We start from the raw sequence: 250,983 nt of genomic DNA on the forward strand, positions 1-250,983 counted from the left end.
GGTTTGGCTTTTCTGGATTCCACATGTAAGTGAGATACTACAGTGTTTGTTTGTTTGTTTGTTTGTTCGTTTTTGGCCACGCCAAGCAGTTTGCGGGATCTCTGTTCTCCGACCAGCGATTGAACCTGGCCCATGGCAGTGAAAGCTCAGAATCCTCACCACTAGGCCACCAGGGATCTCCAAGATACTACAGGATTTGTATTTGTCTTTCTCTGACTTATTTCACTTAGCATAATGCCCTCAGTATTCATCCATGTTGTCACAAGTGGCAGGATTTCCTTCTTTATACCTGAAGAGTATTTTGATTGTTAAGGAAGGTTTCCTGGAGGAGATGGGGCTGGTGCTAAGTCTTGAAGCACGATCTGAGTTTGAATTGACTGAGAGGAGAAAGCACCACTGTGGAAGTCGGAGGAAGACCAAAGGGGCCAGAGATTGGTCAACCATTCATTCCACACTGGATGATACTTAAGAAATGTCAAGCCCTGTGCTGTGTCAAGGATAAAGATAAATAAGACATGATGATCACAAGCCAGAAATCTGGAATAATGCTCTTGCCTTCACATTTCACAGGCTAGTCCCTCTATTCATTTAAAAGTAACCTCAGCGAGGCTTCTTCTGACCCTGCCTCCATATAAAATTGCATCCACCCCAACAGTTTCCATCTTAGCCACCCCCCCAGTCACCTTCATTAGTACTCACCAAAACTTGCAATGTTATTTGTCTACTAATTACTTGTTTTTGTCTGTTTCTGTGTCAACCACTAGAATGTCAGCTCCATGAGGGCAGGACCCAGTCATTTGTGTCTCATTCACTACTGTATCCTTGGCATTTAGCACAGGGCCTGTCGCATAGCAGGCCCTCAATAAATATTTGTTGAATGAATGAATGGCTCTTTCTTAAGAGCAACTCAGAGGCTGGGAGAAAAATGTAAACAAATAGTTGCAGTAGAGCACGGGGGTGTTATGATATGTACAGATTGCTGTGGGCACATTAGACTAGGAACATTACAGCATGGTGGTTAAAAGCGGTCACACTAAAGTGGGATGGCCAAGGTTCAACTTCAGGTTCTGCCATTCACTCACTGGGTGACCTTGAGTAACTTTCTTAACCTCCCTAAGATTTAGATATTCTAGTAATGACCATGTTGAGGATTTTTGTGAGAATTAAATGAGATTTACCGCATGTGAAGAGCCTGTCACATACTGATGCATCGCAAATGTTAGCTGTTGTTATCAAAGGAAGACTGTGGCTCCTTAAGAGCACTATTCAAGACTTACATGTATTAACATATGCAGAATGAAAAACAAAAACAAAAACAAAAACGGTGGACTCTTTAAAAAAAGTCATTCTAGGGAGTTCCCTGGTGCCCTAGTGGTTAGGATTCTGGGCTTTTACTGCATGGCCAGGTTTCAATCCCTGGTTGGGGAACTGAGATCCCGCAAGCCGAGCAGCATGGCCAAAAAAAAAAAAAAAAGTCATTCTATAAGGTCAGAATTAACCTTTATAAAGCAAATAACCCTCCCTCTCAGTTATTTCACCAAGATTTCCACATCTTTTCTTTTTGGAAGAAAGGTAATAAATTCTTTATAGGAGCCCTGGTTGGAGAATACTAGGTGATGCCATAGAGATTGGGGGAGGGGGTGAAGGTCCTGTTTTCTTTGCCACCAGAGGGCACCAGTCAGTCAAGTCAATCTCTACCTGTCGTGAAACTATAAGAAAGCTCTAGGAAGCTATCTCTGCCATTCATTCTTTGTGTTGTAAGTACCCACTATGCACCAAACATTATAGTAGCTTGTATATGGTTATGAGAAAGATCTGTTGTCCTTCTGGAATTTATAATCTTGAGCACCTACTATGTGTCTGAGAGACCCTATTAGACACGGGGGGAGGGGTGGAGGGTGGGGTTCAATTTGTGATTTGTTGTTGTTGTTGTTACTATCTTCCTGCCCTTGGCTGTGAGCCCATGAGAACAATTACTTAGTGTCTATTTTGTGTCAGACAGCGTGCTGGTTGCTGAGGATCTAGGGATGAATAAGACACAGTTGTAACCTACTAATAAACAATGTCTTACCCGCTGAGATAAAAAGGCATGAGACAAGTTCCATGGAATTTGAGTTCCTCTGACCTGAGTATGGAGTCTTAAGTACGCAGCAACTCATTAACACACTAGGCTGTGAGCTTCCTAGATAGGTATATGTTTATTAGTCACCCATCTTAGGGTCATGGCATTGTGAATATTTTGTATGAGTTTGTGAGTTGATCTGAGTCCAGAGACAGGCTTCTGGTCTGGGTGCCAGGTGTATGTTCCAGTGACTTAGGCTAGGGATCTGCCATCTTCTGGGTCAGGGTGGGGCTATGATGAGTTTATGTGGGTGAAATGCTTTGAAGATGAACTTTCTGCCTATTTGTCTACTCACAGCCTTGCTATTAAAAGTGTCAACATCATCTCCCACGTTTCCAGGTCAGCAATCTCCCTAAATTGAATGGTGGAGGAGGGGAAGTCAGAACCAGTCAAACACCATCCTTTGGGGAGGAGGGGCTGAATTGACTAAAATACGCTCTAATTCCAGTGGAGTTTAGTCTCAAAACTGAGGGAATAGAGTTGGGAGGCTAAGGAATGATTCTTTAAAATACTGAGGCCTCATCTCTGAGAAAAAATAACAACAACAACAAAATGAAGGGGCTCTTTCATTCTGGATTGTGCATAGTGACTTCCTTCTAAAGAGTACAGTATAGAAAGGAGGTAAAAAGAGTAACTTTACAGTGGAGAAGAGTGGCTGACATATTCCGTCAGCCAGGTGACTGAGGTCAATATCAACACTAAGTCATGTTGATATTATGTGTTCTTGATATGATGTGATGAAAATATCATTTTACTCCTGTGATCTCCCCTTCAAAACCCCAAAACTCCAGTTTAATCATGAGAAAAACATCACAAATTCTAACTGAGGGACATTCTACAGTATCCTTGACTAGTACTCTTCAAAACTTTTAAGGTCATCAAAAACAAGGAAAGTCTGAGAAACTGTCACAGTCAAGAGGAGCTTAATAAAACATGAAAACTAAATATGGCGTCTAGGATAGGCTCCTGGAACAGAAAAGGGACTTTAGGTAAGAACTAAGGAAATGTGAGTAAAGACTTTAGTCAATAATAATATATCAGGGCTTCCCTGGTGGCACAGTGGTTAAGAATCCGCTTGCCAATGCAGGGGACACGGGTTCGAGCCCTGGTCTGGGAAGATTCCACATGCCGCGGACCAGCTAAGCCCGTGTGCCACAACTACTGAGCCTGAGCTCTAGAGCCCGCTAGCCACAACTACTGAGCCCGTGTGCCACAACTACTGAAACCCGTGCACCTAGAGCCCATGCTCTGCAACAAGAGAAGCCACTGCAATGAGAAGCCCGTGCACTGCAATGAAGAGTAGTCCCCGCTTGCTGCAACTAGGGAGAAGCCCTCGTGCAGCAACGAAGACCCAATGCAGCCAAAAATACATAAATAAAAATAAATAAATTTGTTAAAAAAATAATATATCAATATTGGTTCATTAATTGTAATAAATGTACTACACTAATGTAAGATGTTAATAATAGGGGAACTTGGGTACCAGGTATATGGGAACTATCTGTACTATCTTCTCCATTTTTCTATAAATCTAAAACTGTTTAAAAAAAAAGTCTATTTAAAAAATGGAGGGGGGCTTCCCTGGTGGCGCAGTGGTTGAGAATCTGCCTGCCAATGCAGGGGACACGGGTTCGAGCCCTGGTCTGGGAAGATCCCACATGCCGCGGAGCAACTAGGCCCGTGAGCCACAACTACTGAGCCTGCGCGTCTGGAGCCTGTGCTCCGCAACAAGAGAGGCCGCGATAGTGAGAGGCCCGCGCACCGCGATGAACAGTGGCCCCCGCTCGCCGCAACTAGAGAAAGCCCTCGCACAGAAATGAAGACCCAACACAGCCAAAAATAAATAAATAAATTTTCAAAAAAAAAAAAAAAAATGGAGGGGGTGGTATCCAGAATATAACTTTGCCTTAAATTTTTTTTTAAATAAAATTTCCTATTTGTGGATCATTTACCATATGCCAGTCATTGTGATAAACTCTGTACATGGATGATCTCATTTAAATCTTTACAATTGTTTACATATTAGGCATAATAAACCCTCTTTTACAGAAGCTGATGAAAAAGAGGTAATATAATGTAAATGGTGGAGCCGGGGTTGGAACCAAGGATCTTTCTGATCCCCAAATTCTAAGCGTACGGAACTCTCACAGTATCCTGGCTTTTCTAGGAAATGTTCATGGAGTTATCACAGGACATGCCTTCCAAAGAGAAAGGGGTATTTTAAATCATGGGGATTGAAGACCTCCACATCTCACTTCTTCCAGGATTATCTTAAAAGTCCCCCAGTTCTAAGTTGCACTTTCAAGCCGGAAAAGATCTGTAGGGGGTCAAAGTTCAACCAAATACGCCATTTGACAAATGGGTAAACTGGGGGATAGCCAGAGCATTTGCCCCAAATCACACAGAAAAGGGCCAAGAACTCAGGTTCAGTCTGTATTATTATTTCTCTCCTTATTTCCCACAACTTCCTCTTTGTAGTTAAGAAGGGAAGTAGAAACTGACCTATCCGCCTTCCCCATTTCTCGGATGGGAAACTGCCCCCCAACCCCCTAAGTTGGTGACACACTGCTCTCCAAGGACACAATGGCATGAGGACTGGACCTGCAGAAGAGATGTCAGGAAGCTTGTTTCCACCGACAAAACCCACATTGTCAGCACATCCTTGTCAAGCACCTACTGAGTGCAGGGACGATAAACTGTGTGTCATGGCGCGGGGGGCGGGGGGTTAGGCCTGCAGAGGATCTGGGGCTCGTAGGATGGCTGCGGGAGGCCGGTGGATACAAGTTGTGGGGAGCAGGGCGATGACAGCTCTAGAACAGAGGTCCCTTCCGGGGCGCGCCTTCGGAACCGCGGCGTCAAGCCGCACAGCCGTCATTTTGGGGCCAAGGGCATCCCCTGCGGCCACCCTCGACCCCCACTGCCGCTTGGCCCTTTAAGGGCAGGGGACACTCGCCGGCGTCACAAAGCGCCGCCACTGCGCGGGCCGGTGGAGAGGAGGCAGGGAAGTGGGAGGAGGAGGAGGAGGAGGAGGGAGAGGAGGGAGAGGAGGGCGGGGGAAGGAGGGGCGCGCGCACGCGCGTCGCGTCGGGCCGCCCGCCGCCGAGAGCCGCCCTCCCTCCCGACGTGCGCCCCTCCTCCCACTCTCCCTCCCTCCTTCTTCTCGGCTCCGTCGCTCCCGCGGCGCGAGGCGCTCTTGCTCTTCTCCTCCTCCTCCGCCGTCGCCCCTCCCCCCGCGCAGCCGCCGCCGCCGCCAGGAGACCCCCGCGTGCCGCGCTCTCCCCCCCCACCCCCGCCCTTCGGCCCCGCGCGCCCTTCGGCCCCGGCGGCCCCCGAGGAAACGAGAGGGCGAGCGAGCGCGGCGCTCCCGGGCCGGCTCGGCCCCGTCCGCTCACCATCGCCGGCCCTCCGCCGCCTTCCTCCGCTTCCACCTCCTCTCCCCCCCCCCCGCCAAGTTGAGGCCCCCTCCGGGGGGGGGAGGCCCGGGACCCGGAGCGAATTTCTCTAACTCTCTCCACCTTCCCCCCACCCGGCCCGAGTGTGAGGAGAAGGGCCCGGCCCGGCCCGCGTCGTGTGTGAGGAGGAACCGGGCCGGCCCACGGGCCGTCTGGGGCCTGGTCCGGGCCACCGGGTGTGTGAAGACAGGGGCCCGGTGCGGGCCGGCCGAGGGCGAGCGGAGCGGAGGGGAGGGGCCTGGTCCGGCCCGGCCGGTGCGTGAGAACTGGGGCCCCGGCCCGGCGCCGCCGTCGCCGCGATGGCCCAGCAGCAGATGACCAGTTCGCAGAAGGCCCTGATGCTCGAGCTGAAATCCCTTCAGGAGGAGCCGGTGGAGGGCTTCCGGATCACCCTGGTGGATGAATCCGACCTCTACAACTGGGAGGTTGCCATCTTCGGACCCCCTAACACCCTCTACGAAGGCGGCTACTTTAAGGTACCCCCGACCCCATCTCAGACCAGGCTCCCCCGGGCGGAGGCTGCCGCTTTCGGTAGTTTTCCCGGCCAAGAGTGGGAGCGCGGGTGAGCGGAGGGGGCTGCTCACCTCGGCAGCTCCCTCCCCCCATCGGTGGAGGCAGGAAGGCCTCGCTCGCTCACCAAGTGCCTTTTCTTTGTCATGGGGGCGGGGGCGGGAGGCCAGACTGCACCGGGAAATAGGAAAGCCTCTTTGGCTAGGGTAGTGGCTACCGGAGGAGGAGGGCGGTCTTTGTTTTGTTTCCCCAGCCGAGGGTGTACGGAAAGAGAGGTGGTCTGTCTTTCCCCTCTCGTCTTCCCATCTCTGCGCCGGCTGGAACTACCCCAGAGGGCAGAGTGACCTGCACTTACGGGATTGGACCTTTTTTGGGGGGAGTGGGGGAGGGGTACCGGCCTGTCATTCCGGAGGCTGCCTAGTGGCCTGACATTTGGGGGGTTTGATGGGCTTCTGGCATAGTGGTGGTTCCAACTTCGCATTCCAGCGGGCGTTAATGGAGAATAGGAACCCTAGGGGTGCTAAACAAGGGTGCCTGCGTTTTCTTGCCATTAGCCACTTGAGGGAACTGTAATTTAGCCCCCTTTCTGTCCTCGTTTTGTATTTACTTCAGTGGTGTTTCAAAATGCCCTTTGTCCTCACCCTGCTACCAACTTTACTGCCCCCGCTCCCCTCACCCCCCGCCTCCCATGTAGAAATATCCACAGAGGGCGGGACATGTTATGTAGAGAGAGAGTTTCCCACTTTAGGGACACAAAATTGAAACCTTTTGCTCAGATGGTTAACTCTAACAAATGGGGGGTGGTCTTACGGATGAAAAGTATCATCTGAGGTGGGATGGTTTCACAGAGTAGGACCGCTCCTTAACGACCATAGACATTGTTTCTGTTGTTTTCCAGGATGTTAGAACAGTGGTTATTATCATTCCTGAATCCAGTAGTTTCTTTATTCCAAGATAGATAACTTGGAGATACTGAGGGGTTTCTGTTTTTGTTTTACCATTTTTTAAGGGGCAAATCACAGATTGAAGGTCGAATGCTTTAAATGGTGGGGGAACAGAGAGCGAGGAAAAGAGTGCTTAGGAATTCATTTAATTTAATTTTTTGTTTCCAAAATTAAGTAAAATAGGGCTGTGAGTCAGTCTTGGTTTGTTTCAAAGGGAGGGGCTATCTTGGCAAAAGTTTTAAATGAGTATCTTAGTCATGTAGTTACGTGTATTTTTAAGGAGTACCCAGTTACTTTAGTTTCTACTCCTCTAAAGGTAGAAGCCTCAGTTTCAGGCTTGAAATTGGGTCTATTTTGTAGAAAATGTCAGGAATTGATAGGGGAATGTTTAATATTCATGTCTGTGATAGTCACTAAATACCTAGTTAAAAATATGTATTCAGTGTTTAGAATATTGTGTATACCAACTGTATGCTTCATGTTTTGTGGTCACCATACGCTGTACTCCTCAGATGCAGATACTTGCAAAATCTACTGGCTAACTTTAGTGAAATGAAGTTTAATTTCCAAAAAGTATCATTGTTTGGGACAATCAGTAGTCAAGATAAATGGATACTAGCTAGAATGATCTTACTCCTATGCAGTTTGTTAAAAAAACAAAACAACAACAAACTGTACATGGAAGGAAATAATAGGTTATATTATTATTAAATTGTAATATTTTTGCTTAAGTAATTGGGAAGGGAGTGTGGTGAACCCTCTCAGTTTGGAATAGGCAGGAGGATTGCCTGTAGCATACACTGATTTAAATTAACTGCTTTTTAATTTCAGTCTTATTTAAAAAGAATGGTTTGATCTCCAGTTTTGTTGTGTTAGATATCTTAATCTTTTTTTTTGCCTTTAATTGTGGCATGTAAAAAAAAATATGAAAAATTTTAAACAGGTTTAGTGTTTTAGTCTTGGGTAAGAATTTTGGTTAGTTTTGTTTCTTCTGCTTTTGGCAAAGGACTTTGGCTTTTTATACCAAAGTCCTTCGTTGGAAAAAGGCAAATTTATGGTCATGAGCAGTTAACACTGGTGATAAGTTTAAAACCATTGTTTTTTATTTCACTGCTTTTGTGAAACAAGGCTTTTAGTGTGTTCCACTACAGCTGCAGTTAAAAGTTGGCACAGACCTTTCTGTACTACTGTTCTCCCTTATCAAATGGTGGTCCTTGAACATTTAATATAATTTATCAATATTTTCAAGTTAAACTCTTCTCTGTTTTGCATTATAGTTTCCAAAGGCGGTGGGCTGCCAGTCATTCTTTAAATTTTTCATAACGTAACTCCTTTACCTTTTACATATTAATAGGCTTCTAACTGATCTTTTTCATCATGAAATAGTTGGCTCCAGTCTGTTTTAACTGTGGCATCTGTTGTAGTAGAGATTTGTGAGACCTGTATTTCACAAATTTGTTTTTTCATCCTATTTTTCTTTTTTAAATATCTTGAATCTGTATGATTCTTAGCTTGGCTGGGCGGGGGGAATCTAGATATATGATGGGCAAAGGTAGTTTCTTGTGTCTGATTTTCTGCATGTTATAAACTCTTCTTTGGCTTCACTATCTTTTTGTCCAATTTCTTGATCTCATTATTCACCCAGTGAATTTCTTTGCTGCTTCGAATTTTTCCTCTGGGGTCAACCATTATAGAACATAAAGTAGGAGATGACTTAGAACACCCAGAACACGTCTGAACTTAATTTTGCTAATGTGGAGAAAGTTGGAATTTTATTATGTTACTGGAAGAATAACTTGTTGATCAAGTGAGCAGTTAGTGATGACTTTTAACACGTTCACCTCCGTTCCTTTAAAAAGAACTGTCTTTTCAAGTAAGTCCTGATAATGATCATAACTTAGTGTGGCTGCTTTAGTATAGAACCTCCTTGGAACTCCTGCATTATTTATCTAAATGCACAATAGCAATGAGTCTAGATACCAGAAAGTGAGAGTGACTCTTTCATGTATGAATAACGTTAAAGTTTAAGTGATGCAGAATGCTTAAAGTATTGCAGTTTTTGTAGTTTTGGTTTTATTCAGTAATGTAGGGGAATGAAATAGGTGTGTTTCTTTTTTGGATAACTCCCAACTAATAAAATTTAGGAAGTATTTGTGATATACTCAAAGTTTTCCATAATAGGATCTTCTTCATCAGACTTACCACTTTGTTTTATATTAAAGAAACTCTTCAATAGTAGTTGTTTTTTAAAATAAAGGACATGCATTATTTTCATTTGTTCTAGAGTAAATGAATCTATTCTTCGCATGCCACCCGCCCCCATGCAAAAAAAAAAAAAACAAAAAAAAACCCCACCAAACTACCAAACTTAACCTCTGTGCCTGGCAATGGTCTTCAGATTATATATAGCACATTCTATTTTATGACTTTAAAGTTCTTAACGTACAGTTGAAACAATTTTTGTAAGCAACTCTTAGTCTTTTTGGTGTAGGGATCCTTTTGAGAACTTGATAAATTTTCTTCGAAAGACAATGAGGACACACAAAGTAGTTTGTATGCATTTTCAGATGGTTAACTGACCTGTTAAGAATCTCTCTTTTGGGACTTCCCTGGTGGTCCAGTGGTTAAGAATCTGCCTACCAATGCAGGGGACAAGGGTCTGGGAACTAAGACCCGACACAGCCAAATAAATAAATAAATATTTAAAAAAAAAAGAAAAAAAAAGAATCCCTGTTTTAAGGGATTGGATTGGCAACTTTAAAAACAAAATTAAACACCTTTGACATTATAAAAGTATTGCTATTTTTTTAGAAAGCAATTTTATGATGAATCAGTCAGTTAAAATTTTCTTAGTTTTAAGTTTTTCCTCAGTTGCTTTAAGAACACCTCTTAGGGCTTTTAGCTGTTACCTTTTCTGGAAGCTGAACTTGTCTTGAGTGCTGGGTGAACTAAAGCAACATTGTAAATGGAAACGTGGTTAATGTCCAATGGTTTGGGGCACTAAATGCAATTTTAGTCCCCTATCCCCAGCCCCCACCTCTGGCAAATATAACACCTCAGCATTTCATAGAGTATGCTTTTACTGTATTAAGTTGATTCCAAGATGCATATTTTTCTAGTTTCACTTCTCAAATTTGGAATGAGTCCATGAAGTCTTAGAATTGCCATCAGCCAGCTGACACTTGTGACCTAGTTGTAAGAGACCCTTCCATTGAAATCTTCTGATAAAATTTTTTTAATGCCAGCATCAGTGTCTTAAATTTGATAAACTAAGGATTATTTCTTTTTGAACCAAGGATTTGTGTCCTCAGTACTTTTTGCTGCTTATTGATTCCCCTTTTTCAGAGGTTTGTGTTCGTAAACAATATTTATTGAACACACATCAAAGGCAAAGCACTGTAGGAAGTGTCACTACCTTTTAGATAGTAAGGAAAAGTATTAGGACATTGATAACCTTAGAGCTTTTATGAATGATCTTCATAAAAATCTTTGTGCAGACTTTGAAATACAGAAATGTGAGGTGTAGGTGTTGCTGACAGAATTGTAATGGTAATTAAAATCAAAGTTTTAAGGCCAGTTAGCGCATTGGTCAACATAACCACAGTTTGTCATGATGAAATGTTCTGTTCCATCTTTGCAACTTAGTATTAGTGGTCCTAGTCTAAGGTTCCAGAAGAATCTGTCTGTTGGAGACAGGTGAAATAAAGGAGATCATCTAAGAAATTGGCCTACTTCTGCTAATCTAGTTATGGGAAAATAACAGGAAGAGTTACAGATTCAGGGTTTAAGACTACAGAACTCCGACTTGCTGAAAGGTCATATTTAAAAGTTTTAATTCTTTTATGTTCCTGAAATTCTTTTGGACTGTTTCGTGTACAGCTAGATAGATATCCAAATAAGACTGAGCTGAGCCTCTTTGAAAGTGTTTTGTCAGCACAGAATTAATTCATTTCAGCTTTATTCAACGAGAAATTGTTATTCAGGGTTTATGCTTATGTATCTTTAAACGAATTGATTCTGAAGTGAATGGAATGATAGATACTAAATTGAAGAGATAATTTTAGTTTGGATTGCCAAGGTTTGATTTTACATAAATATTCTTCCATATGAGAATTGGAATATTCAGATTTGGGAATATGTATTTAAGATAGAAAATGAATATCCACTTTAAGCACCTTTACTTGATTTGTTTTAATAACAAATATAAAAATGTTTTTGTTACAACCCAATAAATTAAATTTCTGTTGTAAACCTATTGGCAAGGTAAGTAGAATGAGCACTTAAAACATGCTAAAACTCTGAAAGTCATATCTAATTGCAGATACACGCTACTATCCTTATTACAGTAATATAGATATTAGTAGCTAACATTTATTGAGTGCTTACTATGTGCCACATACTTTAAATAGAATATCTCACATAATCCTCCTGTGAGGTGTGGCTGCTATTACATATATATATATATATATATATATATATATATATATATATATGGAAACAATAACAGAGTTTGTTTAACTTGCTCGGGGTCCTCATTTAGAAAGTTGTAATACCAAGCTGGACTACCAGACTGCTTGACTCTAAAGCCTGTGTTATTCTCTTGGTGAGAGCTTTTACCTCTCAGGATGTTGTTTGAAGGTGTAAAAGTGGAGCTTTAAGAAAATAAAATTTATGGATGAGACTTCCCTGGCGGTCCAGTGGTTAAGACTCTGTGCTTCCACTGCAGGGGGCACAGGTTCGATCCCTAGTCAGGTAACTAAGATCCCATATGCTGCACCGTGCGGTCCAGAAAAAAAAGGAAAAGAAACTTTAAGGAGCATTTGAAAAGGAACTATTTTTATTTTAAATTTTATAAGTTTAAAGGTCACAAGGTAATTGTCCCTTCAAATTATGGGGAGAGATTGTTATGACTTCAGCTTATAACTCTTAAATTCACTGGAAAAATTGGATTTTGTTGTTGTTGTTGGACTACTTGGATTAGAGAGTAACAAATCATATTGCAGAAGGATTTTTTTTATTGGCAAATTGATTCCTTTAATAGCAACTTTCTCATTAAGGGGAGAGTGGGATGGTGCTAGAGTTGAGAAATATGTCTAAAAAAACTAATCTTGGGGTTAGAAATGATGATAAAACACCTCTGAAGTGATGGTGGGAGATCATAGCGGGAGTTAAATTTCTTAATACAATATTGGTTTATGCTTTTTTTAAAATAGATCTTTATTGGAGTATATAATTGCTTCACAATACCGTGTTAGTTCCTGTTGCACAACAAAACCAATCAGCAATATGCATACACATGTCACCATATCCCCTCCCTCTTGAGTCTCCCTCCCATCCTCCCTATCCCACCCCTGTAGGTCATTGCAAAGCCCAGAGCCGATCTCCCTGTGCTATGCTGCTGCTTCCCACCAGCCAACTATTTTACATTCCGTAGTAAATACATGTAGATGCTACTCTCACTTCGCCCCAGCTTCGCCCTCCCACCCCATGTTCTCAAGTCCATTCTCTATGTCTACCTCTTTATTCCTGCCCTGCAACTAGGTTCATCAGTACCATTTTTTTTTTCTTTTTAGATTTCATATATATGCGTTAGCATATGGTATTTGTTTTTCTCTTTCTGACTTACTTCACTCTGTATGACAGACTCTAGGTCCATCCACCTCACTACAGATAACTCAATTTCGTTTCTTTTTATGGCTGAGCACTATTCCATTGTATATATGTGCCACATCTTTATCCATTCATCTGTCGATGGACATTTATGCTTTTAAGATAATAGTGTCTTAATACTTTTCCAAGTACATTTAAGCACCATAGGAAACTTGAGCAGTGTAAGATTAAAACTTACTTTGTTGTTGTTTCAGTTGAGTCTGTTAACTGGTATTCCTTTTTTTTTTTTTTTTTTTAAAGGGAACGCTGTTTATTTATTTATTTATTTTGGCTGTGTTGGGCCTTATTTTCTGTGTGAGGGCTTTCTGTAGTTGCGGCGAGCGGGGGCCACTCTTCATCGCGGTGCGCGGGCCTCTCACTGTCGCGGCCTCTCTTGTTGCGGAGCACAAGCTCCACACGCGCAGGCTCAGAAAGGCGTGAGTTGTGGCTCACGGGCCTAGTTGCTCTGCAGCATGTGGGATCTTCCCGGACCAGGGCTCGAACCCGTGTCCCCTGCATTGGCAGGCAGATTCTCAACCACTGCGCCACCAGGGAAGCCCTGGTATTCCTTATCTCTGTTAACAGCATCTTTATTTTTTGAACTATTGATACATGTAATAATTTGGATGAGCATTACACTGAGTGAAAAAAAAGTCAATCTCAAAAGGTTACATATTGTATGGTCCCATTTATATAACATTCTTGTTTTTAATAAATTTATTTTATTTATTTATTTTTGGCTGTGTTGGGTCCTCGCTGCTGTGTGCGGGCCTTCTCCAGTTGCGGCGAGCGGGGGCTACTCCTCGCTGTGGTGCGCGGGTCTCATTGCAGTGGCCTCTCCCGTTGCCAAGCGCGGGCCCCAGGCACGCGGGCTTCAGTAGTTGTGGCACATGGGCTCAGTAGTTGTGGCAGTAGTTGTGGCTGTGGGCTCTAGAGCGCAGGCTCAGCAGCTGTGGTGCACAGGCTCAGTTGCTCCGCGGCATGTGGGATCCTCCTGGACCAGGGCTCGAACCTGCGTCCCCCGCGCCGGCAGGCGGATTCCCAACCACTGTACCACCAGGGAAGCCCTATATAACATTCTTGAAATGTCAAAAGTATAAACAAAAACAAGTCAGTGGTTGCTAGGGGGTTAGAGATGTTGGGGTGGGGGGAAGGAAGTGGATGTGATTATGAAGGAGGAGCATGGGGGAGATCTTTGTGGATGGAATAGGTCTATAACTTAATTGTGTTGGCAGTTACACAGATCTACACAGACCATAAAATGATGCAGAACTACACTCATATATTGTACCAGTGTCAGATTCCTAGTTCTAATATGGGACTATAATTATGTAAGATGCAACCATTGGGGGAAGTTTAGTGAAAGGTACAGATCTCTCTTTACTATCTTTGCAAATATATGTTGTGAATCTATAACTATTCTAAAATAAGATGTTAAAAAATTTAATCATCAGAGGAAGCCATATATTCATGCGTTATTACAGCATCTTAAGATCATTGCCATAGTTTCAATCTGTTGTGTCTTTGGATTTTCAAATTTCACAGTTATCTGCTTTTCTGTATTTGCTGCATGGGCAGCTCATGCTTAATTTGAGAGATAAATCCCTTGAAATAATTTGGATTATGTGGCTCATTTGGTAGCATACATAGTAATTCAGATTGTAAACATTGACTGTTTACTACCTCATTGAAAATAACCATGACCCCATTTATAAGATAATATTAAGAATTGGCAAAGTCACAAAAACTTGGACAATATGTAGTAATTCTTTATAGAAACAGAGTGATTTAAAGGTTAGAAAACAGATTTTTAAGTTTACTTGAAACCATACCTGATATATATAAGGCAAAACAAAAAAGTTTCATTATTCAAAGGAATATCCTTCAAATATGATTTGAAACTTTGAATATCCTTCAAATATGATTTGAAACTTTACTTTTGAAATTGTTGGTAGAGGCACAGGTAAAATTAGTCTAATACTTCATGTTCACATTTCATTTTTGACTAAAATATACTATTACTCAGATTATTTCCCTCATTTACCAAGTTGAATCTGAATCACCTTTGGATGTTTTAAAAAAAGTCCACACTGAAGAAGTAAAGATTTGCCACTAATAAGAACATTAAGAAGTGTGCAATAGGTTCTGAAGGCAGTTCTCAAAAAAAGGAGTCTGGAATTGTTTTGAGCAGTGGCAGTCTGGCGTTGTTGGAATGGGTGTATAGCCAGCCTTCTGAGGTGTTTGCTCTGAAGGGGGCAAAGCTCATTTGAGTTCTGGTAGTTGGGTTTAAAACAAACAAACAAAAAAACCTTATTACTTAAGAAGGCTCATCTTGGTCTTGTCACATAACTGCTGTTTCTCCCATTGGTTAAATAGGGATAGGAGTAATATATTTAAGCCATTAAGGGCTAACCCCTGTGGAAAAACTTCAGCCCTAAAGGTAAAAAAAGAAAAAAAACACAACAACAAGGTCCTACTGGATAACATAGGGAACTATAGCCAATATCCTGTGATAAACCATAATGGAAAAGAATATGAAAAAGAATATATATGTGTATAACTGAGTCCCTTTGCTGTACAGCAGAAATTAACATAACATTGTGAATCAACTGTACTTCAATAAAACTTAAAAAGAAAAAAAGTATAGTAACTGTGTCCTCAGGGTTTCTACTCTGAGTTCTTTGGACTTTGTTAATCATATTTCAACATTTACTCTAAATAAGAGTGAGGAAAAAATTACTAGACAAAAAAAGAGACAGCTTACTGAAGATCTGGAAATTCTGTAGAATTTAGATTAAGATCTAAGGAATCTAATATTGAAAGGGTTTTAAGGGGAGAGCACTTACTGAGTTTTGAATTGATGAGTTGCCACTTTTCTTATATGACCATTTTTTTCTGAAGTTATTATTTTTTTTTATTGGTAAATTGTAGAATAAGTTATCTTTTGAGGGAGGTCACATCCTTTGAGAACGACAGTCGTGCCCCCCAATTCTCCATGCAGCTTCAAGAAATAACTGATACCTGAATTTCTTCCGTAGATCTTAGGTGATTCAGTCCCTCGTCTAGAACATAGTGGTAAGACTAGTGGCTCAATATTTGGATTGCTTAGTTCCTCTAGTTGTGCTTTCCCTTTCTGGAAGAAATTGGATTTTATTTGGGTTTTTCCATCAGTGACATTTTTCTATAGTTGCCAGGTTGCCTCAATTAAATCTAATGTTCTTGGTGACTGAAGGTTTAGCTAAAAATTAAGATTGAGTTCTTGGTTATATAATAATATAGCAAATTAGGATCTTTGTAAAGGGCTCCTCTTATAATTTAAGTATTATAAAACATTTAGGAGAGGTTAAGAATTTTGGAGCAGTGATAATGAGAGGCATTAGCAAAACCTGCTAGATAAAGCAACCTTGACTTCTGTAGTCCCATGAAGATCAAGATTGCTTAACCTCATTTTGGAAAATCTAATGAATAAAACAATTAAACCCAGTTTTGTTTTAGCCTTACTTTTCAGAAGACATTAGATCTTTTAAAAGCAGACTAGAAGTGCATTTCAGAAGTGCAGAATTTCTTATAAAGTGGAGGATTTTGAAATAAATGTTATGAATATTTTAATGGTTCTTGATACATTAAAGGAATCAGAATAATTAGAAAAGTATATTTTTATAGCTGTACTTGTGCTTTGATAATACTCTGCATGCATGCAGTTTGTTAAAGAATAATTTTGGTGACTTTTGGCCAAATATATATATTTTTTCTCCCCTCTCCAATATATATAAAGTCTCCTAAATATAAGATTAACTACATCTTGATCATTCTGTTTACATACACACCTTGAATGAAATAATTAATTCTTAACAAGGTAGAGTAGGGAGGGAACTTTTAAAATAGGTTAAATTTCTGTGGCTTATGAACTGTAACAAACAAGCTCTCCTGGGTTGTTGTTCCAGCTACCAGATATATCCTGAAGACTTACATGTCTCCATCTCTAATTAGACCTGTCTTGAGTTTTTGCCTGCCTAGTAGACATTTATACCAGTGTGTCCTATTTACACTAAACACTAAACTGAACTCTACCTTTCCCATAAGCCTCTTCTATATTCATTCTCCTGGATATTGGACATTGTCTACCTAGTCACACAAGCCTAGAAGCTGGAAATCAGTTCAGATGATTTCTGCTTCCTCTTTCCACATATCCAATTATTTTTAGTATCTCATGTCTCTGGTATTTAGCCCCTAATCTTTATTCCTACTCTCACCATGTAAATTCCCACTCAGTTTTCACTCACTTGGACTTTGACAGCAGTGTTTTGTGCCCCTTCAGTCTATAATGCCACCAGAGTAACCTATCTAAAGCTCTAATCTGACCTGTCCCCACCAAAAAAAAAACACAAACAAAAACAAAAACAACTTATCAGTCCATCTTCCACAAAATTAAATAAAAATTCCTTTGTGTGACATACACGGCCCTTCATGATCTGGTTGTTGCTTACTTTTCCAACTGTATTTTCCGTTCTTGCCCCATAGGTGGTCTTTGACAGTGCCATTGCCTAAGCTGTTACCTGTCTGGAATGCCTTTTTCATTTTTCAATGTTTCTCGTGCCCTCTTTAGTCCGTGAACTCCAGCTTGTATCTTAAGACCCAGTTCACTGTGAATGACCTCTTGGATTCTCTCCTGTTAATCCCCACTCTCCCTAATTAGATTGTTTTAAAATAAACCCCAGATATCATATCCTTTCATCCCTAAATATTGGAGTCCCTGAAAAATAAGGAATCTTTTAAAAAATGTAATTGTATTATCCTTACACTTACTAAATAAACAATTCCTTAATATTATCTAATATCCAGTCAGTGTTCAGATTTCCCCAGTTGTCTCATAGATATACTTTTAAGTTAGTTTGAATCAAAACCCACAGTAAGGTCCACGATTGCATTTGGTGATGTGCCTCTTAAGACTGTAATAGATAGATTTCCCTTCTTCCTTTTTAAAAAAATAGCAGCTTTATTGAGATATAATTTACATACAATTCGCCCATTTAAATGTACAATTCAGTGACTTTTAGTATATTCACAGAGTTGTACAACCATCACCACAATTTTAGAATATTTTCATCACTCCAAAAAGAAATCCCATACCCATTAGCAGTCACTCCCCATTTCTCCCCATGCTCTAGGCAACCTGTCTGCTTTCTGGGACTATAGGTTTGCCTATTTTGTAAACATATAGATTTGTATTTCATATAAATGTAATCATATAATATATGGCCTTTCACTTAGCATATTGTTTTCAAGATTCATATATGTTGTGGCATGTATCAATACTTCATTCCTTTTCATTGTTAAATAATGTTCCATTGTATGGACATTTTATTTATCCATTCATCAGTTGATGAACATTTAGGTTGTTTTCCACTCTTAGGCAGTTATAAATAATGCTGATACGAACATTTGTGTACAAGTGTTTTCATTTCTCTTGAGTATTTACCTAGGAATAGAATTACTGGGTCATATGATAACTCTATGTGTAACTATTTGAGGAACTGCCAGACTGTTTTCCAATTTTACATTCCCACCAGTAGTATGATGGTTCTAATTTCTCTACATCTTCAGCAACACTTGTTCTCTCTCTCTTTAAAAAAGAAAAATTGTTTGTTGGCAACTGAATATATTTAATTGCTGAACTGCTGTCTTCAGTTTTAAGACATTAAAACTAGACTGATGATAATTATATTTTATTCCAAACTAAATATATTATTATAGTACCAAAAGTAAAGTTACTATGTTTCTAACCCTGAAGGTCATCAGACATTTGTTATAAAGTAATTATGATAAGTTTTGGCCCGAAATCTGGTTAGCTACCTATTTTTTCCACATTATTTCTTCTCTGCTTTAACTCATAAACATCTTCGTGCAGGACTTAGTCTTATCTCAGCGGAGCCACTTAAATTTAGTTTAGTAGATTTGGTGGGGAAAAATACTAAGTTCATGATGGATTAATCTATCATGTAGGTGTTATATAGGAATATATTTTTTCCTAACATTAAAGATGTAATGAGGAACATTTATTAAGGGTGTTCATTTATTATTTTTCTTAAAATTAATCTAGGAAAACAATTCAAGCAGTATGAAAGTCTTTCTCTCCCCCGAAAATCACTTAACTGTTTGATTGTAATGCTCCAGAAACATTCTATGTATCTACAAACGTATCTATGCATTTTAAAACTATGAATGTGGTTATACTATAAGTATTTTTCTGCATCTTGCTTTTTTTATTTTTTATTTTTATTTATTTTTTTGCTTTTTTTAAAACAAATTTATTTATTTACTTATTTTTGGCTGCATTGGGTCTTCGTTGCTGTGCGCGGGCTTTTCTCTAGTTGCTTCAAGCGGAGGCTACTCTTTGTTGTGGTGCGCGGGCTTCTCATTGCGGAGCACTGGCTCTAGGTGCGCAGGCTTCAGTAGTTGTGGCACGCAGGCTCAGTAGTTGTGGCTCGTGGGCTGTAGAGCACAGGCTCAGTAGTTGTGGTGCATGGGCTTAGTTGCTACGCGGCATGTGGAGTCTTCCCGGATCAGGGCTAGAACCCATGTCCCCTGCATTGGCAGGCGGATTCTTAACCACTGCACCACCAGGGAAGTCCATGCATCTTGCTTAAAAAAGTTTATTTTGGAGATCTTTCCATTATTAATATTTATGGGTTATCTCATAATTTGTAACTGTTGCACAATATTCTAGTTGTTAAGGATGTACTTTATTTATTCCCCTATTGATGAAAAATTGTTTTCAGCTCTTTACTCTGATAAGCAAGGCTGAACAGGAAACTTTTACATACCTCTATACTTTTGTGAGTGGATTTGCTGGATTAAAGGGTATGTGTATTTAATTTTACTAGATAGTCAAATTACCCTTCAAAAAATGTTAATATATATTCTGTGAGGAAACATATGGGTATTGTCAAAGTATAAAATTTGCAGTCCTGATAAATCAGCCTTTATGATGGTTGTTTCTTTTCTTTCCTTTTTTATTTATTTGTTTATTTTTGGCTGTGTTGGGTCTTCGTTGCTGCGCGAGGGCTTTCTTTAGTTGCGGCAGGCAGGGTCTACTCTTCGTTGCGGTGCGTGGGCTTCTCGTTGCAGTGGCTCTCTTGTTGTGGAGCACAGGCTCTAGGTGTGCAGGCTTCAGTAGTTGTGGCGCATGGGCTCAGTAGTTGTGACTCACGGGCTCTAGAGCACAGGCTCAGTAGTTGTGGCGCACGGGCTTAGTTGCTCCATGGCATGTGGGATCTTCCTGAACCAGGGATCGAACCCATGTTCCTGCATTGGCAGGCAGATTCTTAATGACTGCACCACCAGGGAAGTCTGGTTGTTTGTTTGTTTCTTATTTATTTATGGCTGCGTTGGGTCTTAGTTGCTGCACACGAGCTTTCTTTAGTTGCGTCGAGCGGGGGCTACTCTTGGTTGCAGTTTGTGGGCTTCTCATTGCAGTGTCCTCTTGTTGCGGAGCACGGGCTCTAAGCACATGGGGCTCAGTAGTTGTGGCACGCGGGCTCTAGAGCGCAGGCTCGGCAGTTGTGGCGCACAGGCTTAGTTGCTCCGCAGCATGTGGGATCTTCCTGGACCAGGGCTCGAACCCGTGTCCCCTGCATTGGCAGGTAGATTCTTAACCACTGTGCCACCAGGGAAGCCCTAGTTGTTTCTTTTAATTGTGAATGAAATTTAGCTTACTTTCATGTCATTGGCCATTTGTAATATTTATGCAAGTTAACTGTACTTGTTCTTTGCCCATTTTTCTTTAGGTTTTTTTTTTTTTAATAGAATAAAGGCTGCTTGCATAAAGGAAGTTAGTCATTGGTCAGATGTATTGCATGTTGCAAATATCTTTTCTTTGTGTGTCATTTATTAATGATGTAATTTAAAATATTGTGCTTAGAATTCTGTCCAATGTTAAACATGAAGACAAGTGTAGAGAAAGTTGTGTTGTAACTGTTGTGACAGCCGAGGAGAAGAATTTGTAGGGTTTAGAGTAAGTTCTCTTAACATTGTCATGTGGGTTACTCATATCTTAATGAACAAGCTTGATACTAATAATGTATAAGCTGATACGGAGGTACCTCTATTTTTCTGTGTAAGTGGCAGTAACACTTTTTTTTTTTTTTAAACTCAAAATATGGGCTTCCCTGGTGGTTCAGTGGTTAAGAATCCGCCTGCCAATGCAGGAGACACGGGTTCGAGCTTTGGTCCTGGAAGATCCCACATGCTGCGGAGCAACTAAGCCTGTGCGCCACAACTGCCGAGCCTGCGCTCTATAGCCCGCGAGCCACAACTACTGAGCCTGCGTGAGCCTAGAGCCCGTGCTCTGCAACAAGAGAAGCCACCGCAATGAGAAGCCTGCGCACCACAAGGAAGAGTAGCCCCCGCTCACCGCAACCAAAGAAAGCCCACGCACAGCAACAAAGACCCAGTGCAAACAAAAATAAATAAAAAATAACTAAATTTTAAAAAAAAACTCAAAATATTTATACCCAGTTATAAGTGAACACATGTTTATGGTAGAAAGTTTTTAAAGTTCTTGAAACTATGAAAAAAAAGTCACTTGTGGGCTTCCCTGGTCGTGCAGTGGTTAAGAATCTGCCTGCCAATGCAGGGGACACAGGTTTGAGCCCTGGTCCGGGAAGGTCCCACATTCCGTGGAGCAGGTAGGCCCATGCGCCACAACTACTGAGCCTGCACCTTAGAGCCTGTGAACCACAACTACTGAGCCTGCGAGCCACAACTACTGAAGCCCGTGTGCCTAGAGCCCGTGCTCCACAACAGGAGAAGCCACTGCAATGAGAAGCCCGCGCATCGCAACGAAGAGTACACACAACTGGAGAAAGCCCACACGCAGCAATGAAGACCCAACACAGCCAAAAATAAATAAATGAAATAAATTAATTTTAAAAAATCTTTAAAAAAGTCACTTGTAATGATGCTATCCAGAAATAATACTTTAAAGTATATTTCTTCTGAAATACACTATATTTCATCTAAAAAGTTGGATACTGTGTATCCATTTAAAAAAAACTTAACATATTTTGAACATTTTCCCAACTAGTCATTATTTAACCTTTCCCCTTTTGTTGGGTCTGCAGATTTATTTTGCTTTCTAAACAATACTATGTTGAACACATTTTTATATCTATATTTGTGTTTTTCACATAAGTTTCTGGTACTGGATATATTGGGTCAAAAGTTATGAGTGCCTACATATTATCATATTTAGAGAACATATTTTGAACTGGTTTTGACAAGATAAAATGCAACAGTAAAAATGCCAGTTTTCTTGAGGGCAAGGAAACCACTAAGGAGATGACTATTATGGCTTTAGTTTTAAATAATAATGTATCGAGAAGTTAAAGGAACTAGAATAATCAAAACAATTTCGAAAAAGAACGAAGTTGGAAGACTCACAATATCCAATTTTAAGATGTACTGTAAAGCTACACTAATCAAGACAGTGTGGTGTATTGACTAAAGGCACGGAATAGATGGCCCAGAAATAAGATATAGTCAACTGATTTTTTGACAAAGGTGCAAACATACTTCAATGGAGAAGGGATAGTCTTTTCAAATATATGATGTTGGAAAACTGGGCATCCACATGTAAAGTGAGCCTCAACCTATATAACATATATTTTATACAAAAATTAACTCAAATGGATCATAAACCTAAATGTAAAACATAAAGCAGTAAAACCTTTAGAAGAAAGCATTGGAAAAAGTCTTCTTGACCTAGGGTTTGGCAAAGAGCTCTTAAATACAGTACCAAAAGCATGATCTGTGAAAGAAAAAATTGGTGAAGGTGGACTTCAGAATCAGAATTTAAAACTTTTTCCTGTGAAGGACACAGTTAAAGAGAATGAAAAGACACGCCATGAATTGGGAGAATATATTTGCAAACCACATATCTTAGAAAGGACTTAACATCCAGAATTTATGAAGAGCTTTCAAAACTCAACATAGGGGGAAAATACCCCTAAAAAATCAACAACCCAATTTCAAAAATGGGTGAAAGATTTGAACAGATATTTCAGTAAAGACGTTTGGATGGCTTATAAGCACATGTAAAGATGTTCATCTTTAGTCATTAGGGAAATGCAAATTAAAACCACAATGAGGTGCCATTTACGTATCTTTTAGAATGGCTAAAATAATAAAATACTGCACTGACAGTACTGAGTATTGGTGAGGATGAGGATTAGCTGAAACTAATACTTCTGGTGAGAATGTAGACTCTGGAAAAGTCTGTCAGTTTATTACAGAGTATGCAATTACCATCTGTCTCAACAAGCCCATTTCTAGGAATTTGTCTTAGGGCAATATAAACTTACTGTTTACACAAAAATGTGTATGTGAATGTTTGTAGCAGCACTATTCATAATTGCCCCAAACTGGAAACAACCCAAATGTCCTTCAGTGGTTGAATGGATAAGTAAACTGGTATATCTATATTATGGAATGCTATTCAGCAATAAAAAGGAATCAAGTATTGACATACTAGTAATATGGATAAATATCAAAGGCATTATGGCAGTCACATAAGATTACATTCTGAATGGGTCTGCTAACACGATATTCTCGAAAAGACAAAACTGTAGGCACAGAGAACAACAGATCAGTGGTTGCCAGGGTTTAGGGGTGGAGGAAGGGTTTGACTACAAAGGGATAGCGTGAGGGAATTCTTTGTGGATATTGGAATTGTTTTGTATTCTACTTATGGTGGTGGTTACAATAATCTATGTACATGCTAAAACTTATAAAAGTGTATGCCGAGGAAGTGAATACTGCTAGATGTAAATTTAAAAAGTAAAAAAATTATAGATTTAATTATCTTATAATTTTATTTGTTGATTATACCTCAGTAAGGCTGAAAAAATAAGACAGTAAAAATTTTAAAGAATAAAAGAAAATGTCCTTGTTTTAAAAAAAGATGCAGAAATGACTTTGTTATAAATAACAGAGTACCACAGACTGAGTAGCTTATAAACAACAGAAATTTATTTTTCACAGTTCTGAAGGCTTGAAGTCTGAGATCAGGTTGCCATCATGGTCAGGTTCTGGTGAGGGCTCTCTTCCAGGTTGTAGACTTATTGTATCCTTACGTGGTAAGAAAGAGGGCAAGAGAGCTCTCTGGGTTCCCTTGTTTTAAGGGTGCTGATCCCATTAACGAGCGTTCTACCCTCAAGACCTAATTGCTGCCCAAAGTCCTTCTTCCTAATATCATCACATTTGGGGTTAGGATTTCAGCATGAGTTTTGGGGGACATAAATTTGGTCCATTGCAAACAACATCCAGCATTGGCATAAAATATTACAATTTAGTTGTATCTTTAGGATAAATTCCTAGGAATAGATTTTATGGTTCAAATATGTTTACATCTAAAGACATTTGTTACAAATTTAATATGATTTTCACAAAAATTAGATTGAAGCAAGTTCCTGAAGGATATTTAGATTTTCATTTTCTTTCCTGAGTGATATCCAATGCCTGAGTAGTATTGGTATTGAATACTAACAACTTTTAAGTTTAATAACCAGTTACGTAGAAACTAGAGGAGGAGAAAAAGTAAAAGAAGGCAGATATCAATCCATTTCAACATAAGTAAGGATTCCCAAAATTTAGTGCTTTTCATTAGAATTAAAGTATTTTGGGAGGTAGTGAATTTTTTGTTCCTGGGGATAGTCAAATACATGTTGGATGACACCTAGGGACAGTGTTCTAAGAGGATATTAATCATCTGCATGAGTGATTAAACTGCTTTAGAATCATGTTGGAAACTTTTAGAAATAAAAGATTCCTGGCTCTATTCTTACACACTATTTTATAGATTCAGTCTTTTTTTTTTTGGCTGCTCCTTGTGGCATGTGGGATCTTAGTTCCCCGACCAGGAATCGAACCCATGCCCCCTGCAGTAGAAGCACTGGGTCTTAACCACTGGACCTCCAGGGAAGTCCCTAGAATCAGAATATTTTGAGACTCTGGTGGGCATCTCCAGGTGATTCTGATGTAAAGCAAGGTTCCTATTGCTGAGATTCAGTATGATTCTATGTTTTGCTTTATTTTCTGGGTAGAGTGCATTTATGTTCCAAAGGTAATGCATCTATAAGTTCTTTATTAGCCAAAAAAGGATACTTTAAAATTCATTGTTATGTAGCTTCTCTCTACCACCAAATACTTATCTTCCCCTCCTACAGGTGAAACACACACCCATGAAATTATAAACAAATTTTTTTAAGCTTTGGAATTGTTGTTAATAGCTTGCCTAATTTTATTCTAAGGATTTTTGTGCATGATTTTTAAAAATTGAAGTATAGTTAATTCACAGTGTTGTGTATGTATGATGTTTTTAATGAGTAGTTGACAGTTTTGATTTTTGTTCAGATAAGGAAGTTGTTTCATAACATATCTGATGTATTTCTGAGTCAGTAATAAATTTCCTTAGTAAATGAGAACATGAGTAGAAAGTATTGCTAAACTGAATATTATAGCTTCTTAGGTAATGCTTTACCACTTACGGAAGGATTTGGGGCCTAAGTACACCATCAATATGTTCTTTCTCATATATAATTAAAATTGTCAATATTAACTTCAGAAATATGGAAAACATTTATTTTAAAGTTTGTTATTTTTATTGTTAGTTTCATCATTAAAGATTTATTGAGCACTTACTATGTGTCAGGTACTGTTGTAGGTGCTGAGGAAACAGTGAACAAAAACCAAAAATTTCCTACTTCATGGAGCTTTCATCCTAGTGGGAGAGATAAGCAGTGAACAAAAAAGTATGTGCCGACTTAGAAGTGGTAAGTTCTGAGGAGAGAAGTGGGAAGCAGTGAGGTAGGGTCTGAAGCTGGGAAGAGGATATTAAAATTTTTCTTTGTGTGTGACATTTTAGACATCTCTGAAGAAAGGTGAAGGTGGCTTTTGGAGTGAAATCATAAGGAAAGGATAGAGCTAACCATGAGGCTATGTGGAAGAGCATCTTACTGGAGAGCTGAAGAATAGAGTATTGGGGACTTCCCTGGTGGCGCAGTGGATAAGCCTCTGTGCTCCCAATGCAGGGGACCTGGGTTCAATTCCTGGTCAGGGAACTAGATCCCACATGCATGCTGCAACTAAGGGCTCACATGCCACAACTGAGGAGCTGGCAAGCTGCAACTAAAGGAGCCCTGGAGCCACAACTGAGGAGCCCACGTGCTGCAACTAAGAGCTGGTGCAACCAAAAAAAAAAAAGAATATTGTTCTTTAGTGTATGCCCTCCTGAGTTAATCAAGTAGAAGGCAGTGAGTAAAAAGTTGAATTGTTTTCTGTTGTAAAGGCTTGTGGTTAGATTTTTTTTTTTTAAGTGCTGTTTAGTGTTAACTAATTTATTGGGTTTTTATGGGTTATGATTTGAGTCTACAAGCAACTTTAGAGATTATAGCCTCAAGGTTGCCACTTAAAACTATTGATGATATTTATTTTTCAGTGGAGTTGGAGAGTAGGCGTTAAGTATTTTAGTGATCCTTTGTTTTATTGTGCTGAATCTTGTTCTTAATGTGAAAGAACAGAGAGGCAGTATAGTATAGTGGTTAAAAATATGAACTCTAGAGTTGGACAGCTAGGTTCCAGTTCAGGGTCTATAGCTGTGATCTTGGGCAGATTATTTAACCTCTGTATGTTTTAATTTCTCTTGTAAAATGGGGGAAAGTATGGCATCTGCTCTGTCAGGGGAACTGTGAGAATTAAATACAGTATGTTAGTACATGTAGAAGTACTTAGAATGTGCCTGCTATATAAAAAGCACTCAATTAGTGTTAGTTGCTACTAATGTTAGCTATACTGTTTTGAATGGTGCTTTTCAGTTTATAAGTTAATACATGTGCAAGGTAAAAATAGTATAAAGTGATATTAGGTGATGAGTTTTATATGCCTACTACGTTAACACCCCTCCCCCATATCCTTGGTCTTACCTCCTAGAGGTTTTTTTTTTTTTTAATTTAAAAAATAATTTATTTAAAAAGTTGTGGTAAAGTGTATATAACATAACAGTTCCCATTTTTGACCTTTTAAAAGTGTGTATTCAGTACTTAATGCCATTGATTTTTAAATTTTATTTATTTATTTGGCCATGCTGCGTGGCCTGCAGGATCTTAGTTCCCTGACCCGGGCTTTTGGCAGTGAAAGTGTGGAGTCCTAAGCGCTGGACTGCCAGGGAATTCCCTGAGTTTTGTATTTTAAAAGCTATCTAGTTTTTTTGCTATGGGAGAAAAACACGTAATATATCATCTACTTCCCCTCTGTTGTATAGCCTCCCAATTTTGTAATAGTTTCTTAAACTTTAAAATTTCTTGTTTTGAGTTAAAACACTTTTAAAAAGTAGAAGTTATCAATGTCCCTAATTTAAAGAATCAAATGAGTTCCACAAAGTTATTACATAAAATAGCAGTCCTCCAAACACCCCTCTTCCCCATTTCTACCACTCTACATGAAACAACTTCTAATTCTTTCAGCTTATTATTTTGGCATTTACCTACTTGTAAATAGTCTGCGTCTGTTGCTACTTCTTTTTTTTGGCCGCACCCCGCACGGCTTGAGGGATCTTAGTTCCCCGACCAGGGATCAAACCCCGGCCCTCAGCAGTGAAAGTGTGGAGTCTTAACCGCTGGACCGCCAGGGAAGTCCCACTAGTTTTCAATTTCTAAATTTTATTCATTATATATGATAGCTCCCCACGGAAGATAAGGATTTCATTCTTTTCCCTCAACCTCCTCCTCTCTCCCTGCAACATACATGTACATACATTCACACATACATGCATGTAGATTTCTTCAGTCTCCCAGTAAAGTTATATCATAATTATAGATCTTCACTGCTTACAGTCTTAAGATGTAATTAAATAGTTTTCATTTCCCACATACATTTTGTTTTCCATGTAATTATCCTTTTTTTTCTTAGTTTTCTATATATTTACCACTAATTCTAAGAAATTTTACTAACAGCTTTGTTGCAATATAACTCACATTATCATATAATTCACCAATTTAAAGTATATAATTCAGTGGTTTTAATATATTTAGAGTTGTGCAGCCATTATTATAATCATTTTTAGAAGATATTTTCATCACCGCCCAAGAAAACCTTTTGTCCATTAACAGTCACACCCCATTTCCCCTCCTCTTCAAACTTAGGCAACCACCAGTCTACTTTCTATCTGTATAGATTTGCCTATTCTGAACATTTCATATAAATGGAATTATACGATACATAATATGTGATCTTTTGTGACTGACTTCTTTCACTTAGCCTAATGGTTTCAGGGTTCATCCGTGTTGTAGCACGTATCAGTACTTCATTCCTTTTTATTGCTGAATAATACTCCATTATATGGACATACCACATTTTGTTTATCCATTCATCTGTCGATGGACATTTGGGTTGTTTCTACTTTTTGGCTATTATGAATAAGGCTTCTGTGACTATTTATGTACAAGTTTTGTGTGAACATACATTCATTTCTCTTGGATGTATACCTAGGAGTCAGATTGCTAGATCATGTGGTAAATGTATTAGCCTTTTGGGGAATTGCCAGACTGTCTTTCAAAGTGGCTGCATCATTTTACCTTCCCACTTGGTCTCCTGGAGTATTCTGAACTTCATTCTGTATGGTTGCTTTTTCTATACCTAGTTCACAGCTGTTATCTGAGTTCACACCCTTCACCTTCGTCCTGGGTATTTCATGAAAGCTCCTTCTACCTGTGTTGGAGTGGCTCTTTCCTATATCTTCTCTGTCTTCTTTGATTGATTCTTTTGTTTTGGTTTATCACATCCTTGAGTAGATTTTTGAGGAAGTATGCATAGCAGGTAAATTTTTTGAATTCTTCTAACTTTATACTTGAATTGCTTGGCAGGGTATAGAATTCTAGGTTGGGAATCACATACCTTTAGAATTTTGAGGCTATTGCTTTTTGTCTTCTTGGTTCTAGAAGTGCTGTTTGAAATTCAAAGCCATTCTAAGTCCTGTCCGTTGTATGTGAACTGTTTTCTTCCAGAAGTTTGCAGGATCTTCTTTGTGTTCCCAGTGTTCTGAAATTTCACATTACTATAGGTACTTTCAGTCTGGAAACTCATGTTCTTCAGCATTGGGAAATTTTCTTGAATTATTTAAATGATATTTTCTCCTATTCATTTTTGCTGTTTTCTTTTGGAAGCACCGATTATCAGGATATTGGATTGCCTAGATTAATTCTCTAATTTAAAAAGTCTTTTTCTCTGATCTGATTTTCAGTTTCTTTGTGTTTTTACTACTTTTTATCTCACCTTTATCTTCCATCCTTTCAATGGAGCTTTTTGTTTGTGTTTTGTCTGGCGTTTTTTTGGAGTATAATTTACATGCAATAAAATGTGCCAGTTTCAAGTGTGTGATTTGATTAGTTTTGAGAAATGCATACACCCCATTTAGCCACCACCACAGTAAAATTATGGAACATTTCCATTATTCCAGAAAGTTCCCTCCCTTTCCAGTCATTTCTCCCACACCATTCTAGGCAACCACTGTGGTTTTCTATCACCATAGCTCTTAGTTTTTCCTGTTGCAGGAAATCATACAGTATGTATTCTTGGGTTTAGCTTCTTTTGCTCAACATAGTGTTTTTGAGATTCACATATGTTACATGTATGGTAGTTTGTTCCTTTTGTTGAGTAGTATTCCACTGTATCAGTATACCTTAATTTGTTTATCCATTTCTCTGTTGATAGATACTTGAATTGCTTCCGATTTTTGGCTATTCTGAATAAAGCAATTATTATGAACATTCATGTTAAGGTCTTTTAGTGGATATTTACTTATTTCTCTTGGGTAAATACCTAGGAGTGGAATTTGTTGTATGTTTATTTCTGCTGTTTTATTTAATTTCTAAGAGCTCTCTTTTGATATCCGATTTTAAAAACTTAACATTCTAAAATAAATTTAAAAAAATAACATTCTGTTTTTGAGTCATGGTTGAAGTGTCTCCTCTTAATTCTCTGAACACACTACTTATAAATACATACATATAATGTAATGTATAATATGTATGTTTTAAAAGTTTACTTTCCCTTGTAGGCTGTTTCCTCCAGATTTTTTTTGTTTTTGATAGGTGTGTTTCATGTTAAATACTTTCCCCAGATGTCTTGTAATCTTTGGTTATCTGCTTAATGGTTTTTAGTTGAGGTATAACATATGTACAGGAAAGGGTATATATCTTAAGGGTACAGCTTAATGAACTTTTACTGTACACTCTCTCATATATTCACTGCCTAGAACAAGAGAGAGAACATTTTTAGTTCCCCAGAAGGCACCATTGTACCACTTCCAAGTCAGTACCTTCATTCTCCTATAACCATTAATTATTCTGAAGACTTATATCACCACGATTTAGTCTTGCCTATTTTTCAACTTCATATAAGTGAAATTGTTCCATTTTTTTTCTTCTCTACTTGTTTGTTATACATTCTTTAATTGGTTTCATTGGTTACCCTGGATCAGAGTTTTTCAGCCTTAGCACTATTGACATTTGGGGCCAGATAGTTTTTTGTTTGGGGGTGGAGGGGGCTGTCCTGTGTGTTGTAGGATGTTTAACAGCATCCCTGGTCACTACCCACTAGATATCAGTAGCAACCCCCCATTTCCCAGTTTTGACAACCAAAAATGTCTTCAGACATTACTGAATGTCCCCTCGGGGGCAAAATACTCCCTGGTTAAGAACCATTGCCCTAGATATTTCAGTATGCATTGTTAATTTATTACAGTTTAAGTTAATGCTTTTCAAAGAATGCAAGAACTGTACAGCAGTTTAATTCCATCCCATCCCCCTTGCCCTTTGTGCTATCGATGTTGTATATTTTAGTTCCACCTGTCTTATAAACCTCTAAGGCAATAACATTGTAGTTTTATATAGTTATCATTTTTAATCTTTGTATTGTAAAATAAGCGGAAAATCTCACACACAAACTTTTTTTTTAAAATTTTTAATAAATAAGGCAAACATCCTTGTAACCACACCACCTAGGTCAAGAAGTAGAACTTTTCAGCCATCCCGGAATCCCTCTACATGTCCCATTTCAGTTACAAACCTGTGCCTCCCCGCTCCCATAACTACTGTTCTGACTTTTATAGTAATTCATTTCCTTATTATTTTTTGTCTTATCACCAAGTGTGCATTCGTAAACACTGTAGTTTAGTGTTATTCAGTTTTTTAAATTTGGTATCTTTTAAATATCTTTTAATCTACAGTTTACCTCTCTGTCCCTTTCTTTTACTTAGTTTTTCTGTTGAAGAATGCTTGCCAAAATGTGAATTTTACTGATTGCACACTCATGTTGCAGTTCAGCATGTTCCTTCATCCTCGGTATTTATTGCAAATTGGTAGTTGGATTCAGAGTCTTGGTCAGACTCTGGTTCAGTCTCTTTGATATTATTATAGGCAGTGCTGTGTTCTTTCATCAGGAGGCACATTACTGGGTTTCTCTCTTTTTATGATGATAGCAGTTGGGCTCAATGCCCAGATCTATTAAATTATTTGTAGTTGCAGAATAGTGACCAATCTGTTATTTCTTTTTCATTTATTAGTTGGAATACTTTTATTAAGAGATGCTTCTGCTTGTCTACTACAGTTGACCCTTGAATGACATGGATTTGAACTGTGTGGGTTCACTTATATGTGGACTTTTTTCAATAAATATGTGCTACAGTACTACACAATCTGCTGTTGGTTGAGTCCATGGATGCAGAATCACATATATGGAGGACTAACTGTAAAGTTATGTGCAGATTTTCAGCTGCATGGAGGGTCAGCACCTCTAACCCGTGTGTGGTTCAAGGGTCAAGTGTATTTATTTATTTAGTTAGTTTTTAAAAATTAATTAATTAATTAATTTGGCTGCGTTGGGTCTTTGTTGCAGTGCGTGGGCCTTCTCTAGTTGTGGCGAGCGGGGGCTACTCTTTGTTACAGTGCGTGTGGTTCTCATTGTGGTGGCTTCTCTTGTTGTGGAGCACGGGCTCTAGGCGCACGGGCTTCAGTAGTTGTGGCTTGTGGGTTCTAGAGCGCAGGCTCAGTAGTTGTGGTGCATGGGCTTAGTTGCTCCTCGGCGTGTGGGATTTTCCCGGAGCAGGGCTCGAACCTGTGTCCCCTGCATTGGCAGGCGGATTCTTAACCATTGCGCCACCAGGGAAGTCCCTCAACTGTATATAGTTATCCAGAAGTACAAGTTATATAGGAAAGGTAGGATAGATGCTTGATTCTTTGCTTTTATCACTTTTCAAGATAGATTAGTTCCTTATAATCCCCTAAGAGAAACAGCTTTTTTTTTTTTTTGCCACGCTGTGCAGCTTGTGGGATCTTAGTTACCTGACCAGGGATTGAACCCAGGCCCTTGTCAGTGAAAGGGTGGAGTCCTAACCACTGTACCACCAGGGAATTCCCGAGAAACAGCTCTTTTTAAAAATACCATTGTGAATTCAGGGATTCAAACATATTTGATGGTTTTTAATCAATGGCAGTTATTATTTATGCTCAAATTGTCCTGTCTTTGGCCAGTTGGAGCCTCCTCAAGTTGGCTCCTAGATAACTTGATCCATTCCAGGTAGTCTTTGTAGCATCCTTGTTATCTGGTATGACCAAGTGTTCCAGGCTTATCTTTTACATTTCCTGCTCCAGAGTTGTAACCAGCTGGTTTCTCCAATCTGGGCACTGAGGGTGCTCGTTGCTGTGAGTTATTGTGTCTAGGACAGTTAAGGGTGATATATGTACATCTGTATATCTGTATATCTATCTATACATATACACACACACATAAAGATTTAAAAAATTTACTCTCTTCTATATTACATCTATAGTTCCTTTTTTCTATGCCAAAAATTCTGGTTCTCAAGGATACAGGGGATAATGAATTAGAATATCCTCATTATTAATTACTCATTTGTTTTATTCCACATTATACAGTAGTCTCACAATAGCAATACTAGTATTACCATTTCCAATATGATTACTGAGAGCAGTTGCATAAAATGTCTTGCATATGTTATCCTCATTCCCTTCTCATTTTGTATCTGTACCATACTGTATCATCAGATTATATTGCCATTACATATTATGTAGTAGTCACCCCTTATCTGTGGGGGATATGTTCCAAGACCCTCAGTGGATGCCTGAAAATGCGGATAGTACTGAACCCTATATATACTGTGTTTTTTCTGTATGTACATACATATGATAAAGTTTAACTTATAAATTAGGCACAGTAAGAGAACATCTGAATTGCCACTACTCTTGTGCTTTGGGGCCATTATTTGGTAAAATAAGGATTACTTGAATACAAGCACTGCGGTACTGCGACAGTTGATCCCCATAACCCAGACAGCGACTAAGTGAGTAACACGTGGGTAGCATGTACAGCATGGATACACTGGACAAAGGGATGATTCACATCCAGGGCAGGATGGAGAGGATGGTGCAAGATTTCATCATGCTACTCAGAACAGCAACTCAATTTAAAACTTATGAATTGCTTATTTCTGGAATTTGCCATATGATGTTTTTGGACCCCTTGCCTGCAGGAAGCTGAAAGTGTGGAAAGCAAATCCATGGATAAGGGGGCAATACTGTACTCTTTTTTCTTTTTTAAAAAGTAAATTTATTGGGCTTCCCTGGTGGCGCAGTGGTTAAGAATCTGCCTGCCAATGCAGGGGACACGGGTTCGAGCCCTGGTCTGGGAAGATCCCACATGCCGCGGAGCAACTAAGCCCGTGCACCACAACTACTGAGCCTGCGCTCTAGAGCCTGCGAGCCACAACTACTGAAGCCTGTGCATCTGGAGCCTGTGCTCCGCAACGGGAGAGGCCGCGACAGTGAGAGGCCCGCGCACCGCGATGAAGAGTGGCCCCCACTCGCCACAACTAGAGAAAGCCCTTGCACAGAAACGAAGACCCAACACAGCCAAAAATAAATAAATAAATAAAAAATTTTTAAAAAATTTATTTATGGCTGCGTTGGGTCTTTGTTGCTGTGTTCGGGCTTTCTCTAGTTGTGGTGAATGGGGACTACTCTTCGTTGCAGTGCGCAGGCTTCTCATTGCAGTGGCTTCTCGTCGCAGAGCATGGGCTCTAGGCGCATGGGCTTCAGTAGTTGTGGCTCGCAGGCTCTGGAGCGCAGGCTCAGTAGTTGTGGCGCACAGGCCTAGTTGCTCCCTGGCATAGATTTCTCCTGTTGATATTTGTCTTTTAGCATGTCATTACAATGCAGATTAATCACTTCCAGTTGAAGTTTAGGTGGAAGCTCTTCAACTGCACAAGTAGATTTAAGAATATGTAAATTTCTATCATACTTTGCTCAAGGTTTGGAAAACACTGCTGAAACTATCCTTTGAGCTCAGAAAATATCTCTGTTGCAAATTTGTATGGGAATGGAGATCTCACTCCTTGTTTTAAATTTTGACTGAATAGGAAGTGAATAAAGCAGTTTAACATTACATGTGATTCCAACAGGCTTTAGTTGTCATCAGAATATTTTAAGTTTTACTACAATATAAATTTTGCATATAAGCAGTATTTTGCCTTATAATTTTATTTTAAATTCATTAAGGAACATTATCAAGTTTGTAGCAAAAGCTGATTTCCAAAGCCATTTGGTGTTTTGTAATAATGGTTGAGGCTAGTTTTCCCCTTTAGAAAAAATTTGAGCTCATTCCTGAGCTCAAAAAATCACAATAAAACATTAATCAACTGCCAAGCCATTGATCTACTGTGTGGTGGCAAGTCAGGATATTTGGCTTCTGTTTTGGAACAGAAGATGGCTAAATCCACGAAAGCAAATGAAATATATCGTTTGGCACTAAGACATGGTCAATAAGACATGATAGATTCAAATGTTTTCCACAAAGTACCTGCTGATGAGTAACCATAGGTTTGCAGAGCCTTATACATTTTACATTCCCACAGGTTTTGTTAATTTGTCCAACTAAGCCTTTTTCTGTTACACACGTATTTTTGCCACCATCACTTGTAACATTCTTTAGCAGATTCCACTTCAGGTTGTACTGACTTCGTGTTTTCTCAAGTTTGAAAATACTGTTTCCTGTTGTAGTTTCACAGATATTCTTAGAGGTTAGTTCCTTAGGCACTTCAAATTCTGTATTGACTGCTCAAATAAACAACTGAATAGTAATCAGTAACATCTGTTGACTCCTCTAGAGCCAAGGAAACCCACTGGAAACCATTTGTCTTATTTATTTATGTATTTTTAATAAATTTATTTATTTATTTATTTTTGGCTGCGCTGGGTCTTTGTTGCTGCGCGTGGGCTTGCTCTAGTTGCGGCGAGCAGGGGCTACTCTTCGTTGCAGTGAGCGGGCTTCTCATTGCGGTGGCTTCTCTTTGTTGTCAAGCATGGGCTCCAGGCATGCGGGCTTCAGTAGTTGTGGCTCGCGGGCTCTAGAGCGCAGACTCAGTAGTTGTGGCGCAAGGGCTTAGTTGCTCCACGGCATGTGGGATCCTCCCAGACCAAGGCTCGAACCCGTGTCCCCTGCATTGGCAGGTGGATTCTTAACCACTGCGCCACCAGGGAAGCCCCCATTTGTCTTATTTCTTAACTATTTTTTTTTAATTAAAAAAAATTTTTTTGGCCATGCCGAGCGGCATGTGGGATCTTAGTTCCCCGACCAGGGATCAAACCCTCGCCCCCTGCATTGGAAGCGCAGAGTCTTAATCACTGGACCGCCAGGCTAGTCCCCTTAATTGACTGTTGATGTTGCTACCAGTATCGTGAACTTGCTTGAACAACCGTTCTCACTGAAAAGCTGACAATCTCAAACAAGTTTATTTTCTCTGGACGCATTTCTTTGACTACTGTAATCAAACACGATTTAATTAACTTGCCAACAGTAAATGGCTTTCCTTGCTAGGCTGACAAATGACCACTCACACACTTAGTTTATTTGCAGTTTCATTTTTTGTTTTATGAAAAAATTGTGCTACAATATGATATTCAATTTAAAATTTTCTAATTTTTCTGACTATTGCTTTCCTGTGAGTTGGGGATTGTTGTGATGAGTGCAGTCTAGTAATGTCTAGGTATGTTGTATTCTTTAGCATAGTTATAGTGTTATTGCATAATAAAGACAAGGCTTTGCCATTTAATTTGGTGACAAAACACACTCCACTGTGCCTTAATGTGTGGCATTTGAAGTGCACTTTTCTTGTTTTGACATGATAGGTTATGCACTCGTAAATAAAATAAAAATGTCATGGTGCAGCAGCATGTGTGACACCCAAAATGCTGTTGGATATAACTATATCACTGCAGTTTCTCGTGTACCATGATGCAGCAGTTTGAAGCCATAAGGGCACCGCATATGGGCTCTATTGCAACTACTCATTTTGCCATTGCAGTGTCAAAGCAGCCACAGACAAGTGATAAATAAATGACCATGACTGTGTTCCAATAAAACTTTATTTTATGGATAGTGAAATTTGAATTTTATTTATATATTTTCATGTGGCACAAATGTTCTTTTGTATTTATGTTCCCTTTCCAGTGTTTTTCACTACTTCCTGCAGTGGTATTTTTATCTAAGATATCTTCCTTCAGTCTACAGAACTTTTAATAAATTTTGTGTGCAAGTCTGCTAGCAGCAACCTCTCTCAGATTTTGTTTGCCTGGAAGCATCTTTATTTTTTGTTTTGTTTTTTAATATTATGTATTTATTTATTTTGGCTGCACCGGGTCTTAGTTGCAGCATGCGAGACTCTTAGTTGTGGCATGCATGGGGGAATCTAGTTCCAAGACCAGGGATCGAACCTGTGCCCCCTGCATTGGGAGCACAGATTCTTACCCACTGGACCACCAAGGGAGTCCCAAGCATCTTTATTTTTTTGAAACTTTTTTTGGCTGGGTGTAGATTTCTAAGTTGGCTTTTTTCTTTTTAAATCATCTCCTTTCAGCACGTCTACGTTGTCATTTCAGTGTTTTCTGACTCCCTTAATTTCTCTTTTCTAGCTTTATTAAGCTATAATTGACATGCAACCTTGTGTAAGTTTAAGGTGTACAATATGATAATTTTGATATTTGTATTGCAAAAAGATTACCACAATAAAGTTAGTTAACACATCCTTCATCTCACATAATTACCATGTTGTAGTGGTGGTGGTGGTGGTGGTAACACTTAAGATTTACTCTCTTCCCAGCTTTCAAGTATACAATACATTGTTGTTAACTGTAAATCACCATGCTGTACATTAGATCCCCAGAACTTATTCCTCTTATAACTGGAAGTTCGTACCCTTTGACCAGTATCTCCTCATGTCTCCCATCCCACCTCCCCTCACTGCCAGCCCCTGGCAACCACCAGTCTACTCTCTGTTTCTGTGACTTTGGCTCTTTTAGATTCCACATATAAGTGAGATCATACAGCATTTGTATTTCTCTAACTTATTTCACTTAGCATAATGGTCTCAGTGTTCATCCATGTTGTCCCAAATGGTAGGATTCCCCCCTTTTAATGGCTGAATAATATTCCACTGTGTGTGTGTGTGTGTGTGTGTGTGTGTGTGTGTGTGTGTGTGTGTACACACACTTCCTTATTTTCTTTTTTTTTTTTCCTTATTTTCTTTTGACAAGTCAGCCATTAATACTGTTATTGCTACTTTAAGGTAATATCTTTTTCTTCTGGTTACTTTTAAGATTTTCTTTGTCTTTGTTTTCAACAGTTTATGGCTTGTCCTGTCCTTCATTTCAGCTCTGTGTGACCACCAAAAATTGAGCTGATTTCTTTCTTTTAGTAGCATCCTTCTGCCTGTGCCCAGTCTGGTTTTTTAGCCTACCTCCAAAATTGGCAAATGCCCCCCAGAAAAAGAAAATGAAAAAAATGGCCAACAACTTATGGCTCACCAAAAAAGGGCTCTCTCCTTCTGAAATTTTAGTTCATACAGTTGTTACTTTTGTAGGTTTCCGAAATCTTTTTTAAAATACCATTTTTGCAAAACTACTCCCCCAGATTATTGCAGTGGGAGCATTGGAAGCAGAACTGTCTTTTTAGTGTCTGAGTGAGTGACCGAAAGCTGACAAAGTTCTCAGTGCATGGATTGGGGGGGCTGGCAACTTTTAACTTCTTTATAGAGTGATCTGGCTGGCTTTTTCCTAATGGAACCTCCCAATGTCACTATCGTTAGGCCTTTCTCTTGGGTCTGTGAGTTTTCCCAGTGAAGGCTCTTCCATTTTTCTGTTTCTGGAGGGTAAGGGACTGCCATCATCCTGTGAGTCACCTGGGGAAGAGGACTAGGGTTGTCAACATTTAGCATATTAACTTTTCCTTCATCCCCCCCCGTATTTGCAGCATGGGGCTCCTGCCCCAATCTGAGCCTGATGTTGCCCAACTCAAAGACCTTCCCCAGAGAATAAGGTGTCCATCTTCTGGCATGAGTACCCAGCTACATAAAGTAAGGGAGGGGATCTGAAAAATCTATCTGCTTCATAAATAAACTTTCAGGCAGTTTTCCTCCTCTTAGCCTCTTCATACTCCCACTTCTAGAGCGATTTGATACTTCTAGTTCTCAAGATTTTGGGGGATTGTATGTGTAAATTATGTTGGTTTTTTACTTTTTCCACCACCAGTTTAAGATTTGGCTTTCTCTGGTCATTTGGAATAATTTCTTTCTTTTCCATCTGTTTTCTACTGTCCAGAATTTAATTGCTGTTGTCTCTTTGCCAATTGTCTTTGTCCTTGTATGTGCTTTTTTTTTTTAATCCCTGTATTTTAACTTTCAGTGGATTTTGAGAGTGGGCAAAAATAGAACTGTGTCTGTTCAGTCTATAGCACTAAAAAAAGGTAATATGGTTTCAAATTCATAAGGTATAAAAGGAGACATATAGCAAAAAGTTAGTCTGAATAATCTATTTTTTCTCTGTTGATTTGAAATGCTACCTTTATCATAATCCAAATTCCCCTGTTTACTTGAGTCTATTTCTGTTGTTTGTTAACATTAATCTCTACCTAGTTCTACTTATTTTGGCTTAGAATATATTTTTAATGTCTGTTAGGGTTATTGCCCTCTCGTTACTTTTGTTTTTCCCTGAGAAATTTCTTGGCTATTCTTCCTTATTTTTTTGTATGAATCTTTGAATCAAATTAGCTAGCCGCCCCCCGACCCCGATCCTTTTAGTGTATATATTTTTTGTCGTTGCATTTTTTGTTGTTTACATTTATAAATTAGTTTGAAGAGAGTTGACATCTTGATATATTAAAATCTTTCTCTGACCTTCCATTTATTCAAAGCTTCTTTTTCGTTTCTTTCAGACTTCAGACATTTTAGGGGTGTGTGTGTGTGTTTTTTAATTGTATTTTTTTTTTTGGTAAATAAAGACTATTTTCTTAGAGCAGTTTTAGGTTCACAGCAAAATTAAGAGGAAGGTACAGAGGTTTCCCATATATCCTCTGCCCCCATGCATGTATAGCTTTCCTCATTGTCAGCATCCCCCAGCAGGGAGGTACATTTGTTATAATTGATGAACCTACATTGACACATCACAGTCAGCTATAGGCTGTAGCTTACATTAAGGTTCACTCTTGGTCCTGTACATTCACAAATGTAGGACAACATGTATCCATCATTAGAGTATAATACAGAGTATTTTCACTGTCCTAAAAATCCTCTGTGCTCTGCCTGTTCACCCTGCCACTCCCCAACCACTGGCAACTACTGATCTTTTTTCTGTCGTCATAGTTTTATCTTTTTCAGAATGTCCTATATTTGGAATCATATAGTATGTTGCCTTTTCAGATTGGCTTTTACTTAGAAATATGCATTGAGGATGTCCATGTCTTTTAGTGGCTTGATATCTCGTTTCTTTTTTATCACTGAGTAATATTCCATTGTCTGGATGCATCACGATTTGCTTATCTGTTTACCTATTGAAGGACATCTTGGTTGCTTCCAGGTTTTGGCAATTATGAATAAGGCTGCTATAAACATTCATGTACAGGTTTTTATGTGGACATAAGTTTTCAACTGATTTGGGTTTTAAATACCAAGGAGCACAATTGCTGGATTGTATGATAAGAGTATGTTTAATTTTGTAAGAGACTGCCAACTGTCTTTCAAAGTGGCTGTATCACTTTGTATTCCCACCAGCAATAAATGAGAGTTCTGTTAGTTCCTAATCCTCACCAGCATTTGGTGTTTGTCAGTGTTTTGGATTTTTATATATATATGTATATATATATAAATTTAATTAATTTATTTATTTATGGCTGCATTGGGTCTTCGTTGCTGCGTGCGGGCTTTCTCTAGTTGCGGCGAGCGGGAGCTACTCTTCGTTGTGGTGTGCAGGCTTCTTGTTGCAGTGGCTTCTCTTGTTGTGGAGCGTGGGCTCTAGGCACGTGGGCTTCAATAGTTGTGGTGCGTGGGCTTCAATTGTTGTGGCACACGGGCCCTAGAGCACAGGCTCGGTAGTTGTGGCCCATGGGCTTAGTTGCTCCGTGGCATGGGGGATCTTCGCGGACCAGGGCTTGAACCTGTGTCCCCTGCATTGGCAGGCGGATTCTTAACTACTGCGCCACCAGGGAAGCCCAGTGTTTTGGATTTTAACCAGTCTAATAGGTATGTAGTAGAATCTCATTGTTTTAACTTGCAATTCCTATGATGTGTAATGTTGAGAATATTTTCATATGCTTCTTTGCCATCTGTATATCTTCCTTAGTGAGATGTCTGTTCATATATTTTGCCCGTTTTTAAGTCAGGTTGTTCATTTTCTTACTGTTGAGCTTTAAGAGGTCTTTGTATATTTTGGATAAGTCTTTTATCAGATGTGTCTTATGCAAATATTTTCTCCTAGTGTGTGGCTTGTCTTTTCATTCTCTTGGCAGTGTCTTTCACAGAGCATGTTTTTAATTTTAATTAAGTTCAACTGATCAATTCTTTTGTGCCTTTGGCATTATATCTGAAAAGTTATTACCAAATCCAAGGTCATTTAGAATTTTTTCCTATGTTACATTCTAGGAGTTTTATGGTTTATGTTTTACTTTAGGTCTGTGATCCATTTTGAGTTAATTTTTGTGAAGGGTGTAAGGTCTGTGTCTAGATACCTATTTTTACACAAATCGCACACTTAATTTGCAGCACCCTTGTTTTTTTCCCTTAATATATACTTTCCGTATTATTAAAGAATATCTTCATCCTTTTAATTTAGTTATTAATTTTGCACATTTAAGTTTATTGCTAAGTAATTAATCTTTATTGTTGTTATTTCAAACAGGGTATTTGCTTCTATTTTCTAAATAGATTTTTGTATGTGGGAGTACTATTGAATTTATTGGTGTTAAATTTGTACCAGCACCCAAATGGATTCTGTTAACATTTGAAATAATTTTCCAGTTGATTCTTTTTAGATTTCCAAGTAAATCATATAACTGAAAATCATGATAGTTTTCTAATTTTTGCACTTTTCTTTTTCCTGTTAATTACATTGACTGGTATATGCAGAATAATGTTAAAAACTATAATGATAAAGAATATTCTTATCTTCTTTCTGACTTTATTGAGGGTGCTTGGGGCACTTATCAAAGATTATATTGGGTTTTGGGTTAGACATACATGCTTTACTATGTTATTGAAGTATCTGGCTTTTTAAAAAATAGTCAAGAATGGATGTTGAATTCTGTTGCATGAGTTTTCAGTATCTTTGGAGATGATCATCTGGTTTTTCACTCCCAATTCTATTAACCATTGAACCATTTGATAAATAAATAAACCTGGTGGCGCATGGTTATTATTTAGAACCAGTTAAGGAAGGTGGAGAAGGTCTAGACTTGCCCACTTGTTTGGAATAAGACTGCCTGGAACTGAACCAGCCTCACACATGTAGAAAAACGGTCCAGTCTAATGGGCTGGGCAATTTTCAGGCCAAGATGAGTCTAATCTGAGATGAGAATATTGTCTTAACAAAGATTTACAGAGTTAATAATAGGCACTGTTTATTTTTATTTATTTATTTATTTTTTGATGTGGACTATTTTTAAAGTCTTTATTGAATTTGTTACAGTATTGCTTCTGTTTTATGTTTTTGGTTTTTTTGGCCACGAGGCACGTGGGATCTTAGCTCCTCAACCAGGGATCAAACCTGCTCCCCCTGCACTGGAAGGCAAAGTCTTAACCACTGGACTGCCAGGGAAGTCCCAGGCACTGTTTGAGTGATTAACATGTGCCTTGCCCTGTGCTAAGGGGAATTAAAAAATATATATATATATAGAGAGAGAGAGAGAGACAGAGAGAGAGTAATATCCAGACTCCATTAGTTACTAGATGTGTGACCTTGTGCAAATTTCTAAAATTCTTTTTATTTATCTTCCTCTTTGTAATAAGGGTTTGATGATAATACCTACCTCATAGGTGGTTTTAAGAATTAAATGAGTTAAGGGAATTCCCTGGTAGTCCAGTGGTTAGGACTCCTCGCTTTCACTGCCAAAGGCCTGGGTTCAATCCCTGGTCAGGGAACAAAGATTCTGCAAGCCACATGGCGCGGCCAAAAATAAATAAATAAATGAGTTAATATATGTAAAAAATGTAGAGCAGTGCCTGGCACATAGTAAGCACTCAGTAAGTGAGAACTGCTACTATTATACTTATATTCCTTGCAGCATCCCCATGAGGTAAGTATCACTGAACCAGTTCTATATATGTGGGGAAACTAAGGCAGGGAGTTTAAGAGTCCAGGGTTACACAGATTCCTGGTTCTTTAGTTTATTAAGTCCGTCTGCCTTAGTTTTGTCCTGGCTCCCAAAGCAGGATACTTGCATATTCAGACAGGGAGATTTGTCAAGAAGTTGTCTGCTAAGAGGACCAGATAGATCCCTGCTACTGGAGTTTGGAGCAGAGTACAGCCTTCAGGAAGACATTGGCCATGGTAAACAGAAACTGAATATACTTTTAGAACAAGAACTTAAGAATTAGAGTTGGGGCATACATTGGCATTTGGGCTGGATGAAAGAGGTTGGAGTCCAGTAATTAGACCATTCAGGATTCAAGTGAGTCTGAGGATTGAGGGCTTTATTTATTTGTTTATTTATTAAAATTTATTTTACATATTTATTTATTTTTGGCTGCGTTGGGTCTTCGTTGCTGCGCACGGGCTTTCTCTGGTTGTGGAGACCGGGGGCTACTGTTCGATGCAGTGTGTGGGCTTCTCACTGTGGTGGCTTCTCTTGTTGCGGAGCATGGGCTCTAGGCTCACGGGCTCAGTAGTTGTGGCTCGTGGGCTCTAGAGCACAGGCTCAGTAGTTGTGGCACATGGGCTTAGGCGCTCCTCGGCATGTGGGATCCTCCCAGACCAGGGATCAAAACCGTGTCCCCTGCACTGGCAGGCGGATTCCCAACCACTGCGCCACCAGGGAAGTCCTGGTTGAGGGTTTTAAATAGTAAGTCAGAATTGTCCCTGGGAGTTAGAGATGCACTGATTCTGTGGATGTTGAAAGTGGCGATAGCTAGCTATAGGTACGATTATGGGAGAAACTGGGAAGAGTAAATCACCTGTATTTACTCTTCTTCTCATCATACTAGACCAGCTGTTCCCTTGATAACAGCTGGACTCATGAGCTGCTGAACTAATGGTTTAGATGCCCTTTGCAATAACCTGCGTCCTGATGGCTGATAACTTAACTGACCTGCCTATCTGGATTCCTGACTTCTGGCTTACTCTTTTTCCTCCAAATCCTGCTAATTTAGATTCCTTACTGCCTTCCCATTACTGATTTGACACTTGCTTCTTTCTTTTAATTAAATTTATTTTTCATTTATAAAAATAACTCATATATATAGTTTTAAAAGTCAAATATACTATAAAGTTTATAAGGAACACTAGTTCCTTACCACTCCCCACTACTCAAAAGCAACCTCTTCAGACAGGGAGGTTTGTCACGAAGTTGTCTGGTAAGAGGACCAGATATCTCTTGTAGCTGTTTTAGAAATGGAGAGAAAGTGAGTCTTTGGTTACTCCCATGGTTATGTCTAGCATAAAGCCACACCTGAGGTGAGCCTTACCCCCAGACTCAGTCACATATATTTTTAAACCAGTTTTTTGTTATTGTTCCTAGGATTGAATTAATAATCATACTTATCAATTCATGATTCTTTATCATTATTTTGCCTATACCAGACCTTTTCTTTTGTTGGTTGGTATGTATATATGTATCCATTTCTTTTTTTTTTTTAATTTAATTTTATTTATTATTTATTTATCTGTTCATGGCTGTGTTGGGTCTTCGTTTCTGTGCGAGGGCTTTCTCTAGTTGCGGCGAGCGGGGGCCACTCTTCATCGCATCTTCATCGCAGTGCGCGGGCCTCTCTTGTTGCAGAGCACAGGCTCCAGACGCGCAGGCTCAGTGATTGTGGCTCACGGGCCCAGCCGCTCCGTAGCATGTGGGATCTTCCCAGACCAGGGCTCGAACCCGCGTCCCCTGCATTAGCAGGCAGATTCTCAACCACTGTGCCACCAGGGAAGCCCTCCATTTCTTTTTATTCCCATTCCATTTCTCTCCTTCTCCTATCCCTTGGGCAACCATTCAAATTTATGAATATCCTTTGGTAGGTACTCTTTTTAAAATGATTTATCTATTTATTTATTTTTGGCTGCATTGGGTCTTCATTGCTGCGCGTGGGCTTTCTCTAGTTGTGAGCTGGGGCTACTCTTCGTTGCGGTGCACGGGCTTCTCATTGCAGTGGGTTCTCCTGTTGCGGAGCACCGGCTCTAGGGCGGGTGGGCTTCAGTAGTTGTGGCTCACGGGCTCTAGAGCGCAGGCTCAGTAGTTGTGGTGCCTGGGCTTAGTTGCTCCGAGGCATGTGGGATCTTCTAGGACCAGGGCTCCAACTCATGTCCCCTGCATTGGCCAGGCGGATTCTTAACCACTGTGCCACCAGGGAAGTCCCAAGATTAATTTTTAACAGAGAAAAAGGCAAGTGAGTAGGTCATTTATGTAGGAACTGTCTTCCAGGACTGCAAAAAAATTTTCAAGTAGTGTTTATTTAAGGCCTACCCTCAGGACTTGTTCTGGCTATGTAAAAGAATTCTCTCTTCCAAAGCAAGTCTTAAGTGTCTTTAACTTTTCTATTTTAATTCTATTATGTATTATCACCATTCTTGAATTATTTTCAAATTTCTGCCGATTATCCACCCACAACATTTTCTTTTTGGATCTTAGGTGCAGAGGGTTAAATTAATCATAATCCTCAGTTTATAGCCCATTGTTGTCATTGGTCTGTGCAAATTATACCTCTCATTATTTCCTTCCTTTTATCCCCAAACTCCACTTTCATTTCTCTCCTCCTGCCATAGGCAGCCATTCTACTTTACTTGTTCTTGTTCCTATAAAATGTGTTTTGTTCATGTACATGTACTTTATGTTATTTAGGTATTGTTTTTCCTATTTCTTTCTATGAATTTTTTTCCTCCTAAGCAGTATATTTTAAAGATCCATCCATGTTGCTGTGTATACACCTAATTGCTCATGACTGTTACTTAATACTGTAGTATGAGTCCATCACAGTTTAGCTGTTGATTTTCAATGATGACCACCCAGGTTGACTCCATCTTTACTTTGTGATTGTCACTGCTATATATAGTGAACATCCAAGTATGGATCTTGTTATGTACCTTTATGAGAGTTTCTTTGGAATATAGAGCCAGGAGCAGAATTGCTGGATTATAGGGGATGCATACTTAATTTGACTGAAGAGTGTAGGATTGTTCTCTAGTATAGGGAATAGAATAGGGAAGAAATGAATCTGTACTCTTAATTAACAGTGCATATTTCTTTTATCTTTGCCAACACTTAACAATATGCAGCTTTCTTGTTTTGGCCAATCTATAAATGTACGTACTGTCCTTCTTTGTCTGTTAAAGGCATTTTTTGGTCTTGAATTGCATTTTATCAGATTGCTTCTCCAGCTTCTTTTAGCTTATTTTTTCTTAGTACATTTTTCTATCCTTTTATTTTTTCCAGTTGTTTTTAATCTTATAGATAACAAATTGTTGGGTTTTGGAACAGATGGATCGAGAACTAAAATAATCATGGTAGTATATTTAAGAAAATAAAGAATTGAAATGGTATTTGTTGTCTGGTTCTGTCTGTCTCTTATTATAGTTGTATGTATCTTCAGGTGATTATTTTGGTTCATTAGCTGCTTTTTCCTGAGGTTTTCAGCTACTGTGTTTGGTTTTCAGCTACTATTTTGGGGAAATAATTAAAGTCCAGGTCGAAGTCTGTGTACATTTCTAGGGGAAGAATGAGCCCCAGGCACCATAAAATCAGTGTTGGTCATTCCTGTTTGCTGCCACTTTACCATACAACAACACTGGACAGGGTTTTACTTTGAAACTCATGGGAAAAAGTAGTGGAAGGAGGCCTTAGATTATAATCTATCCTCCCTGGGGATCTGGAGGAGGAAAGGAAGAAAGGCTTGGAAGAGTGAATGTTTAGGGTAAGCTAATCACCTTGCACCCGTTTTCCTCAGTGCCTTACAGTAGCAAGGCTTTTTTTTTTTTTTTTTAACATCTTTATTGGAGTATAATTGCTTTACATTGTTGTGTTAGTTTCTGCTGTATAACAAAGTGAATCAGCTATATGTATACATATATCCCTATATCCTCTCTCTCTTGTGTCTCCCTCCCACCCTCCCTATCCCACCCCTCTAGGTGGTCACAAAGCACCGAGCTGATCCCCCCGTAGTAGCAAGGCTTTTGCACTGTCCTGACTTTACACTGCAAAGTGTGATTAGACTGTTGATTTATTTGGAGAAAGGGACAGGCAGTCATTATCCCAAAGCATAAACAGGGGAGAGCTAAGGACAAAATGTAAAAACTTTTCACCACCCTGTTCTTTCACCACCCTCCCCGCAGGCAGTCTTTATTTTGTTTTACTTTTATCAAAGTAATATGTGTATATAGTTGTGGGGTTTTTTGGGGTTTTGGGGGGTGGTTTTTTGGGTAACTTTATACCCTTTGAACATCAACTTCCTCATTTCCCCTCCCCCTATTATTCCCTGGCAACCACCATTCTGTTCTCTGCTTCTGTGAGTTTTGACTATTTTATAGATACCTCATATAAGTGGAATCATGCAATATTTGTCCTTCTGTAACTGACTAACTTCACTTAGCACAGTGCCATCCATGTTGTTGCAAATGGTGGGGTTTCCTTCTTTTTTAAGGATGAATAATATCCTGTTGTATGTATACACCACATTTCCTTTTGTCTGTTAGTCTGTTGATGGACATTTGAATTCTTGGGATATTTTGGCTATTGTGAATAATGTGTACATAGTTATTAAAAAATACTTCTAGATTTATGATGTTAAATAGCAGTACCCTGTTTTACCTATTCCCTCCTATATTTCCTCTTTTCAGTCTTGTTTTCTGATACAGTTTTTACCTCCAGATTTCTAAATGATGTGCTGATACTGTAAATGATTTTTCAATTTTTAACATTTTCTTTTGAATTGCTGTTATGGAACCTAACAGTTTAGTCATCTTATACAAGTAATCTAGAGATGATTTAAAGTATATGGAAGGATGTGTGTAGGTTAATGCAAATACTATGCTATTTTATATAAAGGGACTTGGAGCACCCTCAGATTTTGGTATCCATGGGGGTCCTGAAACCATGGGTACTGAGGGACGACTATATATGTAAGTATTATGTTGACTCCGTCTCCAGCTGTGCAGTGTGATTACATTTCCTTTCTTGGAATATCTTTTATTTTTCCTGGAGTTAATAATTGTTTTCCCATTTTCCTTGGTTTCCTTTGTCACTCTCATTTCTGATCCTAAATTCTCTAATAGAATTGTAAAACCCCTTTGAATACTGTTTTCCATATGGTCAAATAGATTATTCTTGATTTCATTTTAGGTCTTTTATCATTTATTATACTTACCTTACTTTGGAGGCTTCTCTGGAAACTCCAGTCCTTTAGTTCTGGGAAATTTTATTAAATTCTTTAATTCTCTTTCTGACATTTTCTTTTCTCTCTTTCTGGAACTCCTATTACTTAGATGATGAGTTAGATTGATTCTCTAATTTTCATGTTCTCTTGTGTTTTCTGCATTTTTGTCTTTTTGTTCTACTGTCAATAATTTTCTCAACTTTAATCTTCACAGTCTTTTGAAATGTGTTTTAAAATTTTGGTTATTTTAAAAACTTTATTACTGAAAATGTAAACATAAACAAGAGTGGGGAGAGAATCTTAAAATGAACTATGATCTACCTATCACCCAGTTTAGTGATTAACATTTTGCCAATGTTTCATTTCTCTCTAGTTTCTGAGAGCAGGTTTAGACATCATGCCATTTTACCCATAAATAATTCAATATGCTTCTCTAACTGTGGTTATCTTGTTATTAACTGGAAGGCTTTCTTTTTCCAAGTTTACCCCTTTCATAACTTAATGTTACTGTTTTGTGAAACAAATTATCTGAAGATATTAATTGTAGTGTTGTTTTTCATTCTTTTCATTTGTCTCTGTTTTCTTAGTTGCTTTTTACTTTTTTTTCTTCTAATTTTGCCTCTCATTTTGGAGATTTTCCTCAAATTTCTAGTTTTCTGTAGCCCTTGATTTATATTTAAGAGTGAATCACTAAGAAGCTGCAAGTGGGAAACTGTGTGTGAGTGCACCTTGTTGATTAGTGGGTCTCAACGAGTTTAGATTAGGGCATCGACCTTTTTATGGGAAACCCACAAGTATCAGCATCTATAGGCCTTTTCTCTTGAGTGAGTAGTTTCTCTGGATAGGATTCCTCTAATCTTCCACCTGAGAGAGAAAAGACTGGTGTCTGGATTGGGTACATGAATGGGACAAGCCTGTGGTTTTAGCATTTAGTTACAGAATTTAATCTCCTTGTTTTTCAATAAATCTTACTTCTGCTCTCAGCTAGTGGTTCTCTTGTTTAACCTTCCCAGAGTACAAACCTTCTGCCATATAGGGGTAGTCACCTGACTGAAGAGCCAGAGGAAGAGATTTATGTGTTTAACTGTTTATAACTTTATATACCTTTTATCCTTTTATTTTCAGCCCCATCTCACACCTTGACTTTCAAACTGTTTCGATCCTAAGCCTTTTCAGGTTTATCTATACACAAGAGCTTGCTTCAACCCCTCATTCTCTCCCATTCTCTCCCCCCCCCATCCTGTTAGGTTTCAGCCTTCTACCAGTCTGCTAAATTCATCTTTTTTCATATTGCAATATTCTCTCAATATCTGGTCCACTGTCCTCTTCTATTATCTTTATCCTTTTGATTTTATATATATCTTTATTCTTCTTATGGTCTTTTTGTTAGGGTTTCAGAAGAGAATAGAGGTGAATACTTAAGTTTCTTCTTCTGTGTTCAAACCACAATTAGTATTGACTTTTAAATAATTTTAGGTTAGAAAGTGTTATTTCCTGTGATAAACTGTACTTGAAAGTCATATTAGGTATTATTTAATTTATAAGGTAGTATTTAGTCTTGTGTGTGTGTGTGTGTGTGTGTGTGTGTGTGAGAGAAAAATAACTCAGCTAGCTGATTAGACTGGCGAGATTGTTAACCTTTTATGCTTTAACTATGCAAAAAATTGACTAATTGTTGAAAGGCATGCAAGCTGTTTTGCTTATAGTAGTAGTATACAGTGACTTAAGAATTTTTTGTCGTTCAGAATTGTTCCTTAATAAGGGCTAAATCCTTAAAGGGGTAGCTTTTTTCATTTTTTTACATATAAGTTAGGAAGTCTTGGGTCATATTTCTGTTTTATACTACTCTAAGTCTAAGACACTAACTTTTTTAGGCACTAATAACTGCTCATTTAGAACTTTTTTTTTTTGTTTGGAACTCATGGAATAATCGCATATAGTAAAAGCTAACCTATTCACTCATTGTAGATAAAATACTTAGGCACTTTCACATATCTACCTGTAGTACATTACTGAGTGATGTAAATAACAGTTTTGATGTAGTATCCTGATGTATCTTCAGAATCCTCTCAGGAAGGCTAAGTTAGATGTAGAAAGATGGCTTTTTACCATTATTGTGAGGTAGTGCTCTTTATTCTCCTATAAAATGTCTTCTTACTGTTATATTCTAATCAGAGATTAAAGAAAATATGAAGACAGTTACCAGGGGAACAGGTGAAGACAATAATTATACTTCGTTAAGCTTAGGTTTTTGGAAATTGATGATCTATAATAATACTGTATAAATGTTAAATTTCTAATTATAATTATTACTAAACTATTGTATTCCACTCTAGGACTATGCCATGTAATAGTCTATTTTCTTTACATTTCAGTTTATAGAAGAGTTCATTTTAATGTCTTTTAAAAATACGCTATGAGTTATGGTTCCTGTATTTGGGAGCAGAAATGCAAATACTTTGAAAGACATTTAACCTTTATAAATTCTTACTTTGAAAATGTTCATTATCTCATCAGTATATGTAATTGCTACTATAGTGTCGCTTTGTATATTTTATCTCTTGGTAGATTAATACCTGCCCTAAGCTGACACACTTGGATCCTCATGAAAACAGCTGAACTAGGAAGGACAATTTATATTTAAATTTGTTTAGGCTCATTGCCCAAGTTTAGTTTAGAATTCCTGCCCTACCTGACAGTTTTAGACCCTTGAGAATATCCCTGTTTTAACATGGAAGGTCATCATAAAATCTTATGACTGGGATGGACTTGTAGATACTGTTTTTCTTTTTATGTCTTTATTTTGGAAAACTTATTAGAAGTAGGATTTTTTTCCCCTATGTTTTTGTGTGACATAGAAGACCTTATTTAAGCTTCTTTTTGTTTTACAGAATGATTTTTGTATTCAGTAAAACACAATTTGATTATTTAAAAATAAATTTAATGTTTAGCATATAATCCTTGTGGGTGTTCAAGCTATTTTATTTTAATATAATTGCATTTAGGAATGCACCTTTTCCAAGTAATTTTGCCAAAGGAAATTCTCTTAATTGGGAATAGCACTTTCATGACATGCCAAATGTTGATACTTAAGCCTCTTTTTCTCCTGACATCTTAGCCTTTGGTATAAGTTTGTATTTTATTGCCTCTGATTCCTAATGGCTTTTCCCTAACATTTTTCTATCATTAGTTAGGTCTCAAACAGCAAGTACCATTTTGAGAGAGTGAGGATGCAACGTCTTGTTATGTTGGCATGGCATAATATTCCATAGCACTCTTTGGCTAAGTAAAAACATTACTGCCAATACCTTTTCTAAATGAGTTCTTGTATGTCACATGTGTTCATTGTTGAATTCATATGTATTTGAAATCAGAATTTTCACAAATCCATGGTTGTATAACATCAGATACCCATTTTTTACTTGTCATGTCTGACACCTACTTTTTTTCTTTCTGGGGGTGGTGTGGTAAAAGAGAATACGAGTTGACTCAGTGTTAAGTTTTAACAAGCTATTCTTCAGTAATTAGATAATGCAAGATAAGATCTAGCTTTGTCCTCTGCAGTTTTACTGAGGATCTAGTTTATGTACTTGAGAAATTTTTGATTTTGAAAAAAGATGACAAGTAATTATATTAAGCTTTATTATTTATTATTTGACAGAGTAAAATATGGATTAGTGAAGAAAGGGGTTTTAAATCTTTTCATTCTGTTTCTTCTCCAGATGATTGTCACTGGAGGTATCGTTTGTTGATCTGCTTTCATCTTTGGTAATAAAATGTTATTGCTTGTCATTTGATATGAGAAACAGAGCCAAGAGTTAGCGATTTGTTCCTTTTTCTCTTTTGCCATTGCCACTATCAAAATCTAGACTTTTCCCCCCTTCATATCTGGTGAGTTAATTTAAACCCCTTCAGCTGTCATGCATACCCTTATCAAATACCTCCTTGCTCATTATGTCAGTCTCCTGCTCGAGAAACTGTAGTGCCTTTCCCTGGTGTTTAGTTGGGTAGGAATGCAGAAGATAGTATATATAGGCAGAATACTATTAGATTCCTTTTCTTCTTTTGATAAACTTGATGCTTCGCATATATTTCTCTCTGCTTGGCTGAATTATATGCTGTATACTCTCATTTCCCACTGGTATATACAAAAAAATTATATTTGTAAAAGTTGCTGACTCATTTTGCGTATAGGAGTGGTTTTCTATCTAAATTTCTCAAAGTCCTGGAGAGTCCATTAAAAGGCTGCTAAGTAGTAGAATGTATTTCTCTGTTTTTGGCTTGTTCGCATCCTTTACCTGTTATACTACAGACAGGTTTGTCTTTATGCTTTGATTTAGAAGCATTCTTTATGTAAGTATGTTAACCTTTTGTCAGAAGTTATATACATCTTCCCTAGTTTGTGGTTTTGCCTTTAACCATATTTATGGTGTATTTTGCTGTGTAATGTGGAATTGTTTAATTTTCATGTTATAAAATTCATCAATCATTTCCTTTAGGGTTTTTAACCTTTGCTGTCATGCCTAGAGAAAGTACATGATGGAATTAAAGTTTTTCATGAAAAATGTAGAGAGAAAATAATTCATCTTTTTTTTTTTTGGCTGTACTTCATGGCTTGCGGGATTTATGTTCCCCTGACCAGGGGATCGAACCCGGGCTCCGGCAGTGAGAGCGCTGAGTCCTAGCCACTGAACCACCAGGGAATTCCCTATAAATTGTTCTTTATTTTTTATCTTACTGTACCATTTTACAATTGCTTATGCATAATCATTTTTAACTTGTCTTAGGTACACTCTCCCAATATAGCATCAAAACTGGTTAGTAATTTTATCTGCCATTGTTCCACATATGTGAACATATGAGGTGCTAAAGATACCTTGTTAATAAAGGCAGAAAAAGCTGAGAGGAAAAATCCCTTAGCACTAGAATGCCTTTTCTTGTGACTGAAAGCATACTAGCTTTTTAGCTTTTTTTTTTTTTAAATAAAATATTTATTCATTTATTTAGGCTGCGCCTGGTCTTAGTTGCGGCATGCGGACTCTTATTGCGGCATGCGTGCAGTATTTAGTTCCCCGACCAGGGAGTGAACCCAGGCCCTCTGCATTGGGAACATGGAGACTACCTACTGGACCACCAGGGAAGTGTCCCGCTTTTTAGCTTTGAGCTCATATGTTCAGAAGATCAGGAACCCAGGATGTCTTACCCTGGCTGCCAATGGTCCCATCATTCTTAGGTTATCCATAACAAATCATTCATGGATTACCTGTAACACAGTTATGTAGTAGGAACTCTGTGAGAGGCCAAAATGCTACTTAATTGTTAATAGCAATTAACTATATTTTTCAAAAGTTGTTGTCAAATTAATATATGTAAATGGTTTGAAGAGTCTGATAATCCTACAGGATTTATAATCACTTGCACTGTCCTCTTCCTACCCATGAACACTTCTCCCCAAAGACAACTACTTTGAAACTTTTCAACCTTGTGTTCTGGTATTTGCCCCCATATTTCTAAATGTTTTCCTTGCTGTTTCTAGATTTATTTTTTATTTTTTAGTTTGTTATTAACTATTGAATTTTTACTACGGAAGATAAGGATTTCATGCATTATGATAACACCCTAGCCCACAAGCTCATTGGCCCTCCCATCCTTCCAGTTTAGTCATAATTTTGGTTTAGATTTATTTTCAGTATTGTAATGTGAAATAGTCCCAGTTGAATCATGTCATATACCATAATTACTTTTTCTTTCACATATAGTGTTTTGTTTTCTGGTGGAGTTGATTGACCTCCCCACCTCCTATTTACTTAGTTTTCTAATGTATTTATCAGTAAATACATTAGTATTTAGTAAATGAACTCTGCCAGAAGTGTAAATCTCTCCTCAAAATGTTCAAATATACAAGGTTATTTTAACTAATGAAAATATTATATTTTAATTTTATCAAATTATATGAAGGCAGAAAAGTATATATGTCGTAAGTATGCAGCTTAATGAATTTTCACAAACTGGGTCATCCATGTAGCCAGTACCCAGATCAAGAAAAAAAATATTACCAGCACTCCAAGAGCCCTTTTTTGTGCTTCCTTACAGAACTGTCCTCCCACTACCTGGATAATCCTAATTTCTAAAAGCATAAATTAGTCTTGCCTGTTCTTGAATTTTATTGTGAATAGATTTATACGGTATCAATCTATTTTGTGTCTGGCTTCTTTCTCTCAAAGTTATGCTTCTGTGATTTAACCAAATTATTATGTGTAGTTGTAGATCACTCTTTCTCATTGCTATATGGTGTTCTATTAAATGACTATTTCACTTTACCTGTTCTCCTATTGATGGCCATTTGGGTAGTTTAAGATTTTGTCTATATGAATATTCCTACTATGAACCTTCCAGTGCATGTATTTTGGTAAAAATATATATCTTTCTGTTGGGTATATATACTAGGAATGGAATTTCTGAGTCATAGGGTATACATATGAACAGCTGTAGTAGATACCAACAGTTTTCTAAAGTGGTTTATATTCCCACAAGGACGGTGTGAGAGTTATTGTTCTTCTGCATCATTGCCTTGCCAGTCTCTTTCATTTTAAGTATTGTGTTTTATTTATTTATTTAATTAATTAATTAATTTTTTTTGGCTGCGTTGGGTCTTCGTTGCTGTGCGCACGCTTTCTCTCGTTGCAGTGAGCGGGGGCTACCCTTCGTTGCCGTGCGTGGGCTTCTCATTGCGGTGGCTTCTCTTGTTGCAGAGCACAGGCTCTAGGTGCGCGGGCTTCAGTAGTTGTGGCGCGCAGGCTCTAGAGCGCAGCCTCAGTAGTTCTGGCGCACGGGCTTAGTTGCTCCGCGGCATGTGGGATCTTCCCAGACCAGGGCTCTAACCTGTGTCTGCTGCATTGGCAGGTGGATTCTTAACCACCGGGCCACCAGGGAAGTCCCAACTATTGTGTTTTAAATTTGCACTTCTCTAATGACTAATGGAGTTGAACATCTATCTTTATTTTTTATTTTACTCTTGGCATTTGGATATTCTCTTTTATGGTGTGCCTGTTTAAGTCTTTCACCCATTTTTATTCTTTTGTCTTTTTCTTATTAATTTGCAGGAGTTCTTCATATACTCTGGGTAAAGATCATTTCTTGGATATATGTATGGTGAATTATCTTCTTCTACTTGTGCTTGTTCCCTGTCTTAATGATGTCTTTTGATGAACCAGAAGTTCTTAGTTTTAATGGAGTCAAATTTATCAATGTTTTCTTTTGTGGTTAGTGCCTTTTGTGTCTTATTTAAGAACATTTGTCTTCTCCAGTGTCATGAAGATATTGTGTGTGTGTGTGTGTGTGTGTGTGTGTGATAAAATATATCTAAGTGTACAGTTCAGTGGCATTGTAAGTACATTCATGTTGTTGTGTAACCATCACCACCATCCATCTCCAGAACTTTTGACATCTTCTCAAACTGAACCATTAAATAATAACTCTTTACCCCCTGCCCCTCTTCTAGCTCCTGGCAACCACCATTCTGCTTTCTGTCTCTAAATTTAATTATTCTAGGGAACTCGTATAAGTAGACTCATACAGTATATGTCCTTTTATGACTGGCTTAACTTAGCATAATATCTTCCAGGGTTCTCCATGATCGTAGCATGTGTCAGAATTTCCTTCCTTTTAGAGGCTAAATATTCCATTCTGTGTATATATCACATTTTGTTTATCCATTTTTCCATTGATCGATTCCTGGGTTGCTTTCACCATTTGGCTGTTATGAATAAGCTGCTATGACTATAGGTGTGCAAATATCTGTTTGAGACTCTGCTTTTGATTCTTTTGGGTATATACCTAGAAATGGAATTGCTGAATCATATGGTAATTCTATTTTTAATTTTTTAAGGAACCACCCTATTGTCTTCCATAGTGGCTGCACCATTTTACATTCCTACCAGCACTGCACGAAAAGTGTTTCCAGTTTCTCCACATCCTCACCAACATTTATTTTGTTGTTTTGATTTGTTAATAGCCATCCTAATGGCTGTAAAGTGATATCTCATTGTGGTTTTGTGGTTTAGTCATTATGTTTCCTTAATGACTGTTGCTGTTGAGCATCTTTTCATGTGCTTATTGGCCATTTGTAAATTTTCTTTGGAGAAATGTCTACTTGTCTTTTGTCTGATTTTTAATCCTGTTGTTGAGTTGTATGTAGTTCACTATATATATTCTGAATATTAATCCCTCATCAGATGTATGATTTGCAGATATTTTCTCCTGTGGGTTGCCTTTTCACTCTGTTGATAGTGTCATTTGATGAAACATTTATTTATTTATTTATTTTTATTTGGCTGCGACGGGCCTTAGTTGTGGCATGCGGGATCTTTGTTATGGCATGTGGGATCTTCCGTGGCGCACAGGCTTCTCTCTAGTTGTGATGTGCAGGCTCAGTAGTTGTGGTGTGCGGGCTTAGTTGCCCTGTGGCATGTGGGATCTTAGTTCCCCAACCAGGGATAGAACCCATGTCCCCTGCATTGGAAGGTGGGTTCTTAACCACTGGACCACCAGGGAAGTCCCTTGATAGTGTCATTTGATGCATAAACATTTTTAATTTTGATGTAGTCTAATTTACATTTTTTTCTTTTGTTGCTGTGCTTTTGATGTCATGTCCTAGAAATCATTGCCAAACTGAGTGTCATGAAGCTCTTCCCATTTTCTTTTAAGAGTTTTATAAATTTACGTGTTATATTTAGGTCTTTGATCCATTTTGAGTTAATATTCATATATGGTGTAAGGTAAGGGTCCAATTTCATTCTTTTCCATATAGATAACCAGTTTTTCTATCATTTGTTGAAAAGACTGTACCTTCCCCATTGAATGGTCTTGGCACCCTTGTCAAAAATTATTCGATCATATAAGTGAGGGTTTATTTTTGGGCTTTCTGTTGTGTTCCATCAATGTATGTCTTTATGCCAGTATCACATTGTCTTGATTACTGTAGCTTTATATTAAGTTTTAAGATCAGGAAGTATGAGACCTCCAAACTTTGTTCTTCTTTTGCAAGATTGTTTTAGCTGTTTGGAGTCCCTTGAGGTTCCATATGAATTTTAGGATGACTTTTTCTGTTTCTGCAAAAATCATAATTGGGATTTTGATAAGGATTGCATCAAATCTGTAGATCGCTTTGGGTAGTATTGACAGCTTAACAATATTAAGTCTTCCAACCGCATGAACATGGGTTGTCTTTCCATTTGTTTGTGTCATCTTTAATTTCTTCCAACAGTGTTTTGTAGTTGTCAGTGTATAAGTCTTTCACCTTTGGTTAAGTTTATGCCTAAGTATTTTATTATCTTTTTTTATATAAATACTTTATTACAAAAATACATGTGAGAATAGAGCATCATACAGCATGCGTTTTATTTCTTCCTTTTTTTTTTTTGGCTGTGCTGTGGAGCACGCGAGATCTTAATTCCCCGAACGGGGATCGAACCCGTGCCCCCTGCAGTGGAAGCTCAGAGCCCTAACTACTGGACCGCCAGGGAATTCCCTATGCCTAAGTACTTTATTCTTGCTGATGTTATTGTAAACAGAATTATTTTCTTAATTTCCTCTTTGAATTCATTGCTATTGTATACTTTTTTTTTTGCAAGTGATTTTTAGATGTTGATTTTTACATCTTGCAATATTGCTAAATTTGTTTATTAGTTCTAACGGTTTTTGTTTTGTGTGGAATCTTCAGGGTTTTCTATTTATAAGATCATGTCTGCAAACAGATAATTTTTTCTAACTTGGAAATTTGGATGCCTTTTATTTCTTTTTTCTTGTCTAATTGCTCTGGTTAGGAATTCCAGTGTGAAGATATTCTTTTATGTTTTCGTCTAGAAACCTTTATAGTTTTAGTTTTGCAGTTAGGTTTGTGATCTATCTGTAAATGATGTGAGACAAGGTTCAAGGTTAATTTTTCTATGTGGATATCCAGTTGCTCTAGTACCATTTATTGAAAACACTATCCTGTCACCCACTGAATTGTAGTGTTGCTTTCATTGTAAAGTAGGTGATTCTGTATATATCTGTTTTTGGATACTCTCTTCTGTACCATTTGTCTGTTTGTCTAGCCTTGTACCAATAACAGTCAATAACTATAGCATATGGTAAGTCTTGTAACCTAGTAGTGTATTTTGGGAACAAAAAGGCTTTACTTTCTAAGCTGAAAGAAACATTTTTATATCATTCTGTTAAAAAAATAGAGGACTATCAGTATTAATACTGAGAGTTACTTCTCCTTAAGTATCAGAAGTTTACTTTTAAGAGTCCAGGGGACTTCCCTGGTGGTCCAGTGGTTAGGACTCCGTGCTTCCACTGCAGGGGACACGGGTTTGAACCCTGGTCAGGGAACTAGGATCCCACATGCCCCGTGGTGCAGCCAAAAAAAAAAAAAGAGTCCAGTAAGAGCATCAGGGATTTCCTGTTATTTATATTTCATCTTAACTTTACAATAATTATGTTAAGTATTATAGTAATTCTAAATTAACTTTTTATATTGAGATTTGTAATCAATAAAGACATAATTTCTTGACTTTAAAGCCTGTGGCACATATTATAGCATCACTAGGTATAGCTATTCAATATATTAATTACATACTGTTAATGAACTATTTAAGTTTGTAATGGTGGTTGGCAGACTTTTGAAACTTTCAGCAAGTTAATAAGAAAACATGTTTTGATTGCTTTTGCTATCATGTTGGAAACATATCCTATAGCAGATGTGAGCTGATGACATAGCAGAAAAACTCAGCAGTGGGAGTATCCTCATTTCACACTATCTTCAGGCACTAATCCAAATGGAACAGCAACTCTACATTTGTTGTCAGCTGACCTATTACCAAATATAGTTGTGTTTAGGACTGGGAAGCTTTTTCTTAACTTACTCATATTAATAACCAGGTAGCAGGAATAATTAGAATATATTCTCTATTCATATTTGTTTTTTGTTATGTTATAGCTGAAATTCCATATGAAAATAATTAGTGGGATAACAAAATTACTTTAATGTTGCACATTGGGTTAGCAAAATTTTGTCCCAAGCTGATGTATACTTCATTTCCATATATTAATGTTATCTAAATTAGTTTTTGGTGTTATGCATTTTAGGGTTTCTTTTTCTTTGCCCAGAAGTTTTTGGTTTTTGTAATGTGTCACATCTGGGGAGAAGATTCTTTAAAGAAGAAAAGTATTCTTTAAAGAAACAGGGAAAAGTTATAATGAGAGCACATTAAGTTAAAAAGAAGATGAGAAGGAGCTAAGGAGTATAAGAAAGAATGGGCAGAAAAGCTAGAGCATGAGGAGACAGTGGAATTGGTGAAGCCCAGTGAATACATGGTTAGACAAAATGATAAACATTGGGGAGATGCTTCTTGGTAGTCAGAAATGTGGACTGGAAGATAATCTGTTCCTAAGTTAAAAGTCGTCTGCATTTGTGGCTGTACATGCATCTCACCTTCTAATTTTACAACTGAGTGATGAAATGAAATGATGCATATGAAGCATGTAACCCAATGCCTGCCATTTAGTACATACTTTGTATTATTTATTCATTCATTCATTTATTTATTTATTTATGGCTGCATTGTGTCTTCGTTGCTGTGCGTGGGCTTCCTCTAGTTGCAGAGAGCGGGGGCTACTTTTCGTTGCATGCGCTTCTCATTGCTGCGGCTTCTCTTTGTTGTCCAGCACGGCCTTTAGGCGCGAGGGCTTCAGTAGTTGTGGCACGCGGGCTCAGTAGTTGTGGCTTGCAGGCTCTAGAGCGCAGGCTCAGTAGCGGCACACGGGCTTAGTTGCTCCGCGGCATGTGGGATCTTCCTGGACCAGGGCTCGAACCCATGTCCCCTGCATTGGCAGGCGGATTCTTAACCACTGTGCCACCAGGGGAGTCCCAGTATCATTGGTTTTCAACAGTGATACGTTGAATGATTGAATAAATGAAAATATTAACATAAATGCTCAGTGTGTGAATAACTAAACATAGATGTCTGGTGAGTTCAGTGATTTCATTAAGGGTACACTTAGGAGTAACCTGAGCATTTTAGGGAAAGCGTATGTGGTAATGGTACAGAAAATATTTTGGAGATACTTCTTAGGCATTTGCAAGTTAGTCAAGAAAGATATAAGGAGTTGCCTAGTTGCCTTAAAAAAGAGTCCGAGTCTAAATTACTTGTAAAGCAATTTGTATGTTTTAAGGTGTGACTTTTCAGATTTATTTCCCATATTTCTTGATACAGTCATATATGAAATTTAAAACTGTACTTCATGAATAAATTTGTAAAAGGTGTAAAAGACCACTCTTCAGTACTTAAACCAAAAATCGCAAAGCTGAGTTTATTGCTTACTTAAGAGAGTTTTGCTGGTCAATCACAGTCTCTACACATAGAGCAGACTACTGATTTTATTATAGAGTTTTTGAGAAGTGTGAAGTTTAGGGATTGGTGGATTTTTCACAGTCTTTGTGGGGTTGGCATCAGCCGTGGAAGCATGGGTACTTGGCTGAGACCATTACTGATTGGTTGGTATTCAGAAGTGTGTTTGTTGACAGGAGTGTGTTCCCAGTTGGCTGGCTTTCAGAAACAAGGGACCGTTACTGATAGGTTGGCTTGCCAAAACATACTCACCAATAAAAGTTGTTTAAATGGGTTTAAAGTTGGTTCTTGTTCCGTGCCTACAGAACTGTCAGGTATTGCTTAAGCAATTTAAAACTGATTCTGATTATATATAGAATGGATAAAAACAAGGTCCTACTGTATGTATAGCACAGGGAATTATATTCAGTATCCTGTGATAAACCATAATGGAAAAGAATATAAAAAAAGAATGTGTGTGTGTATGTACATATATATATGTGTATACACACACATATATGTAACTGAATCACTTTGTTGTACAGCAGAAATTAATCAACTATACTTCATTTTAAAAAACTCATTCTGGTGGCTCTTTGTTACTGTGGCAACAGAACAATCTATCTTTTGCTACTAGCATATGAACTCCTTTTTATTCTTGGAGATCAAGGATTGTCCAGTTCTTCACCACTGTTGTTGATTCTTCTTGAAGATGAGGTTTGATCTTTTTCTCCTTGAAAGTGAAATCTGATTTTCTTTTCAATTGTCTATAAGCATCTTTACCCCTTTATCCAAAGGAAGAGTCATTTCCCCCAACATTATTTGAATCTTTCTCCTACTTATTTGAAATGTTGCCTTTGTTGTTTTCTGAATAACTTATTCTATATCATTGATCTGTGTGTAGTTTCCTCCTTTAATAGCATCTTTGTAGGATGTTTTTCTGTCTGCTAGTGTGAACCCCTCCCTGTTATTGGTTTTTATCAAAAACAGTATTATTTTCAAGTATTTTCTCTTTCACATGAACTTTATTATCACCTTGCCAAGTTCCATCATGTTCACGTGGTTAATAGTGGCATCTATTGCTATCATAATGGTATGATTATGTTAGTTATGCAAAGCACTGTAACGCTTTTAAAAAATAATTGTGTATTAGTCATCTCATTTTTTAAGCTTTTTGTATGTTTGAAATTTTCCATAATATGAAATTAGAAATAGGAGTACAGTAAACTCTTTGTGTACCCATCACTCAGCATCCATAATTAACTCATAGCAAATATGTTTAATCTATACCTTATCTACTCCTCTTCACATTATTTTGTAACTGATTATAGACATCATATCATTTCATTTGTGAATATTTCAGAATATATTTCTAAAATATAAGGGCCTCCTTTAAAAAAGTAACCACAATGCTATTATTACAGCTGAAAAAGTTAATTCCTTAATATCCAGTCAGTGTTCACATTTCCCTTGTTCCTTGTTATAAACTTATAAATAAGTTTATAGTTTGTTCAAATCATACCCTAAGATTTACTAGGATTGGGAATGGATAAGAGCAAGTTTTATACTTAATTAAACTTTTAAAAAATTCATCGATATAATTATGGGTGAACATATATATGAAATAATATGTTTAAATTATTAATAAGGTTCTGAAAAAAAGTAATAATGGTAAAACTGAATATCAGGGAAGCACTGTAGCAGAATATTCCCCTTGATTTTAACTTCAGCTAAATTCTTTAGGATTGTAAATTCCATTGAAGGAGTTATTATAACAATTTTAAATAGCCTTACAGGGGTACACCACCCAATGTTACCTTTTTCAGTTGTAACATAAGCATAATTCAGGCGTGATACATTCTTTTTTTTTTTTTCCCAGCTGCGCCACGTGGCTTTCGGGGTCTTAGCTCCCCGACCAGGGATTGAACCTGGGCCATGGCAGTGAAAGTGCTGAGTCCTAACCACTGGACCGCCAGGGAACTCCCAGACATGATACTTTTAAAAATCAAAAATAGTTTTTGACTTTATTCTGGAGATGCTACTTTTAAAAATTTTGTGGCGATAAGTAGTGTTCAAGGTACAGAGATAAAGATAAAAGCTCAAAATATTAGTAGATGCTTAGAGAAAATATAGAAACCCAATTAACAATAGTAAGTAATTAATGTTTATTAATTATGTTTAAGTAAAAAGTAATTAGGATTTGTAAAGCTTTTAGAAAACTGGTTCCATAAGATTCAAGTTCTTCAGGTTGGGAAGAATCTCTCTAGTTGTCTTTTCTAAAGCTGGTAGTGTTATAATCAAAAGGCAGGTAAGTAAAAGCGATAAAACAAAGCGAAAATGAGCAGTCTATAAAAGAGGCTTTTTATTAAAGGTTTTCTGACATAACCTCTGCCAGTTTAATTTGCAGTTTTTAAACAAAACTCTTACATATCTTTTATTATATGTTAAACACTGTTCTCATGCATTTTACACAAGCATTTACTCATTTAATTCTCATACCAAGCTGTTTAATTAAATACTATAAGCTTTATTTTACTGATGAGGAAACTGGAGACACAAATAACTTACTTCAAAAAACAGCTAATGAATGGCAGAGCCAGGATTCAAACCCAGGCAGTCTAGCTTCTTGAGTGGATGTTCTTTACTACTCTTTCATATTGGTGCATGTCATATGTTCTTTATAAATTTTCGTGCAACCATTCCTAGTTACTCTGCAAAGATTTCTTTTAATATAGTTAGTAGTCTAGGAAGACATTTTTGGGGACCTAAAGATTTGACTAACAATGCTAAATTTTATTGATTATTTATTTTTAGAAAGGATAATCTAATTTCCCATAGAAATATGTTAAAGGAGGTTACATTTTCAACGATCAGAGTTCCAATTTTGTATGGAAATTTTTACAATCCTGTTTTTTCAGATATGCATTATGTAACTATGTCACCATTACTAAAGCTTTCTAAAGTATATGCATATTCTGGAGATGAGGCTGATTAAATGAAAAAGATAGGAAACCACTCCTAACTTATGTCTGTCTTTTATCCCATTCAATCCATCTTTTACAGTGCTGTCCTAGAGTCATTTATTCTAAAATAGACATCTTGCCTTTGATTTTCTTTTTCTTTTTTAATAAATTTATTTATTTATTTATGGTTGTATAGGGTCTTCATTGCTGTGCACGGGTTTTCTGCAGTTGCGGGAAGCAGGGACTACTCTTGGGGTTCATGGGCTTCTCATTGCGGTGGCTTCTCTTGTTGCGGAGCATGGGCTCTAGGCGCATGGGCTCAGTAGTTGTGACCTGCGGGCTTAGTTGCTCCGCGGCATGTGAGATCTTCCTGGACCAGGGCTTGAACCCATGTCCGCTGAATTGGCAACTTAACCACTGCGCCACCAGGGAAGTCCCTGATTTTCTGACTTTATGTAGTTTCCCACTAAAACACCTAAACAAGGCTTCAACCTACCTTCATCCAGTCTTCTATCTCCTGTAGTTACCACCAGGCATCCCACTAGCCATAGCTGACCACTCCACATTCTTTGCACCTGGTGCCTTGCTATTTCCTCTGCTTTTATCCACCCAGGGACCTACTCAAACAACACCTAGCCATGGTACCAATACTTTATAGGCTTTCAAAGTGTACAATTCAGTGGTTTTTTATTCACAAGGTCATACAGCCATCACCACCATCTAACTCCAGTTTATTTCATCACCTCCAAAAGAAACCTCATATCCATTAGCAGTCATGCTCAGTTCTCCCCTACCACCCCTAATGTCCTTTTATTATTCCTGGATACAATTCAGAATACTGACTGCATTTAGTTGTCATGTCTCCTTAGTTTCCTCCAATATTTGATGGTTTCCCCATCTTTCTTTGTTTTTCATGACCTTGACAGTTTTGAAAAGAAGTGGTCAGGTATTGTGTAGAATGTCCCTCCATTTGGGTTTGTCTGATGTTTGTCTCATGATTAGACTGGCTTATGGGTTTTGGGTAAGAGCACCACAGAGATGAGCTGCGTTTCTCACCACATCTTATAAGGGAGGCCATGATTTCAGCGACTTAACACCAGTGATGTTAACCTTGATCACTTGGTTAAGGTGTTGTCTGCCAGGTTTCTCTATTATAAAGTTAGTATGTCTTCCTTTCCATATTCTTAGGAAGTGAGTCATTCAGCCCAGCCCACACGTGGGGGGAGGGGAATTAAACTCCACCTCCTTAATGGGATATATCTACATGTATTTTCTGGAGGAAGATAATATATGCTGTAAGGAAGATTTGTCCCTTCCCCGATATTTTTTCATTCAATAATTTATACCAATATGCACTCATTTATTTATTTTATACCTTGGGTTACCGTCCAGTACTATGAATTGCTTTACTTTTGGCCAGCATGGGCGCTTTCAGGTGGGCTCCTATGGCTTTTTGTTGTTGTTTGCTTTTTTTTGTTTGTTTTTTGTTTTTGACATGCCTCCATATTTTTTCTTTAGCATTTCCTTACTTTCAGGCACTATAAGATGCTCCATGCTCATCTTGTATTTTCCTTGCCCCACATGTAGAATCAAGTATTTCTCCAAAGAACCTTGTTTCTTTTTATTAGAAAATGGTATTTTGAAACCAAGATATGAGGAACTGGGTATTCTTGTTGCTATTGGGGTGTGACTGCTTTTGGACTCCAGTTTTTTGTTTGTTTGCTTGTTTGTTTGTTTGTTTGTTTATTTTTTAAAGCTTTCCCGGATGCTCCCCGACTCCCTGACTCCTTCCATCCTGGGCCACACCCTAAACATTCCCTGTCACTCGCTCTTATGGTTTCAATACTGAAACTTCATTCACTTGCTGAAATTCTTTTTTTTTTTTTTTAATTAATTAATTATTTATTTATTTTTGGCTGTGTTGGGTCCTTGTTTCTGTGCGAGGACTTTTCTCTAGTTGCGGCAAGCGGGGGCCACTCTTCATCGCGGTGCATGGGCCTCTCACTATCGCGGCCTTTCTTGTTGCGGAGCACAGGCTCCAGACGCGCAGGCTCAGTAGTTGTGGCTCACGGGCCTAGTTGCTCCGTGGCATGTGGGATCTTCCCAGACCAGGGCTCGAACCCGTGTCCCCTGCATTGGCAGGCAGATTCTCAACCACTGCGCCACCAGGGAAGCCCTATTTATTTATTTTTAAAGATTTATTTATTATTTATTTTTGGCTGCATCAGGTCTTAGTTGCAGCATGTGGGCTCTTCGTTGCGGTGCACAGGCCGCTCTCTAGTTGTGGCGTGCAGGTTTTCTCTTCTCTAGTTGTGGCGCTTGGGCTTCTCTCTAGTTGTGTTGTGTAGGTTTTCTCTTCTCTAGTTGTGGTGCGCAGGCTCCAGGGCACATGGGCTCTGTAGTTTGCGGCGCGCAGGCTCTCTAGTTGAAGCGCATGAGCTCAGTAGTTGTGGTGCACAGGCTTAGTTGCCCTGGGGCATATGGGATCTTAGTTCCCTGACCAGGGATGGAACCCGCATCCCCTGCATTGTAAGCATTGTAAAGCGGATTCTTTACCCCTGGACCACCAGGGAAGTCCCTGGTTTTTTTTTTAATAAGCAGCTTTATTGTGATTTTAATGTATATATACAACTCACTCATTTAAAGTACACAATTCAGTGGTTTCTAGTATATTCATAAAATTGTGCAACCATCACCATAATCAATTTTAGAACATTTTCCTCATCCCCAAAGCCCTATACGTTTTAATAGTCACCTCTGTTTCCTCCCAGTTTACCCCCAGCTGTAGGCAACTACTAATCTCTTCTGGACATTTCATAAATATGTGGTCTTTTGTGACTGACTTCTTTCACATAGCTAATGTTTTTGAGGTTCATCCACATTGTAACATATATCAATACTTCATTATTATTATTATTTTTTTTGGCTGCACCATGTGGCATGTGGGATCTTCCCTGACCAGGGATCGAATCTGCACCCCTTGCAGTGGAAGCTCGGAGTCTTAACCACTGGACCACCAGGGAAGTCCAGTACTTCATTCCTTTTAACTGCCACATAATATTCTAGTGTATGGATATATACCACCTTTTGTTCATTCATTTCCTCAGGTGATGGACATTTGGGGTTGTTCTACATTTTGTCTATTATGCTGCTGTGAACATTTCTGTACAAGTTCTTATGTGGATGTAATGTTTTCATTTCTCTTGGACATATACCTGGTAGTGGACTTGCGTGGTACATGGTAACTATGTTTATTCTTTCAAGGAAATGCTAGACTGTTTTTCAAAGTGGCTATACCATTTTGATCCCTTCCAGCAATGTATAAAGCGTTCTAATTTCACGACATCCTGGCCAAACATTTTGTTTGTTTGTTTGTTTAATTAATTAATTAATTTACTTTTGGCTCTGTTGGGTCTTCGTTGCTGCGTGCGGGCATTCTCTAGTTGCGGCGACTGGGGGCTACTCTTCGTTGAGGTGTGTGGGCTTCTCATTGCGGTGGCTTCTCGTTGCAGAGCATGGGCTCTAGGCACGCGGGCTTCAGTAGTTGTGGCATGCAGGTTCAGTAGTTGTGGCTCACTGGCTCTAGAGCGCAGGCTCAGTAGCTGTGGCGCATGGGCTTAGTTGCTCCGCAGCATGTGAGATCTTCCTGGACCAGGGCTCGAACCTGTGTCCCCTGCATTGGCAGGCGGATTCTCAACCACTTCCCGCGCCACCAGGGAAGTCCTGAAGACAGAATTTTTGAGGATCCTGACTCTGCCATTTTCACTGCTGTCCTTAGCTTATTTATTCTTACCTTGTCCTTTCATTCCCTTCTTCACTCCCTTTTACTAGTACTGTTAGATGAGAATTTGTCTGGATTTTTTCATATGTGAAATGTGGGATACTGCCAAAGACATTCACTGTAGCAGTATTTACAATAGCAAAAGAGTGAAAAACAACCCAGATATTCCAAAATAAGGAAGTAGTTTTTTTTTTTAATGGTTCATCTATATATCTGTATGATGGAACATTATGCACATACTAACAATCATATATACAAAGGAAAATGTTTATGATATGATACAGATGGAAAAAACAGAGTATAAAATAAAGTATATTCAAGTTTTTAAAAATAAGTTTTGTAAAGAGATGAGCATATATAAGCATCAAAAACTCTTGGAGGAGCCATATCAAAATGGTAGCATTTGTTACTTCTGGGTGGTAAACGGTGTTAAGTAAAACAAATTATCTTTGTTCTGTATTATGTACCATAAGGTTGTATTAATTATTTTTTGTTATTAAAATAAAATGTATCCATTAATGTGACACACATATTAAACTGTTTTTCATTCGTGTGTTCATTTATATAACTGTTGAGCTTTGGCAATTTAACATTAATTTTTATAAATATTTAAAGAGATAGAAGCACATGCTAATAATAACCCTGGCATTGGGGCTAACAAAATATATATGAGCTATTTTAATCTCCAGAGTCTACTGTGTAGAAAGGAGTTTTGTTGCGCTGGAGTATATCAGGGTGAATTGTTAGTTAGATGAATAACCTGTAGTCTTACTTACTAGCATTTCATTCTTTTTCTCTACAGGCGCATATTAAATTTCCTATTGACTACCCATATTCACCACCTACCTTCAGATTCTTGACCAAAATGTGGCACCCCAACATTTATGAGGTAAGAGATGTCTATTATGAATTTCTCTGAAGATTTAAGATACTATCCTTTAAAATAGCCTCCATAGCTCAGTATGCTGTGGTAGCTATGCTGTAGCCACAGAGAAGTATTCATGGTTTCCCGTTTTTGGTTAACAGTCTGTAGTTGAATAGCTCAAAAATTGAGGGTAGTTTTTTTTTTTTTTTTTTAATTTATTTATTTTGGCTGTGTTGGGTCTTCGTTTCTGTGCGAGGGCTTTCTCCAGTTGCGGCGAGCGGGGGCCACTCTTCATCGTGGTGCGCGGGCCTCTCACTGTCGCGGCCTCTCCTGTTGCGGAGCACAGGCTCCAGACACACAGGCTCAGTAGTTGTGGCTCACGGGCCTGCCGCTCCACGGCATGTGGGATCTTCCCAGACCAGGGCTCGAACCCGTGTTCCCTGCATTGGCAGGCGGATTCTTAACCACTGCGCCACCAGGGAAGCCTGAGGGTAGTTTTTTAATACCAGTGTATATTATGGTTAATTTAAGGTTGAGGCTTTAAACCTTTGCTGCTCATTGCTAAGATTATAATTTCATATTTGTTAACATTTACATTTTTTTAATTTAGTAGATAAAGTCATGCAAATTTATTTGTGTACCTATCCTCTAGCTTCACAGCAAGGGTTTGTTTGTTGCTTTGATCAGAGATTCAACTTTTGGACAGGAGGGGGTGGGAATTTATCCTACTATATTTGTACTGGTGTCCTTTAAGGAGTTGGCTGCATACCAGTTGAGAGCCTCTTTTGGAATAAATCCAAGGTTAGGTTCTTCTACTAGACAAGTCCACATGCCTGGGAAAATGATTTGTAGCTTTTGGAATGAAATGTACTTAGCTTTGTGCTAATTTATAAGGATGCTGGAACAATGCATTATGTTTCTCAGGATATATGTCAGGCCCACTAAAATATCCTTTGAATCTACTCCTTTACCATTCTGTAATCTTTTTCATTGCAGTAGTGCTGTGAAGTTGTAGCTGAGGCCCAGGCATTAAAATTGTTTTTTAAAATTTGCAGCCTTAGTCATAGTTCTTTTTTTGGTCAGGTGGTTATTGGCAAGCACCTTTGCTCCAGAAACAGAGCTACAGAGCCTTTAAAATGCTTATAGGCAAGGGATGGAGAACTTACTCTATAGTCCTGAATTTGGATCTCAGTCTATAAATGAGCACACTGGGGTAGTTTTATTATTTTTCACAACCTGCTTTTTCTGTCAGTCATTATCTTCATTTTTCTTTCCTTCTTAAAACAGGACAAACTAGTGCTCAAAAGGTGATGCATAGTAACATTTCCAGAAATAGGTTCCCAGAATATTGTTTTCTTTAGTATCTTTAGTATTTGACATAATCATAATACAAATAAACAACAATGAATATGTCGTACTATTCTATATAACAAAGTTATCCTGTTGTAGGAAGAGACTGTAGAAATAATTCACTGTTCATAAGTTCAAACTGGGTTTAATACACATAGAAATATTTTTCTGTCCCTGTCCATTTAATAATCAAAAATTCTTGCCTTCAAAACTATGTGGTATAAAGCAACTATACTCCAATAAAAATTAATTTAAAAAAAATTAAAAGGAACGTGAATCCAAGAAAAAAAACCCAACTATGTGGTATGTATAGATTTTAGATAGCAAAAGAGAAGTGAGAAGACTCAAGCTTTTGTCTTGTTACTGAGAACTAATTCACCTTAGAGCCATATATTCGCCTGTTTCCATCTCAGTTATCTAATTCTCAGACCCTTCTCAACAAAGAAGCAAAAAGGAAAAAAAAAACCCAAAAACAGGATAAAGGATTCAAAGCTCTTTCAGAAGAAGGTGTAGATACACTCCCCTTTCCACTGCTTTTTCACCACTTAGGTAGGCTATTTAGTTCTGTCTCTTAAGATTTAGCATTGGATCATTATTTTTTAAAATATTTTTCATATTCATAATAAAAATTTCAGCAGTAAAATAATACATGCATATCTTATAAATATGCAATTGTTTCCCATACCATAAAAGTTCTGTTTTTAAAGAAGTGTTAAGTCCTAGTTAGGAATTAAATTTGATATAATCAAATGAGTCACAAGAGACTCTTCTCACAAATTAATAATATGTTAATTTACTTTGCTGCATTCTGGAAATGGTATCAGAATTGAACTTTTTGAGGGCCCAAGTCAGTATTTGTGATTTTAGACATTAGGGCCCATGGTTCTTAGCCAAAGGGATATTCCTGGAAGTTGCTCTCTCCTCATCCATCTTATGTTGTCACCTAGAAACACAATGGACCTCAATGTCAAATTGCTCTGGTCACCAAATTGTTTACTGCAGAGTTATTTGTAATAGAACTGGGGATTAAATGGGGGAACAATGGCAACAATGTCAACAGCAACAAGACAAAAATACAAAAGCAAAAGCCTACACAAATGCCAAAATATGTGAATTGATGAGTTTTTGTATATTAATAACTTCATGAGTATTAAAAATATAAGGACTATTTTTGGTAGAAAATAGTTTTATTTTATCAAGTTTTTAAAACTATAAGAGCTTTGGTTACAGTTTTATTAAATACATTCACAGACACATTACTGCAGCCGCAAAAGTTATAAATACTGCTGTGTTATTTGAATGAATTTAATTAATTTAACATTTCTAATATCATTGCCACATTTGTGAAATTTATAAATACCAAGGGGAAGCTTGGAGAACAAAATAAATTTAATATGAGCTTGTCATCAATGATCATACTGCACAGTCTACTCCTTCTTGCTTCATAATATGTTGAGTGATCTCAATAACAGTTTCCTGGTTATGTTTGTTACTGTGTGCTCAGAAGTAGATAACCAGTGAAGCCCATTTGCTTCACAAACCGTGTATTAAAATGAGGTTTTTGTACACTCTTCACTGTGAACTTCAGAGCTATGGCAACTCAGAACCTCACTGCTCTTAGTATGTATTTATTTAAATAATTTTTTTGGTAATAGAATAATATTTAGAATAGTTAGTTTTGCCACAAAATTAAATGGAAATTATACAGAAGTATTTAGCATTTGATGATCCTTTTATTGCTAGTGAGTTGTAGGACACAGTATGGCTCTTTCTTTTAAAAAATAATAAAGATGTTGGATGTTTTTTGAAGGAGTATACAGATCATTTTTCCTGTATAGTGTTTACAGATGAATGTTACAGGTGTAGTCATGAAATAAATGTTACAGTAAGATGGTGTATTTTAGGATACTTGATAGCCAGTAGGAAAATATTTTGCTGTTTTACGTAAGGTTCTAGTTCTGAAGAGGTATTCTTGATTCTAGATTCAGATGATTCTCAAGACATTATACTAATCTCTGTAGCCACTGACACGGCAAGGATATACCAATTTGGCTACTATTCCACTATCATTAGGGCATGGTGTTCTTAAATGTTATTGTTTTAATAATGATTAAAAATAGATCCTACTGTTTTAATATAACTCCGGCTGCCATAACAAAATACCATAGATGCATTAGCTTAAAACAACAGAAATTAACTTTCTCACAGTTTAGGAAACATAGTTTCTACTGAAGACTCCTCCTGGCTTATCTCTGTGTCTTCATGTGGCTTGAGAGGAGAGAGAGCACAAGCTAGCTCTCTGATGTCTCTTACAAGGTTTTTAAAAAAAATTAATTAATTAATTAATTATTGGCTGCATTGGGTCTTCGTTGCTGTGTGCGGGCTTTCTCTAGTTGTGGAGAGTGGGGGCTACTCTTCATTGCGGTGCACGGGCTTCTCATTGTGGTGGCTTCTCTTTGTTGCAGAGCACGGGCTCTAGGTGCATGGGCTTCAGTAGTTGTGGCACATGGGCTTAGTTGCTCTGCGGCACGTGAGATCTTCCCAGACCAGGGCTTGAACCCACATCCCCTGCATTGGCAGGCGGATTCTTAACCACTGCGCCACCAGGGAAGTCCCTCTTAAAAGGTTTTAAAAAGGTTTTTGCCAAGTCTGCAGAGCAATTGCTTTTTGGAATAGTAAAATTTAGGCTATGTAGGTGGAAGATGGGTCTGATTACATATCGTTTATGATCTTTGTATTTATTTATATGGATGATAGGCCATTAGGAGCGAAGTGGATGAGACCCACAATCAGCGCTTCGAAAACTGAAAGAACTCAGTGTATCAAGAGGTCCTTTACAATAAAGCTGTAATTATAAATTATATTTTGAAATTACACAGAAAAGATCAGGTAAAAGCAAAGATACTGTGTCAGTTGGGAGTCTCCAGAGAAACAGAACCAATAGGATATATAGAGATATATGTAAGAGGAGATTTATCATAGGAATTGGCTCACGTGGTTATGAAGACTGAGAAATCCCACAGTCTGCCTTCTGCAAGCTATAGAGCCAGGAAATCTGGAATTATAATTCAGTTTGAGGCTGTAGGACTGGGAGCTGTTGGTATGAGTCCCAGAGTCCCAGGACCCAAGAACTAGGAGTTCAGATGTAGCAGCCCAAAAAGAGAGAGAATTTGTCCTTCCTCTGCCTGTTTGTTCTTTTCAGGCCCTCAAAGGATTCGATAATGCCTATCACATCATCATGATGAGGGCAAGTCTTTTTTACTCAATCTACCGATTCAAATACTAATCTTTTCCAGAAACACCCTCACAGATACACTCAGAAATAATGTTTTACCAGCTATCTGAGCATCCCATAGCCCAGTCAAGTTGACACACAAAATTAACCATCACAGATAGCTCTCTTTTTCTACCATTCCCCCCTTGTCATCCACATTATGGTCCTTCTATACTCTGTGTACATCATTATGTTCTCATGGGGTGTAATTTGACTGGCACTACACTTGAATCCTTGAAATAGCAAGTTGTTTATAGTAAGGGTTTACGCCCTTCTTCTTTCATTACATGTAGTAAAATTATATTTAGATAGAAAAACAATGGTAGCCCAGCTGGTTCTGCTTCATCTCCTCTGATCATTCAACACACATTTTTCTCTCTAATTAAATTATTATTCTTTTCTCTGTTGAGTGGAATTATCTCAGAGCTTCTGTGGTATTTCCGTAATTTCTTTGAGAATTTAGTTTAATGGTTTTTCCACTCAAGAATCAAATAATGAACCCCCAAAAATACATTAGGATTGATTACAAAGTTGGAATATTACATTCTCTGATGATCTTTCAAGACTAGGACAAACTGCTTTAGTTCATTATTCTTGAACTCATTGCATATAAATTTTAAATACAGAGCTTCCAAATTATAAAAAATTTAGAATATGTTTTGTTAAAATGCTTTGATTTCAATGTCTATGTTATAAACATACTAAAATATTAAGTTTAAACCCACTAATTTAAAAAATTATTTTGAAATAATTTTGGTCTTAAAGAAGAGTTTCAAAACTAGTACAGAAAGTTCTCATATACGTACCTTTTACTCATTTTCTTCTAATGTTAATATCTTTTACAATCATGGTACATTTATCAAAACCAAGAAATTAACTTTGGTACAATACTATTAAGTAAACTAGACTCCATTTGGAATAAAGTATGGCATGGGGAACCTAAAACATGTATTACTTGTCCTTAGCTAGGTGAGACAAACTCTATGTCTGTATTGTGTTATTAAACCATCGGAAACAACATGCTTGAACTCTGATCTTAATTCACATAAAGGTGCTGAGTGCTGTGTTAAGATTTTGTTATATTATCAGAATTTATTGTGTTCATTTTTTAAAATATGCATTTGATGAACATTTTAAATTTACATAATTTTACTCAGTTGTCTTTAAGAAGGGACCTGAATAAAACAAAAGATTCTTTAAATGAATGAATGCTTGCTTAATCAGCTAATCAGAAATGTGTTATGTAATATATTTTATTTGCTTTAGCTACTAGGATAAATTGACATAAATAACTTCTCTTTGGTACCTGGTAAAATATCTTTGTTTTCTTTCAGTGGTTTTTATCATTAAAATAACTCATCATTAATTGACTTGTAAAATATTCTTTATTTCTAAAATATTAGAGAAAAGTTTAGTGGTAGAATGTTCCTATAAAACTTCTAAAGTCTACAATGTGAGTTTCATCTTGGCTTATATGAACCAAATGAGTAAGGTAGAAAGTTAACAGAAACCAGAAGACTTTGACTCTGATTTGGTGTTGAAAGTTTGCCTAGTAAATGTAATTTAGTATTACACATTATTAAAGGTTTGAACTCTATCTTGTGCTTGTTTAGATTTAGATTTTGCTTCTTTTTCCTCGTATTTTTTTCTTTTAAAAAATGTAAATAAAGATGCCAGTTTGCTCTATGAAGATATATATACCTTAAGTATTTAACTATAGATACATTAGCCACCATTTAGAACATGATGATATTTGGGCCACCAAATTTGTCCTTTTTAGAGCTGAGCTCTGGTTTGTAAATAATTTGTGACAAGCAGGATTTTGTGTATATTTATGTAATTATATTCATGGATTTGAGATATTATGCATTCTCTCTAACTTTAAGGTATAAGGAATAGGTTTCTCTAGGCAATGATGTCCCCAAATTTGGCAGCTTATCAGAATCATGTGGAGCAGTTGTTAAAAATAAAGAATACTGGAGATTTTGGTTTGATTGGATTTAGATAGGGCCTAGGCTATATAGCCTTCATTTTACATCTTAGAACTGCCTTTCTGGAGGCCTAGAACTTCTCCCATTAAAAAAAAAAGGGTGGGGGGGCTTCCCTGGTGGCGCAGTGGTTTAGAATCTGCCTGCCAATCCAGGGGACATGGTCCCTGGTCCGGGAAGATCCCACATGCCGCGGAGCAACTAAGCCCGTGCACCACAACTACTGAGCCTGTGTTCTAGAGCCTGTGAGCCACAACTATTGAGCCCACACGCTACAACTACTGAAGCCCGCGTGCCTAGAGCCCGTGCTTCGCAATGAGAAGCCTGCGCGCTGCAATGAAGACCCGACACGGCCAAAAATAAAAATAAATAAATAAATTTATTTAAAAACCCAATAATTTATTGAGATAAAATTTCACATACATAAAATTAACCATTTAAAGTGAACACAATTCTGTGACATTTAGTACATTCCCAGCGTGGTACATCTAACACCTCTATTTGTAAGGCATTTCCATCACTCCAACGTAAAACATCTTACCCATGAAGTGATTCTTCTGCATTCCCATTTCTCCCTAGTCTCTGACAACCACCAGTCAGGTTTATGTCTCTTTCCATTCTGGATATTTCATATAAATGGAATCATACAATATGTGACCTTTTTTGTTTGGCTTTCACTTAGCATAATGTTTTGGAGGTTCATCCATGTTGTAGCATGTATTAGTACTTCATTCCTCTTCATGGCTGAATAATATTCCACTGCATGGATATATCACAGTTTATCCATTTCTCTATTGATGGGCATTTGGTCTGTGTCCACCTTTTTTTTTTTAACATCTTTATTGGAGTATAATTGCTTTAAAATGGTGTGTTAGTTTCTGCTTTATAACAGTGAATCAGCTCTACATATACATATATCCCCATATCTCCTCCCTCTTGCGTCTCCCTCCCATCCTGTCTATCCCACCCCTCTAGGTGGTCACAAAGCACCGAGCTGATCTCCCTATGCTATGCAGCTGCTTCACACTAGCTATCTGTTTTACATTTGGTAGTGTATATATGTCCATGCCACTCTCTCACTTCATCCCAGCTTACCTGTCCCCCGCCCCGTGTCCTCAAGTCCATTCTCTACGTCTGCGTCTTTATACCTGTCCTGCCCCTAGGTTCTTCAGGACCATTTTTTTTGTGTCCACCTTTTGTATATATAACTAGTGCTGCTATAACCATGTGTATACATGTACTTGTTTAAATACTTTTTTCACTTCTTTTGGTTGTATACCTAGGAAGGGAATTGCAGGGGTCAAATTGTGATCTTGTGTTTTACTTTTTGAGGAACTGCCAAACTGTTCTATAGCAGATGAACCACTTCACCAACCACCAGCAATTTATGAGGGTTCCAGTTTCTCTACATCCATCCTTATTTTGCAGTTTTTAATTTTTAAAAAAATTTTTATTTATTTATTTTTGGCTGTGTTGGGTCTTTGTTTCTGTGCGAGGGCTTTCTCTAGTTGTGGCGAGTGGGGGCCACTCTTCATCACTGTGCGCGGGCCTCTCACTGTCGCGGCCTCTCTTGTTGCAGAGCACAGGCTTCAGACGCGCAGGCTCAGTAGTTGTGGCTCACGGGCCTAGTTGCTCCGTGGCATGTGGGATCTTCCTAGACCAGGGCTCGAACCCGTGTCCCCTGCATTGGGAGGCAGATTCTCAACCACTGCGCCACCAGGGAAGCCCGCATTTTTAAATTTTAATTATAGCTGTCCTAAGGGGATATGATGTGATAACTCACTGTCATTTTGATTTGTATTTCCCTAATGACTAATGATATTGAGCATCCTTTCATGCTTATTGTCCGTTTATGTATCTTCTTTTGAGAAATGTCTGTTCAGGTCCTTTGTTCATTTTTTAATTGGCTGGTTTGTCTTTTTGTCATTGAATCATAGACGTTCCGTATATATTATGGACATTAAATTCTTATTAGATGTATGACTTGCAGATACTTAGGTTGTTTTTTTCACTTTCTTTGGTAATGTCCTTTGCACAAAATTTTTTCATTTTAATGAAGTCTAGTTTATCTTTTTTGGTTTCTTGTTTGTTGCTCATGCTTTTTGTGTCGTACCTAAAAAAAATCCATTGTCAAATCCAAGGTCATGAAGATTTTACACACACACACACACACACACACACACACACACACACCCTCTTTTTAAGAGTTGATGATTTTAGCTCTTAGATCTTTGTTCCATCTTGAGTTAATTTTGTATATGGTATGAGGTAGGAGTTCAGTTTCCTTCTTTTGTTTTTGGAAATCCAGTCCCAGCATCATTTGCTGAAGAGACTGTTCTTTCCCCATTGAATGGACTTAACCATCTTGTCAAAAATCAATTGGCAAAAAAAAAAAAAACAAAAAAAATCGGCAATGTATGGGTCCATTTATGGACTCTCAGTTCTATTGCCTTGGTCTATATGTCTATCATTATGCCAATCCTAAACTGTCTTCTTGTCTGTAGCTTTATAGTAAGTTTTGAAATCAGGAAGTGTGAGTCCTTCGACTTTATTATTCTTCTCCAAGATTGTTTTGGCTATTATGGGTCCCTTAAATTTCCATATAAGTTTTAGGAACAGTCTGTCAGTTTCTACAAAAAGGGAAGCTAGGATTTTGATTGGGATTGCATTGAGTCTGTAGCTCAAACTGGGGAATATTGCCAACATCAAGTCGTCCTACCCATGAATGCAGGCTGATTTTCTATTTATTTAGGTCTTCTTTAATTTCTTTGAGCAATGTTTTGTAGCTTTCTGTGTACAGGACTTTCACCTCCCTGGTTAGATTTATTTCTAGATATTTTATTCTTTTAGAGGCCATTGTAAATGGAATTGTTTGCTTAATTTGTTTTTTGTTGTTGTTAATATTTATTTATTTAATTGTGCTGGGTCTTAGTTGCAGCAGGTGGGCTCCTTAGTTGTGGCATGGGAACTCTTAGTTGTGGCACGCATGTGGGATCTAGTTCCCTGACCAGGGATTGAACCCCCCAGCCCCCTGCGTTGGGAGCGCAGAGTCTTAACCACTGTGCCACCAGGGAAGTCCTGCTTAATTTTTTTTTAGGTTATTCATCACTGGTGTATAAAAATGAAACTTTTTTTTTTTTTTTGCCACACTACACAGCTTGCAGGATCTTAGTTCCCCGACCAGGGATCGAACCTGGGCTCTTGGCAGTGAAAGTGCGGAGTCCTAACCACTGGACTGCCAGGGAATCCCAAAATGAAACTGATTTTTGAGTGTTGATCTTGTATCCTACAACTTTGCTGAATTGATTAGGTCTAGTAGCTTTCTTGTGAATTCTTTGGAATTTTCTTTGACATTTGCAATGGAAATAGATTTACTTCTTCCTTTTCAATTTGTACACTTTTAAATTTTCTTTTTCTTCTCTAATTGCTCTGGCTAGAACTTCCAGGACAGTGTTAAATAGCAGTGGTGAAAGTGGGTGCCCTTGTCTTATTTCTGATCTTAGGAGGAGAGTTTTCACCATTAATTAAGTATGCTGTTTATTAGCTGTGGGTTTTTTGTTTTTGTTTTTTTAAATAAATCCCCTTTACAATTTTAAGATAGCTAGAAGGTAACTATAGTTTTCTGAGTGTTTTTATTATGAGAAAGTGTTGGGTCTTGTCAAGTGCTTTGTCTGCATCTGTTGAGATGCCCATCTTTTTTTTTTTTTTTTTTTTTTTAAAGATTTATTTATTGATTGATTGCTATGTTGGGTCTTCGTTTCTGTGCTAGGGCTTTCTCTAGTTGCAGCTAGCGGGGGCCACTCTTCATCGCGGTTTGGGGGCCTTTCACTATCGCGGCCTCTCCTGTCCAGACGCACAGGCTCAGTAGTTGTGGCTCACGGGCCCAGCCGCTCCGCGGCATGTGGGATCTTCCCAGACCAGGGCTCGAACCCATGTTCCCTGCACTGGCAGGCAGATTCTCAACCACTGCGCCACCAGGGAAGCCGAGATGCCCATCTTTTAATATGTCATTTCTAAGCACAGATCTATTTTTGTCATTTCACTACTAAGAAATTTTACTTACACACATATTAAACTCTGAACAAAGTAACATACTCCTGGCCTAATATTTGTGCTCTATTTTTCATTCAAACTGTGTTCTTGACTCCTGTGGTAGGTAGAATAATGGTCCCTCAGAGATGTCTACATTCTAATCCCTGGAACCTGTGTTATATTAGATTACATGTTAAGAGGAATTAAGATTGCTTATCAGATGACCTTAAACTAAGATTATTCTGGATTATCTAGGTGGGCCCAGTGTAATCACAAGGGTCCTTTAAAGTGGAAGAGATAGGGTAGGCAGAAAATGAGAGTGAGGAGATGTGACTTTGGAAGAAAGGCTCAAAAAATGCAACATTGCTTGCTTTGAGGATTAGAGGAAGGGGGCCAAGAACAAAGGAATGTGGGTGGCCTTTAGAAGCCAGAAAGGGCAAGGAAAGGGATTCTTTCTTAGAGCCTCCAGGAAGGAATGCATTGCTGCCCACACATTAACTTTAGCTCTGTGAAGAGCAGTGTCAGACTTAGACCTACAAAACTGTAAAATAATAAATTTGTGTTGTTTTAAGCCACTAAGTTTGTGGTAGTTGGTGTAATAATACAAAATAAATGTAACTGCCTGAACATATTTATTTTATTTATGATGTTGGTTTCTTCAGGCAATCTCATGTCTGAATTTCCCTTAGGTTATTAAAATTGTAATCATTATTGAAAGCCCATCTCAAAGCTTCCTCCACCATTAAGCTTTTTGTTTTTCTTCCACACCATCTCCCAGGTGTCCTCTCCAAATATACCTAGTTTCTCTCTCCTTGTTTCTGTAGTGCTTTTTTACCTTCCTCATGTTATCTAACAATACAGAGTTTTGGAATATAATATTCGGTATTGGCTTTATTAAAATTTTATTCTCCTTTAAAAAATGTTCTGTTATCTTGGTGTGTGTGTATGTATATATAAATTTGGGTTTATATGTAAGTTTTTTTCACTTTATATGGTTACACCTCTAATTTTTTAAACATTTGAATCTTTTGTTTCATTTTAGACCGAGAGATAAGCATCTGTATCGTTCTCAGTCTTGTCTTTTCTGTTAACAATCTGTATTGCATATGGTACACAATCCATGTATGTTTGACTTTAAATGTACTTGTAATTTAGGTCCTATAATTTAAATTTATGAACCAGAATATTATAGTGGTGAATTCTTCTATCCATATACTGAGGGAGTTATATATAATTAAGTTGTTGTGAGGCATGTGTCAGTTTATATAAACCATATTTATTGAAACCAGTGATTAATATTAAAGGTGATTATAGCTTCTCTCCAGGCAGATTTTAAGCAAGGTCAGATTTTTTTTTGTTTCTTTTAATGTTAGATGTGTGAAAATAAAGAGAGAGATTTAGTTGCTTCTCAAGACTCTTGAATCATGATTTATCATGTTTGTCTGTTTCTATTTTTAAATGTTTTTTTTAGAAGGATGGTGTTACAGACATAGTGTTTCTTTTTTTAACTAAGAAATGTATTTTGGAGATTGGTCAAAATGAATATTTATAATATAAAAAAATGTTTAATTCTTCTTTATCACTGATTCCAAACAAGAAGAAAAAGCAGGATTGTTTACTCCCCTAATGGTAAGAAAACAAGTCTTCTAGGAATAAAAGAAATTTCAGTGGAATTGATATTTTTTGAATAACATACTTTTGAGTATTTACTGAATGTGATATTTGTATCTCGTAGAATGGAGATGTATGCATTTCAATTCTTCATCCACCTGTAGATGACCCACAGAGTGGAGAACTGCCCTCTGAAAGGTGGAATCCTACTCAAAATGTCAGGTAAGGAATTACATAAGGAATAATCTGGTTTTTAGGTGACTCTAAAGATTGGATATTATCTTTTAACAAGTACAAACGAATCCTTTCTATATTTGGTTGTTTTGTCTTCTACTGGAGCTTTAAGTAGCATGTATGCCTCATTTTGAAGAGTTGTATTTCTGGAGTAAAAATGCATATGCTACTCATTTCTCTGTGTTCACTTTGGAAGAATTTTTCTACTCTGAATTCTTCCTCTTACATTATCTAAGTTCCATCCTGCTGCTTTGGATTTCATGAGTTCCATGTTTGGATTGGTTGCTTCCTTATTCTAGGATTCTTATTACTTTTTGCGGAAAAGTCTTAGTCTTTACACTTTGTTTATCCATTCACCAGTTGATGGACATTTGGGTTGTTTCCGCTTTTTGGCTATTATGAATAATGCTGCTGTGAACATTCTGTGCAAGTTTTTATGTGCACATATGTTTTCATTTCCTTGGACATATACCTGGAAATGGAATTGGGGGTGCATAACTCAGTGTTTAACTTCTTGAGGGATGACCGTATTTTCCAACATGGCTGCACTAAATTTTAGAGCATTCCCACCAGCAGTGTGTGAGAATTCTAATTTCTCCACATCTTTGTTAACACTTGTTATTTTCCATGTCTTTTATTATAGCCATCCGAGACGGCGGACATGGTATTCTCATTGTAGTTTTGTCATCAGTGTGTTTCTTTTAAAATAACTGTCAAAATTTTAGAATGGTTTTAGATTTTTAGAAAAATTATGAGGAAAGTACAGATAGTTCCCATATTCCCCACACCTGCCAGATTTCTTTGTTATTAACATCTAACATTCATTTGGTTCATTTATTACAGTTAGTGAACCTGTATTAGTACATTATTATTGACTAAAGTCCATACTCTTTCACGTTTCCTTAATTTTTACCTAATATCATTTTTCTGCTCTGAGATCCCCATGCATGATAGATAGCACATTATATTTAATAGACAGTTCTCCTTAGACAACTGCAGCAGTTTCTTGGACTTTCCTTGGTTTTGATGACCTTAACAATTTTGAGGAATACTGATCAGGTATTTTGTAGAATGTCCCCCAGATGGGATTTTTATTTTTTTTGATGTTTTTCTGCTTATTATACTGGAGTTATAAGTGTTGGGGAGGAAGACATGGATGTAAAGTACATTTTCATCACGTCGTAGCAGGGGTACATACTGTCAGCCTGACTTACCACTCTTGATGTTAACATTCATCACCTGGCTGAGACTCTTGTTTTTTAGGGTTTCTCCTCTGTAAAGTTCCTCCTGTCCCCCTTTCTGTTCTGTATAAGGGAAGTCCTAGGTGCAGCCCACACTAAGGAGGGGGGAATTATACTCCCGCAAGGCTGAGATATCTGTGTAAGTTACTTCAACTCCTCTGCACAGGAGATTAATCTTCTCTCCCCCATTTACTCATTCATTCATTTTGTTAATCATTTTTAATGATCTGGAAGCTAGTAACTCAGTTAGAATCTCCATTTTTGTCAAAAGCAAAGAACTTGAAGCTTCCTGATGCACACAAGGATTTCTTACCTGTCTCTTATCAAGTTATGTGTTTGCTTCCCACTTTCTGGGAAGAGTAGACCAAAAAGTCTATTAAAGACATATCAAATACTATTGATTATGCTGGTTACTCATTTCTTTAGGTACTTTGTTCCATCCAGTATACTTAGAAAGGATTGGGAAAACAGATATATTTTAGATTTCAGCACATCTTGCCAGTATATTTTTTTAATGAGAAAAAACTGACTTCCCTTTTTAATTTAAATAAATGTGTTGATACACCTCACCTTGACAAACGTCATGCCTCTGAATAATTCTCAGATAGATCAGGCATTGAGACTTGCCATAAGTTTATTATGTCTATGAAATAAGGAATCATTGCATATTCCATATACTTTCTGCTTTACTTTAGTGGAACTCTCCCTTGGCGACGATGCATTTCTTAACAGTAATCAGAGATGGAATTAATTCGTTTTAGTGAAAATATAATTCCAGCAGCCCCAATCTATACATATCTGAATTTATTATACTCCACTACATAGCAAAATACTTTTTTTTTAACATCACTCTATGCTTTTAACAAAATTATTTATGAGAAGGGAAAAGCAGTCGGCTCTATTTGTAAATTTCTCTGTTTTTGTACTTCTGATGTTTCATCACCACTAGGCAATGCACCATAGAAATATTTGGGATGTGTGGGAGGTATACATTTCTTGTAAAGGGCAGTTGTGAAAAGGGAAGCTGGAAAGGAGAACTGATAGGATATTTCATATGTCTCCAGGGGCATGTATATATTAGTTTTAAGACCATTGTTTTACACAGGATCGTTTATGATCATTAGTAAAATTAGTATATTTCTACTTCATCCCCTCATATCCGTGTATCACACAGTTGTTAGCTGATTATTTTGATTATTTAGACCTTTAACTTATACATACTTATTACTTGATTTTTCAGCATCAAATGCTATACTGACAGTTAGATATAAAAGAAAAGGAAACCTTCTACCTCCCCCTTCTAACTTTTAAATATTATTGTTTCTTTATTGTCAGGGTTATAAAATTTATAATCTGTACTCTTCTGTAGCTTAATCCCAGTTTTAAAAATTCTTATTCCTGTTGTTAAATGAATTCATTGTTTGTTCCTCATTATTTACTTCCTTTGGTCTATTAACTGGTTGAAATTTGTCCATCAGTAATTTCTCAAGGGATTGCTCCTAGGAGCTATATTACATTCCCTGAGTTGTTACGTGTTCAAAATATTATGTGCTTGTGTATATGGGAGTATACGTGTGTGTTTGCCATTATACTTCAAATGACAGATTTTAACTAGATATAAGATTTCAGGATCATGCTTTCTTTTCCTTGAGGATATTATGGGCATTACTCTATTGTTGCCGTGGAGAAGTTTGGCTACCCTATTTCTCATCCCTTTCACATTATATAATTGTTTAAGAGGCTGGCATGCTTTCGAAAGAAACACATTATTTTATTAGTAAAATTAAACTGACAATGTAGAGAAAAGGTTTTAAATATCTTGGAAGATTTGTTGAAAAATTGGACCAAAAATGCAGAGTTGTCCTTTAAGTATGATTTTGGTGCTTGTTTTTCAGGACTAGTAGTAACCCTAGACTAGAAGAAGTAGTAGCTCTAAGGTGTTAGTGATTCTTGCTTTTGGAGGTTGAATGTTGAATCAAATGCTTCACATACCACCACCACACCCACCCTTGAGAAAACAAGCCTCCTCTTTTTTTTTTTTTTTTTGGTGCAGCTTAAACAACAGAAATTTATTATTTCACAATTCTGGACTCTAGAAGGTACCGGCAAGGTTGGTTTCCTCTGAGGCTTCTCTCCTCATCTTGTCTTCTCTCTTTGTCTTCACATGGTCTTCCTTCTGTTCATGTCTGTGTCCTAATTGCCTCTTCTTATAAGGACATTAGTCATACTGGATTAAGACCTGTTCTCAGGACCTCATTTTAACTTAATTACCTCTTGAAAGACTCTATCTCCAAATACAGTCTGAGGTACTGGGGGTTAAAACTTCAGTATAGAATTTGAAGCCTCCCTGTTCTTTAGATGCAAAGCCCCAAACAAGATTTTTCTCATTGCATTCTCGTGCTGCTTGGATGGACAATCTATTACCATTACCCACAGGAATTCAAAATTTTTGCCTTTACTTCTGTGTAAATACACACAGACTGTATTTGCCTTGTCTCAGCCTAAAATGTTATAAACATTTTTTCTTTTTAAGAAAGGTCTGTTTGGGGAATTCCCTGGTGGTCCAGTGGTTAGGACTCAGTGCTTTCACTGCTGTGGCCCAGGTTCAATCCCTGGTCGGGGAACTAAGATCCCACAAACCACGTGGCACGGCCAAAAAAAAAAAAAGAAAAGAAAGGCCTGTTTCTCATTTAATCCATTCCTTAGGGGGCAGGGAACTCCTTTCATATTAATCTGCCCTTTAAAACTACCTTAGCCACTTTGGGTACCAGCATCACTTTTTTTCTCTCTGGGCCCTCAGGTCACCTGAGCCCCAAGTTAGAAGCACCTGGACTTCACATGAGGGATTGCCTTCCCTGCGTTTATGCTTTTTTTATTTAGAGGCTTCACAACCAGAACTTAGTTATCTTCAGGTTGCCCCTTTGATCTTCATCCATGGCTCTAAAAGGTATTTGCATTGGAAATCGTTACCTTCTTGGACCTTTTTGTTTCTTAGTTCCATATAATCATTGGATGGTTCTTCAATGTGTTGCTTGGGGTGGGAGAGTGAATGGAGAGTTTTGGTGTTTGTGGATTTATGGGGGGGACATAGAGTGTTTTGCATGCCTTGTGGAATGTCATCTGGAACACCTGGTGATGTCCAGAACTCTGAAAAGTCAGAAAAGTACTACCTAATGTGGGACACTTTTCCCTTTCCCATTTGTTTCTGTTATTTGTTTTGAGACAAGGGAGTTCCTTAAGGTAGTAAACTGTACATATTTCTCACAGGTTATTTACACAAGAGGCAAGATATGAGATGCCAGGGATTTTCCTTTATATCCCTTTGCTACTAAATTATCCAGAGTAAGCACTTGTCTGACTAAGGGTTCTAAGCTCCATATCCAGTTTATGGCTGTAGCCAAGACAGCAGTGGAGGTGGCAGAAGGTTCAGTTCAGCCTGTTGTAGGGTCTTGACTGCTGAATGGCACTGTTATCTGAAAGTGGTTCCATGTTCACATGTGTTTGGACTTCTCCATGACCACCTGCACTAGTCTTTCATTTAACACCTCAGTGAACATATTCAGAAAATAAAGTTGTACAGGCTTTTGTAACCTGAAGAAGAGTAAGGAATTCCAGTTACCTTTGAGAGCCGAAGTCAATTTATATAACAAGACCTAGCGAGTAGTGAGAGTTGGCTAAAGGGGAAAGCAAGAAAAATGTACTATGCTACTACTTGTAGGGATCCAGAGCGGCAGCCAGCTAGTTTCCACTGGAAGCTCAGTAGTTCTCCTCCTTTTAGAGGAAGGCAGCATGCTTTCCGGAAGAAGAGATCCACAGTCCTATCCTCAGATGTCCAGGATTAAGTTTAGGGGGTGAGAGTTCCTGATGGAATTGGGAAGTTTTGAGGAGTAGGCATTAGTCAGCAAAGAATGAAGTTGGGAGGATAGGGCCCCCTGATGCTGCTACATGTATGTGATGAGGAGTCCACAACACCATGCCTCTTTTTGGTGAAAGAAACAAAATGTGCCTTAATCCATGTTCTGTCCAGAACCAAGTGGGAGCTTTCGGGGTGGGTGGGGTGGGTGGGGTGGGTGGTAGGGGGGCCTCTCAGACCTTGCAGTAGAATTCACAAGTGCTTTCTCTGAGGCACCACCCCCAGAACTACCTGCCATACTTGCTGCAGGCTCTTGGATAGGAAAGTGGTCTTTGGTAGGGATTTGCTTTCCTTTGAAGGATAGATAACAGTGTTTTCTTTGCCACTGTGAAGATGTGTCATGGGACCAGATTTATGGATCCACTCCAGAGGCCACACCTTCATGTAGAAGCGTTTCTCAGGAGTAGGGTAGGATGTTTTCCTATCTAGTCTTCTCTATAACCCACTGAAAGGGCAGGGAGCTAGAGACTGCTGCAACGATTGGGTGGCAAAGTAGGCAAGGTCAGAGGAAATGGCTATGGCTGTGCTGTTCCTAGGGCTCCTGTAAACCCCATTCTGAGCCAGGACTATTTTATTTATTTGCTCCCTTGATGTTTGCACATTGGGTCCCACTGCACTCAGATTGCCAGTTTCATTCTGTGCAAATGATATGTATTTTGTGTATTTAAAATTTTTCCTTTTTAAACTAAAATGTTGTGATTTGGTCACTTTGTGTGTTTTAATCTGAGACCCTCATTCCTACCATGAGTTCTCAGGGGTATGTCAGTCAACGGCAGCTCCAGGGACTGCACAGCGGAAACTGTTGTATTTGTTAGTTGCTTTATTATTTTTTTAAAAATATTTTATTTATTTATTTATTTGGCTGCTCTGGGTCTTGGTTGTGGCACATGGGATGTTCATTGCGGCATGCAGCATCTTTGGTTGCGGCATGTGAACTCTTAGTTGCAGTATGTGGGATCTAGTTCCCTGACCAAGGATCGAACCCAGGCCCCCTGCATTGGGAGCTGGTAGTCTTAGCCACTGGACCACCAGGAAGTCCCTGTTAGGTGCTTTAGCAGCATAAAGAAAAACTATTTGTAGTATGTGGACCCATTAAGCTACTACGTTTTATCTTCCCAGTCATAACAGACTTCTTTACCATGATGTCCTCTTTAAATTCCTCTCCCATCTTGAAAACATATAATGAGGATTGAGTTTTAATTGGGTGATCTTCTGGTGTTACTGGTCCATCTTTTGAAATAGTGTAAATGAGAGATTAAAAGAACCCTTCTAGGTCAACTAGAGGGGTCAGGCAATGAGCTTTGCTTCTCTGTACGTCACTTTTTATCAAATTAAGGCCTGTAAAATCTAAGAATCTCAATCATTCAAACCCTCTTTCAGTATTTCTGTGTATGTTTTAAGAGTCAAGTAAGTTGAAGTTTTAAAGAGTGAACCCTTTCTACCTCACACGTTGCCTGGGAGGGTATGTGTATGCACTGGAGGAAAAATGCCCATCTTTAATCCTGCAGAATTCCAAACTTTTGCTGCTTGGCTTCTGGGGAGACCCATAAGCCATGTCTTCTTTGTTGAGCTAAGGCCAGTTTCTGCCCTCCCTGCTAGAATTGTACTTGTGGTGACATAGTAGCTAACAGAGAAAGGGCAGACCCATCTCATTGATTATTGTCTATATGTTGAAAAGGGACAAATACAGTATTACCCATTGGGTCATAGATGTTTAATTATGATTTCCTATCTCCCTTAAGTACTTCTTTTTCTTCTGAAAAAAATAAATGAAAAAAGATTTTAAAATACTTACTGAAATTAACAACACCAAAAAATAGCAACAACAAAAAAAGAGGTAATTGTTGGAATAGCTTCAGGATTCAATTCTGTTTTGTATGTTCTACCAGTATTCGCAGTTTCATTTTTCCACTCTATAAAAATAGGATTAATAATACTACCTTGCAGAGTTGCTTACCATGCTACAGATGTAACTAACACCTGTGTTAAATTATTTTGGTACGAGTGCCAGACAGTTTAAACTGTGTATGATATTGCTTCCCATCCTCTTCCAGTCATGTTACATAGAAAATATGAAATGATAGTATTCGTAGATCACAATGTAGTAAGCTGAAGATGCTCCTTTGGCCAAAAGTTATTGTTCCAGAGGCTCAAGTTGTCCCAGGTCCTACCTACCAGTCTGTGTGAGGGAGTCACAGACAATTTACCTGTAACCCACTCACAACATACTGGTTGGGAAATTTGGAATAGGATATTGCATATGAATTGCATCAGGAATCTTCACTGGTGTTGGAGTCCTCTGCCAGCACTTGGTGGTATGTCTGCTGCTGTGGGTAGGTGGGCTTTTATGAAGGTGTGGCACGGTTGCTGTTTGACGGTGCACTTGAGGAGGGAGACTAACCCTGCCTGAATTGGTGCAGTGGGTTCCCCGTACAAAAAGCGGCTCTACCCTCCAGACAAAGGGAGGACGTGAAAGCGTGCTGGGTTAATAACTATTATCACAGTCAGCTATAGTTAGTGCCTGAGGCTTCTGAAAGCATCATGGATTTCAGTTTAGGGAGTACATGGTATTAGAAGTGAGTTTCTTATGATAGAACTGGATGATTCACCATTTAAAAAAATTGTACTTCCCAATATGGTATTTTAATAATAAACACAAGATATAAGAAAATCAACCTGGTGAAACCACTCCTGGGAAAAATTTCCTAATTCATTTAATATAATTCATCTAGACCTGTGTTGTCCAGTATGATAGCCACTGACTACATGTGGCTATTTAAACTTAAATTAATTAAAATTAGTACTAAAAACTCATTTCTTCAGTTGCATAATCTACTTTTCAAAGTGCTCAGTGGCCACATGTGGCTAGTGGTTACCATATTGGATAACACAGATTTTACATTTCCATCATCACAGAAAGTTTTAAAGATACAATGCTGATCTGGACCATTAAACTGTACCACAGTTTGTTCTTATCCTGCTTATCTTTCTATCAGGTTTTGTATATGTTTTCTTCTGAAGCAATCCTTACGGAATTTTTCTTTTGCTTCTAGGACATTGTCAGTACATTTCGCATTTTTGGCAATGATGAGTTTCTTTGAATCTTCTTAGTGTAATTACTGAAGAAGTCCAGAAGGATGGAAGTGGGGATACAGGGAGTTATTCTTACCCTAATAGAAACGTGGGGGGTGTATATGTGGTAAATGAATTTGAACTAGATGGGAAAGTTTTCTTTGAAAGTGCCTTTGTCGTAATCTTGTATAATCACATAACAGAAACTCTCTACCCTTTTTAGGAAAAGGTTTCATCAAATCAAACATCTAATTGCCTGGTTCCCTCCCTTTATTTTTTGCTTGGGGCCAGGAGCAAAAGGCTATTTTGCAACAACACAATCTATAACCTCGCACCAATGAGAAAAGGTAGAGAAATTTAATTTTTCCTCCCATGTTTCTCCTTACCTACATGCACATAGCTTTTAGGGGAGAAAAAAGCCTGGGAACTATTTCAAACATTTTTGGAGCTTATTGAGCTTATTTTATTTCACGGAAACTTTATTCCCTTTGATTAAGGTGTCTAGTTTTTATCTGTGGATGAAAATTTCCCACAGGATTTCTAAGCCCTGAGAGATCAGGGATGGCAACTAATAACTCTCTCACTATTGTACATCCAACATCTCACTTGATGCCTCTGGCACAATAGTAAGGGCTTAGTAAATATTTTTTGAATCAAGATTTCTGTTATTCAGAGACTAGTTCTTCCATGTCAAGGCTATTGCTTTTTCTCCATTCTCCTGCTTAACTCTTATCTTGCTTCCCTTAGAAGTATGGAAAACAAATACATTTGTATGTAAAATTGGTTTTCAGATCTTCTAAGCAGCCGTGATATGAATTAAATATATGGAGTAGCATCATTTTTACCCTTTTCCACAAAAAGATTGCCTTCAAGCTAAATATTTTTTGCTTCTGCTTTTTCCTATTGCACTTAACTTGTAATTTTTTAAATGTTATTTGAAAAGCTTCCAGACCTCCAATTTTTGTAGATTGGAACATGTTGCCAGTTAAGACAGTGCCTTCTACAGAGTTCATATTTTGCCCTGCAACCTAACTTTTATGCTAAACTCAGATTCCCTCTGCTTTGTCTCCCAGGTTCCTAGCCTAGCCAGATGAGTACTGAAAACAAAATTTTGACACTCTATTTCCATTTCCCTAAAGTCTCAAATATTATAGTCTTAAATTTAAAACAAAATACTGTTGAATACTGTGAATATGAGTATTCATAGCTGACCCTTTTTTCCTGTTTCTAGGACTATCCTGTTAAGTGTAATCTCATTGCTTAATGAGCCCAACACCTTCTCCCCAGCCAATGTGGATGCCTCAGTTATGTTCAGGAAATGGAGGGACAGTAAAGGAAAAGACAAAGAATATGCTGAAATCATTAGGTAAGGTGTTTTGTTTTGTCTTCTTTTTGATTACTTCAAGTCTTCATACAGAACCAAAGTATATCCTAGAACCAAGGGTTTAAATTGAACTTAAATATCCACTCCACTTCTGTCAGTTAGATTTATTGTTTGGGAAGAGGTTTCTGCCTGAGCCTAATGAGTTTGGCGTTTGAGACAGCAGCAGATCTGATTTCCCAGGAAGCAGAACTTCCAGGTTCTAAACTAGTCAAGTTTGCAAACTCTTCCTCCTGATCATTTTAGGGACACTGTTCTGGGCTTTGAACATGTCCTTTAAATGTATCAAACACCTAGTGTATTCCAGACATTACAGGTATTTTTGTTTTCAAATTTTTTATTAACGAAACCCTATAGATTATTGGCCTTTCTGACCATAGCAGCAAGTATCTTCTGGGAATCATCATTATCAGCAACTCTAGTATATGGTTTAACAGAGCCCTAGAATAAGAATCAGGAGACTTGGAATATACTCCTAGCTCTGCTACCCTCATGTGACCTTTTATCAGTTAACTTTTGGGGGTTTTTAATATTTCCATCTGTAGAAAAAAAAAGAGAAGGTATTAAGCTCAACCATTCATCTCTCAAATTATATCCTACATAGGATATAAGATTTTCCTAACAGTACTTAAGGATTGGTAGAGCCCCAAGGACAGTTGCAGTACATTCTGTGACTTTTCAAAGTCCCTGTCTATAATAATCTAGTTGGCATGATACCATGTGATATGAAAAAAAAAATGCATGTCATCTGACAGCTGAATAAGTTTTCTGCCCACTGTAATCAGCTTTAGACCCTCTCCCTAATCCAGAGTCATTTAATGAAATTACAAGGATAGAATCTGGGCATCTGTATTTTGTTTTTACCAAGCCACTTAGGTGACTGGTATATACCAAAGATTGAAGATAACTAGTGTAAATAGTAAAGACCTGTAGAAGTTTAGAGTGAGAGTGGACTGAGGATTGGAAAATGGGAATGCTTCATAAAATAGTCAGGACTGGAGCCTAATGTTCAAGGAAAGGTAGGATGTAAGGTGCAGTCTTTCTCAGCTCTCTAGAGCTCATACTTTTGTTTGTAAACAAAGAAATGAACATGTAATATGATTAAGTGCAACTATAGAAGCATAAACAAGATACAGTGGAAGGAACATATAATATGGTTCCTAGGAGAGAGAATGCCTCATAACCAAGAATTTTTCAGGGAGAGAGAAACATGCTTGCTAAAGCACGGGTGTATAACAGCATGACAGACACATCAAGAGTATTGTAAATTCTGATTTGAGAAGTAATGGGAAATCAAGAAACGCATCAGGTCTTAAAAGACACTGAAGTCATAAGGTGGGTTTGGGCCTTAATCTTAGAGGTGTTGGAGTGTCACTTAAAGATTTTGTGTGAAAGGATAATCCTATTTGAGTTCCAAAAGAACACGACTGACCAGGAGACCGGCTGCGGTTTGAGGAGGCTGAGATGAAGACTAAACTGACGTAGTAACAATCAAGAATGAGAAAACAGATTTGAAAACATTTAGGACTTTGGAGTAGTAAGAGTTATAATTTTAGGAACTGAATACTCCATGGAGGTGGACAATGACAAATGCAGACTTGCTGAGTTAGGATTCCTATAGGGAGCGTCAGGACGGAGACATCCAGATGCTCAGATAAGGGTACAGAGCTCAGAAGAAAAGTTTAGGCTGGACCCTGATGATTTGAGAGCTATCAGCATGAAGGGTTAGAACCATGGGAATGGACAAGATGGTTCAAGGAGAAGGCTGTGAGAAGAGAGATTCAAGCCTGAAAGTCTCAGCAGCATCAGGATGTAAGGCAACAGGATCCACCAAGAGAGGTCTAACTAAAAGACAGGGAGAATAGTGGTTGTGTTTTTGTGGTTTTTTAAAAGTATTTATTTATTTATTTGGCTGCACTGGGTCTTAGTGGCAGCATGTGGGATTTTTTTTTTTTCTTTTTTTTAAGCTGCGGCATGCGGGATCTTTAGTTGTGGCATGTGAACTCTTAGTGGTGGCATGCGGGATCTAGTTCCCTGACCAGGGATCGAACCCGGGCCCCCTGCATTGGGAGCACAGAGTCTTAGCCACTGGACCACCAGGGAAGTCCTGAGAATAGTGGTTTGATGTTTTTAAGTTAAGTTTTTCTAGTCCCTTGAGGGGTCGAATTTTCATACTTGTTTTCTAGTCCCTTGAGGGGTTGAAACATTAACCTTCATGCGTTCATACAGTCAGTATTTGTTGCACAGCTGTATGTGCCCAGGCGGTGTTCTAAGCACTGGGGAAGTAGAATTAACTAAGATAGACAAGGTCTCTGCTCACATTCAGAGGCAAGGAGAACAACAGAAAAATGAACAAATGAGGAAGATGAGTAGGATAATATGAAGGAATGACAAGATGGCTGCTTTAAATTGGATTGTCCAAATAGGCCTCCTCTAAGGTGACATATAAGTTAGTACCTGAGTGACAAGAAGCAGTCAACCGTATGTAGGGCAGAAGAGCAACTGGTCCTCACAGAAAAATCAACTAGGTATGTTTGAAGGTACTAAAAATCCCCAGAGTGGCCTGAATGTTTTGGAATTGGAGAAAATAATGGGTGGCGAGAATGAAGTGGTGGGCAGGTGGCTCATGCAAGACTTTAGAATCCAACATAAGATATTTGGATTTTTCTCTAAGTAGGAGGATTATTGAGTTGTTGGGGCTGCATTCTGAGTTTAGTGCGAGGAGACAAGGCGGAAAACCTGAGGTGATTTCTGGCCAACCAGCATGTGAGGTCCATGGCTTTAAACGCCCTTCAGAAGGGTCATTTTTAAGTGTCCTTCAGAATGGTACCTGATGGGCTAGAACCTTTGGTGTAGTAGAGGGTATCTTGTCAAAGATGCTTTCAGGTAGGTAGGTACTTAAGTTCAGAAACCCGTAAGGAATTTTGGATTGTTTAGGCCAATTATAAATCCATCTTCCAGAGACTTACATAAACTATCCTCCCTTCAGGAAACAGGTGTCAGCCACTAAAGCCGAAGCAGAAAAGGATGGAGTGAAGGTCCCCACAACCCTGGCGGAATACTGCATCAAAACTAAAGTGCCTTCCAATGACAACAGCTCAGATTTGCTTTATGACGACTTGTACGACGACGACATTGATGATGAAGATGAGGAAGAGGAAGATGCCGACTGTTATGACGATGATGATTCTGGGAATGAGGAGTCGTGACGTGCTCCTTCAAGGCCCCTGCACTGCCCTGCCGTCTCAGGCCAAAGGGAGGGGAGCAAGTGGGGACCTAGCAGTGGCCCCTCAGCAAAAACCTATCATGGGGGTGGGGAAAACAAACACGGCTCCTGGTGACTCCCCTTATGGATCTCAGTTTGCTCCTTTTTATGGACCTCTTAATGGAGAGAAACTAATCCTCCACAGAATGTCTGAATTCTTGCGTTCTTTACCCTTCCATCACTGTATTGATTTTTTTTTTTTTCTTTCTTTAAACCCAAACTCCCACCTCACTTTGTCTCTGCAAAGTGTTCACAGCAAAACACGTTTGGTCTGTTTTTAGATTCTTGAAGAATTAAATAGTCTTTCATCAAGACGTTTAATGTGTTTAAAGCTGGGAACCCATCGGGAGTTCACAAGTGCTGCATATGCTGGGTAGCAAAAGAAAAAAAAAAACCGTAAAAGCCCCACAAAACAAACAACTTTTTCTTAACAAAGCAAATTTGCCAAGTTTTAGCTGCTCATTTACATTAGTGTGTGTGCATTCGTTCAGCCCCATGGTGGTGAATTTTCTTTCCCTTCTTAAGGCTGGGGTACAGCAGGCTTCAGGGACTTTGTTCCGAACCTGATGAAACGTGTTCCTAAGGGCACAGGGCCCTTCAGCCTAACAGAGGCCTCAGCTACTCTGAGGAGAGAGATCAGATTTTGTTTTTTGAAATCGATTGGGATCTAAAGCCTGAAATAAATATTCATACTTTACATAGAACTGATTGCTATTTATTTTGAAGGCAGAGTTATTTTTTTCCCCCAGGGAGTGGGGAGAGAGTGGGGATTAGTGTGTGTGTGTATGTGTGGAGTCTTAGTGACGGGAACGAAGAGTTAAAATCAATCACTATGCTGGTTTTGGTTGATGCTGCTGGGGGAAAAAGTCAAACTACTGGTGACCACTGTTGGGAGAGAAAACATCTGTTTTATATATTTAACAAACATGGCCTTTCCCTGAAAGATAGATACACTCTCACCATGAGGATTTTTTTTAAGTAGCGAGTTTTAATTACTCAGTATTAATACTAGGTGCATGTGTTAAGATTTTGGTTTTCATTGAGCTGCTTATACTGATTGATAGTGGTAACTGTGGATATATGTGAGACATGAGTGATCGGTTCCCGCTTTTCTCACTGGATGTGACCTGGACTTTTCTCTCCTTTCAATGTGCTCGGGCTGTGGAGTGCAAGCGGAAGTTGTGCATGGAGCTTTCCCCTGAGCTTCTTTGACTCTTCTGGCAGAGCCAAGGGAGTTGGCTGCAAGCAGTGTCTGGGCAACGCTAGATCTTCCTGCCACGCAATTGCTGCAGCCTTGATTTCCCCCGTGTTGATCGTGTGTTACTTCAATCAATACCGAGTTCCATCAGCCTTCACCAACCAGGGACTTTTTCAGTACTTGGCGATGATTTTGGTTTCGTATGGGGGCGGGTCAGTTCACAGGAGGGCAGTGTTCTTTCAGTGGGGAAAATACCGCTAAAAACCTACTTCAGATCCCTGCGCGCTAGCGTCAACTCCTTTTCTTCAGATCGTATAGCTCAGAAAGAACGAAAGGGTTGATGAGGGACAGGGGTAGGATGGACCCTAGGACGCAGTCGGTGATACTTAGGTCCTTAGTTCCTCCTTCCTTTCTGATCTCAGGGTTTTCATTCGCTCTTCAAACTCTCCAAACGTTTGCCAACTAATTCCCAGCAGCCTTCTCCGGAATCTAGTCTTAAAAAAGTGGGAATGTTGAACGTGCTAAGGTTCACATGGGACACTGTTGAGCCTGGTCCCAGAATCTGTCCAAACTCCATGGCCTACTTGCACCCCTGAGTCAAGTGACTCCAGTCAGATTCAGAGAACAGAGCAGCTCTCCTGTGACAAAACACTGAGTGCAAACTCACTCTCGTAGAAGGACGTTGAAACTAGTTTTTCGCCCCACACATACTCAATGCTCTGATCACCCCCTATCAATCACTCCACACTCCCAAAACACACGCGTGTGCCGCGTGCTTGGTCTTAAGCTCTCTCGGAGCCCTAAAACTAAGCCTTTTCTCTTCCTGCCAAAGCATCTCTCCCCCAGGGCAGGCCAGACTCCTTGGCACTGTGGGAGGTGCTGTGCTGCTCAGCCCTGCCCCACAGGCCCTGCTGGCCTCTGTTTTACGTTGACTCAGAGAGCCAGGTGGAGGTTGTACCTCTCAGCCTTTGGGGTGTTACTCTTGAGAGCTGGGTTTGCCTCTGATGAGAGTAGTCAGTTCCAGAAAAGACTGGGGTGTGTTGATTTGCTAGGAGGTGGGACATTCTGATAGCTCAGACTGACTTGTAAAACCCAGGTGCTGGTTCCAGAGCTCTGTCCTGCGAACACATACTATGGCAAAAGAAAACTGAAGCACGTAACTTCTTTCAGGAGTGGAGATCTCAGGCTTAGGCCACAACCTTGTGAGTACAGTTGTGCTGATTATTTGGTGTAACATGAATTCAGGATCCATCCTGCATTTTTAGGTTCCTTTTGGTTCTAGTGGAGGCCTCTGGATGCTCTTCAGGTCTGTGTATTTTGAGGCTGGGTGGAGAAAGTATATCATGATTCTGTTGTTGCTTCTCACAGTCTTCCCCACTTTTATTTCATATCATTCCAGAGTTCTTTGCTATTAGCCAGACTTTTTTGTAGTCCCTTCTTTCCTCTTCCCTGGTAATTATTTGCTTCTTTATTTGCTGGTTTCCTTATGTTTGGAAAATACATAGTAAGCTTTTGAAGGGGAAAATGTGTAGTTCTCCACTGAAAATTAACTCTCTACCCTCCCATCCTGGTTTTTAAAGAGGTTTACATTTACAAAGATTCAGATGCAATTTTCAACTATTCTGAAACCAGCAGGACACACCTGACTTTAATAGTTTTCTTAGCTGAAATTGTAGATGTTTTTCTTCAGTTTAACTTATGAGAAAAGATTATCTGATGCATTTTGTGTTCAATTTCCCCTTTAGTGGTTTATTTTTGTCTTTTTCTGCCCATCTGTCTACTAATAAAATGTGAAATAAAATATACCTGTATTGCTACTTCCCCATGGGATGACCCTCTTCTTTTTTGTGTATTAAAATTAAAAGGTGGTCTTAATACTTCCTCTGTTCCCTTGCAGATTATGCACAGGACTCAGCTGAAAAACTAAAACAAAAACGAAATCTTGCTCACCTGCCTTTTGACAGTCTGCTCAACTCACCTCCTTGCAGAATAAATATCCCCAAATCCTTACTAGCTTTTAAGAAAGGTTATTAAAGACAAAGCCATTTATTAACATTAATTCTGAAATAGGGCACAATCTGCCAGTACAAGTAGGTCGGTGAAGTGATGGAGGAGTGCTCCACTGCCCTCCTTCGGCAAGTTTTTTGTTTTCATTGTCACTTGTCAACTTCCCGCTGCTAAAAGAAGGGATCAGGAAGCAATAGATCACATAATTTAGTAAGTTTCAGTTGTGGACACTGACCTTTTTTTTAAGCCAGCAGTGCTTGACCTATCTGACGAATGACCATTGATTTTGGAGGTCAAAAACAGACAAGGTAAAGACTGTACCCCTGGGCTGGTTCTGGCACGCTGACTTGAAACGGGACGCTATAATGCCTCGGGCAGCACCGCAAGGCCCTGAGCTAGCTGCCAGGCTGGAATACAGCTGCGCCTCAGACAAGCATGGAGATCTGCCTCCTGGCGGACACATGCATAGTTTTACAGCTCCAGTTCCTTCTGGACTGGTGACCTGGAATCAAGAGGGAGGAGCTTAAGAGAAGTCAGAATTCTGCCCCCAGGTGAATGGTTCCTTGGGACTTGCTGGAGCAGATATTTAGCCCAGGACCCACTTACCTACTTCACACCACCCTGGCTCACTAGTCATCTGTCCCGCCACAGTCCTCGACGTTCAATCAAGATTGCATTTGGTTGATGAAGACCAAAGGACAGAGAGGTTTAGCTGTGCAAACTTACTCTCTCACAGGCCTGGAACTGTATTCTCAGAGTTCTTACCTTTGTTCCTTTGGAAAAGAAATTACCCTACCCTAATATTCCTGTTGACAAGACCCTTTTAGAGACTGCCTTGTCCCCTAAGTCTGTTACAGAGTTGCAAGAAAAACAAAGGTAACCGTTGATAAGCACTGCCTGTCAGGAGGGTTGGCTACCTTGTCTGCTGTGTCCTTTACCTTTTCCCTCCCTGAATGCTGATTGTTTTGGGGCAAGAGAAGGACCCAGCAAAGCAAGGAATACCCACTGAAGCCCTGACACCCTGTTATCAGAAGCCTGTGACCACGTGAGCTCTACTTCAGCCCTGTGAAGTCCAGGGTCCCTGGAACCATAATGAAGATGGTCTCTGCCCTGAGCTCTCCCTGAGTCACACCACACAGAGACCAAGTATGCTCTCAGAACTTTATTAGGTGGAGTTTGGGCAAAAGAGAAAACCTCTGAAACAGTCGCCCACCTGGTTCAGGACGACTGGAATAGAGGAGCCTTTGCTTGGAGACATGCTGTCACTGAGATGAAAGCATATCTTTGATTATTTTTTTTAAAGGGGAGCTGACTGGCTGAGTATCTCTGAGCGCAAATTCAGATTATTTTAGAAATGGTCAGCCAGAGGAAGGCAAGTCTCTGGGGACAAGACCAGACCAGAAGCCGAAGCCCCTGCTCTCTGTGGAGACAAACAGGTGCCACCTCTATGTGGGTGTGGGGCAGGGCTATCTCTCTGCCATTCCCAGATCAAGGTTTGGAGGGAGGGGAACATGAAAGATGACAAAAGGACCAGTTTCTCAAAAAGCAAGGGATAAAATAATTACACAGGGACGAAAACTCAAATAATGGTTTACAAGGGAGCGAGATGAGTCGTGATTCTTCATTGGTACCTGACCCCAGTACCCAAACTGCCTCGAGCCAGCCCTTCCAGACCCTGCCCACCGGGGGGCTCTGTAGAAGGCCTGAAGGCAGAAGGGGGGAAGGGGGCTGCTTCTGCTACAGTGGGAAGGGGCTTGAGTGGGGAGAGGAGCAGCTGCTCCCCCTCCCCCAAGCCTTCTACCACATTTACAAATACATACATAAATACATTACATACAACAGGGAGTCTGGGAGGCAGGCTCCCCACAGAGGCTCGGCTGACACAGTTGCACGTCTCAGAAGCTCTGGGGAAGGGCACCGGGCTCCGTGTGCTCTCTCCTGCCCGGGGTAGGCCCCGCCCCGGCCCACCCCCTCTTCAGGGTTCAGTTTGTCCAGTATGGAGAGTTGCCGTAGGCAGGTTTGGAGGCTTGCGACTTGGGCTGCAGGGAGCTGGGCTGGCTGCGCTGACCGGAGCCGCTCTGAGGAAGAGGAGAGAAGGCTGTCAAGGCGGGAGCGGAGCCCCCAGCCCAGGGCAGGATTGCCGCCTGCTCCACCGGGCTCACCTGAGCGTCCTGCGGGAGGTGGTGGTGCAGCAGCTGTGAGTGGGGCTGCTGGTGGGCGGGCAGGACGTGCACGAGCGGTGAGGGCGCGTAACCGGGGCCCAGGGGCCCAGGGGAGCCCAAGGCCGAGGGCAGGCTGAACGGCGGCGGGGTCCCCGCGTGAAATCCCTGCCTGTCGAAAGTCTGCAGGGCAGAGAGACGACAGTGAGGCTCGCTTGGCGGCACTCCGCCAGCCCTCCCGCCAGCGCCGGCCCTCCCTCACCTGAGTCTTGCTGTAGACGGACCCAGTCACGTCAGGGAGGCCGGGGGCGCTCGAAGACGCTGACACTCCTGGAAGGAAAAGCGGCTGTTCCCACGGCAGCTGGCCCCAGCGCCAGCCTGCCCCGCTGCAGGGGCCCTCTGGGGCAGCCTCGCCTGCGGAGGAGTCAGGGGAGGAGACGACTGCTCTGGGCCGCAATCCTGGAAAGGCCTACCTTTGCCAGGCCCAGAACCTGCAGACTTGCTCTGTGCCTGCGATGATCCACCATAGCCACCCTTGGTGTAGTCTCCCGCTGCTGCCCCCTGGCTCACGTCATCGTAACCTAGCACGGCAGGGGACAAGAGGTGCGTGTGAGCTAGGCGAGCCTGTCCTTCCCGTGCCTCTCCGTGGCGGGAGCAGCCCTCACCTGTGCTGTAGCTGTGCTGGCCGTAGCCACTGGCCTGCTGGAAAGGGGTGCTGGGGCTGCTGAGGCTCACACCGTGCTGCTTGGCTGAGGCCGGAGGGACCTGGTGGCAGGCAAGCAGGAGAGGCATTAGTAGGGGGACAGAGGCGGGGGAGCAGGTCACCCCGGCTTAGCCTCAGGCAGCAGGTGGCACAACCACTAGGGAGGCGTCTTCAGTAGCGCAACACGCTAGATCTCAAAACAGATGGGAAAGGAACCTCGCCCCCAGCCTGACTCATTCCTCAAGGCCAGGTGACACTCTGAGTGGGGACCTGTCCCTCCCTCCCTGCTTCTGCTCCCTGGAGCTGGAGTAACACCCCCCCGAATACTCACAAACACGGTGGGCCCATACTGGAAGGCACTGGGTACGCCTGTATAGTAGGGGAGGCCAGTGTAGCTGTAGCCAGGTGGCAGGGCAGGGTTCAGAAAGGGCTGCTGGGCTGTGTGGTGGGCCTGGGACTGGCTCTGCTGGGGCTGAGCCAGGGTGGTGGCAGGTGCAGGGGACGCAGAGTCTCCTCGGCCAAACTTTGTGACATCACCTGGGAGAAACGGGGCACTGAATCCAGTCACTGCCCCCTACCCAGCCAGGAAAAAGCCAGACTGGTCCCTGGGAACAGGAACAGGCCTGGCTGCCAGCTCAACAACAGGAAGCTGGCAGGTCTCTGCAGCCCTTCTGCATCTGTTCCCAGACTCCTGGGATGAGCCACAGGCCAGTCCAATGACCACTCCGCCCCCATGCCTGATCCCTTGAACAAGACTAACCTGAATAGGGATTATTAGCGAGGCTCCCATCTCGAGTGGCGAGGGCTGCAGGTGTAGCGAAAGGAATCCCATAGTAATCCTAGGAGAGACCAGAGACGTCCAGTCAGCACAAGAGCCTCACCCCACTCCCCGGACAGCAGAACCTGCAGGCAGTAGGGGTGCTCCAGGCAATGCCACGTTCCCCAGGCCGCCCAGACCGCAGGGACGTCACAGGCACACCACCAGAGGGCAGCACTCACAGAGGATTCAAGACAAATGGTGCCGGTCAGAGCTGTGCAATGTGGCAGGCACACAGCATGTAGACACACTGACCAATCCCTCAGCCTTCCCCGGGCAGAGCCATGGGAGGCCCAGTCACACACATCCATTCCACATCACAGATGGATGCTGGTGAACGTCAGGGGCCAAACCAACTCTACTGGCTTCTCCAGTGACAGGGATTCTAAAGGGCAGCTAGGAAAGTTAACTGGACCAGGAGAAACCTGAGAAGGAGGAGGAGCCTAAAGGGTTTAACAGAGGTCAGGTCCTGAACTAGGAGAGACCACCCACTCTGCCCTGGCAACGCTGACTGCACAGGAGTCAGGAGAAGTGTGGATGCTGAGGCAAAACACAGTGGAGCTCTATGAAGAAGGGGAGGCCTGCCCTGACCCTCACTCACCGCCCCGGGCTCTGGCAGCCCTGGACATACTGTACCCCGGGCCACTGAGCCGAGGGAAAGCCCTCCTGCTTTCCTCGTGGGCAGCAGTGTCTAGGAAAGGCACCTACAGCCTCCTTTGGCCCCATCTTCCGGACACCTCCAGGAAATCCACGGCACCCTCAGACCAGAACCACAAGAGAAGGCAGGGCTAGGAAAGCACAGTTAGTAGAACACAAGCGGGGACAGGCCTGGAGGAAGCCCAGGAGGGGGAGCTCTTTCACACAAGAAAATCCAAAGGTGGAAATGAGGCACAAAAGTACCAGAATCTAAGAAATGACCAAAGGGGAAAATGAAAGAAATGCATCTCAAAAGGCAGGCTCAGAGGTGATTGCTTCTAAGGCACAAAAAGACAGAAGGAATATGAAGCAGCCCAGGATGATTCCCAGGGCTAGAATCCCACAGAGTCACTCCTAGGGGCCCGACCAGGCACCACCTTCAGACTCATTCAGGACCACCTCCTGCATTACATCTCTGATGCCCTGGGGCTCCTGGCTGCAAGGTTTCCTGAGTGTCAGGGGGACTAGGGCCACTTCTGGTTTCCCTGCAAAGCCCTAGGGCTTAAGGCATCCCCAGAAACCCTAAGTTCTGTTTTCCACCCTAGAAATCTGTCATCATGTCCTCAATATCCTTTCTGGGCCCTCCAGGGACATGGGCAGCAGCTGGAGAGTCCCGCAGGCCCCTTGAGCAGTAGTGTGATTGGCTGCTGGTTTGCACACTGGGGGAGAGCTGCCCAGCTACCAACCTACGGAAACATTCCAAGCAGATGAAAGAGTCTTCTGAGAGACACGAGCTTCAGCCACTGGGCCTGGGAGGTAGAGGTGGTGCCTGCAGCTCCCTGAGCTCTCTGTGGCCAGCCCAAGAGGAGCTAACAGCAGTGGAGAGGAGTCTGAGGAAGGACGCCTTCACCTTCACTTGGGGAAAAGGAAAGACCATACCCAGGAGAGTTGACATCGGGGTCCAAATAGCTATTTACTCCCAGACAATATGACAGATGCCCTGGTCTGCTGCAAATGATCAGGAGTCTGGGAAACGCCAGACCAAGAAGGGGGTGGCGGTACAGGAGGCTGCAGGCTGTGCGGGCAGGGAGCATGCCTCGTCCTGTACCTCTTCCGCACTGCAGTCCTGCTCACGTGGCCATCCCAGAGAAGGCCCAGGGCTTCAGCCTGGTAGCAAGGGCCAGAATAAAGAGGCAATGCTGCCCTCAGAGTGAGGCTGCAGCAACCAGAGAGATCCTGGGGCCAGCGTTCTTATACACGGGATGGCAGGCTAAACCCAGAAGGGCCCTTGAAGACTGCCGGCTCCAGGCGCTCACTCAGAAGAACAAAGCTGCCATCACGAGCATCACCAATGGCCACTTCAGAAGCCAAAAACACTAGATGGTACTTCGGAGAGGACTTTATAAAAAGTCTAGGGGCAGGTAAGCAACGCCACGTCCTGTTTGTTTGTTTGTTTTGGTGGGGGGAGGGGTGGAACTCAAGGGAAGAGAAGGACCCACGTTTGGTAGGGACACTGCCTACGGGGGCCCCAGGTCCCAATGATCTTCAAGATCCCCAGGCACAAGCACAGGACACTCGAGTGCCCAGGCTGTAGGTGCACCAGGCACAACCACCAAATGGAAGCAGCTTTCTCAGCTGTGGTGCTGAGGGAAGTCCTCAGGCCGAGCGTCCTGAAGGCCAGACAGGGTGGCAGTCAGGGCCGCGCGGGTGAGATGCGCGAGACTCAGAGCCTGAATCCCCCCGGCCACCACCCCAAACCCACTCACCATCGGCAGCCGTGACTGCAGCATCTGGAGCTCGTCATAGCCATAAATCTGTGTGAGGACCAAAAAGGCTGTTAGATGCCCTGCCTTGACGGAGTCTAGCCGGAGAAACGCCCGGGGTCCGAGCGGCAGAGGTGGGCTCAGGGAAGGAGCAGCAGCAACCCGAGGCCCCCAGGTCCTGCCGGGGGCCGGCCCAGAGCCCCCCGTGCGCTCACCGGGTAGGCAGGAAGCAGTCCTCCGGGGCCCACGAGGTACTGGCTGTGCAGCAGGGGAGGCGCCCCCTGGGGCAGGCTGGGGGGCGCTTTGCCTGTGAAGGCAAACTCAAATGGAGTGAAGGGGCCACCACAAGGGCGAGGTTCCTCAGGTACTGTGGGCACGGCGGGTGTCGAGCCCACTGTCACGGCGCCGTCCCAGACGACGCCACGGGCAAGAGGGGAGGGCAGCAGCCGAGAGAAACGGAAGCCATGCTAGGGAGCGGGGGAGACAGAGCACGTGCCACCACATCCAGGCTGTGTTACCAGAGGGGTCCGCGCCCTGCAGCACGAAACACCGCCACCCTCTCCTGAGGGCCGCACCGCCCGAGAGGGCCCGAGCAGCAGGGACCGCCTGCCCCTCAGAACAAAGCAGGCCGGGCAGCGCCAGGAGAGGCACAGCTGGGCCAAAGGCGGGCGAGCCGTTGCTACCAAACCACAGTGTGCTGGGCCCACACAGACCGCCCAGGTCCGGCTGCCGGGCGGCCGCACTGAGAGCAGAAGAAGCCCACGAGAGCTTCTCCGTCATCTCAGCTCCAGCGACGAGCGAGGACAGAAGAGAATGGGGAGCTACGAGCACGAGGGCTGCCAGGAATCTGCCCAGGGGAGCGTGCCCCCCAGACGCTGATTTCAGCACCACCCAGAACCTGGCCCCCCACGTTAGCTCTGGAAGATCCGGCCTCAAGAGGTGAGTGGAACAAAGAGGACAAGCAAGTGGCGGCAGAGCCGGAGGGAGACTGTGAGCTTCCGGCGCTCGTGGACCGCCCCCAGGCCTGCCCCCCTCGGCCTCCTCCCGGGAAGCGGAACGGCACCTTCGAGGGGCGGGGGAGCCGGAAAGGCCCCGGGGGGCACACACCTGAGGTCACCAAGGGCGTGGCCCTGGCACTGCTGCTGGGGGCACTCACAGCGGTACCGCCCAGGCAGAGGCTGCTGACCGTGTTCATGCTGCTCGGCAGGCTGAGCCCTGAGGACGCGGCACTCGAGGCACAGGTTGCTGCCGTTGAGAAGGTGGCTGAGGACTGGAGGGAAGGGGCGCTCTCCACGCCGGCATGCTGGCAAGACAAAAGCCAGGACACATGGATCTGGGGGCAAAGCACAAGAGTGCACAAGAAGCGGCCTGGCCTGTGTGCCCGCAGTCTCAGACGGACCAGTGTGCTCACTGTGGCCTCTCACACTGCAGCCAGATTAGGCCATCGGGACACAACTCATCGGCTGAGCTTTCAAGACCATTAAAATGGAGATTTACGACCAAAAAACCCTCCTAAAAAATCATTAAAGTTGCTCAGGCTTTGGTAAGTGAAACAAAGCACAGACACAGATGAGCACAGAGCATCTCAATGTGAGGTGAAAACCCACCTCACAGAAAAGCAAGGAGCCTCAGGAGAGTCGAGCCTGGGGCCACAAGCAGCCCAGCCCAAGTCAGAGCCTTCCTGGCTCCTCTGACCTTAAGTCACAGGTGGCCAAGAGAGGCCTTTGCTCCAGGATCTGGGGACACTTTGTAGGTCACCAGGGACTACCAAGCAGGGCCCGGCCCGGCCCTGTGCCTGCCCGACAAGAGCCACCGAGGAAAGAAGGGCAACGCCTAGCAGAAAGCTGTGAAGAGCCTGAGTGCCAAGGGTCCTGCCCAGCTGCTAGTGAACAAGGCATCAGGAAGGGCTTCAAGGGCTGAGGGGTGGGTGGAAGAGATACACCTGGCTGGGCAAAGCAAGGGTCAGAGAGGGAGGAAAAGGCTCTGTAAGGCTGAGACCAGCCTCCAAATCAGAACTTGCGCACAACAAAGAAGCCGGGAAACTCCTGGAGGGGAAGCTGAAGAAGAGGAAGGACCAGGAGAAAGGGGGCCACCATATGCTCTGCTTTCCACGGCACAGACGGCGCCGTGCGGGTCCCAGCCCCGTGGGCAGCCCTGCCCACCCGAGCTCTAGTATCCAGAATCGGCTCAGCAAGTGAAGACCGCTAAAATTAGGGTCTCCTGGGGCTCCTCAGGATTCCCGCTCCTTCCGCCTAGATGGACAGACAGAACCAGGGAGAGGAGAGCCCAGGGTAGGGCTGGGGCTGCCCAGCACCCACTCCACGGTCCCCTGTGTGGAGCCAAGGGCACCCGCCACAGGATCAGGAACGGTTCTGACCACCACACTGTGATGGTGGCACTGGCCGCAGGATTAAAAAAAAAAAAAGAACATTCCCAGACTGGGGAGTACGGGGAATCCACGGGAACTCCAGAGTCATCCAGCAAGCCTCTCCTGCCTTCAATGGACCCTGACGGCGTTCCTGCATCTGCCCCCTCACCTCTCAAATCTGAGGGAGACAAGTTGCTGGCTCGCTCAGACCATCCGACGGGGCTGCCACTCAGTTCCTCAGATGGGCCCAGAAAAGCACAGCTGCACCAAACCTTCCACAGAACATGCAGGGCAGGAGAAAACACTAGATTTCCTTTACAGACAAGGTAGGAAAGACCTGGCTCTGATAGACTACGATATATCTGACTATTCAAAAATCAATTCATAAAATGACAAACCTAGGAAAAATATTTGCACTTCCCATCACAAAAGGCTACCTACTAAGTCTCCCAACTATAGAAATAAAGACCACAGACCTGACAGGAAAATGAAAAATGTAAACAGCTCACCCAAAAGGAAATTAATGGCTTTCCAATAATATAAAATAGATGTTCAAGCTCTTTCGATTAAACACTATACTGACAGGTCATTTTTCTATTAACACATTGGAAAAATACAAATATTTGGTAACATCATTTCAGGAGGTCACGGGGAAAGAGGACATTTCATTCTTTGCCAGTGAGATCTAAGTGGGTTAAAATCACTATGCAGAGCAATTTATATAAAATGACAAATGCCTAGCAATTCCACCTCCAGGGTTTACCCTCCAGACACAGATGCACACGTGAAACATGTGCAGAAGGTTATATACATCGTTGTTTGTACAGGCACATCTTGTGTTCTTATGCTTCTCAGATACTGCATTTCTTACAAAGTGAGGGTCTGAGGCAACCCTGGGTCAAGCAAGTCTATCGGCACCATTTTTCCAACAGCATTGGCTCACTTCCTCTCTCTGCATCACATTTTGGTAATTCTCACAATATTTCAAATCTTTTCATTATTATATTTGCTATAATGATCAGTGACCTCTGATGTTACAAATGCAAAAAGATTACAACTTGCTCAAGGCTCAGGTGATGGCTAGCATTTTTAGCTAATAATTTTTTAATTAAGATATGTATGTTGTTTTTGTAGACATGTTATTGCACACCTTAACAGACTACAGTATAGTGTAAACAAAACTTATATGCACTAAGAAATCAAAAGATATATGACTCACTTTCCCACAATATTCCCACGGTGGTGGTCTATAACTGAACCCACAGTATTTCCAAGGTATCAAGACTGAAAATGGCCCTAAAGTTCCATCAGAGGAGGCCTGATTAAATAATGTAATGCAGCAGAGCTGTGAAAAAAAGAACAAAGAACTCTGATTCAACACAGAAACCTCCTGAAGATACACTGTTAAGTGAGGGAAAAAGATAAAGGACACTATGTAGAGAATACTCCCATTTATATTACAGGAAAAGAAAAAGGTTAAAAGGAAAACTACTATGTATGCATTTTATGGGTTTATAAAAAACAAACTAGAGGATCAAGAAAATAGTAGGAAAAGGGGTACAACCAAGTAGAAAAGAGACAAAAACTTTTCAGTATATATCTTTTTATGTCTTTCGTTACTGAATCTGTGACGACGTTAGCAATTGTACAAGGCGATTCTGGCCATGGCCATTGGGACTGTAAGATTTGGGGTTTCCTGCTAAGACACAGAGTGCAGCTAGCCCATGAGAGCAAGAGCTCTGGGCTCCAACACACAGTGCCCGGAACAGGAGGCCAGCTCTGCAGGGCTCACAAAGGGGACAGCTCAGGGCTCCCACTGGCCAAACAGGAGGCACTGGCTGGTGGGCAACTTACTCCAAGGGCAGAGATATTCACACCAATCTCTGCTATGAAGACAGTGATCTATGTGTTTTAAGACAAAGAATTATGTGTAAACTGATTTCGCTTGGAAAGCTAGAGTATGAAAGCCACGATGTTAGCCAGATCCTGATAAAGGATAGGACTTGAACCTTTTCCATCGCTTCATTCTACAGTGAAAGATTTGACTTCTTCTTCAGAGGAAACAAATTTCTCCGAATTTCCTGACTCTCCCGTTACATCTGCACCCAAAACTTCCTTCCCCACTTGAGGAACCATCTACTTCCACCTTGTGGAAGCCTGCTGTCTCCCAGGAGAGGGACACTGTGTTCTCTCCAGGCACCTTTCCTTCCACGTGCCAGCCTCTCCGGCTTCTAGCACAACACCCGCCCGCTGCCCTGCCTCCTTGCCACGGCCCGGCCGTCAGCCCTCACCCCGCTCGGTCTAGACCGAGCCCTACCCCTGAGACCATGCTCCCAGCTCCATAGCTCAGAAGCCGCACCTCAGCAACCACCATCTAGGTCACTCTTCAGCCCATCAGGACACTCGCCCACTTGTGCTTCCACTCTTGCCTCTCCACACCCACACTTCCTTCTTCAACAGCAACCTCCCCAAAGCCTCTGCCTCTGAGCTGGGGAAGATGGCCCGAGACGGCAAGAGTGACGTCTCCACGACCACCAGCAACCTGGAATACAGTTACACTGACTGGGCTGTCAGTCTCCGAGACACATAAGCTCCCTTTCCTGTCGAGCACTCTCCCTACAGTGGGCTTCACAGAGTAACAGAGCGCTCCCCAGGGACACTGCTCTTGATTAAAGTTGAGTTTTAGTGGAGCCCACGCGGAAGTTAGCAACGGGTCTACTTTCCTCTAAAAAACCTGCAAAGACCTCAACATAAGAAGCCCCAGCAAATGAAACCAACCCTGCCAGGTAGAAAGGTCTCCTATCATGAACAGGGAGCTCAGTGAGTTCTTGGGAACAAATTCACCACCTGACAGCCCTGCCAATCATCTACCAGGTATGGAGGACCAATTCTTCCACGGGGACATGGACTTAGGAAGCAAGATGTCCTCCATGGTGCCTAGGAAATCATCTGTTCAAACCATGTACCTAGATGGAGACATTACAGCCAAGCTATTAGAGTATTTCAGATATTTAAAATCCACAAACTAAAGCCCCACCTGCACATGACTAAGCTCCAAGCTGGCTAAGCAGGGTGCTGGGTGAGGGAGCAGGGCAAACACTTACCGTGTGTGACGTGCTGGTGGAGAGCACCGTGTGCGCGGAGGAGAGGCTGCTCTGGTGGCCAGAGAGGGAGCTGGAAGACAAGGCAGAGCCCCGCGTGTCCACCCCCCGGCACTCCACCCGAGGGACCCACGCGTCCAGGAGGGCTGCACGCGAGCTTGCCCATCCCTTCACATCCTTCCTTCCGTGTGGCCCTGGAGCCCAGTCCAGGTGCTCTGTGGTTAGAAATGACCTAAAGGGTCACTCAGCATGAGGATCCGGGACATCCTGCCCTAGGAAAGCTACAGAGCCAGCTCAGGCAACTCTAACCATCTGCTCTGTAGACTGTAAATGCTAAGAACAGGATTGCACTAAGAACACTGCCAGCCCCAGAGACCCCATTAAATCTGTGTGTGAGGGAAGAAAGTTCCTATGTTCAACCCCACATGCCAGAGACAGAGCTTGAATTCCCATCAAATGCAGAATTCAAACCAAACGCTTTTGTTCCTCGCTACAGGAGGCAAGAGGAGAAGTCTACTCAGAAGATAGGGTAAGGACCAGACAAATCCCATTCTCCTGCACCCTGTTCTGATAACTTGATCTCTGACACCATGACAAGTGCAAGGCAGTGACATGCTGAGAAACCCCCCAGCACTCTCACCCCACATCACAGCAAGGGGCCCAGAATGCAGAGGAGGGACAAGGTTTGGGGCACCCTCCTGAGGGCTGAAGAAGAGTAGCAGCAACCCTTGGACCCACCCCATTCCCAGGGGACCCAGGGCTCTGTGACAGCAGGGGCATTACAGGCCAGCAAGGCTTTCACGCTCGGCGCTTGTGAGACACTACCCAGCCACCTACGCTGCGGCCTTACTGCAAAAGGCCAGGACGTCGTGCAGGGAGCAACAGTGGGTGCTGCTCATGGGAACAGCCATCTAGAAGGGCTCCAGGACTTCGCTGTGTGCCTCGGACTCTCGGCCCGTATTTTCCACATACCTGCTAAGCTGAGAGAGGGGGCTGCTGGACAGGTCACCAGGCTGGGACAAGGAGGGCAGAGCGGCAGTGTGCTGGGGTGCAGAGGGCAGAAGCGGAGTGCAGGAGGTGGTGCTGGGCAGGGAGCCCACGGATGGGAGAGCGGAGGGAGGGTCTGTAGTCTTTGGAGCTGGAACAGATGAAGGAGCTGTAAGAAACAGATCTGTTTAGCGCCAGAACCAATGGTATCAGAAATATGCTCAATGTTTTGTGACACGTCAGGCTCAGTTGAGACACATACAAAGTTACACCCCTGGGGAAAATGCGCAAGCATGCCGCAGGCAGGCCCTTCTCTGTCTGCTGCGACTACGGAGAGGACTGTCAGAACACAGGCCCCAGGCGAGGAGGGAAATGACATCTTTACCAGCGTACACGGCCCCTCTGGGGTGAGCATGCCCCTCCCAACTAAAGGGACCCGACCCTGAGCCACACCCAGAAGGGAAAGAGGCTCTAAGATTGACAAATACAGTTACAGCACGAGCACAGCAAGGGACAGTGAAAATCTGGTAGGCGAACCACCCAGGGGTTAGGTCTGCTTCTATCAAATCAGGCTGACTTTGTGAAAGGTCACAGACAGTTTAGGGCAGGAAGGGGTTGAGAGCCCAGGGTACATATACTGTGGAGAGCTACACAGGCCTAAAATCTGCAGAAGACACCCCTGCTGTCCACACCTACTTTCAAAAGCGCAGTGAGCACTTCCTTCGCATGTGCTTGAACAGAACAGACCTCAGAGCACACAAACGCACGTGTTAGGCTTTCAGAAGAGCATGAATGCGATCAATCCTAGCTGCAGAAAAGACTCAGTTTTAGTGCCATCCACACATACAACTCAGATATGTGCTTGGAAATAAAGCATCATTGTCTTTTCCAGTTAGGAGGAGGCAGCACCTTTCCTCAGGAGGCCCTGGGAGTCCAGGGGACACACACTGGTCTCTAAATGGAGGCCAGCTCGAAAACCAGAACAGGCAGCAACAGGGCAACACAGCACAGTCAGTTCTTAAGAGTGGTCTTCACACCCCTGAGGCTTGCTTTTTACTGACAGTCCTTCCCAAATGACACCTGTTCTTACAGAAACTAGATAAACACACCATAGATGCCCCTGGCCCCAAACTCACCTCCCTGAGTGTCGGATCACATTAATGACAGGTTCACAGAAAGCCTCTCAAAGAACGTGTGTTTGTATGAATTTGAGTGAGTGTGTGTGTGTGTGTGTGTGTGACAGAGAGAGAAAGAGAGAGAGAGAGAGAGACGGTTGGAGAAGAGAGCACAGGAGATAAAAACCTATCTAAAACGTGCACTATGTTTTACAGACATTTCACATCTCATTATCTCACTTAAAATCTCCAGTACACCTCTATGTGCTCTCGACCCCATGCCTGGACAAAAGAAACTTCCCACCACGGCTTGTGGAATTCACATTTCCTGTGACATCCAATGTTCTCAGAGCTAACCACGTTATCTGTTGCTCTGGCGGCCCAGAAACACCAAACCCAACTCTGGGTAAGTCACATGTGTCATTTCAATTCCAACTGAGGCCCACTCCTGGTCTGGCAAAATCCCACGGCCACTCTCCAAAAATTCCTAAATAAAGAGGGCCTTTTTGACTTCCATACCGATAGTGGATACCCATTTGCTTTACTGAATGATGAATGAAAATCAGTTTCATTTTAGATTATGATCATAACCATAGATAAATTAGCTAAGAACAAAGGAAACAACTAACGGGGATTCACCTACACTATCTCCAGTGATCACTGAGCTGTGCTGGATGTGGAGGGCCCCCTCCTTTTCTCCCAAGTGTTTATAGTGAGCAACATTTTATCTCTCTTCCTCACAATGGCTTTCCTGAACTAGCACGCCAATTTCTGCTCTAAATGTCTTCACGTTATTGAAGTGAGAGCCCTCTGAGCATCCTGGAACCTGGGCCTCTGAGCAAAGCATCTTTTAAATCCAGCCTACACTCTACACTTGGGGGTGCAGTCTGACAAGGTCAGAATAATACAATACCTCCTTCTTGCTGTGGATATAACATTTCTAATAATACCATCAGCTACCACCTGGTCACGGGGAATCTCTAGCTAAACTCTAAACCCAAAGAAATGATGCCAAAGATGGATCAGACATAGCTCTCAGAAAAAATGTAAAAGGACTATTTTTGCAGAATTAGCCATTGGCCAATCGTTTTCCCATCACATTAGCTACGCTTTTTCTGTCTGTGGTTTCCACCAGCCACGACAAGAATAGTTAGCTCATATACTTACTGTCTACTGTCTGCTGACTTCGACTACCACCATGTCCATTCTATAAGAAAGAGAAAAGAAAGTAAGTAAACCCGCAAAATCAAATGACAACCTAGATGACTTTCTATTGGGATTTAGCCACAAACAGATGAAGCATCATGAATTAAGCAAAGAACTATGGCCTATTTTGTTTTGTTTCTTAATAAAAGGAGAGGCAATACAACAAATTCTTAATAAATCTCAACAAGCTGACTTTTTTTAAAAACAAACTGGGTATTTAAGGAAGTAACAAGGATAAAACGTAAGACCAAAAGCACAGGAAGCAATGAAACAGTCCTAAAAATTATTAAGCCGCAGGAAGGACTTAGGAATTCTCATTATATTGAAATCACCACAAGCCTTTCTGCCTCAAGCACATTCTGTCTCCTGAGTACCCCCCATACAAGAAAGAAAATGTTTCCAAATTATAACAGAGATAACTTTCATACAAGGAATTAACATATTTTATATTATTAACAAAATGGGTCTCAGAGAAAGACGTTACTTTGAAACACGTTTTTTTCTGAACTGGGTGGGGAAAGAGTGAGTTAGGACTGTGTGGTAGTCGGTCCCAAAAAGAACAGAATCTGAAAACAACTGGTTTGAGTTAAGCATAAAGCACTTCACTGAAACCTTCTCCCAGAAGGAGGCATCCTCACAAGGAAAACTTTACTTCCACAGACTGGGTGGGGAGACCCGGCAAAGAGTGATTGACAGTGGAACCTACAGGGCTCAGACACTGGTCCTGGATGGGAGAAGGAAGCTGAGGAAATGACCTTCTCACAAATGTCAAAACTACTAAAGAGGGCTTCCCTGGTGGCGCAGTGGTTGAGAATCTGCCTGCTAATGCAGGGAACACGGGTTCGAGCCCTGGTCTGGGAAGATCCCACATGCCGCGGAGCGGCTGGGCCCGTGAGCCATAATTACTGAGCCTGCGCGTCTGGAGCCTGTGCTCCGCAACAAGAGAGGCCGCGATAGTGAGAGGCCCGCGCACAGCGATGAAGAGTGACCCCCACTTGCCACAACTAGTGAAAGCCCTCGCACAGAAACGAAGACCCAACATAGCCATAAATTAAAAATAAATAAATAAATAAAAATTTAAAAAAAAAATAAAATTTAAAAAAAAAAAAAAAAAACTACTAAAGAAAAAGACAAACCTTATAGCTTTCAACTCTGCCTTAACCAAAATCCAGTACAATTTCTGCTCATAAAATCTTATTTACAACACATTTTAGCTTAAAACAATGAGATTATTTACAAGAAATGTAGACAATGAAACAGAACTGCTAGGGAAAAACAAAACAAGAGTTAAAAGACTAAAGTCAGAGAAAGGGAAACACCAATATACAAAGATAGGTGGAGAGCAATCAAAGTTCTACTCTTTTGCCTCCCTCTCAACAGGGGTTCACTATTCAGTAAATACATACACATGACATCAAGCATGTGCAGCCAGGACAGCACAAACCCTGACATACAAAGTCTTCTCAAAACTACACCAGACAAAAAAAACAGAAAAGGGGAACGAAACAGCTGCCATCATACCTTAGGAACGCTTCATCCCACCTAGAAAATCATTTTTTTAATTTATTTGGCTGTGCCGGGTCTTAGTTGTGGGCATGCGGTATCTTAGCTGCAAGCATGCGGGATCTAGTTCCCTGACCAGGGATTGAACCTGGGCCCCCTACATTGGCAGCGTGGAGTCTTAGCCACTGGACCACCAGGGAAGTCCCTAGAAAATCATTTTTAAATACAAACAATGGAACAACAAGGTCCTACTGTATAGCACAAGGAACTATATTCAATATCTTGTATATTCTCATAGCGGTGGCTTCTATTGTTGTGGAGCACGGGCTCTAGGTGCACGTGGGCTTCAGAAGCTGTGGCACGCAGGCTCAGTAGTTGTGGCTCGTGGGCTCTAGAGTGCAGGCTCAGTAGTTGTGGCACACGGGCTTAGCTGCTCCACGGCATGTGGGATCTTCCCGGACCAGGGCTCGAACCCGTGTCCCTGGCATTGGCAGGCAGATTCTTAACCACTGTGCCACCAGGGAAGCCCGGGAACAGAATATTCTGCAATAATGGAAATACTGTCTGTGTGTGCTTGGTCTTATATTGTAGTGACTAACCATATCTAGACAGCGAGCATTAAAATGTGGTGTGTCTGAGAAACAACTTTTAATTGTGTATTTAATTTAAATAAACTATTACATGTGGCTAGTGGTTGCCATGTCGGAAATCACAAAAATAAACTTCTTAAAGAAGATGTATGAAGAATACACAGCTTTTTAAAAATATGTAAACCAAGAAAGGCAAATACAGGTGGAAAATGAGAGCAACAAAATTCTGCACAGTAGAAAGCAGATGCCAGAGAGTAACTCTGACTTAGCTGACCCAGTAAAGCCAAATCGTAAGCAACTAGTAGGGAAAACCAGAAAACCACTCAACTTACATCAAAGAACCACACCAAGCAACTCAGTACTTATATATATCACATAACTTTGGAAGTGGGTGTGGAGGTAGGGCTAAAAATAGGAGAAATGTTTTAAACTCTGTACAGCAGGGTGAATGCCCCCTTCCACCTTCTCCCACAGGCTCTAAACTTCATCAAGAGGGTAACACACGGCAAGGAGTACTATTTAAAAAAAACACAGATTAAGCCAATGCAGACAAAAATTATTCCAACGGCAGCCTTCTATCTGCACTAGGCTCTTAAGACACTAAAGACAGGTATAGGCCCTACAGGGAAGAGACTAGAAGAACAGTCCCTGGAGAATCCAAACAAACTCAACAGAAAAGGCCCACAGGGGCTGATGAAGGAACTCCCCACCCCTAGAGAAATGGCCACCCACAATGTCCCTCATGAAAGCCCACATCCAACGGGCAGTTAACCTTTTAGTGTCAAGTGGGTGGCCTGGAATCACCAGACATTTGAGGAAAACATCTAACATGAAAGATGGAAAAGGAAGGGAGAAAAAAACTCTTAAGTTGATACGTATAAATATTTCCTCAGAATCTTAGAAGGAAACCTAAGAAAAGACAACGTTCCCAAATTTCTGCTATGCCAATTCAATTGTTTTTTTTATTTTCATGTTCTCATCCACTCTTTAAAGTAGCTCTCGCTGTAATGCTTGAATGTCTTTGCCTTACAGGAAAGTGGAATATTACAGACTATAGTCCCTGCCTACCCCATCCAAGCCACTCTGAACAACTCAGGGTATATATATCCTTACATTATCCTTATACCAAGTGTCTGGGTCCATTCACACAGTCCTTGTGCAAGGGTGCTTGAAACACAGGTTTCAAACGAGATGGCCACTAATGGCAAATCCAACAAACTATACGGATTCTACTTAAAAGGTTAGCCATTTCTAAAAGGAAATCGTAGCCAAAAAGCTTGATTTCCCAACTACACACTGAGCTCCAAATAGGATTTCCTATGAGGAGAAACCGGAAACACCACTAACCGTGATGGTTCCTGGAGCTGACTCCGATGGACTCACAGAGCTTTGGTATGCGCTCCTGTCGTGCACAGAACTCTGGTCGTAGGAGGAAGACGTTGTTACGGGACTAGTGGAGCTCAGCAATGAGCTGGTCAGACTGGAGGAGGTAATGACTGAAGTTGTGTGGGTGGAGTTCTGCACTGCACTGTTCACTGCTAGGGAGGTATTCAAAGAGTCACTACAAAGAATAAAAGACATGAGACATAAATTTGTGCCACTTTACAGGTTTTCATGAAGTAGAGTGATTTCATCTCTTTACTGTCATATTCTAAGTTAAATAAACATATCTGTAACTACAAACTTATACCTGGTAGTGTATATATGTCAATGCCACTCTCTCACTTCGTCCCAGCTTCTTACCTGGGCCCCTCCCCGGGTCCTCAAGTCCATTCTCTACATCTGTGTCTTTATTCCTGCCCTGCCCCTCGGTTCTGAAGAACGTTTGTAGATTTTTTGATGATGGCCATTCTGATCAGTGTGAAGCGATACCTCATTGTGGTTTTGATTTGCACTTCTCTAATGATTAGTGATGTTGAGCATCCGTTCATGTGTTTGTTGGCAATCTGTATATCTTCTTTGGAGGAATGTCTATTTAGGTCTTCCACCCATTTTTGGATTGGGTTGTTTGTTTTTTTGACATTGAGCTGCATGAGCTGCTTGTATATTTTGGAGATTAATCCTTTGTCAGTTGCTTCGTTTGCGAGTATTTTTTCCCATTCTGAGGGTTGTCTTTTCGTCTTGTTTATGGTTTCCTTTGTTGTGCAAAAGCTTTTAAGTTTCATTAGGTCCCATGTGTTTATTTTTGTTTTTATTTCCATTTCTCTAGGAGGTGGGTCAAAAAGGATCTTGCTGTGATTTATGTCCGAGTGTTCTGCCTACGTTTTCCTCTAAGAGTTTTATAGTGTCTGGCCTTACATTTAGGTCTTTAATCCATTTTGAGTTTATTTTTGTGTATGGTGTTAGGGAGTGTTCTAATTTCATCCTTTTACAGGTAGCTGTCCAGTTTTCCCAGCACCACTTATTGAAGGGGCTGTCTTTTCTCCATTGTATATTCTTGCCTCCTTTGTCAAAGATAAGGTGACCATATGTGCGTGGGTTTATCTCTGGGCTTTCTACCCTGTTCCACTGATCTATATTTCTATTTTTGTGCCAGTACCATACTGTCTTCATTACTGTAGATTTGTAGTATAGTCTAAAGTCAGGGAGCCTGATTCCTCCAGCTCCGTTTTTCCTTCTCAAGATTGCTTTGGGGGGCTTCCCTGGTGGCGCAGTGGTTGGGAATCCGCCTGTCAATGAAGGGGACATGGGTTCGAGCCCTGGTCCGGGAAGATCCCACATGCCACAGAGCAACTAAGCCCGTGCACCAGAACTACTGAGCCTGCGCTCTAAAGCCCACGAGCCACAACTACTGAGCCCACATGCCACAACTACTGAAGCCCGCACGCCTAGAGCCTGTGCTCTGTGACAGGAGAGGCCGCCGCAATGAGAAGCCTGTGCATTGCAATGAAGAGTAGCCCCCATTCATCGCAACTAGAGAAAGCCCGCATGCAGGAACGAAGACCCAATGCAGCCAAAAATAAATAAATAAATTTATTTAAAAAAAAAAAAAAAAGATTGCTTTGGCTATTCAGGGTCTTTTGCATTTCCATAAACATTGTAAAATTTTTTGTTCTAGTTCTAAGAAAAATGCCATTGGTAGCTTGATAGGGATTGCATTGAATCTGTAGATTGCTTTGGGTAGTATAGTCATTTTCACAATGTTGATTCTTCTAATCCAAGAACATGGTATATCTCTCCATCTGTTTATATCGTCTTTAATTTCTTTCATCATTATCTTATAGTTTTCTGCATACAGGTCTTTTGTCGCCTCAGGAAGGTTTATTCCTAGGTATTTTATTCTTTTTGTTGCAATGGTAAATGGGGTTGTTTCCTTAATTTCTCTTCCAGATTTTTCATCGTTAGTGTATAGGAATGCAAGAGATTTCTGTGCATTAATTTTGTATCCTGCTACTTTACCAAATTCATTGATTAGCTCTAGTAGTTTTCTGGTGGCATCTTTAGGATTCTCAGGTGTAGTATCATGTCATCTGCAAACAGTGACAGTTTTACTTCTTCTTTTCTGATTTGGAATCCTCTTATTTTTCTTCTCTGACTGCTGTGACTAAAACTTCCAAAACTATGTTGAATAACAGCAGTGAGAGTGGGCAACCTTGTCTTGTTCCTGATCTTAGAGGATATGGTTTCAGTTTTTCACCATTGAGAACGATGTTGGCTGTAGGTTTGTCATATATGGCCTTTATTATGTTGAGGTAGGTACTCTCTATGACCACTTGCTTGAGAGTTTTTATCATAAATATGGGTGTTGAATTTTGTCAAAAGCTTTTTCTGCATCTATTGAGATGATCATATGGTTTTGTTTTGTTTTTTTAATTTATTTATTTATTATTTATGGGTGCGTTGGGTCTTCGTTTCTGTGCGAGGGCTTTCTCCAGTTGCGGCAAGCGGGGGCCACTCCTCATCGCGGTGCACGGGCCTCTATCGCGGCCTCTCTTGTTGCGGAGCACAGGCTCCAGACGTGCAGGCTCAGTAACTGTGGCTCACGGGCCCAGCCGCTCCGCGGCACATGGGACCCTCCCAGACCGGGGCCCAAACCCGTGTCCCCTGCATTGGAAGGCAGACCCCCAACCACTGCGCCACCAGGGAAGCCCGATCATATGGTTTTTATCCTTCAATTTGTTAATATGGTGTATCACAGTGATTGATTTGCATATACTGAAGAATCCTTGCATTCCTAGGATAAACCCCACCTGATCATGGTGTATGATCCTTTTAATGTGCTATTGGATTCTGTTTGCTGGTATTTTGTTGAGGATTTTTGCAGCTATGTTCATCAGTGATATTGGTCTGTAGTTTTCTTTTTTTGTGACATCTTTGTCTGGTTTTGGTATCAGGGTGATGGTGGCCTTATAGAATGAGTTTGGGAGTGTCCCTCCCTCTGCTATATTTTGGAAGAGTTTGAGAAGGATGGGTGTTAGCTCTTCTCTAAATGTTTGATAGAATTCACCTGTGAAGCCATCTGGTCCTGTGCTTTTGTTTGTTGGAAGATTTTTAATCACAGTTACTACTGCATTATTTAAATGATGCAACTGAAGATTCAAAAGAACCACCCCTCCCCCCCTCCCAAACTAGACCCACCTAATTTAATTGACAGGCAGGGTGACATCTTTAAGAATCCTTAAGAATCTTTAAGGAATCCAGATATTGTGAGTCCATCCTTAGAAAAGGGAACTCAAGCAATTATCATATTTTGGTTCTAGAAAGTAAAATATTTAATGAAATAGAATCTAAAATCTGGGATTCTCTATTTATAAAATATTCCACTGAAAGAAAATAAGTATTGACAAAGATGTATAGAAACTGCATCCCTCATAGACTACTGGTAGGAATGTAAATGCTGCAGCCTCTGTGGGATAAGTTTGACAGTTCCTCAAGTGGTTAAATATGAGAGTTACCATATGATCCAGCAATTCCTAGGTATATATCCAAAAGAAATGAAAGCACACAAAATTTTTAACTGAATTTTCACAGCAGCACGATTTATAATAGCCAAAGAGTGGATGCAACCAAACGTCCATAAACTAATGAATGAATAAACAAAATGTGACGTATCTGCAAAATGAAATATTATTTGGAAACAAAATGCATACACAGTATAACATGGATGACCCTTGTTAAGTGAAAGAAGTCAGATACAAAAGGCCACTTATTGCATTTTTCTAGTTATGTGCAGTGTCCAGAACAGGCAAATTCAGAGACAGATTACTGGTTTCCAGGGGATGGGGGAGGGGGGAAATTGGGAGTGACTGCTAACAGGCACAGGATTTCTTTTTAGGGTGATGGAAGAAATGTTCCGTAATTAGATACCGGTGATGATGGCACAAACCCATCACTACAGGGTGTCTTTTCTCCACCAGGTGATTTCTTAGGCTCTATTTTGTTTTACTTTGCAAAGGACTTAATTCAGTCAGAACCGGAGAGAGAAGTGGGAAGTTGTAATACCTTAAAGATTTCGGATACAAGCTAATGGGAATCTGGCTACTATTTTCACTGCTTGCAGCTGATCCAAATTCAGAGAGAGATGGTTCTGATCCAAATTCCAAGGCGCCAAACTGGACATTTAATCCTGTGACATCTGCTGAACCAGGCATTTCCACTGCAGAAGCTGGGATCTGAAAAAGCAAAACCATGATGTCAGCAACAGAGGTCAGAGATTCCAAGTCCCAAAGGCCTACAAAGCTAACAAGCACTGGGTTCCCAGGGCACTGTGGGCAGGCCTGAGGAACAAGGAGTGAAAGGCTGAAAGGAAGGAAAAAGGAAGATGATTTTTTTTTTAAAGAGAGAGAAAGGAACAAAGAAAAATTAAAAAGTTAACAGCTATATGTAAAAGAATGAAGTTAGAACACTCCCTAACACCATACACAAAAATAAACTCAAAATGGATTAGAGACCTAAATGTAAGACCGGACACTATAAAACTCTTAGAGGAAAACATAGGAAGAACACTCTTTGACATAAATCACAGCAAGATCTTTTTTGATCCACCTCCTAGAGTAATGGAAATAAAAGCAAAAATAAACAAATGGGACCTAATGAAACTTCAAAGCTTTTGCACAGCAAAGGAAACCATAAACAAGACGAAAAGACAACTCTCAGAATGGGAGAAAATATTTGCAAACAAATCAACGGACAAAGGATTAATCTCCAAAATATATAAACAGCTCATTCAGCTCAATATTAAAGAAACAAACAACCCAATCCAAAAATGGGCAGAAGACCTAAATAGACATTTCTCCAAAGAAGACATACAGACGGCCACGAAGCACATGAAAAGATGCTCAACATCACTAATTATTAGAGAAATGCGAATCAAAACTACAATGAGATATCACCTCACACCAGTTAGAATGGGCATCATCAGAAAATCTACAAACAACAAATGCTGGAGAGGGTGTGGAGAAAAGGGAACCCTCTTGCATTGTTGGTGGGAATGTAAATTGATACAGCCACTATGGAGAACAGTATGGAGGTTTCTTAAAGAACTAAAAATAGAATTACCATATGACCCAGCAATCCCACTACTGGGCATATATCCAGAGAAAACCATAATTCAAAAAGACACATGCACCCCAATGTTCATTGCAGCACTATTTACAATAGCCCAGGTCATGGAAGCAACCTAAATGCCCATCGACAGACGAATGGATAAAGAAGTTGTGGTACATATATACAATGGAATATTACTCAGCCATAAAAAGGAATGGAATTGAGTCATTTGTTGAGACGTGGATGGATCTAGAGACTGTCATACAGAGTGAAGTAAGTCAGCAAGAGAAAAACAAATATCGTATATTAACGCATGTATGTGAAACCTAGAAAAATGGTACAGATGAACCGGGTTGCAGGGCAGAAGTTGAGACACAGATGTAGAGAACAAACGTATGGACACCAAGGGGGGAAAACTGTGGTGGGGTGGGGATGGTGGTGTGCTGAATTGGGCGATTGGGATTGACATGTATACAGTGATGTGTATAAAATTGGGGACTGATTAAAAAAAAAAAAAAGTTAACAGGAGAATGGTCAGTGCCACCAACTGCTTCTTTGAGCAAAGAGAGGGGGTAGGATTGTGGTGAAGGATGAGTGAAGAAGAGGGGCCTCTAATGAAAGCATTACCTGGTCAACGAACCACTCATCCTCTGTCTACAGAACACAGCTAAATACGTAAGAACAGCAGGTCCTCTGAGTTAAATACACAAGACCATCAGATTTCCTGAGCCAGACCTGTAATTTGAATGGACAGTCCCTATCTCTTAGCACAAACCCATTCCCTCTGTATTAGCCCAGTTGCTCAGAAATGACCGAGTCCTCACAAAGCAGTAAACTATGTACTTGAAACTACCACAGGAACTAAGTGTCAAAATACGTCCATCTTTGGGACCGTGACTTCACGACGGAAGACCCACCTTAGAAGCTGGAGGTATTCGCCGCTTAGGGAGTTTGATGTGTTTAGGCTGTGGCTGGTGAGCAGACACGGCGATGTTTTCGACAGTCACGCTGGGAAGCTGCAGAAGTTTGTTCACAGTGGAGGTACTGCTGTCTCTGGGTGCTGACTCTCGGAGTTTCACCTGGGAAGGAAAGGACTCCAACCCAGGAGGAGGAACAGTGACTGCCTGAGTCTGCTGCTGCTGTCGTTGGCTCAGCTGGCTAAGAACAGGGGATGGCTCGGGCTGAGATTGGAAGTCTAAGAAGGCGGGGGGTGGGGGGCAACAATCAGTCCTTTAGGCACATGAGCTCACAGCTCCCTCTTCCACCATCACTGATGCTGAACGGTTGCTGTCATCACTAGTTTCTCCCAACCGTCTTCTACCTGAATCCCAAACGTGGTGTGTGCGTGTGTCTATGATGTTTAACAACTGGTATATGATAGATTGAAAAGAACACCTGAATGGGTTTGTAGCTAATGTCTTATGCAGAGAGGAGATTCAGTTTATGCTAAAGCATATGGGGTGGGGAATAGGTATCTTGTATTAACTTCTGAAAACTATTTTATTGATTTTTTTTCAGTAAGTAACGTGTGATATTACAAAATCTAAAAGGTACAAAAATACATATGAATGTGATATGAATACAAATCACCCTTCCACCCCATCCCCAAATTTGATCCACAGAAGCAGACACAGTACCCAGTTTCTTGAATATCTTCAGATATACTGTTTCAGTATATATACATAGAGACACACACACACACATATATCTTGCTTCCTCGCAAACCATTTAGTTTTCAGAGACTGTTCCACATTAATGTATAAAGAGCTACTTCATTTTTATGATTACAAAGTAATCCATCGTACATACATACTGATTTTTAAAACCAGTACTATATTAATAAACTTTTAGGTTTTCCAATCTCTTGCTACGAAAAACAATGCTGCAATGAATATATTTTTACGTAAGACATTTTGGTCAAGAGCAAGTATATCTGTAGGATCAATTGCTAAAATACAATTGCTGGTTCAAAGAGTGACTATATTTTAAATTTTGACAAACACTTCAAAATTCCTATCCATAGACAGAACACAAACTTTTTAACATACTGTAAAACCACACTTTTATCCTTCCTAGTTCGATTGGTGGAAAAATGGCAGAAAAGACACAAATTAAAATGATACAAGTTTCGGGACTTCCCTGGTGGCTCAGTGGTTAAGAATCCACCTGCCAGTGCAGGGGACATGGGTTCGAGCCCTGGTCCAGGAAGAACCCACATGCCGCAGAGCAACTAAGCCCGTGCGCCACAACTGCTGAGCCCGCGTGCCTAGAACCCGTGCTCCGCAACAAGAGAAGCCACCGCAATGAGAAGCCCATGCACCACAACAAAGAGCAGCCCCCACTCACCGCAACTAGAGAAAACCCACGCACAGCAATGAAGACCCAACACAGCCAAAAATAAATAAATTTTTTAAAAAAATGATATAAGTTTGGCTAAAAATCATTGCATACACTTAAGTTTTCTTTGCCTATGAACTCTGTCCATACCCTCTCTTGACCATTTTTTTACTTCGTTGTTGGTCTCCTTGATTTTTAGTTAGTTTTTATATTAAGGAAGTTAGCCCTTTGCCTATGATACGAATTTTTTTTCCATAGGTTGTCTCCCTTTTCATTTGGTTATGGTGTTTCCTATCATACCTAGAAAGGTCTACCTCACACAGAGTATATCAAAATCTTCCCATGTTTTTCTCTATTATTGTTCTAGATTCATTATGTATGTTTGGGTATTTCACTCATTTGGCACTTTGCTGAAGAGTGGGAGTTAGGGATCCAACTTCATTTTCCAGCCAGTTACCAAACAGAAATAAACCATCTTTCCACCACTGAGTTGAAATGCTACCTCTGTCATATAGGATAGAGGTTGGCGATCCTTTTCTGTAAAGGACCAGACAGTAAATATTTTAGGTTCTGAAGGCCATCTGTTAGCAAATTCTCAACTCTGCCTTTGTAGATTCAAAGTAGTTATAGGAAAAACATAAATGAATGGCTGTGGCTGTGTTCCTATAAAAGTGTACTTACACAAACAGGTGGCAAATCCAGTTGAAGGTTTGCCATCCCATGACTTAGTATATTTCCATCATAGATGAATCTATTTTTGGCTTGATATTAGAGGCATGTACAAAGAAGACAGGCCTTTAAAGAATACCGGAATAGCACGCTCAAATCTAAAAACTCACACCACTTATCTGTTAACTGTGCAGAAAAAAGTTAACATACATAGGAGGCCTATAGCTGCCATCAGAAATGCCAGCTTGCAGATGGGCTCTCAGCTTCTGTCTGGGAACAGGGAATTTTGGTATGTTCTAGACAAAGGATGCCTACACTCTTACTGATAAAGGGGATTCTCTACGCCTCGATTATTTGTACAATTTGGTTTATGGTTTACTTGCTTTCCTCCTGGGATTCTACAATTTTGGTTTGTACTAGGTAGAGGGTGCCCATGTAACCAGTCCCCCAGTAAAAACCTTGGGCACTGAATCTTTAGTGAATTTCTTGGTAGACATGACTTCAAACCTAGAGTAGTCTCAGGTACTTCCATAACAGTAAACCATTTCATTCAGCAGAGAAATGTGCTTCCATGTCTCTCAATACACCCTAAACATAAACCAGACAGCTGACCCATGGTTAAAGTAACCGCCTGCTATTGTGGCGTATGTGTTTTGGTCGGAAATGGTGGTTTAATGTCACAAAGTCTATGGGAGTACAGCTTAGAAAACATCCAACTTACACATGATGCCTTTAAATTATAAACCACAGACATTAAGGCTGGACCAAATCATGGTGGATACAAGCATGTGTTAGAATCAGAAAGCAACCAGAGGATGTGATTTAAAGTGTTGTCCACATCCCACCTTCTTATTCTAATAAAGCTCAAAAAATCTGTCGAGGCATTTATTCAAAGTGTTGTTTCCTTATATTTGCATGACTATTCCCATGCTTTTGCACATCTCTTCAAGGTATGTACTTACTACTACTACTAATATTAACAAATAAATGCAGGTATTTATACAATGCCAAGCTGACTGATTTAACTCAGCAACTCTGCAGAAGGTCTACTAAAAAAGAAATACGTCTGGTCAAATCCACATTAGTGTCCAAAAGTCAACCTGCTCTGCTAAGGTTCGGCATGTCCTCACTAGGGGCAAACCACCACACTTACCAAAATGCACACTTACCAAAATGACTAAGGACTGAGGACTGGGATGCTGAGGGCTTGAGGTCCCAAGAAGAAGCGGTTGTGGGAGGACTTGTATTATTCTGCTGTGAACTTGGGGTGGTGGTAAACTGGCCCAAACTCGGAGCTTCCAACTGGTCCAAAATCTGGGAGCTGGTGATGTTTGCCACTTTGGAAGGTGCAAGCTCTCCAAATCCTGAACCAAGGACGGATGACTTTAAAGGGAAAGAAAAGCAAAAGTCCTCAGCAATACAGAATTTCTACAACAGGCTCTAAAACACGCCATGTATTTTCACAAGGATTTTAAAAATTATAACCTAAAATATTCTGAATTACTAAGAATCATCTGAGTAAATACTACATGAAAACATTACTATGCAACAAGATCTGACTACATAAATCCAACAGTCCTTCCTGATTCTGATATCAGAGGTTAGAGGGGGGCTTCCCTGGTGGCGCAGTGGTTAAGAATCCGCCTGCCAATGCAGGGGACACAGGTTCAATCCCTGGTCCGGGAATATCCCACATGCTGTGGAGCAACTAAGCCTGTGAGCCACAACTACTGAGCCCACGTGCCACAACTACTGAAGCCCGTGCACCTAGAGCCCGTGCACCGCCACAAGAAAAGGCCACGCACCGCAACGAAGAGTAACCCCCACTCGCCGCTACTAGAGAAAGCCTGTGCGCAGCAACGAAGACCCAACGCAGCCAGAAATAAATAAATAAATAAATAAATAATTTTTTTTTAAAAAAGAGGTTAGAGGGAAGGGGGATATTTTCCCTAGATTTTAAGAAATTGATTTTTATTTAAAAAGTGATGTCACACGTTCACAAACACAATACTACTTTTTTTAAAGTAAAGAGAAATACCATGAATAAAATGACAGAGACAAGCCTGAAAAACAAAATACAGTCTTTAACTTTTTTATGTTTTTAATAGGTTTAGCCACAGAGAGATCAGCCATCAGGTCATCCTGCAAGATTAGATGCAGGTCGCAGTACTTACCTAAAAAGTTCGTCCAAAATCAGATATGAATTAAACAGATGGTATCTCTGTATTGAGCAGATTCCCTGGACACTGCCGTGTTTATTTCAAGGTGTTTAGATGACTAACTACACCAAATATGCTCCCAATGATAATGAAAGCCTATGACTAGACAACATACAGTGGCAGATCAACTGCATTTTTACTTATCACGATCATTCAGTTTCTGGAAAGGTAAGTCCTTTGTCAAAAATAACTTTCGGGGCTTCCCTGGTAGCGCAGTGGTTGAGAGTCTGCCTGCCAGTGCAGGGGACAAGGGTTCGAGCCCTGGTCTGGGAAGATCCCACATGCCACGGAGCGACTAAGCCTGTGCGCCACAACTACTGAGCCTGCGCGTCTGGAGCCTGTGCTCCGCAACAAGAGAGGCCGCGATAGTGAGAGGCCCGCGCACCACGATGAGGAGTGGCCCCCACTTGCCGCAACTGGGGAAAGCCCTTGCACAGAAACGAAGACCCAACACAGCAATCAATCAATCAATCAATCAATCAATCAATAAAAATTAAAAAAAAAAACTTTCCAGGGACTTCCCTGGCGTTCCAGTGATTAAGATTCCGCACTTCCACTGCAGGGGGGCACAGGTTCGATCCCTGGTTGGGGAACTAAGATCCCACATGCTGTGTAGTGTGGTCAATAAATAAATAAATAAATAAACAAGCAAACATTAAAAAAATTTTTTAAAAAGCTTTCCATAACCATCTTAAAGGTTAAAAATAGAAATGATTTGCATTCCATCAAGAGGTCAGATCTAGAAAGCTGAATTATTTCTGCTATCAATTTCCAAAGGCATGGACTATCTATCCCAGTTGTTCTAAAGATATCCAAATTCTCCAAAACTTTAGGTTGTCGGCAATTACTGCACATCAAACACAGAATCTGCTTCTATTAGAACAGTTGTGCTAACATTACTTATCACTACTCCTGATTCTGTGCCATGCTGCCCGCTACACTACTCTTATGTTGCTATAAATCCACCAAAACCCAGCTCAAGCCTACTTGTTCAATAAAGGCTTCTTGGATGATGCTTCTATTCTTTCTCTCTTTTCTTACCTAATCTCTATCCTGTTTCAGCATTTAATCTTAACGCACTTTGTGTGTTTCACAACATGATGACATCACTGCATCAATGACTAGCACCTTGCTTTAGGTAACACTTAGCACAGGACTTTAATTCCACCTACGCACTTCAATCAATGGGGGACAGTTTACAAATGTGTCTATTGGTACACTTGTGCACATGCACTCACATATACATAAGCGCACACAAGTGCCCAACTCCCAAGCCCAAAGATTCTGACTGGTCTTGTGTAGAATCTGGTATAATTTTATTATTATTATCATTATTAATGTTATTAACTAAAGTTTTCCAATGATTATAAAAGTATAGTAGGGTTGGAACTTCCCTGGTAGTCCAGTGGTATAAGAATCCGCCTTCCAATGCAGGGGACTCTTAGTTCCTGGTTGGGGAACTAAGATCCCACATGCCATGGGGCAACTAAGCCCGCGCGCTCTAGAGCCCACATGCCACAACTAGAGAGAAGCCCGTGTGCCGCAACGAAAGATGCCTCATGCCGCAATGAAGATCCCGCGTGCCGCAGCTAAGACCCAATGCAACCAAATAAATAAATAAATAAAAGTAAATATTAAAAGAAAAAAAGTATAGTAGGGTTGAGAACCACTGCTCTAATATGCTAAACAAACAATTCTTACTCCAGTTTCTCAAGATGTTGTCCACAACAAAAAGCAACATACCTGAGGGATGCTGTAAAAAACAGAAACAAAAACAGAAACTCAACTAACGTCTTATCTACGCTCTCAGTGGCCTATGATTCCAGCAAGTCAGAAAGGACATCACATCAGTATACCAGTGGCAGATGGAGGAAAGGAATTGGATGGCTCAATCAAACTTAGGGGTATTACTGGGCCCTCTCAAAACAGAGACAGCACCCTGCCTTGGGTCTGTCCGACCGACTTCAAGCACTGATACCCTCTCAAACACTATCAACAATGGCACTAAAAATGTCAAGTTCCCAAGCCAGTTATACTTGACATCACATGACTATGTAGAGTAGAAGATAGCAATGAAAAGTTTACCTATTCAATTCTCCATTTTTTTAGGGAACAGCAAAGGATTTTGAGTCAAGTGGGAGAGGGTGATTATCATATATCGTATTCATAAGAAATTCCATTTCTCAACTGTAGATTTCAGGTAAAACACAGCAAAGAATGAACCAAAGTAATTGTCACTAGGGAAAGCTGTGGATCTGTGTTTATAGTCCTTCCAACCTCCCCTCTGCCAACTCAGAACTGCCAACACTTGGATAGGAACTTGAGTTCACCATTCTGTAGCTACATTCTTTCACGTTCTATGCTCTTTAATTCCCATCACCTATCTTCATATGCTTCACTAAAGGTTCCTAAACTTCTTTCTGATGGGAGTTTAATTCTTATGGGAGCCAGAGTCATATATGCAGCAACAGATGTCACTGTTTCATTGAAAATTCATTCAAATTTTTTTTAAAGATTTATCGATTGATTGATTAATTGATTGCTATGTTGGGTCTTCGTTTCTGTGCTAGGGCTCTCTCTAGTTGCGGCAAGCGGGGGCCACTCTTCATCGCGGTGCGCAGGCCTCTCACTATCGTGGCCTCTCTTGTTGCGGAGCACAGGCTCCAGACGCGCAGGCTCAGTAGTTGTGGCTCACGGGCCTAGCTGCTCCGTGGCATGTGGGATCTTCCCAGACCAGGGCTCGAATCCGTGTCCCCTGCATTAGCAGGCAGATTCTCAACCACTGCGCCACCAGGGAAGCCCCTCATTCAAATTTTTAAGGGCCTCTACCACATAATTTTTTGGAATAACAAATAAAAATGCAAAAAAATGTAAGAACCTAGGCAGACCCAGAAAGAACTGTTCTTGCATATTAGCAAGCCAATACTCACAAACATTAGCATTTAAGTAAACTGAAAAACAAATGAAAATTTAACATCTTAAGTATAGAGACAGACTTTGAAACAAAATCCAAGAAAAAAAATCATTAGTAAGAAGGATGCCTAACTAAATGATTATGACTAAACTAATTCATAATTCAACTAATCATAAAGAAGTATTTTTATCTTCATCCAGAAAACTCAGTAGTTGAATTCCACATGGCATCATCAGATATGTGCTTGGAAATGATCACATCATTGTTCTCTGGACTGAGATCTAGTACAGAAATTTTTATATGTAAAAAATAGTCATAAGGCATGTGTCATTCTAGAATACATTTGTTCATGCGTACATTCCTTAAAATCCCACACTGAAATAAAAGTGAGTTACCAGACTCTGAGGCGGGTAGGGATTGACGGCAGTGGAGATGCCAGTGCCCTGTGCCATCTGATTGCTGTGCTGAGAATTTGTGAAGACAAGGGCTTGGCCAAAGCCCTGCTGTTGGGAAGTTTCAAAGGAGTTGACTTCTGAGGCTTGACTGTGAGGAACAGGCTTCTGGAGCAAGGCTACCAGATCAACACTAAGCAGACAAAAAAGCAAATGAAGAATTGAGTCATAAGCAAATCTCATCAAAAAAATGAATTTGAGAAGTGAATCAATATAAAGTAATAAGTTCATGCTAAAAATAATCCCAGTGACGAAAACCTTTGGAAACTGGAGTTTAAGGGAGCCAAAAGCAGGGAATCAATCATCCGCTGCACACCCCTCCTCCCCAAAAAGGCATACCAAGCCACAGAGACTGAAACAGGGCTTTGCAGAGAAGAGAAACGAAAAGGTGCATTAAGATGTTTCCACAGAAATGGCACAATGACAACCGATTTGAAAACCTGGAGCAACTGAGTACACTTAAACAGTTCTCTCAAGTTTGGTTTGTTTCCTTTAGAATATTTGGCTCCCTTTATCACTTGAAACCAGTCTCTCTTAAACTTTCCTAAAGGAGAGTGAATCCATATTTTTGAGGAATGAGGACCAAAGCCATACTAGACCACTGAAGCAGTCTGACATTTATCATAAATATTCCTATAAGTTCTGCATTCTATCCAATAATACATTTATATTTATATAAACCTCATATAATTTCTCTCTTAAATATTTAGGAAAAACTGCACAATATATTAAAAAATACTCCATTAACTAGAGTTCTTATAATGTCCCCAGAAAGACAGAGATCCAAATTTGAGAATCATGGTCTTACAACCTGAAAGCATGAGGAAGAAATGATCTTCCAAATAATATACTACTTGACATGGAAATGAGCCACTAATTTCTCCACAGGATGACCTAACATGATAATTTGCTCCATTAAATCTTTTTAAAGGCCAGTTCCCAGGCAGTTCTCCTAACGGAAACTCTCACCATGCCAGTGAGGCAGATTCTGGAAGGTCAAATAATTCAAAACTCACTTGTGATATATAGCAAAGTTCCTAGGCCTAAGTTTCCCTCCTTATACACTACCAACTCTCATGTTCCCATAACCGGATTGAAGTTATGGGATCTAGTATTTTGGACCCCAAGGTAATGTTCTAACTTATGACAGCCTAGTTCTAGGGATACAAATTCATGGTGGTTATATTACATATGACCCATCTTAAAAGTTCCATTACTAAAAAAACTAGAACCAAGTTCGATTCCAAAAGATTGATAAGACATATGCATGAAAAACAGTCCAGCACTGTCTTCTGAAAAATAACCATTGAAAAGGTCCACTTCTTATTTTTTAAATGAAAATGATCCTATCAAATTCATTGAGTACTAAATACAATGCAGAAGTTATATCCGTTTAAGGAGAAATTCTGAGCAATTCACAAAATATATTGCAAGACATAACCTTTGATCATTTTTATTTCCCTATAATGAAGTCTTATAACCATCACATTTAGCAAGAGATTGAGCATGTTGGGTTCAAAACTGCCTTCAATGCTCAGATGTCATATATATCAAGGCTCTCATCCTTCTAGATCACTGCATTTTGAAACCATAATAAAAGATTTTTAGAGTTATTGTAAACACTAGGATGCAAATAAATGCTTTTCAATAATTCAATTTTACACACATTCTAACAATGTTTCTATTACCCCAAAAGCTCCTTTCTTTTCTGTAATCTACGAAATTAGTAGATTAAAACTAGTAGAACCCATATAAAATGAGAAGTTTGTACTACCCTGAGATCTAAATAAATGGTATTATATGAAGAAACCAAAGGATAGTTCTGTTAAGTTTATCTGTCAAAAACAGTATGTTTACAAAAGTAAAAAAAGAACCACTAAATAGATTTAACATTATCTCTGTCACAAATTCTAACACAAACATAACTGCTATTTTAATTCATCAGTGATCATAACAAATTAGGAAATGATGGAGGCTCTGTCAGCTCGCCAAGTAAGTTAGGGATAAAATAAAAGTCTTACACAAAAAAGAGAAAAAACAGAAAGAGAGTCAAGAAAAGGGTAAAAAATAGAAAGAGATCTGAGGAAGAAAACAACTCTCCTGAGGCAAGAAATTTCAATTATGCTTTGAATAAAAAACAGAAGGTGAGGGAAAGCGTTTACCTTTGCCCAGGTGTGACATGATGCTCTGCTGGAACAGATGAGGAAGTGAAGACCTTTGTTTCAGAAAGCTGTAATGAAAGGATTAAAAATATTTTAATCTTATTTTAATCTTTATTTTAATCAAAATGAATCAAATTCCTGACAATTTTTAGTCACTGGGACTCTTATTCTAGTTCACCCAAAAGGTGGTCAAAGGAAAAGAAATATACAAGTGATCATGGCACATAATTTTCTTATGGTGAAGATAAATTTAGATTGATAATTCCACATCAGCGAAACAAGAAAGTGAAGTAGTAAAGCCAGACCCTTGTGCCATAGTTCAAGTCCCCATTTCACTATCCTACTTCACATTATATAAAATGAGAACACCAATTAAAAACCACCACTAATGTTACTATAAACACCAAAAAGGAGTAGGAAAGTTTGAAAAGGCAAAATAATTGACGTTCTCTTTCCCCAAACACAGATGGTTTTAAGTATTTTATTAGTAATAGGTTTACTAGTCATAGATTTCCTTACTGTTTTTATCAAAATAATTTTATTGAGGTATAACACATACAATAAACTGCGAATATTCAAACCGAATAACTGAATGAGTTGTGTCATATGTATATTCCGTTAGACCATCACCAAATCAAGACAATGAACGTACCTATTACCCTAAAAGTTTGCTCCTGTCCCTGTGTAATCAATTCCTCGAGCACTCACTTTTGTCCCCAGGCAACCCCCGATGTGTTTTCTGTCACTACAGATTAGGCTGTATTTTCCAGAATTTTAAGTGGAATTTTTAAACATGCAGTCCTTTTTGTCTGACTTTTTTGACTCAACATAACTGTTTTGAGATTCACACATATTGTTTTAAGGTACTTTTAAGGCACACAGGATAAAATTTCTTGAAACCTCAACTGACATTGTTGAAAGGCAGGCTCTTTTTATGTTTTCAAAGTGGGGCATGGGCTTTTAAAGGCTGATATTGTTGATCTAATGACATAATGTGAAAAATTAATGAAAATGCTATTTGAAGACTACTGTAATTCTTAACAACACTAAATGTCTCAGAACTCTGAAACCCGGCATAAAATCAGACTTCCTAAGACACTGATATTAAGGCAGGGGCAGAGCAGACAGTAGATGTTCATTCTCCGTAAAAACAAAAAGTGCTGAATTGATTATACTGTTTCAACAAGAAAGGCTTATGCTATGTTGCACCCTAATCCAAGGTAGTATCTTAAGAATTCTAAGGAATCCATTTTTGCCTTAAAGAATCTTACAAATTAAATTAAGACAAAGAGAGAAGCAATTAAGGAGTAATTCTATTAAAAGTTAACAATAGAGTAGATCTAAAGCCTTGAAAATAGTAAGTTCAAGGAAAATGAGAACTACATTTATCACTGAAATCCTATCTAACCCGGTAGAGTACAGAAAATCGCAGTTTTCTTCTCCTAAGCTCTAGAAGGAATTTAGGATTTGCATTTTAGATTACTCACCTTTCAATCACCATTACTTTGTATATGTCAGAAAACTTTGAAGTAATTTTGATATTTCCTGAGAAAAGAAGATGCCCAAATTCCCTACTGTAATTCTTTTCAGTAATTATATTGTGATTCAATATGGTCCATACAGCAGAATATTACCGCCTATATGTGTGTACATTTGAACTGCTTGTTAGCAGACTTACATCATAAGACCTCATCTGAAGCACAGAAAAATCCCATGAGTTAGGCATGACAGTTATTATGATATTTGTTTTAGGGATGAAAAACAGGAGGCTCAGAAAGGAAAGATGCCTCACCCGAGGTCAACAGGTCAACCCAGCTAGAATTTGAAGATGGGTCATCTGCCCTCTGACAGCCTGTTGACTTTCTAACCTGCCTACTGACCCAGACAACAGGCAAGGAGATATAAAGCTTTTAGCTCCGGAAGCCTTTTTTTTCTCCCAACAAACTCTTAGCAAAAATTCTAGTAACACAAAACATTTAAAAGTAGGACAGCTCTGTTTGAAATAAGGTATGGTGTCCACAGGCTGCTCATTCTCACTTCTTATCATCACTGGTACCATCCCTCCACTGATTCTAATAGCCACCCATCTAGTTCAGTCTCCTCAGATTACAGGTAACAGAGAGCCCACTGACATCATACCCCAAGGACTTATGGTTAGTATGTGGCAGAAGAAAATAAAAAACCCTAAATTTCCAAAATTCCAATCAAATGAGCATATCTTTCTTTTTCATACCCTACCCAGCTCATTCCCTAACAAGTCAGATAAAATAGTGCTAAAAAGAAAGAAAGCACAAGTGCAGTTTTGTTTCTTTTTAAAAAATGTTTGTGAGTACAAAATGGGGAGAGGGGGAATAATCTCAAAAAGAAAAATAAACTCTCAAAGTCTGGGTCACTTTATGCAATTTTGAAGGTCAATACTTGTAAACCCTTTATTCTCTCCCTTCCAATGTCAGCTGTAACTCTCTAACATGTACATACTTTTGTTCTGGGCCTTAAGAGTGAAACAGAAAAATGGTTAAGATATCTTATGCTGCACACAGAACCTAGAGATCAACACTACCCAGAAGCTAGTACAGTATATTCAAAAATGTCTGTGGAATAAATGAATACAAAAAGAGCCAGTCTAGTTGAAAAGGGAATTGGTTGGGCCTAGAACCAGAATGATTTATTCAGGTTAATTTCAACTATAAACCCAAAACATAGAGTGTCTCCTTTAATAAAAAGGTTATAAAGAGGAAGTATCGTTCACAGGCCAGGATAATAGCATCAGCTAGTTATCAGGACAAATAAAACAAAGATAGAGAAAAAATGATGTCACTCCTATTTAACACCTGGTCTTTTTTTTTTTTCCCTTTGGCCACACCACGTGGCATGTGGGATCTTAGTTCCCTGACCAGGGATCGAACCTGTGCCCCCTGCATTGGAAGCACAGAGTCTTAACCACTGAAACGCCAGGGAAGTCCCAACACCTGGTCATCTTTAAACGGTTGCTTTAAAATCAAGTTTCTCAAAAACCTGAAAACACCAACTTCCTTCTGAGAAGCATCTGCTAAAAAAAACAACATGGTAATCACAGAAGTCTGAAAGGGAGCCAAGAACAGCCATAGGTGTCTCAAGCTTTCCTCAAAGTACATGTGCCCCTACCAGAATCCAAAAGAAAGATGGTCAGATCTGGTGCTAAACACTTACATCTTCAGTCCAGTCTTCCGTTGTCCACTCGTCCACAGAATTCTTCCAGGCCCCTGTTGACAATCACAGTTTACACCACAAAGTCAAATAATGTCTGATTCCAAGTGATTCTCTATTGTGTACGGCACAAGATATATCACATATATCATTAGCAATATAGTTTACAATCCAAGAAATATGAGGCTCTTAATCTATCTCAAGAAAATCAGTCATGTTTTCAAATGCAACTTGGCTAAGTACTATCCACAAAAACTCAAAAGCAATGTCTCAGATTGCTTTTGGATGATATCCAAGCAATTCTGCCTTAAGAAAGAAAGTATGGCACAGCAAAAATAAATATGTTTAACAAGGAGTTCCTTATGATATATATTATTTAAAAGAGAACACAATTCAGTATAAGGCAGCTCTGCTTTGGGCCCTCATTTCAGGTGGATTATCAAATTTAGAGAAGTAGGCTTTTCTCTTTTTTTTTGGCTGTACTGGGTCTTCGTTGCTGTGCGCAGGCTTTGTTGCGGTGAGCAGGGGCTACTCTTCTCATTGCAGTGGCTTCTCTTGCTGTGGAGCATGCGGGCTCCGTAGTTGCAGCACGTGGGCCCTAGAGCGCCTGGGCTCAGTAGTTGTGGCGCACGGGGTTACTTGCTCCGCGGCATGTGGGATCTTCCTGGACCAGGGATCGAACACGTGTCCCCTGCATTGGCAGGCGGATTCTTAACCACCGTGCCATCAGGAAAGACCTGAGAAGTATGCTTTTTATATTAGTTCCACTGTATGGTTTCCTAATAGGTCTCCAGCAAAGCTAAACATTAGTCCTATTCATATAAGGTCTATGGCTATTAACTCCTGATGAGCAGGTACAGAAAATGTGCTCAAACAGTTCTTACAGGACAATCATTTATACATAAAACAATTAAACGCTTTAAAGAAAAGCATATGAGCTTAGATATGCTGACATTAGTGCTCAGCGATCCTGTATAAGTATATTCCCATTATTTTAAAGCATACGTGCAAACACATACCCAGATAAAATGCTTTTAAAAAGAAGCACACCAAGATACTAACTATAACCACCATCAGGAAGTAGGATTGTGAATGTTTTCAGTTCCTTCAATGGGAAGAAATAAGTTGAGCACCTGCTTACAATGAGGTTTGTGTGTGGGAAAAGGAAGGGCATACCCCTGAAGGAAAAGGGCAGATGAACAGATCTAACTTCCTTGGAATCATGTCAATAACCTAATAACTAAACTGATGGTGTCACCTAAGAAAAGAGTCCTTTTCTATGGAATGCTTTCAATAGGATGTCCCTAATTTAAGATTGATCATGGCAGGACTTCCCTGGTGGTGCAGTGGTTGGGAATCCGCCTGCTAATGCAGGGGATACGGGTTCGAGCCCCGGTCCGGGAAGACTCCACATGCCGCGGAGCAACTAAGCCCATGCGCCACAACTGCTGAACCTGCGCTCTGGAGCCCATGGGCCACAACTACTGAAGCCCGTGCGCCGAGAGCCCATGCTCCGCAACAAGAGAAGGCACCGCAATGAGAAGCCCGCGCACCACAACAAACAGTGGCCTCCGCTCGCTGCAGCTAGGGAAAGCCTGCGTGCAGCAACGAAGACCCAATGCAGCCAAAAATAAAAATAAATAAATAAAATAATGTATACAAAATATATTAAAAAAAGAATAATAATTGCTAAGTTTAAAAAAAAGAAGATTGATCATGGCAAACAAAAGTAGAATCTATGGATTTATGGAGCATGGCTCCTTGTAAAATACCACCCAAGATATGCTACTCTGTGGTTATAAAACGGAGATGTTTCAAACCTGAAAACATTCTCTGGTGTGTGAGAAACCTACACACACCACTTAGAGACTTCACCTATACTGTGGATCACAGGGAATATGCATTGCAGGGAAGAACTCCCTGCTCTTCTGTCTCTCTCAATTGCATGTATCCTTGAAATAACAGTAAAGCTTGATAGATAAAGGTTTCAATATTTTTTAGAATAAATTTATTTATTTATTTTTGGCTGCATTGGGTCTTCATTGCTGTGCGTGGGCTTTCTCTAGTTGCGGCGAGCGGGGGCTACTCTTCATTGCAGTGCATGGGCTTCTCATTGCAGTGGCTTCTCTTGTTGTGGAGCACAGGCTCTAGGCGCACGGGCTTCAGTAGTTGTGGCATGCAGGCTCAGGAGTTGTGGCTCGCGGACTCTAGAGCACAGGCTCAGTAGTTGTGGCGCACAGGCTTAGTTGCTCCGCGGCATGTGGGATCTTCCCGGACTAGGGCTTGAACCTGTGTCCCCTGCATTGGCAGGCGGATTCTTAACCACTGTTCCAGCAGGGAAGTCCCAGGTTTCAATATTTGAACCGACAATCTGATCCTTTGTTTTGGCTAATTTATCATATCTTTAAATGGTTTCCATAATTTCTCCAGAAATGTCACAAAACAACTATCAATTTATGTGCCCCCAAAACATCTCTTTGAATTAAAATATTCTCATAAACGAAAGCAGAAAGACATAATAGTTTAAGGGAAGAAACACAAGGTGCAATTAGTCCCAGTCAGAAATCAGTACTGGAACCTGCATCTCTAGACCTCTGCACAGGCCTCTTAGCACACTGTACGCAAAGCTAAATGAATCCAAGGCAAGCCATCCACCTATACTTCACTATCATCTTCCTTTCTTAAGTACTAACTAGTGCCTTTCTTAAGTACTAATACATATTCTCCAACCTTTTAATATATTTCCTTCCAGACTTTTGTTTAAGTACATGCACAGTGTTAAAAGTTTACAAGTGGACTAATTTCAAAGATGGCTGGTACACAGTGGTCTTGGTGCTGCCTCCATCCAACTTACCCTGTGTTCATGCTGTCAAATTCATCATAGGAGACAGTACTCTAAAGACTGCAAATTCTATAAAAAGCTGAGGCTCATTCTAACCAGATTTAGGAACACTCTAGTCAAGAAATAGAAAAAGCCTCAAAAATCATTCATAAAACTTTCACCTTCAAAGCAACTAAGATTACAACAGGAAACAATTTATGATGAATTTTCCTTAGGAACCTTTCATCATCAATCATCAACCAACTAATACTGGGTTAAAAGCCTACATGTAAAGAAAGCATGATGCTAGGTATCAAAGTCATATCTCACTGAAAAGACAAGTAAAAATTTAGGGAGTGATCAGGGTAGTATATTACTGGATGATATATAAATTACGTGAATCTGATTAATACACTGGAAATTTACAGGATGAAAAAGTTACGGAAAGCTAGAATGCTAAGAGAAACTTTATGGGGAAGATGAATCACAGCAAAAACCTTGAAGGCTGGAAAATATCTGAACAGATATTTAAGAAGGGATATTTGGGACTTCCCTGGTGGTTCAGTGGTTAGACTCTGCGCTCCCAATACAGGAGGCCCTGGTCAGAGAACTAGATCCCGCATGCCTCAGCTAAGAGCCTGAATGCTGCAACTAAGACCTGGTGCAGCCAAATAAATAAATGAATGAATAAATATATATATTTTTTTAAAAAAAAGAAGGGATATTCCAGGGGAGAGAAACAATGATGAGGCATTACAAAAAATTACAAAATATTAAAATTAACCTAAAGTTTAGAACATCCTTTTTTCCCCAAAAAATGTGTAAGTTGTGGCAAAATACTTATAAAATTTACTACGGTAATCATTTTTTAAGTGTACAATTCAGTGATACTAATTTAAAACACATTCTTATACATGACATGTAAAGAGACTGGCCTACCACTTAGAGAGGAGTATTATGAAAATAATTAAAACGCGAACTTAGACATGTAGAAGAGGATGAGAAGCTGAGTACATTTAAATTTACTTATTTTATTTATTTTTGGCTGCACTGTGTCTTCGTTACTGTGCACGGGCTTTCTCTAGTTGCAGCAAGCGAGAGCTACTCTTCGTTGCGGAGCACAGGCTTCTCATTGCGGTGGCTTCTCTTGTTGCAGCTCTAGGGAGCGTGGGCTCAGTAGTTGTGATGCACGGGCTTAGTTGCCCTGCGACATGTGGGATCTTCCCGGACCAGGGCTCGAACCCGTGTCCCCTGCACTGACAGGTGGATTCTTAACCACTGCGCCACCAGGGAAGCCCCTTGAGTCCATTTAAAAGCAGGCAGAAGACAACGTATGAAATTGTTAAGCAGAAGTCCAACATGGTAAGGTGTTATGTCAAGCAACAGAGGGGAAGTCCCGTGTCAGCAGCCAGGGTCAAGCTGTCGCAGTGACCCACCCTAGACACACGGACTCTAAAAACTACATGACATTAGATACAGAAAAATACAGAGTCAGGTCCTAATCTTATTTTGGAATATTAAAATTTTACAGGAAGACCTTGCCCCCCATTGTAGACCTACAGACCTTCACGTCAAACATATGAGAAAAATTCAAAGACACTAATTTATTTTTAGCTTAAAACAATAAATTTGAGATGTATGCTTTATGTTCAGTTTAACTTGATGTTAGCCCTCTATCAAAAGGACATATAAGGCAACGTTGTAGAAAAAAGGACAGCAGTGATGCAAAAATCTGTGTCACCTTGAAGGTCAATGTGAAAAACACTTCCATTATCAAAAGCTGATAATTATTTTATCAAGCAGCTGTAAAAATATAGTTTACAAACATTAATCTGATGAAATTTTATTAGCTAGCCTTGATAAAAATGGAAGATATTTTAAGCATTTTATCAGATTCTTAACTAAGAAATTAAAAAAAAAAAAATCATACCTTTGAGTCCAAAAGAATTTTTGTTTGGCAGATTCTGAGCTACATTTTGAGCATTTGATGCCAGTTCTGTGGATCAATGTAAAATGGAAGGTTTTAACATATCACAACAATTAAGGTATTCATCAGAAGAGAAATTGGTCAGCAAATTAAACGAAGGAGGGAAAGCATCAAACTAAGTATATGCTGTGTGTCAAAGGAAAAAGAAACTTACTGCAATCCATGCTATGACAGACTGCTGTGGTCCAACTATGAATCTTAACAGCCAGACAGATCTTGAACATTCAGTTTGCATCAATTATGCTTGTTCTCATTCCCATGTTCACCAAGTTCCCTTCCCACTTGTCAAAGAAAACATTCCAATCTGTTTAAAAGGTATGTTTTTAGTAAATTTATAAATTAGCATTTTGACTATCCTTCAGTCTTTCTATTTTGGGTAATGTTTGAGTCTGACTCTAGGGAATGGATTTGACTATTATCCTGTCAAAAGTCAAGTGTCTGAGCCTATGAGGCTGTGGGCTAGACTCAGAACTCTGTGTTATCAACAAGACAATACCATTCTGTGAGGCCTCTAGAGAAATAGCCAGCACTCCATCAGATGACATCTTTTAACTGTATTTTGCATCGAACACATTCTGCTACTCTAAATGAAAATAAGAGGAATGAGAGGGAAGAGATAAAAGACAAAAGGAGAAGGAAGAAGAGATGGAGGAATATGAAAAAAGAAAAATAGCAGTTAATGGACTAATTCAATATTCTGTTTCAAACATCTGATTTAAAAATCAGTGGCGGTTATAAATAAAGCCGCTATAAACATCACATGCAGGTCTTTGTGTGGGTGTTTTCATTCCTCTTCAGTAAAAACCTAGGGTTGGGATTGTAAGACTGTATAGCATATGTATGCTTTCACATCAGGAACGGAGGGGTTCGAGTTACTCCGTCACCTTCACTAACACTTGGAACTGTCAGTTTTCTTTTAAAACTATTTTAATGGATGAAAGGTGGTAGCCTACTGTGGTTTTAATTTGTATTTCCCCAATGACCAATGACGATTAGGACATTTTTGTGTGCTTATTGCCATCCATATATCTTCCTTTGTGAAGCATCTGTTCAAATCATTTGCTCATTTTTCATTAACTTTTTATTTTGAAATAATTATACATTCACAAGAAGTTATCCTTCACCCAGTCTCCCCCTATGCTTACATCTCACATAATTCCAGTAAAATATAATAGCAAAAAAACTGACATAGATACAGAATGTGTATACCGTTCTATGTGAAGTTTGTACTGTGGTAAAATAATGTTTATGTGGTAAATAAAATTTACCATGCTAACCTTTTTAAGTGTACAGTTCACTGGCATTGAGTAATTCACAATGTGATATAACCAGTATCACCATCCATTTCCACAAGTTTTCATTTTTTGTTCATTTTTAATTGCTCATTTTATTAGGCTGTTTGTTTTCTTCTCAGCAAGTTGTGATAATTCTTTACACATTCTGTATACAAGTCCCTTTTCAAATAGAGGTTTAAATAAATATTTCCTCCTAAACTATGCCTTGCTCCTTCATTCTCTTTTTATTCTCTTCTGAAGAACCATGTTTTTCTTTTAGACTCATGCTTATTATGCCCTATGTAAGAAATTTTTGCTTAATCCAAGGTGGCTAAGATTTGCCCTGTATTTTCTTTAGAAGTTGTGCTTTCAGGTTTCACATGTAGAGCTATTATCCACTTTTGGTTATTTTTTATATACAGTATAATGTATGCCATTGAATTGCCTTGGAACCTTTGTCCAAAACCAATTGTATCTGTGGGTTTATTTCTAGATTTGCTATTATATAATTGATCTATCTCTGTGCTTTTGCCAATTCCACAGTCTTGACTACTGTACCTTTAGGGTAACTTCTTGAAATCAAGGAGTGTGAATCTTTGAACACTGTTAGTTTTCAAAACTGTTTGGGCTATGTTCATACCTATACTTTTCCATAAAAATTTTAGAATCAAGTTACAACTGACACACAAAAAATCTGCTAGGATTTTGAATGAACTTGTACTGAACCTGTATACCAATCTGGGGAGAAACAACATATCAATAATATTGAATCTTCCAACTCATAAACACTGAGTATCTTGCTGGCTTTTTGGGTCATCTTTGATATTTATCACCGTGTTGCATAATTTTCAACATACAAATCTTGCACATATTTTGTCAGATTTATACCTAAGTGCTTCATGTTTCTGTACTACTATAAATGGTATATCCTTCTGTTTATTAATGCTTCTTCAAACACTCAATTTTACATTTTACTGTAAGATTTTATAATTTATATTTTCATTTAGAAGTCTTATCTTGCACATCATTAGAATTCTTCATAAGCATCTGATATTTTTTGAGGCCATTAATTTTTTTTCCATTTTCTCTTTGTTGATGGTTTATAGAAATATTACCTGTCAACTATCTACACTGTTTAAAGCTTCCTAATTAATTTCATTAATTTATCTATAGATTCTTTTATATCATTGCCAGAAATAACAGGTTTTTTCCTCCCTTTCCAACCCTTCTTTTCTTTTTCAATCTTTATTTCAGTGGTTATGACCTCTGGTACAGGGGTGAATAGAAATAATGAGAGTAATCCTCCTGTTTCTCTTCAGTTCGACTAAATCTTTTGCCTTTATTTAAAAAAAAAAAGTAAGAGTAGTGAGAGTAAGCCTCTTGATCTTGTTACAAAAGAAAAATATTCTACACATCACTATTAATTGTGAGGTCTGCTGTGACTTTTGTAGAAATCGGGAATGAATGTCGGGTTTTGTCAAATGCTTTTCCTTATTAAAATGATATGGAGTTTCTCCTTTATTCTGTTAAAGGGGTGAATAATATTTTTGTTATTGAGATATAACTCACATAACATAAAATCCACACTTTTAAGGCACAGAATTGATTGGTTTTCAGTATATTCACAAGGTGTACAACAATCACAACTACATATTCCAGAATATTTTCATCGCTCCAAAAAAATCTGGCACCCATTCCTAGCCACGCCCCATTTCTCCCAAACATTCCCAGCCCCCAACAGCCACCAGTCTACTTCTGTTTCTATGTATCTGACTAATCTGGATAATTTTTCTTATACATTCAGCCACTGAAGGACATTTGGCTTTTATGTGAACCTGTATCTTCCATTCTCTTGGGTATATATCTAGGAGTCGTCTGATTTTTTAAATGTTAAACTTGAATATCATGTATAAACTTAACATTGCCATGATATATTAGCCTTTTTCTAGTTTACTGAATTGATTTCCAATATTGTGACTTAAAATTTTTACAGTTGTTTTGAAGAATGAGATTAATCTGTAATTGCAAATGTTAGCAAAAAATTTATTGACAAAGTATCTTCTGATGATTTTTAATAGCTATAATATTAATTATAATAGATTATAAAGATAATTAATATCAATATTCCTTTTCTCATTCCTACAACAAATTATATGTTTCTTCTGTTTCCCTTGATAAGTCTCACAATAAACTTATCAATTTTATTGATACTAGTCTTTTCAAATTACCATTTTTATAACTTTCGTTGGTCCTCTCGATAGTATATTTGATTTCTAGCTCGCTGTGCTTCTGTGATGGTGGCACTGTCTTTTTTAGCTAATTATTGAGCTATACTTTTGTATTTTGGGTTATAATTCACGAAGTGTCAAATTATGTTTTTATAAATATAATCACAACAGTTCATATATATTATCAGGAAAAAATCTTTAAAAGAACTTTATTAAATAAATAAGTATTAACAATTAACAAGTATTTAACCTGTGAATTTCAGTAAAGAAATAATCTTAAAACTGCAGGACACAGAAAAATCTGCAAAAGCAACTGTTGCCCTAAACCCATATATCATCATCTACCTCTTTATCTGGCCAAATTTGTGTTCACCATTATGAATGGTAAATACTTTGTTTCAAGTCTTCCACTAAGAAATTCTATATATCTCTGACACTGAGATTTGAGTGTGGGTTTGTACTGCCTTACACAGATTTATTACAGCGTCTTCTTCAGAGTGCAAAAGGGGTAAACCACATACTTTATCGTCAATGAGATTTATAAGTGAGAAACTTTGGAGGTAAGAATCAGCTAAGAGTAGTCTCAGAGGTAGGACAGCTGCCTGTTTTTCATTCTTCTCCACCAGCACACTTTGATGTCATCTTTGTACGTTAAGAGCTCAAACAATTAAAATACATCTCTGGTGAGAACAGACACTTACCAGTTCCCTCATCTGCACCATTCTGAGCAGCTTCCCAAACTACTGGTTTTGTCCCATACCCATCTATAGATGGAGAATCTGAATAGTCCGCAGGGTTAAATGTCCTTGGGTTTGAAATAAAGAATAAAGGCAAATCACAAAATTAACTGTACATCATCTTCCCCGAAACAAGCCCCGTCCCTTCTAAGAACCACTATAAGAAACTTCACCCTCCTTCTCCTATTTAATTATAGCCAATTCTTCTCGTCATCGGAATGCAGATCTTCTGAAAAGCAGAGGTTGCCTAGAACCTTCCATACACTCTTGTATGATGCTCCTACTTCCCTAAATTGTTGTCCTCTGCAACCTAAAGCAAGTGTGGAGACCTATAATAGTTCTAGGCAGGGTAATGGCTCCAATGAAAAACCCACCCACCCCCTCCCAACTAAGACTAGACTTAAGTAGGCAAGAGGTCTTTTCTTCCAAAGTCAGAATCCAATTTTGGATTTGAACCTTTTACAATAGAAGTATATGATTCTTTTTGTTTAGATGGATGTAAATAAAAAGAAAACGTTTTGTTCAGTGCCTCTTTTTAAATTAAAATCCTCAATATCCATGATTCAGATGTCTAACTAGAGCCACTGCTAAAATTTTCACAACAGAATTTAAAAAAATTTTTTCAGCATTATTGGGGTGTCACTGACAAAAAGAACCACAAGAGTATTTTTTAAAGTAGACAGCAAAATCCACAAAATCGTTTAAAGCTACTGGGTTGGGCACATACGTTCATATGTTCCGGCCAGTTTGCTCCCTGTGTTTTCATCCTTCCTTTGTCCACAGGGAGCTCAGGCAGAAAACAGAGATGGCAGGAGTCGCCACCTGAAGGCAGTGACCCCCAACAGTGCTGCCCTGGAGATATGGAGAAACAAAGGACTTTTCCTTTCTTGACTGTCATCTACTTATGGCCTCTATAAGAAGCTTAAAAACTTTTTATAAAGATCGGGGGGAGCTAATGTTTTGGATAACAGCAAAAAGTGAAAGAACCAGAAATAATGAATAAATAACTGATCATACCATCTATTTAATAACAATATACTCATCCTTCACTATTACAATTCAAGATAAAAATGATTGCTTTTCATAAAAAACAAAACAAAACAAAAACATTGCATTTACTTACCATTCAAAGACAATTGCTGGATTTACCAACATAACTCTTAAGCAATGGTTTTCAACTGGGGTGGCTGTGCACCTCCCTCCCAGGGAACATGTGGCGATGTCTGGAGACATTTTTGATTGTCACAACTTGAGGAGGGGTGCTACTGGCATCTAGTAGGGAGAGGCCAGGGATGTTGCTAAACATCCTACAATGTAAAGGGAACCCCACCACCTCAACAAACTATTATCCAATCCAAAATGTCGATAAAGCCAAGGCTAGAGAACTGCTCTAAGGCCTACTGCAATACAATTTTATTTGTGTTATTTTGCTTTTTCAGTATTGCCTCTTTAAAACTAGAGAAGGTAATAACTTCAAAAATAGGATGGCTAAGACTTACCCCATGCCTTGGGTTGAGAATCTTCCTGCCCCTCTCCCTCTGCCACGTCCAAATCCTTTTAAAAAAATATAGTGTAAAAATAATACTTAAGTCCTACACAACTATAATTCTACCAACTTCATCCCTTACATACCTACCCAAACATTACTGTCATTGTTCCTAACAGCACCAACATTCCCAACCAGTGCACCCAATCTGCTGGTCCCTAACGACACAAATATCTACAGTTATTGATCTCAAAGGATAGAAAAGAATTTAATACTGCTTGTACAACATTTGTCATATTTAGCAGCTTAACACGGGCAGGTTTTATATATATATAAATTTTTTTTTTTTAATTTATTTTTGGCTGCACTGGGTCTGCATTGCTGGCCGCGGGCTTTCTCTAGTCATGGCGAGCAGGGGCTACTCTTCGTTGCGGTGCATGGGCTTCTCATTGCAGTGGCTTCTCTTGTTGCGGAGCATGGGCTCTAGGTGTGGGCTTCAGTAGTTGCAGCACGTGGGCTCAGTAGTTGTGGCTCGCGGGCTCTAGAGCACAGGCTCAGTAGTTGTGGCACACGGGCTTAGCTGCCCCGTGACATGTGGGATCTTCCCGGACCAGGGATCGAACCCATGTCCCCTGCATTGGCAGGCGGATTCTTAACCACTGCACCACTAGGGAAGCCCCTGAAGGTGTTATTACATACCATTTTTAATACTAGATTCTGACCGATGACCAAAAGGGCAGCAAACAAGAGAGCGAGGAAGCAAGAAGAAATAGTTTTATTCAGTGACTCTCCAGTTTTTCTTAATTGAATCCTAAATTGTGGATTAAAGACCTAAATACAAGAGCTAAAACTATACAACCCTTAGAAGAAAATATAGAGCAAAAGCTTCATGACACTGAATTTGGTAATGATTTCTTGGATATGACACCAAAGACTCAGGCAAGAAAAGGAAAAAATTAGACTTTAAACTGGTGTATCAAGAGACATGAACAGAGTAAAAAGGCAACCCAAAGAATATTTACACATTCTACATTTGATAAGGGAGTAACACTGAGAATACATAACGAAATTCTACAACTCTCTAACAAAACAAACAACCAGATTAAAAAATGGGCGAGGGACTTGAATAGACATTTCTCCAAATATGATATAAAAATGGTCAATAAGCAGATGAAAATATTCTCAACATCACTAATCATGAGGGCAATGTGGCACCCATTACAATGGCTACGAGTGAGAGACAGAGAAAGAGAGAGAGAGAGAAGAGAAAATAAGTGTTGGCAAAGATGTAGAGAAACTAAAGCCTTTGTATACTGTTTCATGGGAATGTACAATAGTGTAGCCACTGTGGAAAACAGTATGGCAATTTCCCCAAAAATTAAAAATAGAACTATATGATCCTTACAGCACAGGGAACTCTGCTCAATATTCTGTAATAACCTAAATGGGAAAGAATTTGAAAAGAATAGATACATGTATAGGTATAACTGAAGCACTTTGCTGTACACCTGAAACTAACACAACATTATAAGTCAACTGTAGTCCAATATAAAATTTAAAAAAAATTTTTTTAACGAAAAAAAAAAGAATTATATGATCCTGCAATTCCACTTGTGGGTATATGTATCCAAGAGAATTTGAAAGTAGGGTCTTGAAGAGATACTTGTACACCCATGTTCACGTTCATAGCAGCTTTACTCACAATAGCCAAAGGGTAGAATCAACCTAAGTGTCCACTGATGAATGAATGTGGCATATACATACAATGTAATATTATTCAGCCTTAAAAAGGAAGGAAGGGGTTTCCCTGGTGGCACAGTGGTTAAGAATCCGCCTGCCAATGCAGGGGACACGGGTTCGAGCCCTGGTCCGGGAAGATCCCACGTGCTGCAGAGCAACTAAGCCCATGTGCCACAACTACTGAGCCTGTGAGCCACAGCTACTGAGCCCGCATGCCACAACTACTGAAGTCCGTGCGCCTAGAGCCCGTGCTCTGCAACAAAGAGAAGCCACCACAATGAGAAGCCCACGCACCACAACGATGAGTAGACCCCGCTTGCCAAAACCAGAGAAAAGCCTGCACGCAGCAACAAAGACCCAATGCAGCCAAAAATAAAATAAATAAAATAAATAAATTATAAAAAAAGAAAAAAAACACAGAAGGAAATTCTGACAAATGCTACAATGTGGATGAACCTTGAGGACATTTTGCTAAGTGAAACAAGCCAGTCACAAAAGGACAAATATTTCATGATTCCACTTAGATGAGGTATGTAAGAGTACTCAAATTCAGAAAAAGGTGGTTGCCAAGGGATATGTTAGCCATGCCAATGTAACTAAATGTATATTTAATCATGTACAGTTAACTTATCCAGTAGTTCAAGTTAAACTATTAAAAGATACGGTCTTGACAAAAATCTACCCTCTCCCCGGAGACAGGGGAATAGAGGGAAATGTCCTAAAAAGTGGAAGAATTCTAATAATGCATATTAGTGGCTACTATCTATTTTAACACCGTCGAAAGGCAAAGGTAAGACTTCGGGTACATCTAAAAGAAGGTTGGGAACTTGGGTTTAAAAAAAAAACAAAACCTAACTCTAAGAAGAAAGCTTTCAATGAACAGGTTTTGGCAAGACTACAACCCCAAATTCCTTACAGTTAAGAGAGGTGGTAGGGTGGGGGGAGGAGAGTCATCATATAAGAAAACCAATTCTCAGGACATAAAACACTTAACTGTAAAAAAAAAAAAAAAAAAAAAAAAAAAGCAAACTAACTTTAGTATGTCCATACAATGGAATATTATTTGGCTATAAAAAGAAATGAAGTACTTATACATGCTACAACATTGTGCTGGTATGTGGGAGAACATCAATGAATCTTTAAAACATTAAGCTAGGTCAAAGAAGCCAGTCACAAAAGAGCACATATTACTAGATTCCATTTACATCATATGTCCAGAACAGGAAAATCTATAAACACAGGAAGTAGATTAACAGTTGTTTACTGCTGGGATGGTGGGGGGGTGATGAAGGAATTGGGAATTGATACTTAAAGGGTATGGGATATTCTTTTCGAGGTGATGAAAATGTTATGAAATTGATTATGGTGATGGCTGCATAATTCTAAAAATATACTAAAAACCACTGAATTATGCAATGTAAATGGGTGAATTGTACAGTATGTAAATTACATCTCAAGAAATTTTAGAGGGCTATAATAAACACTGTTACCAGTGAAGAAAGCAAAAGAAACAACACAACTGCTCTTGATTAAGTGCATTCATGTGCACACATTCAGTGGCAAACTGTGTGACAAAAGGTACCAATATTTAATATTTAACAGTGGTTAAATATTAAGAAAATAGTGGCAATTTTTTTAAAAAGGATTCTGCTAAGAAATCATTAAACAATTATCTAATACTTGAGCCAGAAAGCAAGATGTACATGAAAGAGAAGAAAGGAATTTATAAAAGAAAAACATATCCTAAGGCGAAAAATTCAAGAAATCCTGCAAGTCCCCTGGAAAAAGTCAGTATCAACTAAATATCTCCATGTCTCCAGAGAGCAGTAGCCGCACCCAAGTATGAAACACAAACAAGCCAACTATCTTAGGTACATTTAAAAAAATCAAATCCATCTTCATGTACATTTTAGCAAGCTAACAAAATTGTTCCTTCCTATTCACCTGGCTAGTAACGCTACCAGTAACATTGTTTTCTGTGTATATACATTTTCCTATATTGTTATCTGGTACAAATAGCTGTTTTCACTAACAGCTCAGAAGAAAGACCTGGGTTCTTATAATTGAGAAAAACACCATTAAAGTAAATTATCATAAAGAATAAACCAATGTTATGATAAATGCTAAACCTTTACTCATAGAGGTCTCTCTAGTGACTCTGCACTACATCTATGTTGAATAATTGCTCAAGTTTTTAATCGTTTAATATTTATGTCTTACGCTGAGAGCCAGAGTAGAAAAGTTGCCCATTTCCCTTGAAAAAAGCCAAAACACAGAGAACAGCTAACCACCTCTAGTGGAGAAGGCAAATCTAAATAGCAGATATCCCCCTTGGGGCCGAACATGTGCAACCTAAAGAAAAATAAGAAGATAGAAAGCAATCCCTTTCCTTCACCCCCAGGAGACTCTAAGCAGGGCTTTGATAACAGCCAAATGCACCAGAAACTGTGTGCTCTTGAATTTATCACTGCACACTCTGGGTCATGATCTATAAGATTCTGATTAGTTCTAAAGTTTTTTGTACAGACAAAAGTTTCCAGATTTTCAGGGCTGGTTCAATGATAAAGATGGTTGCTGTGTTGACCACAAGCTGCCCACCTGCCCAGAGACCTGTTCAGCCCACAAAGAGAACAGGGCACCTCTGGGGCTTGTGTGGCTCAGAGACTAAGGACTCAGGCAAGTTGTGCCTCTTTGTCCCTGGGTCAGGGTTTATCCACAGAGATAGGAATTCGTCTTCCCCAACCGCAAAGTAGCATAAATGAGTCAAATGACAACAGCAAATGCCCCAGGGACTCAGTGAGGAAGAGAGCTTAGAGTCTTATCCTCATATCTCATATATTAGCTTTTCCTTAGCAAAGAAGTCTGATTATAAATGTGCCACAATAATTATTTCAGGAAAGAATTAATGGATTCTAATACCAGTGAATAAAAGTCTGATGGGAAAACGGTTATTTACACAGTCTCAGAGCGCTCCCCCCCCCCAAAATATGTATTAATTACAAAGAAGGAGGGAGTAACTTTACAAAGGAGAAACTTGGTAGAAACCACTTTCCTTAAGTAATCAAAGCTAACATCACTAGCAATGGGATAAATCTGTATCATGTACCCTCTAATATGAGGTACAGCTATATCATTCTGTGGCATTCCAGCCAAAAACTGGTAACATGAATCTAATCATGAGGAAACTTCTCAGTTTGTTAATGAAGGACATTCTACAAAAGAGATACTTCCAAAGTGTCAAGGGCATGAAAGACAAAGAAAGACTATTCCAGATTGACGAACTGTTCTACATTGAAGGACACTACACGGACATGGGAACTAAATACTGTGTGTGATCCCAGACTGGATCCTGGACCAGAATATTTGCTTTTTGTTATAAAGAACATTAGCAGGATAACTGGAAATTTTTGAATAAGGCCTATACATTGTATCAATGGTAATTTCCTGATTTTATCATTTTAAGGTAGCTCTTTAAGACAATATATTTTTTCTTAGGAGTTACACACTAAAATATTAAGGGGTAAAATGGCATTATGTTTGAAATGAACACACAAGGGTTTCAGAAAAAAACAGTAATATGTACATACAGAGAGAATATGTAGCAAATGTAGCAAAATATTAAAGTTTGGGGACTCTGGGTAAACACTATGCAAAATTCTGCTGTGCTTTTTTATTTCAAAGTAAAATGTTAAAACCGTACCCTGAGAACTTATATGTATATTTTATATTCCAGTGAATACATTTTATTCTGTGAAAAATCTAAGTTGTTCTTCATGTTTGCACTAGCTAAGCTGATCCTTCTACACAGAATGTTCCTACCCAGATTTTCACGTGGCTTTCTTCCTCCTCACTTTAAATCCCATCTCCTCAGAGACCTCCCTAGGTCCATCTAAAGGAAACCCTATTGACAGTTGATCACATCACCAATCATTTTCTTAAGTAGGTCGAACAGTGCTTTTACTTGATTGTCTCTCCTCCTTCCCCACTGAGGATGTGAGGAACCATGTCTTATGCACAGCAGTATGTTCAACAATATAATAGGTACCTAAGTATCAGTTGTTGCGTTAAAGACTGATATGTAACCCCAATGTCATAAACATGGATTTTTTTTCACGGACTCATATTTAGAGGCATAATAATAATATTACTATTCAATTACAGGAAATAACCTAGCTGTTCAGCAACTAATTTTAGAGCACTGCATTTTGTAAAATACTTTTTGTACCAGGACCCGAGAAGGCATTATAGAAAATTCAAGAATTAAAACTAGAATGTCAGCACCTAGTAGGTGCTCAACAATTAACCTTTCAATTATATTATACAGGCCATATTCATAAATTAGTTAGTTTTAAAAGTAGAAGAACAGGGCTTCCCTGGTGGCGCAGTGGTTAAGAATCCGCCTGCCAATGCAAAGGACACGGGTTTGAGCCCTGGTCCAGGAAGATCCCACGTGCCATAGAGCAACTAAGCCCATGTGCCACAACTACTGAGCCTGTGCTCTAGAGCCTGTGAGCCACAACTACTGAGCCCACGTGCCACAACTATTGAAGCCTTTGCGCCTAGAGCCCGTGCTCCGCAACAAGAGAAGCCACTGCAATGAGAAGCCCACACACCGCAAAGGAGAGTAGCCCCTGTTCGCTGCAACTAGAGAAAGCCCGCGTGCAGCAATGAAGACCCAATGCAGCCAAAATTAAAAATTAAAAAAAAAAAAAGTTAGCGGAGTGCCTTGATTATATTATAACTTCTTACACAAGAGCAAGTAGTTCCATCCTGGAACACAGAATTATATTATTTTTTACTAACTAACATGGCACATGATGAAGAACTTTATCAATACTCCCAATCTGAGTTTGAGATTGACATGTACACACTACTATATTTAAAATAGATAACCAACAAGGACCTACTATATAGCACAGGGAACTTTGCTCAATATTCAGTAATAACCTAAACGGGAAAACAATTTGAAAAAGAATAGATACATATATATGTATAACTGAATCACTTTGCTATACACCTGAAACTAATACAACATTGTTAATAGACTATGCTCCAATATTAAAAAAAAAAAAAAAAAAAAAAGAATACTCCCAATCTCACAGATTATTAACATGATCTTCAATCTAAACTCAGGATTAAGTCAGGATAAGGTACTTTATAAGTATCAGTTAAATTCCACATTTTGTACACAAAACACAGTATTATTTGATGGCCAAGTACCTATGAATGGGCAACATTTATAAAGTTCCAAAGGTTTTCACACCAACTACCAGGCTTACTTTCCAAAAAGCAAAGCCCAGAACACTAACGACAGCCTACCACAGCTGCTACTCTCCTCTTCTGAAGAGGCTGTTTTCTCACAAAAACACACAACTCACAAGCTACCTTTCCACAAACTTTAAATGAATCATAGAAAAATGATCTGTTACAAGTGTCACGCTGATTCTTGCTCCTCCGCAGAGAAAACATTCAGGGAAAGGTACAGAAAAACTAGGTGTATAAATGGAACTTAATTTTATTTCATTTGCTACAGTTTATACTTTCCATGAAATGGGAGTAAAATATACTCCCATTTTATATACATGATTTTTTATTTAATACAGAGATTACCAAATTCTCAACATAAATTACCAAAAAAGTGTGCATTAGCATATTAAATCCATGCTGTCTCATAATATTCTTTATGCTAACACTGTGCAGATAAGGCAAAAATTAAGGAGGAAAGGGGTGATTTATTAAAATTTTAGCAGCTTAACATTTTAGCTAATTTAATCATGAACACAGATTACTGTTCTGAGGGAGAGCCAATGTGAAGTCAGCAACAGCTGCCCACAAGTATGGTCAAAATTAAAGAATAAAGGCAATGGAGACCTTAAAGAATCATTTTTGAAGTACACACTTTAAACCATGTACTTGTTTTTTAAGGATGCATTTTAAAATCTGCATACTACCCAACAGATCACAAATAACTGGAAAGGGATAGTACAATCAACTGTTTTAAGGTTAATTCAACACACCATGAGAGAATAGATTAAGACATTAAATAACTTACAACCAAACTTCTGGAAAGTTATATTAAACACATAAAACAAAAGACACTTATCCTTTAATTATGAAAGGGACAAATTATTTGTCTTGCACCACTATTCACTTATTATCAAACTGTACTTTACTAATATTCACCAAGCAAAATAATTGTTTTTGTGCATACTGGGTACTGAATGTTTTCTCTCTTCTTGCCCTGTGTTGAACCTGGGATAATGATTCTAAGAAATCCCTAGACACAGACCACTACTCATCAACAGCTTGTTTAAACATGTTTAAATATCAGCTAATAATATAAAAATTACACCTCACTAGAGTTTATATATATGTGGAAGAGGGTGGACTGATTTTTTTAACATCTAACTGGGTTTATAAACAGTCAATCTGGGAATTCCCCGGCAGTCCACTGGTTAGGACTTGGCACTTTCACTGTGAGGGCTTGGGGTTCAATCCCTAGTCCAGGAACTAAGATCCCACAAACCACGCAGCACAGCCAAAAAAAAAAAAAAGTCAATCTGAGTCCCTTACCCACTACTTTACAACCTTCTTTAAAAGTAAACATAAGGAGGCTTCCCTGGTGGCGCAGTGGTTAAGAATCCGCCTGCCAATGCAGGGGACATGGGTTCATGCCCCGGTCCAGGAAGATCCCACATGCCACAGAGCAACTAAGCCCATGCGCCACAACTACTAAGCCTGCGCTCTAGAGCCCGCGAGCCACAACTACTAAGCCTGCATGCCACAACTACTGAAGCCCACATGCCTAGAGCCCATGCTCTGCAACAAGAGAAGCCACCGCAATGAGAAGCCGTGCACCGCAACAAAGAGTAGCCCCCACTGGCCACAACTAGAGAAATGCCGCACGCAGCAACAAAGACCCAACGCAGCCAAAAATAAATTAACTAAAAAAAAAAAAAAAAAAAAAAGTAAACATAAGGGGACTTCCACTGGAGGTCCAGTGGTTAAGACTTCGCCTTCCAATGCAGGGGGTGAGGGTTCGATCCCTGGTCGGGGAGCTAAGATCCCACATGCCTCACGGCCAACAAACCAAAACATAAAACAGAAACAATACTGTAACAAATTCAATAAAGACTTTAAAACTGGTCCACATCAAAAAATTCTTTAAAAAAAAAAAAAAGTAAACATAAGGAGGTGGGGGGGTAGGATTAACATATATACACTACTATATATAAAGTGGATTTAAAAAAAACAAGGACCAAGACTGGTTCAAGATGGTAGAGGAGAAGGACGTGTGCTCACTCCCTCTTGCGAGAGCACTAGAATCACAACTAACTGCTGAACAATCATCGACAGGAAAACACTGCAACTCACCAAAAAAGATACCCCATATCCAAAGACAAAGGAGAAGCCGCAATGAGACGGTAGGAGGGGCGCAATCACAATAAAATCAAATCCCATAACCACTGGGTGGGTGACTCACAAACTGGAGAACACTTATACCACAGAAGTCCACCCACTGGAGTAAAGGTTCTGAGCCCCACGTCAGGCTTCCAAACCTGGGGGTCGGGCGATGGGAGGAGGAATTCCTAGAGAATCAGACTTTGAAGGCTGGCGGGATTTGATTGCAGGACTTCGACAGGACTGGGGTAAAAAGAGACTCCACTCTTGGAGGGCACACACAAAGTAGTGTGCACATCAGGACCCGGGGGAAGGAGCAGTGACCCCATAGGAGACTGAAGCAGACCTACCTGCTAGTGTTAGAGGGTCTCCTGCAGTGCAAAGGGGTGGCTGTGGTTCACTCTGAGGACAAGGACACTGTCACAGAAGTTCTGGGAAGTACTCCTTGGCATGAGCCCTCCCAGAGTCTCCAGTGCTGGGTCACCTCAGGCCAAACAACCAACAGGGAGGGAACTCATCCCCACACATCAGCAGACAAGTGGATTAAAATTTTACTGAGCCCTGCCCACCTGAGCAACACCCAGCTCTACCCAACACCAGTCCCTCCCATCAGGAAACTTGCACAAGCCTCTTAGACAGCCTCATCCACCAGAGGCAAGAAGAACTACAATACTGCAACCTGTGGAACGAAAACCACATTCACAGAAAGATAGACAAAATGAAAAGGCAGACGACTTTGTACCAGAGAAAGGAACAAGATAAAACCCCAGAAACACAACTAAATGAAGTGGAGATAGGCAACCTTCCAGAAAAAGAATTCAGAACAATGATAGTGAATATGATCCAGGACCTTGGAAAAAGAATGGAGGCAAAGATCGAGAAGATGCAAGAAATGTTTAACAAAGACCTAGAAGGATTAAAGAACAAACAAACAGAGATGAACAATAAAATAACTGAAATGAAAAATACACTAGAAGGAATCAACAGCAGAATAACTGAGGCAGAAGAACAGATACATGACCTCAGAGATAGAATGGTGGAATTCACCGCTGTGGAACAGAACAAAGAAAAAAGAATGAAAAAAATGAATACAGCCTAAAAGACCTCTGGGACAACATTAAACGCACCAACATTTGCATTATAGGGGTCCCAGAAGAAGAGAGAGAGAAAGGACCCAAGAAAATATCTGAAGAGATTACAGTCGAAAACTACCTTAACATGGTAAGGGAAATAGCCACCCAAGTCTAGGAAGCACAGAGAGTCCCAGGCAGGATAAACCCAAGGAGAAACATGCCGAGATACACAGTAATTAAATTGATAAAAATTAAAGACAAAGAAAAATTATTAAAAGCAACAAGGGAAAAACGACAAATAACATACAAGGGAACTCCCATTAAGGTCAACAGCTGATTTCTCAGCAAAAACTCTACAAGCCAGAAGGGAGTGTCACAATATATTTAAAGTGATGAAAGTGAAGAACCTACAACCAAGATTACTCTACCCGTCAAGCATCTCATTCAGATTCGATGGAGAAATCAAAAGCTTTACAGACAAGCAAAAGCTAAGAGAATTCAGCACCACCAAACCAGCTCTACAACAAATGCTAAAAGAATTTCTCTAAGTGGAAAACACAAGAGAAGAAAAAGACCTAAAAAAACAAACCCAAAATTAAGAAAATGGTAATAGGAACATTCAAATCGATAATTACCGTAAATGTTAATGGATTAAATGCTCCAACCAAAAGACACAGGCTCGCTGAATGGACACAAAAAGAAGACCCATATATATGCTCTCTAACAAGAGACCCACTTCAGGCCTAGGGACACACACAGACTGAAAGGGAGGTGATAGAAAAAGATATTCCATGCAAATGGAAAAAGAAAGCTAGAGTAGCAATACTTATATCAGATAAAATAGACTTTAAAATAAAGAATGTTACAAGAGACAAGGAAGGACACTACATAATGATCAAGGGATCAATCCAAGAAGAAGATATAACAATTATAAATATATATGAACCCAACATAGGAGCACCTCAATACATAAGGCAAATGCCAACAGCTAAAAAAGATGAAATCGACAGCAACACAATAATATTGGGGGGCTTTAACACCCCACTTACACCAATGGGCAGATCATCCAGACAGAAAATTAATAAGGAAACACAAGCTTTAAATGACACAATAGACCAGATAGATTTAATTGATATTTATAGGACATTTCATCTGAAAACAGCAGATTACACTTTCTTCTCAAGTGACCACGGCACATTCTCCAGGATAGATCACATCTTGGGTCACAAATCAAGCCTCGGTAAATTTAAGAAAACTGAAATCATATCAAGCATCTTTTCTGACCACAACACTATGAGATTAGAAATAAATTACAGAGAAAAAAACGTAAAAACACAAACACATGGAGGCTAAACAATATGCTACTAAATAACCAAGAGATCACTGAAGAAATCAGAGGAAATTAAAAAATACCTAGAGACAAATGACAATGAAAACACGACAATCCAAAACCTATGGGATGCAGCAAAAGCAGTTCTAAGAGGGAAATTTATAGCAATACAATCCTACCTTAAGAAACAAGAAAAATCTCAAACAAACAATCTAACCTTACACCTAAAGGAACTAGAGAAAGAGGAACAAACAAAACCCAAAGTTAGTAGAAGGAAAGAAACCATAAAGATCAGAGCAGAAATAAATGAAATAGAAACAAAGAAAACAATAGCAAAGATCAATAAAACTAAAAGCTGGTTCTTTGAGAAGATAAATAACATTGATAAACCATTAGCCAGACTCATCAAGAAAAAGAGGGAGAGGACTCAAATCAATAAAATTAAGAAATGAAAAAGGAGAAGTTACAACAGACACTGCAGAAATACAAAGCATCCTAAGAGACTACTACAAGCAACTCTATGCCAATAAAATGGACAACCTGGAAGAAATGGACAAATTCTTAGAAAGGTATAACCTTCCAAGACTGAACCAGGAAGAAAGAGAAAATATGAACAGATCAATCACAAGCAATGAAATTGAAACTGTGAATAAAAATCTTCCAACAAACAAAAGTCCAGGACTGGATGGCTTCACAGGTGAATTCTATCAAACATTTAGAGAAGAGCTAACACCCATCCTTCTCAAACTCTTCCAAAAAATTGCAGGGGGAGGAACATTCCCAAACTCATTCTATGAAGCCACCATCATCCTGATACCAAAACCAGACAAAGATACTACAAAAAAAGAAAATTACAGACCAATATCACTGATGAATATAGATGCAAAAATCCTCAACAAAATACTAGCAAACAGAATCCAACAACACATTAAAAAGATCATACACCATGATCAAGTGGGATTTTATCCCAGGGATGCAAGGATTCTTCAATATATGCAAATCAATCAATGTGATACACCATATTAACAAATTGAAGAAGAAAAACCATATGATCATGTCAATGGATGCAGAAAAAGCTTTTGACAAAATTCAACACCCATATTTATGATAAAAACTCTCAAGCAAGTGGTCATAGAGAGTACCTACCTCAACATAATAAAGGCCATATACGACAAACCCACAGCAGACATCATTCTCAATTGTAAAAAACTGAAAGCATTTCCTCTAAGATCAGGAACAAGACAAGGATGTCCACTCTCCACTATTATTCAACATAGCTTTGGAAGTCCTAGTCATGGCAATCAGAGAAGAAAAAAAAAATAAAAGAATACAAACTGGAAAAGAAAAAGTAAAACTGTCACTGTTTGCAGATGAAATACTATACATAGATAATCCTAAAGATGCCACCAGAAAACTACTAGAGATAATCAATGAATTTGGTAAAGTTGCAGGATACAAAATTAACACACAGAAATCTCTTGCGTTCCTATACACTAATGCCAAAAAATCTGAAAGAGAAATTAAGGAGACAATCCCATTTACCACTGCAACAAAAAGAATAAAATACCTAGGAATAAACCTTCCTAAGGAGACAAAAGACCTGTATGCAGAAAACTATAAGACAATGATGAAAGAAATTAAAGATGATACAAACAGAGAGATACACCATGTTCTTGGATTGGAAGAATCAACATTGTTAAAATGACTATACTACCCAAAGCAATCTACAGATTCAGTACAATCGCTATCAAGCTACCAATGGCATTTTTCACAGAACTAGAACAAAAAATTTCACAATGTGTATGGAAACACAAAAGACCCCGAATAGCCAAAGCTATCTTGAGAAAGAAAAATGGAGATGGAGAATTCAGGCTCCCTGACTTCAGACTGTACTACAAAGCTAGAGTAATCAAGACAGTATGGTACTGGCACAAAAACAGAAATACAGATCAATGGAACAGGATAGAAAGCCCAGAAATAAACCCACGCACATATGGTCACCTTATCTTTGACAAAGAAGGCAAGAATATACAATGGGGAAAAGACAGCCTCTTCAATAAGTGGTGCTGGGAAAACTGGACAGCTACATGTAAAAGAATGAAATTAGAATGCTCCCTTACACCATACACAAAAATAAACTCAAAATGGATTAAAGACCTAAATGTAAGGCCAGACACTATCAAACTCTTAGAGGAAAACATAGGCAGAACACTCTATGACATAAATCACAGCAAGATCCTTTTTGACCCACCTCCTAGAGAAATGGAAATAAAAACAGAAATAAACAAATGGGACCTAATGAAACTTAAGAGCTTTTGCATAGCAAAGGAAACCATAAACAAGAAGAAAAGACAACCCTCAGAATGGGTGAAAATATTTGCAAACGAAGCAGCTGACAAAGGATTAATCTCCAAAATATACAAGCAGCTCATGCAGCTCAATATCCAAAAAACAAACAACCAAAAATGGGTGGAAGACCTAAATAGACATTTCTCCAAAGAAGATATACAGATTGCCAACAAACACATGAAAGGATGCTCAACATCACTAATTATTAGAGAAATGCAAATCAAAACCACAATGAGGTATCACTTCACACCAGTCAGAACGGCCATCATCAAAAAATCTACGAACAATAAATGCTGGAGAGGGTGTGGAGAAAAGGGAACCCTCTTGCACTGTGGGTGGGAATGTAAGTTGATACAGCCACTATGGAGAACACTATGGAGGTTCCTTAAAAAACTAAAAATAGAACTACCATATGACCCAGCAATCCCACTACTGGGCATATACCCTGAGAAAACCATAATTCAAAAAGAGTCATGTACCACAATGTTCACTGTAGCACTATTTACAATAGCCAGGACATGGAAGCAACCTAAGTGTCCATCAACAGATGAATGGATAAAGAAGATGTGGCACATATATACAATGGGATGCTACTCAGCCATAAAAAGAAACCAAATTGCGTTATTTGTAGTGAGGTGGATGGACCTAGAGTCTGTCATACAGAGTGGTGTAAGTCAGAAAGAACCACAACTACTGAGCCCACGTGCCACAGCTACTGAAGCTCACACTCCTAGAGCCTGTGCTCCGCAACAAGAGAAGCCACCGCAATGAGAAGCCCGCGCACCACAACGACGAGTAGACCCCGCTCGCCGCAACTAGGGAAAGCCCGCATTCAGCAATGAAGACCCACAGCAGCCAAATAAATAAAATAGAATAAAATAAATTTATTTTTAAAAGGTTTTATTTTATTTATTTTTGGCTGCATTGGGTCTTCATTGCTGCACACAGGCTTTCTCTAGTTGCGGCGAGGAGGGGCTACTCTTCGTTGCGGTGCATGGGCTTCTCATTGTGGTGGCTTCTCTTGTTGCGAAGCACGGGCTCTAGGCGTGCGGGCTTCAGTAGCTGTGGCACGTGGGCTCAGCAGTTGTAGCTCACAGGCTCTAGAGCGCAGGCTCAGTAGTTGGGGTGCATGGGCTTAGTTGCTCTGTGGCATGTGGGACCTTCCCAGACCAGGGCTTGAACCCATGTCCCCTGCATTGGCAGGCGGATTCTTAACCACTGCACCACCAGGGAAGTCCCAAAATTAAATCTTAAAAAAAAAAAAAAAAAAAAAAAAGCAGTTGTTGGTTACCAAGGATTTCCTTTAAAAAAAAAAAAAAAAAGTACAACTAGAGAGAAGCCCGCACGCCACAACGAAAGATCCTGCATGCCTGAACGAAGATCCCGTGTGCTGCAACTAAGATCCAATGCAGCCAAATAAATAAATACATAAATAAACATTAAAAAAAAAAAACAGTATCATATGGGTAAAACACATCTGTTAAAGTCCAACATAGGAGAATTAATAACTTTTTGGTCAGAGCTTCAAGCTTTAAATTATTCATAGAAAGGGCCTTTCTCAGCTCATCTGAAAACAACCAATAGGTTTCCTCAAAATTACATAATCCAAACACTTCATTCATAGGCATCAGTAAATGAATCAAAAGATTTCAGATCAACCATTCTTTCAGAGTACACTGCCATGGCTTAATGTACTGAGTATGTGAACAAGCTGCCTCCTTCTCCCGATCACAAGCATCTCCTTCCGCCTTATTCTGTCTTACCTCTACCACGAGCTCTCTTGCCACGGTCTGAAGGCTTGTCCCCTTGACTGCAATCAATTCCATTCTCTTCACCTCTAACTGAGGAAGAACAGAGCACCCCTTATACATAAGCAAACCACCAGCTATTAAAGACAAGGACAAAAAGACTCCCTCCACCCCTCAACAAAAAAAGGCGCTTTTTTAAAAAAGGTTAAAATTTAACCAAAGGGTTTAGAAAGCAAGAAAAACCAAACCAGCGTGGCTCAAAAAACTGAATGACAGCACAACTTGCTTAATTCATTGGTGAAAATTCAAAAAGAAATTAAAATGACATACCACTTTTATTTTCTGTTTTGACGTGCCCTCCTGTAAAGTAAGTTTACTTCCAAAAAAAATACCTTTGTTATGTAACCATACACAATAAAATTTGCTCATTGGTTAAGTTCAAAGCCTGGAAAGGCATAGACGAGCAAACTGCAATACCAAGGAAACACTGAATTCTTGGGGAAATCGCTGTTAGAGAGAGGTTTTTCCAGGTTACTGTCCAGAAGATGCCAACACAGTCTTTTCTTCTCCTTATTCCTATATTGGCATTAATGACTCTGTATAATACAGAAATTTTATGAACAATATTGGCACAGCTTGCTCCCCTCATCTCTTTCATGGCTTAAGTATGTGAGTTGTCAGTGAGGCCTTCCTTGGTCACTCTCTTTAAATTTGTCAAACCCGTACCTATAATTCCCATCTCTCTGCCTTTGTTTTTCTCCAGAGCATAATCTTCTACATAATGCCATTAAAATATTATAATATTAATATGAAATGTTACTTCTCTTTTTTATTGTTACATCTCACTCTACCTCCCTTAAAAGATGTTTTAGAAGGGCAAAGATTTCTGTTTTCTTCATTGCTGTATGCCTTGAAGACTATCCACTACACTGTAGATACTCAATAAACATCTGTGGTATAAATAAACTAGCAAAAGTCTATAAAGGAACGTGTTAAATATTTATCATAATTTAGCCACTTTGGTACATCTGCATAGGAGGTAGTGTTGTTTTAGGTGAATGATGCCAAAACCTGAGTCAAATGGAGAGAACTGAGAAAAACCTTTCCTATTCAACAACTTTCCTCTTAATCTAAACCTTGCATATATCATGAATATCCATAAGTGGGGAAGAATAAACAGCTTTAGCTATCAGTCAACAAAAAAACCTTCTTTAAAATTAGACAATGCACTTGATTCATAACAGAAGGCGGTCTTAAGACACAACACAAATACCTACAGCCCAGGTCAGTGCTAAATATGAAATTGTATCAGTTAGGGTTCTAATAAACTACTCAGTTGTAGCTCATTACTAACTGTTAACTATACTAACAAATATTTCATTGAGGAAGTGGATTTATAGGAATTCATTGGATCATTCTGTCAGCTTTTTAACATGCATGAAAATTTTCATAAAACAAAGGTGAGGAGAAAGGTCTGTACTTACACTCTCTCCCACGATTGCCACCTCTTACTTTCCGGTTGTTGTTTCCGCGTCCACGGCTCACTTCTCTCTCACTTCTCTTCTCTCTATTCTCTTTGTTTTCTGAACTTTCTTTTCCAAAATTCTTCTTCTTCCCTCCTACAGTCTCCCATGAAGTCTATCGAAAATAAGAGCATTTATTCAGAGTTATCACTCAAAGTGTGGACAATCATCAAGAGTGTGTGCATTTATCTTTCAGACCTAATTACTCATGCCTTACAGCTTGCATGCCTACCATTTTAATTCTTCTCCATAAACGTACTATACTCTCTGATGATAAAGACAGCAAATCTATTAGGTTCCTGTTGCTATAGACAGCACAAAAGATTACAGCAACTAGTTGAATTGGCAACATACTATATGTTGTCCCACCACAGAGCCTTTTCCTATGCTGATAAGCATAAACTAAATGTTATTTCCCCAAGCTCCCACTCTATGCCATCCCCACCTACCTCAGTAGTAGCCATGGCTACGGCAGACAACAACAAGGTAAGAAACAAGGCAAACAGGATGAAAGAAAAGATGGACCACGGAATAATCCTAAACAAACGAGGGTTTCAAAGGACTTCCCCTCTGCCTCTCCATTTTCCCTATAGCCTTCTCACCTCCAAACAGGCAAATGCCTTTTGTGTCTGTATTCAGGCCCTAATTTGCTAGTTTCTGACCTTTTAAGAAAACAACATGACACATCTAGCCCCAACTGTGTGATTTCTAGGTTCAAGAGGTAACAAAAGGGCTTCCCTGGTGGCACAGTGGTTAAGAATCTGCCTGCCAATGCAGGAGACACGGGTTCGAGCCCTTGTCCTGGAAGATCCCACATGCCGTGGAGCAACTAAGCCCGTGTGCCACAACTACTGAGACTGCACTCTAGAGTCAGTAAGCCACAACTACTGAGCCTGTGTGCCACAACTACTGAAGCCCGTGCACCTAGAGCCCATGCTCCGCAACATGAAGCCACCGCAATGAGAAGCCCGTGCACCGAAACAAAGAGTAGACCCTGCTCGCTGCTACTAGAGAAAAGTCCACGCACAGCAACAAAGACCCAATGCAGCCAAAAATAAATAAATAAATAAATAAAATTTATTTAAAAAAAAAAAAAAAGAGGTAACCAAAGAGATCTTTATGTAACTTTCAGTCTAGAACCACCTCCTTTGGGTTCAGTCCCAAATGAGGAGAGGAAGTTGAAAGTCTTTATTGAGATAGAACTGGCTGTTCATTTAAAACTTAAAAGATTCACCCAGCCACCACAGAAAAGGAATGATGAATCTGTGAGAGCTAAAGGAAAGGCAACAGGAAACAGTATTCAAGACTATCTCTACCATATAAAAGAAAACACGCCCTCCAATTAATGATTTGGAAATATTTCATTTATTCACAGTGATTTTTTTTTTAAATAAAGAAGGCAGTTAAGCCCTTCAGTTCATTTTAAAAATAAAGGAGAACCATTCTACACTGCATCCATTAGCAATGAGCTGAACACCCCCCATAGTTTATAAAACCCAGCAAATACGTGCCTAAGTGTCAGCAAACAAAAACTCTTCAAAATTTTATTTCCTCACTTAACATGATATATTTTCCCAACAAACTCACATATTTGGTAGTTTATCATGTTGGACCAGTGTTATCCTGCATAGAATTTTACCCACAAATACTGCTATGCTCAAATAAAGAAATATTTTCCCAATTATCATTAATTTTTATAATTACAAATTTTATTCTGCTTGTTTCCTATTAAATAAAAATATACTCATTTCAGTTTTGAGCTTGTCACAGTAGTTCATTTTAATACAGCCTGTGCCTAATAAAGCCTACCCTTAAAAATGAGAACTTGATTAAACCCAAACAATGATAAGGAAGGCACTGTTTGATGTGTTCACCATTATACCCCATTTAGGTGAATCATTATTTGTTTTAATCTGCTCTGAATTGGTTTCCTCAATGAAAAAATACAAATGAAATACTGTGTAATTTCCATGTAGAAATCAAAAGATTAGGGCTGACACCTGCCTCTGGTGTGGCTTTAGCTGCATCCTTCCTAAAATAAAAGGGAGGAGCTTTAGTGTGCATGCGCATTCCTCAAATTTTACTAAGTTTAAAAAATATTTTTTTCTTATGTTAGTCTAGAGATATAAGGAGTAGTAAGAGGTGACAACTGAGACGAAGAAACATGAGCTGTGGAGCCAAGAGAAGTTTTTCAGGTGGTGAAAATGTCCACAGGCCCAGAGAATTTTGGCAACTGTGTAACGCTGGAGTAGTTGACCAAGTTCTCTTTCAAGTCTTCAGATTCTACAAGTTCATGAAGAAAACATACATAACAAAAACAGTCATTTCAGGTTAGTGTTCTTTCTGGTCTTAAAACATATATGGAGGGCTTCCCTGGTGGCACAGTGGTTGAGAATCTGCCTGCCAATGCAGAGGACACGGGTTCGAGCCCTGGTCTGGGAAGATCCCACATGCCGCAGAGCAACTAGGCCCGTGAGCCACAATTACTGAGCCTGCGCATCTGGAACCTGTGCTCCGCAACAAGAGAGGCCGCGATAATGAGAAGCCTGCGCACCACGATGAAGAGTGGCCCCCACTTGCCGCAACTAGAGAAAGCCCTTGCACAGAAACGAAGACCCAACACAGCCATAAATAAATAAATAAATAAAAAGAGCAGCTCTCTCTTTTAAAAAAAAAAAAAAGGAACGGCACCCATAATCCCCCTCCACCACCACCCCCAAATAAGGTGAAGTTGAAAATGCAATATGGAACTGGAGAGAAATCTTAGCATTGCAAATCAATTAATAACACTTACCGTATCTGAATTCCCTTCCAGCAATATATTGATAGCTTTGTTGACATCTCCATTACAGTCGTGCAGAGCCACTATGCATTCATCCTGATTTTTTCCTGTCACTTCCATAAGCTGTTGGAATTGTAAGACTGATTAGGGAAACACAAGAATGGCACTTGATATTAATTCTAAGATTCTACTATATAAAGACAGAGATTATGCAATCCTTCCACATGAAGATGGCCTTTTCAAGACTCTGAGATTACAATCCAAGATCCGGTTTACCTGTTTTGGGGGGCTACTCCATGTCTTTCCACCAATACTGGTAAAGTCAAGCTACAAATCAACCCTCCTCCAAGCTGAAGTATCAATTCTTAATCGGCAGCACATACATACATACCAACATTCTCAGAATATTCAGGATGAGCTATGTGACTGTTCAAACTAGTTCAATGGCCTGGGACTCCCAAATTTCTGAGCTACTCAAATATTAAGTGGAACTATATGTTTCCCAAAGACCAAGCATGAGTATGTGGCCACAATTAGCCAAACATCCAGTCCAACTGTTTGCACTGTCCAACAGTCCAGTTGTCTCTGTCAATGTTCCATACATGAGCTATCACTGCTTGGATCAGAACACTGCACATACAAAATAATTTATAACACCCTAAAGTCTCACAATTAGAATTTGACAAAGCAATCTACAGATTCAATGAAATCCCTATCAAATTACCAATGGCATTTTTTACAGAAGTAGTACAAAAAACCTTAAAATTTGTATGGAAACACAAAAGACCCTGAACAGCCGAAGCAATCTTGAGAAAGAAAAACAGAGATAGAGGAATCAGACTCCCTGACTTCTGACTATACTACAAAGCTACAGTAATCAAGACAGTATGGTACTGGCACAAAAACAGAAATAGAGATCAATGGAACAGGATAGAAAGCCCAGAGATAAACCCACGCACATATGGTCACCTTATCTTTGACAAAGGAGGCAAGAATATACAATGGAGAAAAGGCAGCCTCCTCAATAAGTGGTGCTGGGAAAACTGGGCAGCTACATGTAAAGGAATGAAATTAGAACACTTCCTAACACCATACACAAAAATAAACTCAAAATGGATTGAAGACCTAAATGTAAGACCGGACACTATAAAACTCTTAGAGGAAAACATAGGCAGAACACTCTTTGACATAAATCACAGCAAGATCTCTTCTGACCCACCTCCTACAGTAATGGAAATGAAAACAAAAATAAACAATGGGACCTAATGAAACTTAAAAGCTTTTGCACAACAAAGGAAACCATAAACAAGACGAAAAGACAATCCTCAGAATGGGAGAAAATATTTGCAAATGTATCAATGGACAAAGGATTAATCTCCAAAATATATAAACAGCTCATGCAGCTCAATATTAAAAAATCAAACAACCGAATCCAAAAACAGGCAGAACCCAATCCAAAAATGGGCAGAAGACCTAAATAGACATTTCCACAAAGACATACAGATGGCCAAGAGGCACGTGAAAAGCTGCTCAAGATCACTAATTATTAGAGAAATGCAAGTCAAAACTACAATGAGGTATCACCTCACACCAGTTAGAATGGGCATCATCAGAAAATCTACAAACAACAAATGCTGGAGAGGGTGTGGAGAAAAGGGAACCCTCTTGCACTGTTGGTGGGAATGTAAATTGATACAGCCACTATGGAGAACAGTATGGAGGTTTCTTAAATAACTAAAAATAGAATTACCATATGACCCAGCAATCCCACTACTGGGCATATACTCAGAGAAAACCATAATTCAAAATGACACATGCACCCCAATGTTCACTGCAGCACTATTTACAAGAGCCAGCTCATGGAAGCAACCTAAATGCTCATCGACAGACAAATGGATAAAGAAGATGTGGTACATATATACAATGGAATATGTGGGAACGAAATTGGGTCATTTGCAGAGACGTGGATGGACCTAGAGACTGTCATACAGAGTGAAGTAAGTCAGAAAGAGAAAAACAAATATCGTATATTAACGCATATATGTGGAATCAAGAAAAATGGTACAGATGAACTGGTTTGCAAGGCAGAAATAGCAACACAGGTGTAGAGAACAAACGTATGGAAACCAAAGGGGGAAAGCGGGGCTAATAGTGGTGGGATGAACTGGGAGATTGGGATTGACATATATACACTAATATGTATAAAATAGGTAACTAGTAAGAACCTGCTGTATAAATAAATAAATAAATAAATAAATAAATAAATAAATAAATAAATAAATAAGAAAAAAAATAGAATTTGGCAGCTATCACAAAACTCACTCCTGGACATACTATTTTCTCAAGTAGCCTCAACAGGGTGCTATGTTTGAAATCAAAGAAATCTCCTTGGTGCATTCCCTTTAACAAGGGATAATTAAGCTATTTAATATTTTCAACACAAGGAACAATCACAGATTAGGCACAATATAGGTTTCTCAATTATCAGTGAACAAATGTATGATTTAAATATCTGCTGTGGGGCTTCCCTGGTGGCGCAGTGGTTGCGAATCCACCTGCCAACGCAGGGGACACGGGTTCGAGCCCTGGTCGGGGAAGATCTCACATGCCACGGAGCAACTAAGCCCGTGCGCCACAACTACTGAGCCTGCACTCTAGAGCCCGCGAGCCACAACTACTGAGCCCGTGTGCCACAACTACTGAAGCCCACACGCCTAGAGCCCGTGCTCCGCAACAAGAGAAGCCACTGCAGTGAGAAGCCCGCGCACCACAATGAAGAGTAGCCCCCACTCGCCGCAACTAGAGAAAAGCCCGTGCGCAGCAGCGAACACCCAACACAGCCAAAAATAAATAATAAATAAAATAAATAAATTTTAAAAAATAAAAAAATAAAAAATAAATAAATAAATATCTGCTGTGTTTTAAGTACCTTTAACTATTTTAGCATGTATCAGCTGCAGTTCAAAACAGTTTGACCCCCAACATCTGAAGCGATTTCTCTGTGGTCACAAAATAATTAGCCTATCGGGAAGCCAGGTCTCCTGGTCTCATAAATACAGCTCTTTACACCACATCATTCCATCTGATTTCCTCCCTGTGTTACCCAGCAAGGTTCTATACATTCTACAGCTTTCCAATGCTTCAGTCTTTGGATGTCTACTAATAAGGTCAGATTTTTATCAATGATCTGTAGTAGCCCAATACCCGTCACATGCAGTTGTTAAGATGCACAGTAGGGACTTCCCTGGTGGTGCAGTGGTTAAAAATCCACCTGCCAATGCAGGGGACACAGGTTCGAGCCCTGTTCCGGGAAGATCCCACATGCCGTGGAGCAACTAAGCCCACGAGCCACAACTACTGAGCCTGCACGCCACAACTACTGAAGCCCGTGCACCTAGAGCCTGTGTTCCGCAACAAGAGAAGCCACTGCAATGAGAAGCCCAGGCACCGCAACAAAGCGTAGCCCCCACTCACCGCAACTAGAGAAAGCCCGCACACAGCAACCAAGACCCAATGCAGCCAAATAAATAAATAAATAATAAATTTATTTTTAAAAAAAAGATTTATAGCAACCATCAAAACTCCCCCAGTGATTGGATTAGTAAGAGAGAGAACCATTGTTAAAACTTAAAGCTCTGAACTCCTGGACCAGTGCTCTTTTTTGTGTATCCGCTATGCTACCCAGATAAAAGGCAATATAATATGTAGAAGTATGTCTCAAACAATTCATAAATCTCATTCCAGCTAATAAGTTCTATGATTTTTAATAAATAATTTTTGTGGCTTTCCAAAAATATCACCATTAAGCCTAATGACAGCAACTATAAGTAAGAACAAAGAGTTTACATACTAAAGGGCTAAAGAGTTCACCAAGGGACTTTCACTCCAAGGAATTATTGGTAGACCTCTACCAAGGTAAAGGTTATTGCTTGGTTTCTAGAATCTTGAAGAGAAAAGAAGTCTTATCAGGAAAGAAGAATGTGAAATTAAAATAATGTTATATCAGTGAAGTTCTAACTGAAGACATCACCCTAAAATTTAATTTTATAACTTTTCCAATCTATGTTTGGGATCACCACGATATGTGAAAAGGCAAATCAGCTCTTCCGTAACATTGAACAAAATTTTCTGAGAACCTGCCATATACTAAATATACTTTCTATGCACAGGTATATTCAATGCCATTGTACTTTCACAAATGCTCATTGTTCACATGTAACACTAGTAATTCAGAAAGGTTCTACTGCCAAAACTCCTTCACTCTAGCCACCAATACAGGTATTTTGATTTTGAATCACAAGTCCAATTATTTACAACTAAGCAATAAGCATAGTTTAAAATAAGAATCTCTAGTGAAATTATCTTTTTAAGCACAGTAAGAATAGATTACAAAAATGACAGTATCCTTTGCCAGAAACATACCTGTTTAACTTTAGCTTCAAACTCTGAATCATTTTTATCAAAGATCACTTGAGCGAGACGCATCTGTTCAGCTGTTGCCTGGAAAAGCACATACAACTGTTCAAGATTGGAGCAGCAAAAATACAAGTTAGATGCCAAAATCTGGTATAAACAGATAAAAACTCTCAATCACTGTGGTAACAGAAATACTGATTAACTAAAAAAAAGGACTCTGAATTTAGACCTCTTAAATGTATATAATGTATTCCCATAAGGTAAATAAGCACCAAATTAAATAGCGTAAACTTCCCATTCCTTTGACCAAAGGACCTAAAGTCCTGTTAATCTTCATTAGCCTTGTGACTCATTTGAATTTTCTTTCTTGAATTTTCTTTCCCCTGGGCAGATGAAGTTACAGCATAACAGAAAGTGGAAGAACAGGAAGCAATGGAAACAACCGCCAGGATACAGGCGTAGACACAACCTTGCTGTCAAAAAGCAAAAAAGCTCTGCTATCAACTCAAAAAAGGTCAGTTCGGAAGGGAAAAGGCTGTATTTATCTAAATAAATATTATTTTTAAAGTTACATTTTTATTTTTAACCACAATTTTAAAATAGTTTTAATTTAACAGAATTTTAAAGGAAGCAACTTTCAAACGCTTAAATTAGTCAACTATGTAGAAAACTTTTCCAGTTGCTTTTTTCACTCAAAATCCTTCTTAAAAAAAAATCAAATTACCGAATTTCTGAGGTTTCCTTTTGTAGTATTTCTGGCAATTAAAAATTAGAAAGGTATTTTTTTTTATTAGTTAATTTATTTATATATGGCTGCGTTGGGTCTTTGTTGCTGTGCGTGGGCTTTTCTCTAGTTGCGGCGAGCGGGGACTACTCTTCGTTTCGGTGTGCGGGCTTCTCATCGCAGTGGCTTCTCTTGTTGCGGAGCACGGGCTCTAGGCGTGCGGGCTTCAGTAGTTGTGGCTCGCGGGCTCTAGAGCACATGCTCAGTAGTTGTGGCGCACGGGCTTAGTTGCTCCGTGGCATGTGGGATCCTCCCGGACCAGGGCTCGAACCTGTGTCCCCTGCATTGGCATGCAGATTCTTAACCACTGCACCACCAGGGAAGCCCAGAAAGATATTTTTTAAATAAGGAAACTTTTGGGAATTCCCTGGTGGTCCAGTGGTTAGGACTCCGTGTTTTCACTGCCGAGGGTGTGGGTTCAGTCCCCGGTCAGGGAACTAAGATCCCACAAGCCGTGTGGCACAGCCAAAAAAAAAATAAAAAGAAAAAGAAAAAAGAAATTTGAAAAAGGTAACTCTTGTGCAGTCAGTTAATAGCAACATACCAACCATTGCTATCTAAAATCTTTACTAACTCCCAACATAAATATTTTTAAAGTTAAATCATTTAAATTACTGAATGAGCTTGGGGGGGAGGGGAGACCCACTAAGTGCTAATAATAAACAACTTTTAAAAAATATATTTATTTATTTATGTATGTATGTATGTATGTACGGCTGCATTGGGTCTTCATTGCTGTGTGCGGGCTTTCTCTAGTTGCGCAGAGCAGGGGCTATTCTTCTTTGCAGTGCGCATGCTTCTCATTGCGGTGGCTTCTTTTGTGGCGGAGCACGGGCTCTAGGCGCGTGGGCTTCAGTAGTTGTGGCACGCAGGCTCAGTAGTTGTGGCTTACAGGCTCTAGAGCGCAGGCTCAGTAGTTGTGGTGCACGGGCTTAGTTGCTCCACGGCATGTGGGATCTTCCTGGCCCAGGGCTCAAACCCGTGTCCCCTGCATTGGCAGGCGGATTCTTAACCACTGCGCCACCAGGGAAGTCCCAATAAACAACTTTTCATCTTTGCTTTTAATATAGATTCATAATAATCTCGATGGGGGTGGAGGGGGAGAGGTTGTTAGTGTTTTTTACAATGTAAAAACGCTTCTCACAAGAGCTTTCCAGTCCATGTTGGTGGTTGATTATACAAGCCCCAGGTAGCTTTGGTCTGTTCCCTCCAATCTAATGGCCAATCCTTTCATCCCAACCTATGCCTGCTGTGACCTCAGTTGTAGTGCTACATTACACCCAGAAAGATGTTTGTACAGTGTCTACACACACGGCAAATTTTACCTCAATTCTAACCAGTATATATAAGGGCCTTCTTTACACACACCCTCAAGTGAGAAGTCCCAATGAGGCAGCCAAAAGGACCAAGGTATGAAATAAATGAATGAGGTAAAAAGGAAAACCAAAGGGGAAGGTGAGTTCTGGAAAACGGCACTTCCACATTATACATTTGAGCTTTAGGTAGTGGCAACCTTTTATGAATGAAAGTAAGCCACCGGGATAAAAAAAAGAATATATTATATATATATATATTCTTTTTTTTATCCCGGTGGCTTACTTTCATTAAGTAAGTTATATATATATAACTTTCATTAAGTAAGTTATATATATATAACTGAATCACTCTGCTGTAATTAACACAACATTGTATATCAACTCTACATCAATAAAAATAAAAGTAAAAAATAAAAAAATAATTTAAAAATAAAAAAATAATAAATTTAAAAAAAAAAAGAAAGTAAACCAACGTGGCCCTTGGTGCTAAAACCCTACATGATTAATTTTTGCCCGTTCTTCCTGATAGCAATCACTTCTACTCTGAATTTCAAATCTAGAAATTGTACCTCACGCATATTCATTGAGCCTGCTGCAACCCAAGCAATATGAATGTTCATCGTTTCTTACCATTAAATTTCCTTAAATTACAAAATTTTCACAAAGCCCAAAAAAAAATAACAGTGACCCATAAGGTATCTATCTAATACCAAAAACTATTTATTTGGTACTTACATATTTTTCTCTTATATCAAAAACAAAATACTAATCACACTACTTTGTAGGAACACATAATCAATTGTAAATACCTATATCATAATGTTTATTGGCTGCATAAAAATCTACTGGATAGGTCTTGCATTTTACTTACTCTATGAATTCTTCATTACTACTCAAACACTACAGGGAGCCATTATTACACTTAATACATCCAGGATAGCTTTCTTAAAATAAATACAAAGATGTGAAACTACTAGGTCAAAGAAGTATATAGAAAAATGTTAAAAGGAGTTTCATACCATCTGCTCAAAAATGCTCTTCACAAAGGCTGCAAAACTTTATACTCAATTAACAGTGTAAAAGAGCCTGCTTCCTCAAAATCCAGTCTAAAAAAATGCAAATTTAACCAATTAAAAATAAAAATGATCTCTATTTGGTTTGATTTTTACTTCTTAGATCATTAGAGTAATCTTTTAAAAATACACTTACTGGGACTTCCCTGGTGGCACAGTGGTTAAGAATCCGCCTGCCAATGCAGGGGACACGGGTTCAAGCCCTGGTCCGGGAAGATCCCACATGCCGTGGAGCAACTAAGCCCGTGTGCCCCAACTACTAAGCCTGCACTCTAGAGCCCGCAAGCCACAACTACTGAGCCCGCGTGCCACAGCTACTGAAGCCGGCATGCCTACAGCCCGTGCTCCGCAACAAGAGAAGCCACTGCGATGAGAAGCCCACGCACCACAACAAAGAGTAGCCCCCACTCGCCCCAACTAGAGAAAGCCCACACGCAGCAACGAAGACCCAACACAGCCAAAAAAGTTAAATTAAAAAAATATGTATATATATAATTATACCATCCCCTGGTTCTGAAGAAACTAGTATTCTCAGTGTAGAAGTGATCAAAATGTAATATAAAAGAAGTGAAAATCCTGTAGTCCTGAATTTGAACTATCAGCATTACTAACTCATGAGGCATTTTACTTTTAACTCTGTCCACTGGAGAGACCTATAAACAATGACAAACCCAGTAACAATAAACATCAGTTACCAGATTGAGGTCTCTAAAGTGCCATTTCCTACTAAAAGATGCCAGGATTCCTTAGAGCAATGTCTGATCTAGGTACACAGCAGGAATTATACAAGATAAGTCTGGAATAACTCATCATACCAGTTTATGAAGAAACCATCAAAGATTACTAGAAAGTCAAAAAGCCCTCAGGAGCCAATTTGAAGAGACCTGGCCAAAAAAAGGATAATTTCAACTTCAAAAAGGGTAATAACTACAAATAACTGAAACCCTTCAAACGTTTAAATTCATAGGTTCATAATAATATTTTTAATACTAATTATTCACCTTTGGGAGATGATAGGTAAACAAATAATTACTTTAAAAACCTATAAATAAAAAAAAAAACAAAAAACCTACAAATATACTCTTCAAATGTGCAATGGTCATGAAAAACAAGGAAAGACTGAAAATCTGTTGTAGATCAGAAGAGACTAAGGAGACATGAAAACAAATCCTGGAACAGAAAAGAGAACTTGGGACTTCCCTGGTGGTCCAGTGGTTATGAATCTGCCTTCCAATGCAGAGGACGCAGGTTGGATCTCTGGGCAGGGAACTAAGATCCCACATGCCGCCGTAGGGCAACTAAGCCCGTGCGCTGCAACAAAAAGATCCCACGTGCCACAAGGAAGATCCCGCGTGCCACAACTAAGACCTGACTCAGCCAAATAAATAAATATTTAAAATAAGAAAGAAAAGAGACCTTAGTGGAAAAACTAGGGAAACCCAAATAAAGACCGTATTAATTTAATAATATTGTGCCAATGTTATTATCTTACTCTTGACAAATAATTATATAAGACAGAAGTTAACAAACTATAGCCTAAGATCTGATTTTTGTATGGTGTGCCAGCTAAGAAAGGTTTTAACATTTTTAAAATGTTGTAGGGACTTCCCTGGTGGTCCAGTGATAAAGAATCTGCCTTCCAATGCAGGGACGTGGGTTCGATCCCTGGTCGGGGAACTAAGATCACACATGCCATAGGGCAACTAAGCCCACGCACCACAACTACTGAGCTCAGGCGCCTCAACTAGAGAGACTGCGTGCTGCAAACTACAGAGCCCATGCACTCTGGAGCCTACGCACCTCAACTAGAGAAAACCCGCAAGCCACAACTAGAGAGAAGCCTGCACGCCACATTGAAGAACCCGCGTGCTGCAACAAAAGATCCCTCATGCCCCGTGTGCCACAACTAAGACTGAACACAGCCAAACATAATTAAAAAAAAAAATGTTGTAATACAACAAAAACAAAGAAGGAACATGCAACAGAGATTGTGTGTGGCCTGCAGAGCATAAAATACTTGCTATCTGACCCTTTTTGGGAAAAGTTTGCCAACATTTGATATAAAATGTTAGCATTAAGGGAAGATGGGTAAATGTTGTAGAGACCTCTGTATCATTTTCCAACTTTTTGGCAAAATCTTCCAAAACACTGATTCCAAAACAGTTTTTTAAAGAAAGAAATAATAGAAACTACAGTAGAAATAAACGAAATAAAGAAGAGAAAAATCAACAAAATTGACAAACCTTTTAGCTAGAACAACCAAGAAAAGAGAGAGAAGCCTCAAGTTATTAAAATTAGGAATGAAATAGGGGACATCACTACAAACTTTAGAGGAATAAAAAGGATTATAAGAAAATAACCATGAACAAGTGTATGCCATCAAGCTGGATAACCTAGACAAAAACCAACAATTTTGTCTAAAAAGGCAAATTCCTAAAAAGACACAAACTACTGAAATTGACTCAAGAAGAACTGAAAATCTGTAACAAGTGATTGAATTCGTCATCAAAGAAGTTCCCAGAGGGCTTCCCTGGTGGCGCAGTGGTTGAGAGTCTGCCTGCCAATGCAGAGGACACGGGTTCGAGCCCTGGTCTGGGAGGATCCCACATGCCACGGAGCAACTAGGCCCGTGAGCCACAATTGCTGAGCCTGCGCGTCTGGAGCCTGTGTGCCGCAATAAGAGAGGCCGCGATAGTGAGAGACCCGCGCACCGCAATGAAGAGTGGCCCCCACTTGCTGCAACTGGAGAAGGCCCTCGCGCAGAAACGAAGACCCAGCACAGCCATAAATAAATAAATAAATAATTAAAAAAAAAAAAAAAAAAAAAGAAGTTCCCAGAAAGAAAAACCCAGGACCAGATGGCTTCACTGGTAAATTCTATCAAACAAGGAAAGAACATCAATCACCAATTTTTCACAAACTTTTCCAAAAAAATAGAGAAGGGAACATTTTCTAACTCATTCTATGTGGTCAGTATTACCCTGATACCAAAAGCAAAGACATCACAAGAAAAGACAACTATAGAAAAATATCCCCCCACAAAATCCTAGCAAACCTTACCATACCAGCAACTTACCAATATGTACCATGACCAAGTTAAGTTTATCCTAAGAACGCAAGGTTGTTTAACATCTTAATGTAATACACCATATTAATAGAATAACAGACAAAACCCACATGATTATTTCAGTAGACACAGAAAAAGAATTTGATAAGATCCAATACCCTTTTAGGATAAATAAACAAAAAAAACCCCAACAAATTAGAAATAGAAGGGAATTTCCTCAACCTAATAAAGTCAACTTAAAAAACCTACAATTTAACATTCTACTTAATGGTGAAAGACAACTGAAAGCTTTCCTCCTAAGATCAAGAACAAAATAAGGATGTCTGTTCCAGCCATTTGTACTGAAGAGTCTAATCAATGCAATTAGACAGGGAAAGTCCTTAGGCAATTAAGCAAGGAAAGTAGAATATATGCATGAACTAAATTCTTACAGATCTAAAATATTAGTACACACAGACACACACTCTGTCTCTCAGAAAAATGCCGAAACTTGAGAAAAACATATTAAAAGTATTATACAGGATAGGGCCAACAGCAATTCGGTAAATAACCATCATGAAATTATTCATCCATGAAGCATTATCTTTCTATAAAATCAAAAAGTTCCTATTATAAAAATTATTAAATCATAAAGTAGAGCTTCTGTTTTATCGCTAGAAAGATCTTAAGAGGTAGTAATACAGTTCAACTCCATACTGTGCCCCTAAGTAATTTACTCACGCTTTATGCTGGGTGTTACTGGCACAAACCTTCTAACTACCAGAGGTGTGTAGTATCCAGTATATCAATCATGCTGCCTCCCAACAAGGGAAGAAGCTATCTGAACAGTCTAAGAATGCAGTCATGACAGCCTAGGCTAGTGTGGCCACAAGAAGGAAGGGATGTAAAAGGAGATGTTTCTTCTGTCACTTTACATTTGAAGACTGAGAAAAGTGACTACAACATGTACAAGAACTGGGAGAACCCAGTCTGCATTAATCACAGGAAGCCTTCAAGAATCAAATGAAAAGAGGCACAGAGAAAGATGGAAATGAGAGTTCGGGGCAAGGTGGAAAGCAGTCAACGGTACATTAAGAAAATCACCAGAACTCTAAAGCAGGTGTCTGTACCAAGAAAATAAAATAAGGGACTTCCCCAGTGGTCCAGTGGGTAAGACTGCTCTCCCCATGTAGGGGGCCTGAGTTCAATCCCTGGTTGGGGAACTAGATCCCACATGCTGCAACTAAGAGTTCACATGCCGCAACTAAAGAGCCAGCATGCCATAACTAAAGATCACGCATGCTACAACTCAGACCAAGCACAGCCAAAATTTATAAACAAATAATTAATAAATAAATGAATATAAAATAAAAATTATGTTTTTGAAAAATAAAATGAGCAGAACTTTCTGGGATGAGGGTGATGTTCTGTATCTTGATAGGAGACTGGGTTACGCAAGTATACGCATACTACAAAAAATGATCTGATACACTTAAAATGCCTGTATGTAAACTTCACGTAAAAAAAAAAAAGAGAAACCTAGATAAATATTAAACTCTAGTTAATGATATATAAGCTAAAGTGTTCAAGGGTAAAGTATATTGATGTCTTTACTTTGAAATGCATCAAAAAAAAAAACAAGATAGCATGATGGATAGCTAGTCAGATGTGATAAAACAAATAGAGCAAAAAAGGTAATTGTGAGTGTATGGGTGTTTGCTGTACAACTCTTTCAGCTTCTCGTTATATTTGAACATTTTCATAATAAAATGTTAGGGGGGAAAAATTTCAGCAGATCAGAAAAAGAGGTCTGGAGGAAGGTCAGAAAGAAAGGGCAAGGGACTTCCCTGGTGGCGCAGTGCTTAAGAATTCGCCTGCCAATGAAGAGGACACAGGTTCGATCCCTGGTCCAGGTAGATCCCACATGCTGTGGAGCAGCTAAGCCCATGCACCACAACTACTGAGCCTGCGCTCTAGAGCCCGTGAGCCACAACTACTGAGCCCATGTGCCACAACTACTGAAGCCCACGCACGTAGAGCCCATGCTCCGCAACAAGAGAAGCCACCGCAATGAGAAGCCCGCGCACCGCAACGAAGAGTAGACCCCGCTCGCTGCAACTAGAGAAAGACTGCGTGCAGCAAGGAAGACCCAATGAAGAAGGAAGGAAGGAAGGAAGGGAGGGAGGGAGAAGCAAAGGAAAAGAAGGGGAAAACACAGATGTTAAACAGGAGCTAAAATAAAAAATATAAACGAAGACAGAGAAAGACAAGTATTATATGATATCACTTATATATGGAATCTAAAAAATAATACCGACTTCCCTGGTGGTCCAGTTGTTAAGACTCCACACTTCCACTGCAGGAGGTGTGGGTTCAATCCCTGATCGGGGAAGTTCTGCATGCCACGCAGTGCAGCAATCAATCAATAAATCAGTCAATCAACCAGTAAAATAAAAAATAATAGCAATGAATCGATATACAAAACAGAAACGGACTCACAGACATAGAAAACAAACTTATAGTTACCAAAGGGGAAAGAAAGCAGAGGAGGGATAAATTAGAGGAGTACGGGATTAACAGATACAAACTACTCTACAGAAAATAGTTAAGCAACAAGGATTTACTGCATAGCACAGAGAACTGTATTTGATATAATAACCTATAATGGACAATAATCTGAAAAAAAAAATATATATATATATAAAACTGAATCACTCTGCTGTACACCTGAAACTAACAATGTGTAAATCAACTATGCTTCAATTAAAAATATATATACACACACACACACACACACACACACACACACACATATATATATATATAATAAATGGGAAAAAATCCAAGAAATTGAACTGCAAACCAGTTGTAGAAACTCAATCACTCGCTGTATGATGTTTATTAGCAGAATGTGCCTGGTTCAAGACATTTCACACAGAAAATATGGCATATAGAAATTTCACAGAGTATAAGATACACCAAAGCCAGGGACTCTGGCTGTAATATCTTTCTGAAAAGGGATGTAGGATCAATTAAAAGTAATAGGGCAAAGGGGAAGATAACTACAATAAGAGCTCTAAAAGCAGCAATATTTAAACTTAAAAACTGCCAGAGAATTGCCTGTGCTTCCTAAATGTATACAAGTTACAGAAACAAAGAAAGCTCCCAATTCTATTAAAATATCTTATAAAATATTAATAAGAAAAACACTCAAGTTGACAGACTTCCAGTAAAGATTATAAGCAGAATAGTTATTACCAACAGCATTTTGCTGTAGACAACAGTCTAGGGCTTCTACATATTTATTTTCATTTTATTTTATTTTTTTAACATCTTTATTGGAGTATAATTGCTTTACAATGGTGTGTTAGTTTCTGCTATATAACAAAGTGAATTGGCTATACATATACATATATCCCCATATCTCCTCCCTCTTGCGTCTCCCTCCCACCCTCCCTACCCGACCCCTCTAGGCGGTCACAAAGCACCGAGCTGATCTCCCTGTGCTAGCTGCTTCTGTTGCGCCCACACATTTCTGTGAAGTCACTGCTCATTACCATGTGTAAGGTAAATACCAATTACTAATTTATTCAGACTTAGCTTTTTCAGCTTAAATACTGATTCTTTGCATTTCTCTTCAGTGATATCTGTTTTATTCCTAAGAGATTACAGACCATCTAGACATAACTTCTGAAAGCACGGTTGATGCACCTGACAGTGGTTTAACAAGTACAGTATTGCAATACTAGCATAGCATAGTGATATAAAACGTTTTAAATCGGAACTTTAAATATTTTTTTTCCTTTGCTGACTGACCTAGTCCAGAGAAAATTACTTTAAATATTCGATAACCAAAGCACCAAACAAATTAGAGTATGATAGGCAAGCTGTCAGGCTGAGCTCTAGAATGTGTCAAGAGATCTGTACAGCTTGTGAAATCAGAGGAAAAAGCAGAATCAAGGGGTAAGTTAACACGGTTATACACCCTCCCCTACAACAAACATTAGTGCCATCCACCATACAACTGTCAAGTGGAAAAAAACTCTTGCCAAAAAAAACAGCATTACTAACTCTCTTTCTCTGGATCTCTCTTTCATTCACTTGGCTCATAAGGAGCTAAAGCTACTTTCACAATGAAGAATGTGTTCATAGCTTTTCTAGTGGAGCCAAATGTTTTGTGCTGGAGCTGTCACCCAGTAAATTTGGAAAATATAATGAAGTAGGATTTTTTGTTTTTAATCATCCTTATGCCCACCATCCAAAGATAAGCATTATTAATATAGCCTACTAGTCTTTTTTCTTAAATGTTTTGTTGTGCTATAATATTGGGTCCTTTCAATAACCAGGCCTTTTCCATCAAAATTTCAAATATTATAATCACTTCATAACTTATGTGCAATATACAATAAAAGCTACCATTTCCTGAACACAACTTATGCAATTTCTAACTCCTTCCAACCATCCTGCAAAGTAAATATTGTGAGAATAATAACAGGAAACCTCGCTAAAATGGAATCAGGAGGCCAGAAGGGGAAGCTCTCATGCAGTACCACTAGAGGTCAATTACAGGAAAAACTATCATTGCAGGCCCCAATGGGAAAAGATGTACACTGCATCCCTACAAGAAATCAACTACTCTAGCAACTCAGCTAATGAGAAACCCTTATTACCCTGAACCTCACTTTTCTCTAATGGACTTGCTCCAAACAACCCCTCCCAACTTCCTCTTCCACTATAAAATAAGGTTCCTCTGTTTCTGGGACCCGCCTATGGTTGTTTTTGTTTTGTTTTTCTTTTCTTTATTTTTTTGGCTGTGTCGGGTCTCACTTCTGGCATGCAGGATCTTTGTTGAGGCACGCGGGATCTTTCACTGCGGCGCATGGGCTCTTCATTGCGGTGCGCGGGTTTCTCTCTAGTTATGGCATGCGGGTTTTCTCTTCTCTGGTTGTGGCACGGGCTCCAGAGTACGTGGGCTCTGTAGTTTGCGGCACACGGGCTCAGTAGTTGTGGCGCGCGGGCTTAGTTGCCCCGCAGCATGTGGGATCTTAGTTCCCCGACCAGGGATCGAACCCGCATCCCCTGCACAGGAAGGCAGATTTTCTACCACTGGACCACTAGGGAAGTCCCTTGCCTATGGTTTTTGCCGTGGCTTGCTTGTTCTGAATTGCAATTCTCTGCTATTCCCAAATAAGCCCATTTTTGCTCATAAAATAACTTTTATTTTTAAGTTCAATATTACCATACTTCGTATTACATTTTTAAAAACCGGAGTTTTTTATCTCCCCACATGATACTAGATAATCAAATGACAAAACTGGTTATGAGTTTATAAGGCAAACCTATGTCCTATATGTCATAATATGATGCATTAAGAACAGATCATAAGGACTTCCCTGGTGGCGCAGTGGTTAAGAATCTGCCTGCCAATGCAGGGGACATGGGTTCGAGCCTTGGTCTGGGAAGATCCCACATGCCGCGGAGCAACTAAGCCCGTGCACCAAAACTACTGAGCCCGCACACCCTACAGCCCGTGCTCCACAACAAAGGAAGCCACCACAGTGAGAAGCCCGCGCACCACAACGAAGAGTAGCCCCCGCTCGCTGCAACTAGAGAAAAGTTCGCGCACAGCAACGAAGACCAACGCAGCCAAAATTAAATTAATTTATTTTAAAAAAACATCATCATTTCTGTGGTATTTCTACCAAAAATGCATAACCCCCCTCTCATCATGAGGAAATAGCACACAAACTGAAATTGGGAGACATTCTACAAAATAAATGGCCTATATTCTTCAAATACATCAATGTCATGAAACAGAGACCACATTAAGAGAGACCAAAAAAGGGACTTACCTGGTGGCGCAGTGCCTAAGAATCCACCTGCCAATGCAGGGGACACAGCTTCGAGCCCTGGTCCAAGAAGATCCCACATGCAGCGGAGCAACTAAGCCCACGAGCCACAACTACTGAGCCTGAGATCTAGAGCCCGTGAGCCACAACTACTGAGCCCATGTGCCACAACTACTGAAGCCCGTGCGCCTAGAGCCCGTGCTCCACAACAAGAGAAGCCACCGCAATGAGAAGCCCGCACACCGTAACAAAGCACAGCCCCCGCTTGCTGCAACTATAGAAAGCCCACGAAGTGTAGCCCCTGCTCCCTGCAACTAGAGTAAGCTCGCGCACAGTAACGAAGACCCAACACAGCCAAATAAATAAAATAAATATATAAATAAATTTATTTTTAAAAAAGAGACTAAAAAGAATTGATACCTGAATACAATGTATGATCAAGGACTTAATTAGCTAAAAAGGACACTATTGGGACAATCGGGAAAACATGAATACAATGTACAGGTTACACTAGATGAGTTGATTTCCTGATTTTTGATAACTGTACTGTGATTACGTAAAATAAGATCCTCGTTTTTTAAAATATACACACTAAAGTATTTAGGGGTAAAGATGCACCATATCTGCAACTTATTCTCCAAAGGTTCAGGGGAAAAGCTGTGTGTAGTTTCTCCTTTGTAGAAGGAGAGAGGAAAGGATAAATTAGTAAACATGGTAAAAATGTAAAATCTGGGGGGATCTGGAAGAAGGATATTCGGAAATTATGTATACTACTCTTGAAACTTTTCTCTAACTCTCCAAGTATTTTTTTTTAAAAAAACTGAGGTTCAAAGAGACTTAAGTAATACATCTAATTGGTAAAGTGGTAAACTTAGGTCCCAAACCCAGGTTTACTCAGATTCAAAAGAGCTCATCCGTTTTTCTCTTACATCCTGCCAACTCCATAGGGTATCTCAGTACACCTCCACCATTACACATTTAGAATTGGGCAATAAGCATCTTGTGGAATGAAGCACACACACCCCACCCCCAATTTCAGGTTGCTTCCTTAGGAAGTACTTCCCGGAATGGGGTTAATGGATAAATGAACATGGACAATTTTACTAATACTCCTTTGAGAAATTCTCACAAAACTTTTTTTTTTTTTACAAGGAAAATCAGAAATCTAAGGGTCTAGGAATCCTTCTCAAAGCTCAGTGGGCAGCTTTTTTCTTCTAATTATATAAAATGAGCCATCCCCAAAGGGCCAATGGAAAAACTATTAGGGACAACACTTGGCAGGAAGGGAGTCCTCCTTCCTCCATTCCGGAGACTTTGATTCTCTGGAAATCATTCTAAGGATTTTATTTGGGTGGAAGATAGAGACAGTTTACATTCTCAACAATTCACTTTTAATATTTAATCTTTACTGATTTGATAAATAAAAAATAAAATGTTTTAATTTATATTTGATTGTAGCAAGATTGTACCTATGATTACTCATAACTTGTATTTAGGCTATTCATGAAACAAACATTTTTCTTAAGCATTCATCTATACAGGGAAGGCCTACTACATACAAAAAGTCCAAATTTTTCCCACAATAGCCAGTCTTTCTTGGTCAGTTGTGAATAAATACCTATCAGGGTAAGTGTATTTAGGAGCAAACACTAAATAAAAGATGTTTGTTTGTTGATAGCAGCAAAATACAAGGCTAACCTTATACTGGAAGATATGATGCAACCACTGAGTTGAGTCCATCTCCTATGTCCCTTAACATCAACAGGGAACTTGTTAAAAAAAGTATCTGTAATTAGCTATCAAAGTACAGTCAAATCATCAATCTGAAATTATGATGGACTGCATAAGGTTTATTTACTTACTTCCATACTGTCTCTGAAAAAATGTTTGCCAATCTAGTCAACAACATGTATAAAATGCTCAATTTTGTACCATGTACTGTGCTTAGCTAGCATTTTACTTGGATTATCTCACTTCATTTAAAATAATAACACAAACAAATTGAAAAGGAGGGACTATTTAACACTGAATATTTTATACAAATGGATCTTGTTCATTAAAAGCCTTTCTAAGGGACTTCCCTGGTGGCGCAGTGGTTAAGAACCCGCCTGCCAATGCAGGGGACACGGGTTTGAGCCCTGGTCCGGGAAGATCCCACATGCTGCGGAGCAACTAAGCCCGTGCACCACAACTACTGAAGCCCGTGTGCCTAGAGCCTGTGCTCCGCAACAAGAGAAGCCCCCACAGTGAGAAGCCCGCGCACCAAAGAAGAGTAGCCCCCGCTCGCCACAGCTAGAGAAAGCCTGCGCGCAGCAACAAAGATCCAACACAGCCAAAAATTAATTAATTAATTAATTAAAAAAAAAAAAAAGCCTTTCTAAGATTAAAGCACTCTTCCTAGGTAACGATGCATGAAAGAAAAGGTTTTTTTTGTTTGTTTGTTTTTTTGGCCGAACCATGCAACATGTGGGATCTTAGTTCCCAGAACAAGTATCGAACCCGCACCCCCTGCAGTGGAAGTGCAGAGTCTTAACCACTGGACCACCAAGGAAGTCCCAGAAAAGGCAGCTTTTTAAAACTGTATAATTCAGGGACTTCCCAGGTGGCACAGTGGTTAAGAATGAGCCTGCCAATGCAAGGGACACAGGTTCGAGCCCTGGTCAGGGAAGATCCCACATGCCGCGGAGCAACTAAGCCCATGTGCCACAACTACTAAGCCTGCGCTCTAGAGCCTGCTAGCCACAATTACTGAGCCCGCAAGCTGCAACTACTAAAGCCCGCGTGCCTAGAGCCCTTGCTCTGCAACAGGAGAAGCCACTGCAATGAGAAGCCCAAGCACCGCAACAAAGAGTAGCCCCCGCTCGCCACAACTAGAGAAAGCCCGTGCGCAGCAACGAAGACCAAACGCAGCCAAAAATAAATAAATAAAACTTTTTTTAAACTTGTATAATTCAGATATTTCTCCACTTTAGAGTATTACTTCTCCATATACTTGGGATTTTCACATTACATTCCAGGGACACACCTAGATTAATAATAAAGAAAAGAAGGGACTTCCCTGGTGGTCCAGTGGTTAAGACTCCATGCTCCCAATGCAGGGGGGCCTGGGTTCGACCTCTGGTCGGGAACTAGATCCCGCACGCCGCAACTAAGAGCCAGCTAGCCACAACTAAGACCAGGCGCAGCCAAATAAATAATTTTTTTTTAATAATAATAATAAAGAAAAGGAGATGGCCTAGGTGCTAACAGGTAGGAGGAAAAAGTTCAGGATTAAATAGTTAAGAAACAACGTCCCACGTTACCTGAATCAGTATCTACTCTTTCGTATTATATACTACCTATTTTTTAAAAACAAGTTTCAAAATCCCGGGTTTCCTGAAAAAGAAAACATTAAAGCAATGTGCCCCCTTAATTTCTGTAATTTTAAACAAAGCGAACAAGAGTTCCACAAAAACTTACCTGTACCACTTGTTTCTGTAGTTGTGTTGCCTGTGTCACTGAAATCTGTGGCTTTTCCCGAGCACCTCTGGACCGGTCGCTGCTCACCGAAGTCATCATATACAGTATATACAAAATAATGTATGCACAAAATAGAAAATCTGAAAGAAAGGAGACACAGTAAACAAAACTTCCAGATTACAGAAAACGACAAGGATAAAATTCAGGGATACGGAAGAAATGTGAGATAAAACATAAAGGTTCTCTAGAATGCAAATTCTAAAGAAACAAACCATTAGGATTTTAGATTTTCCTGGTAGCTCTTAAGCCAATTTTACTAAAGCAGTCTAAACGTCTATGGTTTATGATTATAGCAATTTTAAACAAAAATATCAAATATCACCAATTTTAACCAGCAATTATTTTACCACTATATAATCAGCCCTCTGCATCCACAGATTCAACCAACCACGCAAAATATTAGAAAAAAATTTTTTCAGAAAGTTTCAAAAACCAAAACTTTGAGTCTGCCACACTATCGCAACTATTTACATAGCATTTACCTTATATTAGGTATTATAAGTAATCTAGAGATGATTTCCCTTTTTAAAAATTAATTAATTAATTTATTTTTGGCTGCATTGGGTCTTCGTTGCTTTCCCTAGTTGTGGTGCACGGGCTTCTCATTGCGGTGGCTTCTCTTGTTGTGGAGCACGGGCTCTAGGTGCGCAGGCTTCAGTACTTGTGGCACACAGGCTCAGGAGTTGTGGCTCGTGGGCTCTAGAGTGCAGGCTCAGTAGTTGCAGCACACAGGCTTAGCTGCTCCGCAGCATGTGGGATCTTCCCGGATGAGGGACCGAACCTGTGTCCCCTGCATTGGCAGGAGGATTCTTAACTACTGCCACCAGGGAAGTCCTAGAGATGATTTAAAGCATACAGGAGGATGTGTATAGGTTATATTCAAGAAATATCATGCCATTCCTTTTTCTTTTTTTTTTTTTTTTTAGGCCACGCCATGTGGCATGTGGAATCTTAGTTCCCCAACCAGGGATAGAACCCGTGCCCCATGCAATGGAAGCACAGAGTCTTAACCACTGGACCACCAGGGATGTCCCTATTATGCCATTTCTATAAGGGACATGAGCATCCACAAATTTTGGTATCCGAGGGAGGTCCTAGTACCAATCCTGTGCAGATACCAAGGGACAAGTGTATGTAGTTACTACTACATCAGCGGTCCCCAACCTTTTTGGCACCAGGGACCGTTTTCCTGGAAGACAGTTTTTCCACGGACGGTGGATGGTGGGTGGGGTTGATGGGATGGTTTCGGGATGATTCAAGCTCATTACATTTACTGTGCACTTTATTTTTACTATTATTACACTGTAATATATAATGAAATAACTACACAACTCACCATAATGCAGAATCAGTGGGAGTCCTGAGCTTGTTTTCACTTGCCACTCACTGACAGGGTTTTGACATGAGTCTGCAAGCAACTGATTTATTATGGTCTCTGTGCAGTCAAACCTCTCTGCTAATGACAATCTGTATCTGCAGCCGCTCCCCAGTGCTAGCATCACCACCTCAGCTCCACCTCAGATCATCAGGCATTAGATTCTCATAAGGAGTGCACAACCTAGATCCCTTGCATGCACGGTGCACAGTAGGGTTTGCGCTCCTATGAGAATCTAATGCCGCCACTGATCTGATAGAAGGAGGAGCTCAGGTGGTAATGAAGGTGATGGGGAGCAGCTGTAAATACAGATGAAGCTTCACTCACTTGCTGCTCACCACTTGCTGTGCAGCCCAGTTCCTAACAGGCCACAGACCAGTACCAGTCCGTGGCCTGGGGGTTGGGGAACCCCGTACTACATGTAGTTTTATCTGCCTCTTCCCATTTGCAGTTAGTATTTGAACCCAAAGGTGACGTTATGTCCAGCCTGGATTTTACCAGCAATAATGTAATTGAAAATGTGATGTCTAGGGGACTTCCCTGGTGGTCCAGTGGTTAAGAATCCACCTTCCAATGCAGGGGACGCGGGTTCGATCTCTGGTCAGGGAACTAAGATCCCACAGGCTGCGGGGCAACTAAGCCTGCGCGCCGCTAAGAAAGATCCCATGTGCCTCAACTAAGACCCAATGCAGCCAAAAATAAATAAATAAATAAATTTTTTTTTTTTTTAAAGAATGTGATGTCTAGGAGCAAGCTATACCTTCAGGCAAAAACCACTTATAAACAATAAACCTTCCAAACAGACAAAAATGACCGTAATTTTCCTTTATTTACTCAACACTTACTGAAGAGCTACTAAGTGCCAAGCATATAACTAAATATAATATGCCATCAAAACACTATTATAACAACAAAATACACTTCACACTCAGTAGGATAGCTATTATGATAAAAAATTAAAAATAGAAAATACGTTTTGGAGAAGATGCAGAGAAATTGGAATCCTTGAATACCACTGGTAGGAATGTAAAATGGTGCAGCCACTACGGAAAACCAGTATGGTAGGTCCTCAAGAAAAAAAAATCAAAAGTGGAATTACCGTCGATTCAGTAATTCCACTTCTGGGTATACACCAAAAAAAAGTAAAAGCAGGGTCTCAAAGAGACAGTTGTACACCCATGTTCATAGCAGTATTAATCACAGTAGCTAAAAAGAAGAAGCAACCCAAGTTTCTAACTATAGATGAAAGGATAAGCATATATGGTGTATACACATACAATGGAATGTTATTTAGCCTTAAAAAGGGAGGAATTTCTGACACATGCAACAAACATGGATGAACCTTGAGGACATTATACTAAGTAAAATAAGCCAGGCACAAAAGGACAAATACCCTATGACTCTACTTATATGAGTTACTTGGAATAGTCAATTTCACAGGCAAAGTCGAGTAGTGGTTACCAGAGGCTGGGAGCATGCGGAAATGGGGAGTTACTGTTTACTGGATATGGAGTTTCCATTGAGGAAGAAACATAAAAACTTCTGAAGATGGATGGTCACAAAACCATGTGAATGTACTTAATGCCACAAAAAAGTACACTTTAAAAATGGTTAGGGACTTCCCTGGTGGCACAGTGGTTAAGAATCCGCCTGCCAATGCAGGGGACAAGGGTTCAAGCCCTGGTCCGGGAAGATCCCACATGCCGCGGAGCAACTAAGCCCGTGTGCCACAACTACTGAGCCTGCGCTCTAGAGCCCACGAGCTACAACTACTGAGACCACGCGCCCTAGAGCCTGTGCTCCGCAACAAGAGAAGCCACCGCAATGAGAAGCCCACCCACCACAATGAAGAGTAGCCCCCACTCGCTGCAACTAGAGGAAGCCTGCGTGCAGCAACAAAGACCCAATGCAGCCAAAAATAAAAATAAAAATGGTTAAAGGGATAATTTTTGTTATGTATATTTTACCCCAATTTAAAAAACTGCAGCAATGCCTTAAGAGTTTAATTTCCAACCTAGAATTCTATACTCAGCAAAAATTCCAATCAACGTGAACACAGAAACAAGTTGAGTTCACACATACAATACCTCATAAACTCAGGAAGTTCCTGGAATAAACAAAACCTCTAAAACAGCAAACCAAGAAGAGGCCGTTTGCAACTGACACCACAAATTACCTACCAAAATCCATTTACAACATATTTTTCCCTTGCAGTCCTCTTGGAAAGAGGGTGAAAAGCTAAATACTTTCTCAGCCTCCCTTGTAGCTTGGGATAGCCATAGGCCACTTTTCTCGAAAATAATCTGAATAGTCATAGTGCCTTCATTCACAGTCTCCCAAAACTGGAAATACACCAACTGTCCTTCAAAGAGTGAGTAAATATAGCATAACCATACAGTTGAATATTACTCATGAATGAAAAGGAATCAACTATTGAACAACACGAATGAATCTCAAATGCATTATGCTAAATGAAAGAAGCCAGACTTAAAAGGCTGCATACTGTATGATACATTTTTATGACATTCTGGAAAAGACAAAACTAGAGAAAGAAAGCAGATCAGAAATTGCCAAGAACTGGGGGATGACAAGGGGGTCTAACACAGGAGACAGGAGGCTCCACCAAATGACAGTCAAAAAATATCAAGATGACATCTTGACTGCTGACAGCTGACAGGAGGCCTATAGAGCAACCAAATCTAATCAGAGCAGGAAAATAGAGGGATACCAAATAGACGCCTCCAAGAAAATGTTCTTGACCATCTAAAGAAGTTAATTTGCACTTATGAAAAAGTATAGGGACTTCCCTGGTGGCGCAGTGGTTAAGAATCCGCCTGCCAATGCAGGGGACACGGGTTCGAGCCCTAGTCCGGGAAGATCCCACATGCTGCGGAGCAACTAAGCCCGTGCGCGACAACTACTGAGCCTGTGCTCTAGAACCTGTGAACCACAACTACTGAAGCCCATGTGCCTAGGGCCCATGCTCCACAACGAAGAGGAGCCCCCGCCTGCCGCAACTAGAAAAAGCCCACGCTCAGCAATGAAGACACAACGCAAACAAAAATTAAATAAATAAATTTATTTTAAAAAAAAAAGAAGAAAAAGTATAGAGTTTAATCAGTGGTGGGTACATAGAAACCTAAGCAACTGTGGGAAAAAAAACCAAAACAATTATTGTTCCCCATAAAAGGCAACACAGCTCAACTGTAATGTTTATATGATTACAGCAACTTTTTATTTAAATTTACTATGTGCTGAGCACCAAGCTAAATGTTTTACATAAATTTCTCCCTGTAATCCTCAACAGTCTATAGAATTTGGCATAATCCCGATTTTAAGGATCGGAAATAAAACTTGAAAAGGTTCTACACAGACCAATGAGATGCAATATAGTTAAGTCCCAATCGCTTATTTCCTAGGGTATATAGCCTACAAACCAAACCAGGTACTAAATTACAAAATAACTGTTGCCTTCATAATCCTAAACTAGCAAAACAGTAGCAAGAGGCCAGGACGGAGGAGACAAAACTCTTAATTATGAAAACAAGCCACACAACATCCAGCTGTAGACACTGCAGTCTCCAAAACACAAGACCTATGGCTAGAGACACCATAATTTGTAGCCGATCTTTAGCACGCCTTACCATCTCCCTAACTTTTCCTGACAGTCATATATACTCAGAAAAATAGCAATGTTGAACAACATGAACATTTAAAATAACATCAAAGTAAACCCTTTTATATTTTCAAGAATTTTAAATCACTGCTTGAATTGAAGGTCCATTGGAACTCCACAACTAGGAGGTCACTGGTGATCACTGCCAATAGAGCTTTGAAACAGTGGTATGGAAAAAGCCAAGGTGAGTGAGGGAGAGTGGCAGTAAACTAACCATACTTGCAAGAGGTGGTAGCTAGAAAGAGATACAGAGCATGAAAGCAGAATTTTGTCAGGATGAGGTACACTGAGCAATTCTAATACACTGTAAGCCCCATGAGGACAGTGATTATATCTGTCCTGTGGCTTTTGCTCTTCCAGGGCCTAACACAGGGTGTGCGCTTAATTAGTTAATATATAGTTACTGAACAAAAGAGGCCTATTTATAAACTGAAGAGGAGATAATTGAGAGGCATTAAATTGAGACAGCAATAAAGAAAAATGATTCACTTGGACAGGAAGAGAGTGCCCTCTCCTCAGGCCAACAGAATGAAGGGCAGGTATGGCAGCAGCTAAATTTTTAGGAGATTAGGAGACACAGACAATGGAGTCGGTTGTATTTGTCTTTACTTCTTTAGTAAAAGAGACAAAACACCTGCAGAGAATGCATACTAGACGAGTGGGGGTGGAGGAATGTAAGAAAATGGCAAAGGTTTTAACTGCTACTAAGCTGAATATGAGAGGAAGCTAAAAGAAGTAAAAAGAACAGAAGAGTGACACGGAGGATCCCAACTGACAGCAGGAATCTTGACCTTCCAGTGGCTCTAATCCACTATTACCAAGAAATCAACTAGACTGTCAGAAATTCACGATCACAACTTAAATGAATAATCAAGGCAGAAGCGGGTTAGGATGAACAGATCCTTTGCTGAAATATCCCGCAAAATAAAAAGAACTTGAATTTCAAACTAGAAAGAGTCCGCTTACTCAAGTCACGGATGATGTCGCCAGGTGAAGAGCTGCTCATATCCACCTCTAACACTGGGGCCTTTCTCATAAGCTTTAAGCCTCAACACATATTTGCAAACATCCCATCCTAAAGAATGTTCTCTCTCCAGTTTATTACAACCCTGGATGCCAGATTTGCAACCTCATTAAAGGTAAAAATAACACTTTAATGTTTGTCATTAAACATGTGTTTCATTCTAATATAATATGGTGACTCAATCTTTTGGGCCATTAAGTACTTAAGACAATTTGAAGAAAACTATGGACCCTCCCCTCAGAAAAAGGCACATCCACAGAAATTTCTGCCTGAAATTTCAGGAGGATTATATCTCATCTCTTCCCCCGCCTTCCCCCAAAACCCATCCATGAACAACCCACTCCACCTCCTCAGTGTCCATGGATGCACGCCCAGGCCAAAAACCCTGCTCTAAGAATTTAGTAGAGCTCTAAACTGTACTTACAGCTTAAGGGTATCCCTGGATCAAGCAAAATTTAAAACTATAACTGCTAATTTGGCCATTAAACAACATCATATAATTCACACATTTTTAATGGGCTCTGTTGACCCTTAAAAACAAAAGGCACCTGCTTTGTTCCCAAAGGAACAATTAGGGGAAAACTCTGACCCTCAATAAACTTACACTTAGTATTTAATCAACATACTACCTATATGTCCTTTCTGAAGAAACTGATGTTATCAAGATCTGCTGAGATGGTACAAACCCAATCAACTAATTGTAATGTTAAAAGAGTCTGCTGTTTTAGGTGAATATAATTAGCAGGAAAAGGTATACATCCTCCCCTCTGAACCACACTTAAGAGCATGAATTGGAAATAGACTAACCATCTATGCCCTACAAATATCTGCTTGAATCAACTGGCCTAAATGTGGCACATAAAAAATTATGTACTTCAATGGAATATTACTCAGCTATGAAAAAAAAAATGAAATATTGCCATTTGTAACAACATGGATGCATCTTAGAGATTATCATACTGAGTGAAGTAAGCCAGACAAATATATGATATCACCTATATGCAGAATCTAAAAAATAATACAAATGAACTTACTTACAAAACAGAAACAGACACACAGACACAGAAAACAAACTTATGGTTACCAAAGGGGAAAGGTGGGGAGAAGGGATAAATTGGGAGTCTGGGACTGATGTATACACACTATTATCTTTAAAATATATAACCAAAAAGGACCTACTGAATAGCATAGGGAACTCTGCTCCATATTCTGTAACAACCTAAATGGGAAAAGAATTTGAAAAAGAATAGATATATGTATATGTATAACTGAATCACTTTGCTGTACACCTGAAACTAACAATATTGTTAATCGACTATACTCCAATATAAAATTTTTTTTAAATTTTAAATAAAAATAAAATTCTGAAGAAATGAAAAATTATTTAATAAAATCACCAACTTCACAGAATAAAATTTAAAAATTTATGATCATATAAGCATTTCAATAAAGACATTAGTAAAATTCAACATTCACTCAAAATAAAAATTCTTAGAAAACAAGAATACTTCTTTGACTTGATAAAAGGTTATCTATATAAACCTGCAGCAAAAACCGCACTGAATTAAAAGCATTCCTTTAAGATAACAAAAATAAACAACAAAATACAGGCATCACTGCCATGATCACTTCCACTTAAACACTGATTTGGAGGTCCTAGCCAGCTCACTGTGGCAATTAAAAGACACTCAAAAGATTAGAAAATAATATTTTAAAAGATCCCACTTCCCTAATAATTGTACAAACAAAAGTGTAAACACCTGAAACTAATACAACATTGTAAATCAACTATACTTCAACAAAAAAAGTGTAAAGAATCTTCAGCTATATTATTATAATTGGTTAAGTTTAGCAAAACTTCTAGATACAAAATAAAAATAAATGTACAAAAATTAATTATACCTATATACCAGCTAACAAAAAAAATTCTAAAGAAATTGTCTATGGCTGCTTTATGCACTACAGTGGCAGTACTGAATAGCTATAACACAGGCAAAGCAGAAAATATTTCCTATCTGGCCCTTGAAAAATGTGCTCCAACACCTGTTCACTCAATAAAAGTTATCATTCTTCCTCAACTAGATTCGACAAATTCCCAACTAAAGTCTAACAAGGGTTTGTCTCAAACCTGACAAGGTGATTCTAAAATTACACAGGGGAGCAAATAGTCAACAGCTAAGACGCTCCTTAAAACAAAAACAACAAGGCCCAAGACTGATCGCCCAGGTATCAAGGATTATAATGCCACAGTAATTACAACAGTACAAGACTGGTACAGGGAGAGACAACCCATGCAATGGATCAGAAGAGAAAGCCCAGAAATATGATTTCCAAAAAGATGACAATGCATGTGGTCAGGAAAGACCAACTTTCAAAGAGGTTGAAAGAACTGGTTGACTATACTTTAAAAAATGTTTTTTACTAGGCCATACATAAAAAAAGTTGCTGAACAGGTATTTTAAGAATATACAAAAATCAAAATTATTGATTTCAGAAGAAAATAAGGCTAATTTCTTCACCCTGTATAAAGGAATTTTTATCTCATAATAGTAATTATTTTCTTAAGAGAGTCAAAAGTTGCTAAAATGGCAAAGATTAATAACTTTTTTTTTTTTTTGGCCATACAAGCAGCATGCAGGATCTTAGTTCCCCAACCAGGGATTGAACCCGGGCCCCCTGCAGTGGAAGAGCAGAGTCCTAACCACTGGACCTCCAGGGAAGTCCCAAAGATTAATAACTTTAAAATGAAAAACTTCTGTTCATAAAAAAGCAGCTGGCCCTGTGAAAATACAAGCCATAAACTGGGCAATTTTTTATCAACATACATGTGACAAGAATTAGTATTTGGATTTTATCAATATTAAGAAATACTGGGGGGCTTCCCTGGTGGCGCAGTGGTTAAGAATCCGCCTGCCAATGCAGGGGACACGGGTTCGAGCCCTGGTCCGGGAAGATCCCACATGCCGCGGAGCAACTAAGCCCGTGCGCCACAACTACTGAGCCTGCGCTCTAGAGCCCGCAAGCCACAACTACTGAGCCCGTGTGCCGCAACTACTGAAGCCTGCGCGCCTAGAGCCCGTGCTCCACAACAAGAGAAGCCACCGCAATGAGAAGCCTGCGCCCCACAACAAAGAGTAGCCCCCACTCACTGCAACTAGAGAAAGCCCGCGTGCAGCAGCAAAGACCCAATGCAACCAAAAATGAAATAAATGAATAAATAAATAAATTTAAAAAAAAAAGAAATACTGGGGACTTCCCTGGCGGTCCAGTAGTTAAGACTTCGCCTTCCAATGCAGGGGATGTGGGTTCAATCCCTGGTCGGGAAGCTAAGCTCCCACGTGCCTCAGGGCCAAAAAACCAAAACATAAAACAGAAGGAATATTGTAACAAATTTAATAAAGACTTTAAAAATGGTCCACATCAAAGAAATCTTTTAAAAAAAAAATACTATGATGGATAAACAAGGTCCTATTGTATAGCACAGGGAACTATATTCAATATCCCGTAATAAACCATAATGGAAAAGAATATGAAAAATATATACGTAAAACTGAATCACTTTGCTGTACACCAGAAACTAACATTGTAAATCAACTATACTTCAATTAAAACAAAAAGAAAGAAAGAAATACGATGGGGAATTCCCTGGCAGTCCAGTGGTTAAGACTCTGTGCTTTCACTGCTGAGGGCCCGGGTTCAATACCCAGTCATCAGGGAACTAAGATCCCATAAGCCGCTCAGTGCAGCCAAAAAAATTAAAAAAAGAAAAAAAAAACAAAGAGAAATACTATGAAACACGAAGCAACAGAAAATTATCCAATAGGAAAACCAGCAAGAGTTTGTCAGAACTTCATAGTAGATAACCAAAATAGCCCTTAAGTTTCCATCAAAGTCCATTTAAAATATCCCAAAACAGCCTACAGATTTCTAGGATTATATTTCCTAATACTTTTTATATATTAACTTTCCTTTGAATTCTATAGTGCATATATGCAATTCATATTTTAGCTTATCAATTCTCTATTTCTTCTATATCTAACTTGTCTTCCTAACCTTAAATCATAAACGAGTTAAGACCAGAAATTCATTTTATTTTGTTTTGTTCCCTTCACTACTAAATAGGTGTCAATATAAGAGACATTTGAAAAATGTGTTGAAATGACATGTGATAGAAGCTGGTAACTTATAAAAATTAAGAATGACGTAAGAAAGACCAAATCATAACAGAGCCAATGATTCCAAAAAAGAACAATACATGAATTGAATTCTGTTTTCTAAAACAATCAGTTACGGACACCTCAAAGCAAGCACTCCCATGATGTGAAACAATGTTCCCCTATTTATAAATCTTATACATCTCTGGTTAATGAAATGACATTATGCAAGTATTTCTAGTTATCTTTTGGACCTGTGTATCTTAAATTTAGAGAGGAGACGAACCATAATTCAGGATACCATTTCAGGCATTAGAAGGAAAATTATGTCCCTGAAACCTATTTTAGCTAGAAAAGGTTTCACAAGCTTTTCACTGAATCAACTGTTCTAATATTATTTACTAATTTTCTTAATAGGTCCTCTGTCAACTGGAATGCTAAAGGCCACAGGCATATTACTGCACTGCCTTATAAATACACTATAAATAGCAAATAACCAATTAACCAGAATATCTCAATATGCCCAATGTGCCGGTTTAAAACTTTTTACTCTATTCACTGTCAGTATGAATATACACTTTGCATACTTTTTTGAGTTAAACGATTTTGAGATTTTATTGGTTTGGGTTTATTGTTTTGGTTGTACTATATAAACAAGGTTAATTGTTTAGTCACGATTATTTTAAGAGCTTTCTTTGAGTTTAGTGTACTCAGATATGAATACAAACATATGAAACTGTCAAGCATCATACAAATGTGAAACATACTACTATTTCTGAAATAAAGGGATTACTTGATTCTTTCTAAAATCTCTTTGAGCACTAATACTCTATAATTCTATGCTAAATATCTTAAGTTAAGCATCCAACCAAAATCTGCCTGGCTGAGTGGTATTCCCAGGGTAAAACATTTTTTTTAAAAAATCATTTTTAGTTTACCCACAGATCTCAAAACAGTTCTTTTTTTAATTGAATTATGTGATCCTTTTCTCACTCATCTTTAACGGTTTAATCCTCAGTGCCCCCATTTATGAAAATAAACTAGGTCCATTAAATATAACAAAATGAGAATTTCTTCTTACAGCAGTGCCATCTGGTGATGAAAATCTGCATGTACAGAAATAAGCTAAACTGAATGGATGCTTGGATTGAGTTTTTTGACTTACAAAAAACACTTTTAGTCTTAATTGTCTTGCTATTACAACCAAACACTTTGATGTAATGTATCTGAGTTCTCACTTGTCAATCAGAAAAACCATAAATTCCTTATATTTCAAACTATAAAAAATTTACTAATTCACTGCATCAATATAAACATTAAGACTTTATATCTCTAGAGAATTCCTTGGTGGCACAGTGGTTAAGAATCTGCCTGCCAAGGCAGGGGACACGGGTTCGAGCCCTGGTCCAGGAAGATCCCACATGCCACAGAGCAGCTAAGCTCGTGCGCCACAACTACTGACCCTGAGCTCTAGAGCCCGCAAGCCACAACTACTGAGCCTGAGTGCTGCAACTACTGAAGCCCGCACGCCTAGAGCCGGTGCTCTAAAGATAAACGTGCAAGTTTACAAAGTAAGCAGTGGGGGAAAAAAAAGTGTTACTAAAATCCTCTGGGAAAAAACAGAGCTCAGAAAACATAAAGTTAACAGGATGTATGATTCAACAAATTTTCTTATGTTTTACATAAAGCTTCTGGAGACAATGAATTCATAAAACAAGGTAAAAAGCATAAGTTACCAAAATCATTATCGACATCCTTAAAAATTACCACCAGTGAATTGTGAAAATGAGTAAGTCATGGAAATTAGACTATAAAAATCAACACCTTGGGACTTCCCTGGTGGCGCAGTGGTTAAGAATCCGCCTGCCAATGCAGGGGACACGGGTTCGACCCTGGTCCAGGAAGATCCCACAGGCCGCGGAGCAACTAAGCCCGTGCGCCACAACTACTGAGCCTGTGCTCTAGAGCCCACGAGCCACAACTACTGAGCCCGTGTGCCACAACTACTGAAACCCAAGCACCTAGAGCCCGTGCTCCACAACAAGAGAACCCACGGCAATGAGAAGCCTGCGCACTGGAACAAAGAGAAGCCCCCGCTCACCGCAACTACAGAAAAGCCCGTGCGCAGCAACGAAGACCCAACGCAGCCAAAAATATAATAAATAAATAAATTTTTTAAAAAATCAACACCTTTAGCATACTGCCATATGGGGAAATTCTCTGTTCCCTTTTCTGGGAAAAAAGCTCTGTGTAGTAAATGAGAGTGCTTCTCCAATAAGCAACCCAGTTGCCAGGCCACAGGAATTCAGTTTACTCTTGTGTTCCATCCTCTCTATCACTCTCCACCCCCAAGAACTACTATCCTGGAACAGGTTCCAAGAGAATTCTTAGAATAGAAACAGTCAAGAGCAAGAGATTCTAAAAATAATCCAGTAGAAACTCAAACATACATATCTCAAGTTCTTGAGTGGCAGGAAGCACCAGGTTATTCAATCTATACAACCAAATTTTAACACCGATTTTAACCTCACCTCATTCAAAGTAAATTTAAAAGATGTGATAGATTTTAACAGGGGTAAGAAATGCTACTACATTTTTAACCTCCTTAAAAACAAAATCAGCAAAATACCACATAAAGCTTCCTAGATTATCTAAAGTGCAAGAATGGTCTAAAATTACTTGTAATAGACGGAAAGTAAACCAGCAGAATAAACCAATTTGATTAAAGTACAAAGACTGTCTCTGTAAAGGGACACTTTTAGAAAATGTTTTATTAACTGTTATTTTTTTCAAGGACTTTTTGTAGATAAGATACCTCAGTGAAACAGCTGCATTTTCAAGTGTTCCAGATTTTCAGAATGAACTGGACGTGGTTAACAGCCACCTGCACTTCTATTAAAGTTTACATAAGCAAATACCACAAACTCGTAAGAGGACCCTACCTAAAGTTAGACATTAAAAAGGCATAAAAAAAATATTGTTGGGGGACTTCCCTGGCAGTCCAGTGGTTAAGACTCTGTGCTTCCAATCTGCGAGTGTGGGTTCGATCTCTGGCTGGGGAACTAGGATCCCACATGCCACGCAGCACGGCTAAAAAAAAAAAAAAAATTGTTGGGTAAAAATTTATCTACAAACCATGTAAACCCTAACAGAAAAACAAGGATACATTTGGTCATCCTGAGAAGTTACAGAACACTTGTTGATAACATGCTGAGAACTGTGAAAACTTTGGTGAAAGCACAAAGGGCTTTATTTAAGATAGTAAGTATCACAAAGTGTCAGCATTGGAAGGTACCTCTGAAACCAGGAGGTTCATAGAGTATTTCATCCACTGCATCAAGAAAAAATTATATTCCAGAAACAGCAAAATGAATGTCTTTTTTTTTTTTCAAACAGAATATAATTAACCCACACAACATGAATTATTTAATCAGCTAAGAGCTCAACTACTAAGAACAGAAGCTAGTCTCCATCAAGAATGCTCACAGAGGGGACTTCCCTGGCGGTCCAGTGGTTTAGACTCTGTGCTTCCACTGCAGGGGGCACGGGTTCGATCCCTGGTCAGGGAACTAAGATCTCACATGCTGCATGGCTCAGCCCAAAAAAAAAAGAATGCTGACAGAGATGCTGTTCACTCGGTCCTTAGGCCAATGGAGCCAGGACTATCTTAGTTAGACTGGCAAGGATGGGTAGGGGGTCCTTCATCTGTATCAAAGACTCATTCACTCATTCTCAATAGCCTGAAACCATTAAGTAATGACAATAATATAGCAACAAATGCATACTGTTTACCAAGTGCCAGACACCACTGAAGTGCTTTATGCATACAGAATTAAGTCATTACCTTGCCGACAACATTCTGAAATACATCCTAATACTACTCCCATTTTACAGACAGGAAACTTAAGACATACAAAGATTCACAGCTAGTTAAGTGGTAAGGTCAAGATTCAAACCCAGGCCATCTGGCTCCACAGTCTGTGTTCTCACCCACTATGCTATGCTGCAAGCATATATATCAATTATAGATATACAACAGACTCCAACTCAGCTTCCTCTTCTTTAAGACGGCATAACTACTGTTGGCGTCACCTTCATAACTCATACCTGATGCGAAAGATCTGGTTCTGGGTCAGAATCTCACCTAGCTTCCCAGCCTTTCAGATACCCACAGGTGCTCCCTTGGCTGTCTATTGTAATGTTTTTTGGGTTTTGGTTTTTTTTAATAGATTTATTTTATTTATTTATTTCTTGGCTGTGTTGGGTCTTCGTTGCTGTGCGAGGGCTTTCTCTAGTTGCGGCGAGCGGGGGTCACTCTTCGTTGCTGTTCGCAGGCTTCTCATTGCAGTGGCTTCTCTTGTTGCGGAGCACAGGCTCTAGGCCCGTGGGCTTCAGTAGTTGTGGCACATGGGCTCAGTAGCTGTGGCTCGCGGGCTCTAGAGCGCAGGCTCAGTAGTTGTGGCCCACGGGCTTAGTTGCTCCGCAGCATGTGGGATCTTCCCGGACCAGGGCTCGAACCCGTGTCCCCTGCATTAGCAGGCGGATTCCTAACCACTGCACCACCAGGGAAGCCATGTTCTTGCTTTTTCTATTAAGAAAATACCCATTATTCTCAACCTTTTTCTGCAGAGGAAATTCATTTTTTCATTCCTGCAGAGAACAACACTGATTTGTATTAAGAACCTCAACAAATTTGGGACGCCCAAAGCAGCCAACAAGCGGAAGTCTACATCCCCAACTCAGGAGAGAGTAAGGCAGCTACGGTGCCAAGGAGTGCCAAGGAACTCTAGTATGAGACCCAATTCCACGCAGCTAAACTTCTTGTGCCCTGCGTGCCAGGAGCTGACCAAGCTGATACTTTTATTCTCCACAGCTGCTGAGGGCAGGGTCAGGCCTCTAGCAGTTGGTGGACAAGGTTAACTCCCCTACACCCAGGCTTGGCTGACAATGTTATCTGCTATTCTGTACATATAATCTGCCCACAGAAAAGATGAGTGCTGATGAACCCTTGAACATTATAGGCCATCAAAAATTATTTGGTATAGTCATATTTCTCTTTCAGGTTACCTAAGGTCAGGGGAGAAAAAGTATTTAACTGCCTGTGGCTGCTTCCTTACATGTGTCCCACTCCTACACTGCTAATTTCTTGGCTCTAAAGCCTATCTTTAACCAAGACCCTAGTTCAGCAGCTATCTTATGATTCTTTGCCCTCCTAACCCTTAGAAGCCCCTCGTTGTTCATGACCAGTCTTAATCCCTTCTTCTAACAGCCCTTTCTCTCAAAAAAGGTGGGGAAGGGGGTTTCAGACTTCCAGTGGTTATGATTCCACGCTTCCAACGCAGGGGGAGCAGGTTCGATCCCTGGTCGGGGAACTAGGATCCCACATGCCTCGCTGCATGGCCAAGAAAAAAAAATCTTAAAAAAAAATAATATTTTTATAAAAAATGGATGGAGGTTGGAGGGGGCACCTATACTATACAGCATTTCAGAAGACCTACAAGTTGTAATACTGTACTTTTTATTTAGATTGCAATCAAACAAGCACTCTCCAAATAATACCAAGATGTTACATTCATTAGAGGGTTACTACACCATAAAGACTAGTAAAGGGTCTAGTTTTTTTTTAATTAAAAATATAACAGGGGCTTCCCTGGTGGCGCAGTGGTTGAGAATCTGCCTGCCGATGCAGGGGACACAGGTTCGAGCCCTGGTGTGGGAGGATCCCACATGCCGCGGAGCAACTAGGCCCGTGAGCCACAACTACTGAGCCTGCAAGTCTGGAGCCTGTGCTCCGCAACAAGAGAGGCCACGATAGTGAGAGGCCCGCGCACCGCGATGAAGAGTGGCCCCCGCTTGCCGCAACTAGAGAAAGCCCTCGCACAGAAACGAAGACCCAACACAGCCATAAATAAATAAATAAATACATACATACATACATACATACAAAAAACTTACACTGGAACTAGATTAAAATAGAATTTCTATAAATCACCCACTTACCAGAATATAATATTAATGGCTTTCTCATAAATCCAGTAATAATTCTTGCTAAACACAGACACTCACACACACTTTTTCTTGCTCTGCGTATATCAGATTCTGTTCACCTTCCTGTGTGTTATTCTCTGGTCTTGCTCCCCCAGAATTAGTACCCACCCACATATACAGTGACACATCCACAGAGTCAGCTTTCTGCTTTCAGCCTCCATTTCTGAAACCTTCTAAGTTCCTCACAGGCTCTGGCAACAAGGAATTACTATATACCCATTATCTTTAATAACCTCTAATAAAATATAACCTGCAAAAATACTGAATCACTGTGCTGAAATTAACACAATAGTGTAAAGCTACTATACTTCAATTAAAAAAAAAAAAAGAAAAGGAATTACTAGATAACTATGCTATTATCTCCTGCCATGTTCTGATCCTGTGGTTGCACAGTGGGCCTAAGGAACCAACAGAATGGTGAAACAAGTAAAGGAGGAGCCCAGAAAAACTGCTACTCCATGAAAACACCAGAATGTCAACCCAGGTTTGTTAGCTTACTTATTAGCTACAAGTGCCTTTCTATCCATGTCCGATACTTAACAGTGATATCTCCGGAAGCATGGGGAATTTCCCATCATCAAATAAACAAAGTTTAAGACTCTGGAATAGTGGATACCATCCATCACCACCCCTCGTTGCGTAGCACAACCACTTGAGCAACTTCTAAAAAATGAAACCAGGTCCTATTAAAATCAGGCTGCTCAGAATAGGTAAGACCCAAACATCAGTATTCTTTTTTAAAAGTTCTCCAAGCAGTTTCTAAAAAGTTAAACAAAGACTTACCATATGACCAAGCAATTCCAATCCTGGGTACATACCCAAGAGAACTGAAAACATATATTCACCCAGAAATGTGCACATGGAATGTTCATACGCAGTATTACTCATAACAGCAAGAAAGCAGAAACAACCCAATGATGAATGGATAAACAAACTGTGATATAACCACGCAATGAAGTATTATTCAAGTACTAAAAGGAATAAAATTTCTGATAAAAAACTACAACATGGATGAACCTTGAAAATGTTATGCTAAGTGAAAGAAGCCAGTCACAAAAGACCACATATGTATACTGTATTATTCCATTTATATGTAATTTCCAGAAGAAGCAAATCCATAGAGCCAGAAAGTAGATTAGTAGATGGGATCAGGAGAGAATGGGCAGATGCTAATGGGAAGCTTCTTTTTGGGATGATGAAAATGTTCTAGAAATAGTGATGTTTGCACAACTGTGTGAATATACTAAAAACCACCGAGTTGCATACTTTAAAAGGATGAATGTTATGGTATATAAATTACATATCTATTTTTAAAAGACAAGCTCTCCACTTAAAAGCTTTTGCACAGCAAAGGAAACCATAAACAAGATGAAAAGACAACCCTCAGAATGGGAGAAAATATTTGCAAACGAATCAATGGACAAAGGATTAATCTCCAAAATATACAAGCAGCTTATACAGCTCAGTACCAAAAAAACAAACAATCCAATCAAAAAATGGGCAGAAGATCTAAATAGACATTTCTCCAAAGAAGACACACAGATGGCCAACAAACACATGAAAAGATGCTCAACATCACTAATTATGAGAGAAATGTAACTCAAAACTACAATGAGGTATCACCTCACAACGGTCAGAATGGCCATCATCAAAAAATCTACAAACAGGGCTTCCCTGGTGGCGCAGTGGTTCAGAATCTGCCTGCTAATGCAGGGGACACGGGTTCGAGCCCTGGTCTGGGAAGATCCCACATGCCACGGAGCAGCTGGGCCCGTGAGCCACAACTACTGAGCCTGCGCGTCTGGAGCCTGTGCCCCGCAACGGGAGGGGCCGCGATAGTGAAAGGCCCGCGCACCGCGATGAAGAGTGGTCCCCGCTTGCTGCAACTAGAGAAAGCCCTCGCACGAACCGAAGACCCAACGCAGCCAAAAATAAATAAATAAATAAATAAATAAATAAATAAATAAATAAATAAATAAAGTAGCTATTAAAAAAAAAAAAGGAAAAAAATCTACAAACAAATGCTGGAGAGGGTGTGGAGAAAAGGGAACCCTCATACACTGTTGGTGGGAATGTAAATTGATACAGCCACTATGGAGAACAGTATGGAGGTTCCTTAAAAAACTAAAAACAGAACTAACATATGACCCAACAATCCCACTACTGGGCTTATACCCAGAGGAAAAAAACACACGCACCCCAAATGTTCAGAGCAGCACTATTTACAACAGCCAGAACATGGAAGCAACCTAAATGTCCATCAACAGAGGAACGGATAAAGAAAATGTGGTACATATATACAATGGAATATTACTCAGCCATAAAAAGGAACGAAACTGGGTCATTTGTAGAGACATGGATGGACCTAGAGAGTGTCATACAGAGTGAAGTAAGTCAGAAAGAGAAAAGCAAATATCATATAATAACACATGTATGTGGAACCTAGAAAAATGGTACAGATGAACCTGTTTGCAAAGCAGAAATAGAGACACAGACAAAGAGAACAAATGTATGGAGAGCAAATGTATGGATACCAAGGGGGAAAGGGGTGGGGAGGGAGGAACTGGGAGACTGGGATTGACACATATACATTACTGATACTATGTATAAAATAGACAACTAATGGGAACATACTGTATAGCACAGGGAACTCTACTTAATGTCCTGTGGTAACCTAAATGGGAGGGAAGTCCAAAAGGGAGGGGATATCTGTATGTGTATGGCGGATTCATTTTGTTGTGCAGTGGAAGCTAACACAACATTGTCAAGCAACCATACTCCAATAAAAATTAATTAAAAAAAAAAAAAAAAAAAAACACAAGCTCTCCATATTTCTAACGTGCAGCCAGGATGTCAGGCCACTACTCGGGAACAGCGGCTCTCACAGTGTGGTGTCTGGACCAGCCGCATCAGCATCAGCATCACCGGAGAACCTGTCACAAATGCAAATTCCAAGGTCATCCCAGACCTAGTGAATCAGAAATGTTTAAACAAGGCTTGATGAACAATAAAATTTGAGAATTGCTGCCCTCAAAGAACCTTAGATGAAAGCTTTGATCCAACTGGTTCAAATGGAAAGGTGAGAAAGCTGCAAAAAGCATAATTTCACTTTATTATTTTACTGTATGACTGTGTAACAGTCATACAAAGTTCCAAAAAACACTGAAAAATGGGAAAAATAAAACCACCACCTACAGTTCCACCACCCCAAAATAACTACTGTTAATAGTTTAGTGAATAGCCAGCCTTCCAGTGTTATCATTTGTTTTGCATCATTGTAATCCACAAGAAAAGACTATATCGTACTTTTATCACAGAACATTAACATATAAACTATTATGGAAAAGCAAGGTAGCATTATAATTAGCACTTCAATTACACTATTCAGCTGAGAAGTTGGGTATATTATGGGAATATGAAAGAAAATTCTTTAGGGGCCAAAATGTTTTTGGCTCCAAGCTTTTTTGATATAACTGCCTTCTAAAATGCCATACTTCTCTTCCTTGGCAAATACAGTACAATAAACATGATTTAACTGTTTCTGATTCTACATCAGTTATTTTAGCCACATGATGGGTAATGGGAGGAATTAGTATGAACTATTCTAACTCCAGGACATGCCTAGGAACTTACTTTCCTAAATAAATTCATCATATCATCATCCTTCTTGTCCTTGGCTTCTTTCTCAAAAGTGGCAGCATTGACATATCTGCATGGCTTCTGGGTAGCATAGTATGGCCACGTTCCAAAAATAATTTCGAACCCAACGACAATACAATCTTTCAGGCTGTTTCCTTGTCATTTGTTTTAAAATCATCTGCACTGTTTTTAATCACTGATTTGCTGTCTTTCGGGGGGTGGGGGCGAGATGACTTTCCACCCAAGCCTTACACAGAGTAAACCCTTAAATGTTTCTTGATTTTCCCCAGGTTGTTCTATGGTAGCTTGAATGATTAAGAGACAACCACTGATTCACTGATGTTAGCATGCATTATATCAGGCACCAAAAAAAAAAAAAAAAAAAACCAGAAAAGAAAAAAGAGGGACTTCCCTGGTGGTCCAGTGGGTAAAACTCCATGCTCCCAATGCAGGGGGCCAGGGTTCGATCCTGCATGCATGCCACAACTAAGAGTAATAAATTGCCAACTGAATGCTCCCATCTCAAATTCTCCTATCTCTAACTTTAGTTTGACTTGGCTCTTCCACAACCATGTTCAGCTGCATTTATCCCCACCTATCCTCTCGCGAGAATCAAGTGAAGTCTCAAGAGTCATTAGAACAGGATAGACGTAATGCCAATAGTCTTAGTCTGTGAAGACTGAGACATATTTTTGTAAATTTTTTGCCTTCACACCCTCACTCCCATTCTGCCACCACCCTCCAGCTCCACATCCATCAGAGCAAGATTAACTTCTCGCTAGTTGCTCCGTCCCAAGGGCTTCATAGGGAAGGGGATAAGCAAGGAAGTCGCCTTCTCCCTTTGGGTTATTTATTTTCTCTTCCTGAGACCCAGTCAGAAAGAGGAAGGTGGGGCTTCCCTGGTGGCGCAGTGGTTGAGGATCCACCTGCCAATGCAGGGGACACGGGTCCAAGCCCTGGTCCGGGAAGATCCCACATGCCGCGGAGCAACTAAGCCCATGCGCCACAACTACTGAGCCTGTGCTCTAGAGCCCGTGAGCCACAACTACCGAGCCCGCGTACTGCAACTACTGAAGCTCGCACGCCTAGAGACTGTGCTCCGCAATGAGAAGCCACAGCAATGAGAAGCGCACACACTGCAACCAAGAGTAGCCCCCGCTAGCCGCAACTAGAGAAAGCCCGTGCGCAGCAGCAAAGACCCAACACAGCCAAAAATAAATAAACAAAATAAATTTATTTTAAAAAAAAAGAAAGGGGAAGGTGTCGAGCTATAGGCTAATCTACCTCACCAATCTTGGGGATACAAGTTCAATGAGCCAAGTCTTTCTTTTAGTCAAGTCATATTGACCAGAACCAGTTACAAAGATCAAGAATCAAAGATTTTCAGGATTTCCCTGGTGGTCCAGTGGTTAAGAATCCGCCTTCCAATGCAGGGGACATGGGTTCGAGCCCTGGTCAGGGAACTAAGATCCCACATGCTGCGGGGCAACTAAGCCCACACCACAACTACTGAGCCCAGGTGTGCCTCAACTGCAGGGCCCACGCACTCTGGAACCCGCACACCACAACTACAGAGCCCACGCACTCTGGAACCCGCACACCACAACTACAGAGCCCACGCGCCGCAACAAAGACCTGACACAGCCAAAAATAAAATTAAAAAAAAATTAAAGAATCAAAGATTTTTTTATTCTTGATACTCTAAGCCAAAACATTATCTTAAACTGTAATATCAGTTTAACTCTTGCTTCTTATTTTCAAGCACAGAAAAGCCATAACAATACTCAACACTGGAAAATCTCCAAACTCCCCAAGATGTGAAAAGAACTTCAGGAAATAGCCCTATTCAACAACACTCAAAATGTTACCTAGTTCAACTCCTAATTAGTTAAAAGTTTTAATCCATTATCTCACATTAATTTATTGTTTTGGTTTTTGGGCAAAGCAGCATCTCTGCTAACCCCTCTCATATAGTAATCACTTTTACTGCCAAAAGTGACTAAATCCCAACTATACTTTCACAACAGACAAAACTTTACAAATCTTCAATTCTTTTTATTTTTTTAATTGAAGCTTAGTTGATTTACAATATTATATTACAAATCTTCAATTCTTACTGAAGACAAAATATTTCAAGTACTCTCATTTTTCACATCTCTGCACAAATCATTTAAACATTTGGCACTCAATTGTTACAAATATTTCACAATTGATTTAAAAGGTTCAGTATATCCATTATTGAGCTATTTGAAAACAGCTATAAAATAAGCCAAAAATATAAACACTGATTTTTTAAGTACTTCACACCCACAGCTTTTCGTTACAGTTCTTCAGCTTTCCTCATATATCCAAGATATAAAGTCTTGAATTGCTTGGCTTTTTTTTTTTTTAAAGCGTATTTGTTTTATTCTAATGGCATCCTTATTATTGTTTCACTCATGCCAAAAGCAACTTTTTAAAAAATGTCAGTTACCTGAAGAATGTATCCATCAAAACATAGTCATGCAATCCATTTAAATGTTACCACACCTGTCACTTATGCACCAGGCTCAGTTTTCATTCAAACCAAATACAAAATTCCTTAATAAGGAAATCTCCTACGACTACATTGAGAAACTATTCCATACCCTTTTCCTTCTCACAAGGATGTGCATCAAAACCTGTTCAACTATTCTATACATCCAGATTAATTTCAAAAACAACGGCTTAGAAAAATTACCTTCCATGTACTCTTGGAAACTGCATGTAATTTTAAGCAATGACTACATAAGCTATATTTCTCAAAAAGAATACACTCACTGCCTCCATTTCCTCACTAAACAACTCCTTAACTTTCAGTCTGCTTTCCACCACCCTACCACTGCAACAGAAGGAAAGATACTATTTCCCCAGGTCACCACTGACCTCCACATAATTGTCGAATCTTTCTTGTTCTCATTCTTTTGGCTGTCTCTGGCATACAACACAGTGTATAACTTTTTCCCTTGGCTTTTAAGACACTACAACATCTTAGTTCTTTTGTTCTCAAATCCTAAGCGGCATCCCATCTTTCTCCCACCCCTGAAAAAACAAAATTGTTCAATTCTTAAGCACGTTCTCTCTTCCCACAAAAATTTTATGCCCTACTGGCGTCAATAATTACCTCCAACTTCAACGCAAAAGCTAAACACTATGTCTCTCCAGAGATTCAGCCTCCATGTAACTGCCTATTAGATAGCTACACCTATAATGGAATTCATCCAAAACTGCCTCATTTGAAGATTTCCAAAATTTTCCAAGTAACCAAGGGCATGTTTCAAGTGTTCCAGAGCTCAAAACCTTTAAGCCATTCTTTTAGTGCACCATTTCTTCCTATACCCATTTAAGTAATAAAGGATTTAAGGCCTTAAATCTATGCCTTCCTTTACATTCTCTCTGCCATCAACTTTCTACAGGTACCTGAATTAAGGGTCACTGTACTTAAAGCCTCAAAGGTTCTAAGAATTTCTAAGGTATCTATATCAACTAGAATATCAATAATTGCCTCTTCTCTACTTCACTGAAATGTCACACCCGTATTTACCTGTCTGAACTATCTTAATTATGAAACTGATGTCAAAGTGGAATGTTTAATCTTTTAGAATACTGCTAAACTCCATCAACTTCTGTTCACAGACCACCAACCATCACAAATAAATACAAGGTCTTTATTCCTTTCTGATCCCTACACTTGTCATTCTCCCAGACTGCACCTGTTTTTTTGTTCTGTTTTGTTTTTTGCCTCCACCCTCCACAGACAGGTTTTCTCAACAGCATACTGAACATACACCTATTTTCTCATTTTCTGTCCTTCAATGAAACAGCAATTACTCTTTACTTGACATCCATAGTAACTCCATGGTGTTTTAGGGTCACTTAACAATATACTAAACAGCCCTACTTAATAGCAGCTTGAGTTCTTAAGTGTAATTTTATAGGCTTCCTGTCACTCTTCTTAGGGTGTGCTGGTGTGCGATCAATTGCCACTTCTCAGTGTTGTGTGCCTGACCTTCCTCATAGGATGCACCTAAATTGGCAGAGGGCTTAGAGACCAGCTCACCACGCTGATTAGAACAGCGAGTAAAATCAGAATGAAAAACTAAAGCGAAGGCAGGTGTGTTGTTTTTATTTTTTAAACCACAGAAATCAAGTCCAACCAAACCAGTGACTAAACCCTAACATATAAAACAGATAAAAATGAAATAAGTCTAGTGGAACCAGGCACAGGAGTGCAACGGCCCCACCTGCATATCCATCCCTCATTCCCCATCCAGTACAAAACCCGAGCCTTATGTACCACAAATGTGGACACTGTTTGACTTACCAGCTAGCACTTGGCCGTATTCGCAATAGCAGTATTTCACATAGGTAAAGTAGTACAGTATTGTGATTAGGAGCACAGGCTTGGAAGTCGCAAAAATTACTAGATTAAGCAACCTTGACCACTTTACTCTTTCTCAAGTCTGTGAGGAGCACCAAAGAAGATAATGTACCTCAGATGCTTAGCCTAGATCCTAATCGCTACCATAAATGGTAGCAACTATTGGATTAATGTACACTGACCACTTTCTTTTCTGTTGATTCTATTTCAAAATACTCTCAATTTATTCAAACAATTCAAATAACTTTACTGTGGTATAATGAATATCATAAAGTTCACCCTTCCTAAGTGTACAATTCAATGATTTTTAGAATTTACGAAGCTGTACAACTATCACCACAGGCCAACTCTCAGTCCAACAAAATCCTGTGTGACACTGGTCATTTCTTTGTCCCACAGATGGCTAGACCGTCAGAGTATATAAATTGGTTCATGGTAAGCTAGCTACATCCCATTACAGCTAGGATCTTTTGATGAAGTGAGATAAGCATTAGAACAATTAAACAGCTCAAACTACCTTTAAAAAAGTGAAAGTTCTTCTGTGATAATAAAATAGTAAATGGTCTACTTTAGCTAACAAGGATTTTATTCCTGTTACCACCACCAGGATTGTTCTGTAATATACAGGGGTATTTTTTCCACCATTACCTTAGCACACCCAATTACAAGTAATTAAAAAGGTACTAAATTGGGGCTTCCCTGGTGGCGCAGTGGTTGAGAATCTGCCTGCCAATGCAGGGAACACGGGTTCGAGCCCTGGTCTGGGAATATCCCACATGCCGCGGAGCACCTAGGCCCGTGAGCCACAATTACTGAGCCTGCGCGTCTGGAGCCTGTGCTCCGCAGCAAGAGAGGCCACGATGGTGAGAGGCCCGAGCACCGCGATGAAGAGTGGTCCCCGCTTGCCACAGCTAGAGAAAGCCCTCGCACAGAGACAAAGACCCAACACAGCCAAAAATAAATTAATTAATTATTTAAAAAAAAAAAAAAAGGTACTAAATAGGGACTTCCCTGGTGGTGCAGTGGTTAGGAATCTGCCTGCCAATGCACGGGACACGGGTTTGCGCCCTGGTCCAGGAAGATCCCACATGCCGCAGAGCAACTAAGCCCGTGCGCCACAACTACTGAGCCTGCGCTCTAGAGCCCGTGAGCCGCACCTACTGAAGCCCGCACACCTAGAGTCCATGCTCTACAACAAGAGAAGCCACCGCAATGAGAAGCCTGTGCACCACAACAAAGAGCAGCCCCAGCTCGCCACAACTAGAGAAAGCCCGCGTGCAGCAACGAAGACCCAACGCAGCCAAAAATAAATAAATAAATTTATTTTAAAAAAAAAAGGTACTAAATAAGCTTAGAATTTTTTTAAGAGGTCATCTGATCTTCAGCAATTCAAAGTATTTCACCAAGTAACTGATATTATACCAGGAAATTTTTCATCAAAATAAAATGAGATCTTGATTGGAGGGGAAAAACTGAGCCCTTCATTAAGTTACAATAAAAAACTGACCCAAAGAAAATGTTTAATGCAACTAAATTACATTAAGAATAACTTTGTTTCTCTTTTACTAGTTGCTACAAATAAACTACCAAGTCAAGGCCAAACAAAAGATACAATAATATGGTAATCCAAATAATAGCAAATTCCAATAAAACTTAATTTTGAACATTCAAAATGTTTTAACATTCCAAGTGTTTTAACAAAAGAAACAATTATAACTTCAGGAATTTGCCCATAATTGACCCTACAGGAATAATGCAGGAAAAGTAAGGCTCAGACTCCCAATACCTCAAGGAAGCCTTGCCCCGTACCTGGAATCAACTGGCAGTGCTTTCCTCTGTCACTCCCAACAGCATCCTCATTCCTAACTGCACTGTCTTCCCACTAGAATTAAGCACCTAGAGAACAGGGACAGTGCATTATTCATGTGTATCCCTAGCACCTAACAGTTGCTAACAAGTAGCAACAATAAATCTTTGTTCAAGTAAACACCTGTACAGTAGCATATATCATTAACAACAACAAAAAACTGTCATTCAGGCCTAATTTGGATTAACCTACATTCTGAGCATTTCAGAGAAATAAAATGTCATGAGAATATACTATCTAAAAAAGTTTTTATAAATGTAATAGTTTAGCTTCATTCCCACAACAAAAAGGAACTTTCATCAGTGTTTCAAAACTTGGAGTGGGCAAAGGAGTAACAGAACACTTTCAGTCTTCAAATGGCCCAAGAAAATTACACTTATCCTACAATAAACTGCAATTTACTTAACATTTGCACGAATTATCTTAACTAAGTAACAGCAGTAGTTACCTCTTGCTTATCAGATCATCTGACTGGCAGTTACATCTGATAAATAATTGAGAAAATAATCACTTAAGAAATGGATTATCGGGACTTCCCTGGTGGTCCAGTGGGTAAGACTCCATGCTCCCAATGCAGGGGGCCTGGGTTCAATCCCTGGTCAGGGAACTAGATCCCGCATGCATGCCGCAACTAGAAAAGATCCCGCATGCTGCAACGAAGATCCCGCAGCTAAGACCCGGTGCAGCCAAAATAAATAAGTATTAAAAATACTAGCCTAGGGGCTTCCCTGGTGGCGCAGTGGTTGAGAATCTGCCTGCTAATGCAGGGGACACGGGTTCGAGCCCTGGTCTGGGAAGATCCCACATGCCGCGGAGCGGCTGGGCCCGTGAGCCACAATTACTGAGCCTGCGCGTCTGGAGCCTGTGCTCCGCAACAAGAGAGGCCACGATAGTGAGAGGCCCGCGCACCGCGATGAAGAGTGGCCCCCGCTTGCCACAACTAGAGAAAGCCCTCGCACAGAAACGAAGACCCAACACAACCAAAACTAAATAAACTAAAAAAAAAAAAAAAAAAAAATACTAGCCTAAGCTCTAAAAAAAAAAAAAAAAGAAAGAAATGGATTATCATTCATTAGTGTACTTCAGTGACAATACCTAAATAGGGTAAATCAGAAACCCTGATTGAATAGGGAGTTATAAAAGACATTTTCTGAACAATTGGGAAAACCTGAATGTGGATTTATATCAGATTTTTATTGACATTATACATTTTTAAATAATTATTCACTTTCCTAGGTGTAATAATGTTATTGTGGCTGTTTGTAAGAGAAGCTTTTCGTTGTAAAGAGACACTTGCTAAGGAAATATTTAGGCATAAATGTCAAGATGTTTGCATTTCACTTTCAAATCATTCAGCCACAGAAGATAATGTGTGGAGTATATACAGGAAAAAAATGTGGCAAAATATTAAGTAGTAACTCTACTTAAAAGGTACACATTATACTCTTTCAGCTTTTATAGATTTGAAATTTTTTTTTTAATTGGAGGAAAGCAAACAGAAAAAAGAATTAAAACTGCAAAAGGACAGAAAAACAATAAACACCAGGCAAGTATAAGACCGTATGGCAGGACTTCCCTGGTGGCACAGTGGTTAAGAATTCACCTGCCAGTGCAGGGGACACAGGTTCAATCCCTGGTCCACGAAGATCCCACATGCCCGGTAGCAACTAAGCCCATGTGCCACAACTGCTGAGCCTGTGCTCTAGAGACCGCAAGTCACAACTACAGAGCCCGCGTGCCACAATTACTGAAGCCCACGCACCTAGAGCCTGTACTCTGCAACAAGAGAAACCACTGCAATGAGAAGCCCGCACACTGCAACGAAGAGTAGCCCCCGCTCACCACAACTAGAGAAAGCCCGCGCGCAGCAACGAAGACCCAATGCAGCCAAAAATAAATAAATAACTTTTTTAAAAAAAGGTATGGCAGAAATATATCCAAAACATCCATAATTACCATAAACATGAATGGTCTCCATGCTCCAGTTAAAAGAGAAGTTGGCAGCTTGTATTAAAAAGCAAAATCCAGCCGTGTGTTGTTCATAAAAGATCTACCTAAAACATCCCACTAGAATTGGCTAAAACTAAAAATTAAATCAATACCAAATGTTAGCAAGGATATGGAGCTCTTACCCATTCGGTCTTGCGAATTAAGTTCCAATGTCTATAGTATCCATTGTATGTACGAATTAAATTCTTCTGTAGGTGTCTAGAATGATACTAGCTATGGAACATCCTCAAGAGAACTGAGAAAACAGTCACTCAACTTTCTGTGTTCTGTGGTTCAAATGTGGCGCCTAATTAAGAACGACTGTACAGTACTATGGAAAATAGTTTGGGATTACCTAGTAAAGTTACACACACCTCACACACAACCCAAAAATTCCACTCTCAGTTATACATAGTCTCAGCAAATTAGTTTACTGTACTTGTTTTGAGGTGGGGTGCAAATGTTCACAAGGGGAATGAGTATAATTTGTAATTGCAAAAAAACTGGAAATGAGACGAACATCCATCCCAATAGAATAAGATGTGGCATATCCTTACAATGGAATACCACACTACTGAAAATGATGGAGAGTTGTAAGAATCAATGTGGATGAATCTAAAACATATAAAAGAAGTATCAGAAGAATCATACAATCCCATTTAGATCAAGACTGAAAATGGGCAATACTAAACTATATATTGTTTATGGATACATACCAAGTAAACATTATTCTAAAAAATAATAAGGCCAAAATATAGGGTAATGATAACCCCTGGGAAAGAGAAAAAGTAACGCCTAGATATGGGGATTTTAGGTAGCATTAATGTTCTATTTCTTGGTTGGTCATTTAACTCGTTTTTGAAAACTCTACACGTGTTTTTCTACCTCATATACCTCCTTTGGTGTGTACTCTGTATTTTTCAATAAAAAATCAGTAAGTATGCAAAGTACAATCTCACTTTTTAAAAAGTATATACTTCACGTAGGGAAAAAAAGAAAGGATTTATTCTAAAATGTTAAAACCATTTTAAGTCTCCTTCTTTTCAAATTTTCTAAAATGTATTTTCTTATGTAAAAGAGTGCCAGCCAACCTGACTCAAAAACCAACTTTAGGGCTTCCCTGGTGGCGCAGTGGTTGAGAATCTGCCTGCTAATGCAGAGGACACGGGTTCGAGCCCTGGTCTGGGAAGATCCCACATGCTGCGGAGCAACTAGGCCCGTGAGCCACAATTACTGAGCCTGCGCGTCTGGAGCCTGTGCTCCGCAACAAGAGAGGCCGCGATATAGTGAGACGCCCGTGCACCGCGATGAAGAGTGGCCCCCGCTTGCTGCAACTAGAGAAAGCCCTTGCACAGAAACGAAGACCCAACACAGCCATAAGTAAAATAAATAAATAAATAAATAAATAAATAAAATTAAAAAAAAAAAAAACAACCAACTTTAAAATGGAAATTTGTAAATTAACTTGAAAAAAGAGAGAAAGAGGAACTGGTTTGGTATAGAAAACAACTTAAAGTGAGGCTTGTCAATCAATCCTAAAGCCAGTCACTTTTTTCCCAGACCCTATTTCAGTTAAACTTGTATTTTTTAAGCCCACTTATTCTCTTGCTTATGATCTGACAATGACAAACATTATATTATCATCAAATGAAAAATCCCACCCTTCAAAGAGCACGCATTCCAGCTGTGTAGACATGCACAACACAGGTAGCACTACACACCTTCCCCAAGCCCATGAGATTGCAAAGATATTGCAGGTTTTCATCTGCTTGCTTGGGAAGCAGCATGTTACGGTGGCAAAGAGAGTCAGAAGGAATACAACCTCCTCAGTTGAGACTTGAGTGTTTTTGTATGGGGGTGAAGGAACAGAAGAAGGCAAAAAAAAAGAGACAGAGAGAGAAAGAGAAAACAAGGGAAAGAGAGGAATAAGAGGAAAACAGAAAGAAGGAGGATGGGAGTGGAAAGAATTAAAGAAGGCAAAGAGAGAGAAAGACATTAATAAAGAGAAGCAACTCTGAGCTTCCAAAAGTCTTCATAGGTATATCTAGGACTGATTTGATGAGAAGATTAAGACAGGTAAAAATTTTTGAGTAAATATTAAAGCACTGAAGTATTTTGGGGGGAATTCCCTGGCAGTCCAGTGGTTAGGATTCCACACTTCCACTGCAGAAGGCACGTGTTCGATCCCCGGTCGGGGAACTAAGATCCCACAGGCTGTGACACGGCCAAATAAAGTATTACTGGGTTGTGTATGTACAGCATAACTTTAAATGAGTAAGTTCCTATGTGACATCTTACTTAAAAAGTTAATTATAACACAAGAAACAAAGTTACAGCAACAGGTCTAAATCCAAATGAAATTCTCTCGTCTACAAATCCTTGAAAGTATTAGCATAATGAAATTTCTGACCTAGTCAATCAAATATACGTTCTTTTATTTTTAGAGTTCCAAATGAAGAAAAACAAGCAACACATTCCTAACAATCTTTAAAAGTAGAGCATTGCCTAGTCTAAAATGAAACACCTACTCCTTAGTCCAAGCCCTGTTTCATAAATTAATTCCAAATAGTTAACTGGGTTCCAATTTAATTGAGTTCATAACTCCAGTATGAAAATGAGTTTTCTGAAAATTGAAACTCACTGTAGTACACATGCTATGTCAGCCAGAAATTCACGAACCTGTTCTTCAATACCTAGGCCAAGAAATTTCACAACTAAAATAATGGGACTTCCCTGGTGGTGCAGTGGTTAAGAATCCGCCTGCCAATGCAGGGGACACGGGTTCGAGCCCTGGTCCGGGAAGATCCCACATGCTGCGGAGCAACTAAGCCCGTGTGCCACAACTACTGAGCCTGTGCTCTAGAGCCCACGAGCCACAACTACTGAGTCCATGTGCCACAGCTACCGAAGCCTGCTCACCTAGAGCCGGTGCTCCGCAACAAGAGAAGCCACCACAATGAGAAGGCTGCTCACCACAACGAAGAGTAGTAGCCTCTGCTCACAGCAACTAGAGAAAGCCCGCTGCAGCAACGAAGACCCCACGCAGCCAAAAATAAATGAATATTTTTTTTAAAAAAACTAAAATAACTTTCTTTAAAAAGCACAGGAGGCACATCTTTGACAGAAACACTGTCAAGAAAACAAACGAACGAAAAAAAAGGTAGGAGGGGGACTTGCCCGGTGGTCCAGTGGTTAAGACTCTGCGCTTCCACTGCAGGGGGCGCAGGTTTGATCCCTGGTGTGGGAACTAAGATCCCACATGCTGCGCGACATGGTCAAAAAATTTAAAAAATTAAAAAAAAAAAATGAATAGGAAATTTCAGCATACATAGTTTGCATTATAATTGTCAAAACAAACCCAACTAATTTGGTCTTTGGACTTAAAAAAGAAAAAAAGGACTCCATCCCTAAATACTTATTTGATAGCTGGGTCAAAAATATTTCAAAACCTACCACAGGCTTCCAAAGTGATATTTCCTGTCTTTGCCTTACTTCAAGTTATATCTCCACTCTCCTTTTGGGGGAAAAAAAGAGAAAACAGCTGCTTCTGAGCTCTATCAGAGATCCACCATCTCACCAGTCAACACCACCAGTGCCACACTATTTAGCTTTTAAAGGACACTCCATATACTCAAATTAACAACCAAGAGCTAACTGATAATTGCTGACTTACCGGTTGCCTCACAAGATAGATTTGTTTAAAAGCAAAGGAACTTCACAGTCTGTGAATTCATGCAGACCATTTCTTTTGAGCAGGCATTAATCCTTCATAATACACTTACCCCCCCCCAAAAAAGTGTCTTATAACAACAACAAAATCTTAACAGTTAAGTTGTCATTAAAAAAAAAAAAAAGAAAAAAAAAGGACTGAGGAATCAACACTTCAAAAGTAAAGGCTTCACTTCAGACCAGTTCAAACCTTCAAGACTGGTTTATACTCCCTATGTATAGTTTATACTCAAGGGAGTAGAGAGAGCAGCCAGTTCCCATCAAAACACAGATACTGAAATAAACCCATTCTCCTCCATGTTCTCCTACCATTTCTCACCAAACAATAAAAGTCACTCAGGCTAATACCAAGAGACACTCCTGGTGAGCAGTGCACAGGCTGCATCAGTTACGAGGAAAGGGAAGCAGACGTGTTACTGTTGTTCCAGCCTGGTTCTAAAGGCAGCTCCATGTGACTACTGCTGGTCCAGCCCACATTTAAAGAGAGAGGCCAGAGGAAACCAGAGCAGCAGGAAATAGGCAGGAGGGGCAACTACCACAACCCTTTCCCATGGCCTCATTCCCATGGCACCACTTCCACTCGTATTTCAATCACAACAAAAACCTCCCTTCTCTCAATCGTTTTAATTATCTAAGGTCAGAAACTACAAGGAAGCAGGCGGAGAAAATCAGAGCTGTGGGAAGCAAGAGGACAGGGGCGGGGGAAAAATCTCACCACACACGTGAACTAGCCTTAAGGAGGAAAAATCAGGAGGAACATATTGCAAGCGAGCAGAAAAGTAGTGTGGGGAAAACTAATCACTTCTGCCTAATGATAAGTGAAGGCTCCACAGCAATGGGAGGGTAGCCCTAACCAAGGGGCTCTGCAGGTAGGTAAGAGACGCTGGTGCACTGGACGACCCTACCATCTCCAGAGTGGAATTTATTCCCTTTCCTGAGACAGACACCACCCGAGTCACCCAATCCCTGGGATATAGGAGCGCTTAGGTATTATGTTTACCTTCCTTCCACTTTTGTTAGACAAACTGACACTAAAAATTACGAATGTACAATTCATGGTGAAAAGTGAGGAACACACTAACTACTGACATACCCCTTGGTTTAAAACATTACTATCATAATCGAAGAGAAAATATAAAATAACTGGGTTCACCCAAAAAGTGAATTATATGCCCTTCAAATAAAAGATGATCTTTGGATATCTTATGGAGACCTCAGCTCTCAATTGTTAGGGCACAGAAAAGCAGAAGAAAGTAAGCCTAAATACTGGTAGAGACACCTCGGATACAAGTAGAAACAATATCCAACAGAGGTGGAAGTAAACTACAGGACTATGTCAAACAGGAAATAACAGGAATAATGATGGAATCAACTCCTAGAGAGAACAAGGATAAACGAAGACCAGAGTGGTGAGACTAGTGATGGCACCTGAAATGCCTGGACAACTAATTACATTGAAAATCCAGGGGAAAAGGTGGGAAAGCAGAGTGGGAAAGCGATTCAACGGTAAAGAAAACTGAGATGCAATGCACCAATTAAAGAATAACATTTGGAATAATGCTATAAAAGAGAGCGATTTAATTACAAAGCCCCTCTCAAACCTACACTAAAGAACTGTGACACAGCCAGACTACAGAAACTAGGACTGAGGAGGAAAACTGAGTCCCAAGTGTCTGACACCAAAGCCTTCCAGAATGAGGAGAAATAGAACTGAACTATGCCTCCGGCTAGCCGGGAAAGGCTAGAGAGTGCAGAAGTTGGGCTCTGAGATGTCCAGTCCCAGGACTAGCGACAGGCGTGAAAGCGGAAAGGTGGTCAGCGACAGCGTGGCGCGGGAGCGCGAGGGGACAGGCAGGGAGGGACAACGGTGGGAGAGAAAAACCACACCCTCCAGGGCACAAACCCGACGGGGGGGAGGGGTAGGCGCCCCCTGGGGCTGGGTGGAGCCGGGCCGCCAAGGATCCGGGTAGGCAGGAAGGAGCACAGGACAACCCGAGGGGGAGAGGAAGGACAGCACCCAGGCCTGGGCAAACTGAGGACGCACGAAGCCGGCGAGGGAAGCTCGGCCAGATCTCACGGTGGGCGCTGGGGCAGTATGAAGGGGTCTGGAGGAAAGAAGAGCTGAACCCAGGACTACGAAGCGCAAGCTGCAGCACTCAGCGACCTGGAACGGGAAAGGAGATAGAGAGGGTGCCAATTACCGCTGCTGCTCTCGCTGGACTCGGGACCCGCCGCCGCCGCCGCCGCTGCTCGTTACCTGCCAATGTGCCTCTTACAAAGCGGCGGCGGCAGAGGCGGTCCGGCCCGTCACGTGACCTTCACGTCACGCGCGAAGGAGGAGCCGCTGCACTTAGCTCGCTGCGGCGGCTCATCAGCCCGCCCACAGAGCGCGTCGCTTCCTTTAGCCGCCCCCGACGCCCACTGGGCGAGGCCAACAGCTCCGAGGTGCGGGGAGGTACGCGGATGGAGCCAATAAGGGAGATTTAACGGAATTTCTCGTACTCGGAGTTATCAGGGACTTACTACCCACCGCATCCAGGATGCCCACAAGAGCAGCGTTGTCGCTCTGTGATGACCTCTCAAGGCACCCCAGGTCACTCCCCTGCGGCCGCTTTCCCCTCGTCACGTGATATGGTCCAACCACTCAAGACGACCCTAGCCTCCCAAACGTTGTGCGAGGGGGCCACGACTCCCAACTTGCTGCACAGCAAAGGCACCCACCACCACATCCTTCCCCTCCCGGGTTCGTAGATGGTGCGCCTGTGACTTCGGACCGAGGGAAGGCCGAGACGGAAAGAGGACAGGGTTAGCATCTGAGACTAATAACCTGGGACACCGCCAGGTGGCTGAGCGTGGTTCCTACTGGGAGATGTAATCCCGGCGGGGGCGTGGGGTTCCGCTACCACGTTGCCGGGCTCACGCTCCGCCCCGCCCTCCTGCGCGGGAAAATGCCAACGGCTCGCAAAGGTTGCCGCGGCACCCACCTGGCTTCAAGCAGCATCTCCACGGGGCGGGAGGAGCCTCGCAGCTTCGGTCCTGTTGAATATGGGCTCGAATTCTGCATCCCCAAGCCCCTTCTGCCTGAAAACACTAACATTTATTGAAAGCCCACTCGTTGTCGGTCGTTTATACAACCAATTTTATTAAATCATAGAATCAACCCTTTGAGGCAGGGATTGTCCCGGTTTTAAGTGTAGGGAAAGCATTCGGTTTCCTGGCTGAAGAGACCCAAACCAGGTTTTCTATCTCCAAACAATGAGTAACCCGCCTTGCAAAATGACCTCACCTGTTTTAACTCCAGGAATTAGGCATAAAGAAGAAGATAATGGTTTATAATTGTAGCATAGTATTTTAAAGTTTAAAGTATTTTCTCATTTACTGGCCTATTTGATCCTCAAAGGCCGTATCCGAGACTGGTTAGACACACAGACTTCGGAGTCCACCAGACCTTACCTCAATTCGAGCTTTTCTTTGTGATAACACCACTTCACCTGCTTGTGAAATTAAATGAGATTACGTGAACTACCACTTTGGCACAGAATAAACCCTCAGTAAGTATTAGTAATTATTTTCACACCCTGTATGCATCCTTTGGGCACAACAGGTCTAAGTAAAGATGAGAAGGGAGTTAGCATATAGTGATCTTTGTGTAGGGCACTATGCTAATTACTAACTTGCTAGTTTCAATAATAGACTAGTTGCAGATTAAATTACTTGATGAAAAACACTTGGAACCTTAATGTCCTGCTCAGTTCAGGGGAAGCCTTTGTTATTCATCTGCATTGATCAAAGAACGCTCAGGCTGTGCCTTTAACAAACAACTTATTATCATGACCATTCATGTGTAGATGTATCTTATCTCTCTTTTGACAGTGAGCTAGGATTTTGTCTGGTCAATTCAGTCTTTCTCCTTTTTGTATTCCTGCCGTACAGAAAGGTGTGGGAGAGTCTAAGATGAAAATCACCCTTGAGAAGCAAAGACTTAATGAAAAGAGCATAAGAAAACACTTCCAAAAGGATGTATATAAACCTGATAACAGCTGTATCTGAGAAGTCGGAAAGAGGGTTTGTGATTGAGGGTGCTAGTGAAATCTATAATGTTTTAATTTCTACACGGAGTAGTACTGGTGTTTTAATTAAAGATTAACTTTAAGAAAAGAGAGACCAGGGACTTCCTTGGTGGGACAGTGGTTAAGAATCCACCTGCCAGTGCAGGGAACACAGGTTCGATCCCTGGTTCGGGAAGATCCCACGTGCCGCGGAACAACTAAACCCGTGCACCACAACTACTGAGCCTGCACTCTAGAGCCCACGAGCCACAACTACCGAGCACACGTGCCACAACTACTGAAACACGCATGCCTAGAGCCCGTGTTCTACAACAAAAGAAGCCACACAATGAGAAGAAGCACGTTCACCGCAAGGAAGAGTAGACCCCTCTCGCCGCAGCTAGAGAAAGACTGCGCGCAACAACGAAGACCCAAGGCAGCCAAAAATAAATAAATAAATACGTTTAAAAAAAAAAAAAAGAATGGAATGGGAAAAATAATAATTTTACAATGTAGAGACTTGACAGACACCACCTTAACCAGGTGGCCAAGGTTACCAGCACAGTAAGAAGTCATGTTGAAAAAATAGAAATAAAAATAGAAAAATTAAAATTAAATTAAAAATGAAATTTTAATTAAAAAATAAAAAATTTTAAAATCATGTTGATATCATGTACACCCTGATATGAGGCAATGTGAAGGGCACATCTCTGTGGTATTCTTCCCCAAAATCTATCACCTGAGTGTTATTGTAAGAAAATAGCAGACAAACCCAAACTGAAGAACATTATACAAAATACCTGACCAGTACTATACAAGTGGGTCAAAGTTATAAAGAACATGCAAAAACTGATAAATTGATGCAGATCAGAAGAGACTAATGACAACTAAATGCAATGTGGGATCCTGGTCTGGATTCTGGGATAGAAAAGGGAAATTAATGGAAAAAGTGGGGACATCTGAATAAAGTCTGTAGCTTAAAGGTTTTGTTCATTTCTTACCAGGATTACAGAAAATGTTAACATTCAAAGAAGCTAGATGAAAGGTATACAGAAACTCTCTTTTCTATCTTTGCAGCTCTTCTTTAAGGCTTAAATTATTTCAAGATAATTTTTTTAAAAAGGCTGGTCACAACCGACTAAACTGAATTCTTTTTTTTTTTTTTAATAAATTTATTTATTTATTTTTGGCTGCATTGGGTCTTTGTTGTTGCACGCAGGCTTTCTCTAGTTGTGGTGAGAGGGGGCTACTCTTTGTTGCGGTGTGCGGACTTCTCATTGCGGTGGCTTCTCTTGTTGTGGAGCACGAGCTCTAGGTGTGTGGGCTTCAGTAGTTGTGGCTCACAGGCTGTAGAGCGCAGGCTCAGTAGTTGTGGCACATAGGCTTAGTTGCTCCACAGCATGTGGGATCTTCCCAGACCAGGGATCGAACCTGTGTCCCCTGCATTGGCAGGTGGATTCTTAACCACTGTGCCACCAGGGAAGTCCTAAACTGAATTCTTGACCCACGAATACATCTAGATCTGCAGGTTGAAAAAACTGAATTAATACAAGCAAATACTTAGAACATTGTCTGGCATGCTGTAAGTGCTTAACAAATATTAGCTAATACTAAGATCCAGTAATATTGTTAATTTTCTGCCAGGTTAATTTTTTCTTTTGTTCAAACAGACTTGCCTTTAGTGGCTGAAAATACATGGGCCTCAATATAGAATGTCATGTATCATCTGTACGGACCAGAGTCCAGACTAAAGTAGGAGAGACAGAGACTAATTTAGCATAACACAATAGTTCATCATAACTCTCAAAGTTGTTATGCCTAAAATACTGGGGGCAAACTGAGATATCCCAGTTTCAATATATACTCTCCCTAGCATTAAGGTAGCAGGAAAAAACTTCCTAAAAAGACCCAGAGGGACAGAAAAAAGTTAATTAAGGAGTCTAAGCTAGACTTCTACAAACAGCCACCACTGTGAAAGGAGCTTGCTTGTTGTCCACTTCTAAGAGACAGATTATGTCTTAGCAGACAGTAGTTACAAGTAAGTAGTGAGGGGGCTTCCCTGGTGGCACAGTGGTTAAGAATCCACCTGCCAATGCAGGGGACACGGGTTCGATCCCTGGTCCGGGAAGCTCCCACATGCCGCAGAGCAACTAAACCCGTGCGCCACAACTACTGAGCCTGTGCTCTAGAGCCCATGAGCCACAACTACTGCACCTGCGTGCCATAACTACTGAAGCCCGCGCGCCTAGAGCCTGTGCTCCACAACAAGAGAAGCCACCGCAGTGAGAAGCCTGCGCACCACAACGAAGAGTAGCCCCCGTTCGCCGCAACTAGAGAAAGCCCACGCGCAGCAATGAAGACCCAACACAGCCAAAACTAAATAAATAAATAAAAAGAAAAAAAGGTAAGTAGTGGGATGGGACTTCCTTTGTGGTCCAGTGGATAAGACTCCGAGCTCCAATTCAAGGGGCCTGGGTTCGATCCCTGGTCGGGGAACTAGATTCTGCATGCATGCCACAACTAAGAAGTCTGCGTGCCGCAACTAAAAAAAAACAACAAATAATCCCGCGTGCTGCAACGAAGATCCTGCCTGGGGCAACTGAGACCCGGTGCAGCCAAATAAATAAATAAATATTAAAAAAAAAAAAAGTAAGTAGTGAGACAATTTATTACCAATCTGGGGGAAAGATTTAGAGCCACACTGCACTCTCTGTACCAAAATGGTTTAAAGATAAGGGGGTAAATATTTATTGTCTGTCAGGCACAGTGCTATATAAGTCCATCTTATTTTTATCCCAATTAAAAATATTCAAGGTAGATATGCAGATTTTACAGAACAGAGAGGAGAGGACACCTTAAATAGCAGACCCAGTATTCTAAACTATGACTTCAAAGCCTGCTCTTTCCACTAAACCAGGCCGCCACTCAGCTTGGTTTAGTCAAAAAACCAGCCTGATTTAGTGAACAAGAATTGTCATTTTTTTAAAATAGCAAACCTTGGGACTTCCCTGGTAGTCCAGTGGTTGAGAATCCGCCTTCCAATGCAGGGGACATGGGTTCGATCCCTGGTTGGGAAACTAAAATCCCACATGCCGTGGGGCAACTAAGCCCACACGCCACAACTAGAGAGCCTGCACACTGCAACTAGAGAAGCCCGTGCACCACAACGAACACCCGGTGTAGCCAAAATAAAATAAATAATTTTTAAAAATTTAATTTAAATAAATAAGTAAAATAGAAACGCTTGAAGGAAACAAATAAATATTCAAGGCATGGAGAGGCAGAAAGGAAGCAATAAACAGATAAAGCAACTCTTAAATAGAAAACTTCTTTATGTAACATTAAAAAAAAGATAAACAATAGATGGAGGAAACAAATTTTTGAATGTCTAATATTTTTACCATTAAAAAACCTCATACAGGGACTTCCCTGGTGGTGCAGTGGATAAGACTCCGCACTCCCAATGCAGGGGGCCTGGGTTCAATCCCTGGTCAGGGAACTAGATCCCACATGCATGCCACAACTAAGAGTTCGCATGCCACAACTAAGGAGCCCACCTGCCGCAACTAAGGAGCCCTGGAGCCGTGACTAAGGCACCTGCCTGCCACAACTAAGACCCAGTGCAACCAAATAAATTAAGTAATAGGTAAATATTTTTTTTAAAAAAAAGCTCATACAAATTGAGAACCCTGAAATTTCTGTAGATAAGAGGACAAAGCATACCAACAATTCCTAAAAGAGGGAATAGAGCCCATCAACAAACATATGGGAAGATGTTTGTCTCACAATTTTTTAAGTTGAAAGTTATAACAATAATATGCATTTTGCCTACCAAATTAATAAGGAGTGAAAATAATGGTGTTACTTAATGCTAATCAGTGTTTCATAAAAGAGGCACTCTCTTATTTGCCTAATAGAAATATATGTTGGCATAAACCCTTTTGGAAAGCAAAAAGTTATAATATATTAAAACTCCTTCATCCAAAGCAATTCTGGTACTCTGCCCTAAGGAAATAATTTTAAATATGGAAAATTGTTATGCCGAAAAAAACATTTCTCACAGCTTTATTTATAACAGCAAAAAATTGGAAGCATCTTCCACGTCTGACTGTAGAGGAATGGTTAAGTAAATTATGGCATTCTTACTAGATCCCACACTATGCAGCCTTTATAAATAACATTTACAAAGAACATGCCAGGACATGGGGAAATGCTTGCTATATACTGCTAGGTATAAAAAGCCAAAACCAAATCTGCTGAGTGAATGTAACTATGTAAGAACACTGTGCATAGGAAAAGCTATAAAAATACATCAAAAGAATATTAATATGGACCATGTTTAGATAATGGGATTGTAGGTAACACTTTCTCATTTTCACTTCTGTATTTTCAAATTGCCTTTAATACACAAGTCTTTTATGATTTAAAAAATGTTTAAACAGGGACTTCCCTGGCGGTCCAGTGGTTAAGACTCCACGCTTCCACTGCAAGGGGTGCGGGTTCGATCCCTGGTCGGGGAACTAAGAAAACTAAGAACTAAGATCCCTCATGCCGCACAGCGCAGCCAAAAAAAAAAAAAAAAAAAAAAAGTTTAAACAGAGCATTTAGAGCTGGGATATTGAAAGCTGTATGCTTTAAGAGAGGAATCCAAGATATATAAATATGAATATAATAACAAGAGAAGACTGAATTTCTAGGGTGGTATTATAGGCTGAATTATGTCTCCTTCAAATTCATATGCTGAAGTCCTAACCACTAGTAGTATTACAGAATGTGACTGTATTTGGAGACAGGGTCTTTAAAGAGGTAATTAAGGTTAAATGAGGTCACTGGGGTGAGCAGTAATCCAATATGACTTAGGTCCTTATAAGAACATTAGTGAGAGAGGAAAGACCATGTGACGATAAAGGGAGAAGATAGCCATCTGTAAACCAAGGAGAGAAGTCTCAGGAAAAAAAACAAAAACAAAAAACAATGCTGCCAACATCTTGATCTTGGACTTCTCCTGAACTGTGAGAAAATAGAGTCCTGTTGTTTAAATCACCTAGTCTATGGTACTGTCCTAGAGCAGTCCTAACAAACTAGTACACATGGGATGTTAGAGCACTACTAAGCAGGAAGAATATGGACTGGCAAAGAATTGCCTTCCTTCCCCTTGGAAGAGATTTGTTTTCATTCTGGGAATTGCATAGTTGGGGAAGTAGAAAGACCTAGGACCGTTACTGTCTGATGAAGAACAGGACACCCTGTTAGAATAAAAAATAATAAAAAAAAAAGAACAGGACACCCCACACACACCTTGTACACAAGCTTCATTGGTCCTCAAGGTCAGAGACCTCACTTAATGCATAAATGTTTCCTTCAAAGATAATTGTATATCCATCCTTTATAGATTAAGTACATTTTAAATGTATAGAGAAATTATATTTTAAAAACACACCACTCCTCTGTTCAAAAATCAACACGGTACTTTGAAAATAAGCATAAAATAACTCCGACTTTTTCTCAAAGCGTTCCACAGTCCAGTTCGTACTACCTGCTCCACTTTATTTCTCTCTCCTACCCATTGGAGCCCCTCCACTCCTGCATCCCAAGACCTTCACGACTCCCTACCTTCACTATCCACCCAATACCTACACTTCCACAATGTAGATCTCACCTCCTCTCCAGGCCCACCTCTCCAGGGAATCCCAGCCCTCCTTAATCCAGTCTCACAGTATTCTTAACTCTTCATATGTGTGGGTCTTGCTACTCTAACAGACTATAAATTAGCAGAAAATCGCATCTGGTACTTGTTCTAAATTCCCTCATGGTCTAGCCCTCATGAGACTCAGAGGAGTGACTCAGTAAATACTTGTGGTTTAAAGAGAAAAGAAGGAAAACTAATATTTATTGAGCCCATGTGAAGTGCCAGGCCCAGTGCAAGATGTTTTATAGAAATTACTTTACTTTTCCACAGCAACTCTGAAGTACCATCATCATCATCATCATCACCCCTCAGAAAGAGTTAATTCAAAACATACTGCTAACAAGTTGCAGAGTCAGGATTAAAACCCAGGTCTCCCTAACTCCAAACATAATGCTTTATTTTCTCCAAAATCATTAGTATTTTTGTCTGCCTCTCCCCATGAGACTGTAAGCTTCTAGAGACAAGGGAGCATGTCTTTTCATGTCTGAATTTCTAGCTCATAGCAAGCATACTCAATATTTTTAAAATGAAGAGTGATACTTTCAATGGTTATCTTTTAAAATTCTGTTTTTCACATTTTTTAAAATAGATTTTATTTATTTATTTATTTATTGGCTGTGTTGGGTCTTCATTGCTGTGTGAGGGCTTCCTCTAGTTGCAGCAAGCGGGGGCTACTCTTTGTTGCGGTGCGAGGACTTCTCATTGCGGTGGCTTCTCTTGTTGCAGAGCACAGGGTCTAGGAGCGCAGGCTTCAGTAGTTGTTGCACATGGGCTTCAGTAGTTGTGGCTTGCAGACTCTAGAGCAGAGGCTCAGTAGTTGTGGCGCACAGGCTTAGTTGCTCCGTGGCATGTGGGATCTTCCCGGACCAGGGCTCGAACCTGTGTCCCCTGCATTGGCAGGTGGATTCTTAACCATTGTGCCACAAGGGGAGCCCTTCACTTCTACGTTTTGCTTACAAGGGAGATGCAGAAATCAATACATACCCGCCTGCATGTCCAAATTATAACTCAGCAGATTCTAGAGATGGAAAGAATACAAGGCAAGTTTGACCTTGGGTTTATTGTATGCCCACTATGTGCCTAGCTTTGCTCTGGGCTCTGTGAACAATTAAAAACAAAAAACCTGATACAGTGCTTCACTGTAGTAGGTGATAAATAAATGTCTACTGAGAAAAGGAAGAGAGAGACTTCCCTGGTGGTCCAGTGGTAAAGAATCCGCTTTCCAATGCAGGGGACACGGGTTCAATCCCTGGTGGGGGAACTAAGATCCCACATGCTGTGGGGCAATGGAGCCCACGCGCCACAACTACTGAGCTTGCGCACTTCAATGAGAGAGCCCACGTGCTGCAAACTACAGAGCCCATGCGCTCTGGAGCCTGCTTGCCACAACTAGAGAGAGAAAACCAGCACGCCACAACTAGAGAGAAGCCTGTGAGCCACAACGAAAGATCCAGCATGCCTCAACTAAGACCTGACACAGCCATTAAAAACAAAGAAGGAAGAAAGAGAAAAGGAAGAGAGACAGACTAGGGGAAGGTGGGTTGCCAAATATTCCAGGCAGGGGAAATTGTGTGAACAGCAGGCAGAGGGGGAAATAAATGCAAGGTAGGCTCAAAGACCAGTTTGGCTAAAGGGGGAGTTCTTTGGGGATCAGTGTAGTGGATGATAAAATTATAGAGGTCAGTAGCATCTGATTGTATAGTATCTTGATGCTAAGCTAAGGAATTTATTTCTTCCTATTACTCATCCCAGCTAAAATTCACTTTCCAGAGGAATTGGAATGTCAATTGGGTTTCTAGAAGCAGAAAAGCCTCCTTAGAGATGCTGAGGAATTAAGATCTAATGGTGGAATGACAGGTGGAGGGGTGGATATTTTAGATGAGGAGGCCACCCCCTCAGATCCTCTGCTGATATGGCGCCAGTTCTGCCAACTTGAGGGTGGGCAGCTGTGCTCGCTAAAGAAAGAATATTTTCACTCAGCACTCACTTGCCTGTCAATTTTCAGTTCCTGAGTAAACTTAGGCAAAACTTTCCTATTGAGCTTCCAAGAACATGCACTTGGTAGTCGCCAGGAGAAATCTGCTCTGACGAGGATGAGGAAAATTCCCAGCCTGGCTGTGGAAGAAAGTGCACCTCCCATAGCACACAGGCAGGGGAAGTAGGGGGCTTAATAACCTGTTCAGCCCAGACCTTCCCTGACATTCCGCCAGCCAAACACTAATCTCCCAGCAGCTTGGGCCTTGTTCCGGGCCAAAGATAGTTCAGTATGGCCTTTTGCAGGGACAGAATGGCTACACCTGTTGGCTTCTTAAAGTAGGATCAAATGTCTTTGGGGTGAAGGACAAAACCACAGTGCTTCTCAACGTTTCTGATACCGGGCTCTGCTCTAGGGGAAATTGTGAAGTAGGTCATGGATCTGGGAAATGACTTGTGAGCTCATCTCCTTCAGCTTCCTGGCAGGCAAGGAAACATTATCCTTATTGTAAAAAGGAGGATCTGAGGCCCAGAGAGATTAGCTGTTATGCTTTCCTCTCCCTAGGCTGCCTCTTTGATAAACAATTATTGCTGCCTACTAAATAAATGCCTGAGGCTAAATTGGACAATGGGAGACAATGAATCAGATTCTGTCCTCAAGGCTTTCATAATCTATTAGGGAAACAGATATGTCAATTCTTGTTTTCTCCAGCTTTGTTGAGATATAATTGACATGTAACATTGTATAAATTTAAGATATACAATGTGATGATTTGATACACATATATGTTGCTGAATGTTTACCACAATAAGGTTAGTTAACAAGTCCTTCACCTTACATTATTACCATTTTGTGGGGGGTTTTTTTGTTTGTTTGTTTTGGCGGCACTGTGTGGCCTGCGGGAGGGATCTTTGTTCCCCAACCAGGGATTGAACCTGTGCCCTGCAGTGGAAACACAGAGTCCTAACCACTGGCCTACCAGGGAATTCCCTCTTTTGTGGTGTTGTTATGGTGAGAACATGAAAGCTCTACTCTCATAGCAGCTTTAAGTATACAAGACAGTATTGTTAACTGTAATCACCATACTGTACATTAGATCTTTGGAACTTCTTTTCTTTTTTTTTTTTTAATTTTTTTATTTTTATTTTTGGCTGTGTTGGGTCTTCATTTCTGTGCAAGGGCTTTCTCTAGTTGCGGTGAGCGGGGGCCACTCTTCATCGCAGTGCGCGGGCCTCTCACTGTCGCGGCCTCTCTTGTTGCGGAGCACAGGCTCCAGACGCGCAGGCTCAGCAGTTGTGGCTCACGGGCCCAGTTGCTCTGCGGCATGTGGGATCCTCCCAGACCAGGGCCCGAACCCGTGTCCCGTGCATTGGCAGGCAGACTCTCAACCACTGCGTCACCAGGGAATCCCCGGAACTTATTTTCTTATAACTGAAAGTTTGTATCCTTGACCAACATCTCCTCCATGTAAATCCTTCCAATGTAGGAAAATACTAGAGAATTAATTATGCCAGAGGAGATGGGGATGGGGTACCAGCTAAGACCTCAGAGAGGAGAAACTATGCAAGCAGGATGTGAAAAAATGGAGATGCCTCTGGGTTAGAAAGGAGTAGGGGGGCATTCCTGGTAGGGAAGGGACTCCAGCATGGGCAAAGGTCTGAAGACAAGACAGTGCAGAGCAAGTTCAGGGGAAGGTAAATGGCCCCATGAGGCTGGATATAGGGGTATAGAATGCAGTAATAGTGATTAAGCTGGAAACATGAAGGACCTAGATAAAATTTAGAATTTTATCTTGAAGGCTAGAAGATATGGCAGGGATTTCAGCAGAAATGTGCTTTAAAAAAATAATAAATTATGGTGGCATTGTGGAGGATGACTGAACTGATAATGTTATGGACATTCCCACTCTCCTCATCCTCAGTCTGGAGATTTCAGGCCTCCCTGACCAATTTACCCCTTTATCTAACCTGCTCCCAGATTTCTTCAGAAAAGGCACGAGAGTCTGACAACAGCTCAAATAGTGCCCACCTCTTACTTCCCTCCCAAATTAATTTAGTCAGGTTCTTTAGGTGGCAAGGAACTAAATAACACTAAAATTACTTTCATTCATCTATGCCAGAAGAATTTATTGAGTACATATTATGTGCCAGGTATTATTTTCATGGAGCTTACAGTCTAGTAAGGAAACCAGGGTGTGCTGGAGCTGGCTCCTGTGGGCTCATGAGAGCCAATTGCTAAATTTTCAGAAATTTTGCAAGTCCTCAAAAATTAAATTACATAAACTTAAAATTAAATAAGTTATATAAAAATAAAGATAATAAATATTCCAATTCATTGCCTTCTAATAATTTTACTATTATCTATGCTATTGTATCTGTGTGGTGGAAAAACTATATAATGGTGTGCTACTGTGCATTTCTTCCTAATTCATGTTCAATGACATCATTGTTGGCAGCTTGAGATAGGCTATGGTGGGAGTATTTACCCACAGAAATCAGCAAATGCTACAAATCAGGGCTAGTTTGGGTCATTGTCTAGACTTAAGAAAGTGATGGAGAAAATATGAATAATGCATATTAAAAGTGTGTCTGTAGCTGTTACATTGTGGACACCACAAAAATTAAATAAATATTTTTCCACCATTCAAAAACTATTATTCAGGGACTTCCCCAGTGGTCCAGTGGTTAAAAATCCGCCTTCCAATGCAGAGGACACGGGTTCGATCCCTGGCCGGGGAACTAAGATCCCACATGCCGCAGGGCAACTAAACCTGCATGCCACAACTAGAGAGCCCGCACTCTGCAACTACTGAGCCCGCACACTTTGGAGCCCACACGCCACAAGTAGAGAGAAGCCCTTGCACCACAACGAAGATCCCATGTGCCGGCAACTAAGACAAATAAATAAATTTGTCAAATAAATAAATAAAAAGCTATTGTTCAATTCAGCAAGTAAGTTGCTCACTTCTCTGATGAATGAGAGAAGTTCCTACACTTTCCTCTCATTTACTGTGTGATAAGAAGTATACACATGTTGGGAATTCCAGGGTGGTCCAGTGGTTAGGACTCTGCACTTCCACTGCAGGGGGCACGGGTTCGATTCCTGGTCAGGGAACTAAGATCTCACACGCCAGGTGTCGTGGCCAAAAAAAAAAGTATACACATGTAACCCAGCAATTCTGCTCCTGGATATATGTTAGAAAAAAACAAAAACACTAATTCAAAAATATACATGCACCCCAATGTTCATAGTAACACTATTTACAGTTGCCAAGATATAGAAGCAACCTAAGTGTCCATTAACAGATGAAAGGATAAAGAAGATGTGGTGCATATATACAATGGAATACTACTCAGCCATAAAAAAGAATGAAATTTTGCCATTTGCAACAACATGCATGGACTTGGAGGGTATTATACTAAGTGAAATAAGTTAGAGAAAAACACTGTATGATATCACTTATATGTTAATCTAAAAAATACAACAAACTAGTGAATATAACAAAAAAGAAGCAGACTCACAGATACAGAGAACAAACTAGTGGTTACCAGTGGGGAGAGGGAAGGGGGGAGGGGCAGTATAAGGGTAAGGGATTAAGAAGTACAAACTATTTTGTATAAAATAAGCTACAGGGGCTACCCTGGTGGCACAGTGGTTAAGAATCCACCTGCCAGTGCAGGGGACACAGGTTCAAGCCCTGGTCCGGGAAGATCCCACATGCCGCGGAGCAACTAAGCTCGTGCACCATGACTACTGAGCCTGCACTCTAGAGTCCACAAGCCACAACTACTGAGCCCTCATGCCACAAGTACTGAAGCCCCGTGCACTCTAGGGCCCATGCTCTGCAACAAGAGAAGCCACCACAATGAGAAGCCCACGCACCGCAACAAAGAGTAGCCCCTACTCGCCGCAACTAGAGACAGCCCACACGAAGCAATGAAGACCCAAAGCAGCCCAATAAATAAATAAATAGAAATTATGAATAAATAAATAAAATAAGCTACAGGGGAATTCCCTGGCAGTCCAATAGTTAAGACCTGGGGTTTTCACTGCCCGGGTTCACTCCTTTTACAGGAAACTAAGATCCTGCAAGCCAAAAGTGGCATGGCCAAAAAAAAAGCTACAAGGATGGATTGTACAACACAGGGAATATAGCCAATATTTTATAATAACTATGAATGGAGTATAATCTTTAAAAATTATGAATCACTATATTGTACAACTGTAACTCACATAATATTGTACATCAACTATACTTCAATAAAATTTAAAAACAAAATTTTTAAGGAAATATACAGTTGTCCCTTGGTATTGTTGATGAAAAAATTAATCAATAGTCAATCTAAAAAAAGTGGAAAATTTTACTAGAGCCAACCTGAGGATTATAACCCGGGAGACAGTCTTTCAGAAAGCTTTGAGGACTGTTCTGCCCCTTGGAGGTCAAAGCACAATTATAGAAGTTCTTGAGACAAAGGGTTTACATCAAATGACATATTATTGACAGTTTACACAATCCAGATCTACAGGTACAAAGCAGTGGCTCCTGGGTCACGTTGGCCCCTTGTAAGATTAAGAAGGAAGGTTATCTCCTAATGAGTTGTGACTCTTGATGAGATTAAAAAGGAATGTTATCGCCTAAGGAGGTCTGGTTAATGCAGATGCACAATACACAGTAAAGGGGAGGGAGGAGGCCCAAAGGGGCAAAGAAGAATTTTATGTTTAAATATTTCTGTCTCGCTATTAATTATGAATTTTATTTCATTAGCATCCAGAGGGATTGGTTCCAGGATCCCACCCCACCCCCCAGAGGATGTATCCACAGATGTTCAAGTACATTATATAAAATGGCATAGTATTTGCATTTAACCTAGCTATACACGTCCTCCCGTATACTTTTTTTTTTTTTTTTGGCAGTGCCAGGGGCTTGCAAGATCTTAGTTCCCCAACCAGGGGTTGAACCCACACCCTAGACAATGAAAGCTCGGAGTCCTAACCACTGGACTGCCAGGGAATTCCCCCTCCCGTATACTTTAAATTATCTAGATTACTTATAATACCTAATACAATGTAAATGCTATGTAAAGAGTTTCTGGTGCACAAGAAATTCAAGTTTTGCTTTTTGGAACTTTGTGGAACTTTCTTTTTAATATTTTCCAACCTCCCTTGGTTGAATCTGCGGGTGTGAACCCACAGATACAGAGGGCTGGAAGACAAACTGTATTTGGCCCCTGGTTCCTGGCACAAAGCTCCTAAAATCTTTGTAATTATCTCAGTGGTAGGATTGTCTATCTTTTGTTATTCATAAAAAACCCTTTCTCTCCCTCCTGAGTTATACTAATGGATGACCTGGAGGAGTTCCCTACACAGCCTCAGGATGGAACTGGTCATCAGGAAGACCCAGTGATTAGAGAGCTGGAACTTTCAGTCCCGCCCACTGACCTCAGGGAAGATTTGATGAGCTTCTGGACTGGATGGTGGTACACCCCAATTCCACTCCCGCTCTCAAGATCCTTCTGGACCTTGACCTGTGTACCTCTTTATCTGGCTGCTCATCTGTATCCTTTATAATATCCTTTACAATAAACTGGTAAACGTAAGTAAATATTTCCCTGAGATTTGTGACCTGTTTTAACAAATGAAGAACCCAAGGAGGGGGTCATGGGAACCTCTAATTTACAGCCGGTTGGTCAGAAGTCCAGGTGCAATGTGTGCTTGCAGTTGGCATCTGAATTGAGGGCAGTCCTGTAGGACTGAGCCCCTAACCTGTGAGATCTGACACATAGTGTCAGAACTGAGTTACAATGGAGGGTACACTGTCTGTGCCCACCTGAGAACTGGAGAATTACTTGGTGGTGTTGGACAACACTCTATAAACAAAAATATCAGCCAATGTTTATGTTGGAACTACACTTGTTAGCTGCAAAGATAGATTGGCTGTGGATACAAGAGTTTGTCAAATAGCAACAAAAGCATTCTGTGAGAATATGGAATTTCCAATAAGAGCATTTATATTTTGTTATATGTAAATTGTGTTTTACACATCCTTTGTATCACTAAATTTATAAATAAAGTTAGGTATGTAGGGCTTCCCTGGTGGCACAGTGGTTAAGAATCTGCCTGCCAAGGCAGGGGACATGGGTTCAAGCCCTGGTCCGGGAAGATTCCACATGCCACGGAGCAGCTAAACCCGTGCGTCACAACTACTGAGCCTGCACTCTAGAGCCCGTGAGCCACAACTACTGAAGCCTGCACGCCTAGAGCCCGTGCTCCGCAACAAGAGAAGCCACCGCAATGAGAAGCCCGCGCACTGCAACAAAGAGTGGCACCCCGCTTCCCCCCCTCGCCGCAACCAGAGAAAAGCCCACGTGCAGCAACTAAGACCCAACAAAGCCAAAAATAAAATAAATTAAAAAAAAATTAGGTATGTATATATATACGTTTGAAACTGAGAAGGGCTCTGTGGGGCCCTCTAGGATACAAAAGCCTTTCCGTGTCCCCTATTTCTTGTTTGTAGGAAAAGGCTTCATTTAGCTTCCTTGACCTTCCCTGAATTTAAAAGGGCAGATTCAGAAAGTTGCTTATCAGGGAAGGAAGGGGTTGCAGAGACAAAGGAGGAACAGTCAAGAAACATTAGTGCAGCCTTGGGGTAGGGTCCTGTTTCCTCCTCAAGGAATATACAAAACAGGGACTTCCACTGCAAGGGGCATGGGTTCGATCCCTGGTTGGGAAACTAGGATCCCACATGCCTCACAGTGCGGCCAAAAATAAAGGGGGGGAATATACAAAACAATATCTTTGCGTTATTCTCTGAGAACTAAGGTCCCCACCCAGGTGGAGGATGGTAATTTCAGGCTGAGCACAAGACTCCTGGAGCACTGCTGTTACCTCACCACCAACCAATCGGAAGAAAGTCACACACCCTGCAGCCCTCACCCCAAATTTTGCCTGTAAAAACCTTTCCCCCAAAACCATTAGGGAGTATAGCTGATTCACTTTGTTATAAAGCAGAAACTAACACACCATTGTAAAGCAATTATACTCTAATAAAGGTGCTAAAAAAAAATTAGAAACAAAAACAAAATCCATTGGGGAGTTTGAGCGTGGCCCTGCAATAAACCTTTCTCTGCTCCAAACTCCAATGTTTCGGTATGTTTGCCCTCACTGTCCGTTAGGCACGTGAACTGTGTTCCGTAACACATTCATACCGTTACCAAAAGCTTGGCCTTTCTGTACACCGGTGCCAAATTAAATCTCAGAGACAGAGTTTTGGGTGAAGTAGAGAAGGATAGCTTTATTACTTAGCCAGGCAAAAGGGGGCACAATGGGCTCCTGCCTCGGAAAAACTGTGTCCCAACCCGGGAGGATTTGATGAGGGTTTATAACAATGGTTCAAAGGTGGGGTCTCTGACAAGATTAGAGTGCTCGCAGGGCCTGCCCTCCTTAATCTCATCTTGGTCTCCTAATCTTGATGAGCTTCTCTGATCCCTTTAATCTTGCTTGGGTGTTTTTTTGGCTACTCCTCCCTTGATGAGAAACCGTTTGAATCTGCCCTTTTGAACTCAGGGAAGGTCATGGAGGCTGGTGTCTTGGCTACAAGAAGTGGGGGTCAAAAAGGCCTCCATGCCTGGGAGCCCCACCGGGCCCCGCTCGGTTTCAACAGTTTTCAGAGAGCTAAATGTTAAACATTTAGCTAAAATGTTAAACATTTTACCAGCATACCCATTGGGAGAAAAAGACAGTAAATACACATAATATGTGAGGTCTCGGGACTTCCCTGGTGGCGCAGTGGTTAAGAATCCGCCTGCCAATGCAGGGGACATGGGTTCGAGCCCTGGTCCTGGAAGATCCCACATGCCACGGAGCAACTAAGCCTGTGTGCCACACTACTGAGCCTGTGCTCTAGAGCCCACGAGCCGCAACTACTGAGCCCGTGTATCACCACCACTGAAGTCCACGCGCCTAGAGTCCATGCTCTGCAACAAAGAAAAGCCACCACAATGAGAAGCCGGTGCACCACAACAAAGAGTAGCCCCCGTTCGCCGCAACTAGAGACTAGAGAAAGCCCACACGCAGCAATGAAGACCCAACACAGCCTAAAATAAATAAATAAATAAATAAATAAATAAATAAACAAAATGTGAGGTCTTAAGGACTAGGAAGAAATAATAAACAGAGACTGGGGTCAGAGTGTCAGGGAATGTGCTATTTTGGATGGGCAGTCAGGGAAGGTCTCTAAAATAAGATAACAGCTGAACAGAGACCTAAATGAACTGAGGGAGTGAGCCACGTGAAGAGTGTCTCAAGTAGAGAAACTGAAACTGTGTAATTCAGATTGGGACTTGAACCCATGGGTTGGGACTTGAAACCAGCAAAAACCCAGATTGGGACTTGAACTCATGGTCTTTTAACGGAGATCACACACCTCGTCTCAGTTTCTTAAGGTCTCATTACAGAAAGAATTCGGTGAGAGGCAAAGTGATAGGTAAGAAGTGGATTTATTTAGAGAGAAACACACTCCACAGACAGAATGTGGATCATCTCAGAATGAAAGAGCAGCACCAGGGTATGGGGTTGTCAGTTTTTAAAGAGGTGGGTAATTTCATAGGCTAATGAGTGGGAGGAGTATTCCAGCTATTTTGGGAAAGAGGTGGGGATTCCCAGAAATTGGGCCACTGCCCACTTTTTCACCTTTATGGTAGGCCTTGGAACTGTCATGGCGCCTGTGGGTGTCATTTAGTGTGCTCAAGGTCTGGTGGAAGTCAGTCATCAGCCAACTTGGACCTAGTTGGTTCTAACCAGTTTATGTCATGTCCTCGGACTATGTCATTCTTTTTTTTGAATTTTATTTTATTTATTTTTTATACAGCAGGTTCTTATTAGTTATCGATTTTATACATATTAGTGTATATATGTCAATCCCAATCTCCCAATTCATCCCACCACCACCCCCCGCCCCACCACCACTTTCCCCCCTTGGTGTCCATACGTTTGTTCTCTACATCTGTGTCTCTATTTCTGCCCTGCAAACTGGTTCATCTGTATCATTTTTCCCAGCACCACTTATTGAAGAGACTGTCTTTTCTCCGTTGTATACTCTTGCCTCCTTTGTCATAGATTAGTTGACCATAGGTGTGTGGGTTTATCTCTGGGCTTTCTATCCTGTTCCATTGATCTATATTTCTGTTTTTGGGCCAGTACCATATTGTCTTGATTACTGTAGCTTTGTAGTATAGTCTGAAGTCAGGGAGTCTGATTCCTCCAGCTCCGTTTTTTTCCCTCAAGACTGCTTTGGCTATTCGGGGTCTTCTGTGTCTCCATACAAATTTTAGATTTTTTGTTCTAGTTCTGTAAAAAATGCCACTGGTAATTTGATAGGGATTGCATTGAATCTGTAGATTGCTTTGGGTAGTATAGTCATTTTCACAATGTTGATTCTTCCAATCCAAGAACATGGTATATCTCTCCATCTGTTTGTGTCATCTTCGATTTCTTTCATCAGTGTCTTATAGTTTTCTGAGTACAGGTCTTTTACCTCCTTAGGTAGGTTTATTCCTAGGTATTTTATTCTTCTTGTTGCAGTGGTGAATGGGATTGTTTCCTTAATTTCTCTTTCTGATCTTTTGCTGTTAGTGTATAGGAATGCAAGAGATTTCTATACATTAATTTTGTATCCTGCAAATTCATTCATTAGCTCTAGTAGTTCTCTGGTGGCATCTTTAAGATTATCTATGTATAGTATCATGTCATCTGCAAACAGTGATAATTTTACTTCTTCTTTTCCAAGTTGTATTCCTTTTATTTCTTTTTCTTCTCTGATTGCCATGGCTAGGACTTCCAAAACTATGTTGAATAATAGTGGCGAGAGTGGACATTCTTGTCTTGTTCCTGATCTTAGAGGAAATGCTTTCAGTTTTTCACCATTGAGAATGATATTTGCTGTGGGTTTTTCATATATGCATATTTGCTGTGGGTTTTTAATTATGTTGAGGTAGGTTCCCTCTATGCCCACTTTCTGGAGAGTTTTTATCATAAATAGGTGCTGAATTTTGTCAAAAGCTTTTTCTGCATCTATTGAGATGATCATATGGTTTTTCTTCTTCAGTTTGTTAATATGGTGTATCACATTGATTGATTTGCATGTATTGAAGAATCCTTGCATCCCTGGGATAAATCCCACTTGATCATGGTGTATGATCCTTTTAATGTGTTGTTGGATTCTGTTTGCTAGTATTTTGTTGAGGATTTTTGCATCTATATTCATTAGTGATATTGGTCTGTAATTTTCTTTTTTTGTAGTATCTTTGTCTGGTTTTGGTATCAGGGTGATGGTGGCCTCATAATATGAGTTTGGGAGTGTTCCTTCCTCTGCAAGTTTTTTGAAGAGTTTGAGAAGGATGGGTGTTAGCTCTTCTCTAAATGTTTGATAGAATTCACCTGTGAAGCCATCTGATCCTGGACTTTTGTTTGTTGGAAGATTTTTGATCGCAGTTTCAATTTCAATACTTATGATTGGTCTGTTCATATTTTCTATTTCTTCCTGGTTTGGTCTTGGAAGTGTATACCTTTCTAAGAATTTGTCCATTTCTTCCAGGTTGTCCATTTTATTGGCATAGAGTTGCTCGTAGTAGTCTCTTAGGATGCTTTGTTTTTCTGCAGGGTCTGTTGCAACTTCTTTTTCATTTCTAATTTTATTGATTTGAGTCCTCTCCCTCTTTTTCTTGATGAGTCTGGCTAAATGTTTATCAATTTTGTTTATCTTCTCGAAGAACCAGCTTTTAGTTTTATTGATCTTTGCTATTGTTTCCTTTGTTTCTATTTCATTTATTTCTGCTCTGATCTTTATGATTTCTTTCCTTCTACTAACTTTGGGTTTTGTGTGTCCTTCTTTCTCTAGTTCCTTTATGTGTAAGGTTAGATTGTTTATCTGGGATTTTCCTTGTTTCTTGAGGTAAGCTTGTATTGTTATAAACTTCCCTCTTAGAACTGCTTTTGCTGCATCCCATAGGTTTTAGATCATCATGTTTTCATTGTCATTTGTCTCTAGGTATTTTTTGATTTCCGCTTTGATTTCTTCAGTGATCCGTTGGTTATTTAGTAACGTATTGTTTAGCCTCCATGTGTTTGTGTTTTTTACGTTTTTTTCTCTATAATTTATTTCTAATCTCATAGCGTTGTGGTCAGAAAAGATGCTTGATATGATTTCAATTTTCTTAAATTTACGGAGGCTTGATTTGTGACCCAAGATGTGATCTATCCTGGAGAATGTGCCGTGGTCACTTGAGAAGAAAGTGTAATCTGCTGTTTTCGGATGGAATGTCCTATAAATATCAATTAAATCTATCTGGTCTATGTGTCATTTAAAGCTTGTGTTTCCTTATTAATTTTCTGTCTCGATGATCTGTCCCTTGGTGTAAGTGAGGTGTTAAAGTCCCCCACTATTATTGTGTTACTGTTGATTTCCTCTTTTATAGCTGGTAGCATTTCCCTTATGTATTGAGGTGCTCCTATGTTGGGTGCATATGTATTTATAATTGTTATATCTTCTTCTCGGATTGATCCCTTGATCATTATGTAGTGTCCTTCCTTGTCTCTTGTAACATTGTTCATTTTAAAGTCTATTTTATCTGATATGACTATTGCTACTCTTTCTTCTGATTTCCATTTGCATGGAATATCTTTTTCTATCCCCTCACTTTCAGTCTGTATGTGTCCCTAGGTCTGAAGTGGGTCTCTTGTAGACAGCATATAGATGGGTCTTGTTTTTGTATCCATTCAGCAAGCCTGTGTCTTTTGGTTGGAGCATTTAATCCATTCACGTTTAAGGTAATTATCGATATGTATGTTCCTATTACCATTTTCTTAGTTGTTATGGGTTTGTTTTTGTAAGTCCTTTTCTTCTTTTGTGTTTCCCACTTAGAGAAGTCCCTTTAGCATTTGTTGTAGAGCTGGTTTGGTGGTGCTGCATTCTCTTAGCTTTTGCTTGTCTGTAAAGCTTTTTTTTTGTTTTTTTATTCCTATCAAATCCAATATAATCAACTGAAAAATTTATAAAATAATTAGTTAACATATAAAATGTCACTGGGAGTAAAATAATCAGTTTTGGCTTTTCATCTGTTCTCTTTTTAATTTTTAAATTTAATTTTATTTAATTTTTTATACAGCAGGTTCTTATTAGCCATCAATTTTATACACATCAGAGTATACATGTCAATCCCAATTGCCCAATTCATCACACCCCCACCCCCACCCCCCTGCGTTGTCTGTAAAGCTTTTGATTTCTCAGTCAAATCTGAATGAGATCCTTGCCAGGTACAGTAATCTTGGTTGTAGGTTCTTCCCTTTCATCACTTTAAATATATTGTGCCAGTCCCTTCTGGCTTGTAGAGTTTCTGCTGAGAAATCAGCTGTTAACCTTATGGGAGTTCCCTTGTATGTTATTTGTCGTTTTTCCCTTGTTGCTTTCAATAATTTTTCTTTGTCTTTAATTTTTGTCAGTTTGATTACTATGTGTCTCGGTGTGTTTCTTCTTGGGTTTATCCTGCCTGGGACTCTCTGTGCTTCCTGGACTTGGGTGGCTATTTCCTTTCCCATGTTAGGGAAGTTTTCGACTATAATCTCTTCAAATATTTTCTCGGGTCCTTTCTCTCTTCTCCTTCTGGGACCCTTATAATGAGAATGTTTTTGCATTTAATATTCTCCCAAAAGTCTCTTAGGCTGTCTTCATTTCTTTTCATTCCTTTTTCTTTTTTTTTTTGAGTTTAATGCATTTTATTTTTAGACAACCTACATGACATGTTTTTTTTCCTCAAAAACAGTGCCTCCGCTCCAAACAAATCAACATCAAAATGAAGAGCTCAAGTTGACATCAGTCCCATTTGTCTAAGTCCTGGTTTTATGTGGATGAAAAGCAGCAGCCAGCCAGTTATGATGAGCAGGTGATAGATCCAAACAGCCAAATTTGTTAACATTTTTCCATTTCTAGACCATCCTTAAAGAAAATCATATTTGATATCACACCATCCTCACAGTAGTCCAGCAGAGCAACCATGCCATCTGGATTCATGTTTTCACCAGTAAAGAACTGATAGTTTTTGAAATTAGCAAGGATGTGCTTGATTTGTTCTGCAGTCCCTGTCATAAAAGGTTTTACTCTTTCTGGTCTCTGTTCTTCAAGCTTCCCTTTGATTGACTTCATGTAATCCTTGATGTACTTCTTGTAGGCTTCTTTTGTGAAGCTGGTTTCTTGCAAGTGATGGTTCATGACAATATACACACCAGTGATTACTGTGCTTTTGGTACCTTCACCCTCACAGCCTTCAGAGGAGGCATTTCCACCAATGAGCAAGTCATTAATGTTACCCTCTCTCCTACTGACCATCTTCCCCTCCACCTCCAGACACAGCCTGTCCGCAACCTCCTGGATCTTGTACATGTCAGAGAACATCTCTTCATGGCTGATGAGGTCCCGGTAGATGATCATGATGGCGACTGGAGGGAGACAATGGTGGCACTAGCTTAGTAGGAGCCCAGAGCTCAGAGCAAGTGCAGTGCAGCAGAAGTGGCACTCGGGGGGAGGGGGGAACGATCGGAAAAGCCATTCTTTTTTCTTTATTCTGTTCCACGGCAGTGAATTCCACCATTCTGTCTTCCAGGTCACTTATCCGTTCTTCTGCCTCAGTTATTCTGCTATTGATTCCTTCTAGTGTATTTTTCATTTCAGTGATTGTATTGTTCATCTCTGTTTGTTTGTTCTTTAATTCTTCTAGGTGTTTGTTCTTTAATTCTTCTAGGTGTTTGTTAAAAATTTCTTGCATCTTCTCAATCTTTGCCTCCATTCTTTTTCCGAGGTCCTGGATCATCTTCACTATCATTATTCTGAACTCTTTTTCTGGAAGGTTTCCTATCTCCGCTTCATTTAGTTGTTTTTCTGGGGTTTTATCTTGTTCCTTCATCTGGTACAAAGTCCTCTGCCTTTTCATTTTGTCTATTTTTCTGTGAGTGTGGTTTTCCTTCCACAGGCTGCAGAAGTTCTTCTTGCTTCTGCTGTCTGCCCTCTGGTGGATGAGGCTCTCTGTCATTCTTTTAAAGGTTGTGCCCTGCCCGTTCCCTCCTGTTTCAAAACCAGCAAGGACAGGGACTTCCCTGGTGGCGCAGTGGTTAAGACTCTGTGCTCCCAATGCAGGAGGCCCGGGTTTGATCCCTGGTCTGGGAGCTAGATCCCACAAGCATGCAGCAACTAAGAGTTGGCATGCCACAACTAAGGAGCTGGTGAGCTGCAACTAAGACCCAATGCAACCAAATAAATAAATAAATATTACACACACACACACACACACTAGAGCTGATTAAAAAAAAAAAAAAAAGAACCAGAAAGGACAAAGTCTGTGAGGGGGGAATGTGCTTGTGTGTTCTGGGAATAGCAAAGAGGCTGATTTGGCTGGAGCCTGGTAAGCCAGCAGGGAGCAGTAGATTGAGATCCAAAAAGTGGAGAGGACCTTATAATGGTAGAGACTTTGAGGTTGATTCTACTCTGAGAGATGGTAAGCATTGGAGCGTTTTACAGAGTGGTGTCATGATCTGAATTTACATTTTTAAAAGATTGCTCAGGCAGCTGTGTGAACAGACTGTAGGGGGAGTGGAGGAGCTTGGGAAGGTAAGGAAGCTGGAGACTGGTCAGAAGGCGAGAGATGATGTGGCTTGGACCAAGGAGGCAGCAGTGGAGTTGATGAGAAGCAGTTAGATTTTAGATATATTTTGAAAATCTACCTGACAGGAAACACTGTGGATGTGGGGTGTGAGAGAAAGAGATGAGTCAAGGATGACTCTAAGGTTTTTGGCCTGAGCAACTGGAAGACTGAAATACCATATACATGAAAGAAATCAGAAAATGGCTGGGGGAGAGCAGGTTGGAAGCCATGGTGGAAATTTTACTGGTTAGAGGCTTGAACGAACTTTCTGGAATGATGGAAATGTTCTCTCATTTAGAGTGGTGGTTGCCTGGGGGTAAACACTGTAAAAACTCAGTGTACTGAATTTTTAATATCTCTGCATTTTATTTTGTATAAATTATACCTAAACATACACACACACTTTTATTGATAATGGGGAAGACTTAAGAAAAAAGGAGTTTATTTTAAAGGTTACATATGAGAGAGAATAGGATCCATATTGGAAACTCGTTGAAATTGATCCTCCCATCTCTCTCATGGGGGTCCCTGCATCTCCCCGTGCTTCTGCATCTTCATCACTTTCTCTTTTTTAAAAAAATAATTTTATTTCATTTATTTATTTTTTTTTATTTGGTTTTTTTTTTGTCTGCCTTGGATCTTCATTGCTCCGTGTGGGCTTTCTCTAGTTGCGGCGAGTGGGGGCTACTCTTCATTGTGGTGTGCTGGCTTCTCATTGTCATGGCTTCTCTTGTTGCGGAGCATGGGCTCTAGACATGTGGGTTTCAGTAGTTGCAGCACGTGGGCTCAGTAGTTGTGGCTCACAGGCTTAGTTGCTCTGCGGCATGTGGGAGCTTCCCGGACCAGGGATCGAACCCATGTCCCCTGCATTGACAGCTGGATTTTTAACCAGTGCGTCACCAGGAAAGTCCTTCATCACTTTCTTAAGCTGTGACAATCAACAAAACAAGCTGATTTGTAGTATTTGCTGATTTCTGTGACATGAATATTCCCACCATATTTCAAGCCACAGGCTACATCAAGCTACAACATCATCCTTGGAGGTGGTAGAGTGAAGTAGTGGAGAGCACAGACTTCAGTGCAGGCAAGTTCTTTACCTCTCTGGGCCTGTTTCCTCATCTGTAAAATGAGAAGGTCATACTAATGCTGTCTCCATAGGGTTGTTATGAGGATTAAATGAGTTAATATGTGGCATCTTGTACCTTTTAACTGTTAATAGCTCTGCTGTTAATCTACTGTGTGTCCTTGGGCAAGACCCTTCCTCTCTCTGGATCTTAGTTCCTGTATTTGTAAAACATAGAGGTTTTGTTATAAATAATCTTTGAAGTCCTTCCAGCTCTAGAAATCTTAGGGCCTTCTATGACTCCAATTAAAGAGAAATCTCAGCCTCCCTCTCTGGGTTTTAAGCTCTATTCCTGAAATCACAGGTACAAGACACCTGAGTGGTGTGAGAGACAGCCAGGTAGATTCCAAAGTGGATTCAGTCTGAAGTGGAAAGTTAAAATTGTCAGCCTTGGTCTCAGCCTGGGAAAACTCCTCCTGAGCCAACAATTTCCAGCATTTGCGACTCTCTTTAACTGTCAGCTCCAGGTGCTGGTCAGTTCCAACTGCTTCATTTGGATAACTGCCAGGAGCCTTTGTTTTGGAACTTTCTGATTCTCCCCTGTTAAGTAGGTGCTGAAGGGAATACATTTTTTTCTTTTCTTTTCTTTGTTGTTTTTTTAAAAATTTTATTTATTTACTTATTTATTTTTGGCTGTGTTGGGTCTTCGTTGCTGCGCGCGGGCTTTCTCTACTTGCAGCGAGCAGGGGCCACTCTTCGTTGAGGTGCACAGGCTTCTCATTACGGTGGCTTCTCTTGTTGCGGAGCACTGGCTCTAGGCACGAGGGCTTCAGCAGTTGCGGCACATGGGCTCAGTAGTTGTGGTTCGCAGGCTCTAGAGCACAGGCTCACTAGTTGTGGCGCACAGGCTTAGTTGCTCCGCGGCATGTGGGATCTTCCTGGACCAGGGCTTGAACCCCTGTCCCCTGCATTGGCAGGCGGATTCCTAACCACTGCGCCACCAGGGAAGTCCCTCTTTTCTTTGTTTTAATGGAGAGAAACAGGAATAAAAAGAAGAAAACAAATGCAGAGAGAGACGAGGTTAACAGAAATAGATTAATAGAAGTAGGGAAAGAAACACCAAGAGAAGGAGATTTTTCCTACATTTTCTAACAAAAGAAGACAAATACAAACAGAGCTGAAGACAAAATAAGAGCTGATTCCTACCACAAGTCTAGAGAATTTCTTGGAAAGGATCATGTTTAAAATAAATACACATGCAGCACAGATGGAGGTATTTCTTGCCTTTTTCTCTACCAACTCTTAACTCTGAGGTAACTCCTGTAACCCCTACTCCCAAATGCCCAATGGAATAATTTTACATATTTTTCCATTCAGACCCATATTCTCCTGGCTAAATTCTGTAGGACCTACACTTATCACCTTAGAACCAAAGATTCTAAACTGAAAAGTGACCTCAGAGCATACCTCCTCTCCCTGCAGTATTTTACATATGAGGAAACCAAGGCTCAGAGAGGTTGAGTAACTTGTCAAGGTCCCACAGACATGTGACAGAGCTAGGTTAGGTGGTAATTCATATATCTCAGTGGCACTTGTCCTATCTATGAAGGCCCAGCAAGAAACAGATGGATAACTGAGAGTTTAATAAAGGAAAAGCAACAAGAAATGTTGCAGTATCCCAGGGCCAATGACAGTGGGAAACTTGATCACTATGGGACCTAAGGGGACAAAGGGAGGGAGCAGAAAGTGTCTGCAGAGACCCTGCTTTTAGGAAGGCGAGGTGTATGATGGGGAATAAACAATCTCACATCCCTCTTTTTCCCCCTTTTAGCCTCCATTGGCTGAACCTAACTAGAAGCCAGAGGACACGGAAGTCTGTTGATAAAAGACCAAACTGAGGCACTGAACAGGGAGGGTGGAAAGCAGATCTGGAGGCTACAAGGAAGCAACCTATCACCATTTTATTCACTGAAATTTCAAACAATGCTGTTCATGCCCCATAATTAGGCCTTAAAGTGTGCAACACAGCAAGCTGCCAGGAACATAAGATACAACAGGAGTCAAGAAAGCTCCAAGTTAGGACACTGAGCTGTCATATAGTGATGGAAGCAGAAGACTAGCTGGGTGGATGGAAGTTTCCAGGGGCTGCTCTGCTCCTCAGCCCAGTGCTGAACCCACACAGACTTGGTGGAGAGCCTTTCAACAGCCCAGGCCCTGCCCTCAAGGAATCTGAGTCTAGTCTGCAAAGGGTGAGGCCTGACCATAGATGACTCCTCCTGGAGACCTGCATGATGCTGATGGGCAGGGAAGACTTCTCCACCAGGGCGACTTCCTGGAGAATCAAAAGTGGTGCCAGCTATAGGAGAGAGGGGCTGGCATCTCTGCCCTGGGACGTGTGAGGAGACAGTTTGGTGGAAGCTCAGGGAGACCTAGGGAAACTTCTCCTTCCTCAGAATAAAGTTACTTCTCCAGGCATCTGATTTCACAGTTCCTTTTGGCTGTATCCGGTCTCCTCCTCTCCCACCCTTATACCTCCCTTCCCTGAAGCCAAAGGAGTCTGGGGTGGAGTTAAGACTCTCAGAAGCAAGTTAAGCCAGTTCCTGCAGGCCTGAACATGTTCTGTTGAGGAGTAGCCCCTGCAGAAAACTACTGTCCCCAACTGTAGCCACAGTCAGCTACAAATAGTGCAGAAAGAGGGCTAAGATCTCAGAGAAAACACAAATCAGCACCTGACTCCAAACATAGATGAACCCAAACTGGACCTGTAGATGCTGGGGCCTTGCCTGCAGGGCAGAGCTAATGCTCATCGTGCCCTAACCCTGGTCAGCAGTGGCCACTTCTAAAAACATCTCTTTCCTTGAGGCCTTGCTCCAATTCTACCAGCTCAGCTTCTAGCTGAGTTCTTAGAGAAGCTGCATCCCAACAATGACTCAAGGAGCCCAGCTTTCAGCTTCTCTCTCTAGGGTTGTTCAGGTCCCCTGTGTCCTAGGGAAAAGCCACACATGGCTCCCTCCGGCAGGGGCAGGCTGGCTAAGCCTCTCACCTCTCTGTGGTTAAAAGGGGAGGATGCAACCAGGAAGTGTAAAGGGGCCCCTAGTTCTAGCTTGGGTAAAGGCCTGGCTGGATGCTTGAAGGCTTGGATCCTTTTGTCCAAGTTAACTCCAGCTAGTTCCCATGCTCCTGGCTGTCCCATAGTCACAATTATTTGGACTGAGTTTAAGTGAGGGAGGTTGGTCATCTTCCAGGGACTGTGAAATCTCAGCAGACGGCTCAGCTTGTTGGAGCCCTACGAACACTTCACAGTTGTGCCCTATTTCAAAGCACCTTCACGTCCCTTATCGCAGAAGTTCACAATCCGCCCAGAGAGACTCAAACAGCCTACAGTCAAACAGCTGGTTAATGATTAGAGACAGGATACAACTAGGAACATCAACCTCAGATCCGGTGCTCTTTCTCCAAGCTGCCTCCTACCTAATTCCTCCAACCAATGCTCAGTTGATTGACTTTGGAGATGCCCTGGCAACATCCTGTTGTTCCTTGAACAGCAAGGTCTATCTGTCTTTAAACAGTACACACACACATACTTTTGAGAAATTGTGTGCATATATTTTTGTAAGTCAAATCTGTACATAAATGCATAGGGGAGCTTGGTTCAAGGACTGAAAAGTTCATTATAGAGAACAAAACAAAAAGACCTCCTTTAAGACTTACATTACATTACAGCCCTGCCTACCTCTCCTCCCTCCCTTCTTAAAAAAATGTTTTGTGCATATCTTTGATCACACTCCATATGGAGTTTGTTTACACAGGGGTGGTGCCTCCAGAGGTTGGGAAGTAAGTTCTGGCTCCCCCTACTGGGCTCATGATGAATTCATTGGCCCAAAGGAATTTACTCAGTCTCCCCAGAAGATTCTGGGGCTCTAGGGACGATCATGTTCCTGCCTGTGCTTGGAAAGACCCCGAAAAACAGGGCTCCCTGAGGAAGGGTGTGATCATAGAAGACTTTCTAAAAGAGTTAGGTCCTGAACTACACCTTGAAAGATTTTGACAGGAGGAGTTGGTGGTGAGCAATTTTGAGAAGGGAAGTGCTGTGTGAATTGAGAGGATTGGATGAGCTGGCTAGCCTAAGCAGAATGTTTGTGCCCCAGGGAAGGGAAGTGAGGAATTTTCATTCTAGGCTTTCTGAGCAAAGGAGCAATCAATATTCTCTCTCCTCCTTTATTACTAACTTCTTATTCACAACCAGCACATATTGAAGAAAAACTGGGAGGGGTGTATTTTAAGTGACACTACTAGAAAATACAGATAAGCAAAGGAATAACAACAATATCACTGAGGGACTTCCCTGGCGTTGCAGTGGTTAGGAATCCTCCTGCCAATGCAGGGGACATGGGTTCAAGCCCTGGTCTGGGAAGATCCCACATCCCGCGGAGCGACTAAGCCCGTGCACCACAACTACTGGGCCCGCATGCCCCAACTACTGAAGGCCACGTGCCTAGAGCCCGTGCTCCTCAACAAGAGAAGCCACCGCAATGAGAAGCCCGCGCACCACAACAAAGAATAGCCCCCGCTCGTCACAACTAGAGAAAGCCCACACGCAGCAACGAAGACCCAACGCAGCCAAAAATAAATTAATTAATTTTAAAAAATCATTGAAACTCTGCTGCCAAGAGACCCACTACTGACATTCTAGTGATGACATTTTAGATTTTTCCTGTACCTAAATGTAGATATGTATGAATTTTACAAGAGATCCTGCATTAGAAGCTGGCTTATAACTTTGTTAATTAATAATATATTCTATGTTATAATCATCCTATGTCACTACATATAGATTTACCTGTTATATACCACTTTTAAAATTTTTATTATAAAAAAATTCTAACATTACATAATTAGAAATACTAGCATCATAAGCCCCCATATACCCATCTTGCAGCTTCAACAATTATCAACATACCTCTCTAAAATAATCTAGGGACTTCCCTGGTGGCACAGTGGTTAAGAATCCACCTGCCAATGCAGGGGACGTGGGTTCGATCCCTGGTCTGTGAAGATCCCACATGCCATGGAGCCACTAAGCCCGTGCACCACAACTACTGAGCCTGCACTCTAGAGCCTGCGAGCCAGAATACTGAGCTTGTGGGCCTAGAGCCTGTGCTCCACAACAAGAGAATGCAATGAGAAGACCGCGCACCGCAACAAAGAGTAGCCCCACTCGCTGCAACTAGAGAAAGCCCATGCGCAGCAATGAAGCCCCAATGCAGCCAAAAAAATAAAAATAATCTAACCTTCTGGATTATTTATTTATTTATTTATTATTATTTTTTTGGCCACACTGCGCAGCATGTGGGATCTTAGTTCCCCAGCCAGGGATTGAACCCGTGCTCTCTGCAGTGGAAGTGCAGATTCTTAAGCATTGGACTGCCAGGGAAGTCTCTCTCTGGATTATTTTAAAACATAACCTTGACATCATGTAATTTCATCTGTAAATAAAATATCTCTAAGAGGTAAGATTAAAAAAAAGCATAATCAGTAAAAAACAAAAAAACAAAAAACAAACATAATCAAGATATCATTGTTATACCTAGAAAAAGTAACAGTAATTCTTTGCTATTATCTAATATCCAGTCAGTGTTAAGTTTTTCCTGATTACCTTTTTTTTTTTAATAGTATTTTTTTTTTCTTGGCCGCATCGTGTGGCTTGTGGGGTCGACCAGGGATTGAACCTGGGCCGGTAGTGAAAGCACCGAGTCCTAACCACTGGACTGCCAGGAATTCCCTCCCTGATTATATTTTTCAGTTACATTGTTTTGAATTAGGATGTAAACACCCTCTACACATTACATTTGTTTTCTATGCCTGTCTCAAGTCTCCCTTAATATACAATAGTTCTCTTTTTTCGTGCTAGTTGTTTACTGAAAAAAGTAGCTCATTTTCCTTACGTTCAGCATTTGGTTGTTTGCATCCCTGCTCTACCATTAATATGTTCTTCCATCCACTGTATTTTCTGAGAACTGATAGATCTAAAAGCTTACTCAGATCAAGTTTGATTTTCTGGCAAGAATACTTCTTAGGTAAATGCTGTTAACTTCCTATTGTAACCCATCAGGAGGAACATAGTATGTAGTGGTCTCTCTCTCTAATAAGATTGACCAGAGAATATTTAAAATTTTTATTTAACCATTTCCTTATTAATAGACTTAGGATACTTCCAGTTTTTTGTTTTTGCTAATTAATGCTACGACAACCATTCTTATACATCTGTCTTTGCATGCTTGCCTAGAATATTTCCTAAAATTCCAAGAAGTCTGGGTCAATGGATATAATCAATAACTTTTCAGGGCTTCCCTGGTGGCGCAGTGGTTGAGAGTCTGCCTGCCAATGCAGGGGACACGGGTTCGAGCCCTGGTCTGGGAAGATCCCACATGCCACGGAGCAACTGGGCCCGTGAGCCACAATTACTGAGCCTGTGCGTCTGGAGCCTGTGCTCCGCAACAAGAGAGGCCGCGATGGTGAGAGGCCTGCACACCGCGATGAAGAGTGGTCCCCACTTGCCGCAACTAGAGAAAGCCCTCGCACAGAAACGAAGACTCAACACAGTCATAAATAAATAAATAAATAAATAAAAGAACGTGAATTTCTTTAAAAAAAATAAATAAATAACTTTTCAGTGCAATAAATACCATTTTGATAGGCTAAGCCTTCCTAATAAAGACCACAGTAAATAAAATAAACCAGTAGCCCAGGAACAGTAAAGTCAGTGCTGACTTTTTCTGCTGACTTGGGCATCCTTCTCATTCTGACTAGCAGGTCCAGGTCTGCACAGGCAGGCACAGGGCAGATCCTATTGTAAAGCTAGTTTAGGTATGTTAGGCCTTAGCTAGATCTTCTATTTTCTCCTGTTATCAAGGGGGACTGCAGAGAGCTGTCCATGTTATTGGCTAATAAATTCAGGATGGGAAAGCATCCTGAGACTCTACTGTCTACACTGTGAAAAGATGACCTAGGGTAAAAGTTAAAAATGTTGAGGCAGCTTGACATAGTTAGGAAAAAGCAACCAGAGGTAGGCAGTTTGGGGGATTACTGCCTCGGTCCTGGAAGGAACAGGTTTTTCAGGCAGAAGCAACTAAAGTATGGTTCTGAGCTTTAATTTTTGCATTTACAAGTCTTAGCACTACTATATAAGTACATTTCCTCTTTGTATCATCATAAAAGAAAAAAGTTTTTCTTAAATCTCAAATGTGATTTCATAAAAATTGGTATCTGAAAATTCCTTAGAATACCCCTAGTATTAATTTGCTAGGGCTGCTGAAACGAATTACCACCAACTTCGTGGTTTTAAAACAACAGAAATTCATTCTCTCACAGTTTTGGAGGCCAGAAATCCAAAATCAAGGTGTCAACAGGGCCACAATCCTTCGCAAGTCTCTAAGGGACACTCTTTCCTTGACTCTTCCAGCTTCTGGTGGCTCCTGGCATTCTTTGGCTTATAAATGCATCACTCCAATTTCCTTCTGTCTTCAGGTCATCTTCTCTGTGTGTCCCCGTACATCCTTTTCTGTCTCATAAG

At 40.2% G+C, this 250,983-nt stretch overlaps 2 protein-coding genes and 1 pseudogene across 20 annotated transcripts; 1 reads left to right on the plus strand and 2 right to left on the minus strand.

Annotated features, from left to right (window-relative positions):
• The first annotated feature begins 5,260 nt into the window (after window positions 1–5,260).
• UBE2R2 (ubiquitin conjugating enzyme E2 R2) lies at window positions 5,261–93,691 on the plus strand. Its single transcript, XM_082467638.1, has 5 exons — window positions 5,261–6,050; window positions 67,564–67,650; window positions 80,006–80,103; window positions 89,573–89,707; window positions 92,712–93,691. The coding sequence occupies exons 1-5, from the start codon at window positions 5,874–5,876 to the stop codon at window positions 92,929–92,931; spliced, it is 717 nt and encodes a 238-aa protein (XP_082323764.1). The 5' UTR covers window positions 5,261–5,873; the 3' UTR covers window positions 92,932–93,691.
• A 3,648-nt stretch (window positions 93,692–97,339) lies between these two features.
• UBAP2 (ubiquitin associated protein 2) lies at window positions 97,340–218,284 on the minus strand. Of its 18 annotated transcripts, XM_082467529.1 has the most exons (32): window positions 218,149–218,246; window positions 210,172–210,258; window positions 197,219–197,366; window positions 183,988–184,127; window positions 168,467–168,562; window positions 164,057–164,167; window positions 161,224–161,377; window positions 159,755–159,832; window positions 144,112–144,166; window positions 142,577–142,680; window positions 138,317–138,382; window positions 133,569–133,621; window positions 130,380–130,447; window positions 128,161–128,350; window positions 123,802–124,015; window positions 120,544–120,821; window positions 118,583–118,752; window positions 114,488–114,701; window positions 111,009–111,048; window positions 108,712–108,895; window positions 107,743–107,812; window positions 105,858–105,983; window positions 103,378–103,603; window positions 102,486–102,577; window positions 102,274–102,321; window positions 99,815–99,893; window positions 99,386–99,591; window positions 99,017–99,116; window positions 98,825–98,932; window positions 98,614–98,681; window positions 98,355–98,534; window positions 97,340–98,270 (listed from the first exon to the last, which is right to left on the minus strand). In XM_082467529.1, the coding sequence occupies exons 4-32, from the start codon at window positions 184,084–184,086 to the stop codon at window positions 98,175–98,177; spliced, it is 3,573 nt and encodes a 1,190-aa protein (XP_082323655.1). In that variant the 5' UTR covers window positions 184,087–184,127; window positions 197,219–197,366; window positions 210,172–210,258; window positions 218,149–218,246; the 3' UTR covers window positions 97,340–98,174. The 18 variants fall into 18 exon arrangements, with proteins under 18 accessions (XP_082323655.1, XP_082323654.1, XP_082323653.1 ...); XM_082467528.1 differs by lacking the exon at window positions 197,219–197,366; XM_082467527.1 differs by lacking the exons at window positions 197,219–197,366; window positions 210,172–210,258 and having other exon boundaries at window positions 218,149–218,284.
• A 19,849-nt stretch (window positions 218,285–238,133) lies between these two features.
• LOC309663575 (translationally-controlled tumor protein pseudogene) lies at window positions 238,134–241,990 on the minus strand (annotated as a pseudogene). Its single transcript has one exon. The product of its transcript is annotated as a translationally-controlled tumor protein pseudogene (transcript).
• Between the last annotated feature and the right edge of the window lie 8,993 nt (window positions 241,991–250,983).

This window comes from Balaenoptera physalus, assembly GCF_965194825.1.
Source record: "Balaenoptera physalus genome assembly, chromosome: 7".
NCBI classification, from domain to species: domain Eukaryota; kingdom Metazoa; phylum Chordata; class Mammalia; order Artiodactyla; family Balaenopteridae; genus Balaenoptera; species Balaenoptera physalus.

Coding starts and splice junctions, on each gene's coding strand:
- UBE2R2 (XM_082467638.1), top strand. CDS start 5,874: ATGGCCCAGCAGCAGATGACCAGTTCGCAGAAGGCCCTGATGCTCGAG. Junction 6,051..67,563: donor ACGAAGGCGGCTACTTTAAG/GTACCCCCGACC, acceptor TTTTCTCTACAG/GCGCATATTAAATTTCCTAT. Junction 80,104..89,572: donor AATCCTACTCAAAATGTCAG/GTAAGGAATTAC, acceptor TCCTGTTTCTAG/GACTATCCTGTTAAGTGTAA.
- UBAP2 (XM_082467513.1), bottom strand. Junction 103,604..105,857: donor CGTGGGAATATTGTGGGAAA/GTGAGTCATATA, acceptor CTTTGCCCCCAG/ATCCATGTGTCCTGGCTTTT. Junction 99,592..99,814: donor CGCTAATAATCCCTATTCAG/GTTAGTCTTGTT, acceptor CGTTTCTCCCAG/GTGATGTCACAAAGTTTGGC.